This window comes from Schistocerca cancellata, chromosome 3 (genome assembly GCF_023864275.1).
Source record: "Schistocerca cancellata isolate TAMUIC-IGC-003103 chromosome 3, iqSchCanc2.1, whole genome shotgun sequence".
Taxonomy (NCBI): Eukaryota; Metazoa; Arthropoda; class Insecta; order Orthoptera; family Acrididae; genus Schistocerca; species Schistocerca cancellata.
Window position 1 is genome coordinate 13,563,428 of NC_064628.1, and position 243,793 is coordinate 13,807,220.

Consider the following 243,793-nt stretch of genomic DNA (forward strand, 5'->3'; position numbering starts at 1 on the left):
AGGGGCAGCGACCAGAAGGAGGCGGCGCTGGGCAGGGTCCCACCAAAGGCGGGGTGACGGACGTTGCAGAAACAGCAGAAGGATGAGACGTGGCAGCAGTGGAGCAGCGAGGGAGACCGAAGCACGGATGGCTGCCGAGGGCACAGGATGAACAGGAGCACATCAGGTGGAGAAGGACGTCGACCGGGCTGACTGCAGTGGCGATGGTGGCGGCTGAAGAACGGCCGCGTCGCGAGGCGCCGCAGCAGCAGCACCTGGTTTCGCCGGCTTTGTTGCGATGACGACATACGAGGTGTGGCTAGAAAAAAACCGGACTAGTACTGGTGAAACAATAAAACGAATGCAATAAGGCTGAAAGTCGCGTGGCCTGTCACGTGACTCTCGCTCCGCCTACTGCTCGAGTTTCATCTGCCTCCTGCACTCAGTCTGCCCGTGGCGTCTGTTTTAAGTAGTTGACGTTTTGTCTGTGCGTCGGAAAATGTTGAGTGTACAGAAAGAACAGCGTGTTAACATCAAATTTTGTTTCAAACTAGGAAAATCTGCAAGTGAAACGTTTGTAATGTTACAACAAGTGTACGGCGATGATTGTTTATCGCGAACACAAGTGTTTGAGTGGTTTAAACGATTTAAAGATGGCCGCGAAGACACCAGTGATGACACTCGCACTGGCAGACCATTGTCAGCAAAAACTGATGCAAACATTGAAAAATCTGTAAACTTGTTCGACAAGATCGCCGATTAACAATCAGAGCAGTGTCTGAGTTAACAGGAGTTGACAAGGAAAGTGTTAGGCAGATTCTTCATGAAAGTTTCAACATGAACAAAGTGTGTTCAAAAATGGTTCCAAAGTGTCTCACAATTGAACAGAAGGAACGCCGAAGAAAGATTTGTTCTGACATCCTGGAAAACATTGAAAGTGATCCCACCTTCTTACAAAATGTTATTACTTGCGATGAATCGTGGTTTTTTACTTACGATCCCGAAACTAAACGCCAATCGATGCATTGGAAAACTCCTGGTTCTCCACGACAAAAAAAAGCACGAATGTCAAAATCGAAATTCAAGGCAATGATGATTGTTTTTTTTTTTTGACATCAAAGGGATTGTGCACATTGATTGGGTACCAGAGGGACAAACAGTGAATCAGCATTACTACATTAGCGTCCTGGCTACCCTACGTGAGCGAGTACGGAGAAAACGGAACGATTTGTGGAGAAAAAAGTCATGGATCCTTCACCAAGACAATGCCCCAGCTCACAGTGCGTTGTCAGTGAAGACGTTTTTGGCAAAACACAACATTCCCATCTTAGATCATCCACCCTACTCACCTGATTTGGCCCCCTGTGACTTTTTTCTTTTCCCTAAAGTCAAGTCAGCTTTGAAAGGAACTAGATTTGAGACTGTTGAAGCAGTAAAAGAAAAAGCGACGGAAGTAATGTATGGACTTACCGAAAATGATCTGCGGCATTGCTATGAACACTGGAAAATTCGTATGGAGCGGTGTAGAGACCGAGGAGGAGAGTACATTGAAGGAGATAACATGAAATTGTAAATAATTGTAAATAAATGTTTTTTCCAGCATCAGTCCGGTTTTTTTTCTAGCCGCACCTCGTACGCCGCGCCCAGCGCCTCGTCACGCTTTTGTTCACCGCCAGGTCTCCGTAGACGTTCCGCAAGCGCCTACGAATATTTGCGATGCTCAATGACAGCCCTCTGCTTGGAACACACCTCCGTTACAGAGGCCGTTTTGAAGGCTACGTATAGGAACCTGCACCTAAGGAACTTCATAAAACTGTAGGGGTTGAAACGGTAACATTTCACGGTGTCCCACAACAAATTCTGGATTTTTACAACCGAAATTGGCCTAGAAAAAATAAGTTGCATTACTTATTGAACGCCCTTCGTAAAATTTGTTTGGTATCGGAATCTGTCCTGTCTTAAGCCTATGTATCTTACACCAATGTATACTCTGAACTTTCAAAACAAATATTTCAAGCCCCGAGATGGCTATATGCATACGTTCTGAAAGCTGAACGTCAGCAAATTAAAAAAAAAAAAAAGGATAAACATTGTCGTCACTCAGTGTAGGTCACCACTTCTGCTCCTGTCCGAACACTGTCAGTTTTGTGTACAGAAAACTTACGTTAAAGTGACACGTTCCACATTATTACGAAATGCCGCATTCATGACCTATGGAACAAGGACTAATGTGTGTATGCATGTATGTACCATTCTTGGATGCTCTCCACATCTGGCATACCTCGACCATAGGCACTTCTGAACCGTCGCTGAGCTGTAATGGGCGACCCTGTTACACGAAACCACAAAACTCGTTGCGCTTTCTGCTACGTAGATGCTTTTGTGACGGGAGCACTCCTAAGTTACACTTCTTATAACAAGATTGGGAGAAAAGAAATCAGATGTTATCATAGCACATGTAGTAGTGTATACATATAAAAACTATGTAAGATACCATTAGCAAAAAAATAATAATAATAATAATAATAAAAATAAAAAAACACATGGACATGTGGAAGTCTATCCATAAAAAAAGAAATCGGTTAGCTATATCTAGCACAGCTCCTTAGAAATAATTATTATACTCAGGGAAAGACTTGATGCTCATCCTGTATAAAGTGCAATTAAATTCGTAACGTGCGAAATCATGCACGTTGTTAGGTTATAATGCCGAGATAATGGGATTAAATTGTTGAGCGAAGCCAAGAAGTGGACGTCCCAGATCAAAAGCACATTACATATACATCTCGATTCTTATTCGTATTCGTAAACACTGAGAGGTAGGTCAATATTATTTTCTGGGTGTTAAACATTGAGAGGTATACCTATTAACAAAGTTGGCAGAAATAGAAGACTTCGGCTGTAGACTATAGCAAAGGACGGTCGATAAGAAACAGAGTTATTGTGTCTAAAACATGGTAAGTGGTGTGCTTTATTAACGTTTGGTTATAGTTCCGCGTTGGGAGGTAGGTCAGTATTGTTTTCTGGGTCTTACGATCCAAGCAACATCGTCAGAGTTCAGTACTGCTAAATCCAGCCCCGCAAGAACAAACCCAGATACAGGGAACACAAGAGATTAACGTCCCGTCGACGAACAGATCATTGCAGACGGAGCGGAAGATACGCCATGGTCTGCGTTAGGCGTCGGAGGACAACATTCATTAGTTTCGTGAAAAGGTAATAAATGAGTGGAGAAAACAAAGCGCAACATCTTACAGAATGAAAATGATTGAAAAACTATGTTATCCATCACTAAACTTACTACTAATGCTAGTTTATGATAGCTACCTACAATGGATTAAACTGAATGAGCAAAGTTTGCACAAATTTTGTGGATGTTGACTTTCCTAGTGTACATCTGATTTAAAAAAAAAAATCGTAACTATTATGTTATTTGAGATATGTACGTGCACAACGCACTGTTGGAAAGAGAAAACTTTCGAGTTTTACATGGCTCCCGCCAGGTAGCAGCAGTGTGCGCCCACTTCAGTTCTACTCAAAATGATGTCGGGGCAACAAAAAGCATTTCGTATTCTACGTTTGTACAGTGCCGGTCAGTAATAACTGTTCAGCGTGACTTTCGCACAAGGCATGGTGTGGATCTTCCTACAGCACAGAGCATTTGATTATGGCCTGAACTGTTCCGAGAAACAGGTTGTTTGTGTAAAGGCAAATCACCGGGGCGTCCCCGAGTGTCTGACACAGACGTGGAACGCATCCGCCACAGTTTCACACGGAGTCCGCAGAAATCCGTTCGCCGTGCAGCTCGACAGCTCAACATGCCCCCGATGTCCGTCTGGCGTGTGTTGCGTCGACGTTTAGACGTGAAACCATACAAAATTCAGCTACTGCAAGCTCTTTGTGAGAGTGACAAACAACAGCGTGTGGTGAAGTTCTGTAATTTCGCTCTTGTCAAGATGGAGGATGACGGTTTTCTTCCACGCTTAGTGTTTAGTGACGAGGCAACATTCCATTTAGATGGAAAGGTGAACTGTCATGAAGTGAGAATATGGGGTACGGAACAACGGCACGAAGTTGTACAACATGAGAGGGACTGGGGACTCTCCAAAATTTAATGTGTTTTGAGCAGTTTCACTGGAATAGGTGTATGGTCCATTTTGTTTTGCCGAGAACACTGTTACAGAAAGATCTAGATACGCTTTAGAACTTTCTTTTCCCACAGTTGGAGACTGATTGGGACGACTTCATTTACCAACAGGATGGTAAATCGAAGGATTACTGCACGATAGATCGGTCGAACTGGACCAAATGATTCAGCCTTACATTACTGGCCTCCAACGTGAACGAACCTGACTGTATGTCATTATTTCTTGTGGGTGTTTATAAAAGGCTATGTACCTGCATTACTAACAACAATGAATGAACTGAGACATTGCATAACAGCAGCTGTGGAACATGTAACTCAAGACAAGCTCGTTGCAGTGTCGGAACAATTTGAATACCGCATTGACATATGACATGCATCTCGGGGGAGGGGGAGGGGGGGAGGACCGGCTATCGAACACCTATGAAAACATACGAAAAAAAAAACTTTTTGAGTTTGCCGTTCGTCAAAAGACAAAATTCAATGTATATATTTATTAGTTTCAGAAATTGCCAAATTGGTTGATTATTTTTGCTACAACTTGTATAACACCGATGAAAAGCTCTCGGACCAGCCGGATGGTAGCGTTAAAACACCACGAAGCTACATTCAGTTTCATACTCATCATCTTCCATGTGTTGAAATATTACGGACGTTCCCATATTTGCCATCTGCACATATCATTTTTATGGCAGGCAGGTAACATTAAGATACGTGAAAATACTTTCTTTATCCTTATACTTGGTAATTTTTTGACATTGAACACGTGAAAAAACATTGCAAATTGAAAACACAACGGCACTGGAAGCTTTCAGAACTCAGAACCATCCGTCATTTTCAGTTTCAACAATAGTATCGACGAACGGTGGAATAGCTTTGAGCTTTCACTATAAGTTTCTCTGGAGACATATGCGCTGTTGTCGCCTGCCCTTTTTTTGTTTTTGTGCTCCTGGCAGTTCTGGTTGAGCAGTCCATCAAGGACCTCAGCGAAGGAGACGGGGTTACATTCCCTTGATACGGCGGATGAGGATAGTAGTAACGATTCCAAAGGTGGAAGTGTATCCAGAGGGAGTGGCCCAATTTACTTTAAGATTAAACAGCGAACAAGAGATCAGTGTTCCGATTTCTTTCACTGTTACGTGGTACTGGGAAGGCAGAGTTGGGCAGTAGCCGAGCATTGTACCACCTTGTCGTTGGAGACTCATTCTCAATGGAGAGAAGTCTTCCGAGGTAAGAGTGATTTCAGGTGTGCCGGAGGGGAGTGTCGTAGGACCGTTGATATTTACAATATATATAAATGACCTTGTGGGTAACATCGGAAGTTCACTGCGGTTTTTTTGCGAATGATGCTGTAGCATATCGAGAGGCTGTAACAATGGAAAATTGTACTGAAATGCAGGAGGATCTGAAACGAATTGACGCATAGTGCAGGGAATGGCAACTGAATGTCAATGTAGACAAGTGCAATGTGCTGCGAATACATAGAAAGAAAGATCCCTTATCATTTAGCTACAATATAGCAGGTCAGAAACTGGAAGCAGTTAATTCCACAAATTATCTTGGAGTAGGCAATAGGAGTGATTTAAAATGGAATGACCATACAAAATTAATCGTCGGTAAAGCAGATGCCAGACTGAGATTCATAGGAAGAATCCTAAGGAAATGCAGTTCCAAAACAAAGGAAGTAGGTTACAGTACGCTTGTTCGCCCACTGCTTGAATACTGGTCACCGGTGTGGAATCCGTACCAGATAGGGTTGATAGAAGAGATCGAGAAGATCCAACGGAGAGCAGCGCGCCTCGTTACAGGATCATTTAGTAATGGCGAAAGCGTTACGGAGATGATAGATGAACTCCAGTGGAAGACTCTGCAGGAGAGACGCTCAGTAGCTCGGTACGGGCTTTTGTTAAAGTTTCGAGAACATACCTTCACCGAGAAGTCAAGCAGTATATTGCTCCCTCCTACGTATATCTCGCGAAGAGACCATGAGGATAAAATCAGAGAGATTAGAGCCCACACAGAGGCATACCCACAATCCTTCTTTCCACGAACAATACGAGACTGGATAAAGGGAGAACCGATAGAGGTACTCAAGGTACCCTCCGCCACACACCGTCAGGTGGCTTGCGGAGTACGGATGTAGATGTAGATACTGGAATGAGAATATGGTCGCTTTTGGACATTAGCCTTAAGTTGGTTTTTATTGCTAAGAGCAAGATGGAGCCTAAATTGACATCAAAATTAGATAAAGTGGTCTTTTATCTAGTGACACAATCACAATTATGTTTGGAGGTGATCGGTTTCGACCGATTTAAACGATCATCTTCAGATCTAAAATAAAATTAAAAAATCTGTATGACTCGTCACATGTAAAATACATTTAGCACTTTAAAATAAGGAAATAACAACATTGCCATACACAGTTGCAGCGATAGAAGGCCATGCATTGTCGCTAACGTAAAGGTATTCTGCTACATTTTGTGTAATACAGTCGAAAATATAAAATAAAATAAAAATTCATCCGCTAGCAGCATCTTGGGGTGGTTACAAAAATGATTAAAAAAAGCAATAACTTTGTGTATTTGCAAAAATGCGGATCCATTCTTAATTTATTATGCGATAAAAATGCATTAAGCGCATTAAGCTGTTTCGCTGCTAAACTGAGGAACTGGAAGTGTATTCAGTTGTTTCGTTAAGCTGAGGAACTTGAACATTCTATCCAAAGCTGCATTACATTGTTACTACCTATGTGATTCTTGTATATTTTTACAATATAAATATTATTAAAATATTGACGCAGAGTAGGTCAAGATCCACTAGAGAGCACTTCCTCTCAGACAGTTGTTTACATCGCAGACAGTCGATTTTCCCAGTCGTCAGCAGCAGGACGGATGCGCCGGAGCAACAGGTCGTTCGGCAGCTTTGTGTTGCACATCATATACAGTGTGGTGAAATCTGTTCGTCTATTAAATAATTTATCCGTTTTCTACCTGACTGCTGTATAAATTTTTAGCTACTCCACTGTGTCCATATAATGTCCCCTGTTGGCCGTATGCAAAATTTTTACATTCTTTTTATCTATCTTTATATTACCGTATGTATTTCGGTTTGCAAGTGAAAACCCAATGATGGTATTACATTGTGTAACAACAATCAAGTCCACCGAATTTATACAATATTAGATCAAGTGACAAATTTGTTAATTGTACAAAGTTCATGTGGTATATTTTGCCTGGCAGTCAGTACACGTACGTATTCTTAAATAAGAGTGTAATCTGTGCCGCACAGTGCCTCTTGGTCTTCTCCGGCGATGTGTAAAAGAAACAAGAGCATGCCACGTGTACCAACGTCCTGTGCACTGCTGATAAGTCCCACTAAATTTCCTGGCACGTAAACGGATGTGATGAAAAATGAAAACTGTAACAGAATATGTTTTATTTTAAAAAGAAGGTAATGCACACCACTATTCATATTAGTTGTGTAATCACTAAGTGTGGTAACTAGTCTCATCAAAATACCCTCTGCCATAGACTCATTACATCTGTGGTGTCTGCCTTTCCATTGTCTGGAAAAGCTACAACAAACACGTGATTTCTCTGAGGTTTAATGTAGTTCGTAAAAAATTATTGATTTTCTTGACTCAAGGAACATTGTGAATCAATGAAAGTTGATCGAATTGTGAAGACAGGTATTAAATTAGTGCAGGTAACATGAGGTAATTGTTGGGAGTTACTGTTGCATTGTCCAAAAATCGCTTACATCATTGCTGTCAACAGTACGTCTGCGTAGCGATTCGTCCACCAGAATGTTATTGTAGCCGACAAATGACGTGGCTGAGAGGGAAGAAAGCCGGAAGCGGCCGGTAAAGTGAGCCACTAGGGACGTCCAGCTGCCGCAGCACACACACGCTACAAAATTCATGCTGTATCGATTGTCTTAATGCTTTATCGACTGCCAAAGACAAACTCGCCCCAGGCGAGTGGCAGGAGGTCGTTCACCCCGGCCGCCACGTCGCATCGAAAGCGAAGTGCCCCCAGCGTTTCCCGTCAGAGAGTCGCAACCTTTCTACTACATATTACCCCACGGTCAAATGCACGTGCTTTCATAGTTTCTTTCTTCGTAAGACGTTACGTATTCTAATTTTAAAACACCTCAATTTTATTTTGTTCTAAATATAACACGTGCGCTTCTGAAAACCAGAGAGGCTCTGACCATGCTTTATAGACCACAACTTCTTAAGGATCAATAAACCTACCTGGGGCACTACGAGTTTCATTATTAATGTTGACTGAGAGTGGGTAATAAACTTGGTGGAGGGGGCAGTTTGTGCGCTCTTGCTATAATTTTATGCTGCGTGCTCTGCAAGGTGTTTGAAAAATATTTATCAGCATTCTTAAGGCTATATTTTCTACATGAATGAAAACAGAAGCGTAGGGTAAATTTTGGGTTGGTCATAGGACTGCAAAATTTTTACTTCCAAAGGAAACCATCCCATTTTCCAAGGGTATATCTTTTGCATTCAGTCACACAAAACCTTGACGTATGTTTTACAATTTTTGTATCAAAGTTTTCACTTGCATTTCACAAAAGTTCAGAGTGACCTCTAAGAGACAAACGACAAACATCCAGATGATAATCAAATTCGTCCCACACTTTTGAGGGCACGTGTCAAAGTACTGCACTACACTGATTGCGAAGGGTTGTAGGGTGTTCCATCACTCCATATCACAGTCATGCACACGGAGCGAGGTGGCGCAGTGGTTGGCAGACTGGACTGGCATTCGGGAGGACGGCGGTTCAAACCCGCGTCCGGTCATCTGATTTAGGTTTTCCGTGATTTCCCTAAATCGCTTCAGGCAAATAACGGGATGGTTCCTTTGAAAGGGCACGGCCGATTTCCTCCCCCATCCTTCCCTAATCCGATGGGACCCATGACCTCGCTGTTAGGTCCCCTCCCCCAGATCAACCACCCAAACACCCTGTAACGCCAGAAATGCATATCCTCCTATTTCCATCTATTGTACTATAAATTTGTTTTCCTTATTTTTGTTACCTGAATATATGACATTTCTGTGTCTTTACATATTGTAATTGTTTTACTATTTGTATATATATATTTATGCATTTATGTCGATGTATAATTGGTTTGTTTCGTAAATATTATTTGTATTTTTACGCTGGGTCTTGCCTAGGGAAAACTGCTATCGAACGATTACATCGATAGGTCGTGTGAAGAATAAAAGTGTTTAGGATCTTTGCTAGTGTTAACTCATTACATCGATAGGTCGTGTGAAGAATAAAAGTGTTTAGGATCTTTGCTAGTGTTAACTCTGCCGCGTGGATCGCGGCCAGAGCAGAGAGAGTCTGGCGAGAGTAGCGAGTGGAGCAGGTGTCTTGTGTGACGCTCCCGCGAGTTGCCGCGCTTTCGGGGTTTGGCAGCGTGTAATTGCGCTCGACTTGCGATGATAGTTTCTGACACGGTGTCGCGGACGGGAAGCATTAGCTGGCGCACATCAAGAGCCCGTTTCGTCTGGTGACCGTGTCGAGAAGAAGGCGCGCCAACATCCAGCTTCTGCAACAGCGACGGCCGACAATGAGTGACTGTCGCCACCTCCTGGATCGACGGCTTCAAACCTTCAAACAACCAACAAGGAAGACTGGAAGCACGTAAAGTTTTAGAACTGTATGGCAGACCTCAGCTTTTCAAACTGTACCATTTTCGTAACTATAATTACAGCAACTTAGCATGAACCTTTGTTGCTCATTGTCCCAATTGCTTTGCCAAGCAGGGTCCCTTCCTTTTCCGGAATGAACCCGAGTGTCGTTGAAATTCAAACGCCAGCATTAAAGTAACATTATAGCATTTCACTGCTTTAATTTCAAAGTTCAGTTAAAGTATTCATAGCTGGCTACAATATTTAGATTACACAAGCACGAATTAAGAGTGCGAGTTTTGTTACCGTATTTTAGCTTGCCTGTGACTGCAGCTCAGCTTGGTACGTACTAAATTTTACTATTGTTAATTGTTCAGAATCGTTTAATTCAAGTTCAAAGTTAAATCTCTTATTTCTAAATTGCATAGATTCAAGTAGCTTTAGAAATGATTGTTGAGGTAGTCCAAGACTAACTGTATTTTACTGAATTTCGATGTGCTTTAGAAAGAAAGCTCACTATTAACTTCAGTCACTAGATTAACTTTCGATTTTCCTGTTTTATTAATTCTTTTGCTAAATTAAGTCAGAGTGTAGCGAAATTTATTACTTCTGACAAACTTTCAGTTTTCACACTATACTTGTCAACCTTCAGTTGCCACGCTTCTAGTGCTAATTATATGTGTAATAACCTTTTTTTTCAGTTACTATAGTAATTGTCTTTAGGACTGGCGACCGTAATTTCCCCCAATCTCAAATATCTAATTACCGCTAGTTGATTGTTAACGTAACGGCAGCACATTTACTTTCTTTATTAACCTAACCCCTTTTTCAAAATTAATTTCCACCAGTTTCATTAGCATTTTTCCTTTCATTTAGATGTAACCCTTTCCTCCCTCTTTACCGACAAATTAATTTCGGTGACGATTGCTTTTCCAAAATTCCCATTAGGTACACGCGGTTTCATTTTTCACTGTCATTAAGGTCAATAAGTGAGGGGGAGGTTACAACCCAACCAGTCATTCACTACCCAGTCGTATCGGTCTTTACACAATCTCAGCTGTCGCTCAGCTCTGACTACACGTATGTGTGACTAATGAGGAGCTGCCTGACCGTTGTACCCATTCCATTCAACTCCCAACGCACAGTCACTGTGCTAGCAGGACTGCTCGTAGAACGTTGGAACCCACGGGTGACGTCTTTCGCAGATTTCGCGCGATTTTTTACAACTACCCTCCCCAGTGCTTGGCGTTCCGTGTCCGTCAATGCGTGACGTCTACCGGGCCTCGTTTAGGTGTGGTCGTTCCTCCGCCTTTTCACCTCACAATCACATCTGTAACAGTGGACTTACTCAGCTTTAGAACGATCGAAGTGTCCCTGATGGGGCCTATACTCAGGTGCCATCTCCTGACCGACCATTCTGCAGTGACTCTTTCTCTACTGACAACACAATACACAATAAACCCTTTGTGGTTTTTTTTTTCTGACGGACCCGTCTCTTGTAACATATAGTGGTCAATTGTGCATTACATGGGCGTGACCCGATACTTTTGATCAGATAGTGTGGATACAGATTTTAGCAAACCCCCACAAAAAAATTCTCATACCGTGAGATCAGGCGATCTCGAAAGACTGTGTTGCAATGCGATAACCGTACGCCGTTTAACGGGCAATCCAGTGTCGAGGCAGAAATTGTTGAGAATTGCTCGTACACGCAGTTACCAGAGCGGTTGTTCTACGTCCTGTTCAAAAATAAAACTTCCGGCATGTTCTCGCATTTGTGGGAACGGTCACGTGAGCTAGCAGTCGATCGAGCAAGCCTGCGGTACCATGGAGACACCCCGGCTGACAACATCACGAACCGCCAACTTAACAACTAATGCAAAAGTAAGCTTTCAAGCTTCGGTGCATAAGATAAAACTCAGTCCAACTTCCCATCTCCATTCATGTAGAAGATGTAGTCTGCTGAAATCAGATGAATCTTTTAGAAGTACCACCCAAGTTAAGGAAACAGATTCCACCCCCTCCTCTCCCCTTCCCCAAGTGCCCCTCCTGCGAGTACCAGCTTCGAAACGTCAAGCATCAGTATTTAGCATATCGGAGGCCCTAAACGACGTAAAGAACGGTCAGTTTAAACAATTCCAGGTCGCTGATGTGGATAACAAAACTGATTTTAGGAGTCTTCTTTGAGTTCGTTTTCGTCAGTTGTTAGTGTTAATCACCTCTTACAGCAATGCGCGAAGACAGATAAACGCACAGAGACAATTTTATTAACTGTCGATAAATGCATAGAAGCACTTCCTTTACGCATTACTGGCAGTGTTTTAACATCGTTCCATTAAAAAAATCTGGAAACTTATTCAACCAAATATGGTTAAAGAAGTGCGCCCCTTCTTCACATCAAATCGGTAATTAAGCTCTACGGGACAATGATATTCATGCAAATTTAGGTTTCTGAACTCAGCTATTTGGTGTTCGTTGGCCTAAATACAGCACCGTTCTGCCGTGATCGTGAAGGATACAACTTGAAGTCTTAAGTTAAATGAAGAGCTGCCCTTCTTTAAAAGCGTTCATATGACAAGTCATTATTTGCTACAAGTCGTTCACGCCGAAAACAGATGAACGCGACATCCTGGACATCTCAACAAATACCTCCCAGTTTCTTGGCACCAGACAAAATGGATAATAATAATAATAATAATAAGAAGAAGAAGAAGAAGAAGAAGAAGAAGTATTTAGACTGGAAACATTTGCAATAGATGTGATATCTCAGAAATGAAAGAAAGTATTGCTTAACTAAATACGTCGACACTAACGAACGCATCTCTATAAATACGAAAGTAAAATATTATAAGACTATATGCTTGTGAATGCTTAGCAATAAACTATAAACTGAACATAATACAAATAAGTGAACGACAAATTATTGGAAAAATATTCGTTGCAACATAAGCTACAAATGATTGTAAAATGGAGTTCTACCACATTATGCGGAAAATAACAGAAGTAATGGTAAAGTAAATGTCAATCATCCTTAGACAGCTCTATGGAACGAATGAGAAGAGGCTAATGCAATGAACACTCCTTTTTTTCTGAAATGTAAGTTGACAATAGCATGTATTACAGAAATAAGAAAAGAACCAGAAAGAAACAATGTCCAAGAATTAGGATCCACAAAAAAAAACTTTTTGAAGAATAAAATATTCGATTACAAGGATTTCAGGGCGGGAAAAAGCAGAAATCAGGAACATGGGGAGAAAAAGGAAAATATAACATGCGATAAGCAGGAAGGAGAGTGAAACAATAGGAAACAACAAAGAAAGAAGTGCAATTTATGTTGTTGCGTGATTCTTGTTGGTCAATATCCGCAAAGTTCAGGCAGTTGCTTATAACAGATGAGTGCGACAATGTTTTCCACAATAAGGTCTTCTGTGTTTAGAGTCGATAAAAAATTCTGAGACCCTGTTCAGTGATGCAACAAACCCAACTTGTGGATGTCATCAATAACAAGTGATAAATTAAACTGGCTGCTGTCAATTCCAGGATTCTGACCCCCGCAGTTCATCTGTGTAATATGCCATGCAAATACTAATAAATCAGAACATGTCTACATATCACAATATTTATGAGGCGAACACGTTACAAAATAATTTCACAGTAACAACAGATATTTGCACATGACACTACCTGTTTATGGTTCATTTAATTTTTTATAATTTTTTGCTTTAAAATTTTCGCATATTTGTACTATATTTTATGTATATATAAAGTAAATTGTGCTATATTGGAGGCTGAAGTTCTTTGCATTGTATGTAAGTAATTTATATAAAATATTATGTAAAATGTTTATTACGTTAAATAACAACTGGGAAAAGCACACCACAGAACTGCTGAAGCGTCTTAACAAATCTCTATTTGCAATGCGAATCGTGTCAAACATAGGGGATATAAAAATGAAAAAACTGGCATACTATACTTACTTTCGTTCCATAATGTCATATGGGATTATTTTTTGGGGTAATTCATCAAGCCAAGCTAAAGTTTTCCGGGCACAAAAACGTGCGGATACTAACTACTACTTCCCAATATATTTATTCTTTAATGAAATTTGTCATTAAAAATATATCACTTTTTCAAACCAACAGCTCAATTCATGGAATCAAGACTAGAAATAAGAATAATCTTCACAAGGATTTATAGTCACTTAGTCTGGTACAAAAAGGTGTGCATTATTCAGGGACACACATTTTCAATAACTTGCCAGCAGCCATAAAAAGCTTAACAACCAATGAAATTCAGTTTAAGAGAAGCCTAAAGGATTTATTGGTGGCCAACTCCTTCTATTCCATTGATGAATTTCTCAGTAGAACCAACTGATTTGTGTGTATATATATATATATATAAGTACAATATAACTTCTGCACAATTTCAGTGCAGTAATGTGTTCATTGTAAATAAGTGTTATAGTAGTTGTATTACACGTTTATTACCTTATAAATAAATAAAAAAAAACTTTTTTTATTTTAAAGTCAATGCATTAGTATTTGTGAAATGATTCTTTCATATAGTGTTCATTAAAAAATGACGATCATTCCACTTGGGACCTGTGAAATGGTACATTAGCTTATTTGTTTGAGTTGTAAATATTTGTCATGTATTGTTGTTTTTCTGACATGTCCTATATATTGGAGGACCTCCTCACTACGGATCAATTGGAATGAAAGTAAATCTAATCTAATCTAATATTCTGATGACATTTTGTATTTAAAAATATTTGTGTGTATAAACTGTTTATGTTGATGTAAATTTGACAATTGTAGGAAATGGTCACGCTTAGGAACAATGTAAGAAATAGGTGTTATGTAAGAGCCAGTGTGTTTTTGTCATCTCGTAGAATCGGTTGTACTGCCGGTGGTCCGCGTCTTTCCAACACGATATTTCGACGTCGTAACTCGGCGTCTTCATCAGGTGTTCCCTGAGAATGGTTGACGAACTGAACGTTTTCCATAGGAGGCGCCGCACACCGCCCAGGCATAATATCGTGTCGAAATATCGTGTTGGAAAGACGCGGACCACCGGCAGTACACCCGATTCTACGAGATGACAAAAAATTGCGGCAAAAGTCTTAGAAATTCAGTGTGCTTTTGTTTGAAACGAAGTAGCTGTGGCGAGTGGAAAAGGTGGCAAGGGCGAATGGCGCACTACCTAGAGCAGGCGCGGGAAGTGAGTCAAGAAGCTTGTAGGCGGCAGTGACTGAGGTCACAACCTTGTGGGGCAGGAGGAGATCTGCCTGCAAATTTCCACAAAAATGCCTCGGATGAAGACCGCAAATGGCTTACGGCAATGCTGCGAGTTGTTCGGCTACTGTGTGTAACATTGAACGACGCCAAGAAGAGAAATTGAGCCCATTCAGCAAGATACTTTCAGGCCAAACTGTGGGCAGAGTAGCTGCTATAACTGTGCGCCACATCCAAGCCTACATCCACCACATAAGATTTTTTATGTTTTTCACTTTTGTACGGAGTCAATCATTAATTTACAATCTGTTTTAAAGAAACTGGTTCACCCTGTTATTTCATCCTATAATATGCCTATATAGGTTCCTTCCGGGTGTTTGATTAATCCGAGTATCTTGTTTTACAGACTTATGAAGTGCCAAGTTAATATAAAGAGGCACCATTTAAATTGGTTTGTGTAAATAATGAGATATACATGTGTGGGACTATATCCTATATTAATGAAATCACGTCTCAGTAATGGAAGAGCGTAAATTGAATAGAGTCAATTTAAATGTATTTTTGCATCGTAAAGTTAAAGAGTTCATAAATATTTTCATCTTGGCCAATAGTTAAAGAAAAGTTGTCTCAGTTGTTTCACTGAAATGCGTAATGAAAATTTTAGTTAGAGTAATAACACGGCCATGCTTTAGTACATTACAGAGAAATAAAGTCAAACTATTTTTGTTTTAAAAGTTTTCTTTGTTAGTGCAAAGTGTTATACTAAAAGTTTGCTTACCTAAAATTCAATCAGAGCGAAGCAAAGTTACTAGAATCTGTTAAATATTATACAGAGTTAGTGTAAAGAGTAATAGCTTTTGAAAATAAATTCCAGTAAGTAAGAGCTTTCCTTGAAGTGAAATGTTCAGTATAAAAAGTATTAAAGTTTATTGGTTACGGAAAGTGCTATTCTAAAGGTCCCCCTGGCCAACTTTTTTTAGCTTCCTTGAAGTTATCTACTGGGCTTTTTGTCTTTTAAAAACGTGATGTATAAGGGTGTAATAGTCAAATAATTCCAGTGTCTGCACCAACATTGTTTACGTGGAGTAATATTTATTTGGGGAAGCAACTTAAACAGTAGCAAGGAAGTAGGCGAAATTCATACTTCTGCTTTTCCAGTATTTCACTGTTTCATTGCCTGGATAGGCTGGCGACCGTTAGTGCATACGAGGCCTATCTAAAAAGTATCCGACCTTTGGCCAGAAAAAATATTTCGAATACCTGTGGCTGAGACCCTAAACTCCTTCAAAGCAGGCCCGTTGTGCACGAACACACTTAGCCCACCGAGCCTTCCACTGCCGGAAACACCTCTGGAAGTCTCCTTTTGGAATGGTGTTCAGCTCCGCCGTCGTGTTCCGCAGTCTCTCTTCTCTGCTCTCAGACCGGGATCCTTTCAGTGACGTCTTCAATTTTGGGAAAAACCAGAAGTCGGAAGGAGCCATGTCTGGAGGGCAGGGAGGTTGGCGAACGGCTGTAATTCCATGTTTGGCTAAGAAATTTTGGATCAAGTGGGATGAATGTGCAGGGGCGTTGTCGTGATGCAGTTGCCAGTTTTTCGCCGTCCACACGTCTGGTCTTTTGCGCCGAACTGCGTCACGGAGTCGCCAGAGAACATCTCGATAGTACTCCTTTGTCACTATTTGTCCTTCTGGTGTGTATTCACGATGCACAATTCCATGGACATCAAAGAAGACAGTCAGCATGACCTTGATTTTGCTTCGCACCTGCCGCACTTTCTTCGTCCTTGGAGATTCGGGATGCTTCTATTGCGACGACTGTCTTTTTGTTTCTGGGTTGTACCCGTACACCCATAACTCCTCTTCAGTGATCAGAAACCCAGGATCAGTGTTGGAGGTGTCCAGAAGGTCCTGTGCAACGTCAGAACGGAGGTCTTTTTCGCAGCCACTCGATGCATGCTCAAATCATCACGCAAAAATTGCATTACAGAATCTTTACTCACTGCAACCTCTTGGGCAATCTCTTGCATGGTCAAACGACGATCTGCCATCACCAAATTTTGCAACCTCTCAACAACAGCTGCACTCCGAGGAGTTTGGGGCCTGCCAGAACGCAGGTCACTCTCCGCTGATGTGCGGACATTTTTCAATCGGTTGAACCACTCCTTAATTTGTGTTGCACCCATCGCATCTTCTCCAAAGACCTGATGAATGTTACGAAATGTTTCGCTTTGAGAATTACGAAGCTTTTTAGAAAATTTGATGCAGTATCTTTGCTCAAGACGTTCAGTCATCTTGAGAGAATCGGTAATCGGACGAACACGTGTAGCACCTCACTCAGCGACCGACAGGTAGCGATGAACGTGCTGGAAGGCGGGGACAAAATTCACGCATGCGCACAAAGGTCTCTTCCTTTACTGTGTACAGTGGTGATGAGCTATCATCTCTATTTTGCGCGAGAAAATGAAAGGTCGGATACTTTTTAGACAGAGTTCGTATTTTAAATCACTAAATGAACTTGGAACTGAGTTGCCCTAGGTTCAATATACCGGGTGATCAAAAAGTCAGTATAAATTTGAAAACTGAATAAATCACGCAATAATGTAGGTAGAGAGGTACAAATTGACACACATGCTTGGAATGACAAGGGGTTTTATTAGAACCAAAAAAATACAAAAGTTCAAAAAACGTCCGACAGATGGCGCTTCATCTTATCAGAATGGCAATAACTAGAATAACAAAGTAAGACAAAGCAAAGACGATGTCATTTACAGGAAATGCTCAATATGTCCACCATCATTCCTCAATAATAGCTGTAGTCGAGGAATAATGTTGTGAACAGCACTGTAAAGCATGTCCGGAGTTATGGTGAGGTACTGGCGTCGGATGTTGTCTTTTAGCATCCCTAGAGATGTCGGTCGATCACGATACACTTGCGACTTCAGGTAACTCTAAAGCCAATAATCGCACGGACTGAGGTCTGGGGACCTGGGAGGCCAAGCATGACGAAAGTGGCGGCTGAGCACACGATCATCACCAAACGACGCGCGCAAGAGATCTTACACGCGTCTAGCAATATGGGGTGGAGCGCCATCCTGCATAAACATCGTACGTTCCAGCAGGTGTTTATCAGCCAGGCTGGGGATGATGCGATTCTGTAACATATCGGCGTACCTCTCACCCGTCACGGTAGCAGTTTTGCTGTCCATCGCCATCTGTCGGACATTTTGTGAACTTTGTTTTTTTTAATAAACGCCATGTCATTCCAAGCATGTGTGTCAAATTACCTCTCTATCTACATTATTCCGTGGTTTATTAGGTTTTCAAATTTATACTGACTTTTTGATCACCCTGTACTATTATTCATATTGCGTTTCTTTCTAACCGTTGGGTAAGATCTTGGGAAAAGAATTGAATAGTCTGATTTACTTATCCATTAGACACAACACACGGTCAAATCCTGTAAAAAGGGTAACTCTGTTGATTAGCTTTTCCTGTTAACAGGATTATCCCCGCATAGTGTACTTTATTTTGAAAAAATGGTTCAGATGGGTTTAAGCACTATGGTACTCAACATCTGAGGTCATCGGTCTCCTAGAACTTAGAACTAGTTAAACCTAACTAACCTAAGGACATCACACACATCCATGCCCGAGGCAGGATTCGAACCTGCGACCGCAGCAGCCGCGTGGTTCCGGACTGATGTGCCTAAAACTCTCGTCCACTTACTTGGAAACTAAAGTAAATTTAGTAAGACGGTTATACGTGGCATCATAGAGACAGGGTTATTTAGGTAAAAGGATACTAAATTAAAATAGCTGTGTTAGGGTTACAGATTCCATTCACAGATGTAAAACCATTTTGGCTCTACCACAACACCACTTCACCCCGCGCTCTCCTAAATCTTTTTATAGACATTCTACTCCCCACCGGCTTAAGGAATGTGAGGTCACAGAAACAAAGTATTAATATGTACTTCGTGGTGTAAGGGACGATCAAAAAGTTTCCGTTCGAAGGCAGTACAGTCCAGAATGGGTATGCCAGTCAGGCTAAATCGCAGTGAATGTAGAGGCAGTCATCCTAGCGACGCACTGTGTTGAGAATAGCCATTTGGTAGAAGACTGTATCCTGCTCTGCCAAGAAGTCCGCCTGCTGCACATCCTAGTCCTACAGGAATCGTCGACCCTTGAAAGCCTTTCTTAAGGCCGGAGTACGTGATAATCGCGTGGGGAGAGATTAGCAGTATACGCCGTGTGCTCGAGCGCCTCCCACTTCAGTTGTCTCAGCTTTATGACATTTGCGGTGTGGGAACGTGCGTTATCATGAAGCGCTAGCGCCCAGCACCCCTTGCCGCAGTTTTCCCGGAAGTTTCGCCTAAACTGCACACACATTCCTCATTCTCCGATGGATGTCTACCGGTGTTTGTCCTTCCCTATCAAAGAAAAAAATAACAGCTCGTTGGTCCTGTTTGGACGCATTTGGCAATAAAGTCGCCATAGTTCACGTTTCCGCATTTACCACGAGCACATCGAAAAGACACGAATGCCACACTAGCCATTTGACTGCATGTCGGTGCTTGTATAAACCCGTCGAAGTCGCGCTACGTCGCATATACACTGCAGCAACGCCCTCAAACAGAAACTTTTTCATCGCCCCTAATAGAATTAAGTTCCCTGAAAGCTAGTGCTATTTTATTCACATTAGTCTTAACTCAAAATAGTTTTTCCTTTGTATTTGAAATTAGTCAGAATGTATACGTGTGTTAATGTAGTGGCCGGCCCAGATAACCGCGCGCGTTAGTAGACTGTTTTCGGGATTCAGGGAGCCGCATCGACTCCGGATCCAATCCGTCCGGCGGATTAACGAGGACGGCCGATGTGCTGGCCAGTCTCTGTGTGGTTTTTAGGCGGTTTCCCACACCGGACTACGTGAGTACCGCACTGGTACCCATGTCCCGGTTTACTTTACACGGTTAGTAAACATTGAGGAAACGTAGGCGCACTTTCACATGGGTCGACCATAGACGCAGACACATGTGGCATGCAAATTCCGCCCCATATTGGAAGGGGTGGCGATAGAAAGGGTATCAGGGCACTAACATTGCTAAATGCTGCAGTTAACGTCCTAACCCTGTGAAGACACAGGACAGAGGCCAGGAAAAAAAGTAGCACACTATAAAACAAAATAAAAAAAGCGACGCACCATGAAGGAATTTCCCGACTGGCACGGAAATCTGTAGATGTGATTGGATTGGATGATTTATCCTGGAGAAAGAGCTTCACAAACCGAACTAGTGAATAGCGCGTTGGTCCACCTCTGGCGATTATGCAAGCAGTTATTCTGCTTGCCATTTACTGCAGAGCTGTTGATTGTCCTCCTGAAGAAAGTCGCGCCAAATCGTGTCCAACTGGCGCCTCAGATCGTCTACATCCCGCGCTGTTTGCAGGGCCCTGCCTGTAATTCTCCAGACGGTCTCAACTGGAGAGACGTGCGGCAGCTTTGCTGGCCAAGCACGAAGACAGGCAGCAGAAGCTCCACCACGTGCGGGCGGGCGTTATCTTGCTGAAATGTAAGCCCACGATGGATTGCCGTAAAGGGCAACAAAACGGGGCGTGTAATGTCGACGTACCGCTGTGCTATAAGCCTGCGCGGACGTCAACCAGTGGGGTCTTGCTGTGTAAAGAAATGTCACCCCAGAACATCACTCCTGTTTGTCGGGCTGTATGGCAGGCGACATTCAGGCTGGTATCAAATGGTTCAGATGGCTCTGAGCACTATGGGACTTTGAGGTCATCAGTCCCCTAGAACTTAGAGCTACTTAAACCTAACTAACCTAAGGACATCACACACATCCATGCCCGAGGCAGGATTCGAACCTGCGACCGTAGAGGCTGGTATCCCACCCCTGTCTGTGTCGGGTCCAGACACGTCTTCGCTGATCTGTTGGTACATGAGATGTAGAGCGCGGAAGACATTGTGGCACAAGTTGATGCCTCGTTCCTTGACTTGAGGAAAGCACTTGACACAGTTCCTCAATGTTAGTGAACAAAATACACTCCTGGAAATTGAAATAAGAACACCGTGAATTCATTGTCCCAGGAAGGGGAAACTTTATTGACACATTCCTGGGGTCAGATACATCACATGATCACACTGACAGAACCACAGGCACATAGACACAGGCAACAGAGCATGCACAATGTCGGCACTAGTACAGTGTATATCCACCTTTCGCAGCAATGCAGGCTGCTATTCTCCCATGGAGACGATCGTAGAGATGCTGGATGTAGTCCTGTGGAACGGCTTGCCATGCCATTTCCACCTGGCGCCTCAGTTGGACCAGCGTTCGTGCTGGACGTGCAGACCGCGTGAGACGACGCTTCATCCAGTCCCAAACATGCTCAATGGGGGACAGATCCGGAGATCTTGCTGGCCAGGGTAGTTGACTTACACCTTCTAGAGCACGTTGGGTGGCACGGGATACATGCGGACGTGCATTGTCCTGTTGGAACAGCAAGTTCCCTTGCCGGTCTAGGAATGGTAGAACGATGGGTTCGATGACGGTTTGGATGTACCGTGCACTATTCAGTGTCCCCTCGACGATCACCAGTGGTGTACGGCCAGTGTAGGAGATCGCTCCCCACACCACGATGCCGGGTGTTGGCCCCGTGTGCCTCGGTCGTATGCAGTCCTGATTGTGGCGCTCACCTGCACGGCGCCAAACACGCATACGACCATCATTGGCACCAAGGCAGAAGCGACTCTCATCGCTGAAGACGACACGTCTCCATTCGTCCCTCCATTCACGCCTGTCGCGACACCACTGGAGGCGGGTTGCACGATGTTGGGGCGTGAGCGGAAGACGGCCTAACGGTGTGCGGGACCGTAGCCCAGCTTCATGGAGACGGTTGCGAATGGTCCTCGCCGATACTCCAGGAGCAACAGTGTCCCTAATTTGCTGGGAAGTGGCGGTGCGGTCCCCTACGGCACTGCGTAGGATCCTACGGTCTTGGCGTGCATCCGTGCGTCGCTGCGGTCCGGTCCCAGGTCGACGGGCACGTGCACCTTCCGCCGATCACTGGCGACAACATCGATGTACTGAGGAGACCTCACGCCCAACGTGTTGAGCAATTCGGCGGTACGTCCACCCGGCCTCCCGCATGCCCACTATACGCCCTCGCTCAAAGTCCGTCAACTGCACATACGGTTCACGTCCACGCTGTCGCGGCATGCTACCAGTGTTAAAGACTGCGATGGAGCTCCGTATGCCACGGCAAACTGGCTGACACTGACGGCGGCGGTGCACAAATGCTGCGCAGCTAGCGCCATTCGACGGCCAACACCGCGGTTCCTGGTGTGTCCGCTGTGCCGTGCGTGTGATCATTGCTTGTACAGCCCTCTCACAGTGTCCGGAGCAAGTATGGTGGGTCTGACACACCGGTGTCAATGTGTTCTTTTTTCCATTTCCAGGAGTGTATGAGATTACTGCGCATCGATACAGAGCTGTAATAGAATTCCGGGCTCAACTGGAAATAGGATTCAACACGTCGATCTTAATGGAACAAAATCGACAGATGTGAACATAATTTAAGGAGTGCCGGAAATGAGTGTGGTAGGACCGTCACTGTTTACAATACACGTAAATGATGTAGCGTATAACGGTGGATACTCCGTGCAGCTGTTCGAGAAGATGATGCGATTATATATAGGAAGGTAGCAACGCCAGAAATCCGTAGCGAAATGCATGAAGACCTACAGAGGATGGGTGAAAGGTGAAGGGACTGACATTTGACCCTGAACACCTATAAACGTGACGTATTGCTCATAAACCGAATCACTGTTCCAGAATCAAAAGCAAAACCTGCCTGAAATCTGTATTTGGTTATAGGTTCTACGAGTAGGAACGGTGGTAGCTAGTATTCGTAATTTACGTGACTTATGTTTGCCGACAGACTACCTTCTGTCTTGTGTTTTTATAAAACACTTTATGATTTCAGTATGAAATATTGTCCAAGTTAGTAAGAATTCACTACAGGTTCGCTCCGCCAGAGATTTTTGTTAACCTACTTGTTAATTTTACTAAATCCTAATTAAAGTAAATGATGCACCAGTCCTTGTATAGTTATGTTGCTATGTTCCAGTCGGCTAATTTTGTTTGGACCTTATTAATTATTGAGGATGTAAAATTAAATACCTTTCAGCCGTCAATTTTCAACCTTATTTTATTTCGCAACCAGTTACAGCGTTTTACTACGCCACCTTCAGGGCCCTGACCGACGTGTCGGAAGAACCTACCTCGGCTGTGATGAAACCAGGGGCCACCAGTACTGGTATTAGTAGATATTTGCTACGGTCAAAACTTCAACCATTAGTCGGTAGGTGACGGTTGAATTGTTGGCCGCAGCAAATATCTACTAATACCCTGGCTTCATCACAACCGAAATATATTCTTCCTACACGCCGGTTAGGAGCCTGAAGATGCGTAGTAACATGCTGAAACTGGTAGCGAAATAAAATAAGGTTCAAAATTGACGGCTGAAAGGTATTTAATTTTACATCCTCTATTAAAGGGCCGAGTCCTGCAATCATCTCTAAGAAGATGGACGTAAAGAGACTTGTTAATTTTTAGTCCGTAGTCGTTTAGGTTGAAATTCTGTTACAAGTAAAATATGCAGCAAATGCTGGGGATTTATTACAGCTCCCAGTTCTCGTCTCTAATTAACCACTGGAAAAAACTACGTTGGGATACAGTAAACAAGTATCATTGAACTTAATTAGACGGCTATGATACACTCTGTGAGAAGCAAACAACGAATATAACGAAAGGACCACCTCGCAGACTGTAGTACAAAAACTGCATGTGGCGTCTCGCATTGCAGCGTTGTTTTGTCCACTGGCTAATAAAAACTGCTAGTGGCGTTTCACATCCCAACAGTGTTTTGTTCACTGGGTACACAAAAAGTTTCATAGGTCATGATGAAGACGATAAACAAAGTTGTGGCATACAGACTAGCCGTGTGGGACGAACAGATATTGCTAATCGTTCAGTGAGCGCAGTACGAAAATAACCGACTGACCCGCTTTATAGTTCGTCCCATTTGCAGTTCGCCTGTTGAACTACTTTCAGGGTCAACAAAAATTTTATTTTAAATATTTAATATTATTATTGACGGAATTTAAAAATTTAAAATTCTGTCATAATCTACTGATTAAGAGGTATAACCTTACGTTAGAGGTTAAGGCATATATAAACGTACAGGTACATACAGGGTGTTTCAAAAATGACCGGTATATTTGAAATGGCAATAAAAACTAAACGAGCAGCGATAGAAATACACCGTTTGTTGCAATATGCTTGGGACAACAGTACATTTTCAGGCAGACAAACTTTCGAAATTACAGTAGTTACAATTTTCAACAACAGATGGCGCTGCGGTCTGGGAAACTCTAGAGTACGATATTTTCCACATATCCACCATGCGTAGCAATAGTATGGCGTAGTCTCTGAATGAAATTACCCGAAACCTTTGACAACGTGTCTGGCGGAATGGCTTCACATGCAGATGAGATGTTACTTTCGTATTGGGCTGGGTTATTAATGACAAATTTCATAAGTGAATATATGTATTGCGAAGGTACTGTGAATATCCCGAGTTCCTTAAATAAATGTCTGCAAGGTGATTTTGGGTGGGCTCCAGCTATTATTCTGATTACACGCTTTGGTGCAATGAACACTTTCTCTCTTAATGACGAATTGCCCCAAATATGATGCCATATGAAAGCAGTGATAGAAAATAGGCATAGTACGCTAATTTACTGATATGTTTATCACCAAAGTTTGCAATAACCCTAGTAGCATAAGTAGCTGAACCTAACTGTTTCAGCAGATCATCGATGTGTTTCTTCCAATTCAATTTCTCATCGCAGTAAGATAAGTAAGTTAGAAACGTTTATACCTCTTGAGACGTTGTAACTCACGGCGCGCAAATTACCCAGAATAGATTCATCCAATATTTGCGAATAAGGGCACTCAGTGACTCCTAAAAAACTTTACACGTAATATCAAACTTAACGAAACTTTTTCTCGCTGACTCACCATACGAAATAACGAAAGAAAAAGGTTTATAGCTTACTACACTTTCACTGTTCATGCAGGTATGACGTTTTAATTTATTCTTGCCTACTAACTTTAATCGCAACACGTTTTGCAGACAGTATCCACATTTACCATTGACTGTACCCGCAAATTTGTATCATTGTATTTGTACGAAAGGGTTGCCTGCCTGCACGTGCCTAAGAATCGGTCGGAAGATTGTCCCTGTACAGAGATATTTTTAATGTGCTCTATAAAGGAGTGCGGTTGGCACATAGAGTGTTGCCGAATTGGAGGGGGGGGGGTGGGAAAGTACTAATAACTTACGCGTATAGTTTCATACACCTGGTTACTAATATTGCAGTCCAGAAACAAAGTTGACGAACCGACTAAACAAAGGTAGTGATTATAAACAGTCGATTATATGAAGCATGCAAGCTACTTGACATCACTTACACAACACACCTAGACAACTTGACAGACATCGAGCAAACCGGTTTCTGAGTGAACAAGTGTGATGAAGGGTTAAAGCAAAGGATGCTAATAACCTCAGTGAAAAACTAGCTGCTTTTAGCAGGACTGGTGCAATAAAAGCCGAAGTTAAAATAAGGATGGGTATGAAACAGAAGAAGGAGATTACAGGGGATGCAATGAGCAAAACAACTGAAAAATTCAAGGTAGTTTTAAGTGCATGTAGCCAGGCAGTAGTCTTACAGCAGGTGTGAAACTTGGTAGTAAAATTGCTTCGCTAGTTGCTCTCAGAGGAAAATTGCTCAACAGAGAGCATATAATACCCATCCCCAAAACAGCTGAAATATAACCTCTTACTCCAATATTTGCAGCTTCATCAGCGCTTTGAGGATTAGTTGGGAGTGCAGCGGGGATTGCTAAAGGTGTTAATGATGCCAAAACTGTTCGTAAACAGCTACCTGAGATGCAAAGCCATAAGCATGGAATGGAAGCAGTAGCACTTCATCAAGGAAAAGGGTTGTATTTAGGACCCTATACGAAAAAAAATGTCTGTATTAGACGAAAAAAAGTTCTCCTTAAGCAGTCTTTCAACAAGACCACTTACTAACATTGACTTAGAACATAAAGCTAAAAAACCAGAAAGAACTCATTCTCGAGATGAGAGACACTTTGCCCAAAAAACCTAAAAGACATGAGAGTACGATTGTTAAACTCCAGCCAGAAAATGAACCGGGTTCACACTAGGTATTACTTTAATCGCTTTGGCAATTTACCGCCTACTTCAGAAACTGAGGTATTTCCGAAATTATGACTGCAGTTCATCGCAGTTAATCATCTAAAAGTCAGAGAAGTGGTTTCCTTTGTTTGAAGATTCGGAAATGTACGTAAATTGGCAAGTCTTCTGGGTCATCCTGACAGTATCTACATTTACATGTTCGTATATACTCCGCAAGCTACGATCCGGTGCAAGGCAGAGGGCACCACATACCACAATTAGTCATTTCCTTTCCTGTACCACTCGCAAATGGAGCGAGGGAAAGACGATTGTCTATAACCCTCCGTAAGAGCCCTAATTTCTCCCATCTTCATTGCCCTTACGCAAAATGTACGTTGGTAGCAGTAGAATCGTTCTGCAGTCAGCCTCAAATGTCAGTTTGTAACCTCCCCCTCACTTATCGACCTTAATGACAGTGAAATATTAAACCGCGTGTACCTAATGGAAATTTGGGAAAAGCAATCGTCACCGAAGTTAATCTGTCGGTAAAGAGGGAGGAAAGGGTAACATCTAAATGAAAGGAAAAATGCAAATGAAACTGCTGGAAATTAATTTTGAAAAAGGGTAAAAATACTAAAGAAAGTAAATGTGCGGTCGTCACGCTAACAATTAATTGACGTTAATTAGATATCTGAGATTTGGGGAAAATTACAGTGGCCAGTTCTATGGACAACTACTATAATAACTGAAAAAGAAAGGTTATTGCACATATAATTAGCACTAAAAGCGTGGCAACTGAAGGTTGACACGTGTTGTGTGAAAACTGAAAGTTTGTCAGAAGTAATAAATTTCGCTACACTCTGACTTAATTTAGCAAAAGGATTAATAAAACCGGAATATTGAAAGTTGATTTAGTGACTGAAATTAATAGTGAGCTTTCTTTCTGAAGCACATCGAAATTCAGTAAAATACGGTTAGTCTTGGGCTACCTCAACAATCATTTCAAAAGCTACTTGAATCTACGCAATTTAGAAATAAGAGATTTAACTTTGAACTTGAATTTAATGATTCTGAACAATTAACAGTAGTAAAATTTAGTACGTACCAAGCTGAGCTGTAGTCACAGGTAAGCTAAAATATGGTAACAAAACTCGCACTCATAATTTGTGCTTGTGTAATCTAAATATTGTAGCCAGCTATGAATACTTTAACTGAACTTTGAAATTAAAGCAGTGAAACGGAATGATATTACTTTAATGCTGGCGTCTGAATTTCAACGACACTCGGGTTCATTCCGGAAAAGGAAGGGACCCTGCTTGGTAATGCAATTGGGACAATGAGCAACAAACGTTCATGCTAAGTTGTTGTATTTTAGTGATGCTAATGGAAAAGCTTGAAAAGCTGAGGTCTGTCATACAGTTCTAAAACTTTAGGTGCTTTCAGTCTTCCTTGTTGGTTGATTGAAGGTTTGAAGCCGTCGATCGAGGAGGTGGCGACAGTCACTCATTGTCGGCCGTCGCTGTTGCAGAAGCTGGATGTTGGCGCGCCTTCTTCTCGACACGGTCACCAGGCGAAATGGGCTCTAGATGTGCGACACCGTGTCAGAAACTATCATAGCAAGTCGAGCGCAGTTACATGCTGCCAAACCCCGAAAGCGCGCCAACTCTCGGGAGCGTCACACAACACACCTGCTCAACCACACTACTCCAGCCAGACTCCGCTCTGCTCTGCCCGCGCTCCACGCGGCAGAGTTAACACTACCAAAGATCCTAAACACTTTGGTTCTCCACACGACCTATCGATGTAGTCGTTCGATAGCATAGTTTCCCCTAGGCAAGACCCAGCGTAGAAATACAAATAATATTTACAAAAGAAACCAATTATACATCGCCATAAATGCATAAATATATATATATACAAATAGTAAAACAATTACAGTATATAAAGACACAGAAATATCATCTTGAGGTAACAAAACAAGGAAAAAAATATAGTACAATAGATGGAAATAGGAGGATATGCATTTCCGGCGTTACACGTGCCCCACATTGTCTGAGGATGTTCGTGTAACCTAAACAGACTCAGAAAATGTCCCAAAAAGGTAAAAAAGCAACGGAAATGCATATGCTCAAAATATCAAAATAATTTAGTATTAGGCTGATTAACCATAAACCAATTTTTAGACCAGAATAATTGAGTGGAGACACTCCTAATCTTATTCCACTCTGTCATCTTGCACCAAATAAAACAGGTTGATGACATTAAAATACATAGAAAACATAGAAAATGGTTTAGCTATTCCAAAATCATTAAAATTCATAACACTATCAAGCAATGGAATACTATTTACAAAATTAACCAGAGTACATGGTCATAAAAAACAGGTATATCAAAGTACGCAAATTAATAATTAATGACATAGAATACACATTTTTATATAACCCTTTCATAATTAATATTCTCGTCATGAGAGTCCACTTAACGCTAAACAAGAAAATAATACACAGCAGTTCGACAAAAACATAAATATTGACAGCAGAATTCTTTCACATCAACTGTCCGGGAAGAAAAACAACTCCGCCTTCCGTACCCGCAAGTACAAAGAATGCCGACAGCGGCACAAGAGCCGACAGCGGCACAAGAGCCGACAGCGGCTCCGCCTCGCCACTATTGTTGCGCCCGCCTGTGCGGCACGCTTGATCTCACTCGCCCTTGTAACGGCATTTCCAGAACGTCCGTTTCACTGAATTCTTTCGGAAAAACTCACTCCCGAGTAATCTCAAGGAGTCCATTAACACTATCACAGTGGATAACTCAACACTGTCCATCATCACACGCATGTACTAGCCTGAAACTTAAAACAGCGTCTAAGTACATCGGCAATGACTAGTGAAACACATACTCATGAAATCTTACAGCTAGTTACAAAATCATATTTACATTCCCTAATCTATTGTGACTCAGCTGAAAACTTAAACCAGCAGCTTGGATTTTTCACTTTTTTAGTAATCAGTTACTCTTAAATCATTTAATCAAAATTAATTACTTATTGACTACAACTTCTTTAATGTCCTCTTGGTCAAGCAAAAGCATGGCAATCTAGCAAATCGTTAAATATTACACTCTATATTTACATACTGTACAAATTACCCATTCTGTGGTATTAATCAATCCTAGGTTGGTACAATTTCAAGTCTACAATGTTCTGTATACCTAATAGTTTTCCAGAGCTTGGATATTCTAAGCAATAAGCATTTGTGTGAGGTATACCAATGACTTTATGTGGTCCATTATAAACAAACTAAAATTTAGAGATTTCATTGTCTATCTCGCTCGATTTCTCATGAGCTTTTACAAGTATTAAGTCTACAATTGCAAAACTTAGCAAAACGCACTTTCGCGTCATGACGACGTATGCGAGCATCGGCTTTTAGCTTCATTATTTCTCGCAAACGATCTTTTTTCACCCCAATACTAACGTCAATGCCGAGATTCCTCACGTTACAGTAGTTCAAATTCATACCTATGTCAACAGCATCTGGCCAGTTAACAATGTGTATAGGCTGGTATTACTTATGCACACCATCTTCTGCCTCGTCAAAACTAACTACTATTGTTTTATCTTGTGGCGTACATGTCAAAGTTTTGCTTTCGCAATTAAGCACTGCACGGTACTTTAATAGCCAATCTAACCCGATAATTACTTCCGTAGTCAAGTCTGGCACGACGACAAACTCTTGTTCAAATAGTGCCCCACATATCTCGAAGTTGACAAAAATCTGTTTTGTGACCGGTTTACTGGCCTTCCCAGTAGCACCGATAATTTTCACTCCTGTTACTGGCATAACTACGATGCCAGGTCTGTCTTTCAGTAACTCAAATATTTTCCCAGATACAGCACTCAATTCTGCACCGGTGTCAATCAACACGTTTAGTTGTAGGTTGTGCATATTAACAGACACTACTATCTGTCTACACTTATCCTCGACTGTTTCTTTATTTTCCCACAGTAAATCCTCGTCTATATCCAGGTCATTCCAGAAAAAACCATCCGGCTTTGATCCTAAATCCGGCTTATCTTGCGGCTTTTTCAGCCTCTGTTCACATACAGTGTTAATTCAACACGTTTGTCCTGAGGCTTAGTCTGTAGCTTCGCCTCCAATACCGAAACCTTTTCCTGTAACTTGTCAACTAGTGAGTGTTGCTTTGCTATCAGTTCACTAATTGTCACCTTCGTTGATTCCTCTTTGGCCAGATTGATCTCATCTGCCAATCTACCTGGAGGAATGTGCCCAGTAGTATCTGCAATTACTTCCCAGATCTGCGCAACCCATACTGCTATCGTCCGACCGTATAACGTCAGCTCTAACCTCATATACGCTGTAATGTGCGTGCTTTTCTACCAATCGTGTCCGGCTATCACTAAAATTCTCGTAATCTTTCTCCTTAATACTTTCGCAATGTTTAAACTGGAGTTTTGCGTCGGATGGGTCGGCCACTTCTACTACTATAACTTTCGGTAAAAATCTGCCGGACAGGGCGAGAACTTTCCGTTACTACTTCAACATCTAACTTCTACGGGACGAAACACGACGAATCTTGCTCGTGCTCCCCATTAGCATCAACTATTTCTGGTAAAGTCTGCCGGTTAGGGCCAGAACTTTCTATCACTTCACAAACACTATCTTCCTGCGGGACGAGACGCGGAAAATCCTGCCCGCGCTCCCCATAAACACATCTCCCGTACAGGCCACTATAACCTCTTAGTTCGTCGTATAAGCGACCGAACTGCCTTAACCAGACCTCATCCCTCTCTGCATCCCCTCGCTCGATGACGGACGTGTTATCCGATTTCTGGTCTTCTCTCAACAACTGCGAATCAAACTCAATCTCCAGTTCCGCTGTGGGTGTTACAGCTGCCACTTTATAATCGATTTCCGGAACACTACTTACATTGCTTTCACTGACAGTGAATGTATTTTCTGCTGCCGTGTCTACAGCTGATCTACTACTTGTGGGCGCACTCTTTTCTCTTAACAGTGGCACACTCTCCCGCCGTTGATTATTCCATACGGAATGTTCATAACGACGACACTCGGTTTTCTACTGTTATTGGGCGGCCAAAATTTCTCCACGCCCGGTCGGCCCCTCACCGGCGCGGCTAATGGTTTCCCTGTCTCGTCCCAGCAGATACGCTCTCCGGATGCTGCTGAGGCGACTGATCACACCCTCTGGCGTTATTACTATTCTGCGAAGCCCGTATCACGCTAGTATGATACTGGTTTCCGTCATTCCTGTTATTATTTGCATTGTACCGATTGTCATTATGGCCCGAACCACTGTTGTTATTGCTGTCATGGTTACGGTATGCATTAATCCCATGGTTATCGTTGTTGTGGTTGCTGTGGTACCCGTTGTTGTTACCACGGCCTTTACCACTGTCGCGATTATTGCGCCAATTGTCCTCGTCCTCAACTCTTTCCAGGAAATCATTGATTGTCCTGTAATTGCTTCCTACGTAGCATTTTGTATCATCTGGAAGCTTCTTGTAGAGTTCCTACACTATTTCGGATTCCGTGCGGCGATCACGCAAATATTCCAACTTGCGGATCCAGCCCTCACAAAACTCCTTCATCGAGCCACGCGAATTCGCATCGAAAGGCCTCGATACGATAAATTCGCGCCAGACACTTTGTTGTTTTTGCTCTGACCAGTATTCAGCCAGAAACAAATTTTTAAACTCGTCAAAAGCCAGGTTCGTAATGTTGAGGTTTAGGCCCCAACGCTTGGCATCACCAGCCAAAACGTCAATGGTTCAAATGGCTCTGAGCACTATGAGACTTAACATCTATGGTCATCAGTCCCCTAGAACTTAGAACTACTTAAACTAACTAACCTAAGGACATCACACACATCCATGCCCGAGGCAGGATTCGAACCTGTGACCGTAGCAGTTGCGCGGCTCCGGACTGAGTGCCTAGAACCGCTAGACCACCACGGCCGGCAAACACGTCAATAACCGCATTTATTTTTCTCTCGTTAGTCCACGACCTGGGTAAAACTCTTTCACAATTTTTAATCAAATCCGTCGCGTGTATACCGCCTTTTTTCAAGGGGTCGAACCGCTCCTCTTTCGTCAACAATTCCGAACTATGTGCACAGATTGGCACATAGCTCTGTTTTTCGTCAAGTTTCTTTTCTAATTCCGAAACTCTCGTAATTACTTGGCAAGTGGTTGTCGCAAGCGTTTCTACTTCCCTTTTTTTCTCTTCGCAGGTATTAGCCTGCTTCGTCACTTTAGCATCAACCTCGGACACTAAAGCCTTTAAAGTTTCCACCTTCTGTTGATCCTCTTTTTTCACTAATTGAATTTGTTCCGTCACCTTATTCTCGGTGAGCAACTGCTTCTCCTACATTTTCTCGATTCTGATAATTTCGGAATAAAAACGAGTATTTATACTCGCAATTTCCGCCTGAACGCCTATCATTTCCTGTTTAAGATTACCGATTGCGGTACTAATCACAACAATATCTTCTTTGATTTTATCAACTTTTGTGTTAACAACTCCAACATTGTTGTTAACAACATTAATAGCTTTGTTATGATTGTCTAGCTTCCGTTCAATTTTTTCAGACTGAGCTTCTTGTTTGGCAGACTGAGCTTCTTGCTTGGCAGCCTGAGCTTTAATTTCAGCCGATTGACTCTTGATTTCGTTAATCAAAACATTCAATAAATCAGTTAAATTCCCGGAAACTACTCGTCATCAAGAAGTTCAGATTTGATTTTCACTTCCGATTCCGAAACATTTTCTAAAGTTTGGAATTCCATTTCTGCTCTTTGTTGCGTTTCGGCGGTCGCGTCTTTCATGCTAGCCGCCTGCCCCTGAACAATGGGTACCGCGGTGCGCTTTTCCCACTGTTCGACCGATTGTTCCGTATCCAAGTCTACCAAATTTTGGTAATTGTTGCCTTCACTCATTTTAATAATTTTCAATATAAATGACAAATCTCAAATCTAATTAGGATTCCTCCCACTACTTAATCTCGCTGACGTAACTACCTGTTCGTAACCAGTACTTTGTTACGAGATTTGCACAATGCAAAATTCGTGTCCAGAACAACCCCAAATCCGAAGATTGTCCTGTCACCAGGTCGCCACATGTAACCTCCCCCTCACTTATCGACCTTAATGACAATGAAAAATTAAACCGCGTGTACCTAATGAAAATTTGGGAAAAGCAATCGTCACCGAAGTTAATCTGCCAGTAAAGAGGGACGAAAGGGTTACATGTAAATGAAAGGAAATTTGCAAATGGAACTGGTGGAAATTAATTTTGAAAAGGGGTAAAATTAATAAAGAAAGTAAATGTGCGGTCGTCACGTTAAAAATTAATTGGCGTTAATTAGATATTTGAGATTTGGGGAAAATTACGGTCGCCAGTCCTATGGACAATTACTATAGTAACTGAAAAAAGAAAGGTTATTACACGTATAATTAGCACTAAAAGCGTGGCAACTGAAGGTTGACACGTGTTGTGTGAAAACTGAAAGTTTGTCAGAAGTAATAAATTTCGCTACACTCTGACTTAATTTAGCAAAAGAATTAATAAAACCGGAATATTGAAAGTTGATTTAGTGACTGAAATTAATAGTGAGCTTTGTCTCTGAAGCACATCGAAATTCAGTAAAATACAGTTAGTCTTGGGCTACCTCAACAATCATTTCAAAAGCTACTTGAATCTACGCAATTTAGAAATAAGAGATTTAACTTTGAACTTGAATTTAATGATTCTGAACAATTAACAATAGTAAAATTTAGTACGTACCAAGCTGAGCTGTAGTCACAGGTAAGCTAAAATATGGTAACAAAACTCGCACTCATAATTTGTGCTTGTGTAATCTAAATATTGTAGCCAGCTATGAATACTTTAACTGAACTTTGAAATTAAAGCAGTGAAACGGAATGATATTACTTTAATGCTGGCGTCTGAATTTCAACGACACTCGGGTTCATTCCGGAAAAGGAAGGGACCCTGCTTGGTAATGCAGTTGGGACAATGAGCAACAAAGGTTCATGCTAAGTTGTTGTATTTTAGTGATGCTAATGGAAAAGCTTGAAAAGCTGAGGTCTGCCATACAGTTCTAAAACTTTAGGTGCTTTCAGTCTTCCTTGTTGGTTGATTGAAGGTTTGAAGCCGTCGATCGAGGAGGTGGCGACAGTCACTCATTGTCGGCCGTCGCTGTTGCAGAAGCTGGATGTTGGCGCGCCTTCTTCTCGACACGGTCACCAGGCGAAACGGGCTCTAGATGTGCGAAACCGTGTCAGAAACTATCATAGCAAGTCGAGCGCAATTACATGCTGCCAAACCCCGAAAGCGCGCCAACTCTCGGGAGCGTCACACAACACACCTGCTCAACCGCACTACTCCAGCCAAGCTCCGCTCTGCTCTGCCCGCGCTCCACGCGGCAGAGTTAACACTACCAAAGATCCTAAACACTTTGGTTCTCCACACGACCTATCGATGTAGTCGTTCGATAGCATAGTTTCCCCTAGGCCAGACCCAGCGTAGAAATACAAATAATATTTACAAAAGAAACCAATTATACATCGCCATAAATGCATAAATATATATATACAAATAGTAAAACAATTACAATATATAAAGACACAGAAATGTCATATCTTGAGGTAACAAGACAAGGAAAAAAAGTTATAGTGCAATAGATGGAAATAGGAGGAGATGCATTTCCGGCGTTACAAATTCTCTAATTTTGCTCAATAGTGCCTCGCATAAAGAACGTCGTGTTCGCTCCAAGGATTCCCATTTGAGTTCACGAAACATCTCCGTAACACTTACGTTATGATCGAACCTATCTACCATGCTTCGATGTGTTCCTTTAAACCTAGCAGCACCAAGGCATTTTCTTTACCGCGCATCATGAAGGGGGGTGGGTGGTATTTTATACCCACCAGGAAAAATAAAAGAAACAAAATTCGTTAGTTTTTGTCGAATTGTATTAACAACATACTTTTTAACAGTGTAAAGGTTGGGGAAACTGTGCAGTTATTATAGGGAGACAAAATAGTACAATAAACAATAATTTAAACAAATGAAACAAAACGCATCAAATAAAACAACAACAGCTACTCCTAACACTACCACCGCCACTGATAATAATAATAATAATAATAATAACTAACTTGTTGAAGAAACGATGACAAATTTGTAGAATTCCAGCAGCAAGAGAAGAAGCACATATATTTTCTTGTACACAATTACAATGTGCCTGTCTTTTCTTTCCACGTGTAAGGCTATAACTCCGTCTACAAAGATCTGATATCTGGATAGCTTTCCAAGTAGTATCTTTTCTATTGCCAACGTGCTCAACCCCGACAGCCGGATGTTGGACACTGAATTCCTTACATAATTCTTCACTCGTTTAAGAGCACTCATGCTTGGTTCACTGCTTGCTGTAGTTGCGGATAGGGTCAAAACCAAACACAGGAACGTCGTTGTTTCTTCATAAACTGAGTCCAAATCATTGTTGACAATGTACTTTAAGAGGATTCTTGGAGATAAGTGTTTTTTCTCATCAGCGTTTATGTTAACACAGTTCACTTTCAAGTTGTTCTTGTTTGAGAAAAGGGTACTGTTCTAATAATTGGAGCAGTTTCAACTTTCGGAATTCTTTTTGATAGTTCGGGAAACAGTTTTCGTTCAAAAGCTCAACAAACTGAATTTGGGGAAAGTCTTGAAACCTTGTTTCCATCTGAACAATTTGCAAATCCAGTATCTCGTAAGTTAGTGCCCTGAGAGATGTCTTTTGACTGTCACAGAAAGATGAGTTGCCATTCAAACACATGCTGCATTTAATGCATTCATCAACGAATGTTTCCGTTGTTAATTGTCGTAAGTTTTTCAAACCAGTTCTTATTTCGTGGTGGCAAGCAGTTAAACTGACAGATTTTGACTGAAGAACATCATAGAGATGATCAAAACACCCTCGGTAGAAGCAAAGCAAGTAGACAAACGTAGGATCATCCATCCGTCGTTTCGTTCCCACAGCACAGCTCAAAGATTCTGGGTCCCACTGAGAGTCTGTATCATCAAATATATAATTAAAAACACAGTATAGCCCTGAGAAATGACAAGATGTTGTTGAAACTGCCCTGGAACGAGAGTTCCAGCGAGTGTTGCTTGCGTGCGGCAGTTTAAATCCTTTCCCAGTTAGCAATACAGTTCGTTTTGATGATTTGCTGGAAAACGAATGGAATGCAGTAAGATCACTTACAAACATGCGTACTTGTCGTATGAGTTTGTAGGTGTGTAACAGTACCAAATTCAGTTGGTGTGCGAACAATGAATAAAAAGCGCATAGGCTCAGAACTGCTTCACCAATTGTTGTAGTCCTCTCTCTGTGCCCGCCATTACTGGAGCGCCATCATATGTTCGATTAACCACTTTTCCTTCCTCACTCCAATCTTTTAATACTGCATAAATAATGTTTGAAAAACCTTCAGCAGTTTTATCTCCAGAAACATCGTAATATCCAACGAATCTTTCCTCAATTTTGTCTGCAATACAGTACCTGAATATAAACTCATTTGACTCTTGCATGACACGTCTAATGTTTCATCAGCCTAAATCGAAATGAAATTGCAGTTCTGAATTTCAGATTTTATTTTCTCATTAACTACCAGACTTATCATTTCTATTACATCATTCTGTATATCTGGAGAAGTTCCTTTAAAGGTTGAAGATGATGACAGATGGTCTCGGATTAACTGCTCTCCTTGAGCTAGTAAATCCAACAATTCCAGAACGTTACCTTTGTTGCTGGAGGATTCGCCTTCTCGATGGCCGCGAAAGGCTAGTTCTTGTTTACAAAGAAATACAATTGCCTGAATAAGACGAGCCAATACTCTCCTGATGGATCAACTTGTTTGTTGTATTTTATTGCTGTCAGACGAACGGCTTCGGGAAGGACGTGCTCAATTCTACTTTTGCCCAATAACTGAAACGATTCTTTGTTCTGCAGGTGACGTTTTGATATCCGATGCTTTTGTGCTTTCCTGTCAAAGCTCTATATTGTACAAATGCCCTCACTGCATCATTCCTTTTCACGACCGAAGAGTCCGCCCGCGGTAGCTGAGTGGTCAGCGCGACAGACTGTCACTCCCGGGTTCGATTCCCGGCTGTGTCGGAGATTTTCTCCGCTGAGGGACTGGGTGTTGTGTCGTCCTAATCGTCATCATTTCATCCCCATCGACACGCCAGTCGCCGAAGTGGCGTCAACTCGAAAGACTTGCACCAGGCGAGCGGTCTACCCGACGGGAGGCCCTCGTCACACGTCATTATTATTATTATTATTACCACCGAACAGAAAACATATATAACAATATAATTTGTTATTAACTGCATTCGCAGTCAGCCAAGCATACTTTTTGTACCAGGCTGTCTGGAAAGTGCGTTTTTGTTTGGCTTCACTTAAAATTACACTAAATGTAGAAGTAGGTCGTTTGTTCTTCAATTCGTACTTTTCTTCGTACGGTAATGGAGAAAAAGGCGTTTTTAATAAAAATTCTATAAGGTGTTCAGCTGCTGGCTCACTCACGTTGGCGACACAAGGAAAATATGCGCTAAAATCACGCAAGAATGACTATGAACACAAATCGCGCGACTGTTCACTTCTACATCTACATCTACGTCTACGTTTATACTCCGCAAGCCACCCAACGGTGTGTGGCGGAGGGCACTTTACGTGCCACTGTCATTACCTCCCTTTCCTGTTCCAGTCGCGTATGGTTCGCGGGAAGAACGACTGTCTGAAGGCCTCTGTGCGCGCTCTAATCTCTCTAATTCATCCTCTGTTTCAATGCCATCATCATCCCGGAGTGTCTGGATATGCTGTTTCGAGCCACTTACTGATTTAACGTAAGACCAGAACTTCCTAGGATTTTCTGTCAAGTCGGTACATAGAATTTTACTTTCGAATTCACTGAACGCTTCACGCATAGCCCTCCTTACGCTAACTTTGACAACTTCCGTGTTGAAACCAGCATAGAAGGGGCAGAGACTTGTCTCGATACCTGCTACCAAGTGCAGCGCACCAGCCTTCGTGGGAAGAGGGGAAGCGGAAGGTAGCCGAGAATGCCACCAACGTGCAGGCTCACACAGCCGGGTAAGGGAAGGGAGGCGGTGACTGAGAGCAGGCAGACACACCAATATGAAGGGTGCGGCGGCGTGGGCTACAAAACTGATGTCTTCGCACGTTTACTGCTCTTAGTAGAAAGTTTTTTATATTTTTGTTATGAATTACTATGGCATCTTTTTTAAGCAGGAATACATGGGAGACTAAGTCTCAAAGTCTCCCCTCACGCTACGCCACTGCTTTTTAACGCGGTACTGATGTGTTAAGTAGGGTCCACAACCCGAAAATACATTTTACTGCACTTTTAGCAATGTCAGCACACTTTCAGTGACATGTTATTCCGACGTCATTACCACCACAAAAAAAGTTTAAAGTGCAGATTTCGTTCATTGTCGTTGACTTTTACTGTCAACATACTTTTTAAAGAGATATTCATGTCCAAGTAAGATCCTGAACCTCAGAATATCCACTAGGAAAGTGACATCTGCCATGGAGACTTAAAACTTTGTGTTATGTTCATCTGAAAAATATGTAGAACGTGGTAGAAGAATTAATTTAAAAAATTTAAAAAAATCCAGAATTTTAATATGTAACGTAACTGAATAGACTACAATTTTTTGAAAAGGTGGCCATGAAGTACCCACCCACCCCCCCTTCCCCCCTTGGTATTGCGAGGGTTAATCCGACCTGGTGGAGATCCCAAACATCCGAGTAGTACTCAAGAATTGGTCGCACTGGTTTTCCATATGCCATCTCGTTTACAGATGAGCTACCCTTTACCAAATTTCTCCCAATGAAACGAACTCAACCATTCACCTTCCCTATCAGCAACCTGACGTACTCGTTCCATTTCACATCGCTTTGCAACCTTACGCCTAGGCATTTGATCCATATGACTGCGTCAAACAGAACACTGCTAAAGCAGTATTCCAACGTTATCTGATTGTTTCTCTTACTCATCCGCTTTAACTTACGTTATTATACATTTAGAGCTAGCTGACATTCATCGCACCAAATACAGTTAGAAATTCCGTCACAGTCATCCTGGACCATCCTACAATCACTCAATCATGACACGTTGCCGTACATAACAACGTCGTCAACAAACAACCGTAAATTACTGTTCACCTTGTCCGTCAAATCATTTGTGTGTACAGGGAAGAAGAGCGGCCCTATCACATTTCCTGTCACTCCTGGTGCTACCTTCGATTCTGACGAATATTCGCTGTCGAGATCAACATACTGGATTCCATTACTGTAGAAATCTTTGAGCCACATGCTTGGACCTTCGCCAACAGTCTGCAGAGGGGAACCCTGTCAAACGCTTTCCCGAAATCTGGGAATATGGGATCTTCCTGGTGCTCTTCGGTCATGTTTTGCAGGATATCGTTTGAGGAAAGGACAAGCTGACTTTCGTACGAGCGATGCTTTCTAAATGCATGCCGATTTTCGGACTGAATCTTTCTGTCGCAAGGAAATTTACTACATTCGAACTCAGAATGTGCTCAAGACTTCTGAAGCAAACCGAAGTTAACGTACATTGGTCTATAATTATGCGGGTCTGCTCTCTCACCTTTCCCGTGTACAGGAGTCACCTGCGCATTTTTCCAGTCGCTCGGGACTTCACACTGGCCGAGAAATTCTCGATAAACGCAAGCTAAGGAAGGAGCCAGTTCCCCGTAAAACCAAACTGGTGTTGCACTTGGACCTGGCGATTTATCTGTTTTCAACCTATAACACTCTCTGTCTGCTACTACTGTACCATAACCTCAATGCCAGAAACAGGTTGTGACATAAAACTAATTTGTAAAAGCAACTATGGCACGAAGCAACAGAGCAGTGTTACCCTCTGAGAGGAATTTTGTTATGTTGACCGTGTTGTTCCTAACGGAGGTGGCTTATCGGAAATGAAAGTCAGAATTACGTTAATATTGGAATAGTGACAAACAAAATTTTGCCTAGCTATACTGTTTATAGAATAAGGGAAACGGTCGCCAGCCTAATTAGGCAAGAGAAAGATTAACGTTCTCGTTTATGAAAGTAGGTATAAGTAACTATAATGGACAAACACAACCTAGACTTAGCCACACGCGAGTGCAATGAACTCTGACACACATATGTTTTAAGATTGAAGCTAACAACTGGAGCAGCACAAACTATTTGCTAAATTATAACACGTACAGAAAAACACTATCACTTTCAGAGTTTACACAAACTGAATGGTCTTTATACTGTTAATATGCACACAAGAGAGATAAACACTTAGTGATCATGAACATATAATTTCCTACTATGCAGTTTTCTACTTTTTACTACAGCGAAACACAGAGTTGACAAAATTGCAAGAAACTGACTCACCTTTTAGAATTTACCACAGACAACAACGTGAGCATTTACTTTATAAGCCTCAGTCTTAAGAACTTTTAAGTTTGAAGTTGGTAACAGCACTTTAGTAAGCAGTTTTACTAGGAAAATTATTTCAACAAGCATCATTAACTTTAACTTTCTCTTTACTATGTTCAAAGGGCATCAATTTGAAAATTGGGTTTCGATGTACTTTCAGTAAGGACACTCGGTAATCACTTTACTTCAAACGGAGAGGACCCTGAGAGGTGTTATGATGAGGAGTAAAATCAAGGTAGGTACATAAAGTCAGATATGAATTACCTTATATTTCAGCACACTAACGCATCCATTAGGCTGATCCTTCACTGTACATCAATATAGTATTACGTTACAGTGATTGCGCAACGTGGTGGCAACTGCATGTTGGTAGGTGGAATTGGAGGTAGAATTGCCGGACTCTATCATATCTTCGTGGCGATGATTCATACAAATTCCAGAATAGTTCCAGCTATTTATCCATCCATCCGAGGCCTTGGAAAGAAGCAGGAAAAGCCTCTCTCTGAATCATCACAATATGCACCTTTATACTAGCAGTGCACGGACTCGTAGCTCGTCTCCGACTGGTAGCTCATCTCCGACTACTGGCTCATCTCCGACTGCTTGCTCATCCCCGACTGACTACCAGTTCCACCTTTTCCACCTAGGCCAACCACATTTTGCGCGCGCTACACAGTTCCGTTCCCGAGGGGAACCACTACACCTTTTACATACAGATTAACTAAGAACCCTAAGTGAAGGTCAGCAGTTTACATAACAGCAAACAAACACATTAAATAAAACAGAACATTTTCACATATTGACACTTCTACAAAAAATTATTCACACAAAATTACAATTATATACAGTAAGTTTTGTTCCCTCCAAATGGGACAAAGAATATAAATTGCAGATAGACTACTTTGCATAGAACCAAATCACGACATCAAAGGTTTGACAAAGAAAAGAGTACACAATTTTATGTTATCTATTCAAACACATTCACAGACGATCAACAATGTAACAATAAGTAAAGCAAAAAAAAAATCCATACAGTATAAGAGCTGTGGTGTTACAAACCCTTTAAGTTGCTTCTCTGCTGCACGGATGACTGTTACCATGTCCTCCACACGGGAGTCTGTGGACAGTCAAATGACGGCATGCTTGTACGATCCTCCTGCGTGAATGATTTCTTAAAGGCGGAATTTAAAACTTTAGCTCTCCTTTGCTCTCTTCTGTTGCCACCCCAGACTTGTTGATGAGTGAGTGGATAGAAGTTTTCGACTTAGGTAGTGATATTACGAATGTCCAGAATTTTCTCGAGTTCTCGGCAAGATCTTTCGCTAATGTATGATGTTGGAAGCCGAATGCTTCATGCGTCGATCTCCTTACAGACGCAAGGATTTCTGCTAAGTTCTTATCCACATATGAGTCTTCTTTTTTGAATCGTGCGTGCAACAGTCTCTGCTTTTATTATCATTATTTTCGTATACCCTCGTCACCAGTTTTGTAATGGCCTCGTCGCTACTGCTGTAGAAGCAGAGTTTGTGAGTTCGTGAAATGGCTTCTGGTGCAGTACACCTCTGAGACACTTTCGCTCTGCCACTATTACACAGCTATGCCCCAGGGTCAGGTAACAGGATAGGAGAACGAAGGTTCTACAACACTCCAACAAATGCGAAGTTCAAACAAATGAGTTAAAATGTTTCAAAAAAGATGGTTCAAATGGCTCTGAGCATTATGTGACTTAACATGACAGGTCATCAGACCCCTAGGCTTAGAACGACTTAAACCTAACTAACCTAAGGATAACATACACATCAATCCTCGAAGCAGGATTCGAACCTGCGACCGTAGCTGCCGCGTGGTTCCGGACTGAAGCGCCTAGAACCGCTCGGCCACATGGCCGGCAGTTAAAAGATTTATTTATCTTTGTGACTAGCTGAATATTGCGGTCTGCAACACTACTTGTAATATAATACAAAAAAGCCCTGAATGGCTAAGTGCAAATAATCGTAGGTAAACTTCACAGTAAATAGCAAATGCAATTTCCGACAACTGTCTATTCACTTCTAAGAGTTCCCTAAATGACGTTCCCTGTCCAAGTCTGCCCTGGACTATGATCCGTAACCAAATGGGAGAGAGCTGCTCTTCCGTCTTCCGAGTAGACTTCTGTCTGTTGCCGTCCGGTCATTGGCGGATTGTACTCGGCCGGCAACTGACCGAGGCGAAGTCGATGCCTTCATCCACAGCGCCGCCCGTGGCGCTGATGGAACTCCCGCAAGTGGTGAGTACTGGTTAAAGATGGGGATACTACACCACTGGCCATTAAAATTGCCACACCACGAAGATGAAGTGCTACAGACGCGAGATTTAACCGACAGGAAGAAGATGCTGTGGCATGCAAATCATTAGCTTTTCAGAGCATTCACACAAGGTTAGCGACGGTGGCGACACCTACAACGTGCTGACGTGAGGAAAGTTTCCAACCGATTCCTCATACACAAGCAGCAGTTGGCCGGCGCTGCCTGGTGAAACGTTGTTGTGATGCGTAGTGTAAGGAGGAGAAATGCGAACCACCACGTTTCCGACTTTGATAAAGGTCGGATTGTAGCCTATCGCGATTGCGGTTCATCGTATCGCCACATTGCTGCTCGGTCGGTCGAGATCCAATGACTGTTAGCAGAATATGGAATCAGTGGGTTCAAGAGGGTAATACGGAACGCCGTCCTGGATCCCAACGGCCTCGTATCACTAGCAGTCGAGATGACAGGCATCTTATCCGCATGGCTGTAACGGATCGTGCAGCCACGTCTCGATCCCTGACTCAACAGATGGCGATGTTTGCAAGACGACAACCATTTGCACGAACAGTTCGACGACGTTTGCAGCAGCACGGACTATAAGCTCGGAGACCATGGCCGCGGTTACCCTTGAAGCTGCATCACAGAAAGCAGCGCCTGTGATGCTGTACTCGACGACGAACCTGGGTGCACGAATGGCAAAACGTCATTTTTTCGGATGAATCCCGGTTCTGTTTACAGCATCATGATGGTCGCATCTCTGTTTGGCGACATCGCGGTGAACGCACAATGGAAGCGTGTATTCGTCATCCCCATACTGGCGTATCACCCGGCGTGATGGTATGGGGTGCCATTGGTTACACGTCTCGGTCACCTCTTGTTCACATTGACGCCACTTTGAACAGTGGACGTTACGTTTCAGATGTGTTACGACCCGTGGCTCAACCCTTCGTTCGATCCCTGCGAAACACTACATTTCAGCAGGATAATGCACGACCGCATGTTGCAGGTCCTGTACGGGCCTTTCTGGATGCAGAAAATGTTCGACTGCTGCTCTGGCCAGCACATTCTCCAGATCTCTCACCAATTGAAAACGTCTGGTCAATGGTGGCCGAGCAACTGGCTCGTCACAATACGCCAGTCACTACTCTTGATGAACTGTGGTATCGTGTTGAAGCTGCATGAGCAGCTCTACCTGTACACGCCATCCAAGCTCTGTTTGACTCAATGCCTAGGCGTATCAAGCCCGTTATTACGGCCAGGGGTAGTTTTCTGGGTACTGATTTCTCACGATCTATGCACCCAAACTGCGTGAAAATGTAATCACATATCAGTTCTAGTATAATATATTTGTCCAATGAATACTCGTTCATGATCTGCATTTCTTCTTGGTGTAGCAGTTTTAATGGCCAGTACTGTAGATAAGGTACACACAATAACTGGTCTGCCGATAAACACCATATGTCACCTGAAAAATTGGCGTTTGGATACATGGCTTGGTGATTGGGATGTAAGTGATAAGGGACGTAGACGGCACGATTTGCTCCATGACATAACGGAGCGGTTGACAATGAAACATATCGATCCCAGCCGCGGTATGGTACATTTCTTAACCGGACACGGACCTTATCCCACGCACTTAAACCGCGTGAATCTGAGACAGACGCCTACATGTACGTGCGGGGAAGAAGGTTTCCCAGAACACACTGTCTTTTTCTGCGGGCAGTGCGTGAACAACGGACATACACTACACTCAGACTACACACATACAGCTACAGATAGCAATAAGTAGACGAAAACAATGGGCACAATTAAACTTAATGACAGATATTATTTCAAAAACAACACATGAAGGGTACATGCGGTCACGATACAACAGACATGCCAATGTGCAACGTAACAACAACCTCCAGAGGGTGGACAGCGATACCCACAGTGACAGCGAAAACAGTGATAATGAGAAGGAACAGGAGGAGGAAACCGATATGTGACAGTAAGTAAGCATAAGTTGCTGAAGATCTAGCCAAGAACTCACCAAATGCTGTACACGGATGGGCACCTAAAGTTAATACATAGGATTAGTAATAAATAGGATTATATCCGCTCTATTTCGACCGTCATCAGGATAAGCAATACTATTTCTCTACTAATGACCATTTGTGAGCGAGTGTGTTTCTGTGTGTGTGTGTGACTGGTGCTCAACGGCTCGAAGAAACTAATCCGAGGTATTGACCGTCAGTCACATTCAGTGATGGTACTAACAAATCTCTCCTCTGGCCTATCATCTTTTTATATTCTTCTTAAAAAAATTACAAAACTTTACTTTATTTTTCAACCTTTGTGGTTGTTGTGGTCTTCAGTCCAGAGACTGGTTTGATGCAGCTCTCCACGCTACTCTATCCTGTGCAAGCTTCTTCATCTCCCAGTACCTACTGCAACCTACATCCTTCTGAATCTCCTTGGTGTATTCATCTCTTGTTCTCCCTCCACGATTTTTACCCTCCACGCTGCCCCCCAGTACTAAATTGGTGATCCCTTGATGCCTCAGAACATTTCCTACCAACCGATTCCTTCTTTTTGTCAAGTTGTGCCACAAACGCCTCATCTCCCAAATTCTATTCAATACCTCCTCATTAGTTATGTGATCTACCCATCTAATCTTCAGCAGTCTTCTGTAGCACCACATTTCGAAAGCTTCTATTCTCTTCTTGTCTAAACTATTTATCGTCCATGTTTCACTTCTATACATGGCTACACTCCGTACAAATACTTTCAGAAACGACTTCCTGACACTTAAATCAATACTCGATTTCAACAAATCTCTTCTTCAGAAACGCTTTCCTTGCCATTGCCAGTCTACATTATATATCCTCTCTCTTTCGACCATCATCAGTTATTTTGCTCCCCAAATAGCAAAACTCTTTTACTACTTTCAGTGTCTCATTTCCTTATCTAATTCCCTCAGCCTCATCCGACTTAATTCGACTACATTCCATTATCCTCGTTTTGATTTTGTTGATGTTCATCTTATACCCTCCTTTCAAGTCACTGCCCATTCCGTTCAACTGCTCTTCCAAGTCCTTTGCTGTCTATGACAGAATTACAATGTCATCGGCGAACCACAAACTTTTCATTTCATCTCCATGGCTTTTAATACCTACTCCGAACATTTCTTTTGTTACCTTTACTGCTTGCTCAATATACAGATTGAATAGCATCGGGGAGAGGCTACAACCCTGTCTCACTCCCTTCCCAACCACTGCTACCCTTTCATGTCCCTCGACTCATAACTGCCATCTGCTTTCTGTACAAATTGTAAATAGCCTTTCGCTCCCTGTATTTTACCCCTGCCACCTTCAGAATTTGAAAGAGAGTATTCCAGTCATCATTGTCAAAAGCTTTCTCTAAATCTAAAAGGCTAGAAACGTAGCTTTGCCTTTCCTTAATCTTTCTTCTAAGATAAGTCGTAGGGTCAGTATTGAATCACGTGTTCCAATATTTCTACGGAATCCAAACTGATCTTCCCCGAGGTCGGCTTCTACCAGTTTTTCCATTGGTCTGTGAAGAATTCATGTTAGCATTTTGCAGCTGTGACTTATTAAACTGATAGGTAATTTTCACATCTGTCAATACCCGCTTTGTTTGGGATTGGAATTATTATATTCTTCTTGAAGTCTGAGGGTAATTCGCCTGTCTCATACATCTTGCTCACCAGATGGTAGAGTTTTGTCAGGACTGGCTCTCCGAAGGCTGTCAGTAGTTCTAATGCAATGTTGTCAACTCCCGGAGCCTTGTTTCGACTTAGGTCTTTCAGTGCTCTGTCAAACTCTTCACGCAGTATCATATCTCCCATTTCATCTTCATCTACCTCCTCGTCCATTTTCATAATATTGTCGTCAAGAACATCACCCCTGTTAGACCCTCTATATACTCCTTCCACCTTTTTACTTTACCTTCTTTGTTTAGAACTGGGTTTCCATCTGAACTCTTGATATTCATGCAAGTGTTTCTCTTTTCTCCAAAGGTCTCTTTAATTTTCCTGTAGGCACTGTCTATCTTTCCCCTCGTGAGATAAGCCTCTACATCCTTACATTTGCCCTCTACCCATCCCTCCTTAGCCATTTTGCACTTGCTGTCGATCTCATTTTTGAGACGTTTGTATTCCTTTTTGCCTGCTTCACTTACTGCATTTTTGTATTTTCTCCCTTCATCAGTTAAATTCAGTATCTCTTTTGTTACAAAAATATTTGTACTAGCCCTCGTCTTTTAACCTACTTGAACCTCTGCTGGCTTCACTATTTAATTTCTCAAAGCTACCCATTCTTCTTCTACTGTATTTCTTTCCCCCATTCCTGTCAATTGTTCCCTTATGCTCCTCCTGAAACTCTGTACAACCTCTGGTTTAGTCAGTTTATGCAGGTCCTATCTCCTTAAATTCCCACCTTTTTGCAGTTTCTTCAGTTTTAATCTACAGTTCATAACCAACAGATTGTGGTCAGAGTCCACATCTGCCCCTGGAAATGTCTTACAATTTAAAACCTGGTTCCTAAATCTCTGTCTTACCATTATATAATCTATCTGAAACCTGTCAGTATCTCCAGGCTTCTTCCATGTATACAGCCTTCTTTCATGATTCTTGAGCCAAGTGTTAGCTATGATTAAGTTGTGCTCTGTGCAAAATTCTACCAGGCGGCTTCCTCTTTCATTTCTTAGCCCCAATCCATATTCACCTACTACGTTTCCTTCTCTCCCTTTTCCTACTACCGAATCCCAGTCACCCATGACTATTAAATTTTCGTCTCCCTTCACTATCTGAATAATTTCTTTTATTTCGTCATACATTTCTTCAATTTCTTCGTCATCTGCAGAGCTAGTTGGCATATAAACTTGTACTACTGTAGTAGGCGTGGGCTTCGTGTCTATTTGGCCACAATAATGCGTTCACTATGCTGTTTGTAGTAGCTTACCTGCATTCCTATTTTTTTATTCATTATGAAACCTACTCCTGCATAACCCCTATTTGACTTTGTATTTATAACCCTGTATTCGCCTGACCAAAAGTCTTGATCCTCCTGCCACCGAACTTCACTAATTCCCACTATATCTAACTTTAACCTATCCATTTCCCTTTTTAAATTTTCTAACCTACCTACCCGATTAAGCGATCTGACATTCCACGCTCCGATCCGTAGAACGCCAGTTTTCTTTTTCCTGATAACGACGTCCTCTTGAGTAGTCCCCGCACGGAGATCCGAATGGGGGACTATTTTACCTCCGGAATATTTTACCCAAGAGGACGCCATCATCATTTAATCATACAGTGAAGCTGCATGCCTTCGGGAAAAATCACGGCTGTAGTTCCGCTTGCTTTCAGCCGTTCGCAGTACCACAACAGCAAGGCCGTTTTGGTTAATGGTAGAAGGCCAGATCAGTCAATCATCCAGACTGTTGCCCCTGCAACTACTGAAAAGGCTGCTGCCCCTCTTCAGGAACCACACGTTTGTCTGGCCTCTCAACAGATACCCCTCCGTTGTGGTTGCACCTACGGTACGGCTATCTGTATCGTTGAGGCACGCAAGCCTCCCCACCAACAGCAAGGTCCAAGTTTCGTGGGGGGATTTCAACCTTACATTCTTTTTATTTTGAAAAGGATAATTCTTTGTAAATGTTGTAGATAAAACAAAATAAAACTGCAAAAAGATGAAGAACGAAAATTGCAAGATGTACGACCTGTTATAAAACATAAGGTAACAGAAACTTTCCTGGCAGATTAAACCTGTGTGCCGGACCGCGAGTCGAACTCGGGACCTTTGCCTTTCGCGGGCCAGTGCTCTACTGGTACTTGCGGAAGTTAAGCTGTGAGGACGGGGTGTGAGTCATGCTTGGGTAGCTCAGTTGGTACAGCGCTTGCCCGCGAAAGGCAGAGGTTCCGAGTTCGAGTCTCGGTCCGGCACACCGTTTTAATGTGCCAGGAAGTTTCATATCAGCGCACTCTCCGCTGCAGAGTGAAAATCTCATTCATCAAGTAACAGGTCTATAATTGGGAATAAATAAATAAATAAAAATAAAAGTGGCGAGTCTCTGTGGCACTGGACCACCAGCTCGCATCTATGTGCCTGCGGTGCTTTTGCCCTGGCTGTGTCTTGTACGGACGACACAGCAATTATTATTATTTCTCTTTCCTGTCTCAGACGTTGTGTCTGGTTAAAAATGGAAAGTGACGCGGACCTTGATCAAGCGTCACTTCCTTTTAACTGTACGGTATATGTTACATTGCATTTAGGAACTTTCGGGTAATTGAACATGTATCAATAATTACAGATTTCTTTGGATGTAGCTGTATTGCGTTGATGTATTGGTAGATATTGTGTGGTATGACTCCTGTAGTTGATAGTATAATTGGTATGATGTCAACTTTATCCTGATGCCACATGTCCTTGACTTCCTCAGCCAGTTGGATGTATTTTTCAATTTTTTCTCCTGTTTTCTTCTGTATATTTGTTGTGTTGGGTATGGATATTTCAATTAGTTGTGTTAATTTCTTCTTTTTATTGGTGAGTATGATGTCAGGTTTGTTATGTGGTGTTGTTTTATCTGTTATAATGGTTCTGTTCCAGTATAATTTGTATTCATCATTCTCCAGTACATTTTGTGGTGCGTACTTGTATGTGGGAACGTGTTGTTTTATTAGTTTATATTTTATGGCAAGTTGTTGATGTATTATTTTTGCTTCATTGTCATGTCTTCTGGGGTATTCTGTATTTGCTAGTATTGTACATCCGCTTGTGATGTGATCTACTGTTTCTATTTGTTGTTTGCAAAGTCTGCATTTATCTGTTGTGGTGTTGGGATCTTTAATAATATGCTTGCTGTAATATCTGGTGTTTATTGTTTGATCCTGTATTGCAATCATGAATCCTTCCGTCTCACTGTATATATTGCCGTTTCTTAGCCATGTGTTGGATGCGTCTTGATCTATGTGAGGCTGTGTTAGATGATACGGGTGCTTGCCGTGTAGTGTTTTCTTTTTCCAATTTACTTTCTTTGTATCTGTTGATGTTATGTGATCTAAAGGGTTGTAGAAGTGGTTATGAAATTGCAATGGTGTAGCTGATGTATTTATATGAATGATTGCTTTGTGTATTTTGCTAGTTTCTGCTCGTTCTAGAAAGAATTTTCTTAAATTGTCTACCTGTCCATAATGTAGGTTTTTTATATCTATAAATCCCCTTCCACCTTCCTTTCTGCTTAATGTGAATCTTTCTGTTGCTGAATGTATGTGATGTATTCTATATTTGTGGCATTGTGATCGTGTAAGTGTATTGAGTGCTTCTAGGTCTGTGTCACTCCATTTCACTACTCCAAATGAGTAGGTCAATACTGGTATAGCATAAGTATTTATAGCTTTTGTCTTGTTTCTTGCTGTCAATTCTGTTTTCAGTATTTTTGAAAGTCTTTGTCTATATTTTTCTTTTAGTTCTTCTTTAATATTTGTATTATCTATTCCTATTTTTTGTCTGTATCCTAGGTATTTATAGGCATCTGTTCTTTCCATCGCTTCTATGCAGTCGCTGTGGTTATCCAATATGTAATCTTCTTGTTTAGTGTGTTTGCCCTTGACTATGCTATTTTTCTTACATTTGTCTGTTCCAAAAGACATATTTATATCATTGCTGAATACTTCTGTTATCTTTAGTAATTGGTTGAGTTGTTGATTTGTTGCTGCCAGTAGTTTTAGATCATCCATGTATAGCAAATGTGTGATTTTGTGTGGGTATGTTCCAGTAATATTGTATCCATAATTTGTATTATTTAGCATGTTGGATAGTGGGTTCAGAGCAAGGCAGAACCAGAAAGGACTTAATGAGTCTCCTTGGTATATTCCACGCTTAATCTGTATTGGCTGTGATGTGATGTTATCTGAATTTGTTTGGATATTAAGTGTGGTTTTCCAGTTTTTCATTACTGCGTTTAGAAACTGTATCAATTTAGGATCTACTTTGTATATTTCCAAAATCTGTAGTAACCATGAGTGGGGTACACTATCAAAGGCTTTTTGGTAATCAATGTATGCGTAGTGTAGGGACCTTTGTTTAGTTTTAGCTTGATATGTCACCTCTGTATCTATTATCAGTTGCTCTTTACATCCTCGTGCTCCTTTGCAGCAGCCTTTTTGTTCTTCATTTATAATTTTGTTCTGTGTTGTATGTGTCATTAATTTCTGTGTGACGACTGAAGTTAATATTTTGTATATTGTTGGTAGGCATGTTATGGGGCGATATTTAGCTGGGTTTGCTGCGTCTGCTTGATCTTTAGGTTTCAGATAGGTTATTCCATGTGCAAGTGTATCAGGGAATGTGTATGGGTCTGCAATGTAACTGTTAAATAATTTAGTTAGATGTGAATGTGTTGAGGTGAACTTCTTTAGCCAGTAATTTGCTATTTTATCATTTCCAGGGGCTTTCCAATTGTGTGTAGAATTAATTGCTCAGGTGACTTCATGTTGCAAAATTATCACTTCAGGCATTTGTGGTATCATCTTGTATGTGTCTGTTTCTGCTTGTATCCACCGTGCATGCCTGTTATGTTGTATCGGGTTTGACCATATGGTGCTCCAGAAGTGTTCCATGTCTGTTATGTTTGGTGGATTGTCTATTTTAATGTGTGTGTTATCCATTGTTTGGTAAAATCTCTTTTGGTTTGTGTTGAATGTTTGGTTTTGTTTCCTTCTATTTTCACTTTTTTTGTATCTTCTAAGTCGTTTGGCCAATGCTAGCAATTTCTGCTTTTTTTCATCTAATTGCTCTATTGCTTCTTGTTGTGAGATTTTACCTAACCTTTTTCGTTTTTTGTCTGATATTTCATTTCTTATAAATTGTGTTAGCTGTCCGATGTCTTTTCTCAGTTTTTCTATTCTGATCTGTAACCTGTGTTGCCATGCTGGTTTTGTGGGTTTCTTCTGTGTGTTGGTTTGTTCTGATCTCTGCCTAGTGTGTATATTTAGTGTAGTGAGTGCTCCTATATAAACCAGTAGTTGTAACTCTTCCATAGTTGTGTTTTCATTTATTTTGTTGTGTATGATTGTGTTGATAGTTTTTATTGTTGTTTCGACTTGTGGGTTATTTGGCGGTCTATGCAAGAATGGTCTAATGTCTATATTTGTGTCTTTGTATTCTATATATGTCAGCTGAAATTTCTCTTCTATATCTAACATGTGTCTCTCTTCGTGTTCTATTTGTGCTTGTTCTGGTGGCTGTCTTAAGATTTCGTTTTCCTCTGATTGTTTAATTGATGCGTGTTGGTCTTTGTTTGTTTGCTCTGGGATGTTTGAGTCCATTACTGTGTTTTCTTCCTCTTCTGATTGCACATTATTTTGTTCCAGTATTTGTTGTACTTGTTGTTTGATGTTTTCTAATTCTGACTTGGGTATCCTGTTATTTTTTATTATTACACGGATCTGATCAGCTAGTCGTTGTTCTGTTAAAAATTTTAATTCCGGGTATCTGGTAATAAATGTTGTGTATACTTGTGATCTGTATCCAGTTGTGTTGGTTCCTAGGTTTGTTGCTTGGTAATAACAGAACATGAGGTGTCGATTAACTTCATCTGACCATCTCATCCTCTGTCTTTGTTTTCCTTCTAGGGTGGTTGCAGGAAGCATATCCTGCAAAACACCTCTATTCGGATTTAAATCCTTTTCCAGTTGGCTAGCAGTGTCGTTACCATTGTGGGCGGGCATAGGGTTCAAGCGTCGTCCCCGACCATGACGGCACTTGTCCGAGGCTTCTTTAGTTCTGTCCTGAACCAAGTAATCACACTAAAAGGGGGGTTAGCCCTATTAGTGGTTTGTTCTTTTCGTCGCCTTTTACGACTGGCAGAACATACCGGAGGCCTATTCTTTTCCCGGGCCTCCACGGGGAATTATTATTATTATTATTATTATTATTATTATTATCACAATCAGTGTCATCGAACACGGTACAGTATTTATCTTAATGGGTAAAAACTTGATTGTATACCGCCCATTGACATTAATGTGACCACCGCCTATGTTCGATGTCAGCCTGCAGTAACCACTGACAGACGGCAAGTGGCAGCACTAGCAGTGGAGGGTATATAAAGCGCGTCGAGGGGATGTGGAAAAACAGTGCAGTAGTTGTTGTAATGTGGAAACGGAGCGACGTATGTGACGTCCAAAACGGCGTGGTCATCGACTGGAAGTATTTCCGGAACACCTAATTTTGAAAATTGTTTGTGTGCCGCCGTGGTTGATGGGTAACGTACTGTGCACGGTAAAACGGCGCTGTCCGAAACCGCCGTCGAGGTGGCTGTGGTGCACCGCGGGCCACAGACGACAGACAGGGGTGGGCGACGTCTTCTCACACGTCTACAGGTGAGCAGGCGTGCAGCTGGTCAGCAGCTGACCGCCCGGAGCAACCGAGGGGCCACCGACAGTGTCTCCTCGACGACGAAGGCTGGAACCTGCATTCCAGCACCGCATCTCGACGCCCTCCGAGTAGCGACTGTCGACTTTTCAGATGAATCACGTTTTATGCTCCAGCGGACACACGGCCGTTCCCTTGTACGGCGCCTAACGACTGAAAGCAAATGCCCTGCAACAACATTATGGTCTGCAGACTGTTTTCGTGGCATTCCCTTGGAGATCTCCTCGTGCTAGAAGGCAGAATGGATCGACACAAGTATGCATCGATCTGTGGAAACCATGTTGTTGTTTTGGTCTTCACTACAAAGATTGGTTTGCTGCAGCTCTCAATGTTACTCTATCCTGGGCAAGCCTCTTCATCTCCGAGTAACTGCTGCAACCTACTTCCTTCTGAATCTGCTTACCGTATTCATCTCTTGGTCTCCCTCTATTATTTTCACCCTCCACGCTGCCCTCCAGTACTAAATTGGTGATCCCTTGACGTCTCAGAATGTGTCCTACCGACCGGTACCTTCTAGTCAAGTTGTGTCACAAATTCCTCTCCTCCCCAATTCTATTCAGTACCTCCTCCTTAGTTACGTTATCTAGCCGTCTAATCATCAGCATTCTTCCGTAGCACCACATTTCGATGGCTTCTATTCCATACTTGTCTAAACTGTTTATCGTCCATGTTTCACTTCCATACATGGCTACACTCCATACAAATACTTTCAGAGAATATAGTAACAATATGTAGCAACAAGCAATGATAATAGAGTTTATTTTGGGTCGGAACAAAATTTATAGTGGATGTCGTACGGTAAATGCTCCACACTCCTGAAAACTGAAAGAATAGAAAACAGCTCGTTCAAACACTGAAACATTTCTACATTTATGAACTCGAGACAGGTCAAACAGTATTTATAAGACAGTAAACAGCGCCTTTTTACTCTGTATCTTGTTTTCTTTCCAAGTGGCAAATTACATCCAAAATTATTTTTCTCGTTAAACAGCTCTGACTTCTTCACTGTTGAAACTATTTCCATAGAAACGCGTTCGTCTACTCACGTTCTTGTTTATGCATAACGCAAGTTTTACCTCTGTCCAGGTACCGGTGCTGCGTAACGTTAATACTGATGCCTTTGTGCTTCAGTTACTTCGCCTCTCTTGTGGGAGAAGACTGGCAGGAAGAATACCAGGGTCTGGTGCTACGTGTGCAGTGTGTCACGAAAAGAAAGCGAAGAGCAAACTAGAGATTAAAAAGACACAAAATGCGCGACTATAGTAGGAGTGAGTTCGGCCAGAATTAGTGAACCTCTGATATTAGCAGACGACATCAGAGTCCCCTGTGTTCGTGCATACGTAGGCTGCAGCATAATCAAAGTTTTAAAACTGCACAGTCTTCACGGTCAATTGGTCACTGACATCGTTGACCACTCGCAACGTCGCTGCCTGCTGATTTTCAGGCAATCACATGACGCGTGCCCACAACGAGTAATCGATTTTCACCAGAAAGTTGCTCTAATTTCCTGATGATAGGCTACGCCATAAATGGCCTAGTAAAAATTTTTAACTGCAAGGAAGCTCTTGTTATTTGCGACCTAAAGCGACGATACGGACGTGCACAGTTATTTATAATAGACCTTGTCTCTCCTTCTCCTGCCTTTTCGAGATATAAACAAACTACGAGGAAAAGTTTGTGCCTGAAAATGGCGTTACAGGTTTTAGCGCTATTTCATCGTGACCATCCCGTTTCATACAAGGGGAGGCCACGGCTCTGGGATCACAGATTTACTTCAGACTTTGTACTCCTTCAGTGGGCCATTAAAGCAAACGACATTATGTGCAAGCAGTGAAGGTGCACTACTCTGGCAATTCAGAGAAAATCGCAAGAGAAGTTTTACACATCTCTAATGTGGCTTTTGTATTAGGTGTCAGGCGTTGGAGCTCATGGTGGTCAAGTAGTTTTTCCGCGTTAGTTTTGTCGTGTCTGCCGAGTGAGTCGCAACGTCTCCGCCGCTCTGGCTCACTGTCTGTGTTCGCTCCGCTACGGCTACCGTTGCTTCCACGTGTATTCCACGAATAATAAACAAAGTGATTAGCGATCGAGCTTCGTAAGACGGACGTAGATGAGGCGACGGTTCGACTCCTCCGCGAACTTAATTATGAATCTATTTTTTCTCATCGCTTGTCATATTATTTAATTTATTTGACGTTTGAGAGATAATACAATGAAAAAAAAAAACCACGTGTATTTACATGAAGTTTCAGTTTATGTTTTCCATGTCTGTAAGACAAATACCACGTTGAGAGCACATCCGACGAGTAATCATACATTATTCTTGTGGTCTGACGCATTATGACTTACTATATTACTGATTATGAATAACGTCATTCGCCTCATTATTTATCGAGGTTTGATTTGGGCTCCTCAGAGCTGTCGCTCGTCCTTGAAAATTTAATTGCAAATAGTAAATAGTCAAATTTTGTATGTAATTCGGTACAACTTAATGAAAATGCACGCGGGCCTTTTAATTATATTATCTCTCAAATATTGTGTAAATTGAATAATATGGTCAGTGATGAAAAAATATAGGTTAAAACAATGGTGTCAGCGGGATTCGAACCGTCGCCTCGTCGAAAACCTTCTTGTTAAGCGCGAACGCTAATCACTTTTTTTTCTTTTTTTTAAATCTCATTTTGTTCGCTATCGTTCGTTGCATTTGTTCGGGGCGAACCCCCCAACACCCGTTCAAGTTCATCGTTGATCCATTCACTCAGCTTTTTGTTGCAGAGAGTTTTCACTTGACTGGAATGACTTCTTACGATTGGCACCTTTGCACAGATACAGCAGTTACATAATAGACGCGTAACTAAAGGAAAGTCATCAAGTAGAACAGAAGTGATTTCTGGCGTTCCCCAAAGTAGTGTTATAGGCCCTTTGCTGTTCCTTATCTATATAAACGATTTGGGAGACAATCTGAGCAGCCGTCTTAGGTTGTTTACATATGACACTGTCGTTTATTGACTAATAACGTCATCAGAAGATCAAAACAAACAGCAAAACGATTTAGAGAAGATATCTGATTGGTACGAAAAGTGGCAGTTGGACCTAAATAACTAAAAGTGTGAGGTCATCCACATGAGTGCTAAAAGGACTTCATTAAAACTTCGGTTACTCGATAAAGCCGGTACTTTCGCGAAACAGTCCCTCAAATACTCCTCAATGGTACCCAACTACCATACCAAAAAACAGTAAAAGACTTTGGAATAATCTTGGATGAACACCTAAACTGGGAAGAACAAACAGTCACAGCTTGCCGGAAATCGCTCTCCTCCCTACATGCAATTCAAAAATTTAGAAAAATATTTCCAACCCATGTTAAACAAAAATTAGTCCAAACACTAGTCTTGCCTAATCTTTACTACTGTGATGTAGTTCAACACGGCACAAATAGTGAAAATTCGAGATGCCTCGAGCTAGTGATGAATGCTTGCGTTAGATACGTGTGCAATACACGGTTGTCCGATCATATCAGTCCTTCATACTCCCAGCTAGGTTGGATACGCCCACATAAGGCACGCGATCTCCACACGATGTGCTTACTTCATCGATTTCTTAGCCACTGGTGCCCCCAATACTTATCTTCTCACATTAAACACCTATCATCATTCCACAACCGCAATACCAGATCGGATACGTCTAGCATCTTGGCTGTACCTTTACATAACACAAAATCTTTCTCTGTGTCATTCTCCATGTCAGCCATACGACTATGGAACGCGCTCCCCTGTGATCTGCGTCTTATCCAGAACCACTCAACATTCAAGAGGGAACTCAAGACTTACATATTAGGGACGGTACAGCCACCATTGTCGTGCCCCTCTCATCTTTTTCTTTCTCCTCTCCATCATAGCTTCGAATTTTACCATTCTATTTCTCTTCCTCTAACCTATCTACCTCTTCTATATCTCTTTCACCCCATTCTATCGTCTTATGTCTCTGCTTGATGAGAATAACTCACAAGCTGCAAGAATATAACGAGAAAATTCCCAACCAGCAATAGGACTGACATTCATAAAAGAAAAAATTGTTTACTTTCCTATACTTAGTCATTACTATTATTATTATTCTTGATTATTATAATTATTTTTTGATTGTTATAATTATCATTGTACTACTTTTATAATCTCTAATTTTTTCTGTAACATTAATACTGTATAACATGTTATATGTCCTTAATGTTCTGTAGAAACTGAAATTTGTTGAATCTGAGTATGCCTGGTTTGGTGTAAGAGAGGGCCTGAAGGCCCTAATCTTGCCAGGTAAAATAAATGCATAAATAAATAAATAAATAAAATAAATAAATAAATAAATCAGTCTAATCTAAAAGCCGTAAATTCAACTAAATACCTAGGTATTGCAATTACCAACAAGTTCCCCACACATAGAAAATGTTGTGGGGAAGGCTAACCAAAGACTGTGTTTTATTGGCAGGACACTTAGAAAATGTAACAGACCTACTAAGGAGACGGCCTACACTACGCTTGTCCGTCCTCTTTTAGAATACTGCTGTGCGGTGTGGGATCCCTACCAGGTGGGACTGACGGAGTACATCGTAAAAGTTCAAAGAAAGGCAGCACGTTTTGTATTATCGCGTAATATGGGTGAGAGTGTCACAGAAATGATACAGGTTTTGGGCTGGACATCATTAAAAGAAACACGTTTTTTGTTGCGACGAAATCTTCTCATGAAATTCCAATAACCAACTTCCTCATCCGAATTCGAAAATATTTTGTTGACACCTACCTACATAGTGACAAACGATCATCACGATAAAATAACGGAAATCAGAGCTCATACGGAAAGATATAGGTGTTCGTTCTTTCCTTGTGCTATACGAGATAGGAATAATAGTGAACTGTGAAGGTGGTTCGATGAACCCCCTGCCAGGCACTTACGTGTGATTTACAGAGTATCTATGTAGATGTAGCTGTAGATGTAGATGTAGATGAACTTATATTGCCATTTTCTCGGAGTTGGCAGAGTAAAGCCTAGTGTAGACGACGACGCTAGGTTGCATGCAACTGCGCCACCCGCCACTGCGCATGCGCGCCGCGCGTTTACGCAACTCGTTGGTGAAACTAAACACTTTCGGCGTGTTCCAACTTTGACGACTCTAGTTGCATGAGTTTTGAGGTTATGTGTGTTCGTAGAGTGTAGACAAACTGAACTATGAAGTGGGGAACGGAGTACAATGTTCGCGTTTTGGATATCTATGCTTTGCATACGAGGTGCGGCTAGAAAAAAACCGGACTGATGCTGGAAAAAACATTTATTTACAATTTCATGTTATCTCCTTCGATGTACTCTCCTCCTCGGTCTCTACACCGCTCCATACGAATTTTCCAGTGTTCATAGCAATGCTGCAGATCATTTTCGGTAAGTCCATACATTACTTCCATCGCTTTTTCATTTACTGCTTCAACAGTCTCAAATCTAGTTCCTTTCAAAGCTGACTTGACTTTAGGGAAAAGAAAAAAGTCACAGGGGACCTAATCAGGTGAGTAGGGTGGATGATCTAAGATGGGAATGTTGTGTTTTGCCAAAAACGTCTTCACTGACAACGCACTGTGAGCTGGGGCATTGTCTTGGTGAAGGATCCATGACTTTTTTCTCCACAAATCGTTCCGTTTTCTCCGTACTCGCTCACGTAGGGTAGCCAGGACGCTAATGTAGTAATGCTGATTCACTGTTTGTCCCTCTGGTACCCAATCAATGTACACAATCCCTTTGATGTAAAAAAAAAAAACAATCATCATTGCCTTGAATTTCGATTTTGACATTCGTGCTTTTTTTTTGTCGTCGAGAACCAGGAGTTTTCCAATGCATCGATTGGCGTTTAGTTTCGGGATCGTAAGTAAAAAACCACGATTCATCGCAAGTAATAACATTTTGTAAGAAGGTGGAATCACTTTCAATGTTTTCCAGGATGTCAGAACGAATCATTCTTCGGCGTTCCTTCTGTTCAATTGTGAGACACTTTGGAACCATTTTTGAACACACTTTGTTCATGTTGAAACTTTCATGAAGAATCTGCCTAACACTTTCCTTGTCAACTCCTGTTAACTCAGACACTGCTCTGATTGTTAAACGGCGATCTTGTCGAACAAGTTTAGCGATTTTTTCAATGTTTGCATCAGTTTTTGCTGACAATGGTCTGCCAGTGCGAGTGTCATCACTGGTGTCTTCGCGGCCATCTTTAAATCGTTTAAACCACTCAAACACTTGTGTTCGCGATAAACAATCATCGCCGTACACTTGTTGTAACATTACAAACGTTTCACTTGCAGATTTTCCTAGTTTGAAACAAAATTTGATGTTAACACGCTGTTCTTTCTGTACACTCAACATTTTCCGACGCACAGACAAAACGTCAACTACTTAAAACAGACGCCATGGGCAGACTGAGTGCAGGAGGCAGATGAAACTCGAGCAGTAGGCGGAGCGAGCGTCACGTGACAGGCCACGCGACTTTCAGCCTTATTGCATTCGTTTTATTGTTTCACCAGTACTAGTCCTGTTTTTTTCTAGCCGCACCTCGTATGTGTTTGTGGGATTTGAGTGAAGCTGATTACAAAACTAAGCAACATATTGCTGCCGCTGAGACCGTCATGTGCGATCATAACACAGTTGGTTTGACAACATCTGAGCTGCAGGGCAAAAATTTATTGAGTTAGGAGCACATATACAACTGAATTAAGAAAAATACAAGCAAGTGTAATTCTAGCTCTCGTGTAGAAGACTAAAATCCCATCGTTCGAGTAGGCCAACTCTTTGTTAAGGAATATTGTTGACAGGAGGCAACGTATACAAATTGAACAAGCTGCATTCTTTATTCGATATTCATCTATTTCGAACGTCGCTGCAGCGCTCGCCATTCACACGTGTTCGAATTTTGAAATATTGCGGCTGTACAGATCTATTCTTCAAGAGAGTAGTTTGCAAAAAAGAAAAAAAATGTTCGAATGTGTGTGAAATCTTATGGGACTTAACTGCTAAGGTCATCAGTCCCTAAGCTTACACACTACTTAACCTAAATTATCCTAAAGACAAACACACACACCCATGCCCGAGGAGGACTCGAACCTCCGCCGGGACCAGCCGCACAGTCCATGATTGCAGCGCCTTAGACCGCTCTTTTGTTTTATTTTTTATTTTTTTTAATCTCATTTTGTTCGCTGCATCTGCTCGGGAAGGACGCCGTAAGACATCCGTTTAAGTTCGTTGTTGATCGATTAACGTTTTTTTATTTTTTATTTTTTTATTTTTATTTTTTTTTTAAAGGGCGCAGCTAACCCTCTGACCGAACACACTGAGCTACCGTGCCGGTGGCCGCTCGGCTAATCCCGCGCGGCGGTAGTTTGCAAAACATGCTCTACTTAATGCGGCATGCTTCGAGCAATTATTATAGCTGATGTTAATAATTATTACTGTTAAAGATAATAATTATTAGTGTTAGTGAAATAGCGTCATCACCAACTGAAACCGTATCTTATAGCAGGCCGAATGTTCTCGATCGTAATGCACGCAATATGATACTTAATTTCAGTTCTGGCGACAGTGCCTCATGCATTTCAGTAGCTTTATTCCTTATGGCACAATTAACTCTATTTAGAAGAAACGTGAACAGTTCTGGTGAAATCCTAAGATGATTAAAAAACTTATTGGATCTTCCGTTACAAATTATTTCAGCAAGGATGCCGAGCAACCGAGCTGACGTCTTTTCTTCATCCAGTCACGAATCGAAATACGTTTTTTTTTTTTTTCCTTATGCAGCGATTCGACGCAACAAGCTTTAAATCCGCCACAGCTCGTGCGATGTGCAGCTGCCAAAACTTTCATTTCAGACACGACTCAGGGACCCACAAAACGACGAAACTGAAGTGTATAGTGGTGTCGCCGTGTCTACAGTCGTATATGAAACCACTTGCGTGTAACGCATTCCACGCAACGAGTGGCGCAACCCAATGACGTCGTGTCCATGCGGCTTCTCGCGGATGATGCCGTAGTATACGGAGAAGTTGCAGCATTAGAAAATTGCAGCGATATGCAGGAAGATCTGCAGCGGATAGGCACTTGGTGCAGGGAGTGGCAACTGACCCTTAACATAGACAAATGTAATGTATTGCGAGTACATAGAAAGAAGGATCCTTTACTGTATGGTTATATGATAGCAGAACAAACACTGGTAGCAGTTACTTCTGTAAAATATCTGGGAGTATGCGTACGGAACGATTTGAAGTGGAATGATCGTATAAAAGTAACTGTTGGTAAGGGAGGTGCCAGGTTGAGATTCATTATCAACAAAAGAGATGGTTTACAAAACACTCGTTCGACCTATACTCGAGTATTGCTCATCAGTGTGGGATCCGTACGAGGTCGGGTTGACGGAGGAGGTAGAGAAGATCCAAAGAAGAGCGGCGCGTTTCGTCACAGGGTTATTTGGTAAGCGCGATAGCGTTACGGAGACGTTTAGCAAACTCGAGTGGCAGACTCTGCAAGATAGGCGCTCTGCATCGCGGTGTAGCTTGCTGTCCAGGTTTCGAGAGGGTGCGTTTCTGGATGAGATATCGAATATATTGCTTTCCCCTACTTATACCTCCCGAGGAGATCACGAATGTAAAAGTAGAGAGATTCGAGCGCGCACGGAGGCTTTCCGGCAGTCGTTCTTCCCGCGAACCATACGCGAGTGGAACAGGAAAGGGAGGTAATAACAGTGGCACGTAAAGTGCCCTCCGCCACACACCGTTGGGTGGCTTGCGGAGTATAAATGTAGAATGTAGATGTAGATGTAAACTAGGCTTAATGTACCGTACTACTCGGACGTTATGTTGTTTTAATCGCCTGCTAAAGGTGTGGAAAGTTTGAAGTAAGTCCGTGATCCGAACGTCGCGGCCTGCCCTTGTTAGGCACTGACAGTGTACACGATAACGCAGATTCGCAGCGGCTGGCCGAGTGGAAGGCCACAGTTCGCGAGCAGGTCGGCCGCAGAAGGGTAGGCGAGGGCAGGTTGCCATCTCTCGTCGGCGTTTCCCGGGCCCGGTGCAGCCGGCGTCACGTACGCCGCCAACAAACCGAGCGACGGACCGACGGGGGGGGGGGGGGGGGGGCGCCGTGCGTCACGTGTGAGTGTGAAGGACGAGACACGCGCCGCCCGTGTGCAAACAGAGCGCCACGGCCGCTCGTGAATCGCAGCGAACGCCGGCCTGCCTGCGCGGTTAGCAAGCAGGACACGTCGTGCCGACTTCCTGGGGAACGGCCGCCCGAAAGCGCGTGTGTTTTACGAGCGGACACGAAACGGCGAGTTCTGGCCTCGTCCGTAGCGACACCCCACGCAAAAGGCGCGTCCGAGGCAGCCGACTGACACGCTCCTTACTCAAAAGGGGTTCGACATTTTCTTTTGAATCTCTTAACAAAAGATTCATAGAATTGTAAGAAAGTGTACTATCTCATCAAAAGTATTCGGTCACGATCACATGATGCAGAACTGACCAGTAGATGTCACTAGAGGCAGACCGACCACTGTACAAGTAATGAAATTATAATTATATCAATACCTTCAGCTGCCAAGGAGCGTTGATATATAACAACGGGGACAGGTGAAAGTGTGTACGCCGACCGGGACTCGAACCCGGGATCTTCTGCTTACATGGCACACGCTCAATCCATCCTTTTTTTCATTTTGTTCGTTGTTGATCGTTGTGTTTGGCATCCGCACAGAAGAAGAAGGTCATGGCCGGTGTTGCCAGAACTATATACTTATATGGATATGGTGTCCGTTCTTTCGGACATATACTGTAGAAGCAGGCCGCCAGTGCAGAAGTACTAACAACAGACTTCGCACGTGGACGAGTCACTTGACTATCGACGGGACGTTGAACACTGATCTCCAGTGGCGGCTCGTAGGTAAACATTCTGGGTGTTCACAAATTTTTAAAGTCTGATAAATGAGAGAGTGTGAAATTAATAGCAGCTGCTGTATAACAGTTATACTTAACGATACACTTATAAATCTTCAACCGCTGTTAGTAACAATAATTACTATTTATTCGTGTCAGAAGTACTGGGACTCAGACTGTGCTAATTTAAAAATATACATATTTGTATACATGAGTAATTCAAAGACATATAAATGTAATAAAATGAACACATAGGGAAAGAGGAGTAAAAAATGAATATTTACATAATACACACAGTATTAAGAAATCAATATTTACATAATACGCACAGAAGTTACAAATCAATTTTTACATAATAAACGCATGTACACTAGTTGTGTGCAGTATTTGGCAACATTGACTGCGTTGCTGTAAGCCAAGGCCAGTTCCAGTCCTGTACAAGAGTTTGGGCAGACACGACACTTCAGGAGATGGCTTGTAGTTTAACTTTTTATACCTGGGATTCACAGTCATGTAGAACTTTATAAAAGACATGATATTTACGCCAGTGACTGTAACACTTCGTTTATTTCACGGTTGCAATTTCGGCCTTAGGTCTACATCTACATCTACATCTACATCCATACTCCGCAAGCCACCTGACGGTGTGTGGCGGAGGGTACCTTCAATACCTCTATCGGTTCTCCCTTCTATTCCAGTCTCGTATTGTTCGTGGAAAGAAGGATTGTCGGTATGCCTCTGTGTGGGCTCTAATCTCTCTGATTTTATCCTCATGGTCTCTTCGCGAGATATACGTAGGAGGGAGCAATATACTGCTTGACTCTTCGGTGAATGTATGTTCTCGAAACTTTGACAAAAGCCCGTACCGAGCTACTGAGCGTCTCTCCTGCAGAGTCTTCCACTGGAGTTTATCTATCATCTCCGTAACGCTTTCGCGATTACTAAATGATCCTGTAACGAAGCGCGCTGCTCTCCGTTGGATCTTCTCTATGTCTTGTATCAACCCTATCTGGTACGGATCCCACACTGCTGAGCAGTATTCAAGCAGTGGGCGAACAAGCGTACTGTAACCTACTTCCTTTGTTTTCGGATTGCATTTCCTTAGGATTCTTCCAATGAATCTCAGTCTGGCATCTGCTTTACCGACAATCAACATTATATGATCATTCCATTTTAAATCACTCCTAATGCGTACTCCCAGATAATTTATGGTATTAACTGCTTCCAGTTGCTGACCTGCTATTTTGTAGCTAAATGATAAAGGATCTATCTTTCTGTGTATTCGCAGCACATTACACTTGTCTACATTGAGATTCAGTTGCCATTCCCTGCACCATGCGTCAATTCGCTGCAGATCCTCCTGCATTTCAGTACAATTTTCCATTGTTACAACCTCTCGATACACCACAGCATCATCTGCAAAAAGCCTCAGTGAACTTCCGATGTCATCCACCAGGTCATTTATGTATATTGTGAATAGCAACGGTCCTATGACACTCCCCTGCGGCACACCCGAAATCACTCTCACCTCGGAAGACTTCTCTCCATTGAGAATGACATGCTGCGTCCTGTTATCTAGGAACTCCTCAATCCAATCACACAATTGGTCTGATAGTCCGTATGCTCTTACTTTGTTCATTAAACGACTGTGGGGAACTGTCACTATCAAGTGCAGATTTTTGTGGCTTTACGCCATGTCAATTAAAAATGAGCTGACACATTTATATGTCGTTGTCATTACTATTAAATACATTCGTGATGCTGTTACATATTCCGAGTACACGTATCCATATGTCATAAAACAACATAATCTGTACACACTTATATTCGTTAGCCCACCACTAGTCACTTATGCACTAAACTCAGTTTAAACTGAGCATCACGAATGTATTTAATAGTAATGACAACGACATACAAATGTGTCAGCTCATTTTAAGTTGACATGGCGTAAAGCCACAAAAATCTCCACCTGATTATGACCTAAGGCCGAAATTGCAATTGTGAAATTAAAAAGTGTTACAGCCACTAGTGTAAATGTGATGTCTTTCATAAATACTTGTAGTTTGTTCACCTCTACACTCACACAATGTGTCTCCGCCTTGTGTGATGTCCCATTTCTTCAAGTTGTCCTTCGTTCTTGCAACACCGGAATGCAGTCTGTTCGAGGACTTCCATGTGCACCATCCTTCTTGGTCCCCCAGCTGCTCCTATTCCTAGAACATATCCGCATACTCTACACCTCCCGCCGTCTTGAACCCCCTCACCCCCTGGTTGCTCCTCTCCTCTCCCATCCCCGCCCCCTGCCACACCTTCACTGTCGTGTCCCCCCTACCCTCCATCTCTACACCCTTCATCTCCTTTCCCAAGGTGGCTTCCGTGAACTCCCCCTCCCGGATGATGCCCTCTCTCCCTTCATTTATCCCTCATATCAACTCTGATCCTCATCTCCCCCTCATTTCCTCTGTCCTTTGCCGGCCGCGGTGGTCTAGCGGTTCTAGGCGCGCAGTCTGGAACCGCGTGACAGCTACGGTCGCAGGTTCGAATCCTGCCTCGGGCATGGATGTGTGTGATGTCCTTAGGTTAGTTAGGTTTAAGTAGTTCTAAGTTCTAGGGGACTGATGACCTCAGTATTTAAGTCCCATAGCGCTCAGAGCCTTTGAACCATTTTGAACCTCTGTCCTTTCCCCAGGTTCCCTCTTGCCCCCCTTCCACCCTGTTTTCTCCCCACCTAACCTCTCTCTGCCTCCCTTCTCCCCCCCCCCCGCCCCTGAGTCCTTTTGCATTCCCCTCCTCTGCCTTTCCCCACTCCCTGTCGCGTCTGCCCTGTCCCCCCTCCCCTGTTATGAGTCCTCGTCCTCCATCGACTCCTTTCCCCCCTCTCCCCACTTCGTTTTTCCTCTCCTTCCCCCCTCTTGTTTCCCATCACCTGTCGAGGTTCCCCCCGTCTGCGGTATGTCATATTTGTGCCAACTTTGTAGTGCAGTGTTCAAGTGAGTATTCATTGTTGTGCGTCTTTCCGAAGTGTTGCGAACAGAAATCATGCTGTCGCTGGGTGTGAATTTTATGTCTCTTGCGAACAGAAACCAGACTGTCGCCGTGTTTTTTAAATTGTCTATTATTTTACCTGTCAGCTACCTGTGTATTTTATTAGCGTCATCAACTCTTTGTTTTATGTTTTAAGTTCCAAAATTTTCAGCCATTTTACCATTTACGTCGCTGATTTCATCGACTGCTTTTATTATTTATTATCTTCATTTTTTAAAACAAATTCTGTAGTCTGAAGAGCAGCGTACTAAGCTGCTGCCAGCCCGCCCCCTTCGGGGGGCTATGAAACTCAATGAAAAAAATAAAAAATCCTTCTTGGTGACCAGGTGGCAGAGTTTCTTCAATTACGTCTCGCTCTGGATGCACAGGATGTCTTTTTTTCCACTGTTCAACCCTGGCTATACTTTGGTTTCTGTCCATTGGAACAGAAGACTGTACAAAGTTCTTCCTGGACTTCAGTCGAGGTGGTGGTGGCTGATATTCGTGCAGACCTTTTGCCTCTCGTTGCTAGCAGGTATCTCGTGTCTAATATCGGGTGCTATACCTGCCAGTGTATACAGCTTCTGTACTGGCGTTCGCTTCAGACAGCCTGTGATCTGCCTTTTTTTTTTTTTCTTTTTTTTTTTTTTTTTTGCGGAATTGTACCACACTGGAGCGGCATATTCGGCAGTAGAGTAGCAGAGTGCCAGGGCAGTTGATCATGGGCAGTTGTTCTTACTGTCTGGGGGTGGGCACCCCATGCACAACCAGTCACTTTGCACAGTAGGTAATTTCGCTATGGAACCTTGGCTTTAAGGTTGGTGCAGTGTGCCTTGAAGGTCAGGGAGCAGTCCAGGTTAACACCGAGGTAAACTGTGGCACTGCAGTGTTCCAACTCCTTTCCATTCCAGTTCTCATGCAGCTGTCGAGAAGCTTCCATGCTCTTCAGGTGAAAAGCACATGTCTTAGTTTACGATGGGTTTGGCTTGAGATGGTTACCAACAGTAGTAATAATAATAGTAACATATAAGGCGTTTATGAGGTTTGTCTCCTCGACAGAGGGCCCCCTTTCGTATGTGTCAGGGTTATTGCGGGCACTGGGTCCACGAGATACAGAAATGCGCGAACTACGAGTTATTAGCCATGACCACTCTGTTTATATGAAGACATTCATAATAACGTGCGCGCTACGCCGACCCGTCATAACTGTGTCTCACGTCCTGCCACGAACAAATGCGGATTTGTCAACGCTCAGTTGTGAGTCGAAGAAGACGCAAATTACCGCGTCGGAAACTATTCTATCCGTGTAGACGGCCAGCGATGCGACGCGACTACCGTGTGTGTGTGTGTGTGTGTGTGTGTGTGTGTGTGACGCGTATACTGACAGTTTGTGGCAAGAACGAAGTAATGTTTAAGCTTCCGGTACTCTCCGTTTCGCATTTTTGCGTAAGTGGAGTTTTTTATGGTCTTTTATTTTTTCGGACAAATGTACAAGTTTCCTAACTCGTGTATTACGTAACGAATTATTTTCTGGGCTAAAAATCAGGCATTCTTACGTTGCACACACACAACTACTAACGCTTATTGTACTCTTCTTTGTTAAATGCTCGCTAGTAGTCACGCTTATACGATTCCTTCACTTTCTCAGACAACTGATCTCGTCTGGAATGCCCTACTTTCTTTGCGGCTATATTTTCCTGGTAATTTTCTTTTCTGTTAGCACTTGGAAATTGGAAATTTGTGGTAGGATCTTATGGGACCAAACTGCTGAGGCCATCGCTCCCTAAGCCTACACACTACTTAATCTAACTTAAACTAAGTTACGCTATGGACAACACACACACCCATGCCCGAGGGAGGACTCGAACCTCCTACGGGGGGAAGCCGCATTGACCGTGACAAGGTTGAAATAAGAACACCGTGAATTCATTGTCCCAGGAAGGGGAAACTTTATTGACACATTCCTGGGGTCAGATACATCACATGATCACACTGACAGAACCACAGGCACATAGACACAGGCAACAGAGCATGCACAATGTCGGCACTAGTACAGTGTATATCCACCTTTCGCAGCAATGCACGCTGCTATTCTCCCATGGAGACGATCGTAGAGATGCTGGATGTAGTCTTGTGGAACGGCTTGCCATGCCATTTCCACCTGCCGCCTCAGTTGGACCAGCGTTCGTGCTGGACGTGCAGACCGCGTGAGACGACGCTTCATCCAGTCCCAAACATGCTCAATGGGGGACAGATCCGGAGATCTTGCTGGCCAGGGTAGTTGACTTACACCTTCTAGAGCACGTTGGGTGGCACGGGATACATGCGGACGTGCATTGTCCTGTTGGAACAGCAAGTTCCCTTGCCGGTCTAGGAATGGTAGAACGATGGGTTCGATGACGGTTTGGATGTACCGTGCACTATTCAGTGTCCCCTCGACGATCACCAGTGGTGTACGGCCAGTGTAGGAGATCGCTCCCCACACCATGATGCCGGGTGTTGGCCCTGTGTGCCTCGGTCGTATGCAGTCCTGATTGTGGCGCTCACCTGCACGGTGCCAAACACGCATACGACCATCATTGGCACCAAGGCAGAAGCGACTCTCATCGCTGAAGACGACACGTCTCCATTCGTCCCTCCATTCACGCCTGTCGCGACACCACTGGAGGCGGGCTGCACGATGTTGGGGCGTGAGCGGAAGACGGCCTAACGGTGTGCGGGACCGTAGCCCAGCTTCATGGAGACGGTTGCGAATGGTCCTCGCCGATACCCCAGGAGCAACAGTGTCCCTAATTTGCTGGGAAGTGGCGGTGCGGTCCCCTACGGCACTGCGTAGGATCCTACGGTCTTGGCGTGCATCCGTGCGTCGCTGCGGTCCGGTCCCAGGTCGACAAGCACGTGCACCTTCCGCCGACCACTGGCGACAACATCGATGTACTGTGAAGACCTCACGCCCCTCGTGTTGAGCAATTCGGCGGTACGTCCACCCGGCCTCCCGCATGCCCACTATACGCCCTCGCTCAAAGTCCGTCAACTGCACATACGGTTCACGTCCACGCTGTCGCGGCATGCTACCAGTGTTAAAGACTGCGATGGAGCTCCGTATGCCACGGCAAACTGGCTGACACTGACGGCGGCGGTGCACAAATGCTGCGCAGCTAGCGCCATTCGACGGCCAACACCGCGGTTCCTGGTGTGTCCGCTGTGCCGTGCGTGTGATCATTGCTTGTACAGCCCTCTCGCAGTGTCCGGTGCAAGTATGGTGGGTCTGACACACCGGTGTCAATGTGTTCTTTTTTCCATTTCCAGGAGTGTAGTTCATGTTGACACTCCACAGAAAAGGCGATTCCTGCACAGTAGACAACCAACTCCAAACACAAACTGCGGAAATGATTAAATTCAAGTAGTACTATCTGCCAACAAGATCACATGACTAGAATATATGTGAGGCGCTGAGAGCCATAAGAGCAGTAGCACAGCGTCTTGCTGCCCCCCTCCCCCCCCCCCATGTGTAAGTAAATATCAGAGAAAGGAGTGAGAAAGCTTTTCGTGAATGTTCAGATATATGTGCAATGTGGACCTACTGTACAAATAAACCTGATCCACCACAAGATCAACTGATGTCAGAAACATGAATACATACTACAGTCTCAAAATCGACGATAATTTGCTTCAATCGTCCTCATTGCCTCAAATGGATTACTCTATGATAAAAGTCAAAAGTTACATATCTCATTTAGAATCCCACCAAATAGGTTTTTCTGTCAGTAAAACTATAACATGTACTAAAGTCCGATGTAATTTTACTTACTGAGTCAATTCGCATATCTGTGGAGTGTGCTACCGCCTAGTGGGATTTATGCGAAGTGAACTTACTATTAGACAAGTCTGCTGCAGTGTGCTACCACCTGGTTGCATTGACGTAAACTAGTAATTGAGTGGTAGAGCTAGCAGTGCGCGCTTTGAACTGTGCACATTCTGTTTATCAAAACCGTATGCATTTGGCCTATAAAGCAATTACGTCACGCCAGTTGCGCATGTGCAGAAGCTCCTTAAAATGTGCACAAGTGAAGGTGTGCTCACGACCCTGATGCCAAGTTCCACCGAGCCTAGTAGAGCAGTGTGTAACCCAGCTCGGTGGATGTAGTGTCATGTATATCAGATTACCGCATATACAGAGCTATTACAAATGATTGAAACGATTTCATAAATTCACTGTAGCTCCATTCATTGACGTATGGTCACGACACACTACAGATACGTAGAAAAACTCATAAAGTTTTGTTCGGCTGAAGCCGCACTTCAGGTTTCTGCCGCCAGAGCGATCGAGAGCGCAGTGAGACAAAATGGCGACAGGAGCCGAGAAAGCGTATGTCGTGCTTGAAATGCACTCACATCAGTCAGTCATAACATTGCAACGACACTTCAGGACGAAGTTCAACAAAGATCCACCAACTGCTAACTCCATTCGGCGATGGTATGCGCAGTTTAAAGCTTCTGGATGCCTCTGTAAGGGGAAATCGACGGGTCGGCCTGCAGTGAGCGAAGAAACGGTTGAACGCGTGCGGGCAAGTTTCACGCGTAGCCCGCGTAAGTCGACGAATTAAACAAGCAGGGAGCTAAACGTACCACAGCCGACGGTTTGGAAAATCTTACGGAAAAGGCTAAAGCAGAAGCCTTACCGTTTACAATTGCTACAAGCCCTGACACCCGATGACAAAGTCAAACGCTTTGAATTGTCGGCGCGGTTGCAACAGCTCATGGAAGAGGATGCGTTCAGTGCGAAACTTGTTTTCAGTGATGAAGCAACATTTTTTCTTAATGGTGAAGTGAACAGACACAATGTGCGAATCTGGGCGGTAGAGAATCCTCACGCATTCGTGCAGCAAACTCGCAATTCACCAAAAGTTAACTTGTTTTGTGCAATCTCACGGTTTAAAGTTTACGGCCCCTTTTTCTTCTGCGAAAAAAACGTTACAGGACACGTGTATCTGGACATGCTGGAAAATTGGCTCATGCCACAACTGGAGACCGACAGCGCCGACTTCATCTTTCAACAGGATGGTGCTCCACCGCACTTCCATCATGATGTTCGGCATTTCTTAAACAAGAGATTGCAAAACCGATGGATCGGTCTTGGTGGAGATCATGATCAGCAATTCATGTCATGGCCTCCACGCTCTCCCGACTTAACCCCATGCGATTTCTTTCTGTGGGGTTATGTGAAAGATTCAGTGTTTAAATCTCCTCTACCAAGAAACGTGCCAGAACTGCGAGCTCGCATCAACGATGCTTTCGAACTCATTGATGGGGACATGCTGCGCCGAGTGCGGGAGGAACTTGATTATCGGTTTGATGTCTGCCGAATCACTAAAGGGGCACATATCGAACATTTGTGAATGCCTAAAAAAACTTTTTGAGTTTTTGTATGTGTGTGCAAAGCATTGTGAAAATATCTCAAATAATAAAGTTATTGTAGAGCTGTGAAATCGCTTCAATCATTTGTAATACCCCTGTACATTACATTTAACAGCATCCAAAAAAAAGAACAATAAATCCGCAAGGTGTCAAAATTTTTAGTGTTTACGTGTTTTTGTGCTCTTACACAGCAGCCGCCATTGCTAACCTCTTCCCCTTCCTAGTCACTGGATGTCACCCAAGTAACACATCCACCAGAGACATTTCAGCCCTTCTAAAGCCACCTAGGTCGACTGTTGTTGATGTGACTGTGAAGTCGAAACTGTTATGAATAACCAGAGTTGAAGCAAGACCAGACTGAAGACGTGCAGAGGCCATGGAGCGTTGCAGAAAGTGGTTGTAACAAATCACATGAAATCAGTCTAACTATGGAAACTCCCCATTGCACGCCCGTCATTCCGACTGAGCTGTCATTCGCACCCTGCAACATTCTATGCCAGTGACTGCCCATCCTCTTCGCACAACGGTGGGCTTGTCATATGATACCCTCCAAATTGTGGAAATGCTGGCAGATGCGTTCGAGGCTCAAAATCGTCTCCTTGTCCAGGATCTTCCGCCAGACGAACCACAGGACGAACACGATGCCTTGGCAGCGGTTGTCGCTTTTTGCACCTGTCCCCCACAGTCTGCCCCCCACATGACGTACATGGCAGAAGTCCAGCGGATCCTACGACGGAAACGTGGCCAGTCAGCCCCTGGATTGGACAGAATTTTAAATGAACATCTTTGCCACCTACCGTGCATGCCTCTCCTCTTGTTCACCAAGATCTTAACTGATCGTCTCATGTCTGGCCTTTTCCCCTCTCAGTGGAAGCAAGCCAAGCTCATTGCGATCCCCAAGCGGTTCAAGGACCCTACAGTCCCCACCAACAACAGGCCCATCAGCCTCTTCAACACCATGGCGAAGGTCCTTGAATCGGTGATCCTCCACCTCTGGCGGCTGCTGCGACGACCCGACCTGAACAGCTCGGCTTTGCTTCACACCTCTCTGCCGAACTTCAGGTCCTCCGAATCACTGAACACGTCAGCAAAGGCTTCAATGCTGCCAAGTCGACAGATGCCGTTTTTCTGGACTTGCAGAACGCCTACGATAAGATCTGAACCGACAACCTTGTGCATAAGATGCTGACGCAGACCCCTATACTGGATATCTATGTAAAAATTGTGGATGACTTCCTCCGTGGAAGGACTTTCCTCGTGGCTCACCGGGGAATGCGTTCTGGCATTTGCCCACTGACAGCTGTCACTCCACAGGGATCCATGTTATCTCCCATTCTTTTTAACATCTACATGAATGATATGCCGGTGTCCGCAGCTCGTGGTCGTGCGGTAGCGTTCTCGCTTCCCACGCCCGGGTTCCTGGGTTCGATTCCCGGCGGGGTCAGGGATTTTCTCTGCCTCGTGATGACTGGGTGTTGTGTGCTGTCCTTAGGTTAGTTAGGTTTAAGTATTTCTAAGTTCTAGGGGACTGATGACCATTGATGTTAAGTCCCATAGTGCTCAGAGCCATTTGAACCATTTTTTGATACCACTGGACGTATCACTGACGCTTTCATCGCCCGCCTCGAACAACAGGTGGACGCCACTATCACCTGGTGCCAAACAAACAAAATCGCTCTTAATGCCACCAAAACTACGTCGGTCTGTTTCACGAAACGACACCCAGTCCTCCGCCGCAATATTTCGATTGCGGGCATGCAGGTGCCCTGGTCCGTGACGACCACCTATCTCAGGGTCCGGATGGACCACAAACTGCTGTTCCATTGTCATGCAGAGTATGTCGCCGACAAGGGGCAAAAGCTGACCACGGCCTTGTGCCCCCTCTTCCGCAGTAGGGAACTTAATCTGCCTACCGAGCTCCATATCTACCAGCCTCACTTATGGCTCCACGGCACGAGCCATGATTAGTGTCACCAGGATGAGGACTTTGCAGCACCTGCAGAACAAGGTTCTCAGGTGAAGCCTGCACGCCCCGCCACTCACGTGGATTGTGACTCTCTATGAGGAAGCAGATAACGTCCGCCTCAAGGAGACCATATGCAACAACGCACGGTGGCTCTATGAGAAAGTGGCTGCCCTACGGGACACTGTCCATGGGCTATGCCACGTTGGGACTACTCACCCACGTTGCTGGCATCGCCATCCGGTTCTGCTGACCATCCTAGAGGAATCGGCTTCCGAACAAGACTAGCACTGGGCCTGCCACACCCACCATGGCTGCCTCCTTTGCCAGGACTAGCCCTCCATTCCACGTCCACTACTTTCCAATCTTACCTGCCCATGTCGGACTATGTTTTTATGCCAGACAAAAAAGTACTGTCACCGTTGCAAGGTGGTACGGGACTCCAAGTCCCACCGCCACACCTCCAAAACATACTGCAGTGACGCAGTGTCACTGCCCTATGGTTTATTTTTTCTGGCTCACCAACACAGCTAGACCGAGGAAGGCTGGTGATGCTGTAGTGTACCATATCACGAAAGAAAAAAAAAACAGCGACTAAAGTAACATACAGTTCCCCACAGTCGTTTAATGAACAAAGTAAGAGCATATGGACTATCAGACCAATTGTGTGATTGGATTGAGGAGTTCCTAGATAACAGGACGCAGCATGTTATTCTCAATGGAGAGAAGTCTTCCGAAGTAAGAGTAATTTCAGGTGTGCCGCAGGGGAGTGTCATAGGACCGTTGCTATTCACAATATACATAAATGACCTGGTGGATAACATCGGAAGTTCACTGAGGCTTTTTGCAGATGATGCTGTGGTGTATCGAGAGGTTGTAACAATGGAACATTGTACTGAAATGCAGGAGGATCTGCAGCGAATTGACGCATGGTGCAGGGAATGGCAACTGAATCTCAATGTAGACAAGTGTAATGTGCTGCGAATACACAGAAAGATAGATCCTTTATCATTTAGCTACAAAATAGCAGGTCAGCAACTGGAAGCAGTTAATACCATAAATTATCTGGGAGTACGCATTAGGAGTGATTTAAAATGGAATGATCATATAATGTTGATTGTCGGTAAAGCAGATGCCAGACTGAGATTCATTGGAAGAATCCTAAGGAAATGCAATCCGAAAACAAAGGAAGTAGGTTACAGTACGCTTGTTCGCGCACTGCTTGAATACTGCTCAGCAGTGTGGGATCCGTACCAGATAGGGTTGATACAAGACATAGAGAAGATCCAACGGAGAGCAGCGCGCTTCGTTACAGGATCATTTAGTAATCGCGAAAGCGTTACGGAGATGATAGATAAACTCCAGTGGAAGACTCTGCAGGAGAGACGCTCAGTAGCTCGGTACGGGCTTTTGTCAAAGTTTCGAGAACATACCTTCACCGAAGAGTCAAGCAGTATATTGCTCCCTCCTACGTATATCTCGCGAAGAGACCATGAGGATAAAATCAGAGAGATTAGAGCCCACACAGAGGCATACCGACAATCCTTCTTTCCACGAACAATACGAGACTGGAATAGAAGGGAGAACCGATAGAGGTACTCAGGGTACCCTCCGCCACACACCGTCAGGTGGCTTGCGGAGTATGGATGTAGATGTAGATGTAGATTGTCAAACAAAGCAAAGTGGGCATTGGGCACAACCTCCATGGTTCACTGGCTCCTTCGTCTACCTTTGGACAAAAACTAAATATGTAAGGAACTCGGCATTTAAAGCACATTGCGGTACCAAACGGCTTTTCTGTAAATGACGTCACACGCCCCTATAGTAGGCTAAAGAAACGTATAACAAACAGCAGACACACACACACACACCCACACACAAAATAGAACCGGTAAAGACAGAACGAAAATTATGCCTATGAAATGTAACGGCAAAATGTCCCTGAAAGTAGGAAAATGTTTTGAAAAGTATGATGTCAGATATGGCTTTCAGGTTAACAACACCCTAAAACTGCGAATAAAACATAAACTGAAAGGGAAGTACGACAAATTTGATGGCTCTGAAGTATACAGAATGATTGCACTAACTGTGACAAATGTTATATTGGCCAAACAGGATGCTCTTTTAAATTAAGGTTTAAAGAATAGTCACAGCCACAGAACAAAATTGGTTTGGGACAGCATTTATCTGAAACTGGTCATTCCATAGGGAGCATCGAGAATTGTATGCATATTCTCTGCAGAGTGGAAAAAGGCAGTGCTCTTAATTTGTTAGAAGAAACTTGAAATTTATGAAGCAAAAAAGAAAGAACCAACAAAACTGCTTAACTGGCAGAACGACTTTGTGCCCAATGCCTACATTGCTTTGTTTGACAATGTTTTACTTTAATCACTTTTTTTCATTTATTGAATTTCGATCTCCCCCACCCCCCCACCCCCAAGGGGGCGGGCTGGCAACAGCTTATTACGCTGCTCTGCAGTCTACAGACCTTTTAAAACGTAAGAGGTAGATAAGAAACAATAAAAGCAGGTGATAAAACTGTGACTTAAATTGTAAAACGGCGGAAAATTGGGGAAAGTTAAAACATAGAGCAAAGGGTTGGCAAAGCTAATAAAATACACAGGAAGCAGACAGGTAACATAGTAGACAGACAATTAAAAAAACATGGCGACTGTCTGGTTTCTGTTCGCAAGATATAAAAATCACACCCAGTGACAGTATGACGTCCGTTCGCAACATTTCGGACAAGACACACAACACTGAACACTCACTGTAAACACTGCACTAAAATGTCGGCACAAAGATGACACCATAGCCAAGGGCAGATGGGGGGGGGGGGGGGGGGGGAAGCAGGGAGGACAGGAAAAACGAAAGGGGGGGGGGGGAAACCAAAGGAGGTACTTTAATCTCTGAACCCTTCTGTTATATATACTTTGTTAATAGTTTCACGTACTGTTGAGTGCCTCATATATTTACTTCGTTTTCGTACATTTTATGCATGACTCTAGTATTTTCTTGTTCCTTCTCTGTTCATTTCATATACTGCATTAACTAGATAATGTTGGTCATGCACTGTTACGGAATTGTATCATTCTTTTCCTGCAACGGAGTGCCACAGGGTATGAGGGGCCCTCTGCCGGTCACGTTCCTCCAACCACTTCTCGCCTATGCGTAATTTTGGCGTTAGAGTTAACAGTGGGTGTTGATTATGTGCAGCACTACGTTTTCTTTCATTGTGCCTTCTTTGGCGATTTGATTTATAGTTTTTTATTGTTATTCTGTGCACTATCTATTTCGATTCCCCCTAAAGGGGGCGGGCTGGCAGCAGCCTATTACGCCGCTCTTCAGCCTACAGAAGTTGTTTTTTAAAAAGATGAAGATAATAAAAAATAATAACAGTTGGCGATAAAATCGGTGACTTAAAGGTAAAAATGGCAGAAAATTCTGGAGCATAAAACATAAAACACAGGGTCGATGAAGCTAATAGAACACACAGGAAGCAGAAAAACAACAGACAGACAATTAAAAAAACACGGCGATAGTCTGGGTTCTGTTCGCAAGAGATATAAAAAGCACACCCAGCGACAGCATGATTTCCGTTCGCAACACTGTGGAAGGACGCACAACACTGAACACTCACTTAAACACTGCGCTAAAAGTCGGCACAAATACAACATACCACACCCGACAGCAGGTGGGGGGGAAACTGGTCAGAGGACGGGAAAAAGGGGGGGGGAAGGAGAGGAAAAGTGAAGGGGGAGGGGGAAAGGAGCCAATGGGAGAGGAGGACCCATAAGAGGGGTGGGGGGTGCTGAGCAGACGGGCCAGGGAGTGGGGAAGGCAGAGGAGGGGAGTACAAAAGGACTCGGGGGGGGGGGAGAAAGGAGATGAGAGGCGGGGAGAAATCACAGGATGGAAGGGGGGGAGGAAGAGGGAGCCCAGGGAAAGGACGGAGGAAAGGAGGGGGGGTTGAGGATCAGAGTTGATAGGAAGGATAAATGGAGGGAGAGAGGGCATCATCCGGGAGGGGGAGCTGATGGAAGCCACCTTGGGAAAGGAGATGCAGGGTGTAGAGATGGAGGGTAGGGGGGACACAACGGTGAAGACGTGGCAGGGGGCGGGGATGGGAGAGGAGAGGAGCAACCAGGGGGTGAGGGGGTTCAAGATGGCGGGAGGTGTAGAGGATGCGGATATGTTCGAGGAATAGGAGCAGATGGGGGAAAGATATCCAGGCAGGACTGGCATAACAGAGGATGGGACGGATTAAGGACTTGTAGGTGTGGAGGATGGTAGAGGGGTGCAACCCCCATGTCCGGCCAGAGAGGAGTTTGAGGAGTCAAAGGCGGTTGTGGGCTTTGGATTGGATGGAGCGGAGATGAGGTATCCAGGTGAGGTGACGGTCAATGGTGAGGCCAAGGTAGGTGAGGGTGGGGGCGAGACGGACAGGACGTGCGCAGACAGTAAGGGAGAAATCCAGGAGCCGGAAGGAGCGAGTGGTACAACCTACGATGATTGCCTGGGTCTTGGAAGGATTGAGTTTCAGGAGCCATTGGTTACACCATGCAGCAAAAAGGTCAAGGTGATTCTGGAGAAGGCGTTGGGACCGTTGGAGGGTAGGAGCAAGGGCGAGGAATGCGGTGTCATCAGCATATTGCAAGAGGTGTACTGGAGGGGGGATTGGGGCATATCTGCCGTGTACAGGAGGTAGAGGAGAGGCGAGAGGACGAGCCCTGGGGCACACCGGCAGAGGGGTAGAAGGTGTGGGAATTGGCATTATGGATGGTAACATAGGAGGGGCGGCGGGAGAGGAAGGAGGCCACCAGACGGATGTAGTTGATAGGAAGGGCGTAGGTTTGGAGTTTAAACAGGAGACCGGGATGACAGACACGGTCGTAGGCCTTTTCGAGGTCAAGTGAGACAAAAATGGCGGAGCGACGGGAGTTAAGCTGGAGGGAGAGGAGATGACTGAGGCGAAGGAGTTGGTCATCAGCAGAGAAGGAAGGTCGAAAGCCACATTGGGTGTTTGGGAGGAGGTGGTTTTGGTGGAGGTGGAGATGGATGCGCCAGGAAAGGATGGATTCCAAGAGCTTGCTGAACACCGATGTGAGACAGATAGGACGATAGGAAGAGGCATCAGATGGAGGCTTATTGGGTTTGGAGAACATCAGGATACGGGAGGTTTTCCACAGGTCGGGATAGAAGCCAGTGGCAAGGATGACATTGTAGAGGGAGGCAAGGAGGGAAATGAAGGAGGGAGGGCAGTGTTTGAGGTGGCGGTAGGTAACGCAGTCGTGGCCGGGAACAGTGTTGCGTTTAGTGCGGAGTGTGAGGCTGATGTCCTGTGTAGTGATGGGAGTGTTAAGTGCAGATGGTGGGGTGTGGCCCAAGTACTGGAAGCTAGGAGCAAGGGGAGGAACAGAGGTATTCGTACGGTCCATGACATCAGGGAAGAGGGAATAATCAAAGTGGGGATCATCTGGGATGGAAAAAACATCAGAGAGGTGGGAGGCAAAGTGGTTGGCCTTACTGAGGTTGTCAGGAAAGGGACGGTCATTAAGGAGGAGAGGGTACTGGGGGGTGGGGCGGTTCCCAGTAAGGCGGTGGAAAGCAGACCAATACTTGGAAGAGTTGATGGGGAGCGTGGTGTTGAGTTGTGTACATGTCTGGCGCCAGGCTCGGCGTTTCTTCGCAACAAGCAGGTTGCGGATGTGTCGCTGTAATTGCCGGTGGTGGGTAAGTGTATCCCGGTCACGAGTGTGGAGAAAAGAGCGGTAGAGGCGGCGGGACTCTTGAAGGAGAAGCACGGCCTGTGGAGGCAGGGCGGGGCGGTGAGGGTGGATGGCTTTGGTGGGGATATGGGTGGCGACGGCGTCAGACAAGGTCTGGTGCAGGAAGGCAGCGGTGTGAGAGATGTCATCAGGAGATTGGAGGGTAAGGTCGTGGCCGAAAACCCGGTAGGCATCCCATTTGGCACGGGAGTAATCATGGACAAGTTTAGGAGGGATGTCAGGGCGAGGAGCGTTGCGGGGATGGCGACCATTAGAGATAGTGAGGAGAACAGGAGCATGGTAACTGCCAATGAGGTCAAGGACGTCTGCAGTGATGCGCCCAAGGAGGTTGGGAGAGGCAAGGACCACATCAGGAGTGGTGTTGGATTCGGGTCGGGTGTGGTGAGGCAGGGGAACCAGGTCTCCCTGGAGAGTGGTGAGAAACTGATGCCACCGCTGGAGGTCGGCAGGATCACGGCTGTGGATATTGAGGTCGGCGGCAATCACGTAGGTGGAGAAGGTGCGGTCAATGTGGGCCAGGAAATCGTACGGGATGGGGGTGCGAGGGCGGACATAAATGGTGGCACAGGTGACGGTAAGGGTGGGGAAGAAGAGGCTGAGGGTGAGATGCTCGGCAGGATTGTTAAGGAGAGGTTGGGGCCAGACAGGGAGGTGCTTGAGGCGGCCTATAGCAACTCCGCCACGTGCCAGAGGGTACGGGTTATCGGTGCGATGTAGGGTGTAAGGGGTAGTGGAGACGGAGATACGGGGTTGAAGGAAGGTTTCATTTAGGACGAAGGCATCCACGCGGTGCTGATGTAGGGTGTGGAGGAAGAGGAGTTTGTGGGTGGGCAGGGAGCGAATGTTGTGGTACAGGATACAGTATGCTTGTTGTAACATGGGAGTGGAGAGTTAGACGAGGGTGGTGAGGGGGGTGAAGGTGAAGTGGGCCTGGTTGTGGGAGTATGTGGCATAGGTGGTAAGATGGAAGATGGAGCGGGCAGCGAGGGCGATTTGGGAAAGAGTGTGTGAGCGCTGGAAGGGGTGGATGTTTTGGAGCACAATGGTGGTGAAACGGATGATGTCCTCAGCAGTAGGGGGAGGGCGGAGCGAGTTGTTGGGGTGGATGGGATCATCAACAGGACGGACAGGGACGGTGAGCTCAGGGGTTACTGGTGGAGGTTTCACTTTACACTTCGAGGAGTAGGTAGGATGTGGTTCATTGCAAGTGTTGCAGGAGGGGGGAGAGGTGAGGTTGGGGCAATGCTTGAGGAAGTGTGAAGCTTTGCAGTGGGGACAAGTAGGGGGGTTCTTGCAGGCAGAGGTAACGTGGTCGTTGTAGGTGAGACAGCGTTGGCAGCGGTAGGATTGGACTGGGGAACGGGAGGGGTCCACCTTATGGCGCCGATTGTAGATGAGGGCTCCCTCGGTGAGGAGGCGGTCAATGGAGGAGGAGGATTCAGTGAATATCCGCATGAGAAAAGTCGGCCCGGCATCATTGAAGATGCGACGGGCCGAGCGGATTTCAATGTCAGGCCGGGAGTTGAGTTCCGCCAACACCTCAGCCTCCGTGATCACGGGGCTAAGCTTCGTGATCACAGCGGTGAAGGTTGGCGGACGTCGGGGAGGTTGAGGCTGACGGGGAGAGGACGGGGTGTGGTAGGGGGTGAGGGTTGCACGTTGGCCAAATTGGATACGGGGGATGTGAGAGAGGAGGTCGGTGTGGAAGGAAGCATTGGGGGATTTTATGAGGACCGAGTCCTTGCGAGGAATCAGTTGGGAGATGGGAGCATGGGGGTAGTATTTCCGGATGGCGAGGGTGAGGGAGCGGGCATCAAGGAATTGAGGGTCAGGATTGGAGAGGACAAAGGTGTGGGTGGCAGGCGTGGCGGGGGCGGGGGTCGGGGCCGCGTCCATGGGAGTGGGTGGGTCACGGGGATTGGGGGTTTTTTTGGAGGAGACTTCGGGGGAAGGGTCAGCATTCGGGCGCTTTGAAGGTTTCGTGGTCACCACTGGGTGGGGAGGAGGCAGGGGGACAGGTTGCAGGGGGAGATGGCGGGGGGCAGGACCACCCTGAGCAGCGGATGACACAGACGGTGGGGGCGTGGGTGTCACTGAGACTGTGGAACGTCGAGCAGAGACCCGTGCTGGCTTGGAGCCTGTCAGAGGTGGTGCGGGGAGCGGCAGAAAGTCAGTAGCTGTCGATGGGGCGACAGTGATAGGGGAGGAGGAGGTGGGGGTGGTGACAGCCGAAAGTGGCGCAGGGGTGGGGTGGACAGGGAGAGAAGGAAGGGCGGGAAGTGGGGTGGAGGATGAGCTCCATGTGATGGTGGTTGGAGCAGCGGAGGGAGAGGTGAAAATGATAGTGGTGGTGGTGGTGGGTTGGGACATGATGGCGGCGCGCGAGAAGGCGGCGGCGGCGACCAGACGGCGGCGGCGGCAACCGGCAGGCGGCGGCGGCGGCGGCAGGCGGCGGCGGCGGCGGCGAGCACCGGCAGGCGGCGGCGGCGGCGGCGAGGACCGGCAGGCGGCGGCGGCGAGCAGACAACACGGCAAGAAAACAGTGGGGATCTTCCACGTCGAAGTTGCACCCTGAGAGTAGCCCAGGCAGTGAAACTCTGCGATGAAGAAGAGAGGGAATCCAACCCTCGAATGCGGTGCACTATCAAAGGTGTTTATTACTTATGTCATTCTCTAGAATATTGGCACTTGAGCATATGTCAACTACTGTCTCTTAACTCTTCCTCTTTTTAACTATCTGACTTTTGTTGTGTTCTGTTTCATCACTTTTTATTACCGCAATGCCTTTTATACGTTATAAGCTCATTACAGACTTCAACTATTGTATCCCCCTTTATTTTACGCTGTTCAATTAATCTTGAAAACTAGTGTATGCCTACATTAGCGACATCTGGTAAACTTACAACACAAACATCTTGTGCCTACTGTATGGCAGCTCATTTTGAACAGTAGTGCTACTAACAACATGATTTGTACATAAGATGTTATTTATATATATTTGACGATGCTGGTGCTGATTTTGCATTTAACATTTGACGATGCCACTATGGCTGCAGTACATTAGGACTTCGTTGTTATGAAACAGGTATGCCTCTTTATACTTAAAGTGCACAAATGCATATATATGTCAGTAGTGCTTTTCATTATGGTCTATATTGTTTTTAAGCTGTAGAGAATCTGCGAGAGTAATATGTTTTTTTCCCATTCTTGCTGCAGATCTGATTATGGTCATTATAGACCGAAACCGGTAATCTGTTAACAAAAAGTTTGGGACCATAGTCGTTAATTAAAGGAAACTCTCAAAGAAAGTGAAAAAAATCGTAAAATTACTTAAAAGCTCTGGATTGTCTGGACATGATGGAATAACAAATATGATTCTAAAATCATGTGCAGACTTAATCAGTCACATATTATGCTATTTATGTAATCAGTCAATGAAAACTGGGACATTTCCAGACAGACTTAAACAGGCAATAGTGATGCCCATCCGTAAAATCTACCATGCAATTATCGGCCCATTTCTTTGCTGCCAGTTTTCTCAAGAGTGTCTAAGAGTGTATTTTATGGAAAGATTTGTGGCCGTATGACGCAAAATGGCTTACTGACATCTACACGGTTTGGCTTTTATAAGGGAGTCTCCACACAGAGAGCTATATTTAGACTACCAGATGAAACTCTAGGCATATTAAATCTCAGAACGTATCCAATGGGAATCTTTTATGACCTTTCTAAAGCTTTCAACTGTCTAGATCATAACACATTGCTAAAAAAGCTTCCACACTATGGTATCAAAGATAAACCTCTACATCTACATCTACATCTACATCCATACTCCGCAAGCTACCTGACGGTGTGTGGCGGAGTGTACCCTGAGTACCTCTATCGGTTCTCCCTTTATCCAGTCTCGTATTGTTCGTGGAAAGAAGGATTGTCGGTATGCTTCTGTGTGGGCTCTAATCTCTCTGATTTTATCCTCATGGTCTCTTCGTGAGATATACGTAGGAGGGAGCAATATACTGCTTGACTCTTCGGTGAAGTTATGTTCTCGAAACTCTAACAAAAGCCCGTACCGAGCTACTGAGCGTCTCTCCTGCAGAGTCTTCCACTGGAGTTTATCTATCATCTCCGTAACGCTTTCGCGATTACTAAATGATCCTGTAACGAAGCGCGCTGCTCTCCATTGGATCTTCTCTATCTCTTCTATCAACCCTATCTGGTACGGATCCCACACTGCTGAGCAGTATTCAAGCAGTGCGCGAACAACTGTACTATAACCTACTTCCTTTGTTTTCGGATTGCATTTCCTTAGGATTCCTCCAATGAATCTTAGTCTGGTATCTGCTTTACCGACGATCAACTAAAATGATCATTCCATTTTAAATCACTCCTAATGCATACTCCCAGATAATTTATGGAATTAACTGCTTCCAGTTGCTGACCTGCTATTTTGTAGCTGAATGATAAGGGATCTATCTTTCTATGTATTCGCAGCACATTACACTGGTCTACATTGAGATTTAATTGCCATTCCCTGCACCACGCGTCAATTCGCTGCAGATCCTCCTGAATTTCAGTACAATTTTCCATTGTTACAATCTCTCGATACACCACAGCATCATCTACAAGAAGCCTCAGTGAACTTCCGATGTCATCCACAAGGTCATTTATGTATATTGTGAATAGCAACGGTCCTATGACACTCCCCTGCGGCACACCTGAAATAACTCTTACTTCGGAAGACTTCTCTCCATTGAGAATGACATGCTGCGTTCTGTTATCTAGGAACTCTTCAATCCAATCACACAATTAGTCTGATAGTCCATATGCTCTTACTTTGTTCATTAAACGACTGTGGGGAACTATATCGAACGCCTTGCGGAAGTCAAGAAACACAGCATCTACCTGTGAACCCGTGTCTATGGCCCTCTGTCTCTCGTGGACGAATAGCGCGAGCTGGGTTTCACACGACCGTCTTTCTCGAAACCCATGCTGATTCCTACAGAGTAGATTTCTAGTCTCCAGAAAAGTCATTATACTCGAACATAATACGTGTTCCAAAATTCTACAACTGATCGGCGTTAGAGATATAGGTCTATAGTTCTGCACATCGGTTCGACGTCCCTTCTTGAAAACAGGGATGACCTGTGTCCTTTTCCGATCCTTTGGAATGCTACGCTCTTCTAGAGACCTACGGTACACCGCCGAAAGAAGGAAGGGGGGGAAGTTCCTTCTCGTACTCTGTGTAAAATCGAACTGGTATCCCATCAGGTCCAGAGGCCTTTCCTCTTTTGAGCGATTTTAATTGTTTCTCTATCCCTCTGTCGTCTATTTCGATATCTACCATTTTGTCATCTGTACAACAATCTAAGGAAGGACCTACAATGCAGTCTTTGGAAAAAGACATTTAGTATTTCGGCCTTTAGTCTGTCATCCTCTGTTTGAGTACCATTTTGGTCACAGAGTGTCTGGACGTTTTGGTTTGATCCACCTACCGCTTTGACATAAGACCAAAATTTCTTTGTATTTTCTGCCAAGTCAGTACATAGAACTTTACTTTCGAATTCATTGAACGGCTCTAACATAGCCCCCCTCACACTACATTTCGCTTAGCGTGATTTTTGTTTGTCTGCAAGGCTTTGGCTATGTTTATGTTTGCTGTGAAGTTCCCTTTGCTTCCGCAGCAGTTTTCTAACACGGTTGTTGTACCACGGTGGCTCTTTTCCATCTCTTACGATCTTGCTTGGCACATACTCATCTAATGCATATTGTACGATGGTTTTGAACTTTGTCCACTGATCCACAACACTATCTGTACTCGAGACAAAACTTTTGTGTTGAGCCGTCAGGTACTCTGTAATCTGCTTTTTGTCACTTTTGCTAATCAGAAAAATCTTCCTATCTTTTTTAATATTTCTATTTACGGCTGAAATCATCGATGCAGTAACCGCTTTATGATCGCTGATTCCCTGTTCAGCGTTAACTGTTTCAAATAGTTCGGTTATGTTTGTCACCAGAAGGTCTAATATGTTATCGCCACGAGTCGGTTCTCTGTTTAACTGCTCAGGGTAGTATTCAGATAAAGCACTTAAAAAAATTTCACTGGATTCTTTGTCCCTGCCACCCGTTATGAACATTTGAGTCTCCCAGTCTATATCCAGAAAATTAAAATCTCCACCCAGAACTATAACATGGTGGGGAAATCTACTCGAAATATTTTCCAAATTATCCTTCAGGTGCTCAGCCTCAACAGCTGCTGAGCCCAGGGGCCTATAGAGACATCCAATTACCATGTCTGGGCCTGCTTTAACCGTGACCTTCACCCAAATCATTTCACATTTCGGATCTCCGTCAATTTTCTTCCTGCTTTAACCGTGACATTCACTCAATCATTTCACATTTCAGATCTCCGTCAATTTCCTTCGATATTATTGCACTTCTTATCGCTATAAATACGCCTCCCCCTTCACTGTCCAGCCTGTCTCTGTGGTATACGTTCCAATGTGAGTTTAGAATTTCATTACTGTTTACGCCTGGTTTCAGTCAACTTTCTGTCCCTAGTACTATATGGGCGTTGTTACCGTTTATTAATGAGAGCAGTTCTGGGACCGTTCTATAGACGCTCCTGCAGTTTACTATTAGCACATTGATATTGTTATCCCTGTTGCATTTTGACTACTCCTACCTTCCCGCGTCTCAGGAGGCCTCTTGTCGGGCCTAGGGAGGGAATTCTCTAACCTAAAAAACCCCCGTGTGCACTCCACATGTACTCTGCTACTCTTGTAGCCGCTTCCGGCGTGTAGTGCACTGATATCGCTGGTGGTAATGCAAACGAGACAGTGTGTCGTGACTGTTGCGTTAGAAACTACTTTCATCGTTCTATACTGGGCTAAAAAAGTGATTTAGAGTGTTGACATTCTGTCTCATGTGATCACATTAACATTGGACGATGATGTCGCCTGCAGTTCCGCTCCTTTGACGTGTGATAAAACCCGGTCCAAATCCAGTTCAATGTGTATAGCACAGCCTAACATAGCAGTCGGGACACTCAATGCTGTAAAAGTTGTTACTGTTTGACAGATGGAGCGACACTAGCGCTCCGAGCGGCGAGTAAGATGAACGTCAGACACGTCGTAAGCATAATGTTTGTTTTGGATCCATTTCCTACGTAATTTACGAAATATTTGAGTGATTTTCTTGCCGCCAATGGTTTGTATAGTATCAGAAGGCGTATATGTTTCTAAGAATGATTCTAAAATAAGCGCAAGTATGTACAAAAACCATGAATCGAGTGGCAAGCTACAACACATTCGTGAAGGAACACTTGTGACATTGGATAGAATTGCAGCTTACCACGGTGATATCAAAAGAATATAAACACACGGATTCACACGTAAGAAGGACAGACATGTACCTCTACAAGGAAAAGCAATCGACAGCTCATTTATCGTTCTGTAGGCCTACTGTGTTTGTCATTGTCGCCTGTTGCCACAAGTACGACCTTCATCTTTATATTATTCTAAGTGGTACAAGCAACTGCCAAATAGTGGGAGAAATATGTTGAAACATTGTAATGAGCTGATTACATTACATTTCACGCAAAACCAAATATCTGAATAATTTTCAAACAATCTTATCAGTGAACAAGCTGCTAAAAAAATAATGTCATCACACGAAGGAAGCAAGGAAAATTAAGTGACTAACAACAGAAGTGAATGAAATAAATACCAAACATTACGCCTTTGTAAGACACGACTAACTGTACTTAATCTAATCACTTCATCGTCAAAGCAGGTCTGTGTTGACGATCCACACGAATCTGGCACTGATACATGGAGAGTTAAACCGGCTGCTTCTGTGTCATAGGACTATTTTACAGCTTTAGATGGATTGTCGAATCTTTGTGGCAGTTTCCTCTTCATCGTCAGTTGAGGTGGCTTATTTGGGATGTCAAACATTGTGGATACTGCATTCCACACGAGTTTATTATTGTCTGCGTTCGTGAACTGGTTTTGTTCGAAATGTAGCGAACAAAACCTAATATTATTATACAGGTAAACTGGGGCTGTTTTCATAGGGTCTTCTCGTCTGGTATTAACTAGCCATTTTCTGCTCCTAAAACTAAACATTGATCATTAATACACATGTAGTTTGCAAGTGACTCCTGACGATACAGTTTAGTAACATGATGGTATATACCTCTCAGGATCCCTAGGAAACCGAAAAAAAGACAGCTGTGGTGTCTTCTTCCTGTTGTTGTGCAATTTATTGCGCTACAAATGCTCCCGCTTGTAAAAACCATTGTAGAAATATAAATAAACAACCACTATTCGCTTTCACGATCGCGCTGAACCCACAGTTTAAGTTACTGGCCGCTTGGGGCACTGCTGGCGCGGTAGGCAACAAAATCGAGGCGAAGTGTCGCGACTGTGGTGTATAGCATACCGCCGCGAAAAATGGGTGAAGTAGAACATCCTTACTGATGAACGCTGGAATGCAGATGTTTTTGAAAACAAAACGAAAATAAAAAATTATTTGTTGTGGTGCCGAAAGATGGACACGAAATTCGTGCGCTGAAGACAAGAAATGACTCACTGAAATCTTACACAGTAATATTATGCAAGGTCATATAACTATGGTGCAATAAAATTAGCCAACGTCTCTATCAATACATTCCAGTGAATCGTTTATTGCAATATAGTGCATGCTGGGAAGATAAATTAGCCTGTAAAACTGATAATACGAAGTAGTGATGGGCTAAATAGCGATTTTCCGATAACAGCGATTTCTGTGAATGATACTTTTCAGTATCTATTATTCATAACTGTGATTTGTCGCAGTTAAGGGTCGCAGTTAAGGAACCTAGGTCGTGTATCCCTCCGCCACTGCGACTTCTGCTACTTCTGCGACTTCTGCTACTTCCGCGATTTCTGCGACTTCTGTGATTTCTGCTACTTCTACGACTTCTGCGATTTCTGTGACTCCTGCGATTTCTGCGACTTACCACCATATGAAAAAGTTACATCTGTCCACACAGAAAATTCCATCTCAACAAACCTGTCATTCGTAAGTATATTTTACGTTTGTTCTTCCGTTGGCTTTAAGTTTGTATTAAAGAAACAACTGTGAAAATATTAATAGTGTAATTAATATGTAACTAGCCATACAGTAGCGTAATAGTTCGTGTTTATAAAATGAATTCTAACATATTGTTATGTTCACAGGTACGCGAACTACATTTCAGTCACTCAGTAAAGTGATAACTCAAAATATCATTGTCAACAGGTCTGGAGAAATTGCCACTGCGTCTTTAGACCGTTATCGTCAGATGAGAGGTTAGTTTCTAAGTGTTTCGATGGACTTAATTATTTCAGTGAGATCGTTCTTGCAAATGTGAAATATACCCCATTGAGTGGCTTTCATTAGAGCAAATTTTAGCAATCTACTCTGTCAATTATATTGCTTGTAATTAGTGACAGCAAAAATTGTTTAATAATCCTTGCGATTTTGCAGACACAGTTCTGACTCTGATTACTGGTTGCTGTACGTATCTATCCACATCAAGGCTGTTGAGAGAGACTCGTGAAGATTCAAGACAGCTTTTAGAAGATTTTGCAGTTTAAAAGTGACATAATTGTGAAATAAGTGTGCAGATTGTAACGGAACATATTAAAGGCTTTACTGTACCGAAGTATGCGATACCCTCCAAATTCAACCAGTTTAACGAGTATTTATGATTATAGCAAAGGTATTGTGTATGTTAACAATGATTGCATAACATGTCTCCATAAACAGTCAACCCATTAAATTATACTGAATAACTGACCCACACAAAAGTTTATATCACTTGCTCACTGATACAGCAAATGTCATCATGTAAAAACACTAAGTTCATCTTAAATAATTAATATGAAGTACGAAAAATAGTGGCCAACTTAGGTATTTTGGATCTCCTTAAATAAAAATCACCCAGTGAAACCTATTTGTTCACTTGGAGCGTTTTCACTCATTATTCACGAAATCAATCCTATTTTAGACGAAAATCAATGTAATTCTTAATAATTCATGTTATTTACTTATTTATGCAAATTAGAGAAGTCAGTTGACAAACTTCTAAAAAACGGCCTTTTTGTAACAAAGAATTATTCTGTCAAGTCAACAAATCTGTCTGTCATTTTAATAACATGTTAAATTATGTCACTCGATGCAAATTAATAACTTTTCTGCACAAATTATGATAACAGATGTACATGTGACTTGTAAACTATATCTCTTTTTAGTAGTTCTTTGACAATGTTATAAATACAAGCAGCAAGAACGGTCGGGAGGGCAGTCGGAATGTCACTTTGGTACAGTGTGTTTGTGTGTTATTGTTTGAGGTGGATAAACAATGCAAAGAACATGTAAAGGAAGTTGTGTTGTGTCATAGTCTTTGGTGGACAGTGGAATTAAGATGGCCACCAGAGTAATAAGTATTTGAAGTTTACATATTTGTTGGTTTCGTTCGTTCTTTATCATCAAAAGCACATAAAAAACACGGGACCTCATGTTTTCAACCCTAGACAACCAGATGTAGAGCCAGCATCAGCATCGAGAGACAGCAGCGATCCAGCAAGTAGCAGCAATTACTACAAGACAATGCATTTTAATGGCGCCAACCTAACATCAAGTGCTAACAAGCTCCGTAAATGGGAGTGAAATAGTGCGATTATAGCAATTAGCAATATCTACGACCAGGCGACCATTACAAAAGTGGGGGCTCGTCCGGGATCTTTAAGTGCATCGATGATAATAGTGCAGCGATAAATTTTGTAAGTGCTTATCATTCCAAAAAAGTTTATTTGTGCAGTGTGGCAACAGTGAAAAATATGTCAAAAATAATCAAATAAATAAAGTGTGTTTGTGCGACTACGCCGCTCGGAAGATTAACGTCTGGATTATGTCAATGGAATTCATCAATCAAGACTTCAGCTTCGATAAAACCGAATAGAAGTGAAGAAAGCCAACAGGAACACCGATCACGACATCATAGCATAGCTACACATAACAAGGTATTTTGTTGTTGTTGTCGTTTAAAATAATTATTCGTTAACATGTCTCTACCTGAGAGTGGTGAGATCGTAGGAAATGTAAAAATTGAACCAGGGGATGTGAACAATTAAACTTAACAGAGTGGCTATCAGGGTTTGCCACTCAAATAAACTCGCAACTTAAACAATCAATTGAACAAGTAAGTTTGAAACTCACAGATAGACTGGATAAGTTAAGTTTGGATTTTGATCTATTAAGTACTCATCTCAATGAGAAGTGTGAGGAAATTAAAACTACCCTCAGTAAGGACACTAGAGAACAGTTGATACACTTCAGAAAAGAATTTCAAGTTAAAGTTGAAAGTTTAAATGAAAACATACAAGCTAACACAGACAGCATTGCTGTCATCTACAACAGAGTAGATACTGAAGTTGAAAGATTAGATCAGAGAATAGACAAAACTTCAGAAAACCTTAAACAAGAATACAACCTGTATACCACTAATGTAGATACAAAAGTAGAAAATATACACACTAAATGTACACAATTGGAGGACGCATTGATGTCCAAACAAACGATTTACAATCAAAATACAATGTATGGGCACATCCAAGTGAAATGCTTTCCCGGTGAAAATCTGCACCCTATTGACTTTATTCACCAATGTAAGGATATGTTTGTTGTAGGAATGTCAGATAACATAAAAATTAAGTTAGTAAAACGGTTTCTAGAAGGGGAGGCCCTATCCTGGGCAAATGAGAATAATGATTCTTGGAATACTTTTGAAGAGTTTGAAGCTAAGTTTATTTGCAAATTTTGGTCACAATCCATACAAGCCAGATTAAAGTTAGAATTTCTAAATGGACCAGCGTATAGAGGGAAAGTAGGGGGAATGCAAAAATTTTGCAGAGATCAATTGAAAAAACTTGCTTACTTGAATAACTCTTTTGATATTATGACACAAATTGATGTTTTAAAAAGAAGGTTACCAGAGAGACTGCAGTGGGAATTGGTCCATGGACCAGATGATTCAATGGAAGAGTTCCTGAAATTTGTAGATAGATTAGATAGGGCCTTGGAAAGAGAAAATAACTGAAGTTTTGGCTCTGGCAACAACCAGTATGGGGGGTGGAACAGGAATGTAAATAGAGATTATTATGGGAGGAGAGACTTTGAAAATTCTGGAAATAATGCCCCAAATAGGGGAGATAGGAGATATGAAAATGATTTCAGAAACAATACACAGGAGGGGGGATAGAGGAGAGATAACAGGAATGATAGAAATAGGTATTGGGGAAGAGAACAAGATAGAAGGGGGTTTGCTGAAACTAGTGAACAAAACGATAACTACAAACGGACAGACCGAGGGAACCAGCCGGGAAACGGTGGACAGTCCCACTAGATGTCCGTAGTTTTGGGGCTAGACAATATTATGACAGGACAACACATAACCGGAACTGGAAAAGGAGAGGATACAATGTAAAGAGTAAGTACCATGAAAATACTGATGTTGTTAGAATGAATAAATTAGAATTTAATAAAAGGTTTTGGGATACTATGAGTAAAAGTGATACAGTTAATAAAAACAGCGTTCAAGCACAGGTAGTTAGTGAAAGTGTAGAAGTTGAAGGTATTGCAGAGTTCCATAGTTGGGTTGAAAAAGATACTGGTGTTAATAACAAGTCAGACACATCACAAATAGAACCTATTTTGGGGGGTTTATTTGATAAGAAGGGGGATGACGAAGTGTTTAATGGAGCCAAAGACTCAATTGCTGAGATTCAGATACATAGGGGGGAAACTGAAGATGGGGTTGTTGTGGTGGAGGAGGAAGAAGTAATAGAGGGACATTTAAATATTGATCCTAAATCAAGTGATGTTATTGATGAGAGTGTGGAGGAAGAAATAAAAGTATTTGTAGAATTGAAAAGTGATTATGTGGTAAAGGTAAGTGATGTGACAAACATGGGTAATAATGAGGTTAATTTAAGTGAAATGCAGACTAGGGAATGTGTATCTGAGGACAAGCTATTGCCTATTGGGAACTATGAAACACTGATCTATGAGAATGGTAATAATAATAATATTAAAGAAAATATAAAGGGATGGAATGTAAATGTGTGTTTTCAAGAGAAAGGGGAAGAGTTTTTAGAAGTTTTGTGGAACAACTATGGAAACTGTATAAACAAAGATGCCTTTTGGAAAGAATTAGCAAAGGTAAGTGCAACCTTGTATCCTACATGGTGGACAAGAATCCGTAGTGGACTTTATAAAAAAGGGGGTGAAAACAGTAGTTTGTTAAGTGACAACACAGTGCTAAAAGGAACAGATGAAAACAAAGGTTTATGTTTAAATGTCAATGCTTTGCAAACAGAGAGGGATGTGTCTAAGTGTAAGAAAGAGACATTAGACTTAGGAACTAAAGAAATTGAAAATGATCTATTGTTTGAAAATACAGAAATAGACAAAGATGTTGAGCTAGGGTGCCCATATGTTAAAGTAAACGTTGACATTTGTCCATTTGAAATAAAAGAAAGCCCACATCCTAATGCGTATAGACTTATCTTTCCCAGATCAAGAAGGTTATTTGGATTAAGAAACATCACTGAATTGAAACCATATAAACATGATTAAGCACATTTCCCTGTTTGAATACAGTTACTTACCCATTTTCCGTAAAGCATGTTATCAGCAAAGATTTTACGGGGTGTGTCAAATAGCAACTACCACTCATCCTACAGACCCTGGAAAAGTTCCAGATCTCTGAGAGAATGGTTTTATATTTTTATTGTCACTATTGAATATTAAATTTTGAGACATCTTCTTTACTTGCAATGGGCAAGAAGGTGACAAACATTTATTACTTTCCTTTTGTATTATTGAATATGGGACATATTTGCACCAAATAAAAGACAATGTAAAAATTGTTGTGCAAGACCCATCATTTTGTGACTATTGTGTTCTTAGGCATACGATTTGTGTACAATTTTCTACAGCTAATCAGATGTTCACCAAGTTTGATGTTTGTGTTATGTTGTGACCAATTTAAGTGTCCAATTTTGGTATTCATATGTTCTTGTACTATCTTGACTGTGTCTCAATGGGAGACAATGTTTAAAAAACTCTTCCTTTTTTTGCAAATGCATATTATATTCATACATGTGACTTCTCTAGTATTTGTGTTTATATATCATGTCCATACTTATAATTCTGTTCTTTGTGTTCATTTCTTTTATGTGGCTCAAAAAGAGCAGACAATTACAATATTTTCCTATGGACATATGACCTGTCCACCTGTGTAATATATTTATGTTCCTTCTATTATCTTGATTAATCTGTGACTCAATGAGAACTGACTTTGAAATAATTTACATATATTGTTTGTATATCTTAAAATCGCAGGTGATATATTTGTGTCTGTTTTTGATCATTTTCCATGTGGCTCACTCGGAGCAAAGATTAACATTTTTTTTTACTTTCATATATTACTAAATATTTTTATTATGCTGTCATACTGAGAGCCTTAAACACAAAGTGCATTTGAAACAACACAACTAAAATATTTGCAGGAAAAAGTCATTTTGAAACGGTGTAACGGTCATTGCATACATACACATTATGCATAGTGAAACAAAAAAAAAATTATTAAAGTAGTACTTTTCCAAATTTTAACCATTTGACACATTTGTCCTAGTTGGCTAATATCATTAACATTCTGTAAATGATATTACCCGAGGGGGGTATTGTAACGGAACATATTAAAGGCTTTACTGTACCGAAGTATGCAATACCCTCCAAATTCAACCAGTTTAACGAGTATTTATGATTATAGCAAAGGTATTGTGTATGTTAACAATGATTGCATAACATGTCTCCATAAACAGTCAACCCATTAAATTATACTGAATAACTGACCCACACAAAAGTTTATATCACTTGCTCACTGATACAGCAAATGTCATCATGTAAAAACACTAAGTTCATCTTAAATAATTAATATGAAGTACGAAAAATAGTGGCCAACTTAGGTATTTTGGATCTCCTTAAATAAAAATCACCCAGTGAAACCTATTTGTTCACTTGGAGCGTTTTCACTCATTATTCACGAAATCAATCCTATTTTAGACGAAAACCAATGTAATTCTTAATAATTCATGTTATTTACTTATTTATGCAAATTAGAGAAGTCAATTGACAAACTTCTAAAAAACGGCCTTTTTGTAACAAAGAATTATTCTGTCAAGTCAACAAATCTGTCTGTCATTTTAATAACATGTTAAATTATGTCACTCGATGCAAATTAATAACTTTTCTGCACAAATTATGATAACAGATGTACATGTGACTTGTAAACTATATCTCTTTTTAGTAGTTCTTTGACAATGTTATAAATACAAGCAGCAAGAACGGTTGGGAGGGCAGTCGGAATGTCACTTTGGTACAGTGTGTTTGTGTGTTATTGTTTGAGGTGGATAAACAATGCAAAGAACATGTAAAGGAAGTTGTGTTGTGTCATAGTCTTTGGCGGACAGTGGAATTAAGATGGCCACCAGAGTAATAAATATTTGAAGTTTACATATTTGTTGGTTTCGTTCGTTCTTTATCATCAAAAGCACATAAAAAACACGGGACCTCATGTTTTCAACCCTAGACAACCAGATGTAGAGCCAGCATCAGCATCGAGAGACAGCAGCGATCCAGCAAGTAGCAGCAATTACTACAAGACAATGCATTTTAATGGCGCCAACCTAACATCAAGTGCTAACAAGCTCCGTAAATGGGAGTGAAATAGTGTGATTATAGCAATTAGCAATATCTATGACCAGGCGACCATTGCAAGATGAGTGATCAAACTGTGTTTTATTGAAGTTGTTGTGCGATTTTAAAGGAATAATAAATGTTAAATACAGTGAGTGAATAATGGAAATCTCATTTTCCACATGTTTAAGCCGTCCTATACCCGTAATTTTCCGCCACTTATTTACTGGTAAACACTTGTTGGAGAGTGACATGCGCCCCCCCCCCCTCCGCCCCCCTCCACAATCTTGGTGTGACACTGACCTGTAACATATCCCAAAGTCTACAATATGCATTTTGAGACTGTTGATATGAAAGTGGGAAGTTCAGATCTTGCAGTTAAATCAGGAATAGCTTAAGTGCATTACTTGAAAGTAACACAGGAAAAGCTTACTTATGTAGGTGGTAGTAGTGTCGGCAAAAAGTTCTTGTGTGTGAAGTTGCCATGTAGAACACCAGGTGTAAAACTTTTATCTCGAGTCTTGAACTGTGTCGGAACAAAAGTGAGGCATTCATATGACACAATAATACTGTTTTCATTTCACTACACTTATACAGATGTCTGAGTTCTGCTGTGTTAACATTGCAAAGTCCTGTAGGCATGTGGAGTATTAAGCAAAACTGTCATATTGGAAGCAGAATCAAACACAATTGTTACGTTACTTGATATTTTCAGGAGAAAAAGGTAATGTTGCGTCTTATTAATACAATACTTTCAGAATCACAGCTGTGTTTGACCAACCATAACTGTTGCTGAATGTGCATGTCGTCATATAATGTGAAGGGCATATTTCAATAGTGGTACAAGTCCATTGCCTCCACTTTTCTGTCTATAATGCTTCTGAAATTAATGATCCAAACTAACATAAATAAAGGTTCATCTCTAGCAAGAAGCCATATGCTTGAATATTTCTGGTATCTCAACTGCAGATTTTCAGCACTCATTTTTACTTTACGACTCTGTATCTCAAAATGAACAAAAATGGACTTGTACCACTAATGAAATAAGTCCTTCATATGCACTAGTGGTGGGCAGGAAATCGCGTATCTGTTAGAAATCACAGTGACTGAGAAGTCACAGATATCACAGTAGCAACTTTACAGAATCTAACTGCGATTTCAGTCACAGTTAGCAGTCGCAAGTAGTATTTCATATTCAAAGACGTGAGCCATCGATTGGTCGAATTTAGCACTGCTTTCTGCGAGTTCAGTGACAAGTCGCAACTAAGAGTCGCAAGTAGCAACTAAAAAGCGCAGTTAACAGTGCTATCTGTTGGCCAAAGTTCGTACTACGTCCATCTCTGCGATACGGTATCGAGTCTAACTGCGATTTTCGTGACAAGTCGCAACTAAGAGTCGCAAGTAGCAACTAGAAAGCGCGGTTAACAGTGCCATCTGTTGGCCAAAGTTCGTACTACGTCCATCTCTGCGACGGTATCGAGTCTAACTGCGATTTCCGTGACAAGTCGCAACTAAGAGTCGCAAGTAGCAACTAGAAAGCGCGGTTAACAGTGCCATCTGTGGGTCAAAGTTCGTACTACGCCCATCTCTGCGATACACTGTTGAGTCCAACTGCGATTTCCGTGACAAGTCGCAACTAAGAGTCGCAATTAGCAACTAAAAAGCGCAGTTAGCACTGCCATCTGTTGAGCAAAGTTCATACTACGCTATTCGCTACCGAGTCAAACTGCGATTTCTGTGACAATCGCAACTAAGAGTCGCAAGTAGCAACTAAAAAGCGCAGCTAACATACTTTTCCTAGTTTTCGTAGTGACGTACGTACTTCGTTATGAGAGCCTTGTGCCTCATGAGATCGATGTGCTGTGTGTGCATATGAAGGGCTTATTTCAATAGTGGTACAAGTCCATTTTTGTTCATTTTGAGATACAGAGTCGTAAAGTTAAATGAGCGCTGACAAATCTGCATTTGAGATATCAGAAATATTCAAGCATATGGCTTCTTGCTAGAGATGAACCTTTATTTATGTTTGTTTGGATCACTAATTTCAGAAGCATTATAGACAGAAAAGTGGAGGTAATGGACTTGTACCACTATTGAAATAAGCCCTTCATATTATATGACGACATGCACATTCAGCATCAGTTATGGTTGGTCAAATACTGCTGTGACTCTGAATGTATTATATTAATAAGAAGCAACATTGCCTTTTTCTCCTGAAAATATCAAGTAACGTAACAAATGTGTTTGATTCTGCTTCCAATATGACAATTTTGGTTAATACTCCACATGCCTACAGGACTTTGCAATGTTAACACAGCAGAACTCAGACATCTGTATAAGTGTAGAGAAATGAAAACAGTCATATGAATGCCTCACTTTTGTTCCGACACAGTTCAAGACTCGGGAGAAAAGTTTTACACCTGGTGTTCTACATGGCAACTTCACACACAAGAACTTTTTGCCGACACTACTACCACCTACATAAGTAAGCTTTTCCTGTGTTACTTTCAAGTAATGCACTTAAGCTATTCCTGATTTAACTGGAAGATCTGTACTTCCCACTTTCATATCAACAGCCTCAAAATGCATATTGTAGACTTCGGGATATGTTACAGGTCAGTGTCACACCAAGATTGTGGAGAAAGGGGGGGGGGGCAGCATGTCACTCTCCAACAAGTGTTTACCAATAAGTAAGTGGCGGAAAATTATGGGTATAGGACGGCTTAAACATGTGGAAAATGAGATTTTTATTATTCACTCACTGTATTTGACATTTATTATTCCTTTAAAATCGCACAACAACTTCAACAAAACACAATTTAATCATTCACACACTTATTTCACAATTATTTCACTTTTAAACTGCAAATCCTCTAAGAGCTGTCTTGAATCTTCATGAGTCTCTCTCAAAAACAGCCTTGATGTGGATAGATACGTACAGCAACCAGTAATCAGAGTCAGAACTGTGTCTGCAAAAACACAAGGATTATTAAACAATTTTTGCTGTCATTAATTACTAGCAATATAATTGACAGAGTAGATTGCTAATATTTGCTATAATGAATATCACATTTGCAAGAACGATCTCACTGAAGTAATTAAGTCCATCGAAACGATTAGAAACTAACCTCCCATCTGACGGAAACGGTCAAAAGACGCAGTGGCAATTTCTTCAGATCTGTTGACAATGATATTTTGAGTTATCACTTTACTGAGTGACTGAAATGTAGTTCAGGTACCTGTGAACATAACAATATGTTAGAATTAATTTTCTAAATACGAACTATTACAGTACTGTACGGCTACTTACATATTAATTACACTATTAATATTTTCACAGTTGTTTCTTTAATACAAAATTAAAGCCAACGGAAGAAAAAACGTAAAACATACTTGCCAATGACAGGTTTATTGACAGATGTAACTTTTTCATACGGTGGTAAGTCGCAGAAATCGCAGGAATCACAGAAATCGCAGAAGTAGCAGAAGTCACAGAAATCGCGGAAGTAGCAGAAAGGAGGATGTTAAGTTCACCGGACTTGGATATGATGTGATGTCATTATGACGTATACATGCTACATCGAAAACGATAGAAACCGTATATCGACTATTCGACATTTGTGAACTTTCGAGAGGTTGTGACAGGTTAGCGCTGTGCTCTGCGCCATTCGTTTGTGAACAGTAGACTCCAAAGCTGAACTGAGTATATGATGACCAAACACATTGGTTCTCCAAGTAAGAGACCTTTACTGGTGCCATCTTCTGCAAGCTGCATCCAGCAAAAGTAACGAGACTTGTGCATAGTTTAAGGTATCCGCTCATGTTGTGATGCAATTCGTATTTTGCATAATCTTGTCTTAGCAAATTATACTGCTGACATAAACCACATTGACATGGCCAGGTACATGCTAAAACTATTGTGGCTGTATACATGACATAATATACAGCACGTCTGGTTTATCATACCACCATGGAATGCTTTGACACTGCATTCAATCATTTCATACGTCAATCAGTACTAGACACTAACCTTTGGTTAAGATTACATTGAGAAATCCACTTCCCCTCGTATTTCATCTCCGGTCGACGATTTTTCTTCAACAATGCCCCATATTTTCCTTTTTAAGTTCGAAATTCAATCATTCTACACACCAGTCATTACTGGACACTAAGGTACCTGTCTCTGCGGTCCGAGTGTAAAATTACTTGGAATTATGTTTGATAAAAAGACTATCTTGGGATGGACATATAAATTACTTAGCTAACAAACTTGCACGAGTTCTCTTTCAGCTATATAAATTAAGAAAAAAAGTCAGCAAGAGTATGCTGCTACAATCTAATATGGACTGACAAGACCAATTGTATGAAACCTTACTAAAATGTTGATAATAAATAAATATTATTTTCGGCGAAGCATTCAATACAACAATCACACAATCTAATCTGTTCGGGACATAAGAAGACTTCACTTTTTTAGGAAACGTGTTGTTCGTGGTGTTTTCAAGGCCACGGTCAGGAATATTTCTATTAATATCCAGCTCTTTTACTTTTATTTTGGCGAAATACATATACGCTGCCACACTGAGCTGTTTTCAGAATCGCACGTGTCAAAACAAACCACTAGCTGACGACAGTTTAGAATCTCGAACGTTCGTAAAAGTCGAAAGGTGTGTTAATCGACTAAAGCGTATATAGGTCATAATGACGTCACATCATATCCAGGTTGGGTGAACTTAGCATCCTCCTAGCAGAAATCGCAGAAATAGCAGTGGCGGAGGGATACACGACCTATGTTCCTTAACTGCGACAAATCACAGTTAAGAATAACAGATACTGAAAAGTAGCATTCAGAGAAATCACAGATATCGGAAAATCGCAGTTTAGCCCATCACTATTATGCACACACAGCACGCCGATCTCGTGAGGCACAAGGCTCTCATAACGAAGTACATACGTCGGTCAACAGATGGCACTAGGAAACGAATGTTAACTGCGCTTTTTAGTTGCTACTTGCGACTCTTAGTTCCGATTTGTCACAGAAATCGCAGTTTCTCGGTAGCGAATAGCGTACTATGAACTTTGCTCAACAGATGGCACTGCTAACTGCGCTTTTTAGTTGCTACTTGCGACTCTTAGTTGCGACTTGTCACGGAAATCGCAGTTAGACTCGATAGCGTGTCGCAGAGATGAGCGTAGTACGAACTTTGGCCAACAGATGGCACTGTTAAATGCGCTTTTTAGTTGCTACATGCGACTTCTAGCCGCGACTTGTCACTGAAAGCGCAGAAAGCAGTACGGAATTCGGCCAACAGATGGCTCATGGCGTTGAATGTGAAATGTTACTTGCGACTGCTAACTGTGACTGAAATCGCAGTTAGATTTTGTAAAGTTGTTATTGTGACATCAGTGACTTCTCAATCACTGTGATTTCTAACACGCGATTTCCTGCCCACCACTAATACGAAGTACCATATCATTGTAAATAGAAATGAGTACTGAGAGGAGCGCATGCTTGTTCTGTAAAATATACGATGGAGACGAACCCACAGAAGTGTTGTATCGGGATGAAGATTACATAGTGTTTCCAGATATTAAGCCGGCTGCGACACATCATTATTTAGTAATTACGAGAGAGCACATACGGCATGCCAAACAACTGACTTCGAAAGATAAAAAAATTAGTAAGTTGTCAGACTAATTCTAAAGAGTTTTCTCTTTGTAGAATTATTGTTAGAGAGTAGATTATTACGCGTTGTGTTGCAGGTACGAAACAAACCCTTTTCAGTGTGCGCATAATAGCACCGTGTAGTTTTGATTATTCATTTGTTTAAGAAATTGCAGGGGCAACAGTCTGGATGATTGACTGATCTGGCCTTGTAACATTAACCAAAACGGCCTTGCTGTGCTGGTACTGCGAACGGCTGAAAGCAAGGGGAAACTACAGCCGTAATTTTTCCCGAGGACATGCAGCTTTACTGTATGATTAAATGATGATGGCGTCCTCTTGGGTAAAATATTCTGGAGGTAAAATAGTCCCCCATTCGGATCTCCGGGCGGGGACTACTCAAGAGGACGTCGTTATCAGGAGAAAGAAAACTGGCGTTCTACGGATCGGAGCGTGGAATGTCAGATTCCTTAATCGGGCAGGTAGGTTAGAAAATTTAAAAAGGGAAATGGATAGGTTAAAGTTAGATATAGTGGGAATTAGTGAAGTTCGGTGGCAAGAGGAACAAGACTTTTGGTCAGGTGATTACAGGGTTATAAATACAAAATCAAATAGAGGTAATGCAGGAGTAGGTTTAATAATGAATAAAAAATAGGAGTGAGGGTTAGCTACTACAAACAGCATAGTGAACGCATTATTGTGGCCAAGATAGACACAAAGCCCATGCCCACTACATTAGTACAAGTTTATATGCCAACTAGCTCTGCAGATGACGACGAAATTGATGAAATGTATGACGAGATAAAAGAAATTATTCAGGTAGTGAAGGGAGACGAAAATTTAATAGGCATGGGTGACTGGAATTCGAGTGTAGGAAAAGGGAGAGAAGGAAACATAGTAGGTGAACAGGGATGGGGGGGAAGAAATGAAAGAGGAAGCCGCCTTGTAGAATTTTGCACAGAGCATAACTTAATCATAGCTAACACTTGGTTCAAGAATCATAAAAGAAGGTTGTATACCTGGAAGAATCCTGGAGATACTAAAAGGTATCAGACAGATTATATAATGGTAAGACAGACATTTAGGAACCAGGTTTTAAATTGTAAGACATTTCCAGGGGCAGATATGGATTCTGACCACAATCTCTTGGTTATGAACTGCAGATTGAAACTGAAGAAATTGCAAAAAGGTGGGAATTTAAGGAGATGGGACCTGGATAAACTGAAAGAACCAGAGGTTGTACAGAGTTTCAGGGAGAACATAAGGGAACAATTGACAGGAATGGGGGAAAGAAATACAGTAGAAGAAGAATGGGTAGCTCTGAGGGATGAAGTAGTGAAGGCAGCAGACGATCAAGTAGGTAAAAAGACGAGGGCTAATAGAAATCCTTGGGTAACAGAAGAAATATTGAATTTAATTGATGAAAGGAGAAAATATAAAAATGCAGTAAATGAAGCAGGCAAAAAGGAATACAAACGTCTCAAAAATGAGATCGACAGGAAGTGCAAAATGGCTAAGCAGGGATGGCTAGAGGACAAATGTAAGGATGTAGAGGCTTGTCTCATTAGGGGTAAGATAAATACTACCTACAGGAAAATTAAAGAGACCTTTGGAGAGAAGAGAACCACTTGTATGAATATCAAGAGCTCAGATGGAAACCCAGTTCTAAGCAAAGAAGGGAAGGCAGAAAGGTGGAAGGAGTATATAGAGCGTCTATACAAGGGCGATGCACTTGAGGACAATATTATGGAAATGGAAGAGAATGTAGATGAAGATGAAATGGGAGATACGATACTGCGTGAAGAGTTTGACAGAGCACTCAAAGACCTGAGTCGAAACAAGGCCCCGGGAGTAGACAACATTCCATTAGAACTACTGATGGCCTTGGGAGAGCCAGTCCTGACAAAACTCTACCATCTGGTGAGCAAGATGTATGAGACAGGTGAAATACCCTCAGACTTCAAGAAGAATATAATAATTCCAATCCCAAAGAAAGCAGGTGTTGACAGATGTGAAAATTACCGAACTGTCTGTTTAATAAGTCACAGCTGCAAAATACTAATGCGAATTCTTTAAAGACGAATGGAAAAACTGGTAGAAGCGGACCTCGGGGAAGATCAGTTTGGATTCCGTAAAAATGTTGGAACACGTGAGGCAATACTAACCTTACGACTTATCTTAGAAGAAAGATTAAGAAAAGGCAAACCTACATTTCTAGCATTTGTAGACTTAGAGAAAGCTTTTGACAATGTTGACTGGAATACTCTCTTCCACATTCTAAAGGTGGCAGGGGTAAAATACAGGGAGCGAAAGGCTATTTACAATTTGTACAGAAACCAGATGGCAGTTATAAGAGTCGAGGGGCATGAAAGGGAAGCAGTGGTTGGGAAAGGAGTGAGACAGGGTTGTAGCCTCTCCCTGATGTTATTCAATCTGTATATTGAGCAAGCAGTAAAGGAAAGAAAAGAAAAATTCAGAGTAGGTATTAAAATTAATGGAGAAGAAGTAAAAACTTTGAGGTTCGCTGATGACATTGTAATTCTGTCAGAGACAGCAAAGTACTTGGAAGAGCAGTTGAACGGAATGGACAGTGTCTTGAAAGGAGGATATAAGATGAACATCAACAAAAGCAAAACGAGGATAATGGAATGTAGTCAAATTAAATCGGGTGATGCTGAGGGAATTAGATTAGGAAATGAGACACTTAAAGTAGTAAAGGAGTTTTGCTATTTAGGGAGTAAAATAACTGATGATGATCGAAGTAGAGAGGATATAAAATGTAAACTGGCAATGGCAAGGAAATCGTTTCTGAAGAAGAGAAATTTGTTAACATCGAGTATAGATTTAAGTGTCAGGAAGTCATTTCTGAAAGTATTTGTATGGAGTGTAGCCATGTATGGAAGTGAAACATGGACGATAACTACTATGGACAAGAAGAGAATAGAAGCTTTCAAAATGTGGTGCTACAGAAGAATGCTGAAGATAAGGTGGGTAGATCACGTAACTAATGAGGAGGTATTGAATAGGATTGGGGAGAAGAGAAGTTTGTGGCACAACTTGACTAGAAGAAGGGATCGGTTGGTAGGACATGTTTTGAGGCATCAAAGGATCACAAATTTAGCATTGGAGGGCAGCGTGGGGGGTAAAAATCATAGAGGGAGACCAAGAGATGAATACACTAAGCAGATTCAGAAGGATGTAGGTTGCAGTAGGTACTGGCAGATGAAGAAGCTTGCACAGGATAGAGTAGCATGGAGAGCTGCATCAAACCGGTCTCAGGACTGAAGACCACAACAACAACAACAACAAGAAATTGCACTCAACATGCTTACGTAACTTACGAAATATGAGTTGCAAATAGTTAGGGGATAAATTATGCCTCATAACGTGACGTACGTGCGTTCTTATATATTTCCCTCAGATTTATGATTTACACATTAGTTTACACAGCAGTATGGGACACAGTTCATATTACATTCTTTCAGAAGCTTAACAGATACTTGGACTGAAACAATCTTTGACAGATAACAAAAATCCACCAATATTCAAAAAATACCAGATTGATCAAGGAACAGGAATGCTATAGTTGGAGTGTTATTGAACAAAGTCATTTGTAATAGAGCAATATTGTGAGTAAATGAGGATGTGTTAAGGTAAAGCGAAATACTTAAAACTTTTTTAAATGGCAAGAGGTGGAACATTCAGTGATTTGAAGCAAGTCCAGACAGATGCACACATTAATGAAGAGAAAATGTTGTTATACATTCAGCATACTATGTTAACAATAAAATATCATTAAAGTTATGAAGTCTGTTTGAGTTTTCAGCTGACTACAGTTTGATATGAAGCAACATTTTGACTTACACCCAGTTTGTCACCTTGTGATGAAATACCAGTTTCCATTGAAAGAGAATTCTGAATCCCACTCTTCTGCCGAGGGGACGGGCTGTTCATTCTGTCTGCTGTTCTCAGTGAGAAAAATTCTTGACAAATTTGCAGTAATGCAGCAATATATGCTGAACTCAGCAGGAAATCACTGTCATGATTAAAAGTCATTGTTAATGCTGATTTATGCCACTTCCTCTTTTATGACACTAGGTATTTGTATAAATTGTAAATTGAACATATTGGTAAGTGCTATGACCAAATATGCAAACTACTATACTTGTAAATTAAGTTGACAATTGGCCACCTGCGACAAGAATAGCTTATGTTGTTTGCACGTATTACACTATGAGATCACCTCTTGGTCAAGAATTGCACACACATATGGAGTACTTTTGGAAAGGAGCTCAGGAAACCAAGCTAAAACCAAAATTTTTTGCCGATATATGAAAGATATTTTTGTGATTTCACCAGATAGTGAAAAAAATAGGATGGAATTCATGAAACACCTCTACAGCATTTACAGTAACATAAGGTTTGTGAAAGAAAGTGGATGCCTTCCAGTCCCACACATTCTAATAAAGAAAAAGTTTGTTGCTTTATTCAGCCATTCTGTATCCAGGAAGAAAATGCTCAAGAAGTACAAAGACTCTACTGTCTGCCACGGAGCAGTACTGTGGTCTTCACCTGGGTGTACAGAGTTCAAGCCACCTGCGACAAGAATAGCTTACGTTCCATGTTACAGAAACTGCAAGAAATCTTCAACAATACATATATTCCAAACAGTAATTTTTGTAGTTGTTAAAGCTTTAGCAACAATGCCTAGTCAGAATTGCAAGTAAAATGTGTTCTCCAGATGAACAGCAAGAATGAGAATATGAAGAGAACAAGAAAACATCACATTTTTAGCCTTGCTACGATATATAAGGCCACACTTTGCCTTTTATAATGAATGCTACACGAGGTGATCCATTGGTAAAGAAATAAATAAATAATAATAATAATTTGGGAGGTTGGTGGTTCAGATCCCTGCTCAAGTATACATCCGCATCTATACTCTGCAAACCACCATGAGGTGCATGGCAGAGGGTACAGCCCATTGCACTGTTTACTAGGGTTTCTTCCTGTTCCATTCATGTATCGAGTGGGAGAAGAATGATCGTTTGAGTGCTTCTGTGTATGCAGTAAATATTCTAATCGTATATTCATGATCCCTATGTTAGCAATATGTAGGGGATTGTAGTATATTTCTAGAATCATCATTTAAAGCCGGTTGTTGAAACTGTAATAGACTTTCTCGGTATAGTTTATGTCTATCTTCAAGAGTCTTCCAGTTCAGTTTCTTCAGCATTTCTTTGTCACTCTCCCAGGAATCAAGCAAACCTGTGACTATTAATGCTGCCCTTCTGTGTATACATTCAGTGTCCCCTGTTAGTCCTACTTGGTATCGGTCGCAAACACTTGAGCCATAGTCTGGAACCGGTCACACATGTCATTTGTGAGCAGTCTGCTTTGTAGATTGGTTGCAATTCCCCAGTATTCTATCAATAAATCAGAGACTACCACCTGCTTTACCCGTGACAGAGCCTCTGTGATCATTCTGTTTCATATCCCTACGAAGTGCTGTACCCAGGTATTTTTATGATTTGGCTGATTCCATCATTGATATTATAGGATACTGTGTATTTTTTTGTTTTGTGAGGTGTACAATTTTACATTTCTGAACATGTAAAGCAAGTTTCCAATCTTTGCACCACTTTGAAACCTTGTCGGGATTTGACTGAATATTTATGCAGCTTCTTTCAGATAGTACTTTGTTATAGATAACTGCATCGTCTGCAAAAAGGCTGAGGGTACTATTAATATTGTCTGCATGGACATTAATGAATAACAAGGGTCCCAACACACTTCCCTGGTACATATGTGAAGTTACTCCTACATCTGATGATGACTCTACATCTGAGATAACATGCTGCGTCCTCTGTACCAAAAAGTGCTCAGTCCAGTCACAAATTTCACTTGATACCACACATGGTCGTCCTTTTGACAATAAGTGTAGGTTTGGTACTGAGTCAAATGCTCTTGTCGGAAATCGAGAAATCTGACTAACTTCATCCAAAGCTTTCAGTATCTCATGTGAGAAAAGTGCAAGTTGGGTTTCACATGATCGAGGTTTACAGAATTCATGCTGGTTGGCATTGAGGAGGTCAATTGGTTCAATATATCTCATTATGATTGGCTTCTAACATTCTACAAGAAATTGTTGTCAGGGACATTGGATGATAGTTTTGTGGGTCACTTCTAGTACCCTTCTTCTACACGGGTATGACCTGAGGTTTTTTCCATGAGCTGGACAAGGTTTTTTGTTTGAGTGATCTGCAATAGATTATACTTAGAAGAGGGGCTAACTCAGCTGTAAATTCAATATAGGATCTGATAGGAATTCCATCAGGACCTGGAGCTTTGTTCAGTTTTAACCATTTCAACTGTTTCTTAACTCTGCTGACACTTATTTCAGCCATCTTATTCAGTGGTATAAGGATTAAACTATGTTGTCCTTTGTAAAGGAACATTTGAAAATGGAGTTAAGCATTTCAGCTTTCGCTTTGTTACCCTCAGTTTCAGTTTCCATCTCCTTCACTGGGGACTGTGTGGAGTAGCAGGTTATTAATTATAATAATGATTATATTATATAGTCATATCATAAGTAATGATGTATTAAATGGTGGTGATGATGATGATGATGATGATGATGATCATAAGTAATAGAAGAAAATATTTGAAATATTGGAATATTGTTGAATTGCTGTAAATATTGGAATATTGTTTGCCGCCTTTTACAAGAGCCTGGAAACCATTTCTGCTGTTAGCTAGAAAATGATGGAGAACATAGTTCCCAATCTGCAAGTCCACATGCTTGTCCAGCGCACTGAAAGAAATGTTTCTATTCTCTATTTGCTCAGTGGAACCAGAACTATAATTATAAATCAAGATTTTGAGTTCTAATTGATAGATATACATATTTGGTAAAGTTTCACATGCTCAACATTGTAATACTGACAATAAATCTCTCTGTCCTACACAGCACTATGACCAGTTCAGAGGTGACCTCCACAGTAAGTTCCTATTGTCTTTCGCCCTTACTTCTGATAATGAAAATAACTGATCGCCACAAAAGTGGAAAATAATTGTCATCACTTGCCACGCAGCTTTGTTAACATTATGGGCAGCACACGAACAGTTACTTCTGCGAAATCTAAGTGATCCAGGATGGTGTACAGTCCTCACGAGTTCACTTTCTATTATTACTGGAAATATGCGTTTAGTAACAGGATGTCTCTGACGTCATCCGAGGCAGTGCGCACTCCAGCATTTGACTGACACGGATCATACAGTGGCTAGGTGCGATGTGAAGCGTAGTCTTACCTCTCAGGTTGTATTTGTATATGTGGCACTTCAAACGGCCAAGGGAACACCTGCTGTCATCTGCCCTATGTCCATGGTAGCGGCCTCTAAACAGCCACTTTCTCAGATACAGAATATTTTATAACACTGTCGTGTATTAATTTAGAATCTTCTTAATTTTTGTATGCATAGAGTTAAGTTGGTTGAAAAAGTTTTAGCTCACCTACGTTTAAACTTCGCCGACTAGAATTTTCAGAATGGAACTGACAGTAGAACCTAACCTCTGAACTACAACTTTTAGAGACCTTGTATTTGTTATTCCTTGCATCCAGGCCTTGAAACTTGTTATAGCTCTCTTATTTAATAGGTTTCATCACTCGCTGTAACCAAAACTTTCTAGCATTAATATAACAAATACTTAATCTATTACAAATAAGGATGTTTTAGTTCCAAATTTAATTTTCTGCAAATTACTCGAAAACTATTAGAGATAACTCAATGGGGTTACATAGTTAATATTTTTATATTGAACTGAAGATTCATAAAAATTTTCACATTTCTAAGTCTAATATTTAGCACCTTCAATTTTTCTTAAAAATGCGGATTCTGACCAAAATATTTCTTTAATCATGTTGAGACTTGTACCAATTAATTTTGACATACATCTGCACATTACGACAAATTTTTTGGTTTCTAGATTTATTATTTAGTGCCATTTATTTTTTTCTTAAAACGATGTATTTAGGGAAAAATATTGACCTGATCATTTTGAGATTTGACAGTTTACAAATTAATATACTTGAGGGGAGATGCTCGGGTTAGTTACACCAAACAACCCCCATTCAGCAGTAGTTCCTTTACTCACCTAAACACAGGCAAGGCTCACAAAGAACTAAACATCGCAGAACAGCCCAAAGACAATCTCAGAGTCCAAAGACGATGCTCAGTCCATATCGATGCTGGTGTCAACCTCATCGGTGCCACATAGCCCCCACTGTCACCCCCCCACCCCACCCACCCCCGGAAACCCCCCCTCGCCCCACCCGCAGTACAGAGTACTCTTGAGAGGCTGGGAGGGGGAGGGGTGACTAAGGCGTCGGCAGGGGTGGTCCGCGGGAGCCGGACCACGGTCAGCTCGACAACGTCGTCGGGGAGCTGTGTGGGTAGATGTGAAGGAAGGATTGGCCACCGGACCTGGAAGTCGTTGAAGCGAGCTGGGCATCGTACTGGTCGTGTGGCGACAGGTAGGCCGGCAGTTTGCGGGTGGAACGGAGCGACGACGACGATGTCTCCAGTGGGCATGACGAACACACAAAGCATGTCCTGGTCGACGTTGGGCGGGAGGGGAACACATTTCACCATGTGGCAGGGAATGGTGGAGGTTGTGTCATGAGCACTGGATGCAGAGAAACACACGGCGAACGTGTATAATCGCGCAGCATTATTGTTAAGTCGTGGATTATGTCCGGGGGGACAGGCACAAACACCTCAAGCGAGGGCATGTTCAAGAGGTGGGCGTGAGGAACCTCGACAGGGCGAGGCAGGCAACGGTGAAGAGGTCGAAGGGACCGGCGAAGGGCCCGGCGGAGAGGGTGTGATTGTAGGTGAGCTTGACGTGGGCAGCATGTGGTCACTCGACGGAGTGCGTGAGACCAGAAAACAGGCCGAGGTCGGAGAAGAGTTCGATGATTGGAGCTCGAAGTCACCCGATCGAGTGTGTAAGTCTGACGTGGTGGGAGTGGTCGGAGAGTTGTGAGCCACGACAGTGAGTGGCGTGGTCGTGGCCTGAAGGTGGGGTAGAAGAAGGCTCGACATAAGCAGGCTTGAGAGAGACTGTGACAGCTGAATCTTTCATCTGGATGTCACGGGTGTTGGCTGAGCACCAGAGAACTCGGTACGGGCCGGTATATGGAGGTTGGAGGGGAGCACGGACAGTGTCATCTCAGAGCATGACATACTCGCAATTGTATAGAGCTTTCGGGAGGTGAGCCTTAGGGCGGGAATGGCTGGTGGGTGGAGGGATATGGAGGATGCTGAAGTGGCGTCTGACGCAGTCCACGAAGGAAGGTAAGCAAGTTCGCCAGGGAAAATGATGTTCTGGCGATATACGAACTCGGCTATTGTGCCTTTGAGGTCTTCCTTATAGATCCCACGAATGCCGAGTAGCACAAGGGGAAGGGCCTCCGTCCATAAAGATTCGTGGCATCGAAGAGCCGCCTTGAAAGTGGGGTGCCACCGCTCGACTAGCCCGCTACTTTGCGGGTGATATGCTGTGGTATGGATGCGCCGGATGCCGCAAATGTTACAAATCGCGTTGAACAGGTCCGAGTCAAATTGTCTGTCCTGGTCAATCATGATGATAGCTGGACATCTGAAACGCGATACCCATGACTCGACAAAAGCTCAAAGAACAGTTTCTGCCGTAATATTGGGGAGGGGGACAGCCTCGACCCAGCGAGTTGTTCGGTCGATAGACGAGAGAACATAACAGAAGCTGTTAGAGGGGGAGAGAGGGCCGACAGTGTCAATATAAATATGCTGGAAACGCCCAGGAGGGATCGAAAAGGCGCCAAGGGGGGTTGAAGTGTGCTTGTGTACTTTGCAGCGTTGGCACGCGACGCAGGAGTGTGCCCATTGCTGGCAGTCCTTGTTGACATTTCTCCACACAAAGTGCTCCGCTACAAGGCAGGCGGACGCGTGTACACCGGGGTGGACTAAATTATGCAATGCGTTGAAGACAGCTCGACGGAGTGTGGTTGGGATGAAGGGGCGTAATGTGCCCGTACTGTCATCTCACCAGAAATGCCAGGCAAGGTGGTGCGGATGAAGTGTAGTGAAGAGGTAGAGTCTGAAATCGGGTTTTGTTGGAGGTTAGGCAGTTCAGAGATGTCTAACAGCGAATGGGCGGTGTCGACTCGTGAAAGGAAATCAGCAACTATGTTGTCAGCACCCGTAATGTGTCTGACATCGGTGGTGAACTGAGATATGAAGTCCACGTACCTGAAGCGGCGAGGAGGCAGGTCAGCTGGCGAGTTTGTAATGGCCACAGCCAGGGGTTTGTGGTCCGTTAAAACATAGAAAGGGCGTCCCTCAATGTCAGTCTTAAAATGTTTGATCGCTTCGTAGACGGTGAGCAACTCCCTGTCAAACACGGAATATTCCCATTGTGCATTGGTGAGCTTGCACGAGAAGAACTGCAGAGGCGAAGTTTGGCCATCGATTGTCTGGCTAAGGACTGCGCCGATGGCAGTACCGCTCGCGTCTGTGATGATGAAAAGCTGCGCATTGGGATGAGGATGCACGATGGTGCAGGCCTTGGCAAGAAGATTTTTGAGGGCAGTGAAAGAGTCAGTCATAGCAGGGGTCCACGGAACGGGCCGAGATCCAGAAGTGTTGGTGCCTGCCAAGGCGTCCATCAGTGGAGCCTGAATCTCCACAGCCCGAGGTAGATGTCGGCGGTAATAATTAACCGTCCCCAGAAAGCGCCGGAGCTCTTTGAATGACGAAGGTCTGGGTAGGTTTAGTATTGTTTGTACTTTCTCAGGGCGCGGTGAAATGCAGTCGGCAGAGACCCGAAAACCAAGTGACAGCGGGTTGATGTAGCTGCAATTTGTCCTGGTTGGTCTCGATGCCTGCTGCCATGAGTGTGTTCATAGCAGTTTGCACATGTTGAATGTTGTCCTCGACGGATGAGCTGAACACAACCATGTCATCAAGATATGCAAAGCAGAATTTTAGGTCGAATAGCACTTCGTTGATGAAGCATTGCCAGGTCTGGGTTGCGTTTTTCAGACCGAAGGGCATGAATCGAAACTGAAATAACCCGATTGGGGTGGTGACTGCTGTCTTCTCGATGGTCTTCAGGTGCCATGGGGATCTGGTGGTAGGCCCGTTTGCAATCAATGACAGAGAACGTGGTCGCACCTGCGAGGGAACTGGTAAAGTCGGCAATGTTGGGTATGGGGTAGGTGTCCATTATTGTTCGTGCGTTTAGTCGACGGTAGTCTCTGCGCATGCACCAGCACCCGTCTGTCTTGGGTGTCATATGTATGGGCGTAGACCATCTACTGGCAGAGGGTTCAATGACGCCGGAGCTTAGCAGTTTAGAAATCTGATTTTTAAGGTCGGAGAGGCGCTCAGAACAAATACAATGTGGTTTACTGGAGATCGGGGGACCTGGCGTGAGGCGAAGCTTGTGAACCGTGCGATTGGTGATGACAGAAATGTTGCCAGTGGCGCGGGAGGCGGTTTGTTTACAATGTGTGGTGTGCGGGGCTGGCGAGGCGTAGTCGTGATGTTCAGAGCCACTCGGCAGATCCGACGGGAGCCGAGGCGGCGAAGTGTCCCAGGAATCGACGCGACAAGATGGCCGCCGGCCCGAAGCAGTGGTACCGTGGTCAGGTGAGCTCGGTAGAGCTCGTCAAGCGTTAGTGAGTCCATTGTCAGAGGGTGCGGCCTGTGGCAGCACGGTCGTGGGTGAAACGCTTGGCGCGAGTGCACTGTTTGTGTTGTCAGTGGCAGTCGCACGGCGGCGCGCAGGAGTCGAAGTTGCATAGTTTGAGGTGCTGTCCGCGAGGGGCGAGGTAGGAGCCGTCAGTTCGGGAACACGTGACGCTCGTTGTGCATGCGCACTTGTGTCCGGCCGAGTGTCAAGTGCTGCCATGTTAGGAGGGTGTGGCCCTGCGGAGCTGTCAGTACATGTTATGGCAGTCTTGATAGCACAGTTGCGAGGGGTAACGGGAGGTAAACACGCAGAGGCTCGATTGCTGGGACTGCAAGCAGATTCGGCGCACTTATTGACCTTGCTTTGTCCTTGCTGTAGTGTCTGTAATTCCTTTGCTGCACCGGAGAGCTGGAGCTGTGTTTCGTGGAGCCGGAGGGAGAGCTCGAAGTTTTCCTTGCATAGGCGAGCGACATGTTCAAGCTCAACAAGGCACTTGTGCGCTTGTAATGTCGTCACGAGATACAAGCATGTACGGATGAGATGAACCTGAACCGATGTGTCACAGGGGGGTTTGCTCGATGGAGCACAGGGGAACTGAGTCTTGGACAGATGGTGAAACACGGTGTTTTGCACTAGGCCCGGTGAAAGTTTGTGGTGTCGCAAGAAGTCAATGCCTAGTATAGGTTCATCAATTTCGCACACTAAAAAAGTCCACTCGAGTTTACAGTTTGCAAAGAGTGAGACGACATGGGAAGTTGAACCCGAGCATTGTAGTTTAGTTGAATTCATGGCTTGCAGTGAAGTGTGATGAGGGCGGATGTTCGACGACACTGAGGACGTAGGTGGCAGCGAAACATCAGCGCCTGTGTCCACTAGGAAAAGGTGTCCCGACAAAATGTCTTTAATGTAAAGTTGTCCGCAATTATCTGGTCGTTTCCGGACAGAATGGAGCACTGGGGAGTGCCTGTCATATTGTGCGCAGGGTGGTCTGCAGTTCCGTGCCGCCTCACCAAACCGTGTGTGGAAGTAAAAGTATGGGTCGTGCGGTTGCATTTCCTGCGGAAAGTTCATTGCCAGTGGTGGTGGCCGCAGCAGGTTCGGTTGCAGGAGGGGGCGTGGCCGTGGGTGGAGCCGGTGACATCCCAGTTGCGTGTTTACTGCTTCCCAGAGCGAGCGGAACGGTCGGCACAGTATAGCCCCGGCCGCGTCCAGCCGCAGGGCAATGAGCTTGAACCTGAGACTTGTCAGGTAGGCAGTGGCTGGCGAAATAGAGCAGTGATGCACCGTGTAGCTTGTCAGCAATTGTCATTCTTTGCTCGACAAGTTCAGGAGACCTTTGAGCCAGAGCAAAGCGGATGTGAGGAGTTTATCTAACCAGATGGTGAGGAGAGCTGTGTCAGAGAATAGATCGGCACTTACCAGGGCACGTAGCCGTCTCCAGTGCTGGGAAGATTTGTCATTGCCATATTGCTGTCTCAGTTGAGCGTGCAACCCGACGTAGAACTGTCTTTTTGGCTAGAGTGTACCGGGTAGATGAGTCCAGGGTGTCAACCAGGTCAGCAATCAAGTCCTCCTGGTCGTGCAGGTGGGTGATGAGGCACAGAAACCTGGTTGACTCATCAAGTTTGTAATGGTCGAACACTTCATCCACAATTTTGAACCGGGTTGTAGCTCTGTCAGGATTAAATGGCGGCTGCGTCTGTAAGTGTTGTAGAATGTTCGGAAGAACAGGTTGAGTTGAGTTTGTTGGGGCACTGCCTGAATCGAGCTGTTGTTGCCGTAGTATTCCAGCAGAGTGTGCCTCCAGGGGATGTGGCAACGGCGGCTGTTCGGGTGGCAGCGTGAAGGTGACACGTTGTGGTTGAGCGCTATCAGTCACGATGCGTTAGGCTGATGCAGGTGAGACTCCATAATGTGTCGATTGCAGTTGCGGAAGCTCAACACGCTGCGGGTGTGTTCGGATTGACGCGTCGCGGAAGACCGACGCGAATCAGGCACCGGGATGTGCCAAGAACGGTAGCGGAAGCTCGACTGGAGCTGGCATGGGGGCAACAAGTGAGTAAAAGTTCAAAGTTGGAGAACGCATGTTGGTCCGCAGAAAGCTCGACGTATGATCAGAGCCGGGGCCGCCTGTGTTGCAGGGAGGCTGCGGAGGTGCGGGCTGTCCAGAAGCACAGTGTGGGGAACGATGTCGAACGTGAGATGGAATGTGTGAATGTTCACTGTTCATAGTCACTCCACTCAAAACGGTGTGTGGATAAGGTAAATGTCGTGGCACAAAACACTGAGGCGTAGCAGTGGGCGGAGGTGGAGGTCAGGCACAGATAACAAGTTACTGTTCCTGTTGCAGGCCGAGGTATCGGAGTAGGAAGGCATGTGCTGATGCTGAACCGAGGCAGGTGCAGACTTGGTCGGATGCTGAGGTGGTTGACCTGTGGACGAAGCAGTTCCGGCCATGTGGCAGGTATCCGCATGGTACTGCACGGATTGCGGCGTGGCAAATCGTTGTCCTGGCGGTAGTAGGTTGTCCGACGAAGCATTTGCAGAAATCGGCATTGGTCCCGCACTGCACGGAGATCCATAAGAGGTATCTGCACAGCCGATGAGGGAGGGCACATGTGGCGGGAACAAAGGCATTTGATAGCCGGAGTCATGCACACTCCTAACCTCAGTTATTGTTGCAGGCTCGAAAACGTCCGTCCAAATCAGTGGAATCGTCGAGTGAGAGGCATCGTGTTGCAGTCCTGGCAGGTGTACATCGCCCGCAACACGATGCATGTCGATCACAAAATCCGGCATTAGGCACTGGGCTGAAGTCTTTGTTCGAATGCTGTGTCGATTTAATACACGTGAAAATAACCGACACGGAGGTCGCGGATACAGTAAAACGGTGAAAACAAAAGACTTTACAACTCGGGGTCACCAGTGAGGGGAGATGCTCGGGTTAGTTACACCAAACAACCCCCATTTAGCAGTAGTTCCTTTATTCACCTAAACACAGGCAAGGCTCACAAACAACTAAACATGGCGGAACAGCCCGAAGACAATCTCAGAGTCCAAAGATGATGCTCAGAGTCCATACCGATGCTGGTGTCGACCTCATCGGCGCCACATACTTAAGCACATGCTAACAGAGTTTGGAAAAGCAACCTTAACTTTTAATTCCATTCTTAAATTATGATGCAATACAATGTGTGCTGCACACAGATGCATTGTGGTGACATGGTGCTACTAACAGTGAACTGGGGTAAGTCCCGGCACACTTGCTTGCCTCTGTATTTCTCCATGATACATTCTGCATGGTAGTCATTGAAGGCATCATGAATTTCTCTCATGAGAGCCAAATATGTTTCATTCAGCATCTCGCTCTACAGCCATACACTTTTTTTTTACACCTGTTGTGCAGTAATCTCTGTTTCTTCAGTAGTTTCTTTACAGTGACTGTATACCATGGAGATTCTCTCCCATTAGGAACTGTTCTACTGGGTACATATATATCCAGTGCATGGTCAGCTATGGTTTTAAACACAAGCCATAGTTCCTCTACATGCTTCTGCCCTGTACTAAAAGTTTCAAGTTCCTCACTGAGATATGTCACTACTGATTTTTTATCTAGTTTACTGAACATATATATCTCTTTGCGTGTTTTAGTTGTCCTTTGTACTTTGGTAATCATTGTTGCCACAACCACATCATGGTCACTGATACTAGTTTCAATGTGGACATCCTCAAAGAGCTCAGGTGGCCACTGTCAGATATCTGTGCCGACGGTGACTGTGTGTGTGTGTGTGTGTGTGAGGGGGGGGGGGGGCGACCTTGGTCTGGTTTTGACGGAGTCTTTGTCCAGTAGCTTTGCTTACTTCTAATTGTCCTTTATATGTACCTGTCTGTCGCTCAACGCCTCTTGTATGTGGTGAGTAGCAATCTATCGTATTTCATTATTGTTATTCCATTCTGAATTTTCCATTCTGGAGTACAGTACCTAAAATTATTTGTAGCAATTGTCATAAGAAAAAAGACTTGGTGCAAGTTATTTTCAGCTCCTACAATGTAGCAAATAGTGATCATCCACAAAGGTTTAACACTCAAAAGATGTTATCCGAAAAAAAACACTGTATTAAGTGCATTTTTTTCCTTTGTTTTTGCAGTAGAAGACATGGTAAGAATTGGGAAGGAAGTACTGGAGGAAAGAGGTGGTGATCTCTCAGACTTAAGGTTTGTATAAGTATTAGTTTAGTCTGTTATGGGCATAATGAATAGTACTATAAAAATGTAAGCATACTTATTGGGAAAAAAGAGGGGGGGGGGGGGGTTAACAGATCACTAGCTAAAATATTGAATTTTGTTTTGAAATAACCCTTTGGACATGGGAAGCTCAAATTCATAAGTTGAAAGGCAGAAAAGATCTAGTATTAAAAACTGCCCATATTACAACTCCTTATCATTCATTGCAGCTTGGACTGCTTAAATGAAATATTTTTATTGGTGATAATTTTTATGTTCCAACATAAAATATTTGTAAAGTTATTGAAAAAATATAATAACCTTTTATAGTGCAGTACCTTAATTGTTGTTAACGGTATTCCATAAATTTATTGATGACTGACAATTGTGTGTGTATGTTTGGTTGACAGACTTGGATTTCATTGGCCTCCATTCTATTCAATTGGACACTTGCATTTGCATGTGATTTCTCCTGCAAGTGATATGTCATTTGTCTCGTGGTTAATGTTTCGAAACAACTCGTGGCGGTTTGTCTCGGTAAGTTAAATTAAGTGTTCTCTGATTTCCATTAACTAATCTGGATAACATATGAGAAAGTAAGACTTCTGTTTCATTTGCAGCCGGAATATGTTAAATCACATCTTTGATGAAGAGAAAACATAGGGGAAGCAGCTTTTCAGTAAATAGAATAAACTCTCTGAAGGACAATTTGCAAAGTAATGAGACTGAGTTTTTGATTGTAAGCATATGTATATATATTATGTACAGCATATTATACATTTCTAAATATTTGTATCTACCCTTTACCTCACTATTCCATTTTATGGCTACATGATATTATGAAGTTTGTCAGTGATGCTAAACAGTTTATGTATTTGTTGTTCTTTTTTTACAGTTTATATTTTGGCTTCATAAACAGGTCTTCATACCATTTTTCCACTTTTTTGTTGTTAAGATGCTATATTTGTAACATAGCATAAACAAAACTCCAGAGACATATAGGCAGCCTACCTGCATTAAACTTCCATATTGTATGTATAAGCGTGGTTTATTATCAATAGCATCATAATAAATAAACATACCGTGAACAAATTCTGAAATATACTGTGAACAAATTCTGAGATTTCATGTTGTGTGGGTGACATACACAATGATGGCAATTAAAGGTTTTTCATGACTGCATAAATATTTGTAATAAATGGAAAAGGTGCACATTTTGCTTGCTAGTGTGATATTCCTTCATAGCTCATAGCATAACTTTGCGCATCTTTTCAGGTACATGATCATCAATATTTTTTTATTTTATTTTAGCAAGCACACTGAACATCTGAGCCATTGAGAACTGTGTACATGCCATGCATAGAAGAAAAAGCACACACACTCTGTCTCTCTCTTTCTCTGTGACACGACAGACTATATTTGAGCATGGATAACATGTTTTGGTTCCAAGCAGCACTCAACTCATCCACGCTCTGGGTCACAGGGGCCTGTGGCCCAGGCAGCTGCCAATAATTGCCAGCAGCCATGTCAACCTGTCAGATTCAAAATAACAGACATGATGGCAGTTTCGCCACTGACACACACAAAGAATAATTTTATATTGTTTGTGTTTATACAGCTACAGCACAAACTGTAATAAATACAGTGAAGGACAATGTATCAAATAAAGAGGAGAGCAACATGATTTTGCCAGTACACATATAAGATTTGTAAATAATATATGTGAGAAGATACAGAACCGAGATAATTTATGTAACTGAAATTTTGCAAATCTTATGTAACTTTTATAATATTTGTGGTACAAAAGAGATCAAGCTCTCTAATTGCAGAGTTCAATGATGCGCATTGATTGAGTTACATTTTGTAACAAAATTTAGCTGTAAGAAACATACAAATCAGCAAGGCGGCCTGCATTGGCAGACATTGTTACACACCACATCCAACATTTAGTTCGTAAGATTTATACTTTTCATTATATTTTTGATTAATTGTTTATAAATTTGCATAGTTTTGCCCATAACTTATATAAACTTTCATAGTTATCATTATTCTGATCACTTCAGTGGAAAGAGGAGGAAATATCCAATAGTAAGGTGGTGCCATATCCATATTTATTACAAGAATTGGTGGCACAGAGATTACGCACTTATTTTTAGCACCACAACAAAACTTTATATTTGTTTAAATACCGGGCAAAGCACTGCACATAAAATTAAGTGTAAGGTATTGGTTTTGATGATAATTTCAGCATGCAGTTAATGGCGCAGTTGGGTTTTGGATATCATTTATCTATAAAAAGTTGTGAATCAGGCTGGTGAAAATACAAAGTCCTTTAGTGACATACATGCTGGTCCACCCGCGTGTGAAGTTGATTTGGACTATGAGTTTGTGCACTGAGTCTGGACTTTTACTCAGGGACTTTGAATGTTTTCTGCCACTGATCGACACTTAGGTTAATACATTGTGTCAGTTAGACTTATTTATATATGAGTTACTGTGGAGTTTAGCCTCTGTTAAATTTTAGCTGTGAACGCTGCCTGTGTTTTCTAACTATTTTTGTTTATTAATTTTATATAGTGTGTTCACTAACCACTATATTGGGGGCTCAAGCTATTTTCAAATCACTTAATCACACAGTTGTTTTCACCAACCTGTGAATTAATGTGTGAATATTAATGATGATAAACTTTTATTAGTTAAATTATAAACTGTAGTAGTTGGGGTACGTTATTTAACATTGAGTGCATGTGCGTTCAGCCTGGTAATTATTTGTCTGTCTGATTAATACATCACAGGCAAATTTATTAGTTTATTTTATTTTAAAAGTTCACAGTAATTAGTTGTCTTTCTATGGTGCTATGGGAGCTGGGGATACCACCAAAGCTAATAATTCTCATGAAAATGACCCTAAGCAAAACCAGCTGCAAAGTAAAAGTTAATGGCAAATATTCCAATAATTCTCCAGTCTTTCAAAAACTTAAGCAAGGGAATTGTGTGTCACCGACATTATTTAACTTGGTCCTGTAGGCTTTCGTGTGAAAACGGCCAAGCAAAACAGATGGTTTATTTAACTTGGTCCTGTAGGCTTTCATGTGAAAACGGCCAAGCAAAACAGATGGTACTGTTTTCAACAGGACAACTGAGGAGATGGCATTTGCAGATGACATAGCCATGCTTGGAAGAAACAAAATATTTGATGGAAAAGTATGAATTTTTAGAATGTGAAGTAGCTGCACATGGGTTTGCTGTAACTAAAGAAAAAAGCATATGCTCAGTACCTGAAACAAAACAAGGTGGAGAGGTATTAAGCAGTTTGGAGGATTCGACAGAGTGAATCAATATTGGGAGGAATGGTTACGGTAGGTAATATGATACCAACAGAGATAAAGGTAAGAATAGCTGCATGTATCGGGTATTAATTCAGTTTCTTTAACATGTTGTATTCCTTCCACATTTCAAGACACATGAAGATGACAGTTCACTAACAATTATAAAATCAGTTGTTACTTATGGGGTCGAAATGTGGCCAATGACAACAGGTCATAAAAGCCTTGAATACAAGAGACCACAAAGTACTGTACAAGATATATGGTGAGGTGTATGAAAATGGTGCTTGGAGAATTAGGACCAATTCAGAACTGTATGAACTCTATAAAAATCCCCAAGTCACCGTAGATGTAAAGGCACAAAGGTTACAGTGGTTAGGGAATTTGCAGAGAATGGAAGAACAGCGAGTGCTGAAGAAAGAACTGATGGCAAAACCAGATGGTAGCTGCTCAGCAGGGAGACCAGGATTGTGATGGCTAGTTTGTGATATAGAGACAGCTCTGAGAAAGTTAGTGTGTATGGAACTGGAGAAGACTGGTGAATTCAAGAGAGGATTGGAAGAGACAGGTCGTCAACAAGGCCTGGGCCCTTCATGGGCTGTAGCATCGAAAAAGAAGAAGAAGAAGATTCATGTATTAATAGCCTTCTCAGCAATATGGCAAAATTTGCAGACTACCATTATATTGATAGAATATTCTTTGTTACAACAACTAGGAGTAAAATTGTATTCTGTTGTTCAGTTTTATAACATAGTTTATTGGCAGCATTAGAAAGCCTGGTGATGTAGTTTGCTGTCCCACTACCCACTCAGAAAGTAGCCTTTCTTTAGTTTTGAAAGGGTGAAATTTGCAATTAAGCCATTGGTGTTGAATTATAATTTTCCATATTTATGTTTGACAGTGAAATTGTAGTCATTTTGTTTTAAAGGCCAGCATATTAGGCAACTTTTTTTGTGTAATAAATAGTATAATGAACCATGGACCTTGTCACTGGTGGGGAGGCCTGCATGCCTCAGCGATACTGATAGCCATACCGTACGTGCCACAACAACAGAGGGGTATCCGTTGAGAGGCCAGGCAAATGTGTGGTTCCTGAAGAGGGGCAGCAGCCTTTTCAGTAGCCGCAGGGGCAACAGTGCGGACAATTGAGTGAACTAGCCTTGTAACGTCAACCAAAATGGCTTTGCTGTGCTGGTAATGCGAACAGCTGAAAGCAAGGGAAAACTGCAGCCGTAATTTTTCTCGAGGGCATGCAGCTCGATCTCCGGGTGGGGACTGCTCTGGAGGACATCATTATCAGGAGAAACAAAACTGGCATTCTATGGATCGGAGCATGGAATGTCAGATCCCTTAAATGGTGCAGGTAGGTTAGAAAATTTAAAAAGGAAAATGGAAAGGTTAAAGTTATAGTGTGCGTTAGTGACGTTCAGTGGCTGGGGGAGCAGGACATCTGGTCAGGTGAATACAGGATTATCAATAAAAATGGGTAGAGCATGTAACTAACAAGGAGGTACTGAACAGAACTGGGAAGAGGAGGAATTTGTGGCAGTACTTGACTAGAAGAAGGGATCAGTTGGTAGGACTCATTCTGAGGCATCAAAGAATAATTAGTTTAGTACTGGACGGAAGTGAGGAGAGTAAAAATCATAGAGGTAGAGTAAGAGATCAATACAGTTAGCGGATTCAGAAGGATGTAGGTTCCAGTAGTTATTCAGAGATGAAGATACATTCACAGGATTGAGTAGCATGGAGAGTTGCCTCAAACCAGTCTTTGGACTGAAGACCACAACAACAACATAATAAAGACATAACTGCCATGTCAATTCAGAATGATACTTAACAACAGTGAAATTTGATACTATATAAGTAATTTGTGGTGCCAGAAACTCCCTTTTGGTTGTACTGTAAATAAGCTCTGCTTGTTTTAACTTCCATGAAATGTAGCCTATTGGCCTATGGGGTCACCCTAGGCTCAGTTAATACACACGACCATCATAATTGCTAGCACTGCTAGATAAACTGAATGATTTCACAAACTCTTGTTAAACTAATACTGGCAACTACATTAGAACCTCCTTTTAACTTTGACACCCCTTTTTCACAATTGGGTTCCACATTAAACTTATGCCCTTTTTTAACTGTTAATTAGGGGTGTAGAAATCTTCACATGATGTGGGTTGAATCACAGATCATAGTACAAAAGCCCTCGATGCAACTGTAATTATTTTGCACAACTAGGGGCAGGGAATTCACGAGCATCGCCTGTTGAGGGTGGACTGACCATACTTCTTTGCCTGTGATTATACATCACAAATAATTTACAAGTTGATTGCATAACCCACACTTTTCCAGTTTTAAACTTGAGTTAGTACTTTGTAGTTGATCTGTCATTTTCCATTTGTTCTACATGTTTGGACGTAGAGTGAGAGAAAATTTTGGCACCATCCAGGTCATACTGTGTCTACCCTCCAACATGGCTATCAATCTGGTTTGCAAAGAGCACTCTCATTTGAGCCTCAGTATCTGCTAATAACTTGACCTGTCCAACCATACCTGTAGATAAGCTTTTACCACATTTACTAACCCCAAAATTCACAAGGTTTTTGCCTCATTGGCTCTCAAGTGCCCAGTGACTAGCCTGGTCAAGAAGGTAACATCCAGTCTCTGCTCTAAATAAACAGTATGGTTGTGATGACTTGGTTATGTCATGCCATAAACTGACGGGCATCTTGTTGCAGCACCACTAAATAAACAGCATCTGGTAAAGTTCATGGAATAGAACACTGAGTTTCCATGCCTATGCTGGGATCTATTCTGTTAATGAGCCTATCTTCTGCTTGTGCTTCTGCCCCGTCAAGGAGAGCCACATTTTGAGTACTTTTGTTGCCCAGGACATAGGTTGGCACAAGTACTTCATAATTTTCTGAAGTTTTTTCCTTTGAGAGAGGACAACTTGCCGCATTCAAAACTGATGCTCCTATGGTTGGTACATTCTAAATCCCTGGTCAATATTTCAAGCCTCTGCAGCTAACAAAAATTCTGCCAAGTCAAACTATGCAGTGGCATCCACTATGAGCTTTAGTCATGCGATGTTCAGCTGAAATTCATAACTCCATACAAATATCTTGCTATTTCATGAATGTTCTAAAGGAAAACAACATTCTCGGTCACTGTTTAGATGGGAATGAAATTACTAAGTGAAATGTAGAGCCATATTTATAAATACTGCTACCTGAATTTATGGTTGGAACATTTATAGCTAAATCTGCAGGATACTGAAGTACACATTAGGTATGGTCAGATTTTCCCAGGACACCTGCAACCACTCCCACAGCTTTTTGTATCCTACTTGAAATGGTTCTAGCTCCTTTGATGATGACCTTGATACTCCCTCACAATTCAGTATTCATCAATTGGAGCTTTTGTGCCTCAGTTTGGAAAGACTAATAGGCCCCCTTCACTGTTGTTAAAGACACTTTTTAGCTGCTAACATGTGATGCACCACTTTTAACTCTATGGTACTTGTTACTCAAAATACAGCAGCAAACAAACATTGACATGCAACATAAAAACTGCAGCTAAACACTAGTACAGACAGAACATTCCCGTTTGGCTGGTGTGTTCTTGTGTGTGTTTGCAATCATTGAAACCTACACTTTCAAAGACCTTTTTATCTCCACCGTCAAGTGAGTGTACCCCCCTTTAAACACACTTCCGACCATATGTCTATGTAACCTTTTTAGCCCATTATCCTCTCAGCAATAGTTTCCTGCATTTTGTTCCTATTTAGAAAAAACATTGTGTAAGTGAAAAATACAAAGTCATACCATTGTTCAGAATGCTTTTTAAATTGTAGGTCCTCTTTTAATAGCGTGGATACTTTGGTTCACATGCCAGAGGTAAGGACATACCACTTGCAAAAGAACTGTGCTCAATAAGATGCTGTGGTGTTCAAACTAACCTTCAGGTTCAGAGAAGCTTCAGCTCCTCTTTTCCGTAATACTATACATGTTAGTGAAAAAAAAATTAATATGCTTATGGGTATATCTGCAACTCTTGATGTCCTTCTTTGTTAAATTTGGGGAAAAATTAAGAAATATTAACAATGGTAATATGCATTGAATAAAAGGAAGTTTTATTTCAGCTTATTTTTGAAGTACAAATTTGTATTTTAACTGAGTGGTGCATGAGGTCGTTGGAATGTTCCCTCATTAAACATCTTCTCCCATTCATGTCCAAATGGGTACTCATAAGATTCTGCTGATTTAGCTTTCATCTTTGTACTGTACCCTGGAGCCTGTTAAAAGATACAGCACATAATTAAAATTAAAATATAAATTAACTGATACAGTATCTATAATTAAGCAGTGTACAAACAACTCATTTCTTATAAAGTGCAGCTGTAGTCCTTTTCAGTAGCTTCCAAGGATGTCTGACCATTGCTTTATGTGGTACACTTCAGAGTTTTGACCAGTTCTCATAAGTTAATCTGCTTGCCACAGCAGTAATTAGGTTTTATACTTCCCTGACTCTTCTGTTTTACAATAGCACCACTAACAGTGTACCTGAGCATTTTTAGTTCCTGAGGAATGCCTCTGATAGACGGGCAAAAGTCCCTACAACCATGCATCATTCAACTTGATCAGGTTTCTCTAGTGACTCATTTGAGACAAATATCAATAGTTGTATTTGTACTTATACACCATCAGATGTATATTGTGACTCAGTGCAGAATGCATTCAGCAGGATGTCCAGAAACTCCTTACATAGTGTATGGGAGGCAGGTGCTGTACAGCAATGGCAAATGAACACAGTTTGAGGGAATTTATTGTAAAGACAACTGCGTAGCTCAAATATCATGGTGAGGTGTGTCCTTGATCTTACTGCTACATAAGAATGTTATTTACACTACTGGCCATTGAAATTGCTACACTAAGAAGAAATGCAGATGATAAACAGGTATTAATTGGACAAATATATTATACGAGAACTGACATGTGGTTACATTTTCACGCAATTTTGGTGCATAGATCCTGAGAAATCAGTACCCAGAACAACCACATCTGGCCGTAGTAACGGCCTTGATACACCTGGGCATTGAGTCAAACAGAGCTTGGTTGACGTGTACAGGTACAGCTGCCCATGCAGCTTCTCACAATACCACAGTTCATCAAGAGTAGTGACTGGCGTATTGTGACAAGCCAGTTGATCGGCCACCATTGACCAGATATTTTCAGTTGGTGAGGGATCTGGAGAATGTGCAGGCCAGGGCAGCAGTCGAACATTTTCTGTATCCAGGAAGGCCCGTACAAGACCTGCAACATGCGGTCGTGCATTATCCTGCTGAAATGTAGGGTTTTGCAGGTATCAACTGAAGGGTAGAGCCCCGGGTCGTAACACATCTGAAATGTAATGTCCACTGTTCAAAGTGCCGTCAATGCGAACAAGAGGTGACCGAGACGTGTAACCAATGGCACCCCATACCATCACGCCGGGTGATACGCCAGTATGGCGATGACGAATACAATGTGCGTTCACCACGATGTCGCCAAACATGGATGCGACCATCACGATGCTGTAAACAGAACCTGGATTCGTCCAAAAAAATGACGTTTTGCCATTCGAGCACCCAGGTTTGTCGTTGAGTACATCATCGCAGGCACTCCTGTCTGTGATGCAGCATCAAGGGTAACCGCAGCCATGGTCTCCGAGCTGATAGTCCATGCTGTTGCAAATGTCGTCGAACTGTTCTTGCAGATGGTTGTTGTCTTGCAAACATCCCCATCTGTTGACTCAGGGATCGAGACGTGGCTGCATGATCCATTACAGCCATGCGGATAAGATGCCTGTCATCTCGACTGCTAGTGATACGAGGCCGTTGGGATCCAGCAAGGCGTTCCGTATTACCCTCCTGAACCCACCGATTCCATATTCTGCTAACAGTCATTGGGTCTTGACTATCGCGAGCAGCAATGTCGCACTACGATAAACCACAATCGCAATAGGCTACAATCTGACCTTTATCAAAGTCGGAAACGTGATGGTACGCATTTCTCCTCCTTACACGAGGTATCAGAACAATGTTTCACCAGGCAACACTGGTCAACTGCTGTTTGTGTATGAGAAATTGGCTGGAAACTTTCCTCATGTCAGCACGTTGTAGGTGTTGCCACCGGCGCCAACCTTGCTTGACTGCTCTGAAAATCTAATCATTTGCATATCACAGCATTTTCTTCCTGTCAGTTAAATATCGCGTCTGTAGCACGTCATCTTCGTGGTGTAGCAATTTTAATGGCCAGTAGTGTATATGTCATTGAAATTAAATAATTTCACAATCAAGACTGTTTTTGTTTTCAAACTATGTTATTTATTTAGCCGGGTGCTCAATGAATTTCTGAAATGGTTGGAAATTTTTGTGTTACCCTGGATTAACAAAGCAAAATAGGAAACATCATGATAAAATTTCAAAGACTGACAAGCCTGACAGGAATTGTACTTAAACAACTTGCTGATTCTGTCATGAAACTGGGGCTACAACCAATTAATGTGTAGGAGTTTTCATTTACAGGCCAATAACTGCTTAAAACAAATTGTACATCATTGGAGAAAATCAGCAGAAACCTTTCAGGTAAAAGGTTACTATAAAATATGTAAATACCAATAAAAATAATAATATACATATACTCTTAAGGTCCAAACAATATGTCAGTCTTTGTGGAGTTAAAGAAAGCCTACAGTTCAATAGCCTGCACTGTCCTGTTAAACAACCTCAAAGAATTTGGAGTTTACGTTAAACTGCTGGCATTAATTAGTCACCCTGATAGATACAAACTCCAAGATAAAGTTCCTATGACCTCTCTCAGATTGCTTTGAGATCAAAATAGGTGTCAGGAAAGGTGATGCTTCTTAACTGTGTTCTTGAAAAAAATCATCAAGACATGATCAAAATTGATGGAAACCACCTATAACCTGATGAGAATGGGAACTAAATCCAAGGTAATCTTGCTAGATGTCTAGCTTTTGCTGCTGTAGAAATGGCTAGGATTCAAACTGAAATATTAAGAAAATGCCAAACAAACTGACTTTCAGATATCATTTGAAAGAACGGAAGTAATGACTAACATAAAAGCTGCGTCCCCACACCTCTGGACGAGTTATGGAGATGTCAGCAGAGTAGAAAAACTGAAGTACCTGGATGAGATCATTATGAGAAAAAAGAAAATTGACATGGAAGCAGTTAAGGCATAAATATGCAAACTTGAAATAGATTTCCAAAAGTCTTGCATGATCTACAAGAAAAAATGCCTTTCATAAAACCTAAATACATCATTATGAAATGGTTCTGAAGTCATTAGCTATGTATGTAGCCAAAACCCTATCCGTAAATACAAATAAAAGCCATCCTTGAAGAACCAGAAAAAAAAAAAAAAAAAAAAAAAACGCAGAATTATTAGGGCAATTGTTGGATCCAATTACATAAATGTCATCCACAAGTCTGTGGCAGAGGCAAGAAAGTATACACAATCTACAAAAGAAGTGCACAATTTTACAATTATCTAGAGTGGATGGGCAGGAACAGGTTGACCAAGATCATCTTCCTCTTTCTTTCTGCAAACCTCAAAAACAGAATGCCCTGGTTTAATAATCCCAAAGACGATCTCCAACTTGTAGCAATCAAACCTGAAGATACCTTTGACAAGAATCTCTTCGTCAAGAAAACTGTGATGAATGGGCTACACTAAGATACAGAACCAAAAAGAAGATGCCGTGTCCCCTTGGACGGAGGAGTGTAAGCAAGCTCGTTGACACAGAATTAAGGGCATTTGGGCTGAATTAAAAGTTCACTGCCAAATGCAACAAGATTTAATTTGGTCTTAGACGGTCCCAGCAAAATATCAATATAAAGACAAACTGGAGGGCTGTCTCAAAGCTTGCTAAAAGCCATGGACTGATAATATTGCCAACTGCCTCTGTCATTTTCTGTGTTATTTATGGTGTATTTTGCTTCTGCAATTGTTTTACAAATAATTAATATCTTCATTTACGTCATTTCTCATCTGATAACAGTTTTATATCCTGAAGTAAGAGCAATGCTACACAGGAAAGCCATGTATGTTTGTGATTCTATTAAGCTACTTCTATTGCAATTTAGGTTTTCATCTGTATTTCATTGTGATGGATTTTTTTCTGTGTCAGTGAATACTTACAGTAGGTGCAATGTAGTGAGCATGTTTAACATTGGTTGGGTTTTCAAAATGCTCGTGCTGCTGATCGACATACTCAATTACTCGGTTCTCCTTCGTTCTCGAAAGACAGATGTAATCAAATATCTGGAGATGTTGCACCATCTCACAGAGTCCAACACCACCAGCATGAGGACAAACTGGAACTGTAATAAAGAAAAAAATAATTAATCCTTCCTTCATTTCCATGAATATAATGGAAAACACCAGCTTTTGAACACGTAGAGCTGCCATACAAAGTTTTTGTTACTTTCTTCAGAGTCACATGTACATGGGGGAGGGGGGGGTCGTCTGCCTGCCTGCCTGCCCACCCGCTTAATGTTATGAATGTTATGATTTGGAGGTCAATGGTAGGTCAGTGGTGACTTATCGTTTCATCCAAATCCTCCTTCAGAACAGACATTAAATAAACTAAAGTGAACATACTTTTTATGTTTTAATCTTTCTGTCCAAAAGGGGAATGTGAGTTTGAATGCTTAATAGTCATCACCACTTTTTGCGTGTGTATCCATCACTTGAATCTTCAACGTAGAAGGGAGTGCAGGTCTATCATGTGAATCATTATTTTTGTCTGATCCACAATTATTGTAACAATTATTTTGAATACTGCAAAATACATGGCATTATTTTATTTAACAATTTAAAATAGCCCTCAATGTGATCCCTCAGGTTTTCTCTGTGCAAATGATTAATAGTGTGCTTCCAGGTGTTCTGCTGAGCTGTTGGTTCCATTTTATGCACAATATTTTGATGACTGCCCTAGCCATCTTCTTCACGTATGATGAGTTTTGCTGTTTTGTGTGTTCGCTGCCTGGACTCCAACCATTTCTGGGACAGCATAATTAAGAAGTCTATCAAAATGAAGGTGTCAGAAAACCTGAAGAACATGGAAGGCGCTTGGAGGCTAGCACTCAGTTTATTAAAATATTGTCAGTCATAATGTCCACCACCCCCCATGAACCATGGACCTTGCCGTTGGTGGGGAGGCTTGCGTGCCTCAGCGATACAGATGGCCGTGCCGTAGGTGCAACCACAACGGAGGGGTATCTGTTGAGAGGCCAGACAAACGTGTGGTTCCTGAAGAGGGGCAGCAACCTTTTCAGTAGTTGCAGGGGCAACAGTCTGGATGATTGACTGATCTGGCCTTGTAACGTTAACCAAAACGGCCTTGCTGTGCTGGTACTGCGAATGGCTGAAAGCAAGGGGAAACTACAGCCATAATTTTTCCCGAGGACATGCAGCTCTACTGTATGATTAAATGATGATGGCGTCCTCTTGGGTAAAATATTCCGGAGGTAAAATAGTCCCCCATTCAGATCTCCGGGTGGGGACTACTCAGGAGGACGTCGTTATCAGGAGAAAGAAAACTGGCGATCTACGGATCGGAGCGTGGAATGTCAGATCCCTTAATCGGGCAGGTAGGTTAGAAAATTTAAAAAGGGAAATGGATAGGTTAAAGTTAGATATAGTGGGAATTAGTGAAGTTCGGTGGCAGGAGGAACAAGACTATTGGTCAGGTGATTACAGGGTTATAAATACAAAATCAAATAGGGGTAATGCAGGAGTAGGTTTAATAATGAATAAAAAAATAGGAGTGCGGGTTAGCTACTACAAACAGCATAGTGAACGCATTATTGTGGCCAAGATAGACACAAAGCCCATGCCTACTACATTAGTACAAGTTTATATGCCAACTACCTCTGCAGATGATGAAGAAATAGATGAAATGTATGATGAGATAAAAGAAATTATTCAGGTAGTGAAGGGAGACGAAAATTTAATAGTCATGGGTGACTGGAATTCGTCAGTAGGAAAAGGGAGAGAAGGAAACATAGTAGGTGAATATGGATTGGGGGGAAGGAATGAAAGAGGAAGCCGCCTTGTAGAATTTTGCACAGAGCATAACTTAATCATAGCCAACACTTGGTTCAAGAATCATAAAAGAAGGTTGTATACCTGGAAGAATCCTGGAGATACTAACAGGTATCAGATAGATTATATAATGGTAAGACAGAGATTTAGGAACCAGGTTTTAAATTGTAAGACATTTCCTGGGGCAGATGTGGATTCTGACCACAATCTATTGGTTATGAACTGCAGATTGAAACTGAAGAAACTGCAAAAAGGTGGGAATTTAAGGAGATGGGACCTTGATAAACTGAAAGAACCAGAGGTTGTACAGAGCTTCAGGGAGAGCACAAGGGAACAACTGACAGGAATGGGGGAAAGAAATACAGTAGAAGAAGAATGAGTAGCTCTGAGGGATGAAGTAGTGAAGGCAGCAGAGGATCAAGTAGGTAAAAAGACGAGGGCTAATAGAAATCCTTGGGTAGCAGAAGAAATATTGAATTTATTTGATGAAAGGAGAAAATCTAAAAATGCAGTAAATGAAGCAGGCAAAAAGGAATACAAACGTCTCAAAAATGATATCAACAGGAAGTGCAAAATGGCTAAGCAGGGATGGCTAGAGGACAAATGTAAGGATGTAGAGGCTTGTCTCACTAGGGGTAAGATAGATACTGCCTACAGGAAAATTAAAGAGACCTTTGGAGAAAAGAGAACCACTTGTATGAATATCAAGAGCTCAGATGGCAACCCAGTTCTAAGCAAAGAAGGGAAGGCAGAAAGGTGGAAGGAGTATATAGAGGGTTTATACAAGGGCGATGTACTTGAGGACAATATTATGGAAATCGAAGAGGATGTAAATGAAGACGAAATGGGAGATAAGATACTGCGTGAAGAGTTTGACAGAGCACTGAAAGACCTGAGTCGAAACAAGGCCCCGGGAGTAGACAACATTCCATTAGAACTACTGATGGCCTCGGGAGAGCCAGTCATGACAAAACTCTACCATCTGGTGAGCACGATGTATGAGACAGGCGAAATACCCTCAGACTTCAAGAAGAATATAATAATTCCAATCCCAAAGAAAGCAGGTGTTGACAGATGTGAAAATTACCGAACTATCAGTTTAATAAGTCACAGCTGCAAAATACTAACGCGAATTCTTTATAGACGAATGGAAAAACTGATAGAAGCCGACCTCGGGGAAGATCAGTTTGGATTCCGTGGAAATGTTGGAACACGTGAGGCAATACTGACCTTACGACTTATCTTAAAAGAAAGATTAAGAAAAGACAAACCTACGTTTCTAGCATTTGTAGACTTAGAGAAAGCTTAGAGAGGATATAAAATGTAGACTGGCAATGGCAAGGAAAGCGTTTCTGAAGAAGAGGAATTTGTTAACATCGAGTATAGATTTAAGTGTTAGGAAGTCGTTTCTGAAAGTATTTGTATGGAGTGTAGCTATGTATGGAAGTGAAACATGGACGATAACTAGTTTGGACAAGAAGAGAATAGAAGCTTTCGAAATGTGGTGCTACAGAAGAATGCTGAAGATAAGGTGGGTAGATCACGTAACTAATGAGGAGGTATTGAACAGGATTGGGGAGAAGAGAAGTTTGTGGCACAACTTGACTAGAAGAAGGGATCGGTTGGTAGGACATGTTTTGGGGCATCAAGGGATCACAAATTTAGCATTGGAGGGCAGTGTGGAGGGTAAAAATCATAGAGGGAGACCAAGAGATGAATACACTAAGCAGATTCAGAAGGATGTAGGTTGCAGTAGATACTGGGAGATGAAGAAGCTTGCACAGGATAGAGTAGCGTGGAGTGCTGCATACAAACCAGTCTCAGGACTGAAGACCACAACAACAACAACAACAATGTCCACCAGAGTTGGAAGAAGATGAGAGAATTACTTTTACATGTGTGGTGTCTTTTCTTTCGGGACATGTGGTGTCTGTTCTTTCGGGCATGTCTGAAAGAACAAACACCATACAGTCATGATTCCATGGACGTATATATATGGTACATGATGAAAGAGAGATACCAACATCAGCTGCATGATGGCATTGATATAATTCAGTGGTGACAAGTGAAAATTCATGCTGGACTGGGACTCAACCTAACCTGGATTTCCCGCTTAAGGCAGGCAGCCTCCTACTTGCTTCAGTTATCCAAGCATGATTCTTGTCAAACCCAAATTCCCAGCTTGCCGCACATTGATTTCGTACCTCCTCTGGTCCATTTTCCCTACTGCTTGCAGTATCTCATACGATTCTCGCAAGAAAATGGCCTAAATATTACTATTATATGTGTGGTGTCTGTTCTTCTGGATATGTCCGAAAGATAGTCAGATAGCTGAAGCGATTAACACGACCCCTCACTTAAAGCAGGAAATCCAGGATTTAGTCCCAGTCTCGCACAAATTTTCGCTAGTTGCCATTGAATTATTTCAGCGCTCTTATGCAGCTGATATTGGGTTTCTCTTTCATTGTTTCGAGGGAATTTGATTTTCACCAATGCCAGTGCTGTCTGTGAAAAACCAAGGGGCATAGTGGGCATCAGAAATAAAACTCAGTTATAAATAGCAGAGTGGGTCCAACAATAGTTCACAATCTGGTTTGAATCCAGGTAACACATACACACAACAGCATAGCTTGCAGTGCCTGAAGTAGAAAGCTGGATCAGTAGATATTGTGCATAAAATGAAAACAGCTCAGCAAAACTGCGAAAGGCTATCAAGCCCTCGACAGGTGAATAATTGTCTTTAAACTGTAATACATAACTTTATTTCTAAGAGCATGTGTTATGCAACAATATATGACATAACTAGACATGCTGTAGGAATAAGTATAAGAACTACAAAAAAAGTAAGAAATTATATACATTACTTAATAAGAAAAAGTTACCAACCACTGACGATGTCTATAAAATACACATTGTACCATGAATGAATGAATAAATAAATAAATCAAAAAGAAAAAAAAATGATGTAGGCATGTCTCATTCTGCATAAATCTTGGGCACATTACAAGGACTTAAGTAATGATTACACAACAATTCAGGGGAACTTATATTTTGTAAGCTTTGTTTGAGGCAGCTGAAAATCAAATAATCAAAGAATGCAATTAGCAGCATTTGTGTACACTGTTGTCCAACTTATTGGATAGCTCAATAACAGATTCATGAAAATCCATACTGAACAAAGTGCGATACTTTTGCTTATGTGTATATTGATTACAATATGTGCCAACAATTCTGATAACTGATTCAGATGTGTGTTGTGTGTGTTTCCAATTTGCATTCTTCAGAAATGTAAGAATGCCGATGTTTATAAAGGACTGAATGAGATCATCTCTGCAAATTCATCACCCAAAGTAATCACTAGTCGTGACAGCTCATTTTACAGCTGCAACCTTTCAACCTGCTTTTGGTCTACAGCAGAAATATCCTTAGAAGGTGTAGATGATCCAGATAGTAATAATAATAATAATAATAATAATAATAATAATAATCATAAGAAGAGGAAGAAGAAGAAGGAGAGGAATTTAGGGCATATGCATGTTCTCATGTTTGTTTGTACTTTTATACACTGATCATGACACTATTATTACAGTGAAGTACTGCATGAGGAGATACGAACTATCAGCTCCATTCTCAAAAATTTCAAACACACAACTGTATGCTATGTTCACTACTGAACAATGAAATTATTATTGACAGGTGTTAGAATTTAGAAATAAACTACTATCAGCATTAGTGCTTATGATTTCATTCTTTAGGAGTTGGGACACACAAGAAGGTACTTTCTGAAATCTGAACAGGACTGTTAGTTTATGACAGTTTTGTACAGGAAGTGCAATGAAATGGAACAATTAAACGTGTTGGAAACTGTGCGTGGCATCTCCCCTGAATATGAGAATTACTGTAACAAGGCACATGTTCCTCACAATGCAAAATATCTTCATACAAACAGCAGAATCTTTGAAATTATAGCACCTCCACAAAATAAAAAAAAGTGGTTTAATAGAACTTCACTACACAAAACTGTACCACTTTTATGAAACCCTGTAATTGTCTCCCATTGTGATGCATAAGTTTGAAATTTGGCTCAAGGTGGCTACAAACTTTCTCTTTAATGGTGCAAAAACATGGCGCCCTGTGACTTCAACCTCGGGCTCAGTGACACTTCAAACGGCAAGGTGTCAACACAGGTGAAAAATAGGCCACAGCTCAGAAGTTCATTAGACATCCTTAAAGTAGGGTTGAATTGACCAGGATGTGGTTGCAGTGTTGAACAATGTGAAGAACATTGTCCTGATGCTCCCTGTACTGTGAACTGTAGGTTTCACCTGAGAAATGTGTGGGAATCAGTGTCCCGAGGGAAGGGGTCATTTCAAATGTTCAGATGTGTGTGAATTCCTAAGGGACCAAACCGCAAAGGTCATCGGTCCCTAGACTTACACACTGCTTAAATTAACTTAGACTAACTTATGCTAAGAACAACACACACACCCAAGTGAGGGAGGACTCGAACCTCTGACGGGGCGGAGCCGCACGGATCAAGGCAAGATGCCTCAGACCGCGCGGCCAGGGTCGTTTCAGTGCCACCTTTTATGCCAGCTCCTGAAGGCGTTTCGTGTTGATTCTGAGAGGCTATGTGTCTCAAATATTTTCCTCGGCTTCACATAAGAAAACTGGGTGATTCCAAAGCTGGGTGTTGCAGTTCTGACTGCCACCACAGAAACATCAAAGGAAGGGGTAAAATGTGTATAAGAGAGTGTGTTACGACCTTCCCATCATGCGACACATCCATGATTGGGCAGAATTGTGGTGAAATTTGATGCCAATGTCACGTCATTCAGCCACCTTACATCTCGTATGAACTTTGCATGTGTTGACACCTTGCTGTTTGAAGCGCTGCCAAACCAGGGGATGATGATGTAGAGTGCCATACTTTTGCACCATTACAGAGGTAGGCTATAGGCATCTTTGAGCTAAATTGCAAATTTATGCATTACAACGGTAGACAATAACGAGGTTTCGAAAAATTGATACTTCCTTTTTGTTGTCCACTGTATCGACATGTCTTTTATGAACTTATTGATACGTGAGTACTCCATGAAGTCTTTAAAAAGCTTTACAGTTTCGATATGGTAGTGTAAGCCACTGAAATAATTTTAGCAGAAAATTTTTGTGTATCTTCTGTATCATTTCAAGCTTATTAGAATGACATGGAGAGCATGGAGAGCTGCATCAAACCAGTCTCAGGACTGAAGACCACAACAACAACAACAACAACATAGAATGACACCAATTCCAATTGATTTCAGTGTCCATTTTTCAACAGTGATAAATTTTTGATGAAAATATTCCACAAGAGTTAAGAGATGAATTATACTTTATAGGAATTTTGTGATGTGGGGTTGTCATGGTTGCACAGCTTATTTTCTAGCCTCAGAAAATGTATATGGCGATTTTTTAGTGTAATTTGAGATAGATACTTTATATAGTGTAATTTGAGATAGTTACTTGGAAGACAAATATTACACTCCACCACACTTTTTTTAAATAGTTTGTGTTTCATTAAACTTCTATTTTCATACAACCTAGCACCTTTCGGTTAATTGTGCAGTTTTCTAAGTAGTACTCAAAAACAAATCTCAGACCTACAACGTGGCACTGATAAGAGTAAACTTAAGGTCCAGTACTCTCTTTTGGAAAAAATCAAATAGGGTTTCCAGTTCTCTGTCTACAATTAGCAGATATATATTTCTGTTTTGTATGATTCCAGAAGCAGAATCAAAGAGGGTGTTAAGGAGTGAAACAACTGGGAGAGGAGGGAATAGTATGAGTGGGCCAAAGAGGAAGTAGAGATTTTCCCTGCTATATAATCATATTTAAATGATTTGGCACTCCTGTTTTTTATATTTTGTTTTATTTATTTATTTATTTATTTTACTTTAGCATTGCTATATTTCCTTTCTTCAAATAGATAATGTCATCTTACCAAGAGATGCAATCAAATGCCATATCCTTTCTTATCAGTAATTGTCCATTGCAAGTTTACAATGTTTCTTATAATATAACAGACTGATAGAACAAAAGTGACTGGATAGTAATGATGAAGTGATGTCACCCTGTTGTTCCTTTCCGTATCCAGTAAGGAAAGACTAGGTTGCTTGTGGCAACACAATAGCAACTTCCAAGATGTAAATGGTATGGAAATTGGTTGTGAGGTACATTCCTTAATCCAAAGTCATGTGTGTACCATTTCAGTGCTACAGAAAATTGTTCAGAACTTCAGGTTATAAAATCACTGATTGGACCACAGCAACCTGGAAATATATGACTTTGCCAGAGTAGCTAGTAATAACACAGCTAGCTACAAGCTATCTGGTAAACAATTACAAATTGAAGAGAAGTGGTGGCCCCGTTGACTCTGTCACAGTAAAAACTTGCTTTTTGATCACACGATACTTTCAGTTGATGGCCTAGCACCACATCCGCAAAGTATGAACTTGACTATGTATTACGCCGGCCGGAGTGGCCGAGCGGTTCTAGGCGCTTCAGTCTGGAACCGCGCGACCGCTACGGTCGCAGGTTCGAATCCTGCCTCGGGCATGGATGTGTGTGATGTCCTTAGGTTAGTTAGGTTTAAGTAGTTCTAAGTTCTAGGGGACTGATGACCACAGTAGTTAAGTCCCATAGTGCTCAGAGCCATTTGACTATGTATTACAAATAAATAGGTGACATATCTGCTCATGACCCAAAATCTCCTTTGAAAAATGCAATGGAGCTGTGAACAGCAATGTAAGTGGCATACCTCAATGTTTATGCACACATGCTCCATCAGTTAGTTTATGTCATGTAGATTGCTGCTCTTCATAATGACAGATATCCTAAGCATTATGAATGTTCTGGTACTGCAGCATAATAAATGCAAAATATTTTTACATCTGACTAAGAGTTTATAATACAGGTTGCATTTTAAAAAGAGCCAGTATAATGCAGCTTTAAACATACCTCCCAATTTGTAAGCCATTAGGTAAACAGACAATATCTCATTGACACCACCAATGCGACATGAATCAATCTGACAATATTGCATTCCACCAGCCTGCAGAAACTGCTTGAGCATTACGCGGTTGCAGCACATCTCTCCAGTTGCCACACCAATCCCAAGTGGTTTCAGTGCCTATTTTGTTTAAAAATGCACAGAAAAACAATAAATTATTTTGACATCAAATTTATTTTGTTTCCAGTAATTCCATTTCCTAAAATATTTAATTATAGTTACTGGGCATTTGCTGTACCTTGGCTATTGCAGCATGTCCAAGAACATCATCAGGGGAAGTAGGCTCCTCGATCCAAAGTGGCTTGAACTCGGCCAGTGCCTTCATCCAGTCAATAGCTTGCTGTACGTCCCAATTCTGATTGGCATCTACCATCTTCAAAAAAAGGATGCCAATCAGTAATGTATGTTATAATATAACTCAGTATTTACAAAGTCAACTTTTACCTACACCAAAATATGTGCAGATTGGGACCAGGATGTAAGAAACATAATATTACTTTTAAAAAATCACGAACTTTCAAAACTACACATTTCTTATTGGAAAGGTAAAGAGGAATGACTAGGGAAAAAACAAATACTAACATAGTTTCACCCAGCTGAGAATCAAACCCGGCCCCCTGCAGTTGGCATTCAGCCACACTCACCCCGCAGCTACCAAGGCGGACTTCCCGATACGGGCACTCTATTATATTTCATTTACATATCATTATTGGATAATGGATAATCCATTCAGCTGTTTTACTGATGTTATTTGAGTCATATAATCAATCAATTTAAAAATTTTACAGTTTTATCTTCAGACGTCCTTGTGACAGTCCAACTCATCCAAAACACTCAAATAAAAAAGTGATCCAAAACATTGGCAAACTGAAAATCAGTAGTGCTACTGTAAGCATAAAATATGCCAGTTCTTGTGTACATACGATGTGAAGCTACTGGGGCTGTGATGCACAGCATTTTCAGCCACTGGGCATCTGGGTTTGGGGAAAAGTAGTGTTCCACAACAGCAGCAGCAACGCTATGGGGTATGTTGACATGCAGGAACATAAGGCCAGCATGTAGTCTAACGATAATAGGACAGGAACCATGGAAATGCATGAATTAAGTGGTCAATGTCTTGAATGAGATTTTCACTCTGCACATTATGTGAAACCTGAAGCCAATGTCTGCCATCTTAACTAGCCCAAAACATTACGTTTGTGGCGCCAATGAAATTGACACCAACATCGATATGCATTCATCTTTGGACTCTAAGAATTATCTTTGGCTGTTCCGCCATGTTCAGTTCGGTTCTCTGTGATCCTTGTATGTGTTAAGGTTAATAAATGAACTATTGCTAAATGGGTGCAATTAAGGTACTGCACTATAAAAGGTTATTATAATTTTTCAATAACTTTACAAATATTTTATTTTGGAACATAAAAATTATCACCAATAAAAATATTTCATTTAAGCAGTCCAAGCTGCAATGAATGATAATGAGTTGTAATATGGGCAGTTTTTAATACTAGATCTTTTCTGCCTTTCAACTTATGAATTTGAGCTTCCCATGTCCAAAGGGTTATTTCAAAACAAAATTTAATATTTTAGCTAGTGATCTGTTAACCCCCCCCCCCCCCCCTCCTCCACTTTTTTCCCAATAAGAATGCTTACATTTTTATAGTACTATTCATTATGTCCGTAACAGACTAAACTAATACTTATACAAACCTTAAGTCTGAGAGATCACCACCTCTTTCCTCCAATACTTCCTTCCCAATTCTTACCATGTCTTCTACTGCAAAAATAAAGGAAAAAATTCACTTAATACAGTGCTTCTTTTTTTTCCAGATAACATGTTTTGAATGTCAAACCTTTGTTGATGATCACTATTTGCTAGATTCTAGGAGCTGGAAATAACTTGCAAGAAGTCTTTTTTCTTATGACAATTGCTACAAATAATTTTAGGTACTGTATTCCAGAATGGAAAATTCAGAATGGAATAACAATAATGAAATACGATAGATTGCTACTCACCACATACAAGAGGCATTGAGCGACAGACAGGTACATATAGAAGGACAATTAAAAGTAAGCAAAGCTACTGGACGAAGACTCCGTCAAAACCAGACCAAGGTTGCCCCCCCCCCCCCCCTCCGCGCCCCACGCACACAGTCACCGTCGGCACAGACATCTGACAGTGGCCAGCTGAGCTCTTTGAGGATGTCCACATTGAAACTAGTATCAGTGACCATGATGTGGTTTTGGCAACAATGATTACCAAAGTACAAAGGACAACTAAAACACGCAAAGAGATATATATGTTCAGTAAACTAGATAAAAAATCAGTAGTGACATATCTCAGTGAGGAACTTGAAACTTTTAGTACAGGGCAGAAGCATGTAGAGGAACTATGGCTTGTGTTTAAAACCATAGCTGACCATGCACTGGATATATATGTACCCAGTAGAACAGTTCCTAATGGGAGAGAATCTCCATGGTATACAGTCACTGTAAAGAAACTACTGAAGAAACAGAGATTACTGCACAACAGGTGTAAAAAAAAAGTGTATGGCTGTAGAGCGAGATGCTGAATGAAACATATTTGGCTCTCATGAGAGAAATTCATGATGCCTTCAATGACTACCATGCAGAATGTATCATGGAGAAATACAGAGGCAAGCAAGTGTGCCGGGACTTACCCCAGTTCACTGTTAGTAGCACCATGTCACCACAATGCATCTGTGTGCAGCACACATTGTATTGCATCATAATTTAAGAATGGAATTAAAAGTTAAGGTTGCTTTTCCAAACTCTGTTAGCATGTGCTTAAGTATGTGGCGCCGATGAGGTCGACACCAGCATCGGTATGGACTCTGAGCATCATCTTTGGACTCTGAGATTGTCTTCGGGCTGTTCCGCCATGTTTAGTTGTTTGTGAGCCTTGCCTGTGTTTAGGTGAATAAAGGAACTACTGCTAAATGGGGGTTGTTTGGTGTAACTAACCCGAGCATCTCCCCTCACTGGTGACCCCGAGTTGTAAAGTCTTTTGTTTTCGCCGTTTTACTGTATCCGCGACCTCCGTGTCGGTTATTTTCACGTGTATTAAATCGACACAGCATTCGAACAAAGACTTCAGCCCAGTGCCTAATGCCGGATTTTGTGATCGACATGCATCGTGTTGCGGGCGATGTACACCTGCCAGGACTGCAACACGATGCCTCTCACTCGACGATTCCACTGATTTGGACGGACGTTTTCGAGCCTGCAACAATAACTGAGGTTAGGAGTGTGCATGACTCCGGCTATCAAATGCCTTTGTTCCCGCCACATGTGCCCTCCCTCATCGGCTGTGCAAATACCTCTTATGGATCTCCGTGCAATGCGGGACCAATGCCGATTTCTGCAAATGCTTCGTCGGACAACCTACTACCGCCAGGACAACGATTTGCCACGCCGCAATCCGTGCAGTACCACGCGGATACCTGCCACATGGCCGGAACTGCTTCGTCCACAGGTCAACCACCTCAGCATCCGACCACGTCTGCACCTGCCTCGGTTCAGCATCAGCACATGCCTTCCTACTCCGATACCTCGGCCTGCAACAGGAACAATAACTTGTTATCTGTGCCTGACCTCCACCTCCGCCCACTGCTACGCCTCAGTGTTTTGTGCCACGACATTCACCTTATCCACACACCGTTTTGAGTGGAGTGACTATGAACAGTGAACATTCACACATTCCATCTCACGTTCGACATCATTCCCCACACTGTGCTTCTGGACAGCCCGCACCTCCGCAGCCTCCCTGCAACACAGGCGGCCCCGGCTCTGATCATACGTCGAGCTTTCTACGGACCAACATGCGTTCTCCAACTTTGAACTTTTACTCACTTGTTGCCCCCATGCCAGCTCCAGTCAAGCTTCCGCTACCGTTCTCGGCACATCTCGGTGCCTCATCCGCGTCGCTCTTCCACGACGTGTCAATCCAAACACACCCACAACGTGTTGAGCGTCTGCAACCGCAATCGACACATTATGGAGTCTCACCCGTGTCGGCCTTCTGTGTCGCGACGGATCACGCTCAACCACAACACGTCACCTTCACACTGCCACCCCAACAGCTGTCTTTGTCACATACCCTGGAGGCACACTCTCCTGGAATATTACAGCAACAACAGCTCGATTCAGGCAGTACCCCGACGAACTCAACTCAACCTGTTCTTCTGAACATTCTACAACGCTTACCGACGCTGCCGCCGTTTAATCCCGACAGAGCAACAACATGGTTCAAAATTGTGGGCGAAGTGTTCAACCATTACAAACTCGACGAATCAACCAGCTTTCTGTGCCTCATCACCCACCTGCACGACCAGGAGGACTTGATTGCTGACCTGGTCGACGCCCCGGACTCATCTACCCGGTACACTCTAGCCAAAAAGACAGTTCTACGTCGGCTTGCATGCTCAACTGAGGCAGCAATACGGCAAGTGCTCCACGTCGAGCAACTAGGCAACGACAAACCTTCCCAGCTCTGAAGACGGCTACGTGCCCTGGTCAGCGCCGATCTATTCTCAGACACAGCTCTCCCCGTCATCTGGACAGATAAACTATCTCCTCACATCAGCTTTGCTCTGGCTCAGAGGTCTCCTGAACCTGTCGAGCAATGAATGACAATTGCTGACAAGCTACATGATGCACCACTGCTCCATTTCGCCAGCCACTGCCTACCTGACAAGTCCCAGGTTCAGGCTCATCGCCATGCGTTTGGAAGTGGCCAGGGCTGTAATGTGCCGACCGTTCCGCTCGCTCTGGGAAGCAGTAAACAAACAACTGGGACGTCACCGGCCCCGCCCACGGCCACGCCCCCTCCTGCAACCGAACCTGCTGTGGCTATCGAACCACGGCCACCGCCACTGGCAATGAACCTTCCGCAGGAAATGCAACCACACTACCTGTAGTGTTACTTCCACACACGGTTTAGTGAGGCGGCACGGAACTGCAGACCACCCTGCTGCTTCCCAAACGCCAATCGCAGGTTGGTCCAGGTGCCACCTCCTGCACACAACATGACAGACCCCCCCCCCCCCCCCCCCCGTGCTCCATTCTGTCCGGGAACGACCGGATAATTGCGGACGACTTTTCATTAAAGACATTTCGTCGGGATACCTTTTCCTAGTAGACAGAGGCGCCGATGTTTCGCTGCTGCCTACGTCCTTAGCGTCGTCGAACATCCGCCCTCATCATACTTCACTGCAAGCCGTGAATTCAACTAAACTACAATGCTCGGGTTCAACTTCCCACGTCGTCTCACTCTCCGAAAACTGCAAACTCGAGTGGACTTTTTTAGTGTGTGAAATTGACGAACCTATACAAGGCATTGACTTCTTGCGACACCACAAACTTTCACCAGACCTAGTGCAAAACACCGTGTTTCGTCATCCGTCCAAGACTCACTTCCCTTGTGGTCCATCGAGCAAACCCCCCCGTGACACATCGGTCTGCGCTCATGTCATCCGTACATGCTCGTCTCTGTCGACGACATTACAAGAAACAGCACACAAGTGCCTTGTCGAGCTTGAGCACGTCGCTCACCTATGCAAGGAAAACTTCGAGCTCTCCCTCTGGCTCCACGAAACACAGATCCAGCTCTCCGATGCAGCAAATGAATTACAGACACTGCAGCAAGGACAAAGCAAGGTTAGTAAGTGCGCCGAATCTGCTTGCAATCCCAGCAATCGAGCCTCCCACTACCCCTCACAAGTATGCTATCACGACTGCCATAATGTGTACTGACAGTTCCGCAGGGCCACACCCTCCTAACACTGAAGCGTTTGACACTCGGCCGGACACAAGTGCGCATGCGCAACGAGCGTCACGTGTTTCCGAACTGACGGCTCCTACCCCGCCCCTCGCGGACAGCACCTCAAACTATGCAACTTCGGCTCCTGCGCACCGCCGTGCGACTGCCACTGACAACACAAACAGTGCACTCGCGCCAAGCGTTTCCCCCCCACCGTGCTGCCACAGGCCGCGTCCTCGGACAATGGACTCACCAACGGCTCACGAGCTCTACCGAGCTCACCCGACCATGGTGCCACTGCTTCGGGCTGGTGGCCATCTTGTCACGTTGACTCCTGGTACACCTCGCCGCCTCGGCTCCCGTCGGATCCGCCGAGTGGCTCCGAACACCACGACCACGCCTCACCTGCCCTGCCCGCCACACATGGTAAACAAACCGCCTCCCGTGCCACTAGCAACATTTCTGTCGTCACCAACGGCATGGTTCACAAGCTTTGCCTCACGCCATGTCCCCCGATCTCCAATAAACCACGTCGACTTTGACCCAAGCGCCTCTCCGACCTTAATATTCAGATTTCTGAACTACTAAGCTCCGGCATCTTTGAACCCTCTGCCAGTATCTGGTCTATGCCCATACATATGACACCCAAGAAAGACGGGTCCTGGTGCGTGTGCAGAGACTACCATCGACTAAACACACGAACAATTCTGGACACCTACCCCATACCCAACATTGCCGACTTTACCAGTTCCCTCACACGTGCGACCACGTTCTCTGTCATTGATTGCAAATGGGCCTACCACCAGATCCCCATGGCACCTGAAGACATCGAGAAGACAGCAATCACCACCACGATTATGTTATTTCAGTTTCGATCTGTGCCCTTCGATCTGAAAAACGCAACCCAGACCTGGCAACACATCATCAACGAAGTGCTATTCGACCTAAAATTCTGCTTTACATATCTTGATGACATTCTTGTGTTCAAACTGTTATGAACTCTCTCGTGGCAGCAGGCATCGAGACCAACCAGAACAAATTGCATCTACATCAACCCGCTGTCACTTTTCTTGGTTTTCGGGTCCCTGCCGACGGCATTTCACCACCCCCTGAGAAAGTACAGACAATACAAAACATACCCAGACCTTCATCATTCAAAGAGCTCCAGCATTTTCTGTGGACGGTTAATTATTATCGCCGTCATGTACCACGGGCTGCGGAGATTCAGGCTCCACTGAAGGACGCCTTGGCAGGCACCAACACTTCTGGATCTCGGCCTGTTCCATGGACCCCTGCTATGACTGACTCTTTCACTGCCCTCAAAAATCTTCTTGCCGAGGCCTGCACCATCGTGCATCCTCATCCCAATGCGCAGCTTTTCATCACCACAGATGTGAGCGATACTGCCATCGGCGCTGTCCTTAGCCAGAAAATCGATGGCCAAACTTCGCCTCTGCAGTTCTTCTCGCTCAAGTTCACCAATGCACAACGGAAATATTCCGCGTTTGACAGGGAGCAAGCATTTTAAGACTGATGTTGAGGGACGCCCTTTCTATGTTTTAACAGACCACAAACCCCTGGCTGCAGCCATTACAAACCCGCCAGCTGACCCGCCTCCTCGCCGCTTCAGATACGTGGACTTCATATCTCAGTTCACCACTGATGTCAGACACATAAAGGGTGCTGACAATATAGTTGCTGATTTCCTTTCATGAGTCGACACCGTCCATTCGCTGTTAGACCTCTCTGAACTGCCTAACCTCCAACCCGCTGACAAGGAGAAACAAAACCTGATTTCAGACTCTACCTCTTCACTACACTTTGTCCGCACCACCTTCCCTGGCATTTCTGGTGAGATCTGGTGCGATGTGACGACAGTACAGGCACATTACACCCCCTGATCCCAACCATGCTCCGTCGAGCTGTCTTCAACGCATTGCATAATTTAGCCCACCCCGGTATTCGTGCGTCTGCCCACCTCGTAGCAGAGTGCTTTGTGTGGAGAAATGTCAACAAGGACTGCCAGCAATGGGCACGCTCCTGCGTCGCATGCCAATGCTGCAAAGTACACAAGCACAGTTCACCCCCCCTCGGCGCCTTTTCGATCCCTCCTGGACGTTTCCAGCATATTCACATTGACATTTTCGGCCCTCTCTCTCCCTCTAACAGCTTTTGTTATGTTCTCTCGTCTATTGACCGAACAACTCGGTGGGTCCAGGCTGTCCCGCTCCCTAATATTACGACAGAAACTAATGCTCGAGCTTTCGTCGAGTAATGGGCGTTGCGTTTCGGATGTCCAGCTATTGTCACGACTGACCAGGGCAGCCAATTTGAGTTGGCCCTGTTCAACGAGATTTGTAACATTTGCGGCATCCGGCGCATTCATACCACAGCATATCACCCACAAAGTAACGGGCTAGTCGAGCGCTGGCACCGCAGTTTCAAGGCGGCTCTTCGATGCCACGACTCTCTATGGACGGAGGCCCTTCCCCTTGTGCTACTCGGCATTCGTGCGATCTATAGGGAAGACCTCAAAGGCACAATAGCCGAGTTCGTATACGGCCAGAACATTGTTCTCCCTGGCGAACTTGTGAGCCCTTCCGCTTCTCTCCCTCAGTCTGACTTACCTTCGTTGACCGCATCAGACGCCACTTCATCTACCTCCACATCCCTCCGCATGCCAGCCATTCCCGCCCTAAAGTTCACGTCCCGAAATCTCTGGACAATTGCGAGTACGTCATGCTCCGAGATGACACTGTCTGTGCTCCCCTCCAACCTCCATAGACCGGTCCGTACCGAGTTCTCTGGTGCTCAGCCAACACCCATGACATCCAGATGAAAGATTCAGATGTCACAGTCTCGCTCAAGCCTGCTTATGTCGAGCCTTCTTCTACCCCACCTTCAGGCCACGATCACGCCACTCACTGTCGTGGCTCACGACGCTCCGACCACTCCCTCCACATTGGACTTACTCACTCGATCGAGTGACTTCCAGCTCGAATCGTCGAGCTCTCCTCAGACCTCACCCCCTACTCAGGTCTCACGCACTCCGTCGAGTGACCACATTCTCCCCACGTCGAGCTTACCTATGATCATGCCCTCGCCGCCAGGCCCTTTGCTCATCCATTCAGCCTCTCCACCATCGCCTGCCTCGCCCTGTCGAGGTTCCTCACCCCCCCCCCCAATCTTGAACGTGCCCTCGCTCAAGGTGTTTGTGCCTGTCTCCCTGTGGACATAATCCACGACATCTCACCTTCATCCAGTGCTCATGACACAACCTCCACCATCCCCTGCCACCTGGTTAAATGTGTTCCCCTGTCGCCCGACATCGACCTGGACATGCTTCGTGTGTTCGTCACGCCCATCGGAGACATCGTTGTCGTCGCTCCATTCCACCCACAGACCGCCAGCCTACCTGTCGCCGCACGACCACCACGCCCAGTACGATGCCCGGCTCGCTTCAACGACTTCCAGGTTCTGTGGCCGAACCTTCCTTCACGACATCTACCCACACAGCTCCCCGACGATGCTGTTGAGTACTCCGTACTGCGGGGGCAGGGGGGGGCGGGCTGTGTGGCGCCGATGAGATCAACACCAACATCAATCTGAGTATTGTCTTTGAACTAAGCTAAGATTACCTTTGTGCAGTTCCGCCATGTCAGTTTTCTGTAAGCCTTTGATGTGTTTAGGTGAATAAATGAACTACTGCAAAATGGGAGTGTTGTTTGGTGTAACCGACCCGACCTTCCTACTCAATCTCATGTCAAATCTAACATTAATAAACCAATCAGAAATACACAGTTTACCTGAATAGCTTAAAAATATTTCACCAAAATATTATGAGCATTTTAAATAAAAAAAATGAACTACTGCTTCCTCTTCAAGAAGTAGCTGACACTGCTCAAACTATTGCTGACGGGCTCTACTTAACTGAACATCACCTAGAAGCTACAGAAATCAAGCAAATACATTTAAATAGTTATAGAATTGCTTCTCACTACTGCAGGGTCAACTTAAAGCAAGGTGGTGTGGCAGTTTATATGCAAAAGCACAAATGTGGCTCAGTATTGTGCTGAACAACATATTGAATGCTGTGATGTCAATTTATAATTGGAAACTCAGTTTCTCATAATAATAACAGCTTACAGGCCACCTGTGGGAACATTAAAATGTTTGTTTTGCAGTTAAAATTATTTAATACAAAACTTTACAGGAATAACAGTCAGATTATAGTATGTGGCCATTTTAACATTAATTTTCTTTTAAATAGTAACAGTCATAAACAACTGGAATCATCATTCTCAACTTTCAACTTACTGCCAATGGTTTCATTCCCAACAAGAGTATAGGGGAACAGCAAGATCTTGATTGATAATCTGTACCTACATCCCACAGATTACAACAATGTAAAAACATGTTGTTGTTGTTGTTGTGGTCTTCAGTCCTAAGACTGGTTTGATGCAGCTCTGCATGCTACTCTATCCTGTGCAAGCTTCTTCATCTCCCAGTACCCACTGCAACCTACATCCTTCTGAATCTGCTTAGTGTATTCATCTCTTGCTCTCCCTCTACGATTTTTACCCTCCACACTGCCCTCCAATGCTAAGTTTGTGATCCCTTGATGCCTCAGAACATGTCCTACCAACCGGTCCCTTCTTCTTGTCAAGTTGTGCCACAAACTCCTCTTCTCCCCAATTCTATTCAATTTCTCCTCATTAGTTATGTGACCTACCCATCTAATCTTCAACATTCTTCTGTAGCACTAAATTTCGAAAGCTTCTATTCTCTTCTCGTCCACACTATTTATCATCCATGTTTCACTTCCATACATGGCTACACTCCATGCAAATACTTTCAGAAACGACTTCCTGACACTTAAATCTATACTCGGTGTTAACAAATTTCTCGTCTTCAGAAACGCTTTCCTTGCCATTGCCAGTCTACATTTTATATCTTATCTACTTTGACAATCATCAGTTATTTTGCTCCACAAATAGTAAAACTCCTTTACTACCTTAAGTGTCTCATTTCCCAATCTAATTCCCTCAGCATCCCCCGACTTAATTTGACTACATTCCATTATCCTTGGTTTGCTTTTGTTGATGTTCATCCTATATCCTCCTTTCAAAACACTGTCCATTCCGTACAGCTGCTCTTCCAAGTCCTTTACTGTCTCTGATGGAATTACAATGTCATCGGCGAACCTCAAAGTTTTTATTTCTTCTCCATGGATTTTAATACCTACTCCGAATTTTTTTTTTGTTTCCTTCACTGCTTGCTCAATATACAGATTGAATAACATCAGGGAGAGGCTACAACCCTGTCTCACTCCCTTCCCAACCACTGCTTCCCTTTCGCGCCCCTCGACTCTTATAACTGCCATCTGGTTTCCGTACAAATTGTAAATAGCCTTTCGCTCCCTGTATTTGACCCCTGCCACCTTCAGAATTTGAAAGAGAGTATTCCAGTCAACATTGTCAAAAGCTTTCTCTAAGTCTACAAATGCTATAAATGTAGGTTTGCCTTTCCTTAATCTATCTTCTAAGATAAGTCGTAGGGTCAGTATTGCCCCACATGTTCCAATATTTCTACGGAATCCAAATTGATCTACCCCAAGGTCAGCATCTACTAGTATTTTGCAGCCGTGACTTATTAAACTGATAGTTTGGTAATTTTCACATCTGTCAACACCTGTTTTCTTTAGGGTTGGAATTATTATATTCTTCTTGAAGTCTGAGGGTATTTCGCCTGTCTCATACATGTTTCTCACCAGATGGTAGAGTTTTGTCAGGACTGGTTCTCCCAAGGCCGTCAGTAGATCTGATGGAATGTTGTCTACTCCTGTGGCCTTGTTTCGACTCAGGTCTTTCAGTGCTCTGACAAACTCTTCACGCAGTATCATATCTCCCATTTCATCATCATCTACATCCTCTTCCATTTCCGTAATATTGTCATCAAGTACATCGCCCTTGTATAGATCCTCTGTATACTCCTTCCATGATATTCATACAAGTGATTCTCTTTTCTCCAAAGGTCTCTTTAATTTTTCTGAAGGCAGTATCTATCTTACCCCTAGTGAGATAAGCCTCTACATCCTTACATTTGTCCTCTAGCTATCCCTGTTTAGCCATTTTGCACTTCCTGTAGATCTCATTTCTGAGACGTTTGTTTTCCTTTTTGCCTGCTTCATTAACTGCATTTTTATATTTTCTCCTTTCATCAATTAAATTCAATATTTATTCTGTTACCCAAGGATCTCTACTAGCCCTTGTCTTTTTACCTACTCGATCCTCTGCTGCCTTCACTACTTCATCCCTCAGAGCTACCCATTCTTCTTCTGTTGTATTTCTTTCCCCCATTCCTGTCAGTTGTTCCCTTACACTCTCCCTGAAACTCTGTGCAACCTCTGGTTTAGTCAGTTTATCCAGGTCCCATCTCCTTAATTTCCCATCTTTTTGCAGTTTCTTCAGTTTTAATCTACAGTTCATAACCAATAGATTGTGGTCAGAGTCCACATCTGCCCCTGGAAATGTCTTACAGTTTAAAACCTGGTTCCTAAATCTCTGTCTTACCATTATATAATCTATCTGATACCTTCTAGTATCTCCAGGATTCTTCCCGGTATACAACCTTCTTTTATGATTCTTGAACCAAGTGTTAGCTATGATTAATTTATGCTCTGTGCAAAATTCTACCACGCAGCTTCCTCTTTCATTTCTTACCCCCAATCCATATTTACCTACTATGTTTCCTTCTCTCCCTTTTCCTACTCTCGAATTCCAGGCACCCATGACTATTAAATTTTCGTCTCCCTTCACTACCTGAATAATTTCTTTTATCTCATCATACATTTCATCAATTTCTTCATCATCTGCAGAGCTAGTTGGCATATAAACTTGTACTACTGTAGTGGGCATGGGCTTCGTGTCTATCTCGGCCACAATAATGCGTTCACTATGCTGTTTGTAGTAGCTTACCCGCACTCCTATTTTTTTATTCATTATTAAACCTACTCCTGCATTACCTCTATTTGATTTTGTATTTATAACCCTGTATTCACCTGACCAAAAGTCTTGTTCCTCCTGCCACCGAACTTCACCAATTCCCACTATATCTAACTGTAACCTATCCATTTCCCTTTTTAAATTTTCTAACCTACCTGTCCGTTTAAGGGATCCGACATTCCATGCTCTGAACCATAGAATGCCCGTTTTCTTTCTCCTGATAACAACGTCCTCTTGAGTAGTCCCCGCCCAGAAATCCGAATGGGGAACTATTTTACCTTTGGAATATTTTACCCAAGAGGACGCCATCATCATTTAACCATACAGTAAAGCTGCATGCCCTCGGGAAAAATTATGGCTGTAGTTTCCTCTCACTTTCAGCCGTCCGCAGGTGAAAAACATAAGCCATAATAAAAGGGTGCTCTGTCTGATCATGATGCTCAATTGACAACCTTAAAACACCAGTAGAAAGATGGTAAATGATCACACCCACATCAAACATGTTAGAATATTAAATACAGAATCTACTAGCTTTTTTAGAAACAGTTTACACCATGAAGGAAATAGTGGATAACAACTGGCATCAAAATATTATATGCTAAAAACAGAGACCAGTATATAGTACAAATGGCTAGTACAAACCTAGCAGTGAAACTACATTACAAAAAATTCATTAAAATTCTAACATGTGAAATTAAGAAGCCAAATAAATGCATTATGCAGAAAAAAATCAGCAAGTAAAAGAATAAAGTAAAAACCATATGGAATATCATGAAAACTGAGACAAATAGGAACATAAAATCTGAACAAGCAGGGACTCCATAGTTTTCTGGTAGTGGTTCCAACAAGAATAATCAAAAAGTTGTAGCCTCTGATTTTAATAACCTTTTTCTCACTGTAGCTGAAAGAACAGGGACCATAACAAACTGCCTCCAACAGAAACCACAGAGCTACTGAATCACATGCAAATCACACAAAGTACAGCATTTTGTTTCGAAAGCACAACTCTTGAAGAAATTGAAGGATATGATGGAATAACAAGTAAGAATCTAAAATCATGTGCAGACTTAATCAGTCAAATATTATGCTATTTATGTAACCAGTCAACCAGACAGACTGAAACATGCAGTAGTGATGCCCATCCATAAAAGTGGAGCACAGAATGTACTATGCAATTATCGTCCCATTTCTTTGCTGCCAGTTTTCTCAAAGGCATTTGAGAGCATAGTTTATGGGAAGATTTTTGGCCATATGACAAAAAATGGCTTACTGACATCTACACGGTTTGGCTTTTATAAGGGAGTCTCCACAGAGAGAGCTATATTTAGACCAACAGATGAAACTCTAGGCACATTAAATCTCAGAATATATCCAATGGGAACCTTTTGTGACCTTGCTAAAGCTTTCAACTGTTTAGATCATAACACATTGCTAAAAAAGCTTCCTCACTACAGTATCAAAGATAAACCTTTGATGTAGTGAGAATTTTACCCACACAAAGGAAGCAAAGAGTTATCTTAATGGATGCAGGTGTAACGGTAAACAGACTGGGGAAATGTAAAATATGGAGTCCCGCAGGGCTCGATCCTTGAGCAACTGATTTTCCGATCTACATCAATGATCTACTAGTTACAATTGATGACAGAGAAAAGTAGTCATGTTTGTAGATGATACAAGTATTTTAGTCAGGGGTCTCAACTCCACAATGCAGGATACAGCCCTTCACAGTCACTAACTAAATACACAAATGATTCACAGTAAATAGCCCAACCCTAATTTTTTCAAAAACTAACATTATGCAGGTTCAGGCAATAAATAAAAAAACTCCAAGTTACTTAAATGGAGATCAAGAACCAAAAAATTTATGAAACCACACATACAAAATTCCTAGGCATCCAAATAGAGCACCAGCTAAGATGGACAGAGCAAATTGATGGCTGGTAAACAAATTTAGGAGGACACGATTTGCTCTGAGAGCTATTTCTCATCTCGTTAACAGAGAAATATTGTTTTTCTCATATTTTGAATATTACCATTCTGTATTCTCCTATGGAACTATCTTCTGGGAAAATGCTACAGGTGTTAAAAGAGTTTTCTAACTACAAAAATGAGCAGTGAGGTTGATATGTGGGGTCTCTAACAGAACATGCTGCAGAGGTCTTTTTAAGACTCTCAGGATATTTACTCTTACAGATCAGTATATATACTCACTAATGATGCTTGTAGCCTACAATAAGGAATTATTCCAGAAAATTTGTGACATTCACAAGCATAACACAAGACAGGAGAAATGTTTCCACCAAGGCTCTGCAACTGTGACAAAAGTCCATAGAGGAGTAACTGAGTCAGGAATAATAGTATATAATGAGCTTCCCATCGCTATAAAAAAGGAAATTGATAATGCACAGGTATTCAAAAGGAAACTGTAAACATTCCTCAGAGAACAAACCTATTATAAAATGAATTAATTCCTAGAGCAATTAGACATCCTTCTGAGTAAAAATAGAGGCAAGAAAATCTTTACTTATGCCATGAAGACAAAACTGTGTACTTCTACCATAAATTATGGTGACAAAATGTAAAGTTACTTATATCATAGGTTAAAATGTGCACTGGCACTTCTTCTACATTCTTAAGTATTCACTCTAACTTACTTATGTGGTGGAGATAAAAAGGTTGCATTTTAATTTAAGTCATAATGACAAAATGTAAATTTCATTTTTTATTTCTGGCACTGGGATCAAAATGTGTACTTCCATTCATTGCGATATTTTAAGTATTCAGTTCAGCTTATACCAGGAAAATGCTGTTTGTAATATTGTCCACAATCAATCGTTCAGAGAAAATAATTATTTGTATAATATATAAAATGCTCTCATCACTTTGTTTTATTTCACTTTATTTGTTGTATATTACTAGTACACCCTTTGTACAAAATGTAATCAAAAGGACCAAAGAGAAATTAAATCAAATCACGAAATGACGTATGCAAAAATATCGAGAGTGCTCTTCTGTTGCTGCCAACGTGAATGGAATGCTATTTCAGGAATAACTAACCAGAGAATAAAATAGCACTGTACAACATCCGTGGTTAGCCTTTTCCTCAGTTAGCTATCCCTGGATTTAATGGAGATCATACAATTGTGGAACTGGTTTACTCATGTTTGGAAACAGTTTCATTGCTTTTGAAGATTTATTATCACATCTTTGTGGTTTTCCCTTAAGCTACAGTTGTCGTGGCGTACTTCATACATTAAATAATGCAGGTATTATATTACATACAAGTTTCCTTCGTTCCACATTAACTGATTTGGCTGAAAGTGTAGCAAAGAAAACTCTGCTTTGTTGGATAGATATATGACGTATATCTGTAAATGGTCAGGTCTTCTGGTGTTTACTAGCAATTTTTGTAGAGAGGTTAGGAGTGAGACAAACCTTCAGTTTGAGAAAGAAACCAAAAAATATAATTCTAGCTTATTACATCAGCATAAACAGCTATTGGTTAAGAATTTACAACAGTCAGCACATATTTTAACTCTACACAATTTTAACTTAGTCAATGTGAAATGTCAGCTATTTTTAGTGCATCAAAATATTCAAGGACTGAGATATAAAATTAATGAATTAATTATCTGCACAGATGAATTAGAGTCTTCAAACCCAGCTGACATAATCTGCCTCTCAGAACATCATGTGACCACTGGTATAGAACTTTTAAGTGTTGCAGGGTTTAGGTTAGCATCTCACTTTTGTACCTCTGTCTACAGCAGTCAACAGTATAATTGAATCAGGCACCTTTACAGACAGACTAAAAATAGCACAGGTAACACCAATTTTTAAGAAAGGTGACAACAACCAAATAGAAAACTACAGACCAGTCTCAATCCTTCCTGTCTTTTCCAAAATAGTTGAGAAAGTTATATACAACAGGATCATAAACTTTCTTAACAAACACAACCTGATGTTCGAAAATCAAAATGGATTCGTAAAAGGTAAATCAACTAGCACTGCAGCTGCTCAACTAATTGAAGAGGTGACAGGGGGTATCGAAAGCAAGGAACATGTGGCAGGTGTATACCTAGACCTGGAAAAAGCCTTTGATTGTGTGAACGTTGACATCCTATTAGACAAGCTATGGAACATGGGCATTAGAGGTGCTGCTTATGACCTAATAAAGTGTTATATGAGCAATAGAAAGCAGTTTGTTCTACTTAAAACAGAAAGTGGTGTCTACAAATCAGAGATCACTTGCATAAAATATGGCAAGCCTCAGGGCTCGGTGTTGGGCCCCCTTCTGTTCTTGATCTATGTAAATGATATTAAATACTGTACTATAAATTCCAAAATTGTTCTGTATGCCAATGACACGTCCATTGTATGTAAAAAGAAATCATGTAATGAACTAGAGGCCGAGTGTAATAATGTGACAAAAGAAATTGTCCAGTTTTTTAATGAAAGCCACTTAAATGTAAGCACCAGTAAAACATGTTTAATGGAGTTTAACAAAAGTAGTTTGAATAATGAAATTAAATTATACATGGGCAACGAATTGGTAAAGAAAGAGTCTAGTGTAAAATTCCTTGGCGTAACAATCCAAAGCAACCTGAAATGGGACACACATATTGACTCTCTAGCAACTAAGTTGTCAAAAAATATATTTGCAATCAGTACTATTAGCAAGGTCTGTAGAGACACCGTAGTCCTAAAGACTGCATACCATGCTCTTTTCTCCTCTCACTTGAACTACGGTATTGAAATTTGGGGGGGCAACAACCAAAGCTAATCTAGATAAGCTACTCATTCTTCAAAAAAGGGGTGTGAGAATAATCTGTGGAGCAAAATATAGGGAATCTTGTCGCAACTTGTTTCCAAAAACAGAGGTGTTAACTGTTATAAACACATACATTCTAAAAGCCATATTGCTTGTGAAAAGATTGCACCCAAACACTTATTCAGATTTCCACCAGTACAATACTAGAAATAAAGAAAGATTTTACATTGGCAGCCACAGAACAGCACTTTACGAAAAGGGGCCTCAGTATGCAGGTATAAAATTAGCTAATGCACTGCCTAGAGCAGTCATGGCTCTTCCTACAATTAAACTGAAACATCAGCTTAAGAAATTTTTAGTAAAACACCCTTTCTACACATTAGAAGAGTATCATACTTATATGAAGAACAACAAATGCTTTGTGAAATTATGTGAATAGAAAAAGTAAACACCTTATTGTAATTTTGTTGTAAATTAATGACGTATTCAGAAGAATATGTCTTGTGTATTGTACAAATAACTGTAATCATTACTGTTTCTTTGTACATGTGCAGTGTACCATTCGTTGTTGAATAAAGCTATTATTATTATATTATTATTATTAGATCAGAAATGGAGAAAGGAGGAGTTGCCACATTCATCAGGAACTGTCATAAATTTAAGAACATAGACATTCATAAATTTTGCCTAGAACAGCATATGGAAGCATGTGCAACAGAAGTAGAATTTCACAAAAAAAATCCTTCATAATATTAAGTGTATATCGAGCACCTGCAGGTAACTTTAATCTGTTCGCAAACCATCTTGAAGCTGTACTGGCCCATTTAACAACCAAAAACAAAGAAATAGTGGTTGCTGGTGATTTCAATGTAGACTTCCTTAAAGACTCTCCCAATAGGAACTTATTTGAGTTAGTAACACTATCATTCAACTTAATTCCCACTGTAAAGTTCCGAACTAGGGTAGCCAATTGCTCACAAACAGCCAATGATAATATCTTTATAGAAAAGTCCAATGAACAAAATTATATTACTAAACCAATAGTCAATGGTCTCTCAGACCATGACATGCAGTTCTTTCTGTTAAATGTTAATATTGAACAGGATATAAAATCTGTTAAATCTGAGCTCAAGAGGGTAATCAATAAGCCAAAAATCGATTATTTTAGGACACTCCTCAGGGACATTCATTGGACTGATGTTTACAGTGTTCATGGCATGAATGAAAATTATAACACTTTTGCTAATAAAGTGCTTACCTTATTCGAACACTGTTTTCCCCCAAAACTTACCATGGTTAGAGCAAAGTCTACAAAGAAGCCACGGATTACTCAAGGAATAGGGGTATCTAGTAAAACAAAAAGAAAACTGTATCTGTCAATCTGAAACAGTTCCGATGTTGATGCTATAGCACATTACAAGAAATACTGGAAAATATTAAAGTCTGTAATACGGATGTCAAAGCAAATATATTACAAGGAAAAGACAGTCATATCAGATAACAAAGTAAAGACTATATGGGATAGAGTGAAGGAGGAGACTGGTAGAACCAGACATGAAGAGGGACAAATTGCATTAAGAGTAAATGATACATTGGTGACAGACATGTACAGTGTTGCAGAACTTTTCAACAAACATTTTATAACTGTTGCTGACAAGATGAGGTTTTCAGGTTCTGTAGATGCTGCTATGGAATACCTCAGACCAGACATTTCAAGTAACTTCCATAATATGAATTTGACTCTCACCCCAGCAGAAATAATATAATCATAAAATCATTAAAATCAAAAACATCTAGTGGGTATGATGAAATATCAACAAAGTTAATTAAAGAATGTGATTCTGAGTTAAGTAACATATTAATCTATCTGTGTAACCAGTCACTTATCAGGGGAATATTTCCTGAATGGTTGAAATATTCTGAAGTTAAGCACTGTTTCAGAAGGGAGATAAAGAAATAGCATCAAATGTCTGTCCAATTTCACTTTTGCTGGCATTCTCAAAAATTTTAGAAAAAGTAATCTACAATCGGCTTTATAACCATCTTATCTCAAATAACATACTGTCAAAGTCACGGTTCTGATTTCTAAAGGGTCCTGGTATTGAGAAGGCTATCTACACTTACAGTGAAAATGTGCTTAATTCATTAGACAAAAAATTGCAGGCAACTGGTATGTTTTGTGATCTGTCAAAGGCATTTGACTGTGTAAATCACAATATCCTTTTAAGTGAATTAGAATATTATAGTGTAACAGGAAATGCTGCAAAATGGTTCAAATCTTATATCTCTGGCAGGAAACAAAGGGTGTTATTAGGAAAGAGACATGTATCAAGCTATCAGGCATCATCCAACTGGGAACTAATTACATGTGGGGTCCCACAAGGTTCCATTTCAGGGCCATTACTTTTACTTGTGTATATCAATGACCTTTCATCAGTAACATTACCAGAAGCCAAGTTTTTTTTTGTTTGCTGATGATACAAACATTGCAATAAATAGCAAATCAAGTGTAGTCTTAGAAATTTCAGCTAATAAAACATTTGTGGACATTAATCACTGGTTCCTAGCCAATTCTTTGACACTAAACTTTGAAAAAACACACTACATGCAGTTCAGAATGGGGTGTCCCACGAGTATATGCCTAACATACGATGACAAGCAGATAGAAGAAGTGGACAGTGTTAAATTCATGGGATTACAGCTTGATAATAAATTCAACTGGGAGGAGCACACCACAGAATAGCTGAAGCGTCTTAACAAATCTCTATTTGAAATGTGAATTGTGTCAGACATAGGGGATATAAAAATGAAAAAGCTGGCATACTATGCTTACTTTCCTTCCATAATGTCATATGGGATTATTTTTTGTGGCAATCCATCAAGCCAGGCTGAAGTTTTCCGGGCAGAAAAACGTGCAGTAAGGGTTATATGTGGTGTGAACTCAAGAACATCTTGCAGAAGCCTGTTTAGGGAACTAGGGATACTAACTACTGCTTCCCAATATATTTATTGCTTAATGAAATTTGTCATTAAAAATATATCACTTTTTCAAACCAACAGCTCAATTCATGGAATCAGTACTCCATTTTCAATAACTTGCCAGCAGCCATAAAAAGCTTAACATCAATGAAATTCAATTTAAGAGAAGCCTTATATATATATATATATATATATATATATATATATATATATATATATATATATATATATATATATATATATAACTTCTGCACAATTTCAGTGTATATAAGTACAGTCTAACTTCTGTACCAGTTCAGTGCAATAATGTGTTCATTGTAAATAAGTATTTAGTAGTTGTATTGCACGTTTATTAACTGATAAATAAATAAAAAAACTTTTTTATTTTAAATTCAATGCATTAGTATTTGTAAAATGATTCTTTCATATAGCGTTCATTAAAGAATGACGACCATGCCACTTGGGACCTGTGGAATGGTACATTAGCCTATTTGTTTGAGTTGTAAATATTTGCCATGTATTGTTGTTTTTTCTGACATGTTCTACATCCTGGAGGACCTCCTCACTGTGGATCGATTGGAATGAAAGTGAATCTAATCTAATCTAATCTAATCTAAAAAGGAAAAAGAAATTTTTCAGCAAACGTCTGTATGTTACAAAAGAACCGTAAATAAACTGTCCTGTAAAGCACCTTTTCTTACCTGCCAGAGTCCTTAGGAAACTAAATAATCACAAATGGGGTGTAGTTTTTTTAGCTATTTTCGATTTTTATGGCACTATACACACTCTCTATTGTAAAAGCTATGTTACAACTCAATATAAACATTAACATTCGCGCTCATCCTGTATTGTATTCATTAGTGTCGCTTTCTGGCCGCTTGGGGCACTGCTATCGCTAGTGGTAACGCAAACGAGACAGTGTATCGTGACTGTTGCGTTATACTGGGCTAAACAAAGTGATTTAGTGTGTTGACATTCCGTCTTGTGTGATGACATTAACATTGGACGATGATGTCGCCTGCTGTTCCGTTCCTTTGACGTGTGATAAAACCACAGTCTAATATAACTGTGATAAAACCCCGTCCATATCAAGTTCAGTGTTTTCGCATACTTTCGCTAAAAAAGGGTGAAGTAGAATATCTTTACTGATAAATGCTGGAAAGCAGATGTTGAAAACTAAACGAAAAAAAAAAAAATTGTTGTGGTGCCGTAAGATGGACACCAAATTCGCGCGCTGAAGACAAGAAATGACTAACCGAAATCTTACACAGTAATATTATGTAAAGTCATATAACTATGGTGCAAGAAAATTAGCCAACGTCTCTATCAATGCACTCCAGTGAATCATTTATTGCAATATAGTGCATGCTGGGAAGATAAATTAGCCTGTAAAACTGATAAGAAGTACCAAATCATTGTAAATAGAAATGAGTACTGATAGGAGCGCGTGTTTGTTCTGTAAAATATACGATGGAGACGAACCCACAGAAGTCTTGTATCGGGATGAAGATTACATAGTGTTTCCAGATATTAAACCGGCTGCGAAACATCATTATTTAGTAATTACGAGAGAGCACGTACGGAATGCCAAACAACTGACTTCGAACGATAAAAAAATTCGTAAGTTGTCAGACTAATTCTAAAGAGTTTTCTCTTTGTAGAATTAGTGTTAGAGAGTAGATTATTATGCGTTGTGATGCAGATACGAAACAAACCGTTTTCAGTTTGTGCATAATAGCACCGTCTAATTTTGATCATTCATTTGTGAAAGAAATTGCACTCAACATGCTTACATAACCTACAAATATGAGTTGCAAATAGTTCGGGCATAAATTATGTCATATAACGTGACGTACGTGCGTTCTTATATATTGCCCACAGATTTAGGATTTACACATTAGTTACACAACAGTATGGGAGACAGTTCATATTACGTTCTTTCAGAAGCTTAACAGATATTTGGAGTGAAACAATCTTTGACAAATAACAAAAATTCACCAGCATTCAAAAAATACCAGATTGATCAAGGAACAGGAATGCAGTGGTTCGAGTGTTATTGACCAAAGTCATTTTTAATAGAGCAATATTGGAAGTAAATGGGAATGTGTTAAAGAGAATTCTGAATCCCACTCTTCTGCCAAAGAAGTATCAGGTGGACCAACCACTTGCTTCAACTAGTGATGGGGAATGTGTGTGTGTGTGTGTGTGTGTGTGTGTGTGTGTGTGTGTGTGTGTGTGTGTGTGTGTGTGCTGCACGGGGGGAGGGGGGGGAGGGGCTGTTCATTCTGTCTGCTGCTCTCAGCCGAAAAAATTCGTGGCAAATTTGCAATAATGCAGCAGTATATGCTGAACTTAGCAGGAAATCACTGTCATGATTAAAAATCATTGTTTACGCTTATTTATATCTCCTTTTATGGCACTAGGTATTTGTATAAACTGTAAATAGAACATATTGGTAAGTGCTATGACCAAATATGCAAATATTATACTTGTAAATTAAGTTGACACTTGGCATGATGGCTGTTAGGAGCTACTGTAAATGGGAAAAGCCATTACAGTCACTACCAGCAGTTACCACCCCTAGTGTCAACCTAGTGTGCACGTATTACACTATGGGATCACCTCTCAGTGAAGAATCACAGACGCATATGGAGTACTTTTAGAAAGGAGCTCAGAAAACCAAGCTGAAACCAAAATTTTTCACCGGTATATGGAAAATATTTTTGTGATTTCACCAGATAGTGAAAAAAATAGGATGGAATTCTTGCAACACATCTACAGCATTTACCAGTAACATAAGGATCGTAAAAGAAAGTGGATGCCTTCCAATCCCACACATTCTAATAAAGAAAAAGTTTGTTGCTTTATTTAGCCATTCTGTATCCAGGAAGAAAATGCTCATGTACCTGTCAAGAAGTACAAAGAGTTTCTAACATCTACCACAGAGCAGTACTGTGGTCTTCACCTGGGTGCACAGAGTTCAAGCCATCTGCGACAAGAAGAGCTTACGTTCCAAGTTACAGAAACTGCAAGAAATCTTCAACTAATTTCCGTAGATGTTAAAACTTCAGCAATAATGCCTAGTCAGAATTGCAAGTAAAACGTCTTCTCCAGATGAACAGTAATAATGAGAATATGAAGAAACAAGAAAACATCACATTTTTAGCCTTGCTACGATATATAAGGCCACACTTTGCCTTTTATAATTAATGCTACGCAAGGTGGTGCATTGGTAAAAAAAAAAAAATTTATTCATATTTGGGAGGTTGGTAGTTCAGATTCCTGTTCAGGTCTACATCCACATCTATACTCTGCAAACCACCATGAGGTGCATGGCAGAGGGTACATCCCATTGTACTGTTTACTAGGGTTTCATCCTGTTCCATTCACATATCAAGTGGGGGAAGAATGATCATTTGAGTGTGTCTGTGTATGCAGTAAACATTCTAATCTTATCTTCATGATCCCCATGTTGGCAGTAGGCCTATGTAGGGGATTGTAGAATATTTCTAGAGTCATCATTTAAAGCTGTTTCTTGAAACTTTAATAGACTTTCTTGGTACAGTTTATGTCTATCTTCAAGTTCAGTTTCTTCAGCATTTCTGTGTCACTCTCCCAGGAATCAAGGAAACCTGTGACTATTATTGCTGCCCTTCTGTGTGTACATTCAGTGTCCCCTGTTAGTCCTACTTAGTATCGGTTCCAAACACTTGAATCATAGTCTGGAATCGGTCACACATGTGATTTGTAAGCAGTCTTCTTTGTAGATTGGTTGCAATTCCCCAGTATTCCATCAATAAATCAGAGACTACCACCTGCTTTACCCGTGACAGAGCCTCTGTGATCATTCCATTTCATATCCGTACAAAGTGCTGTACTCAGGTATTTTAGTGAGCTGGCCAATTAACATCAGTGAATTATTGATATTATAGGATACTGTGTATTTTTTGTTTTTGTTTTGTGAAGTGTACAGTTTTACATTTCTGAACATTTAAAGCAAGTTTCCAATCTTTGCACCACTTTGAAACCTTATCGGGATTTGACTGAATATTTATGCAGCTTCTTTCAGGTAGTGCTTTGTTATAGATAACTGCATTGTCTGCAAAAAGTCTGAGGGTACTATTAATATTGTCTGCATGGTCATTAATGAACAACAAGGGTCCCAACACACTTCCCTGGTACATACATGAAGTTACTCCTACATCTGCTGATGACCCTCCATCTGAGATAACATGCTGCGTCCTCTGTACCAAAAAGTGCTCACTCTAGTCACAAATTTCATTTGATACCACACATGATCGACCTTTTGACAATAAGTGTAGGTGTGATACTGAGTCAAATGCTTTTGTTGGAAATCGAGAAATCTGACTGCCTTGATCCAAAGTTTTCAGTATCTCATGTGAGAAAAGTACAAGTTGGGTTTCACATGATAGAGGATTTCAGAATTCATTCTGGTAGGCATTGAGGAGGTCAATCGGTTCAATATATCTCATTATGATTGGCTTCTAACATTCCACAACAAATTGTTGTCAAAGATATTGGAAAATAGTTGTGTGGGTCACTTCCAGTACCCTTCTTGTAGACGGGTGTGACCTGAGCTTTTTTCCATGAGCTGGACAAGGTTTTTTGTTTGAGGGATCTGCGATAGATTATAGTTAGAAGAGGGATTAACTCAGCTGCAAATTCAGTATAGGATCTGATAGGAATTCCATCAGGCCCTGGAGCTTTGTTCAATTTTAACCATTTCAGCTGTTTCTCAACTCTACTGACACTTACTTCAGCCATCTTATTTAGTGGTATAAGGATTAAACTATGTTGTCCTTTGTAAAGGAACATTTGAAAATGGAGTTAAGCATTTCAGCTTTTGCTTTGTTGCCCTCAGTTTCAGTTCCTGTCTCCTTGACAAGGGACTGTGTGGAGTAGCGGGTTATTAATTATAATAATGATTATATTATACTGTATATTCATATCATAAGTAATAGGAGAAAATATTTGAAATATTGGAATATTGTTGAATTGCTGTAAATATTGGAATACTGTTTGCCGCCTTTTATGAGAGCCTGGAAACCATTTCTGTGGTTAGCTAGAAAGCTATGGAGAACATAATGACCATAGTCCCCAATCTGCAAGTCCACATTCTTGTCCAGCCCACTGAAAGAAATGTTTCTATTCTCTATTTGCTCAGTGGAATCAGGACTATAATTATAAATGAAGATTTTGAGTTGTAATTGATAGATATACATATTTGGTAAAGTTTCACATGCTCAACATTGTAATACTCATTATGTTAATACTGACAATAAATCTCTCTATCCTAAACAGCACTATTGACCAGTACAGGGGCAACCTCCACAGTAAGTTCCTATTGTCTTTTGCCCTGACTTCTGATAATCAAAATAACTGCTCGCCACAAAAGTGGAAAATAACTGTCACCACTTGCCACACAGATTTGTTAGCATTATGGGCGGCACACCAACAGTTACTTCTGTGAAATCTAAGTGATCCAGGACAGTGTACAGTTCTCACGAGTTCACTTTCTAAAATTACTGAAAATATGCGTTTAGTAACAGGCTGTCTCTGACATCATCCGAGGCAGTGTGCACTCCAGCATTTGACTGACACGGATCATACAGTGGCTAGGTGCGATGTGAAGCGTAGTCTTACCTCTCAGGTTGTATTTATGTATGTGGCACTTCAGACAGCCAAGGGAACACCTGCTGTCATCTGCCTTATGCCCATGGTAGCGGCCTCTAAACAGCCACTTTCTCAGACACAGAATATTTTATAACACTGTCGTGTATTACTTTAGAATCTTCTTAATTTTTGTATGCATATAGTTAAGTTGGTTGAAAAAGTTTTAGCTCATCTACATTTAAACTTTGTCATCTAGAATTTTCATAATGGAACTGACAGTAGAACCTGACCTCTGAACTACAACTTTAAGAGACCTTGTATTTGTTATTCCTTGCATCCAGGCCTTGAAATTTGTTATAGCTCTCTTATTTAATAGGTTTCATCACTCGCTGTAACCAAAACTTTCTAGCATTAATATAACAAATACTTAATCTATTACAAATAAGGATGTTTTAGTTCCAAATTTAATTTTCTGCAAATTACTCGAAAACTATTAGAGATAACTCAGTGGGGTTACATAGTTAATATTTTTATATTGAACTGAAGCTTCATAAAAATTTTCATATTTCTAAGTCTAATATTTAGCACCTTCAATTTTTCTTAAAAATTCTGATTCTGACCAAAATATTTCTTTAATCATGTTGATGCTTGTACCAGTTAATCTTGACATACATCTGCACATTATGACCAAGTTTTTGGTTTCTGGTTTTATTATTTAGTGCCAATTATTTTTTTCTTAAAATGATGTATTTAGGGAAAAATATTGACCTGATCATTCTGAGATTGACAGTTTACAAATTAATATACTCAAGCACATGCTAACAGAGTTTGGAAAAGCAACTTTAACTTTTAATTCCATTCTTAAATTATGGTGCAATACTTGTGTGCTACACACAGATGTGTTGTGGTGACATGGTGCTACTAGCAGTGAACTGGGGTAAGTCCCGGCTCATTTGCTTGCCTCTTTATTTCTCCATGATACATTCTGCATGATAGTCATTGAAGGCATAATGCATTGCTCCCTTGAGAGCCAAATATGTTTCATTCAGCATCTCTCGGTCTGTAGTCATACGCTTTTTTTTCCAGCTGTTGTGCAGTAATCTCTGTTTCTTCAATAGTTTCTTTACAGTGACTGTATACCATGGAGATTCTCTCTCATTATGAACTGTTCTACTGGGTACATATATATCCAGTGCATGGTCAGCTATGGTTTTAAACACAAGCCATAGTTCCTCTACATGCTTCTGCCCTGTACTAAAAGTTTCAAGTTCCTCACTGAGATATGTCACTACTGATTTTGTATCTAGTTTGCTGAACATATGTATCTCTTTGCTTGTTTTAGTTGTCTTTTGTACTTTGGTAATCATTGTTGCCACAACCACATCATGGTCACTGATACTAGTTTCAATGTGGACATCCTCAAAGAGCTCAGGTGGCCACTGTCAGATATCTGTGCCGACGGTGACTCTGTGTGTGTGTGTGTGTGTGTGTGTGTGTGTGTGTGTGTGTGTGTGTGTGTGTGTGTGTGTGTGTGTGTGTGTGTGTGTGTGGGGGGGGGGGGGGGACCGACCTTGGTCTGGTTTTGACGGAGTCTTTGTCCAGTAGCTTTGCTTACTTCTAATTGTCCTTTATATGTACCTGTCTGTCGCTCAATGCCTCTTGTATGTGGCGAGTAGCAATCTATCCTATTTCATTATTGTTATTCCATTCTGAATTTTCCATTCTGGAATACAGTACCTAAAATTATTTGTAGCAATTGTCATAAGAAAAAAGACTTGTTGCAAGTTATTTTCAGCTCCTACAATGTAGCAAATAGTGATCATCCACAAAGGTTTAACACTCAAAAGATGTTATCCGAAAAAAAAACACTGTATTAAGTGCATTTTTTTCCTTTGTTTTTGCAGTAGAAGACATGGTAAGAATTGGGAAGGAAGTACTGGAGGAAAGAGGTGGTGATCTCTCAGACTTAAGGTTTGTATAAGTATTAGTTTAGTCTGTTACGGACATAATGAATAGTACTATAAAAATGTAAGCATACTTATTGGGAAAAAAGAGGGGGGGGGGGGGGGTTAACAGATCACTAGCTAAAATATTGAATTTTGTTTTGAAATAACCCTTTGGACATGGGAAGCTCAAATTCGTAAGTTGAAAGGCAGAAACAAATATCTAGTATTACAAACTGCCCATATCACCACTCATTATCATTCATTGCAGCTTGGACTGCTTAAATGAAATATTTTTATTGGTGATAATTTTTGTGTTCCAACATAAAATATTTTTAAAGTTATTGAAAAAATATAATAACCTTTTATAGTGCAGTACCTTAATTGTTGTTAACGGTGTTCCATAAATTTATTGATGACTGATAATTGTGTGTGTATGTTTGGTTGACAGACTTGGATTTCATTGGCCTCCATTCTATTCAATTGGACACTTGCATTTGCATGTGATTTCTCCTGCAAGTGATATGTCATTTGTCTCCCAGTTAATTTTTCGAAACAACTCGTGGTGGTTTGTCTCGGTAAGTTAAATTAAGTGTGCTCTGATTTCCATTAACTAATCTGGATAACATATGAGAAAGTAAGACTTCTGTTTCATTTGCAGCCGGAATATGTTAAATCACGTCTTTGATGAAGAGAAAACATAGGGGAAGCAGCTTTTCAGTAAATAGAATAAACTATCTGAAGGGCAATTTGCAAAGTAATGAGACTGAGTTTTTAATTGTAAGCATGTGTATATATATTATGTACAGCGTATTATACATTTCTAAATATTTGTATTTACCCCTTACCTCACTATTCCAATTTATGGCTACATGATATTATGAAGTTTGTCAGTGATGCTGAACAGTTTATGTATTTGTTGTTCTTTTTTTACAGTTTATATTTTGGCTTCATAAACAGGTCTTCATACCATTTTTCCACTTTTTTGTTGTTAAGATGCTATATTTGTAACATAGCATAAACAAAACTCCAGAGACATATAGGCAGCCTACCTGCATTAAACTTCCATATTGTACGTATAAGCGTGGTTTATTGTCAATAGCATCATAATAAATAAACATACCGTGAACAAATTCTGAAATATACTGTGAACAAATTCTGAAATATACTGTGAACAAATTCTGAAATTTCATGTTGTGTGGGTGACATACACAATGATGGCAATTAAAGGTTTTTCATGACTGCATAAATATTTGTAATAAATGAAAAAGGTGCACATTTGGCTTGATAGTGTGATATTCCTTCATAGCTCATAGCATAACTTTGCGCATCTTTTCAGGTACATGATCATCAATATTTTTTTTTGTTTTATTTTAGCAAGCACACTGAACATCTGAGCCATTGAGAACTGTGTGCATGCCATGCATAGAAGAAAAAGCACACACACTCTGTCTCTCTCTTTCTCTGTGACACGACAGACTATATTTGAGCATGGATAACATGTTTTGGTTCCAAGCAGCACTCAACTCATGCACGCCCTGGGTCACAGAGGCCAGGGGCATGTGGCCCATGTAGGGCTGTGGTGGGCGGGCATGTCAGCTGCCAATAATGGCCGGCAGCCATGTCAACCTGTCAGATTCAAAATAACAGACATGATGGCAGTTTCACCACTGACGCACACAAAGAATAATTTTATATTGTTTGTGTTTATACAGCTACAGCACAAACTGTAATAAATACGGTGAAGGACAATATATCAAATAAAGAGGAGGGCAACATGATTTTGCCAGTAAGCAGATATGATTTGTAAATAATATATGTGAGAAGATACAGAACCGAGATAATTTACGTAACTGAAATTTCGCAAATCTTCAGTAGCTTTTATAATATTTGTGGTACAAAAGAGATCAAGCTCTCTAATTGCAGATTTCAATGATGCGCATCGATTGAGTTACATTTTGTAACAAAATTAAGCTGTAAGAAACATACAAATCAGCAAGGCAGCCTGCATTGACAGACATTGTTACACACCACATCCAACATTTAGTTTGTAAGATTTATAGTTTTGATTATATTTCTTATTAATTGTTTATAAATTTGCATACTTTTGCCCATAACTTATATAAACTTTCGTAGTTATCATTATTCTGATCACTTCAGTGGAAAGAGGAGGAAATATCCAATAGTAAGGTGGTGCCATATCCATATTTACACACTGATTTTTAGCACCACAACAAAACTTTATATTTGTTTAAATTTTGGGCAAAATACTGCACATAAAATTAAGCATAAGGTATTGGATTTGATGATAATTTCAGCATGCAATTAATGGCACAGTTGGGTTTTGAATATCATATCTATAAAAAGTTGTGAATCTGGCCGGTGAAAACGCAAAGTCCTTTAGTGACGTACATGCAGATTATTTCCATGGATGGAAGGTCCGAGGCCTTAAAAGTGCAGCAACCATCTTGAAATTTCTCACAGTTTTGTACGCGGTTGAAGAGGCAAGATCTATGCTGGTCTGAATGGTGGTCCACCCGCACACATTTTCAGTGATAGAAATATTTTGCATTGCCAGGTTTATTTCTGCCAGTAGTTCAGTTTGTGTGTGTGTGTGTGTGTGTGTGTGTGTGTGTGTGTGTGTGAGAGAGAGAGAGAGAGAGAGAGAGAGAGAGAGAGAAAGTTGATTTGGACTCTGAGTTTGTGCACTGAGTCTGGACTTTTACTCAGGGACTTTGAATGTTTTCTGCCACTAATCGACACTTAGGTTAATACATTGTGTATCAGTTAGACTTATTTATATATGAGTTACTGTTAAATTTTAGCTGTGAACACTGCCTGTGTTTTCTAACTATTTTTGTTTATTAATTTTATATAGTGTGTTTGCTAACCACTGTATTGGGGGCTCAAGCTATTTTCAGATCACTTAATCACACAGTTGCTTTCACCAATCTGTGAATTAATGTGTGAATATTAATGATGATAAACTTTTATTAGCTAAATTATAAACTGTAGTAGTTGGGGTACGTTATTTAACATGGAGTGCATGTGCGTTCAGCCTGGTAATTATTTGTCTGTCTGATTAATACATCACAGGCAAATTAATTAGTTTATTTTATTTTAAAAGTTCACAGTAATTAGTTGTCTTTCTACAGTGCTATGGGAGCTGGGGATACCACCAAAGCTAATAATTCTCATGAAAATGACCCTAAGCAAAACCAGCTGCAAAATAAAAGTTAATGGAAAATATTCCAATAATTTTCCAGTCTTTCAAAAACTTAAGCAAGGGACTTGTGTGTCACCAACATTATTTGACTTGGTCCTGTAGGCTTTCATGTGAAAACAGCCAAGCAAAACAGATGGTACTGTTTTCAACAGGACAACTGAGGAGATGGCATTTGCAGACGACATAGCCATGCTGGGAAGAAACACAGAACATTTTATGGAAAAGTATGTAGTTTTAGAACGTGAAGTTGCTGTAACTACAGAAAAAAAAACATATGCTCAGTACCAGAAACAAAACAAGGTGGAGAGGTATTAAGAAGTTTGAAGGATTTGAAAGAGTAAATCAATATTGGGAGGAATGGTTACGGTAGGTATTATGATACCAACAGAGATAAAGGTAAGAATAGCTGCATGTATCAGGTGCTATTACAACTTCTTTAACATGTTGCAATCGTTCCACATTTAAAGACACATGAAGATGACAGTGTACAAACAATTATAAAACCAGTTGTTATGTATGGGGTCGAAATGTGGCCAATGGCAATATGTCAGAAAAGCCTTGAATGCAAGGGACCGCAAAGTACTGTGCAAGATATATCGTGAAGTGTATGAAAATGGTGCTTGGAGAATTAGGACCAATTCAGAACTGTATGAACTCTATAAAAATCCCCAAGTCACCATAGATGGAAAGGCACAAAGGTTACAGTGGTTAGGGAATTTGCAGAGAATGGAAGAACAGCGAGTGCCAAAGAAAGATCTGATGGCAAAACCGGATGGTAGCTGCTCAGCAGGGAGACCAGGATTGTGATGGCTTGTGTGTGATATAGAGACAGCTCTGAGAAAGTTAAAGAGTATGTAACTGGAGAAGGCTGGTGAAGTCAAGAGAGGATTGAAAGAGACAGGTCGTCGACAAGGCCTGGGCCCTCCATGGGCTGTAGCATCGGAAAAGAAGAAGAAGATTCATGTATTAATAGCCTTCTCAGCAATATGGCAAAATTGCAGACTACCATTATACTGATAGAATATTCATTGTTACAACAACCAGGAGTAAAATTGTATTCTGTTGTTCAGTTTTATAATATAGTTTATTGGCAGCATTAGAAAGCCTGGTGATGTAGCTTGCTGTCCCACTACCCACTCAGAAAGTAGCCTTTCTTTAGTTTTGAAAGGGTGAAATTTGCAATTAAGCCATTGGTGTTCAGTTATAATTTTCCGTATTTGTGTTTGACAGTGAAATTGTAGTCATTTAGCTTTAAAGACCAGCATATTAGGCAACTTTTTTGTGTAACAAATAGTATAATGAACCATGGACCATGCCATTGGTGGGGGGGGCCTGCATGCCTCAGCGATACAGATGGCCATACCGTACGTGCAACCACAACGGAGGGGTATCTGTTGAGAGGCCAGACAAACGTGTGGTTCCTGAAGAGGGGCAGCAGCCTTTTCAGTAGTTGCAGGGGCAAAAGTCTGGGCGATTGAGTGAACTGGCCTTGTAACGTCAACCAAAATGGCTTTGCTGTGCTGGTAATGCGAACAGCTGAAAGCAAGGGGAAACTTCAGCCATAAGTTTTCTCAAGGGCATGCAGCTCGTTCTCCGGATGGGGACTGCTCTGGAGGCCACCATTATCAGGAGAATCAAAAATGGCATTCTATGGATTGGAGCATGGAATGTCAGATCCCTTAAATGGTGCAGGTAGGTTAGAAAATTTAAAAAGGGAAATGGAAAGGTTAAAGTTATAGTGTGCGTTAGTGACGTTCAGTGGCTGGGGGAACAGGACTTCTGGTCAGGTTGTAACGTGCCAGGCTGTATCCTCATATTAGTGCTTCTTACTAGTTCACGTCACAACCGGATGTACCGGTATTGAAACATTTCCTCACCCAGTAGATAGTGCGCAGTGTTCCTGACCTACATTGCTTTGCTTTGCTTATTCAATATTGTCTTCTCGGTAGCTGCGTCCGTCTCACCTAAATCACACTACAATTAAGAAGCCAGGATCCTAGATTATGTTTTCCAAAATCAAAAGTCAAGACCTTATTCATTGTTGAACACTTATGACAACCATAGTGCGATTTATTTGATATCACTCACACACACAATATTCACGTGACCAGGCCTCTTACACTTAATCGTCACATTAGGTAGGTCAAAAACTTCCAGTCTTTAACAATGTTCACAATTACATTTACCGAAAAATTAACCAACTTGCCGCACTTTTGCTCCAAGAGAATCTGACCGAGAACTAACTGAAAAAATACCAAATGTCTTTTTCCAAAGCTGTTTCACAGAGGAAGACTGCACTGTAGTTCCTTCTCTAGATTGTCGCACAGATGACAAAATGGTAGATATCCCAATAGACGACAAAGGGATAGAGAAACAATTAAAATCACTCAAAAGAGGAAAGGCCGCTGGACCTGATGGGATACCAGTTCGATTTTACACAGAATACGTGAAGGAAGTTGCCCCCCTTCTTGCAGCGGTGTACCGTAGGTCTCTAGAAGAGCGTAGCGTTCCAAAGGATTGGAAAAGGCCACAGGTCATCCCCGTTTTCAAGAAGGCACGTCAAACAGATGTGCAGAACTATAGACCTATATCTCTAACGTCGATCAGTTGTAGAATTTTGGAACACGTATTATGTTCGAGTATAATGACTTTTCTGGAGACTAGAAATCTACTCTGTAAGAATCAGCATGGGTTTCGAAAAAGGTGGTTGTGTGAAACCCAGCTCGTGCTATTCGTCCACGGGACTCATAGGGCCATAGACACGGATTCACAGGTAGATGCCGTGTTTCTTGACGTCTGCAAGGCGTTCGACACTGTTCCCCACAGTCGTTTAATGAACAAAGTAAGAGCATATGGACTATCAGACAAATTGTGTGATTGGATTGAAGAGTTCCTAGATAACAGAACACAGCATGTCATTCTCAATGGAGAGAAGTCTTCCAAAGTAAGAGTGATTTCAGGTGTGCCGCAGGGGAGTGTCGTAGGACCGTTGCTATTCACAATATACATAAATGACCTTGTGGATGACATCAGAAGTTCACTGAGGCTTTTTGCGGATGATGCTGTGGTATATTGAGAGGTTGTATCAATGGAAAATTGTATTGAAATGCAGGAGGATCTGCAGCGAATTGACGCATGGTGCAGGGAATGGCAATTGAATCTCAATGTAGACAAGTGTAATGTGCTGCGAATACATAGAAAGATAGATCCCTTATCATTTAGCTACAAAATAGCAGGTCAGCAACTGGAAGCAGTTAATTCCATAAATTATCTGGGAGTATGCGTTAGGAGTGATTTAAAATGGAATGATCATATAAAGTTGATCGTTGGTAAATCAGATGCCAGACTGAGATTCATTGGAAGAATCCTAAGGAAATGTAATCCGAAAACAAAGGAAGTAGGTTACAGTACACTTGTTTGCACAGTGCTTGAATACTGCTCAGCAGTGTGGGATCCGTACCAGATAGGCTTGATAGAAGAGAGAGAGAAGATCCAACGGAGAGCAGCACGCTTCGTTACAGGATCATTTAGTAATCGCGAAAGCTTTACGGAGATGATAGATAAACTCCAGTGGAGGACTCTGCAGGAGAGACGCTCAGTAGCTCGGTACAGGCTTTTGTTGAAGTTTCGAGAACATACCTTCACCGAAGAGTCAAGCAGTATATTGCTCCCTCCTACGTATATCTCGTGAAGAGACCATGAGGATAAAATCAGAGAGATTAGAGCCCACACAGAGGCATACCGACAATCCTTCTTTCCACGAACAACGCGAGACTGGAATAGAAGCGAGAACCGATAGAGGTACTCAAGGTACCCTCCGCCACACACCGTCAGGTGGCTTGGGGAGTATGGATGTAGATGTAGATGTAGAAAACTGCACCAGCTCAGACCTTATATAGACGAGCGCTTGAATATTTGACTATTTCCATTAATATATTATAGTTTATAATTTCCCAGGGTTAAAATGATCCTTTTATTATTTAAATAACATGAGTGAGCTGTATCAATTTAAATACGCGGAACTAACTTATGCATCCGCCGTGGGAATTCCCGACTTATAACCACGGCAGCCCTTTTGAACAATAATTTTTACATATTCAAATTTACTTAATTCTTAATTAATGCACTTACAAAGTTGAGACTGGAGTTATTTTACATAGAAAAATAAAGGTAGCAAAATATCGAAACAGATCTCGGAATTATTTGGTAGTTTGGTCACAATTGGCACTGAAAGTCGTATAGGCTACAGATTTTAAGTCTTAATATCTATTTAACTAATAGACTTTAGGTTAATTTAAACACTTTGCTGGAAACAGTAAAATTTAGGCTTTCTTTTGGATGCAATCTTATAGCTGAATTTGACCTATTAGCTCACTCGAATTTTACTTAATATGTATTGCACAATATACGTCATTGTCCATAACTGTTAATAGTATGCATTTCCAATAAAACTGATTAGCTCATTACTTTCAGAATAGACATTAGAATGTACTGAAATAATAGATTTTACTAGGGGAATTTTATTTAAACTATTTCTGAATTTTGTACTATGAGGCTGAAGGCCACAGAATCTGTAGTCGGAATCTGAGTAGTGAAAAAAAAAAAGTTTATTGCTTAATTAAGTTACTGAAGGAGTGTAAAACCAAAACAGGATAGCAGTGGGCAACCCTGCTTTGTTACAAGGTGAATACAACATTATCAATACAAATGGGTAGAGCATGTAACTAATTTGGAGGTACTGAACAGAACTGGGAAGAAGAGGAATTAGTGGCAGTACTTGACTAGAAGAAGGGATCAGTTGGTAGGACACATTTGGAGGCATCAAGGAATAATTAGTTTAGTACTGGAAGGAAGTGAGGAGAGTAAAAATGATAGAGGTAGCGTAAGAGATCAATACAGTTAGCAGATTCAGAAGGATGTAGGTTCCAGTAGTTACTCAGAGATAAAGATACATTCACAGGATTGAGTAGCATGGAGAGTTGCCTCAAACCAGTCTTTGGACTGAAGACAACAACAACAACATAATAAAGACATAACTGCCATGTCAATTCAGAATGATACTTGACTACAGTGAAATTTTATACTATATAAGTAATTTGTGGTGCCAGAAACTCCCTTTTGGTTGTACTGTAAATAAGCTCTATTTGTTTTAACTTCCATGAAATGTAGCCTATTGGTCTATGAGGTCACCCTAGGCTCAGTTAATATACACGACCATCATAATTCCTAGCACTGCTAGATAAACTGAATGATTTCACAAACTCTTGTTAAACTAATACTGGCAACTATGTTAGAACCTCCTTTTAACTTTGATACCCCTTTTTCACAATTGGGTTCCACGTTAAACTTATGCCCTGTTAATTAGGGGTGTAGAAATCTTCACATGATGTGGGTTGAATCGCAGATCATAGTACAAAAGCCCTTGCAGCAACTGTAATTATTTTGCACAACTAGTGGCAGGGAATTCATGAGCATCGCCTGTTGAGGGTGGAATGGCCATACTTCTTTGCCTGTGATTATACATCACAAATAATTTACAAGTTGATTGCATAAACCCACACTTTGCCAGTTTTAAACTTAAGTTAGTACTTTGTAGTTGATCTGTCATTTTCCATTTGTTCTACATGTTTGGACGTAGAGTGAGAGAAAATTTTGGCACCATCCAGGTCATACTGTGTCTACCCTCCAGCATGGCTATCAATCTGGTTTGCAAAGAGCACACTCATTTGAGCCTCAGTATCTGCTAATAGCTTGACCTGTCCAACCATACATGTAGATAAGCTTTTACCACATTCACTAACCCCAAAATTCACAAGGTTTTTGCCTCATTGGCTCTCAAGTGCCCAGTGACTAGCCTGGTCAAGAAGGTAACATCCAGTCTCTGCTCTAAATAAACAGTATGGTTGTGATGACTTGGTTATGTCATGCCATAAACTGACGGGCATCTTGTTGCAGCACCACTAAATAAACAGCATCTGGTAAAGTTCATGGAATAGAACACTGAGTTTCCATGCCTATGCTGGGATCTATTCTGTTAATGAGTCTATCTTCTGCTTGTGCTTCTGCCCCATCAAGGAGAGCCACATTTTGAGTACTTTTGTTGCCCAGGACATAGGTTGGCACAAGTACTTCATAATTTTCTGAAGTTTTTTCCTTTGAGAGAGGACAACTTGCCGCATTCAAAACTGATGCTCCTATGGTTGTCCTATGGTTGGTACATTCAAAACCCTTGGTCAATATTTCAAGCCTCTTCAGTTAACAAAAATTCTGCCGAGTCAAACTACGCATTGGCATCCACTACGAGCTTTAATCGTGTGATGTTCAGCTGAAATTCATAACTCCATACAAATATCTTTCTATTTCATGAATGTTCTGAAGGAAAACAACATTCTCGGTCACTGTATAGGTGGGAATAAAATTACTAAGTGAAATGTAGAGCCATATTTACAAATACTGATACCTGAATTTATGGTTGGAGCATTTATAACTAAATCTGCATGATACTGAAGTACATCTTAGGTATGGTCAGACTTTCCCAGGACACCTGCAACCACTCCCACAGTCTTTTGTATTCTACTTGTAATGGTTCTAGCTCCTTTGATGGTGACCTAGATACTCCCTCACAATTCGGTATTCACCAATTGGAGCTTTTGGGCCTCAGTTTGGAAAGACTAATAGGCCCCTTCACTGTTGTTAATGTCACTTTTTAGCTGCTAACATGTGATGCACCACTTTTAACTCTATAAGTACTTGTTACTCAAAATATGGCAGCAAACAAACATTGACATGCAACATAAAAACTGAAGCTAAACACTAGTACAGACAGAACATTCCCATTTGGCTGGTGTGTTTTCATGTGTGTTTGCAATCATTGAAACCTACACTGACACTGTCAAAGACCTTTTTATCTCCACCGTCAAGTGAGTGTATCCCCCTTTAAACACACTTCTGACCATATGTCCATGTAACCCTTTTGCCTCATTATCCTCTCAGCAATAGTTTCTTGCAGTTTGTTCCTATTTAGAAAAAATATCATGTAAGTGAAAAATACCAAGTCATACCATTGTTCAGAATGCTTTTTAAATTGTAGGTACTCTTGTAATTGCCTGGATACTTTGGTTCACATGCCAGATGGAGGTAAGGACATACCACTTGCAAAAGAACTGTGCCCAATAAGATGCTGTGGTGTTCAAACTAACCTCCAGGTTCAGAGAAGCTACAGCTCCTCTTTTCAGTAATACTACACATGTTAGTGAAGAAAAAATTTAATATGCTTATGGGTAGATTTGCAACTCTTGATGTGCTTCTGTGTTAAATTTGGGCAAAATTAAGAAATATTAACAATGGTAAAATGCATTGAATAAAAGGAAGTTTTATTTCAGCTAATTTTTGAAGTACAAATTTGTATTTTAACTGAGTGGTACATGAGGTCGTTGGAATGTTCCCTCATTAAACATCTTCTCCCATTCGTGTCCAAGTGGGTACTCATAAGATTCTGCTGATTTAGCTTTCATCTTTGTACTGTACCCTGGAGCCTGTTAAAAGATACAGCACATAATTAAAATTAAAATATAAATTAACTGATACAGTATCTATAATTAAGCAGTGTACAAACAACTCATTTTTTATAAAGTGCAGCTGAAGTCCTTTTCAGTAGCTTCCAAGGATGTCTGACCATTGCTTTATGTGGTACACTTCAGAATTTTGACCAGTCCTCATAAGTTAGTCTGTTTGCCACAGCAGTAATTAGGTTTTATGCTTCCCTGACTCTTCTGTTTTGCAATAGCGCCACTAACAGTGTACCTGAGCGTTTGTAGCTCCTGAGGAATGTCTCTGATAGACTGGCAAAAGTCCCTAAAACCATGCATCATTCAACTTGATCAGGTTTCTCTAGTGACTGATTTGAGACAAATATCATTAGTTGTATTTGCACTTATACACCATCAGATGTATATTGTGACTCAGTGCAGAGTGCAGTCAGCAGGATGTCCAGAAACTCCTTACATAGTGTATGGGAGGCAGGTGCTGTACAGCAATGGTAAACGAACACAGTTTGAGGGAATTTATTATAAAGACAACTGCGTAGCTCAAATATCATGGTGGGGTGTGTTCTTGATCTTACTGCTACATAAGGATGTTATTTACACTACTGGCCATTGAAATTGCTACACTAAGAAGAAATGCAGATGATAAACGGGTATTAATTGGACAAATATATTATACTAGGACTGACATATGATTACATTTTCACGCATTTTGGGTTCATAGATCCTGAGAAATCAGTACCCAGAATAACCACCTCTGGCCATAATAATGGTCTTGATACACCTGGGCATTGAGTCAAACAGAGCTTGGAAGGTGTGTACAGGTACAGCTGCCCATGCAGCTTCAACACGATACCACAGTTCATCAAGAGTAGTGACTGGCGTATTGTGACGAGCCAGTTGCTCGGCCACCATTGACCAGTCATTTTCAATTGGTGAGAGATCTGAAGAATGTGCTGGCCACGGCAGCAGTCGAACATTTCCTCTATCCAGAAAGGCCCGTACAGGACCTGCAACATGCAGTCATCCATTATCCTGCTGAAATGTAGGGTTTCGCAGGGATCGAATGAAGGGTAGAGCCACGGGTCATAACACATCTGAAATGTAACGTCCACTGTTCAAAATGCCGTCAATGCGAACAAGAGGTGACCGAGACGTGTAACCGATGGCACCCCATACCATCATGCCATGTGATATGCCAGTATGGCGATGATGAATACACGCTTCCAATGTGTGTTCACCGAGATGTCGCCAGACACGGATGCAGAAACTCGATTCATCCGAAAAAATGACGTTTTGCCATTCATGCACCCAGGTTCATCGTTGAGTACACCACCGCAGGTGCTCCTGTCTGTGATGCAGCGTCAAGGGTAAACACAGCCATGGTGTCCGAGCTGATAGTCTATGCTGCTGCAAACGGAACTGTTTGTGCAGATGGTTGTTGTCTTTCAAACATCCCCATCTGTTGACTCAGGGATCGAGACGTGGCTGCACGATCCGTTACAGCCATGCGGATAAGATGCCTGTCATCTCGACTGCTAGTGATACGAGGCCGTCAGGATCCAGCACGGCGTTCCATATTACCCTCCTGAACCCATCAATTCCATATTCTGCTAACAGTCATTGGATCTCGATCAACACGAGTGGCAATGTCGCGATACGATAAACAACAATCGCAATAGGCTACAGTCTGACCATTATCAAAGTTGGAAACGTGATGGTACGCATTTCTCCTCCTTACACGAGGTATCACAACAAAATGCATAACAAACTGACTTTCAGATATCATTTGGAAGAACAGAAGTAATGACTAACATAAAAACTGCCTCCCCGCACCTCTGGACGAGTTATGGAGATGTCAGCAGAGTAGAAAAACTGAAGTACCTGGATGAGATCATTATGAGAAAAAAGAAAATTGACATGGAAGCAGTTAAGGCATAAATACGCAAGCTTGAAATAGACTTCCAAAAGTCTTGCACGATCTACAAGAAAAAATACCTTTCATAAAACCTAAATACATCATTATGAAATGGTTCTGAAGTCAGTAGCTATGTATGTAGCCAAAACCCTATCTGTAAATTCAAATAGAGGCCATCCTTGAAGAGCCAGAAAAAAAAGAGGAGCACAGAATCATTAGGGCAATTGTGGGACCCAATTACATAAATGTCATCCACGAGTCTGTGGCAAAGGCGAGAAAGTATGACACAATCTACCAATCTACAAAAGAAGTGCACAATTTTACAATTATCTAGAATGGATGGGCAGGAACAGGTTGACCAAGAAGATCTTCCTCTTTCTTTCTGCAGACTTCAAAAACAGAATGCCCTGGTTTAGAAATCCCAAAGACAACCTCCAACTCGTACCAATCAAACCTGAAGATACCTTTGACAAGAATCTCTTCGGCAAGAAAACTGTGATGAATGGGCTACACTAAGATACAGAACCAAAATGAAGATGCCGTGACCCCTTCGACGGAGGAACGTAAGCAAGCTTGTTGACAAAGAATTAAGGATATTTGGGCTGCTCAGGAATTAAAGTTCACTGCTAAACGTAACAAGACTTAATTCAGGACGGAGGAGCGTAAGCAAGCTCATTGACAAAGAATTAAGGACATTTGGGCTGCTCAGGAATTAACGTTCACTGCCAAATGCAACAAGATTTAATGTGGTCTTAGACAGCCCCAGCAAAATAACAATATAAAGACAAACTGGAGTGCTATCTCAAAGCTTGCTAAAAACCATGGACTGATAATATCGCCAACTGCCTCTGTCATTTTCTGTGTTATTTATGGTGTATTTTGCTTCTTCAATTGTTTTACAAATAATTAATATCTTCATTTATGTCATTTCTCATCTGATAACAGTTTTATATCCTGAAGTAAGAGCAATGCTACACAGGAAAGCCATGTATGTTTGTGATTCTATTAAGCTACTTCTATTGCAATTTAAGTTTTCATCTGTATTTCATTGTGATGGATTTTTTTCTGTGTCAGTGAATACTTACAGTAGGTGCAATGTAGTGAGCATGTTTAACATTGGTTGGGTTTTCAAAATGCTCATGCTGCTGATCGACATACTCAATTACTCGGTTCTCCTTCGTTGTCGAAAGACAGATGTAATCAAATATCTGGAGATGTTGCACCATCTCACAGAGTCCAACACCACCAGCATGAGGACAAACTGGAACTGTAATAAAGAAAAAAATAATTAATCCTTCCTTCATTTCTATGAATATAATTGAAAACACCAGCTTTTGAAAATATAGAGCTATCATACAAAGTTTTTGTGACTTTCTTCAGATTCAAACGTATGTGTGTGTTGGGGGGGGGGGGGGGCGTCTGCCTGCCTGCCTGCCTGCTTAATGTTATGATTTGGAGGTCAATGGTAGGTCAGTGGTGACCATGCTCTTATGTAACTATGTAAGTTTTGGAGAACAGATCCCTACTTAACTCAAGTTGAATTACCAAGTGACACACAGCCACAAAAAGGAGTGTCTTAGATTAGGTTATCATTTCATCCAAATCTTCCTTCAGAACAGACATTAAATAAACTAAGGTGAACATACTGTTTATGTTTTAATCTTTCTGTCCAAAAGAGGAATGTGAGTTTGAATGCTTAACAGTCATCGCCACTTTTTGTGTGTGTATCCATTACCTACTTGAGTCTTCAACACAGAAGGGAGTGCAGGTCTATCATGTGAATCATTATTTTTGTCTGATCCACAATTATTGTAACAATTATTTTGAGTACTGCAAAGTACATGGAATTATTTTATTTAACAATTTAAAACAGCCCTCAATGTGATCCCTCAGGTTTTCTCTGTGCAAATGATTAATAGTGTGCTTGCAGGTATTCTGCTGAGCTGTTGGTTCCATTTTATGCACAATATTTTGATGAGTGACCTAGCCATCTTCTTCAGGTATGATGAGTTTTGCTGTTTTGTGTGTTCACTGCCTAGGCTCCAACCATATTGTGAACTAGTTTCTGGGACAGCATAATTAAGAAGTCTATCAAAATGAAGGTGTCAGAAAACATGAAAAACAGGGAAGGCTCTTGGAGGCTAGCACTCAGTTTATTAAAATGTTGCCAGTCATAATATCCACCAGAGTTGGAAGAAGGTGAGAGAATTACTTTTACATGAGTGGTGTCTGTTCTTTCTGGCATGTCTGAAAGAACAGACACCACGCAGTCATGATTCCATGGATGTATATATACATGATGAAAGAGAGATACCAACATCAGCTGTATGATGGCATTGATATAATTCAACAGTGATAAGCGAAAATTCAGCTGGACTGGGACTCAACCTGGATTTTCTGCTTAAGGCAGGCAGTCTCCTTACTCGCTTCAGCTATCCAAGCACGCTTCTTGTCCAACCCAAATTCCCAGCTTGCCGCACATTGATTTCGTAGCTCCCCTAGTCCATTTTTCTTATTGCTTGCAGTATCTCATATGATTCTCACAAGAAAACGATCTAAATATTACTATTATATGTGTGGTGTCTGTTCTTCTGGACATGTCCAAAAGACAGTCAGATAGCTGAAGCGATTAAAACGACCCCTCACTTAAAGCAGGAAATCCGGGATGGAGTCCTAGTCTGGCACAAATTTTCACTTGTTGCCACATTGTATTATTTCAGCACCCTTAGGCAGCTGATATTGGTTTTTTTCTTTCATTGTGTTGAAAGAGTTTGAGTTTCACAGAATATCAGTGCTGTCCATGAAAAACCAAGGGGCATAGTGAGCATCAGAAATAGAACTCAGTTATAAATAGCAGAGAGGGACCAACAATAATTCACAATCTGGTTTGAATCCAGGCAGCACGTACATACAACAGCAGAGCTTGCAGCGCCTGAAGTAGAAAGCTGGGTCAGTAGATATTGTACATAAAATGAAAATAACAGCTCAGCAAAACCATGAAAGGCTATCAAGCCCTCAACAGGCAAATAATTGTCCTTAAACTGTAATATGTAACTTTATTTCTATGAGCATGTGTTATGCAACAATATATGAATAACAAGAAATGCTGTAGGAATAAGTAGAAGGAGCTACAAAAAATAAGTAAGAAATTATATACATTACATAATAAGAAAATTTTATCAACCACTGATGATGTCTATAAAATACACATTGTACCATGAATGAATGAATAAATAAATAAATCAAAAAGAAAAAAAAATGATGTAGGCATGTCTCATTCTGCATAGATCTTGGGCACACTACAAGGACTTAAGTAATGATTACGCAAGTATTCAGGGGAACTTATATTTTGTAAGCTTTGTTTGAGGCAGCTGAAAATCAAATGATCAAAGAATGTAATTGGCAGCATTTGTGTACACTGTTGCCCAACTTATTGGATAGCTCAATAACAGATTCACGAAAATCCATACTGAACAATGTGCAATACTTTTGCTTATGTGTATATTGATTACAATATGTGCCTACAATTCTGATAATTGATTCAGATGTATGTTGTGTGTGTTTCCTATTTGCATTGTTCAGAAATATAAGAATGCTGATGTTTATAAAGAATTGAATGAGATCATCTCTGCAAATTCATCGCCCACAGTATTCACTAGTAGTGATAGCTCATTTTACAGCTGCAACCTTTCAATCTGCCTTTGGTCTACAGCAGAAATATCCTTAGAAGGTGTAGATGATCCAGATAGTAATAATAATAATAATAATAATAATAATAATAATAATCATAAGAAGAGGAAGAAGAAGAAGGAGAGGAATTTAGGGCATATGCATGTTCTCATGTTTGTTCGTACTTCTATACACTGATCATGACTGGCTGTTATTACAGTGAAGTACTGCATGAGGAGACAAGAATTATCAACTCCATTCTCAAAAATTTCAAACACACAATTGTATGCTATGTTCACTACTGAACAATGAAATTATTATTGACTGGTGTTAGAATTTAGAAATAAACTAGTATCAGCTTTAGTACTTACTGATTTCATTCTTTAGGAGTTGGGACACACAAGAAGGTACTTTCTGAAATCTGAACAGGACGGTTAGTTTATGACAGTTTTGTGCAGGAAGTGCAATGAAATGGAACAATTAAACATGTTGGAAACTTCGCATGGCATCTCCCCTGAATATGCAAATTAGTATAACAAGGCAGATGTTCCTCACAATGCAAAATATCTTTATACTAACAGCAGAATCTTTGAAATTATAGCAGCTCCACAAAATAAAAAATTGTGATTTAGTGGAACTACAATACACAAAACTGTATCACTTTTATGAAACCCTTTAATTGTCTCTCATTGTGATGCATAAGTTTGAAATTTGGCTCAAGGTGGCTACAAACTTCCTCTTTAATGGTGCAAAAACATGGCGCCCTGTGACTTCAACCTCGGGCTCAGTGACACTTCAAACAGCAAGGTGTCAACACAGGTGAAAAATAGGCCACAGCTCAGAAGTTCATGAGACGTCCATAAAGTAGGGTTGAATGTGGTTGCAGTGTTGAACATTGTCCTGATGCTCACTGTACTGTGAACTGTAGGTTTCACCTGAGAAATGTGTGGGAATCAGTGCCCCAAGGGAAGGGGTAATTTCAAATGTATATGAATTCCTAAGGGACCAAACTGCTAAGGTCATCGGTCCCTAGACTTACACACTACTTAAATTAACTTAGGCTACTAATGTATGCTAAGAACAACACACACACCCATGCCCGAGGGAGGACTCGAACCTCTGACGGAGGCAGCCGCAGGGATTGTGGCAAGACGCCTCAGACTGCGCGGCCGGGGTCATTTAATTGCTGCCATTTATGCCACCTCCTGAGGGTTTTTCGTGTTGACTCTGAGAGGCTGTGTGTCTCAAATAGTTTCCTCAGTTCCACATAAGAAAACTGTGTGACTCCAAAGCTGGGTGTTGCAGTTCTGACTGCCATCACAGAGACATCAAAGGAAGGGGTAAAATGTGTGTAAGAGAGTGTGTTACAATCTTCCCATCATGTGACACATCCATGATTGGGCAGAACTGTGGTGAAATTTGATGCCAATGTCACGTCATTCACCACACTACATCTCATATGAACTTAAGAGTTGTGGCTTTCTTTTTTGCATGTGTCGACACCTTGCTGTTTGAAGTGCTGCCAAACCAGGGGATGATGATGTAGAGTGCCGTACTTTTGCACCATTACAGAGGTAGGCTGTAGGCACCTTTGAGCTAAATTGCAAATTTATGCATTACAACGGGAGAAAATAACAAGGTTTCGAAAAATTGGTACTTCTTTTTTGTTGTGCATTGTATCGACACGTCTTTTATGAACTTATTGATACATGAGAACTCCATGAAGTCTTTAAAATTACAGTTTGGATATGGTAGTGTAAGCCACTGAAATAATTTTAGCAGATAAATTTTGTGCATCTTCTGAATCATTTGAAGCTTATTAGAATGACACCAATTGCAACTGATTTCAGTGTCCATTTTTCAACAATGATAAATTTTTGATGAAAATATTCTACAAGGGTCAAGAGATGAATTATACTTTATAGGAATTTTGTGATGTGGAGTTGTCATGGTTGCACAGCTTATTTTTTAGGCTCAGAAAATGTATATGGCAATTTTATAGTTTCATTTGAGATAGTTACTTTATTTAGTGTAATTTGAGATAGTTACCTGGAAGACAAATATTACACTGCACCAAACTTTTTTTCAATAGTTTGTGTTTCATTAAACTTATATTTTCATACAACCTAGCACCTTTTGGTTAATTGTGCAGTTTTCTAAGTAGTAATCAAAAACAAATCTCAGACCTACAATGTGGCACTGATAAGAGTAAACTTAAGGTCCAGTACTCTCTTTTGGAAAAAATCAAATAGGGTTTCCAGTTCTCTGTCTACAATTAGAAGATATATATTTCTGTTTTGTATGATTCCAGAAGCAGAATCAAAGGGGGTGTTAAGGAGTGAGATAACTGGGAGAGGAGGGAATAGTATGAGTGGGCCAAAGAGGAAGTAGAGATTTTCCCTGGAATATAATCATATTTAAATGATTTGGCACAGTTTACAATGTTTCTTGTGCTCTTTAGAGTTAATATAATAGATATAACAGACTGATAGAACAAAAATGACTGGATAGTAATGATGAAGTGATGTCACCCTGTTGTTCCTTTCCGTATCCAGTAAGGAAAGACTAGGTTGCTTGTGGAAACACAATAGCAACTTCCAAGATGTAAATGGTATGGAGAGTGGTTCTGAGGTACATTCCTTAATCCAAAGTGATGTGTGTACTATAATCTACCCTATCAGTGCAACAGAAAATTGTTCAGAACTTCAGGTTATAAAATCACTCTTTGGACCACAACAACCTGGAAATACATGACTTTGTCAGAGTGGCTGGTAATAACAGCTACAAGCTATCTGGTAAACAATTATATATTGAAGAGAAGTGGTGGGCCCGTTGACTCTGTCACAGTAAAAACTTACTTTTTGATCACAGGAGACTTTCAGCTGATGGCCTAGCGCCACATCCGCAAAGTATGAACTTGACTATGTATTACGCCGGCCGGAGTGGCCGAGCGGTTCTAGGCGCTACAGTCTGGAACCGCGCGACCGCTACGGTCGCAGGTTCAAATCCTGCCTCGGGCATGGATGTGTGTGATGTCCTTAGGTTAGTTAGGTTTAAGTAGTTCTAAGTTCTAGGGGACTGATGACCACAGTAGTTAAGTCCCATAGTGCTCAGAGCCATTTGACTATGTATTACAAATAAATAGGTGACATATCTGCTCATGACCCAAAATCTCCTTTGAAAAATGCAATGGAGCTGTGAACAGCAATGTAAGTGGCATACCTCAATGTTTATGCACACATGCTCCATCAGTTAGTTTATGTCATGTAGATTGCTGCTCTTCATAATGACAGATATCCTAAGCATTATGAATGTTCTGGTACTGCAGCATAATAAATGCAAAATATTTTTACATCTGACTAAGAGTTTATAATACAGGTTGCATTTTAAAAAGAGCCAGTATAATGCAGCTTTAAACATACCTCCCAATTTGTAAGCCATTAGGTAAACAGACAATATCTCATTGACACCACCAATGCGACATGAATCAATCTGACAATATTGCATTCCACCAGCCTGCAGAAACTGCTTGAACATTACGCGGTTGCAGCACATCTCTCCAGTTGCCACACCAATCCCAAGTGGTTTCAGTGCCTATTTTGTTTAAAAATGCACAGAAAAACAATAAATTATTTTGACATCAAATTTATTTTGTTTCCAGTAATTCCATTTCCTAAAATATTTAATTATAGTTACTGGGCATTTGCTGTACCTTGGCTATTGCAGCATGTCCAAGAACATCATCAGGGGAAGTAGGCTCCTCGATCCAAAGTGGCTTGAACTCGGCCAGTTCCTTCATCCAGTCAATAGCTTGCTGTACGTCCCAATTCTGATTGGCATCTACCATCTTCAAAAAAAGGATGCCAATCAGTAATGTATGTTATAATATAACTCAGTATTTACAAAGTCAACTTTTACCTACACAAAAATATGTGCAGATTGGGACCAGGATGTAAGAAACATAAGATTACTTTTAAAAAATCACGAACTTTCAAAACTACACATTTCTTATTGGAAAGGTAAAGAGGAATGACTAGGGAAAAAACAAATACTAACATAGTTTCACCCAGCTGAGAATCAAACCCGGCCCCCTGCAGTTGGCATTCAGCCACACTCACCCCGCAGCTACCAAGGCGGACTTCCCGGTGACTGACTGATGTGTGCTACACACACACACACACACACACACACACACACACACACACACACTTTTGTGATTCACGGAGAGTGATAACTGGGAAAGTGTAGAGTGAGTAGGGAATGGCACATTAGTTACGGGCACTCTATTATATTTCATTTATATATCATTATTGGATAATGGATAATTCATTCAGCTGTTTTACTGATGTTATTTGATTCACATAATCAATCAATTTAAAAATTATACAGTTTTATCTTCAGACCTCCTTGTGACGGTCCAACTCATCCAAAACACTCAAATACAAAAGTGATCCAAAACATTGGCAAATTGAAAATCAGTAGTGCTACTGTAAGCATAAAATATGCCAATTCTTGTGTACATTCTATGTGAAGCTACTGGGGCTGTGATGCACAGCATTTTCAGCCACTGGGCATCTGGGTTTGGGGAAAAGTAGTGTTCCACAACAGCTGCAGCAACACCATGGGATATGTTGACATGCAGGAACATAAGGCCAGCATGTAGTCTAACGATAATAGGACAGGAACCATGGAAACACATGAATTGAGTGGTCAATGTCTTGAATGAGATTTTTCACTCTGCAGCGGAGTGTGTGGTGATATGAAACTTCCTGGAAGATTAAAACTGTGTGCCGGACCGAGACTCAAACTCTGGACGTTTGCCTTTCGTGGGCAAGTGCTCTACCAACTGAGCTGCCCAAGCACGACTCACACCCCATCCTCACAGCTTTACTTCTGCCAGTACCTCGTCTCCTACCTTCCAAACTTAACAGAAGCTCTCCTGCGAACCTTGGTAGAGCACTTGCCTGCGAAAGGTAAAGGTCCCAAGTTCGAGTCTCGGTCCAGCACACAGTTTTAATCTGCCAGGAAGTTTCATATAAGCGCACACTATGCAGCAGAGCGACAATCTCATTCAGGAAACATCCCCCAGGCTGTAGCTAAGCCATGTCTCCGCAATATCCTTTCTTTCCGGAGTCCTAGTTTTGCAAGGTTCGCAGGAGAGCTTCTGTTAAGTTTGGAAGGTAGGACACGAGGTACTGGCAGAAGTAAAGCTGTGAGGACGGGGCGTGAGTCGTGCTTGGGTAGGTCAGTTGGTAGAGCACTTGCCCACGAAAGGCAAAGGTCCCGAGTTTGAGTCTCGGTCCAGCACACAGTTTTAATCTGCCAGCAAGTTTCATGGACATTGTCTTGTAAATAGAAATGGAGGATACTGTGGAATATCAACTGAAGATGAAACTTGAAACTTCCTGGCAGATTAAAACTGTGTGCCCGACCGAGACTCGAACTCGGGACGTTTGCCTTTCGCGGGCAAGTGCTCTACCATCTGAGATCTGAGCTACCGAAGTACGACTCACGCCCCGTCCTCACAGCTTTACTTCTGCCAGTACCTCGTCTCCTGAAGATGTCGATGAACCAAGAAAATGTTTCTTTGGGAGCATTGTAGCCAGTTGTGGTGATGTGACCAGTAGATAGACTAGCGTATTTCATTTGTCTTGCTTTGAAAGAAGTGAAAAGTGCTGGCGTAAGAAGGAGATAGAATCAAGAGACAGATTTTGTTGGAAGCCATATTGGGCTTACACAATGGGATCATAGTGGTAATGTTTGTAAGCAGATATAGTGTAAATCTAGCAGAGATATTCAGCCTGTGTCTCTCATCCTTCCCTGTCTCTGTTTTGACATATCATTATCTTCTCAGTGCTGGTGAAAGTGATCTGTATCCTCTCTTCTCCCTCAAATTACCTCTTCATCCCACAAATACACAGCCATGGTCACTACAACTGTAAGGGTTGGTTGCATTTTATTTGTGTGTGTAAGGTTGAGGGGGAGGGGGGAGGGAGGGAGGGAGGGGGAGAGAGAGAGAGAGAGAGAGAGAGAGAGAGAGAGAGAGAGAGAGAGCACATATACGTGTGCCTCTGTCAATGGCGAGATTATGAACAATGAAGCATTGTAAAAGCTAGAAATATTTTGCTGACTGTTTTCTTATGCTGTTACTCTTTATTTGACCCATTTCTGCTGTACATGAATATGAATTAATTTTTTTTATGTTTATGTTTTTTACATACAGAGTGTACAAAAATGTGCCAGAAAAAGTATGCCTAGTGATTTATTCTTCTAGCAATTTATTCTACAAGGGTTAGTGCAAAAGCCATTGCAACTATTTTCTTTTCTTGCAGATATGTGAACAGACCACAAACTGCTGTTTGTCACATTAAAGCTATGGATGCATAGTGTGTATTCACAACAATAGATGGCTCTGTGATCGCTCGTAGCAGCATATAGTGGACTACAAAATCAGTTGTGTGGCAAGTGTCATGTGAGATTGAAGTAACCCATTTTGAGCTGCACACACACACATCAAAATAAATCTACTCCAAGGAAGAAATGTGAAAGAATGTCACAGTGAATTGGTGGAAGCCGTTGGGAATAATGCCCTCCCACACCATATGGTAGCATAGTGGGTGGGAAAGTTTCAGCAAGAGCATGTGGCAACTGGTGATAAGTATTGCTTGGGATGACCTTTGAGTGTGCAGGCCAGTGTGGCATATTCCATAATAGAGTATCTCCTGGAGGAGACAGACAATGGACGCTACTGCAGTTAGAAAGAGTAAGCGGTATTGAGAAACCAACCATCCACAGGATATTGGGAACAGACCTACAAATGTGCAAAATCGCTTCACAGTGGGTACTTGCTTGAACTGAAAGAAGTTCAGTGGTGGTTTTGATATGTAATATGCTACAAACATTTAGCACACCGCAACATGATGGCAACCACTTCTTCTCATGCATAATCATCATTGATGAATTTTGTGCCAAGCGATATGAACTGAAACTCAAAAGATCGATCCACAGAGTGGTGACATGCCTGATCACCAAGGCAATAGAAGTTATATCAGAAAACTTCCCCTGTGAAATTGACAGTGTTTGTCACATATGATGTCAGGGGTGTCAGTGTGTGCCACTTTGTTTCACAAGGCAGAATAATGAGAACTGGAATTTATTGATGCGACAGGTATGATGTAGCATTTGGGCGGAACGTCTGGATCTTGTGGACAGTGCAATGATATGGCAAGACAATGCAAAACCACATAAAGCAGAGTGTGAATGGTGGCAACTGTGACGCTGGGTGTGGGAACGATAGGAACACCCGCTGTATTCTCCTGAGCTTTTGCCCTATGATCTCACATAAAAGATAAACAAATCACTATGTGGCAAGCAGTTTGCGACAAGAGAGGACATTGCAATTGCTGTGTGACAACAGGTGACCCAATTCAGACATGGTGCAAGAAATGGTGGTGCAGATGGCGTTCAGTGCATCCCACGTTGTTGGCAGCATTTGGTGAATGTTGCAGGGGGCTACTTTGAATGCCTTTAGATCCAGTTTTGTCATGTCAACTGTATGTGTGATGCGCTGTAATTATTTTGCACCATCAAACCAGTATTGTCCTGGACACTACTATAATAAATATATGAGGTGCAATGTTCACATGTTCTTCAGTGTCCATACGGATAGTCCCCACCTTGTTGTTTCATCTGTATATGTTGCATTTTCAGATTGGCTGGTATCTGCAGGATGAAAACAGTTGCAATGACTTTTGCCCCAACTGTCATTTATACAAATTACACATGTACAAAACACATTTACAGCTACAAAAATTGCTCAAAGTGACCACTCTCTGCTTCCATGCATTCCCTGAGCTTTCATTCCAAATTTGGTCAAATCAGTTTTCAATATACTCTCTCAGAACATCGACATTTGGTATACGAGTTTAATACAGCAAGGAGTTTAAATGTCCCCACAGGAAAAAACCAATGGTTTCAAATCTGACAATCGAGCAGACCCTTCAATGGATCCCCCTCGGCCAATCCACTTGTTCAGAAACTAGTTATCAAGATACTGGTAAACTATCCATGTAAAGTTAGGTGGAACACCATTGTCCATAATCCACATTTGTTGGGTGATATCTAGAGGTACACCATCAAGTAACTCTTGCTGGGAGACTGTAGATGTCTAGCAAGATGTTGCAGAAAGAAGTAGGGACCAATGAGATGATCACGAATGATTCTGTCCCACACTGAAATTGAACTTCTGTTGATGTCTGTCTTGCCATACTTCACGACCATTTTAATAGCTCAGATGCAGATGTGATTGTTATGATAATCGATGACCCCATCACATGAAAAGCCAGATTAAACAGTAAATAAGGTACGTGCTAAGAGCTGCAGAAACACAGTACTGAGCCCTAAAATGCATTGGCTGAAAGTTTGCATCATTTAATCCTTGCACATGTTGACGGTGATATTAGTACAGAAGATTTTCATGCAGAATGTTCCAGATCATCAAATGATTAACCCCATCCCTTTCCACAATTCTCCTTGTACTAGGTGATGAAGTTTCATCCACAGAGTGAAGAAACCGTTCATCTAGCTCAGGCATTCACATATTGCAGGTCTCCTGTCATTTGCAAGTATCTTCTCAAATGAGATTCTTCCAGAGAAATGCTCAGCATAAAGCTGACATTCTGCATTCACATTCCCATCTGCTAGGCCATAAATGTAGTGCATATCTGCCATTTCAGACATTGAAGACACCCTTGTGAAGCGTTCTGGTGGATGTTACTGTATACAAGAAGTGAGTGAAAACACACATTTGAAGATAATTACACAACCAGGAATCATTGCAAGGAATCCCTTTCATAGCTTCCTAAAAAGGATTTTTGGACCCATGTTAATACAAACATTTTGTAATGTTTTAATGTCAAGAACAAATCCCTAAATTTTCTGATACATGTTTTTATACACCCTGTATAATATAATGGATAGAAAACTAAGTAACATAGCACTAGAATAAACACTGTTTTATGTATGGGTTCCCATTAATCTTTAAAATTGGTTCAGATTTAATTTTCACAATTTCTACACTTTCTCCTTAAAAAATATGTAAGTACATCAGACAAGAGAGTTTTTGTCTACATACCAATTTATTGTCCCAGCCGATGATTTCTCTTACTATTTTACAACGGCGTTTATCATCCTCTAAATTTTGACCAACTTTAACTTTGAAACACGTGAATCCCTGAGAAAGGTACTCTCGGCAAAGATCACGCACACGTTCAGATGAATAACCTAACCAACCTGTAATGTAAAATGAGTATAAGTAGGGTTAGTTGATATATCAATAGCAAGTGAAATTTCAAGTGCAGAATATCCTCTTTCCCTCCCCCAAAGTCACTACTGTTTTATTGTGCTGGCCTATTGCACTGCTGCCAGGAAATCTGTGAATATCTTACTTTTCCTTAAAATTGAGATGCAATATCAGTGAAGTTCATCTAGATCTACACCTTTATCGACATACATACTGTACAAGCCACACTGTCATGCATGGTGGAGGGTACCTTGTACCACTATCAGTCATTTCCTTTCCTGTTCCACTTGCAAATAAAGCAAGCGAGGGAAAAGCGACTGTCTATATGCCTCTGTATATGCCCTTATTTCTCTTATCTTAATCTTTGTGGTCCTTATGCGAAATGTGCACTGGTGATAGCAGAATGATTCTGCAGTCAATTTGAAATGCCAGTTCTCTAAATTTTCTCAACAGTGTTTCACAGAAATAACATAGTGTTCCCTCCAGGGATTCCAGTTTGAGTTCACGAAGGATCTCCATAACACTTTTTGTGTTGACCAAACCTACCAGTAACAAATCTAGCAGAACACCTCTGAATTGCTTCAATGTCTTCATTTAATCCGACATTTTGGGGATCCCAAACATTCAAGTGGTACTTAAGAATGGGTTGCACTAGTGTTCTATATGCAGTCACCTTTATAGATAAGCTACACTTTCCTACAGTTCTCCCAATAAACTAAAGTCGACGATTCACCTTCCCTACTGCCCAATACATGCTACCCCATTTCCTATTACTTTGCATCATTATGCCTAGATATATAATTGAAATGACTGTGTCAAGCAGCAAATCACTCAACTGATGTTCACTTACAAGTGTAGTAATCCACTGTATCAACAAAGCTCCCAGAAGCCACCAGTCAGACTTACTACAACCATCCAACAGCTGCATCACCATCAACAGTGTGGCATATCCCCATTTCCTGATCAGCTGAATGAGCTGAGTACAAGAACCTGACACACAGTCTTGTTATCAGGAACTGTGTACCCGCACCTCTCCTCTAAATGCTGGATAAATTCTGGCGATGAAATTTGTTGCTCCCACCAAGGATTGAACTAGTTATCTGCACATGCATTAGTGCCCTTGGCTATAAGGCCTGGCATTCCTTCAATAACCACCCATGTAATGAACAGTTCTAGTGATAAGGTGGATGCTGTGGTTTTCACAATGGTATGTAGGGTCCCCTGAATAGGTCAGGCGTGCACTACACGCCGGAAGCGGCTACGAGGGTAGCAGAGTACGTGTGGAGTGCACATGTGGGTTTTTTAGGTTAGAGAATTCCCTCCCTAGGCCCGACAAGACACCTCCTGAGATGCGACAAGGTAGGAGTAGGCAAAATGCAACAGGGAATAACAATATTAGTGTACTAATAGTAAACTGCGGGAGCGTCTATAGAAAGGTCCCAGAACCGCTCTCATTTATAAACGGTCACAATGCCCATATAGTACTAGGGACAGAAAGCTGGCTGAAACCAGACGTAAACAGTTATGAAATCCTAAACTCAGATTGGAATGTATACCACAGAGACAGGCTGGACAGTGAAGGGGGAGGCATGTTTATAGCAATAAGAAGTGCAATAGTATCAAACGAAAATGATGGAGATCCGAAATGTGAAATAATTTGGGTGAAGGTCACGGTTAAAGCAGGCTCAGACATGGTAATTGGATGTCTCTATGGGCCCCCTGGCTCAGCAGCTCTTGTGGCAAAACACCTGAAGGAAAATTGGGAAAATATTTCTAGTAGATTTCCCAACCATGTTATAGTTTTGGGTGGAAATTTTAATTTACCAGATATAGACTGGGAGACTCAAATGTTCATAATGGGTGGCAGGGACAAAGAATCCAGTGAAATTTTTTTAAGTGCTTTATCTGAAAACTACCTTGAGCAGTTAAACAGAGAACCGACTCATGGCGATAACATATTAGACCTTCTGGTGACAAACAGACCCGAACTATTTGAAACAGTTAACGCAGAACAGGGAATCGGCGATCATAAAGCGGTTACTGCATCGATGATTTCAGCCGTAAATAGAAATATTAAAAAAGGTAGGAAGATTTTTCTGTTTAGGAAAAGTGACAAAAAGCAGATTACAGAGTACCTGACGGCTCAACACAAAAGTTTTGTCTCAAGTACAGATAGTGTTGAGGATCAGTGGACAAAGTTCAAAACCATTGTACAATATGCATTAGATGAGTATGTGCCAAGCAAGATCATAAAAGATGGAAAAGAGCCACCGTGGTACAACAACCGAGTTAGAAAACTGCTGCGGAAGCAAAGGGAACTTCACAGTAAACATTTTTTTTTTTTTTGTCATCAGTCTACTGACTGGTTTGATGCGGCCCGCCACGAATTCCTTTCCTATGCTAACCTCTTCATCTCAGAGTAGCACTTGCAACCTACGTCCTCAATTATTTGCTTGACGTATTCCAATCTCTGTCTTCCTCTACAGTTTTTGCCCTCTACAGCTCCCTCTAGTACCATGGAAGTCATTCCCTCATGTCTTAACAGATGTCCTATCATCCTGTCCCTTCTCCTTATCAGTGTTTTCCACATATTCCTTTCCTCTCCGATTCTGCGTAGAACTTCCTCATTCCTTACCTTATCAGTCCACCTAATTTTCAACATTCGTCTATAGCACCACATCTCAAATGCTTCGATTCTTTTCTGTTCCGGTTTTCCCACAGTCCATGTTTCACTACCATACAATGCTGTACTCCAGACGTACATCCTCAGAAATTTCTTCCTCAAATTAAGGCCAGTATTTGATATTAGTAGACTTCTCTTGGCCAGAAATGCCTTTTTTGCCATAGCGAGTCTGCTTTTGATGTCCTCCTTGCTCCATCCGTCATTGGTTATTTTACTGCCTAGGTAGCAGAATTCCTTAACTTCATTGACTTCGTGACCATCAATCCTGATGGTAAGTTTCTTGCTGTTCTCATTTCTACTACCTCTCATTACCGTCGTCTTTCTCCGATTTACTCTCAAACCATACTGTGTACTCATTAGACTGTTCATTCCATTCAGCAGATCATTTAATTCTTCTTCACTTTCACTCAGGATAGCAATGTCATCAGCGAATCGAATCATTGATATCCTTTCACCTTGTATTTTAATTCCACTCCTGAACCTTTCTTTTATTTCCATCATTGCTTCCTCGATGTACAGATTCAAGAGTAGGGGCGAAAGGCTACAGCCTTGTCTTACACCCTTCTTAATAAGAGCACTTCGTTCTTGATCGTCCACTCTTATTATTCCTTCTTGGTTGTTGTACATATTGTATATGACCCATCTCTCCCTATAGCTTACCCCTACTTTTTTCAGAATCTCGAACAGCTTGCACCATTTTATATTGTCGAACGCTTTTTCCAGGTCGTCAAATCCTATGAAAGTATCTTGATTTTTCTTTAGCCTTGCTTCCACTATTAGCCGTAACGTCAGAATTGCCTCTATCGTCCCTTTATTTTTCCTAAAGCCAAACTGATCGTCACCTAGCACGTTCTCAATTTTCTTTTCCATTCTTCTGTATATTATTCTTGTAAGCAGCTTCGATACATGAGCTGTTAAGCTGATTGTGCGATAATTCTCGCACTTGTCAGCTCTTGCCTTCTTCGGAATTGTGTGGATGATGCTTTTCCGAAAGTCAGATGATATATCGCCAGACTCATATATTCTACACATCAACGTGAATAGTCGTTTTGTTGCCACTTCCCCCAATGATTTTAGAAATTCTGATGAAATGTTATCTATCCCTTCTGCCTTATTTGACCGTCAGTCCTCCAAAGCTCTTTTAAATTCCGATTCTAATACTGGATCCCCTATCTCTTCTAAATCGACTCCTGTTTCTTCTTCTATCCCATCAGACAAATCTTCACCCTCATAGAGGCTTTCAATGTATTCTTTCCACCTATCTGCTCCCTCCTCTGCATTTAACAGTGGAATTCCTGTTGCACTCTTAATGTTACCACTGTTGCTTTTAATGTCACCAAAGGTTGTTTTGACTTTCCTGTATGCTGAGTCTGTCCTTCCGACAATCATATCTTTTTCGATGTCTTCACATTTTTCCTGCAGCCATTTCGTCTTAGCTTCCCTGCACTTCCTATTTATTTCATTCCTCAGCGACTTGTATTTCTGTATTCCTGATTTTCCCGGAACATGTTTGTACTTCCTCCTTTCATCAATCAACTGAAGTATTTCTTCTGTTACCCATGGTTTCTTCGCAGCTACCTTCTTTGTACCTATGTTTTCCTTCCCAACTTCTGTGATGGCCCTTTTTAGAGATGTCCATTCCTCTTCAACTGTACTGCCTACTGTGCTATTCCTTATTGCTGTATCTATAGTGTTAGAGAACTTCAAACGTATCTCGTCATTCCTTAGTACTTCCGTATTCCACTTCTTTGCATATTGATTCTTCCTGACTAATGTCTTGAACTTCAGCCTACTCTTCATCACTACTGTATTGTGATCTGAGTCTATATCAGCTCCTGGGTACGCCTTACAATCCAGTATCTGATTTCGGAATCTCTGTCTGACCATGATGTAATCTAATTGAAATCTTCCCGTATCTCCCGGCCTTTTCCAAGTATACCTCCTCCTCTTGTGATCCTTGAACAGGGTATTCGCTATTACTAGCTGAAACTTGTTACAGAACTCAATTAGTCTTTCTCCTCTTTCATTCCTTGTCCCAAGCCCATATTCTCCTGTAACCTTTTCTTCTACTCCTTCCTCTACAACTGCATTCCAGTCACCCATGACTATTAGATTTTCGTCCCCCTTTACATACTGCATTACCCTTTCAATATCCTCATACACTTTCTCTATCTGTTCATCTTCAGCTTGCGACGTCGGCATGTATACCTGAACAATCGTTGTCGGTGTTGGTCTGCTGTCGATTCTGATTAGAACAACCCGGTCACTGAACTGTTCACAGTAACACACCCTCTGCCCTACCTTCCTATTCATAACGAATCCTACACCTGCTATACCATTTTCTGCTGCTGTTGATATTACCCGATACTCATCTGACCAGAAATCCTTGTCTTCCTTCCACTTCACTTCACTGACCCCTACTATATCTAGATTTAGCCTTTGCATTTCCCTTTTCAGATTTTCTAGTTTCCCTACTACATTCAAGCATTTGCCATTCCACGCCCCGACTCGTAGAACGTTCATTGATTATTCAATCTTCTTCTCATGGTAACCTCCCCCTTGCAGTCCCCTCCCGGAGATCCGAATGGGGGACTATTCCGGAATCTTTTGCCAATGGAGAGATCATCATGACACTTCTTCAATTACAGGCCACATGTCCTGTTGATACACATTACGTGTCTTTAACGCAGTGGTTTCCATTGCCTTCTGCATCCTCACGTCGTTGACCATTGCTGATTCTTCCGCCTTTAGGGGCAATTTCCCACCCCTAGGACAAGAGAATGCCCTGAACCTCTATCCACCCTCTTTGACAAGGCCGTTGGCAGAATGAGGCTGACTTCTTATGCCGGAAGTCTTCGGCCACCAGTGCTGATTATTTATCAAAATTTAGGCAGTGACAGGGATCGAACCCGGGACCGAAGACGTTTTGATTATGAATCAAAGACGCTACCCCTAGACCACGGGTATCATAAACATAAACGTAGCCAAAGCCTTGCAGACAAACAAAAATTACGCAAAGCGAAATGTAGTGTGAGAAGGGCTATGCAAGAGGCATTCAATGAATATGAAAGTAAAGTTCTATGTACTGACTTGGCAGAAAATCCTAAGAAATTTTGGTCTTATGTCAAAGTGGTAGGTGGAACGAAACAAAATGTCCAGACACTCTGTGACCAAAATGGTACTGAAACAGAGGATGACAGACTAAAGGCCGAAATACTAAATGTCTTTTTCCAAAGCTGTTTCACAGAGGAAGACTGCACTGTAGTTCCTTCTCTAGATTGTCGCACAGATGACAAAATGGTAGATATCGAAATAGATGACAAAGGGATAGAGAAACAATTAAAATCGCTCAAAAGAGAAAAGGCCACTGGACCTGATGGGATACCAGTTTGATTTTACACAGAGTACGCGAAGGAACTCTTGCAGCGGTGTACCGTAGGTCTCTAGAAGAGCGTAGCGTTCCAAAGGATTGGAAAAGGGCACACGTCATCCCCGTTTTCAAGAAGGCACGTCAAACAGATGTGCAGAACTATAGACCTATATCTCTAATGTCGATCAGTTGTAGAATTTTGGAACACGTATTATGTTCGAGTATAATGACTTTTCTGGAGACTAGAAATCTACCCTGTAGGAATCAGCATGAGTTTCGAAAAAGAAGGTCGTGTGAAACCCAGCTTGCGTTATTCACCCACGAGACTCAGAGGGCCATAGACATGAGTTCACAGGTAGATGCCATGTTTCTTGACTTCCGCAAGGTGTTCGATACTGTTCCCCACAGTCGTTTAATGAAAAAAGTAAGAGCATATCGACTATCAGACCACTTGTGTGATTGGATTGAAGAGTTCCTAGATAACAGAACGCAGCATGTCATTCTCAATGGAGAGAAGTCTTCCGAAGTAAGAGAGATTTCAGGTGTGCCACAGGGGAGTGTCATAGGACCGTTGCTATTCACAATATACATAAATGACCTTGTGGATGACATCGGAAGTTCACTGAGGCTTTTTGCAGATGATGCTGTGGTGTATCGAGAGGTTGTAACAATGGAAAATTGTACTGAAATGCAGGAGGATCTGCAGCGAATTGACGCATGGTGCAGAGAATGGCAATTGAATCTCAATGTAGACAAATGTAATGTGCTGCGAATACATAGAAAGATAGATCCCTTATCATTTAGCTACAAAATAGCAGATCAGCAACTGGAAGCAGTTAATTCCATAAATTATCTGGGAGTAGGCATTAGGAGTGATTTAAAATCGAATGATCATATAAAGTTGATCGTCGGCAAAGCAGATGCCAGACTGAGATTCATTGGAAGAATCCTAAGGAAATGCAATCCGAAAACAAAGGAAGTAGGTTACAGTATGCTTGTTCGCCCACTGCTTGAATACTGCTCAGCAGTGTGGGATCCGTACCAGATAGGGTTGATAGAAGAGATAGAGAAGATCCAACGGAGAGCGGCGCGCTTCGTTACAGGGTCATTTAGTAATCGCGAAAGCGTTACGGAGATGATAGATAAACTCCAGTGGAAGACTGCAGGAGAGACGCTCAGTAGCTCGGTACAGGCTTTTGTTGAAGTTTCGAGAACATACCTTCACCAAAGAGTCAAGCAGTATATTGCTCCCTCCTACGTATATCTCGCGAAGAGACCATGAGGATAAAATCAGAGAGATTAGAGCCCACACAGAGGCATACTGACAATCCTTCTTTCCACGAACAATACGAGACTGGAATAGAAGGGGTACTCAAGGTACCCTCCGCCACACACCGTCAGGTGGCTTGCGGAGTATGGATGTAGATGTAGATGTAGATATTCTCTCATTTATATTTTATTGCTGCATTATTATTCTGTAGTAGTGGGCTGAAGTAATTTTGTTAGAGTTATCTTTTATTACCAGTCAAAATTAGAAAAGTTTAACTAAAAACTAAAATATTGAAAAATTCCTAAAAGTCTAAAAATTTCCTGAGTTTTTCTCGAATTTTCCAGTTGTCCGGGGGTGCATATACCATGTACGAATTTTCACCATCAGAAATGAGTCTCCAAATGTAAGGTCTTATGTAGTCTTTAGGAATAGCACCAACAGTTCAAAACAGTAATCTCACTCGAGCTGGTGTGTGATAAGCACATTTAGTGGTGCCTCAAATAAGGTGAAAATTGTATGAAGTACAACAGTTTCATGAAAATAACACTAAGACAATTGATGACACAATTGAGGTTATAAAAATGTCATTCAGCCACAAGAACGTGAATCTTTGCATATTCACAAACAATGAGCAGCAAATGTGAAAGACCTGACTGGCTGTGGAGACAGCTACACTCCATTTATGATTTGCCTTTTCTTTGAGGTGACTATGTTGCATGCTCCTTTAATATAAATGAGAGTTGCACTAGTTACAAGCACAAAAATCAGACACTCATAAAATTTATTCGCACATGGTACAGCCTCCTCTTCCTTTTTCTTGTTCAGTCCACTTTACCCCATCCAGTTGCCTCTCCCATCATGCGCTGCTGCTGCTGCTTATAGTCTGGCTTCAGCTGCCAGAAACAGTGGTCGTGTGTGTGTGTGTGTGTGTGTGTGTGTGTGTGTGTGTGTGTGTGTGTCTATACTCTCCAAACATTGTGAAGTGCATGGCAGAGGGTACTTCTCATTGTTCTACACATTAGGGTTTCAGCAAGTGTATTTGCAGCTGTGAATATGGACTAATATCAGCTGCATAATGGTATGATGACAATGAAATTTTGTGCCAGACTGGCACTCGAACCTGTGTTTCCTGCTTTTCACAAGTGGTCACCTTACTGTTTGGCTATCCGAACATGACTCATGGCCAGACCCAAACTTACATATGTTGTCAACCGTGTGCCTACAAATTACACTTGTGCATCTATTATGTATATTCCCATACAGGGGAGACATTTTATTTGAAAGTCGCTTGCCCAGTGTTGGTGGAAATATAAAATATTGCAGTGCCTTTTCTGAATTACAAAGCAATATTCCTTCGTAATTTGGAATAACACAGGCACTGCTTCCACCGGACAAGTGACTTTCAAGTAAAATGTCTCCTCTGTATGGGAATATACATAATGGATGTACAAGTACAGGTTGTAGACATTATGGCCACCGACCTACTGTCGATATAAACCCATTCGGGCAACAGCAGCGTCACGTGGCGAGGAATGACTGCTAGTCAGACACGTGCACGGTGCATGTAGTATCAGTGGGCGTGCTGTCCATTTGTAGAATGGGGAATGTGCGCAATCTATCTGAGTTTGACCGAGGGCAGATAGTGATTGCCCGAAAGTTCGGCACGAGCATTCCGGAAACTGCACGGCTTGTCAGGTGTTTGAGGAGTGCTGTGGTGAGTGTCTTCAACATGTGGCAAAACACGGTGAAACCACGTCCGGACATCGTGGGGTTGAGCAGCCACCCCTCATTACCTATGTCAGACGTCGTATGCTGGGCAGACCAGTAAAATAGGACAGGTGGTGGCCTGTCGCAGAATTAACATCAAATTTTCACGCCGGGCGGAGCACAAATGTGTCTGAGTGAATAGTGGACCAAACACTCCGAATGATGGGCCTAACAACCATGCGTGTATCAATGTTAACACCGTGGCATCAGCAACTATGACAGGGCACTCGACTGTCAGCACTGTCTGACGAATGCCGATACCTTCTTCATCGTGCCGATGGGAAGGTGCGAATCTTTTGTCTTCCAGGAGAACAGCTTTTCGACACCTGTACTGTGGGACAGAGACAAGCTGGTGGCAACCGTTTTATGCTAAGTGAAACATTCGTGCTGGCACCCGTGGGTCCAGTGGAGCTCGTGCAAGGCACCGTGATGGCCAAGGGGTATTGTAAACTGGTTGCAGACCATCTACACCCCTTCATGATGATTACGTTTCCCGACGGCAGTGACATTTTTCCAAAAGATAATGAACCGTGTCACACGGCCAGGAGTGTGACAGAGTGATTTGAGGAACACAGTGGCGAGATCCAATTCGTGTGCTGGCCCTCCAACTCACTAGATCTGAACCCGATCAACCACATCTAGGATGTAATGAACGTCGTGTCAGAGCTCATCAACTCACTCCCCGGAGTTTACTGGAATCAGGTGACTCGTGTATGCAGATGTGGTGACAACTCCCTCCACTGACCTAACAGGGCCTCACTGCTTCCATGCCACGATGCGTTGCCACTGTTATCTGTGCTGAAGGTGGACACACCAGCTGTTACATAGGTGGTCATAATGATTTGGTTGATGACTGTACAGCCATAAGCGGAAAATGACAGCCTTTAAACACCAAACCATATAGCACAACCATATTACAAGAATTTATTATGTTTATGTTGCCAGAATAAAACTTTCACTCAGTAACAGAGTGCAGTATATGCAATATTGAAATTTTGTGACTGATTGAAACTGTGTGCCAGACCATGAATTTAAAGTAATTGAATAGATAAAAAAATCTACTCACCAAGTGGTGGTAGGAGAACACACACATGAAAGAAGGTCATACTTCTGAAAGCTTTTGGAGCCACTGGTTTTTTCTTCCGGAACAAGGGTTGATGGGGAAGGAAGAGGGGTGGAGGAAAAGAACTTGAGAGATTTAGGAAAAGGGGTAGATTTCAGAAAAGTCACCCAGAACTGTAGATGATGGGAGACTTATCTAAATCTCTCCAGTCCTTTTCCTTCACCCCTCTTCCTTCCCCTTCAACCCTTCTGCCACAAGAAGGTGCCACTGACTCTGAAAGCTTGCATAAGTATAACCTTTTATGTGTGTGTCCTCCTGCCGCCACTTGGTGGCTAAATTTCTTTATCTATCCAAGTATATTATATTGTCAAGTATTGATTATTTTTGTTGTTATATTAGATCATGAATTTAGCATATGATGATAAGTTTATGCTGTCAGTAGCTGAGTGCGTTATGTGTAAGAGCATATACTGTTGACATTATGGCCGGCCGTGGTGGCCAAGCGGTTAAAGGCGCTACAGTCTGGAACCGCGCGACCGCTACGGTCGCAGGTTCGAATCCTGCCTCGGGCATGGATGTGTGTGATGTCCTTAGGTTAGTTAGGTTTAAGTAGTTCTAAGTTCTAGGGGACTGATGACCTTAGAAGTTAAGTCCCATAGTGCTCAGAGCCATTTTTGTTGACATTATGTCTATTTGAGCATATATGTGGGTTAAGTATTCAGATATATAGATAAGAGGTGAAGGTCAAGAAGAATTGAAATCGATAGTTATCAGTTTGTCAGTAGATAAAAGGAAAGAAATGAAAGACAACATGTTGATTAAAGGAAATAACAATACACAAAATATCTTGAAGGTTCAGATGTTTGTGAATGCATACCAACTTGTGTCGTATACGCGGGGTAACCTACTGTCCTCATTTCTTCTTCTCTTTCTCCTTTCCCTTCTTGCTTCGATTTTAGTATCTGAATAGCCTCCTCCTTTGTGATGACATCTGATCTGTAAAAGACAGCAAGTTCCTTTTATTCATTTGGACATAACATCATTTTATAATTTTAAAAAATGCCTACAAAACATCTTTGTGAACTATTTACCATCATTAGTAAAGTGTGTTTAAGCTGTATTTATTTATTAACTCATTTAATCCTGTAGAACATCTCTAATATCATGCTTATAAATTAACAAAACAATATGAATATACCAAATATATGAAGAATGGTATATCCTAAAAACTGAACACTGTGCTTTTACTGAGTTACATCTTATATAATGGGAGTCTAGTTATATTAAAAACTTTTATATATATATATATATATATATATATATATATATATATATATATATATATATATATATATAAAAGTTTTTAATATAACTAGACTCCCATTATATAAGGGTGGTCCATTGATAGTGACCGGGCCAAATAACTCACGAAACAAGCATCAAACGAAAAAACTACAAAAAAACGAAACTTGTCTAGCTTGAAGGGGGAAACCAGATATTGCTATGGTTGGCCTGCTAGATGGTGCTGCCATAGGTCAAACAGATATCAACTGTGTTTTTCTAAATAGGAACCCTCATTTTTTATTACATATTCGTGTAGTACGTAAAGAAATATGAATGTTTTAGTTGGACCACTTTTTTCTCTTTGTGACAGATGGCACTGTAATAGTCACAATCATATAAGTATGTGGTATCACATAACATTCCGCCAGTGCGGACGATAGTTCCTTCGTGATACATTACCCATGTTAAAATGGACCATTTACCAATTGCGGAAAAGGTCGATATCGTGTTGACATATGGCTATTGTGATCAAAATGCCCAACGGGCGTGTGCTATGTATGCTGCTCGGTATCCTGGACGACATCATCCAAGTGTCGGACCGTTCGCCGGATAGTTACGTTATTTAAGGGAACAGGAAGTGTTGAGCAACATGTGAAACGTCAACCACGACCTGCAACAAATGATGATGCCCAAGTAGGTGTTTTAGCTGCTGTCGCGGCTAATCCGCACTTCAGTAGCAGACAAATTGCGTGAGAATTGGAATTCTCAAAAACGTCAGTGTTGAGAATGCTGTATCAACATCGATTGCACCCGTACCGTATTTCTATGCACCAGGAATTGCATGGTGATGACTTTGAACATCATGTACAGTTCTGCCAGTGGGTACAAGAGAAATAACGGGACGCTGACAGATTTTTTGCATGCATTTTATTTAGCGACGAAGCGTCATTCACCAACAGTGGTAATGTAAACCGGCATAATATGCACTATTGGGCAACGGAAAATCCACTATGTATGCAACAAGTGGAACATCAGCGACCTTGGTGGGTTAATGTATGGTGCAGCATTATGGGAGGAAGGATAATTGGCCCCCATTTTATCTATGACAATCTAAATGGTGCAATGTATGCTGATTTCCTACGTAATGTTCTACCGATGTTACTACAAGATGTTTCACTGCATGACAGAATGGCGATGTACTTCCTTTCGTGACAGGTGGATTGGTCGTCGAGCACCATACCGTGGCCCACACGTTCACCGGATCTGACGTCCCCGGATTTCTTTCTGTCGGGAAAGTTGAAGGATATTTGCTATCGTGATCCACCGACAATGCTGTCAGCACACTGTCAATGCATGTGCGAACATTACGGAAGGTGAACTACTTGCTGTTGAGAGGAATGTCGTTACACGTATTGCCAAATGCATTGAGATTAACGGACATCATTTTGAGAATTTATTGCATTAATGTGGTATTTACAGGTAATCATGCTGTAACAGCATGCATTCTTAGAAATGATAAGTTCACAAAGGTACTTGTATCACATTGGAACAACCGAAATAAAATGTTAAAACGTACCTACATTCTGTATTTTAATTTAAAAAACCTACCTGTTACCAAATGTTCATCTAAAATTGAGAGCCATATGTTTGTGACTATTACAGTGCTATCTATCACAAACTAACATTCATATTTCTTTACATACTACATGAATATGTAATAAAAAATGGAGGTTCCAATTTTAAAAAACGCAGTTGATATCCGTTTGACCTATGTCAGTACCATCTAGCGGGCCAACCATAGCGCCATCTGGTTTCCCCCTTCAAGCTAGACAAGTTTCGTTCTTTGTAGTTTTTTCGTTTGACGCTTATTTCGTGAGATATTTGGCCTGGTCATGATCAGTGGACCACCCTGTATATATGGTGTCTGTTTTTTGGACATGTCGAACAGAATTGTGAGTGGTTTATTAGTCTTGTAACATACATGATCAAAATCATTTGATTCAGGTACAGGAGACACATCAAAAGTTTGGTAAAATTTACTGTAAACGTAGAAAGCTGATGTTACATACAGCAGCATAATAATAATACAATTTTGTTTTATATACACAAAAGGCACTGTTAATAACAATAAATAAAACAGCATCTAAAACTGTTACACTAAATTACCCTAGCTCAAATTATCAAGTCATCCTCTAAAAATTTTTCTATCAAATAGTAGCATTTCTCCCCCAGAATATGATGTAGCCTTATTTTTAGGATCTCTGGCTTAACATTAAATTTACTTTTGCCCATTAATTTGTTATATGTTGTCATTTTCCTATACTGTGGAGCCCATTAATATAATTTCAATTTGTGTGTGAGAAGCATAAAATTATTTTTATTTCTTGTGTTGTATGCGTGGTTAAAATGATGTTCCTCAAATAATTTTTCTGCTGTGTAGGAAGATAATAATTTCATAAACGTATATGGAGGGTACAGTTAGGATTTGCAGTTGTCGAAATAATGGACGACAAGATTCTGTTTCCTGGGCAGTACACATGTATCTGATAATTTTTTTCTGAATTTTCAGTATACGAGATACTCTACTTGAACTCCCCCAGAAAATTATACCATACCTAATGACTGATTCAAAATGACTATGATATGCTATTTTTTATGTACTCATGTCGGTAGAATTTGCAAGTATCTGCATTGCAAATGCAAAACTGCTTAGTTTATTTGATAAGGAGTCAATATGTGTGTTCCAGTTCAAGTTCTTGTCCACATTTAGTCCCAGGAATTTGACAGTGTCAACTTCTTCCACAGGTTGATTACTGCATTGTATTTTAAGCTCTGCACATTTTGAGTGTTTGGGTTGGAAATGTACCATATGGGTATTTGCAATGTTCAGTTTCAACCCATTTAATTGGAACCACTTTTCTAGGGTATCCAGTGTACTCACAATGAAGCTTGGAATTTTTTCTGCATCGCCATCTTCAATTAAAACAGAAGTATCATCTGCAAAAAGAACTGATGGGGAATTGATATTTGTGGATAAGTCATTTACATATAATAGAAATAAGATTGGCCACAAAATGGAGCCTTGAGGGACACCTTGTGTACAGTACTCCACTTCGAAAAATAATTCACCACATTTGAAGTGATGAAACAGACACCTTGCGTGATCCTGCAGCCTTATATGATTATTATCCAAAGGAAATAATGACATTAGCTACTAGTGGGCACTGAAAAACATCAATAGGGAAAGTTGAAAATTTGTGCTGGACTAGAAATCGAACCCAGATTTTTCTGTTTCTTGTGAGCGGTTGTCTCGACCGTCTGGACATAGTCCCTGACCAACTCAAATTTCCAACTTATCCACACACTGCCGACACAGTGCCCTGCCCATTATCCTCATTATTCACAGCAATTTGCCAATTCCTGTAAGAGTTTGAGCGTGTTTGTGCCTCTGTACATAACTAGAATGAGATGGCTGGTTGGCCCAGAAATTTACAAGGGGGAACCACACTGATTATGTTGACTAACCGAGCTAATGTGAGGCTCAAACAGCTTTACTCAATGCTCAACAGGCAAAGCACACTGTATAGGAGAGTGTCGAGGTCCATGTCATGATGATGATATGATGATGATGTGATGATGATGATGATGAGGTACCATACTCCGAGGAGCGTACGGGACGATGTGGAACACCCGTACCGCCCACTAGGCAAGGTCCTAGCGGAGGTGGTTTGCCATTGCCTTCCTCTGACTGTAATGGGGATGAATGATGATGATGATGAAGACGACACAACACCCAGTCATCTTGAGGCAGGGAAAATCCCTTACCCCACAGGGAATCGAACCCGAGACCTCGTGCATGGGAAGCAAGAATGCTACCACAAGACCACGAGCTGCAGAACACAACACTAATTAGACCACTGATGACGTATGCAGCTCTAGTCTGGCAATATGCAGCTCCAACATGTCTGCTCCACTTGCAGATCATACAAAACAAAGTGCTATGTATCATAAGCGACGCACCATGACACACGCGCACCACAGACCTTCACAGAGAATACTGCCGTGAGACTCTCACAGAGGTATTCGAAAAAATTGCCACATGACGGTACAGGAAAGTGAGAATTCGAACAAACCTTTCATCCTTAACATGGGAAACTATGATCACAACCATAGGTGGAAACATAACAGTCCAAAAACACTCCTAGTTAGGGACAATTAACTACCTATGGATAGCAGCAACACACAGACGTGGCGAACACTGGTCAATACCTTAGGGGTTGCAAAGCAACTCAAATCGCTCGATACGGGCAAGTCTTCAGGTCCAGATTGTATACCGATTAGGTTCCTTTCAGATTACGCTGATACAATAGCTCCCTACTTAGCAATCATATACAACCGCTCGCTCACTGATAGATCTGTACCTACAGATTGGAAAATTGCGCAGGTCGCACCAGTGTTTAAGAAGGGTGGTAGGAGTAATCCATCGAACTACAGACCTATATCATTGACATCGGTTTGCAGTAGGGTTTTGGAGCATATACTGTATTCAAACATTATGAATCACCTCGAAGGGAACGATCTATTGATATGTAATCAGCATGGTTTCAGAAAACATCGTTCTTGTGCAACGTAGCTAGCTCTTTATTCGCACGAAGTAGTGGCCGCTATCGACAGGGTATCTCAGGTTGATTCCGTATTTCTGGATTTCCGGAAACCTTTTGACACCGTTCACAAGCGACTTCTAATCAAGCTGCGGGCCTATGAGGTATCGTCTCAGTTGTGCGACTGGATTCATGATTTCCTGTCAGGAAGGTCGCAGTTCGTAATAATAAACGGCAAATCATCAAGTAAAACTGAAGCGATATCAGGTGTTCCCCAGGGCAGCGTCCTGGGACCTCTGCTGTTCCTGATCTATATAAATGACCTGGGTGACAATCTGAGCATTCTCTTAGGTTGTTCGCAGTTGCTGTAATTTACCGTCTGGTAAGGTCATCCGAAGACCAGTATCAGTTGCAAAGCGATTTAGAAAAGATTGCTGTATGGTGTGGCAGGTGGCAGTTGACGCTAAGTAACGAAAAGTGTGAGGTGATCCACATGAGTTCCAAAAGAAATCCATTGGATTTGGATTACTCGATAAATAGTACAATTCTCAAGGCTGTCAATTCAACTAAGTACCTGGGTGTTAAAATCACGAACAACTTCAGTTGGAAAGACCACATAGATAATATTGTGGGGAAGGCGAGCCAAAGGTTGCGTTTCATTGGCAGGACACTTAGAAGATGCAACAAGTCCGCTAAAGAGACAGCTTACACTACACTCATTCGTCCTCTGTTAGAATATTACTGCGCGGTGTGGGATCCTTACCAGGTGGGATTGACGGAGGACATCGAAAGGGTGCAAAAAGGGCAGCTCGATTTGTATTATCACGTAATAGGGGAGAGAGTGTGGCAGATATGATACTCGAGTTGGGATGGAAGTCATTAAAGCAAAGACGTTTTTCGTCGCGGCGAGATCTATTTACGAAATTTCAGTCACCAACTTTCTCTTTCAAATGCGAAAATATTTTGTTGAGCCAAACCTACATAGGTAGGAATGATCATCAAAATAAAATAAGAGAAATCAGAGCTCGAACAGAAAGGTTTAGGTGTTCGTTTTTCCCGCGCACTGTTCGAGAGTGGAATGGTAGAGAGATAGTATGATTGTGGTTTGATTAACCCTCTGCCAAGCACTTAAATGTGAATTGCAGAGTAGTCATGTAGATGTAGATGTAGATGTAGATGAACCCTGCAGCATAGCAAAACTAACTATCAGTGACAGCTGTAAACCAGCTGAGCAACTGGCAATGCAGGGAAGTTGTACTGCACACTAAAATGCAAACAAACCCAACCAAAATCCTTACACAGTGTGATCAATTTATGACCAATATACTGCCTGTATAACGACCTTGGCTTGTTACAGGTACAGACACTACAGCTGGCCCAGGAAACTCACATGTGCCTAGCCCAGCAGTACCCCTCCTCAATAGGACTCACATGATATCCAAAACTAACAAAACCTCACCTTTGCATGATCTGTCACAGATGACAAGAAAACTGGTACTGCTCTTACTACCCGACCAGAGTATCGTAGGGACTTTTTTTTCCCTTGGTGGTTGCTTTGGCACTTTTTTCCTTCTGTCCTCGAAACCCTACCCTTTGTTCACATTTTGTCCACTATTTATCTCCTTGATGTGACCATATTTGTGGGTAATCCTACCCACATGTACAGATAGCATCACCGGCCCACATGCCATGAAGTCCTCGATTAGTAACTAACATATACAGAGGTGACAGTAGAACTTTTGTGATGGTCACCATGTTGGTGTAGGCGTGGAGGGGCTCCACACTTAAAAAAAAAAAAAAGAAAGAAAAATGGCCCAATAATCCCTTCAGTGCAGATGCACAAACACACTTGAACTCTTATGGGAATCAGCAAATTGCCGCGAGTAACAAGAGTAATGGATAGGAGCACTACATCAGTCATGTGTAGATAAGTTGGAAATTTGAGTCAGTAAGGGACGATGTCCGGATGGCAGAGGTGGATAAGTTAACTGTTCATGAGAAATGGGAAAATCCACATTCAGGCCCCAGTCTGCCAGAAATTTTCAACTTCCCCATTGATGTATTTCAATGTCCACTAGCAGCTAATATCATCATTCCTGTGAATCATAATCAAAAATTTCATTTTGGTATCTCTGACTGAACCAATGAAATAATTAATAAAGGATATCAGGCAACAGGAACAGTGTACATCCTCTACTAACAGCACAGGTCAAAACCATCTAACATTCAAAAACATATATTTGGATGGTTCATTTCTCAAATAAATACTTCAATAGTTGTGCATTTGCTTTATCAACAGCGATATCTACTGTCAAGTGTAGAATATTTTAGACTAGTGTCAAATACGTTTTTATACTTACATATATCTGAAGTCAATGGTGGATACAAGAGTTTCTGGATCCATGTCAACCAGCAATTTCCATAGAGGTTTATGTTCTGCTGTAGCCCACAAATCCCACAAGGCATTGACTATTGCAGCTGTTGCCAGATGAATTACTCCCTTCTCGGGACCCACCTGTGGTAACACAGAAATAACAGCACAGAAATAACAACTATTATTGTACACTGACACATAATTAACTTATTCCACCCAACACCTGCAAAACAATTGTTTAACATGTGTAATTTGGCTTTCAATTATTTCTTGTAACTAAAATCTGATTAAATACATTTTCTCATGTAAGTGAATGGAAGACAAAGATGTTGTATTTGCTATTATAGCTGCATTCTCTCAAAAATGAAGATGACTGGAGGGATGTGGGCTGAGTCAAAATAAATGGCTTGCCTCCCCCACCACCACCCCTCTCTCTTTCTCAGCCTGTCAAGTTACCGTACCAAAGATTCTGTGAAATGAGAATGCAACCACTTAAGATGGTAAAAGTGAAACAGACTGCTTGTACTGCTTAATCAATTAATCTACCATGCAGTTGGATATTTTACAAATTGCTGAATTGATGGTTTCTTTTTTCTAGACTTCCCAATTTTGAAAGCTCATGAGCACCCCTTCTGCATTTCCTACCAAGTTCCAATTTTGTGTGGCTCATTTCTACACAGGATGGAACCAAATTATCAAAATTAAAAATGAAATGCCACACTAAAGGGCTTACTACCATAACCACATTAGAAAAGAGACAGAGAGACATTCAGAAGCTCAAGATTTAAATTTCTTTTGTACCTAGTATTTTAATACTATTTTACTGTTATGTTGATATTCTGCCTTTTTTCTCTAATTTTGCCTTTGTATCCTTAAGAATAGTTAAGAAATTCTGTGAGTCTGAATTTTGATGATATTTTATTTATACGCTAACTCATTTGACATCATTCAATCACTGTATTCCACAGTTCTCATCAAGATAGAGGATCTTAATGGACATGGAACAGTGATGGTATACATGCCTCATACATAATGTTAAGCTAAATATTTGTTTTTATAATATTAAGTCCTACTATTGCTGGATCAGTTACATAAATAGTAATCTTTTCCTATACGCTGCTTTATGACAATTGAAAGTGCCATACATCATACTAAGAGAAAATAGTAAACTTTTCTACGTGTATTATCTATCTAGGTGCACTGGCATGAAATGACAATGACCTGAGAATGACTTAAAACATCACATGTTCTTCCAGGAAACAGAGTTGTGGGTTACAAATAATGGAAGGAATAGAGGTGACTACTCACCATATAGTTGAAGCATTGCACAGTTAAAAAGCACATAAGTAAGATTGAAACTGTTGCTGAGTTTTCAGGCAGTGTTCTTCTTCAGAGACAACTAATACAAATATACAAAACACACAAATACATGCTCAGTTACACTGTCTCAGCAGTACAGTTTCAGAACAATGTAGTTGGCTGGGACATTGAAGCAATGTGTGTGTGAATATCGGAACTTTGTATCGGTTAACTCTGGAGAAGAACACTGCTCAGAAGCTCAGCAAATTTTTCAATCTCGTTTATGTGTCTGTCAACCAATAAGGCCTCAACTATAGTGATTAGTTATCTTTTACTCCTTACATTATTTATACTCCGCACAGGACTTTCCAATATAATATTAAATTTATGAGTTAACATAATACTATCCTTTTCAACTACATCTAAAACACAATTTTAATGCAGAGACAATTTTATTTCTCTGCCGAACATAGGGTTTTAGTGCTGTCATATCTGAAGAGAGAGCCATAACCACAAGACAGGATAATCAAAGGAAAAGTGTGAGTACAATATTTTTAACTCGTGATTTGGTTCACTTTTGTTTAATATTATGTTCATATTTGTTTCTTGTATGAATTACAAAAAAAAATTGAAATCAGCTGGCACATTTTTTACAGAAAGCAACTTTTCACTCTAGTGATAAAATTGTTTTTCAATGATATTCTTACCCATCTTAGTTGTGATTCACTTGTAAGCTTTCTCCAAAAGCTGCCAAAGTCCTTGAAAATGTCACCTGCATCTTGGCCTACCACGAGGTAAGACAAGGACTTAACTGCTTGCACCACTAAAAACAAAAAAAAATTACATCTGTAAGATGATATCCCATTCATCAATCATGGAATCTGCACCAGACTTACAAACACAATGAAGAGAAAATTTTGATATTCCAATTTTTGTCACTGATTAATTTCTGCAGGTGGGAAAGATGGGAAAGAACAAAAGTATCTCCCATAGCTTTTATTATTAGTTTCAAATGAAGGAATTTTCTTTTACAAAACATCAGATTTCATCACTTATTTTGCAGATAACGTTAACCACTGGTCTAATAGAAAGAGGAGAATAATGCATGAAAATTCTTAAAATAAATAAAACTAGTAAAGTAGCTGTCAGCACTGAGGAGGCTAGGAGCTGAAGTGTAGACATTAGACTTTCTCAAGTATAAACTTTAAAGCACAGTATTTTATTTAAATAAAATCACATCTAAGTTAACCATGTTACTTAAATCTCACTTGAGGACAGTATTCTGTTTATAACTGTTATGACAAGAACAAACATGATTTATGGAACATAGTACTTTATAGAGCCAATTACGAAACAATGAAGTACAGGTGGCATGTAGCACTGAATACACTGAATGGACAACAGTAATACAGGTTACAGAGTATGCCGAGCATTCATTTGTGATTGCTTAAATAATACTGTTTCCTTGACGGCCCACCAGATCGCGTCTGGAAGCCAACCCAGGGGGCCTCTGTAAGCGGGCCTGTGAACTGTATGGATGTGCAATCTCTGAAATTGTTTGTGTCATGAGTGAAGGTACATCACTTGTCCCTTCTAGACAGTTGGAAAACCACATACATACATAAAAACACTAGGCACAGAAAAGTACATGGTACTGAAAAAAAATGCAGGGTACAGAAAAAAGTCAATGGTACCAAAGAAGCATGGTACTGGAAAAGCACTAGTACCAAAAAATAACTGATACTATGGAAAAAGCAATGATCTCACAAGGCACTGTGATTATGAGCCACGAAGAACACCACTGGCAGCGCTGACATCCATTTCATCACCCCATGATGGCAGCTGCTGCAGCATGTGGCGAGCACGCACCAGTGATTAGGGTTGGAAGTGATGAGGGGGCAGTTTGGTATGCCATTTCTCCTCTTGTGAGAGGCCACAGGACAGGAACAGGGATGGCATCTCCATCGCGACATCCTTTTCAAGGTCAACAAGAGGTTCTGGAGGCATCAGTGGGGGCATCGGAGACAACAGCCACGCAGGACCCAGCAATGAAGGTGGCAGCTGTGGCATCAGGTGCCGTGGAGGCTGCATTGGCAGCGGTAGTCAAGGAGCAGGGGTGCAGGCAGGAACCCCAGACAGCAATATGCTATGCAGCGACGCCTGCTGCTGTGCGAACTGAACTGTCTATGACATAGGGATAGTCATCAGCAGCGCAGTGGGGGTGGGGGGGATGGTGGGCCCTCTGGAACAGACCCTGCCATGCACGACCGCAGCTGTTCCAAGTGACCATCAGCAGTATGGACAATGCACAGATGCTGGTCCCGTGATGCTTGATGATGGCAGGAACCCAGTTCAGTCGGTGGCCGAAACCGTGAGCCCAGACAGGCACACCCAGCCGGAACCAATGTGGAGGCCTTGAGGTCGGCAGATGCGGCGTCAGATGCAGCAGGTGAAGGAGGGTCTGTGGTTGGCATCCATGGAGCAGCTTGGCCAGGCTCTTGCCCCCACCAGAGTGAAACAGTATGAACTCAAAAAACGATCTACAGCAGCTTCAGGGGACCAGCCGGAGATATAAGTCCGCATTTGAATTTTAAACATCCAAACCACATGTTTGTCCTCACCATTGGACTGACAATGAAATGAGGGAGCTGTGAGATGGCGAACGCCACTAAATTGTCAACAAGATGCAAATTCTCAAGAAACAAACTGGAAGCCATTATTGGTAACTACAGTACATGGAAGTCCCTCAATTACAAAAATCTTAAACAAGGCCGAAACACCACAGACATAGATGGACAAAGTGCCACATAGGGAAACTTGGAATAGGCCACTACAGTGAGCCTACTGATGTACGAAGGGCCCAGCAAAATCAACATGTAGATTCTCCCATGGGTGCTGTTGGGTTGGTCAGGGGGAAAAAGATGCCTGCAGGACAGCCTGTTGCTGAACACCGTGAGTGCAAACAGCAATAAGCCACATAATGTCCCTATCTACGCCCAGCCAATACACATGCTGGCGGGCCAAAGTTTAGGTGTGAGAGGTCCCCCAGTGACCAACACGTAGAAGCTGCAGTACATTACAGCATAAGGAAGCAGGAATCACAACCCGTGAAGCAGCATTCTCTGTAGCTAACAAAAGATCCCTGTCAAACACAGAAAGACAGTGCTGCAGGGAGAAGTAATTATGCGAGGCATGGCCCGGCTTTTTCGGCCAACTGTGCTGCACAAAAGAGAGGACATGACTAAGTACTACCATGCCATTAGTGATGGGGAAACCTTTGACTGCATTCTGGTTCTCAATATCTAAATAGGAAGAAAGCAACCCATCATGATCGAATGGCAGGTCCGACCCAGATGGAAGGCAAGATAAGGCATCAGTATTGGCTTTTTGAGCCATTGGCCAGTAATGGATCTGATAATTATAATGGGAGAGAAAGAGAGCCCAGCACTACAAATGATGCACTGTCTTGTCTGACATAGAAGCCAAAGGGTTAAAAAGAGCAGTCAATGGCTGCATCTGGCAAAAACATATGGTAGGATGCAACTTTATCTAGAAACACCTGCAGTTCCTTAACGAAGTCGGCCATGGCAAAGTCACAATTGTATCAACATAGTGATGCAATGGCTTGACCCTTGTGTGAGAAACCTCAAAAGCTAAATAATCAATTGACAGCTGAAAAAATTGAGATTTGGGAATATTGCACGTAAGTCCCGCAGACTGCAAAACAGAAAATGACAACTGGACATTTCTAAGGTGGTCTTCAATGGAAGCACCTGAAAGAGTGCTGTCATCAAGATAACTGATGCAGCCAGGCACAGAGGCTGCCAGCTGTTCTAAAAATCATTGAAAAATTGCGGGCACACAGTGTTGATATTGCTATAGGCCGAAAGGTGTATTGACAGTGGCCTACTGGCCTCATTTGAGGGGATCTGGAGGTACACTTCTGACAAATCAATCTTGGGAAAGTAGTGGCTGCCTGCTAATTTTGCAAGAAACTTGTAAGAGTGGGGCAAAGGGTACATATCTGTCATGGACTGTGCATTAATCATGAGACGGAAGTCACTGCAGAGGCAAAACTTACCCGTCAGCTTCATAACAATGACCAGTGATGTAGCCCGGCCACTGGAAGAAATTGGCAAAATGACATTGAGAGACATCAAATGGTCTAATTCGGCCTTGACAGAGTCGTGCAAGGCGACAGGCACCTGTTGCACCTGAACTAACAAGGGCGGGTGGAATCTTTCATGGTAATGTGAACTGAAAATCGGTAGTACAACCAAGCCCAGGGCAAAATAGTGATGAAAACTCAGAGCAGAGGGCCTTTAGTTGCTGATACAGAACTTGATCTGACTCTAAATTTACCTCATCAGCAATGGAGAAACCAAAAGCATTAAATGCATCTACCACAGACAGGTCTGTGGTATGGGAATGATCCACAGCAAGGAAGGTGAGAGGGCAAACAACAGATTTGTAAGATTGGAAAACTGACCTAGGTTTAGAGTCTGCTGTTTATTGTAGCTAACCAACTTCTGTGAAACCTGTGAGATGAGTGGAAACCCCAAGTCCATGTATGTTTGTGCATTAACTAAAGTCATTGCAGCTCCTGTGTCCACTTGCACTTTTAGCTGTTTATTAAACACACGCAAGTAAATAACAATTTGTTCAGGGAGGCAGGCATTGTAGAGACACAGTTGATGGCCATCAGTAATACTGTATCCATTACGTTTGAAGAGGAATTGCACACTGATGCAATGTGGCCTTTCTTTTGACACGTGCTGCAAACAGCCCAATGCTTAGGGCATGCAGCACACTCACGTTGGATGAAGCAGTATTGGTAAGACAGAAGGGGGGAGGGGGCACATGGTCGCTGTTGTAACATGGCCTGATGCAGCTTTTTTGTGGACTTCCCTATCTGGGGCCAGACGAATGATAACATCATGCACCGCATGATCAGCGTAAGATTCACGGTGGGTGCTAGTGACAAATTTACAATGATGGCTCAACCCATGTAATTCTGCAGCTCAGGCTTTGTAAGATAGGTTTGGGCATTTCCAACTATAGTAAAATTCTACATATAACATGTTCTCAGTCACAGTAATAGATTGAGAAGAGCTTGCACATTTTATCAAATGATAAGCTGGCCAGTTCCTTCAAAGCTGGAAGTTGGCACAACAACTGATACATGTGTGGTGAAAGCCAGGAAAGAAAGAAAGCCCTACACAGGTTTACATTGCCCATATGAAAAACTGGGAAATGTTGGCATAACCATGTCTGGTAAGAGTCCCAATCTTCAGCAGATTCGTCATATGCTGGAAATGGTGGCGGTTGCACTAGCGAAAGAGCAATCTACCGTGAACACACAAATGCCACTTGAGTGAGAGCAGTGGTAAGAGCCTACTGTTGTTCTGCAAAAGCTTGCTGCTGGGCAATGATATGTTGGAGTATTTCTTCCATCGAGATGTTTGTCAAGTGATTAGCATTGAAACAAACCCATGAAGAAAACGTAACCAAGTTTCTTATGGTAAGAACAAACACGATTTATGGAACATAATACTTTATAGAGCTAATGTTAGGGACACTGAAGTACAGATTGTGCATGGCACTGAACATTAAATGGACAACAGTAATACAAGTTACAGAATAGGCCGAGCACTCGTTTGTGATTGCTTAAATAATACCATTTCGTTGGCGGCTCACCAGATCATGCCAGGCCCGTGAACAGTATGGATGTGGAATCTCTAAAATCGTATGTGTCATGACTGAAGATACATCAATAATGTAAACAGTCTGCCTATCTGTCTGTTTTCTGCTCCCATCTTCTTTGTGTGTATTTCTTTGGCTTGAGTTCCTTGAAGAAATTAACATTGTTCTTGAATGCAGTTGTTCATCATGTTTATTTCTGGAGGTCCAATCTAAAAATACCATATGATGCACTGGTTGTAAAATGCAGGTTGGCAAGTAAACAAATTAAACTGCCTGCAGATCATCAGGCAGGGACTTATAGTGCTCCTGTACTAAGCAACTTAGCCACACATCAGTCACCTACATGAGACAGTACGGTAGAGACACTTGAAACGCTAACCAGGCAAGTAGCAGCAACTAGAAAGACACTCAGACAATGAATTTCACAAGAAGGACGGGAGGAGGGAGAAGGAGAGAGAGAAATTCGTATGATCTGAGTCCTGTGAACAGTTTTTACACTATTCTGATGGATTTATCTAATAATGAAATGAATTATCATACAAGCTGAATTTATATCATGATGTTTTGGGGTAACTAAAACAACTACACAACTCCATGCAACATACCTAATATTCTCACCTGGAATAGTAAGTACACTGTGGCTTAATAACAATCATGATGTTTTGGGGTAACTAAAACAACTATACAACTCCATGCAACATATTTAATATTCCCATCTGGAATAGTAAGTACACTGTGGCTTAATAACAATAAGATAAGAGCATATGCTTCACATATTTACGTGTTTTGACAAGTCATCAAGCATCCTGCTTTGACCAGGGTGAGAGAAAGAAATTACTCTAAAGCTGTTGACGAAAACATACGAGAATTTATTTGTATCATTATGGAGAGATAATAAAGAACAACAATCAGACACAGAATTTGGATGTGACTCCGCCAAGTTGTTGGTTTATTGTTTTACACTAAGTCACACTAATTGGTACTGTAAACAGGTTAATGTGAGGATTACAAAAAGATTCAAAGGGTAAAAGTGAAGACAGAAAAATAATGGGAAAATCTGAAATGTTTTGAGACACTGAAAGAATATTATCGATAGAAAGCTACAGGAATATATTAAGAGTCTACTAGCTACAAATACCTGTCAGTAAAATTATGTCCAATATAGAATCAGAGAGGACAGAAAATATAAAATTGTGTAAGGACAAGAAGAGGAGATCTTGACCTGGCAGAAACAGACTACTTTTACATCAAAATGCACTTTTTGAGGTAGTTCTCTCTGGGGTCAATACATTTTGCCCACGATTTTTCCCAGTATATTTTCATCCATGACGTGTGTGAGAGCTACAAAATATGTGCCATGACCTCTCAGTTGGACTGAAAATGTTTACCAGCACAAATTTTTTTACATGTGAGAATGGGTGTAAGTGAGACATTGCCAACTGTAGTGGATAGGGTGCATGTTGCAACAATTTGCTCTTTAAATTTCTCAGTTAACAAACCGTCAAAAAACTTACGCAGAAGTGCATTGTCCAGACAAAAGATGTTTTTTCTTTAGCTATTCATTTGGTTTTTTCTCATCCTTGTATGTTTCTCGTCCAGTTGCTCCAAAAGTTTCCAAAGTATTTGTCAGTTACAGTTTCATCCTTTGCTAACTAATGGATAAAAGGAATCCCTTTTGCATTTCCAAAAACTATGAATATAACATTTCTCAAAGATGAGTTCAGTTCCTCCTGTTCCAATGCTTAGCTGCCAGAATCCAACCTTTTCTTTGATTGCTGTTTCATTTCTGGTGACAAGCAGGCCACCAATTTCTTGCCCACAATAATAAATCAGCATAATTAATGACAGGGATTCATTTTAAAGTAGTCCATGCATTCATTTCCATGTTTGCCTTTAATCAGCATCAACACATGCAGCACCCATCTCACAAAAATCAATGTCATAGTTAATTCTTCATGCAAAATGTACTTGTCTCTTTCTTTTACTATGCTTACAGCATCACAAAGATTCAGTTAGGCAATTTCAGACAACCAAAAATGATCTGCTAATACCAGAAGCAGACATTAATGGCCATACACTAAATGAAGCACCCTGTTATATTAAATTAGAAAAAATTCCTTTTTGATTAGTTGGATAAGAAGTTAAAATGGATTCAACACACAGATAAACTAATCAAGAATCTCAGTTCAGCAAGTTCTACCCATCTCTCATTGTGATAGAAAAATTGTATGTTTGCCACCATATGTACACATCATTTTCTACCAGTTTGGATCATAGCAACCAACTTCACAGGAAGAAAAAGAGCTGTAGATGAGGTGGATCACTGAGTGACCATTCTGTTTAAAAATTGTGAAGTTAATTTTGTGATTATATCGAAATCATGGCCCTGTTAAACATGGAGTCTGTAAAGATTTTATGATTGATGGCTTTCAATTTATCCACTGGAATGTTGGATTGCACATCCACCTCATATGCAACTTCTTTTCTTCCACTGAATATAGTCGCTATTGTCGCTATTGCTCTAACTAGAAACACAAGGAAAGACACAACTGTAAAAGAGGTACAATTTATTGAGTCACAGAGTGACAACAAGAATACAATGAAGGTAGTTACACATCTTGAACATATTACAACTGAGGACCCAGAAGCCCGTGCATGTTATTATAAAGACACTATCTCCATCAGGTAGTGCTGGGCGAACATGGCAGACCAGGTGATGGCAGTTGGTGACTGGGCAGCCGCTGGCAGCTGCCATTTCAACATCGGCATGCACTACAGTGGGTTACTACAGTCCTCCTTCCTTACAGAGGGGAAAAAGCGGCTTCACCGTCCATGATGCTGTGACTGAAGAGACATCTGTGGCATCCATGGCAACGCCAAGGGTGATAGCCGAAGGCATGGGAAGTTCCTGATCCACACAGAGAGGCACGTATGGACAAAAATAAGTGGGACAAGGGCACCCCCTGCTGCCCACAGAGCCTTAGGCGACCAGTGGACAGGTCCAACAACAGGGAGGCAGCAGCCATCTGAATGTAGGGAGTCCACAATGCGGTGTCCAGCATGAGCAGCAACAATTGTGGACTGGGCAGGAGAAGCTCTGGTGATGGAAACCTGACTTCCATCCCTGCTGTCAGTGGCACCTGTTCAGCAATTGCCACAGGAAGCAAAACCAGAACTGGTGCTGATGAAGCCCTGACCATCGGGCTGGGCAGGTATGACTGAGCCTTCGTGATGCCTGGAGTGCCAGGGATAAGGAAGAATGAGACGTCCTGTCTACAGCCAAAGGATGGGGCCATGCGTCACCCTCAGATGCAACTGTTTCTGATGGTATGCCATGAGGTGATCTTTGTGGTGAATCATGATGATGCTGTAACAGTGCCAGCTGTCGACAACACCCTGAATCCACCGAGGGTGCCATCCTGAGCCCTGGACCAGACTGATGAGCCAGATGCGAACATCAACTAAACTGGTACTGCTCGGAGCACCTGCCCAGTAATAAGAGGTTGAGTAGCATCAGCAGCTGACGGCTATCCAGGAGCTAGGCAGGAGTCTTGTCCACAAATGGCATCATTTTGTAAGAGCTTAAAAAAGATATAAGAGTCTCCTCTGTTAGGAAACCTTCTACTATGTGTGTCTTAAACATTCAGATAAGGTGTCGTGCCTTGCTGTTCAACTGCAGCTGGAGGGGAGATACTGTGCCGTGGTGAATGCCATTTTGTGTATGAATGTCTTTGAAAGGTTGCACCATGAAATGACGACCATTGCCCAAAACCAAAGCGCAAAGCAAGCCTTCTATGGAGAATATTTTGGACAGGGTCTCGACAGACATGGCTTCTTCACAGACAGACAACAAATGACACAAGGAAAATGGGAAGAAGCATCAATTGCCAAGAACCACAAGGTGTCTAAAAAGCTAAATCAATGTGGACTCTTGCCCAAGGATTGTAGGGCCCAGGATAGCAAAAAAATAGTGTGCGGTTGCTGCCTGTTGACCCAAACACGAGTAGCAGGCCACAACAAGGTTTTTCACCTCCTGATTGATGCCCAGACAAAGCACATGGCAGCGCACCAACATTTTCGAGCAAGAGATCCCCCAGTGACCCTGCTGTAACAAGTGGAGGACTTCCAGCTACAGAGTGCTGGAACCACTAAACAGGAAGTAAACCTTCTGTCGACAGGTGAATAATGCCCTCCAAAAGGGAGAGGCAATGGCACGATGCATAAAAATTCTGCCCAGCAGACAGTCGAGCCAACCCTATTATAACGTGTACAACCTACCAGAGCCCTGGATCTGCCTTCACAGTACAGGCAGCATGGCAACTGCTGATGGAGAAGCTATCCACTGTGTGCTTCACATCCATATCCAGTTGAAAACAAAGCAGCCTCCTGGTCAAACGAGGGGTCTGGACCCGTGGGGAGTCAGGACAGAGCATCTGGATTTACATGTTGTAACTTGGGGTGAAAATGGATCTCATAACTGTACAGTAACAAAATCAGAGCCCAATGCTGTAGATGATGAGTAACTTTGTCTAGTAAGGACACTAACAGGCTAAACAGGGAAATCAAGGGCTTATGGTTGGCGATTAAATGAAATTTTGCACCATACAAGAACACAAAAAATTTTTAAGGCATAGGCAATGGCAAGAGCTTTTTTTTCACTTGAAAATAAAGCTGCTGAGCCAAGTGTTTTCAGCTCAAAGGCACAGGTCATTCAGAGCCATTTGAATGGCAATTGACCAGGACTGTCCCTCCTGCCCTCCCCCTGTGCTCGGGCCCATCTGTGGCCAGAAACAGATGCTTGTCGGGTTGAAATCTTGCAAGACACCATACATATCAAAGGCTATCCTTAAGCTGCACAAAAGAAAGCTCACAAGCTGCAGAATAAACAAAAGGAGCATGTTTCTGAAGCAACAGATGAAAGAAGTGGCCGATAGTAGCTTCTCTGGGAATACACCTATGATAGTAATGCCACTTTGCAATGGAATGCCTGTACTTCTTGTACATCAGCCGGATGGAGCAAAGGCATAATGGTAGTGACACATTCCATGGGGCGTATGCCCTGCTGGGAAATTTCATGACCCAAATAAACAATGGAAGGCTTGACTTCCGCAAGGCATTCGATACAGTTCCCCACAGTCATTTAATGAACAAAGTAAGAGCATATGGACTATCAGACCAATTGTGTGATTGGATTGAAGAGTTCCTAGATAACAGAACACAGCATGTCATTCTCAATGGAGAGAAGTCTTCCGAAGTAAGAGTGATTTCAGGTGCGCCGCAGGGGAGTGTCGTAGGACCGTTGCTATTCACAATATACATAAATGACCTTGTGGATGACATTGGAAGTTCACTGAGGCTTTTTGTGGATGATGCTGTGGTATATCGAGATGTTGTAACAATGGAAAATTGTACTGAAATGCAGGAGGATCTGCAGTGAATTGACGCATGGTGCAGGGAATGGCAATTGAATCTCAATGCAGGTAAGTGTAATGTGCTGCAAATACATAGAAAGAAAGATCCCTTATCATTTAGCTACAATATAGCAGGTCATCAACTGGAAGCAGTTAATTCCATAAATTATCTGGGAGTACGGACTAGGAGTGATTTAAAATGGAATGATCATATAAAGTTGATTGTCGGTAAAGCAGATGCCAGACTGAGATTCATTGGAAGAATCCTAAGGAAATGCAATCTGAAAAAAAAGGAAGTAGGTTACAGTACGCTTGTTTGCCCACTGCTTGAATACTGCTCAGCAGTGTGGGATCCATACCAAATAGGGTTGATAGAAGAGATAGAGAAGATCCAATGGAGAGCAGCGCACTTTGTTACAGGATCATTTAGTAATCGCGAAAGCGTTATGGAGATGATAGAGAAACTCCAGTGGAAGACTCTGCAGGAGAGACTCTGAGTAACTCGGTGCGGGCTTTTGTTGAAATTTTGAGAACATACCTTCACCAAGGAGTCAAGCAGTATATTGCTCCCTCCTACGCATATCTTGCGAAGAGACCATGAGGATAAAATCAGAGAGATTAGAGCCCACACAGAGGCATACTGACAATCCTTCTTTCCACGAACAACACGAGACTGGAATAGAAGGGAGAACCGATAGAGGTACTTACTAAGGTACCCTCCGCCACACACCGTCAGGTGGCTTGTGGAGTATGGATGTAGATGTAGATGTAAAAAGTGAGACTTTAGCCAGATTACATTTGAGGCATGCAGTCAGTAGAACAGTAAACAAAGAATGTTAATTATATAGGCGGCCCTCCATGGTAGCACTGTCACAAAGGTATCATCAAGATAGTTAATGCAATGGCAGACTACCAACATAACCTATTCTAAAAAAATGTGAAAGATAGCAGGTGTACTAGTGAGCCCAAATATTATCCATTGATACTGATAGAGGCTGAAAGGTGTATTAACCACAAAAAATTGTTCTGATACCTTGTCCAATGGAATTTGAAGGTAGGCTTCAGTCAAGTTGATTTTCGAAAAGTATTGACTCCCAGCCAACTTTGTGAGCATGGCAGGGAGTAAGTGTCTATGACTGACTGTGAGTCAATAGTGACCTTGAAGTGGCGACAGGGCTGAAGTTGACCATACAGCTTCTTTATGATTACTAGGGGCATAGCCCATCCACTTGAAGAAATTGGTCTAATCACTCACAATGACGTCAAGTGATTCAGCTCCGTCTTAACCTGGTCACATAAAGCTACTGGCTTGACCGTGTCTGAAAAAAGTGAGGATGGGTGGAGGGTTTGAGGGTGATGTGTACCATGAAATTGTTTGCACAACCTAACCCTGAGGGAAAGAGATCCGACAACTCACAACACAAAGAATCCAGTTTGTGATGAGGCACACTTGATCTGATACCATATGCACTGCCTTCACAGTAAGAAAAACCAAAGGCGGCAGTCTAACCCAAACAAATTTTCAATACTCACATCATTAACCGCCGTGTATGTAACGGAATGGGCAACTGACTTTGAGACTGTGTCGGCCGTGAATAGGAATCTGCTGTTTGTTATAGCTTACCAATTAAGATTACCAATTAATGCTCAACACATACCAATGGTGGTGACTCAAGCTTGGCATACGTCTATGAATCAATTAGGGCACAGCAGCTCCCATGTCGACTTGTAGGATTAATGGTTGATCCATCACCCACACTTCAATGAATATTTGGTTTTGTCATGTAGACAACGGTGAACACAATAACAAAACAATATAAATATTGACTGCCATTTTTCTGCAATGACTCCTGGGGTGGGGAGAGGAAGGGGGAGGGGGGGCAGAGATTGACATACTGCTGCTATGTGACCCCTTTTTTTACATTTATGGCAAGAGGCCCACTGTTTGGAGCAGGCTGCCCACTCTTGCTGTGCGAAACAAGAGGGGCACAACAGAAGTGACATTTGTTATTTCTACTGCCGACCTGCCGACAATGTATTTGTCCACAATGGCCTGGTTGGCTGTCTGTACTGCAACTATCTCCTCCATCCCTAGGCTCCAAGCACTGGGGTCGTATGCTGTCAACAACGGCGACGTCACTTGAAGCCTCTAAATAGCAGCCAGTGCTGCAGGAGCCTCGAACAGCTGTAAAGGATTCAAAAATTCTTGTAATTTAGGGTCCTCAAACTGAAGGGCACATCGACACAGCTCCTTACCTGGGGCGGAAAGAATGACTGTGTCTCTGGTTATTTTGCCTTTAAAAAAAAAGAAAAAGAAAAAGAAAGAAAGAAAGAACCACACTCCATCTTCAGACCACGAATGGCCTACTGAGACCATCTGACTGCCGTGTCATCCTCAGTGGAGGATGTGATTAGGAGGGGCGTGGGGTCAGCACACCGCTCTCCCGGTTGTTACAATGGTATTCTTGACCGAAGGCACTACTATTTGGTCGAGTAGCTCCTCAATTGGCATCACGAGGACGAGTGCACCCCGAAAAATGGCAACAGCGCATGGCAGCCTGGATGATGACCTATCCAAGTGCTGACCACACCCGACGTCGCTTAACTTTGGTGATCTCACGGGAACCGGTGTATCCACTGCAGCAAGGCCGTTGCCCTATTTTGCCTTAGCCATGACAAACCAACTCAACTGAGTCTATGAACTGTGGCCACCCATGCTTGATATGATTGCTGTTGCTGCTTGTGACACTGGCAGAATTCAACACATGTAGCCATCACATGCTTACAATGTACATCGTCAGAAGAAAGTGATGCTGGTTCGTGCAGAGGAGTTAAATGGCAGAGTAAATGAGCTGTACAAGGGATATCCATGATAAGAAAAGAGCCTTACAGACCTTCTTGTCAACCAACTGGAATACCATGAAAGGTTAGCAAAGTCGCTTCTTGTAAGTGTCCCAATCTTCTGCAGATTCATCACAGGGTGGGAAAGCTGGCGGGTGAACAACCAGCAGCTGAGCCTGAGTCAATGCAGTCAACAACCATTCCAACACAGCCATCTGCAGAATGCCGTTGCAGAATGGACTGGGGTAAAGCCAGTAGGAAAGGTATCTAACCCAAACAAATTGTCAATACTCACACCATTAACCACTGTGTACATAATGGAATGGGCAAATGACTTTGAGACTGTGTTGGCAATGAAACAGCCCAGAATAGGAATCTGCTGTTTGTTGTAGCTCACCAATCAATGCTCAATATGTGAATGAGCAGACTCCATAATACACAGATATTCAACCCTCGTCATTGTCAGTTGTGTTCTAACTAGGAACACAAAACAACACAAGGCCATAAGAGAGATATAATTCATTGAGTCATGGAGTGACAACAATAAGAATTCACGGAAAGTAGTTACCCGTCTCAAACACATTACGACTAGGGGCCCAGAGGACCATGGATGGCCTTATGAAGATGCTACCTTTTCAGATGTCACTGGTGTTGTGGCGCACGTGCACAGCGAACCAGGTGATGGTAGTCAGTGACTGGGCTGACGCTGGTGGTTGCCTCGAATAGCTACAGACATGCTCTTTGAATGTTAGCATACACTTTGACTTGCTGTTGTGTACCAACTTACACCCACTGTGGGTGGCATGTGTTGTAACTCGTGAGTTACTACAACTGTGACACCAAAACTGGTAGAAAATGAGTAATACATTTCTACAGCTCGTGGCAGACAGGCAGTTCTTCAAATTCATGACAGCTGTATTGAGTCACCTCATTAAATTGTTAGTCTCACTGTGTTAATGTAGCAACAAGAGTTTTAGCTCATTTTGCATACTTACACTCTTTGTTGTCTTACGTAATTCTCTTCTGGTGCTGTGCACTTGTAGTAAATAAAGTGCTTATTCAGCAGAAGTGAACAGTAAGAATATTGTGTAAAGTAGATAACAATACATCTTACAGATGCCTTTTTAAAGATCTTGGAATTCTTACACTTGCTTCCCATTATATTTATTTCTTAATGGTTTTTGTTGCTGACAATAAAAATTAGTTTCAGCTGAAATAAGATCTACACAGTCACTACACTAATACAAAAATAATTTTGATGTAGACTGTGCCTTCTTGCCTAGGGTATGCACTCTGGTGCCAAGGTATTCAACAAGTCTCCATCTAACATAAAGCCAAAATTGAGAATTCCAGCCAGCTCAAAAGAAAATTTAGCATATCGTCTGAATGTCTAAATTAAAGGATTGAAAAGCTGTGTTAGCTACATGGCAGGTAACAGTGTTCATTGCACCTGTACGGCACGTAGTAAGTTAGTGTAGGCGTGACACAGTATTTAGAAATGTAAGTTACTGTTTTCCCTGAAAAGTACCAGATTAATCAAATAAATATTAAACTTCCAGTAAAATATAAAGAGCATCTATTTAATATAACTGGGGAGATAGCAGCTTTCTCTTTAATTTACTTGACTGAATTTAGCTGACATAAACATGCGTGGTGGTCTATGGGTAGAGCATCAGACTCTGGCTCTGGAGGTCCCAGGTTCAACCTCAGATAGGGGCAGGGAGTTTCCCCATTCCAGTCCGTCCAGGATGGCCCTAGATCCACTCAGTCTGTTATGAAATGAGTATTGCAGATGTCTCCCAAGGGTAAAAGGTGGCTGGAGCTATCGGCCAACCACCTTTTGCCTCCTAAGGCTGTGGCAATGAAAGACTTTACCTACAGACAGGCCGATAGCCCTGTCACAGGCTTGCGCCACAGAAAAGTAGGAAAACATGAATCCAATACGGTCAATTTATGGTTAAAAATTTGGGTAATCTGATCATGGGTCATCTTCATGAGAAGTATTGCCATGGTGAATTAAGATGTTTATTCCTTAACTATTGAAAAAGAATGTGCAGACTCCTTACACCTATTCACCAAGTTTGTATCAGGTTTATCACAGCATGAATTTAAGTTTGTTTTCAATACATAGGGCGAGTCAAGAGGAAAGGTGCACGCTTTGATGAGTGATAGCATTAGTGATTCTGAACAGAAGATTTCATATGGATGTATGTCCTACTCTGAATGATTTCTGAGATAGGATACATTTAATATCAATTATTCCATTTTTCTTGAGTAACTCGAAAACTGAGCCACCAGTGAAAACACATCAAAATGCAAAATTAAACTACATTAAATTCTGTACAAAAAGGGAGCTATTCATTTCTTTTCTCTAGGACTAATAGATTGTGTGAAGAAAATGCAAGAAAACAAAATCTTGCGGGATGCGCTTGTGCTGTAGCTTGTGGACCAATATGAAGTAGTTTTCTTAGTTGGTAGACCACGAGTGTCCTGCATGAAACTGTTTGTCTTAACTTGCTCTACACTACTATGGTGTGTGGTAAACAATGACAATGTTTGAATAATACCAAAAAAAATAACAATGTATATCAAATGTGTTCTGTCTCAGGAACCAATCAGAATAGGGCATATGTTCATATGTAGTTTTTTGTTCAGAATCGCTAATACTATCAAGTCCTCAAAGCATGTACCTTTTCTCCCAACCCACCCTGTATTAACAAACAATATGATTACTTTGAAAAGCCATATAAACAAAACTATTCTGCATCTCAAGCTACATATGATTTATTTGCAAATCAAGTTGATATTTGATTCATGATATTGTACAATGCAGAAACAAAAATTCTTTGATATCATCACCACCTCAAAGTTAAGCAGCAAAATTTTCACCTTGTACCCATATCATAAAATACGCTTACATCCATACAATGGCTTATCCTTCATAGATATGAATAATGATGAAAGCCCTAACAATGAAATGCATGTAATTCTAATTCTTTGTTTGCTGCACTGAGGTGGCAAGAAGCAATTAACTGACAAATGTGTGAATCCACGTGGCAGTGAATGAAAAAAACTAAGACATAAAAAATACAGCAGTGATTCTCAGACAGTCACAAACAGCTTACCTATTTCAGTCCCACGGCCACAAGTGAAGGTTAAGCCGTGACCTTCGATTTCTCGGTCAGTATAAATGATAACATACGCACAAGAATAGTCTGGATCTGTGTGCTGAAAATGGAAATAAAAAATCCTATTTATTACTAATGAAAGGTAAAATTAAATGTAACACTTAGATTTAAAAGCATTGAGTCTTAAAGAGCATTATTCAAAAGAAATTCATTGCTGAATTAATGGCCCCATTAGAGGACACACAATATAATTTGCTACTTCTCATTTTCTGCTTGAAGTAGGTCACTTCATAAATTAATTTTTCACTGTTCATTTACACACTCTATTTTTTCTAGAGCAAAAATTTTTCATTGATACACAAATTTTTTTCACGGAATTCTTTTAAAAATCTTTTTTTGGAACATCAGTAACTATCTTTGATTACATACTACTGTTTGCATAATATATATTGTGAAGTGTTAAGCTTTAATGCGCTATGGGGTTATATGTACGCACACAACATCTAAGAAGAATTGAATAGATGGTGACATTGTTCATTGAGTGGAAAATGTGAATAAACATGAGTTCAGAGTGGACCATCTGGCAATGATGAAAGATTGTCAGCATCAATAGGAATTTCAGAATGAATAATTTTTCTTCCAAGTATGGAAGCAGTTTACACTGCTCTAAAGCTATGGCAAAACACATTTCACTCCCATAATGTTCGGTGGTACTTCTCGTGGGCTAGCCGTAAAAGAGATTTCTTTCAGTTATGAATTACTGTATCGAATCTCAATTCTGACAGAAGCATGTGAACATGGAGAATCCTTGATGAAAGGCATAAATAATTAGGTGTGGTGATATAGTGAAAGCTGAAGATGAAAGCTTTGGGGTGAACACTTGTAACTACCACAAACTTATGTATGTACTGTTGCAAATACCGGCACATGAATTATCTGTTCCACTTCTTCTCTCTCACTGCTGCATAGCCTTCTATGTTTTGTATTCATCACATTATCAAATATATCAAAAAAGGAGGAAGATTAGGGTTTAACATCGGTTTACTGTGAAGGCATTAGAGACAGATCACAAGCTGTTTCAAGGATGGGGCAGAAAATTGGTCATGCCCTTGCAAAGAAATGATCACAACATTTACCTGGGGCAATTTACGGCAATCAGAGAAAACATAAATCAGAATGATCGAACGCAGATTTGAACCGTCGTCCTTCCAAATACGAGTCCAGTATGCTACCCACAGTGCCACCTTGACCAGTCACCCAAATAAATGCGGCTTACAATGACTGACTCTATAATTATGATTCTAGATTACTTGTGAAGATACATATTGTGTAGTTTTGTGGATCTTAATTCAAATTTGGGGAGATTAAGGAAGATGAATCATCGACTCAATTTGATAAAAGATGTTGTGTGGGTGGTGGAATGCAGTAGGTGATACTCAAATTGAGTCTGATATGTTTGACAAGTTTTTTTTCTTTTGTTACAAAAGGATTAAGGATTTTGCCCTTGGTTTTTAATTCTTACAAAAGATTTATCACTGGGTTTTTAATTCTCATTTCTACTTCAATGTTATTTCTCTTGCCTAACCTTTCCTTCCTTTCTGCGCTATTTGACTCTTCTTTCCTTTTTCTCTCCTCTATTTTACTATACCTCATGTCTTGCTGCCATTTCAACATTGATTTTCACACTCATTGGTACTGCCCTACTTTTGTCAGCCCCTTTATTTGGCCTGGTGAAAGAGTTCCTAGCTTGTATTACTTTTTTACATAAATCTGTTGTCAACTGTTGATAAGAAGATTTTACTACAAATAATGTTATATTCAATTAAATTGGAAGAAACTGTTACTATTCATTCATTATAATCCAAGTAAAAAAGATTTGAAAACCTCAAGTTATTTGTAATGACTGCTTCTACTTCTCTTTAGAGAGCAGCTTCTTTTAATTTGGAAATATGATGAATCTACAATCCTGTAATATTTATCACCCTCATATAGTTTTTCATTGATGCTGTCTTTAGGGAAACCAAATTTTCCATTTCTGAGGATATTACAGTTTTCCTTAAAATGTCTACATTTCAGTGCTACCAAAATTATTAGTTAGCATACACAGAGTATTGTTTGAATCCCAATGTATACTAATCCCTTACAAATAAAAAAAAATAGATATAAAAATGTCAGGGCTACTTCCTTTTGATGTTCATTCTAAAATGTAAAAATGTTTTATACAGATGGTTATTACTGTGATAATCTGACACATTCTACACCCTAGCGATATACGCACATCAAGGATCTATGTAACACAAAAATAAATAAATAAATAAAATAAAATTATCAAGCAGAATACTGAAACTCGGAAACACTCATATAATGAGAGAGTGCCATAGTAGGCATAGTGTTCATGCACTTTAAAGGAACACGAACAAATAAATGAACACTTACTTACTGAATGTAGTGCAACTACTTGATCTGCTCGGTTGAAAACAGTACCTTTTACAAGCACTTGAAATGCCTAATATAATGTATATAACCTTCAACTCATAAGATGTGATTCAGCTGTGATGCTGTAAAACTAAGCACTTATAAACTTCAGAACACTTTGGAATAAACATGTTCAATGCTAAATGCTTGTAGAATGAATCCCACTGATATTGGCTCAGAACAGCACTTACTGTTGTGCTATAGGAGACTGGCCATTAATTTTAGAGCATACTGTATGCAGAACACTGGCTTTGTATCAACTGCAAAAACAATGCAAATGCAGCAAAGAAATGAACTACAAAATTTTGTATGAATAAATGGTGCACTCTTTATAAAACCCATTACATTACTAGCACATGCATAACTAACTTCACAAACAAATATTTTATTAAATAAGTTATTGAATTACCATAGCATCTGAGCCATGCGCACCTAAGGATGTGGGAAAACGAATATCCCGCACATGCAAAGTACGTATCCTTAATCCCGTTCCAGGCATGCTTCCTCTTACACGGCGGACTCTATAACAAAAGATACAAGATATCTGACACACTGTATTTTAAATTATTATGATGAGTTTTGCAAAAATTGTATACAAAAAAATTTAATTCTCTAGCAAATTTTTATTTGTTCTGTATTATTTGCAATTCCTTCAGAATTGTACTAGTCAGTAGTTAAAAGATTATGTAGAAATGTCCATAAGTATTTTACTCGTGTGCTTATTCATTAATGTTTAACTTTGATACAGGTAAAAAAATGATACCTGCTCCTTTTCCTCACAACAGAATACCTCAAATGTGTCTCATGTCTCCAAGATAATTTGCAAACTTCTTAAAAACTGAGAGTGTCACTACATTTATGTACGTCAATAAACACATATACTGTTTGTTATGTTTCATACAATGTTGTTCAGTACATTCCTTATAACTTCTAGTATAAAATAATACATTCCTGGTGTAAACCACAGCATGAAAAATCTAAGCATTTTTAGTTCATCAAATTGACTGCGGTTTTTATCTGGACACATGACACCTTTATTACTGAAATGTTGCATGAGTCTGCAAGGATAATGTATTTATGATTAAAACGTCATGTCTTGTGTTCTGCTGTCAAGGGCATCAATAACTTGAAGTACTCACAATTTGCAGTTGCACAGGCCGGCCACCAGCCTGTGCCTTACTGAATATGCTACACACAAACCCACTACTATCTCTATAGCTCAAGGTCACCAATGTTAGCAGAGCATTTAGAATACGTTACACCATTCAAGGTTTACACAGCTGAAGGTGTGGCAATTTCTTTGGTGGAAGTTTGGGGGCAGTGATTTGTGCATTAATTTTTGCAAGTGAACTTTTGTGCTATTGTCAGTAAAATAAGAATACTGTGCAACTGTTATTTTCCCACTTAAGATTCCTGGGTTATGCCAAAAGAATTCTCTTATTTTTAAATTTTATAAATTCAGTTCATTAACAGAATTCCTGTACAAAAGATGAATGCAAGCAATGACTTCCACGACTGATTTAAACAGCTACCACTACTATAGATATGTTTATCTCCATTTTCATAAGAGGAAAATAAAAACAAATAAAAATGTTATCACATTAAAAAGTGCATGCAGCAATACAGAAAATGAATTACAGTAGCAACTAGCTGTGCAGATAATAAAATGCTGGGACCTGAAATACAGTTAGAGTTAATGGTAGCAGCACAGTTATTTAAGATATGGGTAGTCATTACAAATAAAACAGTAATTATTGAAATCTCGTAGTCTGCACAAATTGAATCCACATGAGCATGAAACACCACATAATTACCATTATATATCCTGTTAGCTTCTGTATGTTAATGTACCTGTTTGTATACCTTAATATCAAAATATCTTTTTAAAATGTAATCTTTCTTACTTTATTTCTTTAAAAAAATTAAAGAAAACAACATAAGTATGCAAGTGATAACAACTAAACCAAGTAATTCTTACAAGTTAGTGTTGTTAAACACTTCTCTGAAAAACCATTAGGAATTTTATCATTACCTATATGCTACATTATGGTTTGTCCACTCACTACTATTAAAATTTTGCTGATTATTTAAGGATATTTATTCTTACAATACATGACCATATCTTTACACTGAATGGCAAAATATATGATTACCAAGCAAAATAACATTTAATTTTAAAATCTTTTATTTATTTAGTTTATATACATTATCACAGTGATGATATTGGAGTTGTTAAAGTATAAAACAGTATAAAATATTATATATTTACATCATGTACAAAATCTTGTCATTCTTATCAACATATCTTTATCATAAAAACATTATTCTGCTTTATTAGATTATAAAATTATATATGTACATATAGGTAAAATAAAAGCTAGTGAAACACCCTGGTCAATTTTACTAAAATAGATATAGTAACATATAGCACAAAAGTTAGGTGCATAATTATATACGTACAATGATGAAAGAAGTTTAGTTTTATCTATTAATACTTTGATAATTATGAATTTTTGTTTAGAGGGATTATGAGGCAGACCTACAGATTTGTGCAAAGTTCCAGGTATTTATTAGTGCTGTAGACACTGTTGTTTGTTACTAAATTTTTTAGCTCTTTTTTAAATGTATTAATGTTTGGTATTTTTTTTTTATGTTATCAGGCATTGCACTTTAGAGAATTTTTGGTTTGTAAACAACTCTGTCCTGATATTTTGATTTTCTGTGCACATCCCTATGATAGTCATCTATTTATTTATTTAGTCCTTCCAATCCTACATGTGTAGAATATATACAAAGACATTGGACATAGTTTAGGTCTTTACAAGATAAAATACAGTTTGTATTGTATTCCTAAGGGCTAGATATTTAAGTAATTTAGGAAAGAATCATATACACAACAAACATTAGAGGCAACATACAATGTAGAATATTCATAATGCATCTTTATTTTTGTTGTTTGGTTTCTAGGTACTCTGTCAGACCGTAAAAGCAATGATCAATTAAATATGCCTTTAGTTCATCCTTAAAACTACTGAGATTACTTGCTGATTTAATATGGTTAGGCAGATTATTGTGCATATTTATCCCTGTATGTAGAGTGCCTTTTTGGCACAATTATGTTCTCACCTGTTTCATATGAAGATCAGAGTTTTGTCTTGTATTGATGCATGTATATCTTCATTTTTTAATAAGATATGGGGGGGTCTATCAACATACTGTTTGATAAAAACTGACATTTCGTAGATAAAAATGCAAGGAAGAGGAAGAACTGACAGTTTTTTGAATATGGGTCTGCATGATTTCCTATTGGTTACCCCTTCAACAATTCTTAATATTCTCTTTTGCATCCTGAAAAGTTTAATATTTGTTGTTGCATTGCCCCAGAAGATTATGCCATATTTAATTACAGAATGCACAGAGGAGTAGTATACATGTAACAGGCTGGCTTTTCTGCAACAAATTTTTAAGATCCTTATCATGTAGCAGGTTTTGCTTAGTTTTCTTTGCAAATATTCAATGTGTACCTCCCAGCTATTCAAAGCTGAAACTTGATGGTTTTTAATGAAGCAGATACTTTCAAATACAAATATGGATGGTAAGGTCATGATTCTTAATTCCTTAAAGATACCTCTACATGATTCTCTGTAAGCAACATCACTTATTAATCCTACAACTTCCTTTTTAAGTTTAAAAGACTGCTTTGCAAAAGAGATATTTCCCCAGAATACTATACCAGACCTCAGTAGACTATGCATGTATGCATAACAAGCACTTAATACTGTTTCGGTAGTGCAGCAATCTTTAAGCATTCTTAATATGTAACAGTACTTGCTTAATTTTTTGTTAAGCATTTCTACATGTTTTTCCCATCGTAGATGCTCATCCACCCATAATCCTAAAAATTTTATGTGATTCTCTTGTTGAATTTGGCTACTCGATAATGTGAATTTTTCATTGATCCTAATTTTGTTCCTTGTATGGTTAAAGTTCATCCATACAGTTTCTTGTCAGTGACAAAAATGGTTCAAATGGCTCTGAGCACTATGGGACTTAACAGCTGAGGTCGTCAGTCACTTAGAACTACTTAAACTAACTAACCTAAGGACATCACACACATCCATGCCCTGTCAGTGACAACTAGTCAGTTATCTTTGAACCACTTTAACCACTTTTCAGCCACTTCTGCTGTTCTGTCAGTTTTTTTTTTTTTTTTTTTTTTTTAATATTCTTTCCTTTTATAAAGAAGCTGGTGTCATCAGCAAATAATATAATATCAGCTATTGAACATTGTTGTGGTAGGTCATTAATAAAATCCAAGAATAACAATGGTCCCAGTACCAAACCCTGGAGCAACACATGATTAACTCTTTTATACTGAGAATGGTACACGTTACCATCCTGAGAAATTTGCACTCTTTGTTGTCTGTCATCTAAATATGACTTGAACCACTTATAGGAAACACCATGGACACCATGATTGTATAGTTTTGACAGTAGTAGATTATGATTTATAAGATCAAACACTTTGGAAAGGTCAAAAAACAAGCCACAGATCTATTCCTTGCCCTCAATAGCTTTGTAATCAAGTTTTAGGAAATTGAAGTGAGTCATTTGCGTAGATTTGCCTTATCTGTAAACATTCTGTGCGTTTACAAGAATTTTACTTTTGTTTGGGGAGTCTAGCAATCTGTCATACATTATTTTTTCAATTACTTTCAAAAATGCAGATAATAATTACAGTGGTCTGAAATTTTTAATGTCAAACATGTCACTACTTTTATAAATTGGTATTGCTGTTGACCGCTTAAATTTACTTGGAAGCACACCAGTTTCAAAGGAATCGTTGATTATGTCCACAGGTTGAGAGACAACTTTATCAGTACTGTATTTAGTAGTTTTGTCAGGGATACTGTCAAATCCCCCAGGTCATTTTGCTCTTTAGTTTACTGATAGCCTTTTGTACTTCTTCATGTGTTATGGGATACAGGTACATTATCCTTTCATTTATTGAAGCTTTTACCTTTGTCTTTGGATTACATTTACTTGTGATCAGGTTTAGGGCTACATTATATAATGCTCATTAAGTATATTAGCTATTAGAAGTGGATCATCAACAATTTCATTTCTGTGTTTTATGTGGATTTTATTAATTAGTATTTTCATGTTTGCCTGTATGATTATTAATAACTTTCTACCTTGATTTCATTTTTTTGTTGCCCTTTCTGATATAAGAATCATTGTGCTTCTTTTTTGCAGCAATTATAGCTTCCCTGTGCTTTTCCCTATAACACTTTACATATGGTTTCGAGGTAGTATTTTGATTTTCTTGTATTTGAAAACTTTTCATACCTGCATTTCAAAAATTTGCAAAGTGAGTTCTGTGTGAGATTACCTATTGGAAGTAGCAATTATGCCTTTCACATTATTTATATTTCCACAAAACTGTATATATTCAGTTAAAAGCTGGATGTATTCTTACTTAGTTCAGTTCTCATAGAACTTTCTGGAGAAGCTGATTGTAAGCATTGCAAATCAAAACTCTGTATTTGTTAAATGGCCTCAAAACAACATATGGATATAATCACACAACATTCCGTTAGCTTAAGCTAATGTTGTTTTGCAACAGCTCTTGTCATCAGGAATTACAAGATCTAAGCTGTATAATGTCACGGATTTCTCTGCATTCCATAGATCAAAAATTCTAATTTCACAATGACAATGTGCTCTCTCTCTCTCTCTCTCTCTCTCTCTCTCTCTCTCTCACACACACACACACACACACACACACAAGGGAAACATTCCACGTGGGAAAAATATATCTAAAAGCAAAGATTCTGTAACTTACTGAATGAAAGCGTTGGTACGTTGATAGAAACAATAACAAACATAAACACACACACAAATTTCAAGCTTTCGCAACCCACGGGTGCTTCATCAGGAAAGAGGCAAGGAGAGGGAAAGACGAAAGGATGTGGGTTTTAAGGGAGAGGGTAAGGAGTCATTCCAATCCAAGGAGCGGAAAGACTTACCTTGGGGGGAAAAAGGGACAGGTATACACTCGCGCACACACACACACATCACATATATATGTGTGTTTGTGTGTGTGTGTGTGTGTGTGTGTGTGCGCACGCACGAGTGTATACCTGTCCCTTTTTCTCCCCAAGGTAAGTCTTTCTGCTCCCGGGATTGGAATGACTCCTTACCCTCTCCCTTAAAACCCACATCCTTTTGTCTTTCCCTCTCCTTCCCTCTTTTCTGATGAAGCAACCATGGGTTGCGAAAGCTTGAAATTTGTGTGTGTGTTTATGTTTGTTATTGTTTCTATCAACATACCAACGCTTTCGTTCGGTAAGTTACAGAATCTTTGTTTTATATATATATATATATATATATATATATATATATATATATATATATATACCTAAAAACAAAGATGATGTGACTTACCAAATGAAAGTGCTGGCAGGTCGACAGACAGACAAACGAACACAAACATACACACAAAATTCAAGCTTTCGCTTCAAGCTGCTTGTGTCTGTATATGTTTGGATGGATATGTGTGTGTGTGCGAGTGTATACCCATCCCTTTTTCCCCCTAAGGTAAGTCTTTCCACTCCCGGGACTGGAATGACTCCTTTCCCTCTCCCTTAAAACCCACATCCTTTTGTCTTTCCCTCTCCTTCCCTCTTTCCTGATGAGGCAACAGTTTGTTGCGAAAGCTTGAATTTTGTGTGTATGTTTGTGTTCGTTTGTCTGTCTGTCGACCTGCCAGCACTTTCATTTGGTAAGTCACATCATCTTTGTTTTTAGGTATATTTTTCCTTCGTGGAATGTTTCCTTCTATTAACAGATCGTTATACGGCATGTGGAGCATACTTAAAAAAACTGTGTTGTTTTGATTTACACAATTGTTGTTACACAGTAATTTTACTGAAAACTAATTACAGTCAAACAAATCTAGGCCCAACCCTACTAACACCAATGCAGACCTGTTGTAGCATGATGCCCAAAAATTAAAGGCTGTGGTTAAGGCTATTTCTGAGATATTCATCGTTATAGGATTGTCACAGCACAAATTATGTGGAAGGAACTCTCTGGGAAGTAGAGGAGGTCTATTTGCAGAGAGAGTCTTCGAGCATTCTTAGCCAACTTAGTTCATATGATCATAATCTAAAAAATGCTAGTCCAAGAAGTCCAGGACAGCATCCATGGAGTTTTAAAAGTACATGACAGAGACAGACAGATTGAAGCTCTGAACTTGGCTGTGAGATGTGTACAGCACAAAAGGCTATAGGCTAGGTTTAAGTCTACAATTGTAATCTGCCAATAATTCCAATAAAAGACAAATGTTAAGCATCTGACAATAAATATTTCAGAACTGAAAATAAAAGGAAAAATTGGGGAACAAATGACACAGGCAACAGTACTTAGAACCCTGGTTCTAGCATCACACAGATTATAGATTAGGATTAAAATGAAGTAACTGAAGTTCAAACATAGTTCTCCTCTCAACGAGAATCATTTCTTTTTCCTACTTTTCAGTAGAAGCTGTTGATGAACATACTGTTCTAGATTCCATTCTGATATACAGTACTGAACAAATGTTCACTGAATTGTTGTCTTTACTCCTTATATTATTGTACAATTAAACTGTATTGTTAAGATTATAAAAGTCTAAATAGGAGGCAGACAACAAGCTCTGCTCAGTTAACTGATTCAGTTTTCTGTCATATGCCACTCTCATAAACATAAACTTATCGTAAAACTGGCCTATGGAACACACTGGAAATCCCAGGGACAGAATAGATATCATAGGTTTATCGGTACTACTTTGGTCAGAATTGAGGCTTTTGGCAATTAGCAGTGCAAATAGTTCTTACTGGAAGATTCAGGTACAAACCCTGATACTAAATAAATAACTAAATAAGATATGAGGTGACCTAGTATAAGGTGACGCGTCAGCCACACCCATGTGTGACTGTCCTTCTCCTCTAAGTGGTTTTCTATGTTCTGCATTAACACTTTCCACAGTACACTTCATCCAGAGCTTGTCATACTACTGAAAGCATGACAGGATCTCCACCCATGTGCGAGAAGTGTTCTCAGTAACATGCCTAGTGCCATCTTCAGTTGTATAGTTAAGGTTAGTGTCCAAACTGCTGCCTGCAACTGTTGCTATTGTTATATGATATTCTTTGCCAAGATATTTCCACAAATAGCCTAAATCATAGGTAATAATGCTGAATACTGCACTTGGTTTACAAATACTAGTTACGGCACCTGGTAATCACTTCCCAAAGAGTTCTGTACGCATTCTGACATTCCCCTCCCACTACTACTACCTAAGAAGAACACCTTAACACTTTTATTACTGAACTTTGCTTGCATCTTATGTCCTGTACTGTCAGACTGCTTCTTTACTTTTCAAATTCCCCATGCCTTCTCACAAACCTGAAGAATCTGAACACTGTAATCAAAAATTCTTAAAGAGAGATGCATAAATAAATAAGACACAATTAATTATCTGTATGTCTCTCAGCCATCAATACAAAATATGTCCTCGGGTTATACACTCTTAATCAATGAAATTCATCTGGAGAAAAATAACATAGGTAATGTTTATACTTACACTATATTTAAAAAATTCCAAAATAAATAAATATTTTCATAGACAGAATAAGAATCTTAAATATTAACTGTAGAAGAACAGTGGAACTTACTGAGATATCAGTGAGAGATCGTCAATACAATAGGACTTTTAAAATGTGTTGTTGGAAACAGGAATCTGTACTGAATCACCTCAAAAAATGTGGGTTCTCTACTGAAGCAACATATTATTTCTACTAAGAGCCTGAAACTGTATGCTTAGTAACTGGAGACATGAGATGGTAACAAAATCAGTGCACCATTTGTCAAACAAGACACTGAAACTAGGTTATAATGAAAGAAAAATTGACTGGTTTATAAAAAAAATAAAACAAGTATCATTAGTGCTCATCACTGAAAAGTTCCTCTTCTGTAGCACAACTGAGCTGTGTGCTTTATTTTGTAATAATTTTTTTCTACCTGCTTGTTTTTGACATGAAAAACCATATATTTGCCTTTAAGTAGAACTAACATGCACACAAATGTGGTAGTATCACATTCTCTGGAGACTTTCCAGGCTACAACAATTATTTTCCAATTAGGTAAAAGCTCATTAACCCCTCATTAAGAAACTTCATTGCCAAAACAGAAGCATCTATTTTTAGGAAGTGAATCCTGCAAGGTGAAGGCAACAGGTTACAACTAGAGACAAACAGTGTTATTCACTTATGAAAGTCCTGAAAAACACTTATTTCTTTTATAGGAAAGTTACATTAAACACAGAAATGAGCATAAACAACTAAGTAAGAATTTTACTTTTCTGTGATTTAGGTAATGCAAAGCAGTTTTACAGGTTATTGTTACACAATTGATTAAATGCATGTTTATAGTATAGCATACCCTTGTTTAGACATTGATGTTAACTTATTCTTGTTTCAGCAAGAAATGAAAGTAATGTAGCTCAGTTATCTTGTTGTTGACTGTTTCTTAATAAGGTTATGTAAGCTACTGTATCTAACCTTGAAATTCAAAATAGCATTCCAAGCAGTGCTGTCATCTGTCAAGTATCACTCAACACATAATCTTATCGTACAATTGTGATATAACAGCCTATGTCAATATAGTTCAGCGTAAATACTTGAATCACGTGAAAGCTGCACAACTAACAGCCAGTGTGCAATAAAACAACATAAACATCGAAGTACAAGTTAAGAATTGTCACTTCCAACAAAAACTCACAATGTTATTATTATCAGGTGACAATAAGTAATACAAATCTTATATCAAAATGCTTGTTTTTGTTTGTATGTGTTCCATTTACTTTTGTCTTCTTTCCTCTTAACAGTAATGAAATGTAGTGAATTCCTAAAAATGCCAGCACAATCTATATGGCCTGATTCACATTTGTTGAAAATAAGGCTAACACTGTACACTGCTGCATACAGAAATATCACGTTTGCTACTACAATAGCATACTGGTATGCAAAACTTAGTCATTAAAGCCAGTAACTTTTCAGTTGTTGTTGTTGTGGTCTTCAGTCCTGAGACTGGTTTGATGCAGCTCTCCAAAGTTAATAAAACATTAACTTGTTTTATTACACAATTAATTATAGAAACTGGTCAAAATTTGATAAAGAAGTTCTTTATTTTATGACTCATTAGAGAGAAATAACAAAACAAATGTCATTGTTGAGGGAACGTAAAACCAAACCAAAGACTGACGTAAAGTACATTAATACATTTCAGGGATCTCAAAATATTTTGTATAGTGTTAACTCTGGTAGTGTATATGCCATCCGATTATAACTCAATTATTCAACTGAATCTAAACAATGAAAGTTCTTTCTCCTTCCTACAATTTTAAATGCGGAACTGATACATATTTTGTAATTAATTTAATTACATGTGCTAATTAGTATAATTTGAATAAGATTGTTATTTTTACAGCAGGCTGTGACAGAAGCTCTGAACATATGCAATTTAATAACACTTTTTTTTTGGGACATTTTCCACAAGAGGTAAAATCAGTTTTTTGGGGGGATGTAAATCATAATACAGTCATGAAAATTGTACATGTGTATGAAAGGCAACTACAGTCATCACTAATATTATTACACTTAATTAGCATCTAACAGCTAAATTCAATTTGAAAATAGAAAATTGTGCCTATATTATAAGCAAAGAATTGAGTAAAGGTCAGTACTAATATTTCAGCCAAAGCCTTCTTCAGAAAAGAAAGAAAAGGAAAAAACACGCACATTCATACGAGCAGGCATACCTCACACACACATGAACACTATCTTCAGCCATTTTAGTATTTCTTGCTAAAGCAGTAGCAGGTAGGGGTCATGTGTGTATGAGGTGTGCCTACATGTATGAAAGTGTATGTGTATTTTTTCCTTTCTTTTCTGAGAAAGCTTTGGCTGAAAGCTTAGTGTATAACCGTCTTTTTTTGTTGTGCCTGTCTGCAACTTGTGTCATCTTTATTGTCAGTAGCAATCTATCCTTTCTGTAATTGTTGATATTCCAACTTGGACTTTCCATTGCAAGTCAAAGTACGTCAGAATCTTTACATGACTCTGAATGCTGGGCAAGCTAGGATTTATTTTTTTTAATTTTTTGTAATACTGTTATCATTCAGTATATTTTAATCTTCATAACTAGAAAGGACTGTCACGTGGAATTTCATTCCATATGTGTCTTTGTAAGACCAATAACTTACTTGTCAGTGAAGGACCAGCTTGTAACCTATTACATATTACCTTGAATAAGTCTCAAATTGTGATTCTTGAGTTTCTCTCAGCGTATTTGTTGCTCGAACAGTCCACGGGTATACTGCCGGTTCATAGTGTCCAACGGGCACAATATTCCGGCGATCAGACATGTCGCCATCGTCAGGTGCGCTGAGAAACTGAGCTCCTGAGGGTGGGCGGCCTCCCCCCGCGGGCTGCTCTCTTCGCTGTCCGCGCCCGCGCGCCGGCAGTTGCAAAAACGTCGGCGTCGGAATCTGTCGTAGCGTTGATGTGCTTGCTACGTCCGCCCTGGTCGCCAGTTCGTACTTCTTGCTGAGAGTCTTCTTAATTACATTCAATGCCGGGTCCCAAGCCTTGCTGAGATTGTAGCCGCAATCTCAGTTGATAAGATCTTCCTGGTGCAAATTTCGATAGCCTCCCTTATAACGCTGTCCCAATATTTAGAGGTCTGAGCCAGGATCTTGGTACGCTCATAATCCATCTCGTGTTTCTCGGACAAACAGTGCTCTGCTACCGCCGACTTATTTGGATATTTCAGTCGAGTGTGCCTTTGATGTTCTCGGCAACGATCTTCGATGGTGCGTACTGTTTGTACAATACAAGTTTTCCCACACTCACAGGGAATTTGGTATATGCCGGCCTTCCTCAAACCGAGGTCATCTTTCACACTTCCCAGTAATGCCCATGTTTTATACTATGAGCAAACGGATGGAGTCGCAATGGGCAGCCCACTCTCCCCGGTGGTTGCGAATTTTTACATGGAGTACTTCGAGGAGGAAGCCTTGGCGTCATCCAATTGGAAACCTACTTGTTTCTTCTGATATGTCAATGACATGTTCGTCATCTGGCCCCATGGTAGGGACAAACTCCTGGATTTCCTTACACACCTAAACTCCATACATCCAAAAGTCAAATTCACCATGGAGACCGAAGCAGAAGGAAGATTACCATTCCTGGACGTCATGGTCAAGAGAAGAGCTGATGGTACCCTGAGCCACGGTGTGTACAGGAAGAAAACGCACACTGACCTGTACCTGCATGCAGACAGCTGCCACCAGCCTTCGAGTACTAAAAACGCTAGTACACAGGGTGCGCAGCATCTCAGACGCAGAGAATCTGCCCCAGGAATTGGAACACCTCAAAACCGTGTTCCGAAAAAACGGGTACTCGGAATGGCAGATTAGACGCACTCTCCGTCCTACCACCACAGCACAACCTGTGGAGACTGATGAAGTCACGAAAGAAGAGGTAGCCACTGCCTTTATTCCGTATAATGGCGCACTATCGGGGAAAATCAGCCATATATTAAAGAAACACCGAGTTAAAACCGTCTTCTACCCGTCCAATAAAACATGGGCATTACTGGGAAGTGTGAAAGATGACCTCGGTTTGAGGAAGGCCGGCATATACCAAATTTCCTGTGAGTGTGGGAAGACTTATATCGGACAAACAGTACGCACCATCAAAGATCGTTGCTGAGAACATCAAAGGCACACTTGACTGAAATATCCAAATAAGTCGTTGGTAGCAGAGCACTGTTTGTCAGAGAAACACGAGATGGATTATGAGCATACCAAGATCCTGGCTCAGACCTCTAAATATTGGGACAGTGTTATAAGGGAGGCTATCGAAATTCGCACCAGGGAAGATCTTATCAACCAAGATTGCGGCTACAATCTCAGCAAGGCTTGGGACCCGGCATTGAATGTAATTAAGAAGACTCTCAGCAAGAAGTACGAACTGGCGACCAGGGCGGACGTAGCAAGCACATTGACGCTATGACAGATTCCAACGCCCACATCTTTGCGA

The 243,793-nt window shown here is 41.3% G+C and overlaps 2 protein-coding genes across 11 annotated transcripts; one reads left to right on the forward strand and one right to left on the reverse strand.

Moving 5' to 3' along the window:
* The first annotated feature begins 100,919 nt into the window (after window positions 1-100,919).
* On the forward strand, window positions 100,920-166,994 carry LOC126176794 (adenosine 5'-monophosphoramidase HINT3-like). Of its 5 annotated transcripts, none has more exons than XR_007535657.1 (5): window positions 100,920-101,171; window positions 117,038-117,104; window positions 117,524-117,650; window positions 117,734-118,279; window positions 166,949-166,994. XR_007535657.1 is itself a non-coding variant. In XM_049923973.1 (4 exons), exons 1-4 carry the CDS (start codon window positions 100,979-100,981, stop codon window positions 166,404-166,406), a joined length of 414 nt encoding a protein of 137 aa, XP_049779930.1. In that variant the 5' UTR covers window positions 100,927-100,978; the 3' UTR covers window positions 166,407-166,994. The 5 variants fall into 5 exon arrangements, 2 of the variants coding, with proteins under 2 accessions (XP_049779930.1, XP_049779929.1); XR_007535659.1 differs by having other exon boundaries at window positions 117,734-117,852; window positions 166,655-166,994; XR_007535658.1 differs by lacking the exon at window positions 166,949-166,994 and having other exon boundaries at window positions 117,734-117,852; window positions 118,009-118,213.
* On the reverse strand, window positions 124,554-240,282 carry LOC126176793 (mitochondrial enolase superfamily member 1-like). Of its 6 annotated transcripts, none has more exons than XM_049923970.1 (11): window positions 240,132-240,282; window positions 231,055-231,166; window positions 228,168-228,270; window positions 211,795-211,910; window positions 209,775-209,929; window positions 202,407-202,525; window positions 191,209-191,366; window positions 137,844-137,978; window positions 137,554-137,725; window positions 128,647-128,828; window positions 124,554-124,736 (listed from the first exon to the last, which is right to left on the reverse strand). In XM_049923970.1, exons 1-11 carry the CDS (start codon window positions 240,143-240,145, stop codon window positions 124,611-124,613), a joined length of 1,392 nt encoding a protein of 463 aa, XP_049779927.1. In that variant the 5' UTR covers window positions 240,146-240,282; the 3' UTR covers window positions 124,554-124,610. The 6 variants fall into 6 exon arrangements, with proteins under 6 accessions (XP_049779927.1, XP_049779926.1, XP_049779925.1 ...); XM_049923969.1 differs by lacking the exon at window positions 137,844-137,978 and adding an exon at window positions 185,788-185,922 and having other exon boundaries at window positions 240,132-240,281; XM_049923968.1 differs by lacking the exons at window positions 137,554-137,725; window positions 137,844-137,978 and adding exons at window positions 185,498-185,669; window positions 185,788-185,922 and having other exon boundaries at window positions 240,132-240,281.
* Between the last annotated feature and the right edge of the window lie 3,511 nt (window positions 240,283-243,793).

What these genes read in the sequence shown, in the direction of transcription:
- LOC126176793 (XM_049923970.1), bottom strand. An exon ending in ACCATTGACTTCAGATATAT is followed by an intron (nt 202,526 to 209,774) that starts GTAAGTATAAAA and finishes TGTCTTTTACAG; the next exon opens with ATCAGATGTCATCACAAAGG. An exon ending in CGCGTATACGACACAAGTTG is followed by an intron (nt 191,367 to 202,406) that starts GTATGCATTCAC and finishes TTTACATTACAG; the next exon opens with GTTGGTTAGGTTATTCATCT.
- LOC126176794 (XM_049923973.1), top strand. Translation starts at nt 100,979, where the DNA reads ATGAGTACTGAGAGGAGCGCATGCTTGTTCTGTAAAATATACGATGGA. An exon ending in GGTGATCTCTCAGACTTAAG is followed by an intron (nt 165,747 to 166,169) that starts GTTTGTATAAGT and finishes TTTGGTTGACAG; the next exon opens with ACTTGGATTTCATTGGCCTC. An exon ending in ACTCGTGGTGGTTTGTCTCG is followed by an intron (nt 166,297 to 166,379) that starts GTAAGTTAAATT and finishes TTTCATTTGCAG; the next exon opens with CCGGAATATGTTAAATCACG.